This window comes from Saccopteryx leptura, chromosome X (genome assembly GCF_036850995.1).
Source record: "Saccopteryx leptura isolate mSacLep1 chromosome X, mSacLep1_pri_phased_curated, whole genome shotgun sequence".
NCBI lineage: Eukaryota > Metazoa > Chordata > Mammalia > Chiroptera > Emballonuridae > Saccopteryx > Saccopteryx leptura.
In genome coordinates, this window is record NC_089516.1 from 14690317 (window position 1) to 14978674 (window position 288358).

The window sequence follows — 288358 nt, forward strand, 5'->3', positions numbered from 1 at the left end:
CAGAGCAGGTGCCACCAAGACTCCTCAGGCACTATCTTGAAAGAAATTATTTTCCTCTTGTCCTTGATCATGCCTAGTAACTCCAGAGGAAGGGCCCACGATCAGTCCTCCATCTCTATTCCTTTTTCTTCATTCTGGCTGCAAAATCATATTCTGAACCTAGCCTATTCAGGCCCACTTCTGTCATATCACTGGACACCAGTGACATCAGTGACATCCATCTTACAGTGTTAAATACCTTTTCTGTCACATCCCAGGGCTATAGAGACGTCCAGATCGTGATTCTGACCCTCAAGTGGCTTAAAGACAGGAGGAAACAGACAGGTGTATGTTCATACCTGACTGTTCTTACTACTAAGAGGAACCCAACCAATTGGGATTGGAGGGTCTGCAGTGAAGAGCAAGAAGAACGGGCCACAGAGGAGGGAGTTGTGCTTTTATTTTGCATTTTCTTAATGAGTAATGAAGTTGAGCCCCTTTTCATAAGTTTATTGGCCACTTGGATAACATCTTTTTTATGTGTTTTGTTCAAGTCTTTGGTCCACTTTTTCTATCTGTCTTTTCCTATTACTCTGTATGTGTTCCGGATATATTCTAGATATAAAAGATGGGCATCATTTTGATATGCCTTCCAGGCACAGAGAAAACCACCAGCAATGCTTTTGGTGGGGTTAATTTGTGCATCTTGTGTTGGGGAAGAGTGGGAGTTGGTGTGACTTTAAGATGATGGATGGGGGAAGCATTGGGGGGGGGACCACTCTGTAAAGTACAAGATTTTCTAACCACTTTCCTGTACATCTGAAACTAATACAGAATGCTATTGAAAGTCAATTGTAGTTGAAAAATAAAATAAAAAAATCCATTTGGATACGAGAAGTTCTAAAACATAGACAAAAAGCTCATGGATGAGGAAGGGAGCTGGGCCGATTGATAGTCTACAGGTAAGCAAATGTATAGCTATGTTGATTCTTAAACTATGAAAATAATTCTGTGCCTCTTGGAAAGTATCTGCTGCCTTGAGCCCTTAATGCCCTCACCCCTTTCCTCTCTTCTAACCTCCACTACAATCCCTTTCCCTTCCCTTCTTTTCCATTCCATTCCTCCTTCCCCCTTTCCTCCTTCCCTCCTCCAACAAATCTGCACCCAATACTTCCCATAGGCACGGACAGCCCTGAATAACAACTAAACAAAACCAAAAATAATAGGAGGCATCTATGGGTGATGAAATATTAAGAAACACAGCAATAATCATGCCTAACATTTCTCCAGGCATCATTTTAAGCACTTTATCTTAAAATAACTCTATAAGGTAGACACTATTGTTACCTCTGTCAGATGTCAAAGATTGAGACCGTGAGAGATTAAGCAATTTTCTCAAAGTCACATAGAAAGAAGTAAGTAGCAGTGAGTGTTAGGAGTCTAGCCCAGGGAGTTCAGTGGTGGATCCCAAGAGCATAGCCACTGTCACTACAGTGCTGCAGTGCCTGGCAACATGGAAACGTGTGTCAACCTGAGTGTTGCCACTACAAGTTACAGAGGGGAGTTGGAGCTGTCCATCTGTGTTCAGGCAGGAAAGCAGAAATCGCTCCACGGATTTCAAAGAGTGTGTTTAATGCAGGCATTGGGTGCAATGGTACTAGAGGACGTAAGGAGCAAAGAGGGAGTGAAGCTACCCAGAGGTCAGTGACTGGGAAGCTGCTGCTGCTCTTTAGGCCAGAGCCACGAAAGGGGGAAAGGCGCCAGCCCCGAGTCCGAGCCCGCAGCACACTCACCCCTGCAGTGGCTGCTGCTCCGCAGTCCCCGGGAGCCACGGTCCCACAGCTGCCACTGCAGTCTGCGCTCACTGGCAGCCACAGGCCTCTGCTGCTTTCATCTCTGGCTCTATGCTCATAGGAGCCCACACTTGCCTGGCAGACAGATAGAACCAGGAACAGTAAAGGAAAGCCAAAGCGGGCCGATGCCTCCTGTGAACAGAATTGAAGAGGAGCTCTGATGCCAAGGGAGTAATTTGTTGCTGTGATGTGGAGTGTGCCAGAGGTCAGAGTGGGGCTGAGAGCAAAAGCGCATCCTCCATGCTCAGTATTGCACAAGAAGATGGGGATACAAGGAAGAAAAATATGTTTCATTGAATCTAAGCTACAGCTGATTGTAAGATGTACCACACTGCTATGTACCATTAAGTCAGAAACATGCTGACAAATTATGCCACACCCCTAGGTGTTAACTTCTAGAGATGTTAAAACTTGAAATAAAGTCTCTCTTAAAATAGATATGATATGGTAAATGCCTCTCCTCAATGTACCTGTAATTTAATGGAACAAATTTTTATAGAGATTATCAGAATAGAATCTAAGTGGCCAGCAAAACTAGTCCTAGTTCCTGCTCAGTATCATGTCATACTGGCTGTTCAATATTTAGAATGTCACCCCCAATTTCACTACATACTTTTTTTTCCCTTGTTTGGGGGGGGGGTAGGGAACGAGACAGACTCCTGCATGCACCTTGACTGGGATCCACCTGGCAGCCCCATCTGAGCCTGATGCTCAAGTATGAAGCTAGTTTTAGAGCCTGAGGCTGATGTGCTCTAATGGAGCTATCCTCAGAACCCAGGGCCATGCTTGAACCAATCAAGCCATTGCCTGTGGGAGGGGAAGAAGGAGAGAAAGGGGAGAAGGTGAGAGGAGAAGCAGATGGTCACTTCTCCTGTGTGCTCTGACTGGGAATCGAACCCAGGATATCTATATGGGCCAACATTCTATCCACTGAGCCACTGGCCAGGGCCTCACTACATAACTTTAATGTTTAGTTTTGTTAACTCTTCAGTTCACCTTGCTACATCATTTAAAGGACTCAATGGTTTTTTGAAGCCACTGGTTTTCACAATGTGGTCCTTAGACCGGCAGCATTGGCATTGTGTGGGAGCTTGTTAGAAGTGCAAACTTCAGACCATCCTAGACCTACCGAATCAGACCCTGGGGGAGAAGAGCCCAGCAATCTGTGTTTTAATCAGCACCCCAGGAGATCTTGGTGTCTGACCACTCAAATTTGAGAATCACTTTTCTATATGCCTCTTGCTTTCATAAACATCTGAGGAAGCCTTTTTTAAACAAATGGCTATCATTAATCAAAGGCATAAACTTCTGTAGGTTAGTAGTCTGAGAGGTCAGGATGGGTCTGATCAGTCTGAGGATGTAGCAGGTAAGCACTAGTGGGATGAATAGTTCTAACATTTTACAAAACGTTATGCAGTGGAATGCTTTGGAAAAGGTCTTAGAGGTATTGGAGTTGTATTAGCTATGTTTTTTATTTTCTATATTTTGTGATTTTTTTTTTTTGATACCTTGGAGCCTTGTGGACCCAGGGAGGGACAGCCTTTCCCAGGGTTAGCTAATTCCCAGAGATAGCGAATGACTTAAAATGCCTTTGAAATGCAGACCAAGCAATCCCAGATCCATAGTCCCACCTACCTCCTTTTCTCCGTCTCCTGCAGGCCAGGCCCTTATCCCCCATCCTAAATACCCTCACCCTAAATCCCCCCAGGGCTGGGAACTAGGCAGCTGGAGGCCCCGCCTACAGACCTGTAGAAATTATTCAAACTATCTAATTCTGAGCCTCAGCTGCTTACCCTGCCTCACCCATCTTCCCTTGGAAACCTCAATACAGGCTTTTGCCCATGCTGTCCCCTCACTCCTGCCATCTGACTGACTCTGGTGCCTCTTGTGGCCCTGCCTGGCATTTTTTTTTTTTTTTGGTTTGGTATTTTTCTGAAGCTGGAAACGGGGAGAGACAGTCAGACAGACTCCCGCATGCGCCCGACCGGGATCCACCCGGCACGCCCAGCAGGGGGCGATGCTCTGCCCCTCCGGGGCGTCGCTCTGTTGCGACCAGAGCCACTCTAGCGCCTGGGGCAGAGGCCAAGGAGCCATCCCCAGCACCTGGGCCATCTTTGCTCCAATGAAGCCTTGGCTGCAGGAGGGGAAGAGAGAGACAGAGAGGAAGGAGGGGGGGTGGAGAAGCAAATGGGCGCTTCTCCTATGTGCCCTGGCCGGGAATCAAACCTGGGTCCCCTGCACGCCGGGCTGACGCTCTACCGCTGAGCCAACCGGCCAGGGCCTGCATGCCTTTTCTTTTTTTTTTTTTTGTATTTTTCTGAAGCTGGAAATGGGGAGAGACAGCCAGACAGACTCCCGCATGCGCCCGACCGGGATCCACCGGGCACGGCCACCAGGGGTGACGCTCTGCCCACCAGGGGGCGACGCCCCGCCCCTCCGGGGCGCCGCTCCGCCGCGACCAGAGCCACTCCAGCACCTGGGGCAGAGGCCAAGGAGCCATCCCCAGCGCCTGGGCCATCTCTGCTCCAATGGAGCCTCGCTGCGGGAGGGGAAGAGAGAGACAGAGAGGAAGGAGGGGGTGGGGGTAGAGAAGCAAATGGGCACCTCTCCCATGTGCCCTGGCCGGGAATCGAACCCGGGTCCCCCGCACGCCAGGCCGACGCTCTACCACTGAGCCAACCGGCCAGGGCCTGAGCCAACCGGCCAGGGCCGCCTTTTCTTGAAAACTGTGAGTGATAAACTTCCTTCAAAGGCTGTCTTTGTGTTTGTCCTCTTCCCATACCCAACTAAGACACATCCTGAGTGTTTCAAAACAGGAGTCAGAGAGATTTGAGTTCCAATTGGGCTCTGTCACTTACCCATCATGTGATCTTGAGAATATTTCTTATCCTTCGCCAGCTTCAGTGTCCTTATCTGTAAAACATGGCAAAGGCTCCTAGATGATAAGACTAGTCGCTATAAGGCCTGATGACAATACACATAAAGTGAGTGCACGCTGAAGAAATAGTAGCCATATGGCCAATGAGATGAGAATAGCAAAGAGTAGAGTCCCCCTTTCGGCTCAGAAATGCACAAGTACAATTCACGGATCAATAAAAACCTCTCAAATGTGTGTTCTTCCTAATGTTCAAATCAGGAGATATTTTGTGTATTGCTATTGTTCCCCAGCTGAAACACTTTTCTCCACATATGAAATGATGTCTGCTGTTCCTGTTAAGGAAATGAAACCTGATAATTAATCTTTTCAACAAGGAAATTAGAGGAAGCATAGTTTATCGCTTTTCCTTGGCTCAACTGTCATTTTGACATGCTATACCTACCTTCACTAATTACCTGAGGTAGATAAGCAAATTTATCAGGTGACATGGCAGAGAGAAAAGAGGTTGGAATTAGAAACCACTCAGGCCTTAAGACAAATACCTGCTATGTGACCTTGGGTACATCACTTAATAGCTCCAAACTTCAGTTTCCTCATCTGTAAAGGGAGATAGAGCACTTAGCTAAGAAAGATGTTTGAAAAGATCAGATATAATGTGAATAATGAGTCTCATTAGAGCGAGGCCTGGGACTTCAAGCCTCCCTAGTCTGCAGGACCTGCCAACAAACAGTCCGCAGTAGCCCCTAGCTCCGAGTTTTCAGCATTTAGCTTCCTCCCCCCTCTCCTCTCTCCCCTCCCTCCCTCCTCCTTCCCAGGGAAGGATGAGTACATTTTTCGGGATTTGAATCATTTCCTTGTTTCTTAATGAAATTGTGGCCCATGTGGGATTTTATTGCCTGAAACAGAAGACCCTGCGCGTCCAAATAATGACCAGATGCGCTCTTGTTCAGCATAAAGACTCGGCTTCAGTTGTCATCTCAGCCACTGAAGTTGCACTGAGGTTGCGTGATTCACTTTTCTCTGAATAAATCATCTTACCTGTGCATCCTCTGGGGAAAGACAAAAAGGCCAGGCGGTTCCTGCCTCAGGGTGGGGCCTGACCTAGATGCAAGCTGCCCCTTCTTGCAGGTCCTCTTGGATGTCTTCCCAACAAATCCACCGCTCAGGGATTTCTATTGCCCTGGATACTTCCTGGCTTTTAGTATTTACAACTAAGTTGCTAAAGGCTTTGCATATTCTGGTGAACTGAGCCCAGTTTACCATCCAGAATCTCGGGCATGGCTTTTTCGTCTTCCCTCACAGGGCCTTGAACAGGGCTGGGAAACTGAGAAATATTAAGAAACTTCTATTGATTCATTGATTGATTCCAGTTAAGGCTCAAGATAGTTCTGGAGGTTCTTTAATTATTATTATTATTATTATTATTATTATTATTATTTTGAGAGAGAGAGAGAGACATGCATTTGTGGTTCTGCTTACTTATGCATTCATTGATTGCTTCCTATATGTGCTCCAACCTGGGATTGAACCTGCAACCTTAGAGTTTCCTGGCAACACTCTAACTGATTGCGCTAACTGGCCAGGACCAGTCTGGAGGTTCTTAATTGAAACAGTTGGGTGGGTGCAGGCCAGACTATTAACAGACTTACATGCATAGTGACTTCAGTTAACTAATTTTCATAGCTCTTAATAAATTATAAAAATTTTTTAGCCCTGGCTGGGTTGCTTAGTTGGTTAGAGTGTCATCCAATAATGCCCAAGTTGAGAGTTTGATGCCCAGTCAGGGCGCATGCAAGAATCAACCAATGAGTGTATAAATAAATTATCCCAGGATAATGACTTTTCACACCAAAACACACTAAAATAATATGCTATAGTTTCAATATTGTAGTTTCAGGCAAAGACACATTGACCAATTTCCCTGACACAACGGCTTATTTTTAGAGAACATTGAATGGAATGATTTCGAGAAGCAGGGCAAGTGTGAATGGCTATTTTGTTTGGGTTGTGTGTGCCATGTAGGTGGGGTGAAAAGGCAGCATCTTCTTCTACTCTTTAGTCCAGGTGTTGATAAACCATTTTGTAAAGGGCCAGCGAGTAAGTATTCTAAGCTTTGCAGGCCATTATGTATGTGTTGCAAAATGAATCAGTTCTGACCTTGTAGCATGGAAGCAATGATGAACAATATGTAAACAAATGGGCGTGGCTTTGTTCCAATAGAACTTTATTTACAAAAACAGGCAGTGGGCCAGGTTTGGACCATGTGCCCTAGTTATGTAGACCCTTGATTTGTTTTTTGAGAGCACTCATTATTTCTCTGTGTTTTGGACTTCTTTATTTTTCCCCAAGGGCATTTTTTTTCTGTGTTACAAGTGCAGGTTGAAAATTAACGTGGAAAATGGCACAGAGGAAGAATGTACTTTATAATGAATGAGTCACCTGTACCGGTTCCTCTACCAGTTCCCACTCATTCTCAAGTCTTCCTTTATTCCTTTAGTGAGTATAATAAACCTTCATTACATTACATTATACAAACAAACTAGTTTTAGTATCTTGAAAGCTGTTTATTACTTTTATGGAGTTGTTTTCATTGTTCAATTAATACATTTTTCTATCTGTATTTGCATCTTTTAGTATGGGATGGAATGTATCATAATTTTTCTATTGCAATTATTCAAAGTACTGTATTTTTTGCTCCATAAGACATACTTTTCCCAAAAAAAAGTGGAGGGGAAAATGTCCATGTGTCTTATGGAGCAAAAAATATGGTATTTTAGTAAATATTTTAACACACCATTTGGTTCAGAATATTTTTTTTTTCTTATTTTCCTCCTTAAAACCCTAGGTGTCTTATGGTCAGGTGCATCTTCTGGAGCGAAAAATATGGTATTTTGTAATGGTTTTTCGCTTAGTGGTTGAAAGTTTGGGAATGAAATCATGTTGCCACCAAGCAAGGGGGAGGTGTGCTCAGGGTGAGCCCCAGCTGCCCTCACCTGTGGGGAATGGCCAGGTGGGGACCGGCTGCTCCTGCTGGCGTCCCACAGCCGCCGTTGCATGTCAGTCTGGACCCAAAATGTTTGAGGAGATTTGGAGAATGTGTAGGGCAATGATCCCCCTTGCCATCTTTCCGTTTTTGGGTCTTCCTATGCCACCTGCAGTTCGTGGGCCTCAGGGTTCTGATTTGCAAAACGGAGAAAAATATACCTTTGTTGACCTTTGTTATCAAGGATATGGGTTCGCCCTGAGGTTAAAATGGTATATGGAAGTGCTATGCCCATGTAAAGTATCATTATCATCGGAGCATTTAGAAGGAATCAGGAGGCTGAAAAGCCCCCAGCCACTAGCATCTGAAGTTCCTGAAGCTTCTTTTTTAAAAGCAACTAGCTAGGGGTAACTTGGATGATTTTCATTGCTCTTATCTCTCCCTTCGCTCTTATGGGCAAGAAGCTGTAGATGCTGGAGCTGTGGTACTGAACTTGAAGGACGTGATTCTCCACTTTGTGGAGTTCACAGTCTAAGAAGTGTTATGGAGTCAAGTCCAAAATCTCTCAGGGGAATCCCAAGCTAGGGGCCAAAGGCCTGCTAAGATGTGCTATAGAATAACAACAACAACAACAACAACAAAATAACACCGACAGCCAACAAGCACAGAATATCTGCACGTGCCACGATGCCGTAACTTGGACAAGGCTTATGCTCTTCTACCTTTGAGGCAATGTGAACTGAGTAAGTTAGGATGTGTTGTGAAATAAGTCTAAAACCTCAGGAGAATCCCATGCTGAGGGTCTAAAGCCTGACCACGTTGAGCCAGATAAAACCAGGTACATGGGGCCATGTTGCACTGGGATCCTCAGTGTCTACTGAGCTCTGGTGAGACCTCCAGGCCACAGGCACAAGTTTTGTATGACAAAAGTGCTCTACTGGTTTCCAAATGTAGCTGAATCCCCATCCCTTCTCCCCTCCCACTGACCTATGACCTCCAGTAAAGCAAGAACAGTTAAATAATAATTGTGTTGTGAATTAATAATATCTATAAACAGGGGTGGGAAAAAGGTGAAGAATAACACTAAATAATAGAATAATTAATAAATATTAATACAAGAATTAATTCTGTTTTTTGTACTCACCACTGTAAGCCTACTTTTGCCCGGCACTGTAATAGGATCCAAAAATGTGTATCATTTCAATAGCATTGAGATATCAGTTGTCCTTTCCCATGATGAAAGCAGATTTTCATAAATGAAAACGTTAGCATGATCAGAGAAATCAAAGACCCAGTCATTAATCAGTCTTTCCAGTGAAATCAATTACCTTTGAATTCATCCTGGGGAATCTGCTGAAATGGGTAATTTATATAAACACAAAACATAGTAACCGATGGCTGCCTCCGTGGGACTAGAGGACAAAATACACGGGGGACACTTCTGATCAAACCATGCAAGGAAAAAAATCTTTGACGATATTTTTCATGGTTGCTACCACGCTTCATTTGAAAACTTACCTGTCTTTTGTACAATTCTTAACACTACAGATAGGATGTCTTTTCCCTTCCTCCTTAAAAAAAAGTTCCGTTCCAAACCATCAGCCTCCGTAGGTTGTCCTAATTGCTACTTTGCACTGCACTGGACTGTGACTCTGATTTTTGGCACATGCTGTCATACACAAAGTTCCTAAAATAAATGCTCCAGGATATCCCAGGAACTCTTAGAAGGCTTTAAAAGGGGACTTGCTCACTGAAAGACTATCTTTGATGAAGACAATTCAGGCGAACAGAATGATTATTGCAAAAAGAATTACATGATTCGTTGCAATCCTGCAGTGGGTCCGGAGAATCCTTGCCACCTAACTTATCATGGTCAGGGGGAGTTTGACGAGAATCCAGTTTTGATAAAGACAATTGTTTTTTTCCTCCCCAAGTGACTATACATTTAAATAGCTAAAACATCTGTTCAGCAACATAGTAAAACATGTACACCCGGAACGCCTGAGAGAAGAGCCTGCCAAACAGTCGGTTGAGAGGGACTTTGCTGGGGGGTGCACACCAAGATAAAGCAACCACTGTTTGTTTTGTCTGGTCAGGGGGAAAGCCAAGGCAACCAATATTTTGGGTTTCTTTTATTTCATTTGTGAAGAACTATTTGAGAAGTGGCGAGGGGATATTTCCTGATGGGACTTTTTAAAGCTGTCCATTAGTAGAAGAGCAAGAGAACTTTGGATGTCAACACCTAATAGACTCTTGAGACCAGCCAACAAACCACAAACGGCGACTCCCTTCTTGCGTGGCCTCCACATCCCTCCCGATGGAAGCAGAACCCGGGAGCAGCATGGAGGCTGGGAAACCGGCCAACAGAGGCACTCGGATTGCCCTGGTGGTATTCATCGGTAGCACCCTGGTGCTGGGCACCATCCTCTTTCTAGGTAAGTGGGGCACTGGAGGCCAGGGAACTGGGCTGGGGCCGTGAGTTTTCCTTGTGCTTTATTTCTTCAGCCTTTGTCAGGATGCAGGTAGAGGGCTGCTTGCTTATGTTGGTAGGTGGTGCATCCTTAGTTTCTATTAAGAATGCAAATAGAGAAAGGCTTTTCTTTAGGAGGCTAAATGAATAAATACATGCAAGTTCTCAGTGCAGAGTCCAGAATACGAAGTGGGTATAAAGTGGCTTTGAGTGGCCAGAGGATTTGGGTTGCACTGGGCAGACATTGTTTATATGCATTACACTTAGCAAATGAGTGTTTATGAATTCATAGTCAGATACTTTCATTTAGGTTGTGAGGAAAGACTTGCACTGTGATCAAAACCATGCTGGAATTTCTTTCCATTTGATTTTCGTCAATGTTTGCCTGAGTGAGTCATAAAATTTAACTTACAAAATACGAATTAGTTTTTAAAAATGCACCTTTAATGATATTCTTCATTTCCTTGCTAATCCAGTGACTCTGGTGGGATAACATTTTAATTCCACCTTTCTATTAGAGTTAAAAATTAATGCGAAGGACAAGAGAAGTTTTCTTCCAAGATTTGAAAAGTTCTGTGATTCAATTATTTTAATAACGCTCGGTGAGAATAAGGTACCCAGAGAGAATATATGATGATAAAAACATATTCCTGTGAAAAATAATGTAATTTAACCTTGGGAAGTTTGTAGGCATTTCAAACCTTTGACTTGTCAGCCTTTGTATTTTTCTCACACAGCCTATACTATTAGCTGGAAGGTTGTGTAGGATGAAGCCCTACCTACACTTAGGAGATCCTAGGTGCAGTCTGGAATGTAGCATGCCTGGAAACCCTCCTTTGCATCTACAGGATGCAGGGGGCCATGCTTATCTTGGCAGGGAAAACCCAGTAATTAAACTTTAAAAGCATTAGGGTTGTGTGGTTGAAAACTCAGCTAAAATGAGCAAACCATCTTTCCATGTTTTCTGTGGCTGAAAAATTTAGGGAATTAGATGGGTTTATTGCTTTCTGGTACAGTTAAACCTCCTACTCCTGCAACCAAATCTGTGGCTCTTGAAACTGTTATAAGATTTCTTGGCACTTCGGTTTTAGGCAAATGTCCTATCCTGAAATTCAAAACTGGAGGTAAAATAATATGGGTGTGCCAAGGGACTGCATACCGTATAAGAAGTGGCCATAAAGTTAGACTATTTGTGTTTTGAAAATGCTCCCAACTTAAAAGTCCAAACAATGATTGTTTACATAAAAACATGTACTCTTTTTAATGATGTTACCGCTGCTTGAAACAGTTTTGAAATTCCATTGTTATGATTACATCTGAGGCTGTAGCATATTAGTTGGAACATTATTGATGGCAGCAAATCTTTGTTCTTGGAGAGAACATGATTCTTTGGGATCAGCTCTAAAGTTTTTAGAGCACGGTAAAATTCACCAAGCCAGTCAATGCTATTATGGGTAAGGAGGTCTGCATATAATATAACTTTCCAGAGTGTCTAATAACCTGGCTCTCACCGTGCATCTCTGAAAGGGGCTCTAACGCTAACGATGGTAGAGTAAGAGTGTGGTCATTCTACACGTTCGCTGCCCAGAGTGTGGTCCATGGACCAGCAGCATAAGCATAGCTTGTAAGCCTAGGCCCCATCCATCCCAGACCTACTCATTCAGAATCTGCATTTTCACAAATGAAGTTTGAGAAGCATTGCTTCAAGTGACCACATCCATTTGAATGTATGCATTCAGATACATTTGCTTTAAAATGTCTTTTACCTTGTCTGGATAGCTTGCTTGGTTAGAACGTTGTTGTCCCTCTGCACAGAGGTTGCTGGTTCAATCCCCGGTTAGGGCACCTACAGGAAACAGACTGACGTTCCTGTCTCTCTCTCTCTTTCTCCCTTTTAATCTCTCTAAAACGAATAAGTGCATGAAAAAATACCATATTTTTCACTCCATAAGATGCACCTGACCATAAGACACACCTAGAGTTTTAAGGAGGAAAATAAGAAAAAAAATATTCTGAACCAAATGGTGTGTTAAAATATTTACTATAATACCATATTTTTTGCTCCATAAGACACATGGACATTTTCCCCTCTACTTTTTTTGGGGAAAAAGTGCGTTTTATGGAATGAAAAATATGGTATTTACACTGTCAAATTAAAAAAAAAACAACCCAGGGCAAAAAAGTTATATATATATTTTAATAAAATGTCTCTGCACTATTTCAGACTCCTGCAGTCTCCCTACCCTCTTCACTATCCAGTGAAGGCTCTGCCCCCCAAGTACTTCCACCTTGCACCCAGCAAAGTCCTGTCTGGAAGTCTCCTGGGCCCTGCCAGGCAATGAACGCTCTTTGGGACAGTATTCTGGCGAAGATCCTTTTCTCTTCAAGGTGCTTCCAGGGTGACTTTGTGGTACATTCTTCTGCCTGTTCAAGTTCAGTTACACGTCTGCGATTTCTAGCATTTCTCCTTACCTCTTTGTATTTTAGGTTCCGGGTTAATCACTTTACTAAAACTTAGTCCTACAGTAAGAGAGATTGCCACTGACCTTTGTGTGGTTTGAGACAACTTTGAGCACTAGGGTTTAAGAGGTCAGGAATAATGATATACCTATAACCAGTTTATTTTAAAGTGGCCTTTCTTCTCCTCCCCTGTCCCCCACTCTTTCTCCCCACAATCAGTTTCTCAAATGCAACGCCTGGCAAACTTCACTTTGTAAAGGGCCAGGTAGTAATATTTTCAGCTCTCTGAGCCGTACTGCCTCTGTTGCAGCTACTTGACTCTGTTGCAGCACAAACCAGCCATTGACAATATGTATACAAATGGCCTGGCTATGTGCTGCTGCAATTTGATTTCTGGATATCGGAATCTAAAGATCGGATCGTTTTTACATGTCATAAAATATTATTCTAGTTTTAAATGATTTTTCCCAATCATTAAAAATGTGAAAAGCACTGTTAGCTCATGGGCCATATAGAAAACAGGTAGTGGACTGGACTGGACTGGGCCCACAGGCCATAGTTTGCTGAGTGGCACTGTGGTCATTCTCATGCTCTCTGTCTGTGGGTGACTCCATTTTACTCTGAAGTTATTTCTGCTGGTTATAGGGAAATCTTAAAATAAATTTATTTATTTATTTATTTATTTATTTATTTATTTATTTAAGCAAGAGAGGAATGAAGAAAGAGAGAGGAGGGGAAAGGAACAGAAACACAGGCTTATTCCTGTATGTGCCCTGACCGGGGATTGAACCAGCAACCTCTGTGCTTCAGGACGATGCTCCAACCAACCAAGTTGTCTGACCAGGGCTAGAGAAATCTAAAATGAGAAGCTAAACTGTTCTTTGAGTTTTTTTAAAAGTTCCTAATCAGCAAAAACTAATATTTTTTTTTATATGAAAGACATTTTCTTTGTTGTGTCTATTTCATTCCTTTACACCTTCACAACATCTGGGCTTGTTGACTCTTACTTATCTGCAGGATCTTAATTAAGATAGCCCCCCACGAATATAACTATAATAGTCTTCCTTGAGGGCTTGGGTCTATTTGCATCCTGATTTAATTTAATTTAATTTAATGTAAATCTTTCTTTTACTCATCAGATAAAGATATTTGATTTTAGTTTTGCTTCCTTAGAGGTTTTGGGTCAAGAATTAGTTTTCGTGAAAGAAATAAATCTTTAAAATTTTTATTGAGCTATAATTGACATATCAGTTTCAGCTGTACAACATAACAATTTGTTATTTTTAATATTGCAAAATGATCACAATAAGTTTATTTTGATCAATCTTCATACATAATTGCATAGTTTTTTCTTGTGATGAGAACTTTTAAGACTTACTCTCTTATCAACGTTCACATAGGTCATACAGTATTATAAACTATAGTACCATGCTGTATGTTACATACCCATGACCTATTTATTTTATAACCAACAGTTTATACCTTGAAAGTACTAAGGCTTTAAATGAAGTATGTCATTATCTTTTTAAAAAATAAAACAAGGGGAGTATCAACAAGGTATTGTACAGAATCAGAAAAATATCGTTATTTATAATGAAGTTTATTTTCCATTATATAAAAAAATAACACATGCTCACTAAAGAACATTTGGTCATATGGAAATAGACTGAAGGAAAATTTCCTCCATGGTTCCATCACCCAGGAACATTGAAATATCTAGTATTAATTTTTACACTGCACCGATAGATTTATATTTTTACTTTTTTTTTTGCTTTTTAAAGAAATCAAAACACTCCTTTATGGTATGATCTTTCTTTTTAAAAAAACAGGCCTGGGATGTTCCATAGGGAGTTTCTTTTTTTTTTTTTCCTGTATTTTTCTGAAGCCGGAAACGGGAGAGACAGTTAGACAGACTCCCGCATGCGCCCGACCGGGATCCACCCGGCACGCCCACCAGGGGGCGATGCTCTGCCCCTCCGGGGCGTCACTCTGTTGCGACCAGAGCCACAATAGCGCCTGGGGCAGAGGCCAAGGAGCCATCCCCAGCGCCCGGGCCATCTTTGCTCCAATGGAGCCTCGGCTGCGTGAGGGGAAGAGAGAGACAGAGAGGAAGGAGAGGGGGAGGGGTGGAGAAGCAGATGGGCGCTTCTCCTGTGTGCCCTGGCCGGGAATCGAACCCAGGACTTCTGCACGCCAGGCCGACGCTCTACCACTGAGCCAACTGGCCAGGGCCTCCATAGGGAGTTTCTTGAGTCTGTAACTGAACATAGGTAAAGGCTTTTTGGAGGGTGGCAGCACAGATAGGAACACAGAAAAAGCTGGCTCCTCTGAGCATGCGCTTAACAAACAATACAAATTGCCAGGCTGGCAAGTGATGTACAGGTGTTCCAGCTGTAGCAGAAATAGAGGTACCGCCATGCTTTCTGATCCTGCTTCTCGGCTGAGGATGCCATGAAATGCCTGTCCCCCTTTCATTCCCCCGCTCTCCACCTCCAAATGAGTCCTCACTTCTGCCCATAGAGTACAGCTGTGATGAATTCCCTACAACTTCCTCGGCTACCAAAAATAGTTTTGAAATCTAAACTCACATCTGCTAATGCCCAGGTGCTACCTGGAGTTTACAAATGGGGCACCCTTCTGCACTCCTGCAGAAATCCATTTACATAATGTTGCACCAGATGGGAGAAATTAAGCTATCGGTGAAAAGATGTTCCCATCTTGCTGGGTTTTTGTTCTGTTTTGGTGGAAGTAGTTGGAAGCTTGGTCCATGAAGCTGCATCTGTCTGGTAGCTAGGATCGGTCTGGAGGGAGAAGGGTGTGTGGCGCATGGGCCAGGCACATCATGACTCTCTTGCTAGATGTTTGAGTTATATACACTATATATTACACCCCCCCACACACACACTTTAGGCCTTATCTATATTGATATGTTAGCTAAGATCCAGAAGTTTAAATGCCTCACAGGCTAGCTTTCTCCTTCTATTCAGGATTTGCTCCAAATGACATGTTTGAATTTTCCCGTCACTAAAACAAGAATGAAGTTGCAAACAAAAAGAGTGAAATTTTGAGACTTAAGTCACAGATAACAGAAGAGACTTTAGTGATCTTCTAGCCCAGTGTTTCTCAAACATGAGCCTGTATTGGAATCACCTGGAAGGCTTGTTAAAATGCAGATAAATGGGCCCCACCTCACAGTTTCTGATTCAGAAGGCTTTCTTGCTTGGTAATTTGCATTTCTAAAAGTTCCTGAGTGATGCAGTTGCCACTGCCCAGGGGACCACACTCTGAGAAGCACTGGTCTAATTATGCCCACTCATCTTGTGTTGGAGAGAACTGAGTTTCAGAGCAACCAAGATTCTCACCAAGGTTACTTAGCCAGTAATTTTTGAATTCCGTGTCAGTACCGAGAAAGATGAACTGATATCAAATGTCTTGCAAGTATGCCTGACGGGTGGGTTACCTGATGGTGGGTTACTTGATGGTGGTCTGCTCCAAGCCAGTCATTTCTTTATTTTGGTCTGTTTTTGCAGTGAGTCAAGGGTTCTTAAGTCTCCAAGCTAAACAGGAGTACTGCCTGAAACCAGAATGCATCGAAGCTGGTAAGTCAGTTTTCCATCCTGTGTCGAGTTATAATTATGGTACCTTGGGAGTGGAAGAGAAAACAGGTGGTATTTTTAGTATTCTGTTTGCTTGAGGTTTACCAAGTACGAAATGCAATTTTGATGAAATTGTAAGTTGACTTTCAAGTCTTGGTGTGAAGTCGTGGGGCACAGGCTTCCTGTTTTCTTTTGCTTGGCAAAAAACAGTTGTGCGGTATTCCAAGTTATTACAGGAGACCTCAGAGATACTGCAGGTTTGGTTCCAGACACCCGCAATAAAGTGTTGCAATAAAGCAAGTCGTAATCTTTTTGCTGGTGGAGGGTCTTTCTTTCAGTTTGTAAAAAAAACAACAACAAAAAAAACCCCAACACAACACCTGTGAAGAGTAATAAAGCAAAGTGCAATAAAATACTTGAAACCTATATAATCTTATTAACCAATGTCACCCCAATAAATTTAATAAAAGGAAAAACAAAGCCTGAAGGTATTCCTGTATAAGGAAATCAGGAAGGGGCTTGAAAGGCTGAATGGCCTCTCTGGAGGCCCAAAGACAGGCCATTGGCCTTTCTGTGGCCTCAACTAGATATACAGACTAAGAGAACTACTTATCTTAGTCCTTCTGAATCTTCTGGTCATGGGTCCAACCTATTTTCATCTTAAGCAGGGACCCTCAGTAAATCCATGCTTCCACTGTTACTTGGAATCCCTTGGGTCCTTCCATTCCATGTTACAAGTCAAACTTTTCTTCCCTGAAGTGAAGATGAGTGCCTCACCTTGCCTCAGTTTTGCCACAGCTATTAGGTTCCCTCCAGAAACCAGCATTAGGGCTGAGATTCGCAGGACCCACCCCCAGTCTTCAGGTGGGCAGGGCCACGAAGATGTTTTTCCAAAGAGAAAGCCATAGGATAACTTAAGCTCATGGCCCTTTAACTTTCTTCTTGGCTTTAAAAGAAGAGATTAATGAGTCAATATGCCAAATATTTATTGTACTCCAGGCATTGAGTTAGGTTTTGGGAATGCAGGCATGCCTTGCTTTATTGAGCTTCAATTTATTGTGCTTCACAGATGTTGCATTTTTTAGAAATTGAAGGCAAGACCCTCCACCAGCAAAAAAAAAAGAAAAAAAAATTACGATTTGCTTTATTGTAACACTCACTTTATTGTGGTGGTCTGGAATCAAACCCATGGGATCGCCGAGTTCTGCCTGAACAACAGTAAAGCAGAACAACCAGATAAGGGGAGGCAGACAATTAAACACACAAGGCAATGGGTACACAAGAAAAATATCAGCTGGTGATACATGTTATACAGAAAAGGAAAAGATTAGAATAGAATAATGTGATAGCAAGTGATGGGACGGCTAGTCCAAAGAAATGTTTAAGGGACCCTGAGTAATGACTCCATAATACTTCTTAGACTGCTGTGTGAAGATCTGGGAAAGGGTTTTCCAGGTGGGGGGAACAGCTGGGGAAAAATCCCCATAGGGAGAAGAGCTTGGTGGACTTAAGGAATGGGAAGAACTTGCTGAGTAAGGAGCAGAGTGCAGGCGATGAGGGCCCAGTGAGTTCTTCCCCTAAGTTTGCTTCGAAAGCCTCTGGAGGGTTTTAAAAGAGAGAGAGATAGTGTTATTAGCATTTGAAAAGATCTCTCTCTTGGCTGGCCTGTGATAGCACAGTGGATAGAGTGCCAACCTGGAATGCTGAGGTCACCAGTTCAAAACCCAGGACTTGCCCTGTCAAGGCACATATGACAAGCAACCAATGAACAGCTAGAGTGAAGCAACTATTTTTTGTTTTACACCCCTCCTCTTTCTGTAAAATCAGTAAATAAAATCTTTAAAAGTAGAAATAAAAATAAAAAGATCTCTCTTTGGAGAGCTATACTCAGGGGAGTCTTTCTGTGTGGAGAAGAGACCATAGGGAGTAAAAATGGAAGAAGGTTCTGGAGCAGGAGGTTATTTTGATAAACCAGGTGAGAGGTGATGTCTTGAATTCAAGAGATTGAAAGGGAGACTACAGGGTTCAGGAGAGAGGGCTTGCCGAAAGGTTGTATGTAGGCTGTGAGAAAGTGCAGAGTCACGGTGATGCTTAGGTCTTTGGAGGTGGGCGGATGGTGCCATTTATTGAGGTGGCTTTTAAACTGAGGCCTTATACAAAGGTAATTGGTTATATAATTATGCTATTAGAGTTCTTTTTTAATCTCATTCTTATCAATATACATATTTTTAACCAGGCAATATGTTAAGTGACTTACACGTGCTATCTTATAAAGTCTTCATGAGAACTCCATGAAATCACTGCTCTAACCAGGCTCAATTACAAATAAGAAAATGTAGACTTGTAGAAACTAAATAAGTTGCCCAGGGTTACGTCCTGAGTTACATTAGGGCTGGACTTCAAGCTCATGTCTGGCTCCTCCACATTGTGCTTTGGTGCCACAAGGCCATACTAGGTACTTCTCTCTGACCCTGGCCCTGTCTTGCTTCTTTTTCATACTAGACCTACTAAAATCTGGAGACTAGGCAACCATTTCAGCTTCTTTTTCATACTAGACCTACTAAAGTCTGGAGACTAGGCAACCATTTCAGCTTCTTTTTCATACTAGACCTACTAAAGTCTGGAGACTAGGCAACCATTTCAGCTTCTTGATCTTGTCCCTGGGAGGGTGAGAAAGATTTGGGAGTTCCCAGGCCCTTTCCTGATGGAGAGTCACCGATTTCATGAAATTTGTCTTTTTATAATGAATCATAATAATGCAAGAGTAAAACTTAATGATAATGTCACATATTGCCAACTCGAGTGTTTTGCCATGCTGTCTTGTTTTTCATCTTCACGTTGGAGAATGGCTTTCTAATATTTCTTCTGTTTCTGTAGTGAGAGGCTCACCAAAGATGCAGTCCTCTTTAGTGTAACAATGAGTTCACTACGTACAGAGGTCTGCAGAACAGCTGCAGAGTACACATCACAGAACTGTGGCCAAGGGAAGGTCCAGAATACTATGTGCGTGCACAGGCGCATTGTGTGTGTGTGTGTGCGGGGGGGGGGTGCTGTGTACGTGCGTAGGCACCATGGGTGTGTGTGCGTACTCTGTGCACGCATGCGTGGGCACTGTGTTTATGCACGCCTTGTGCATCCTGCGTGCACGGGCGCCTTGTGCGTAACTGCTATGTACGTTGTGCATGCTGCACGCATGCGTGGGCACCGTGTTCTGCGTGCACGGGTGCCTTGTGCGTCCTACGAGCATGGGCAACTTGTGCGTACCTGCTGTGTACGTGCGTGGACGCCGCATGCGTGCATCATACATATGCAAGTGCTACGTCTATACATCTTGTGTGTGCCTGCGTGCTTGGGAACCTTGTGCGTGTGTGCCGTGAGTATGGGTGGGTGCTGCGTCTATGCATGCCTTGTGCGTCCTGCATGTGTGGGTACTTGGTATGTATGTGCTGTGTACATGTGTGGGTACTGTGTGTGTGTGTGCCAGGTGCATGTGTGGATGCTGCATTTATGCATATCTTGTGCATGCCTGCATGCGTGGGCACCTTGCACGTGCGTGCTTTGTATGTGCATGGGTGTTGCATGCGGTGTACTTGCTACGTGCACGTGTGAGTGCTGTATCTATGCCTATCTTGTGCGTGCGGGGCTTCTGGGTCTTTTCTAAGATGTTTCCTCCAGATAGTTCCTAAATTTGCTTTCTATTTCCTTGAATTTTAACCTGTCTTTCAAAATAAGAACCATACAGGGAAAGAAGGAACAAAGGAGCAGGTATGCTAATGATAGTGGATAAGTCTGGTAGTAGTAACTCATGCCCACAATTCCAGGTTCTCAGCCCCAAACGTAGAGAGCTTGGTAACTCTCAGTTGGCAAGCCTGGACCTGACCTCAACACCTATGATGCAAAACTGGATCTTAACTTATGTGAGGCTGTTTTAGACTTTATTTTTTATGTATGAGACTGTATATATGTATGTATATATGTATATATTCCTAACAGAATTATTAATGTCATTGTTTCAAGAGTGCCACTCCAGATGTTGCGGGAGGCATTATATAATCTGTGATATATACACTATATGACTTTTCTCAAATCTGAAAATCTATGAGCTCTGAAACATCTGGCCTCAAGTTTCAGATAAGTATGGGATAGTAATACTAAAAATGTATAGTCATGGTTGCCAGATTTAGCTACGCACATGCATTCAGGATGCTCAGTTAAATTTGTATTGCAAATATATAATGACTACAGTTTTTTTTCATAAATATGTGCTATGCATATTTGGTACAAATTTATTATACTATAAAAGTAGTAACTTATTTGAAATTCAAATTTCACTAGGCTTCTTGTATTTTACCTAGCAACTGTATTATTTGGCAGTGTTCTTGGCACGGTTCTAAGCACTTATTTACTCATGTATTTACTCATTTAATTCTTATGAAAATCCTATGGGGTGTAATTATAATCCCCATTTTATAGATGAGAAAGCTAAGGCATAGAGAAGTTAAGTTACATAGCTACTGCACGGTATTGTTGCTATTCAAACCCAGGTGACTGACTCCAGAGTCTTACGCCATATTACTTGAAAAAGACTAGTATATAGTTCTTGGCACAGAGGGAATACTCAATATTTTTTTTTCTGTATTTTTCTGAAGCCGGAAACGGGGAGAGACAGTCAGACAGACTCCCGCATGCGCCCAACTGGGATCCACCCGGCACGCCCACCAGGGGGCGATGCTCTGCCCCTCTGGGGCATCGCTCTGCCGCGACCAGAGCCACTCTAGTGCCTGGGGCAGAGGCCGAGGAGCCATCCCCAGCGCCCGGGCCATCTTTGCTCCAGTGGAGCCTCGGCTGCGGGAGGGGAAGAGAGAGAGAGAGGAAGGAGAGGGGGAGAGGTGGAGAAGCAGATGGGCGCTTCTCCTGTGTGCCCTGGCCAGGAATTGAACCCGGGACTTATGCACACCAGGCCAATGCTCTACCACTGAGCCAACCAGCCAGGGCCGGGAATACTCAATATTTATTATTATTATTACCACTTCCTCCCTCTTTCTTGAGCCCTGATGAACCTTACAAACTCAGCCTGGTACTGGGGGCAGTATGTTCACCTCTCCTACATAGACACTAGCTGGAAGGTGCCTCACTGTTTGCTTTATATGCAAAGACTTGAGAGAATACATAGCACAGATTTCCTTCATCATCATATTTCTTTTATTAAAACAAGACTCTCTGGGTTTTCTCCATGAAGCTGAGTAGAGGAAAAGGAGTTTTGGTTTCTTGACAACTATGGTCCCTTGCAATCTGAAGTTGCAGTTTCCCTTCTGAAAGTACAGCTCTGTGCCCAGCTGTGAATTGTGAATGATGAATTGGGAGGCTGAAGCTACAGTTTTCCCATTCAGTGGGCTCAGTTCCAAATTTAGTGTGAGTGATGTATTCCTCCACTTGATATCAGGGCTGAGGTCAGAGCTGATCTTGCAGGTTTTCAAGGTTCCTGCAAGAATACTGAGGAGATGGGGAGGGATATGTTTGAGGGTTGGCATGCATCCAGAAAACAATGTGCTTATGTGAATAAAACTGTGTGTGAGGGTTCCTTTGTATGGTGTCAATATTGTGTGGGATCGAAACTTGGATGATCAGTGACCCTGAGGTGTCACATAGAATATTCATTCTGTGGTTGCACAGCCGGTATAACTACAAATAGAAACTGAAATGAAGATTTTTGTGTGTCCCAGCATATTTCTACATTAAATGATAATGATTAAATAGGAGCAGTAATTAAAAATGTGGTCAGAGACAACTGAATTCTGAAAGATGAAAATATTAAGCCACTTTTAAGTTTATCAAACTTCTAAACCATTTTTCCCTTCATTTTTTTTTGAGGGGTAGGTTGAAAATGGCAAGGATTTTGAAGTCCTATAGAAATTACGATGTTTGTATATTATTCACTTTGTGGAAGACAAGAAGCTGTTTGAAATTTTCATAGAAAGTATAGGCAAGAGAAATAGCTAGCCTTACTTTTAAACTTGGAGGAACCATATATGTAACCAGACTAATATGTGTATCTAAATTTATGCAGATCATACTTTTGGGGGGTAATTTATTCACACTTATCTGAAAACTTATTGGGTTTTCATTACTTTAAATGGAAATGTATTATGGAATTAATTAGAGTAGGAAAGTTACCTAGGATGTCATCTTATCAATGCCATTAAAATATTGGCTATTTAAAAAAAATATCAGTTGGTGCATATCTCTGTGTTAGCGGGGTAGCCAGTAATTGTGCGACAGTTGAGAGCTGGAATTCAATGCTGGGAATTTTGGAACCTTCTCATTTTGTAATGAAATAGGTTTTTTTTTGTTTGTTTTTTAAGCTCATGGAAACATTTAATTTTGCACAAACTTCCTACTTACTACCTTTTTGTATGTCATTGTGTGTGGGCTTATGAAAAAGAAAAAAAGGATACATCAGTCTATTGTGTTTTTCTGTTAACTTACACAACTACTCAGTTCTGCCTCTAGATCTGGGCCAGAAAGGTCCCTGCCTTGGTTCTCTCATTTAGAACACTTCACTTGGCCCTCCTCCCTAGTCAAGGAGTTTATGAGGCCAGGTCAGCAGCCTTCTGTATAACCCAGAGTTCCCTGTAGGTAGCCCCAATCCTCCTTTTAGGGACTGTGTGGATCTCACAGTCAAGGAGGGGAATGTCAAGGGCTCAAGAGTTCCTACCTGGCCTTCCAGGTCTTTATGAAGGTGTATTTTAAATGTATCTTTTAAATATTTAGATATGGCATGTGGACCTGTGTTTCAGTTGTCTTTTGTTGTGGAACAAACCAACTTTAGAGGCCCGGAAACAAGAGTGATTTTATATTTGTCATGATACTGTGGGTTCAGTGAGGATTCTTCGGCTGATACTACTGGCCTAGGCTCGTCCATGAAGCTGCACTCACTTGGAGGCTAGCCTGGCCTGGAAGGTCCGTGATGGCCCCAGGCCCATGTCTGGCACTTGGTTGCTGGCTTGGTTCTTCTCACTGTGGCCTCACCTCCTCCAGGAGGCTCCTTCAAAGGGCAACCTCAGGGTTCCATTCAAAGGGAGTTAACATGGAAGATGCTAGGCATTTTAAGATCTAGCTTTTCAATTCATGAAAAGTACTCTGCCACTTTCTGTTAGTCAAAGCAAAGCGCAAGGCCAGCCCAGATTCAAGGCAGGGGAAATAGATCTTACTGCTTGTGGGAAGATGAGCTAAGTCACCTTGCAGAAGGATGAGAGTGCTAGAAGGAAGTGCACGCATCTTTGCAAACAGTTGAGCATCTAGTCCATGTGTCTGCCCGCCCCATGCTCCACAGCTTATTAGGCATGGTCCTGCAAAACCCAATAACAATAATACCAAACTTTCTCCCTACTCACTCAGCACAGTAATTTAGTATGGTGCAGTTGATTCAAGGAGTCATTTAAGGGGAAATGTAAAAACCAAGGCTTGGGAACTGCTTGATAGGAAATTGTTGTTTAATTTGGAAAAGGCCAGTGCACAACATTCAGTGGTAGTCATTAATCCTATGATTTTCTTTTTAAATAGCTGCTGCCATCTTGAGTAAAGTAAATCCGTCTGTGGACCCTTGTGATAATTTCTTCCGGTTTGCTTGTGATGGCTGGATAAACAGTAATCCAATTCCTGAAGATATGCCGAGCTATGGGGTTTATCCTTGGCTGAGACATAATGTCGACCTCAAGTTGAAGGGTAAGTTTCTACTAGGGTGTGGTGATACACTTTACAGAGAACAATATTTGACAAGAAAAATATAAGTTTGGATTTGAAGCCTAACTATTCACTTTTCTCCCTTTATGTTGAGATGTATTACCTCCCTTCAATTAAGAACAGTTAATGAGAGCCCTGGCCAGGGCTGATGCACCAGGGTTGTGAGTTCAATCCCCGGTCAGGGCACATACAGGAATCAACCACTGAGTGCATGGATAGGTGGAATAGCAAGTCAATGTTTTTCTCTCTCGCTCCCTCTGTTCCTCTCTTTCCAATTCCGTGTAGATATCTGAAGCTGTGATGGTCTTTCAGAGTTATCCTGTGTCAGAGGGGTCCAGGCCTCTATATCCTTACATCAACCAGGTTTTAGCTCGATAGAAGGAAAGAGCCAGTAGGCTGCGTGCTAACTCCAGTCAATTAGTAACAATGCCCAGATTACCATATTAAAAATGATTAAGAAAGTGTGACTGGGCTAAATGAGAAAGAAAGCAATAATCAATTAGTAATTTGGCCACACACACAAAAAGGATGAGGTATGATGTCATATACAGGAGGTAGATGACTGTTCACTTTTTAGCAATCCTGAATTTATTTTCAAGATTTTTAAAAATGGAAGATTGAAAAGAAAGTTGTGGAATTCCAATCTCCTCAATCTCAACACAAGCTTGGTGGAGGATGTTATGTTCATGTTTGACGATAGTGATTTCTGCTGCTGAAGGATAATTAGCATCTGATTGAGATTGGGAGCAAAGGAGTAGATAACGACAACCATGTTCTATCAATGTGTACTTATTTGTCCATTGTGTTCGGAGCAAACTTGATCACTTGCTCATTACGTCTTAGATTTTTTATGGCTTACAAAGTACACTTAACACCTCATTGGTTTTTTTTTTTTTTTCACCTCATCGTTTATTGACATCACTTTTGAGAACTCTGGATGACCTCGTATTTGTCATATTGTTCCTGTTAACTTCTAACTTGGTTCTGCGGAGGCTGTCTTTTCTCCCATGGCTTCTGTAGCAATGACAAGCTCACACACACACTCACATGTCACACAAACATATGTGTGTGCACGTACAATTCAGAAGTTGACAATGCCTTACTAGAAGGTCTGTTTGCAATGGACCTAATTTTTATGCCGAGCTATTGGAGAAAGCCACTTCAGGAGAGGAACTGGTAGATAGCAAAGTCAGAGAAGGTAATTATTTTGAGAAGGCAAAAACATGATTTTTTTTCTCTTTTTGGTAAATGAATTATACTATGTAACCTGTATTCAGTAACACTTACAAAGAATTTCTGAGACATTTATAAATATCATCATTTTTTTCCTTTCCATCTCCTCTTCCCCAAGATTTTAAATACATGAAAATCAAATATGTATCAATTTATACATACAACAATCAAAACTCGACAAAAGAGATACCTGTTATCAATTGTAAGCAAAAATATGCTTAAATTTCACAACTAGACAATAGATCATGTGGACTTACATTTTCTACTAAAAGGCCCAAACTTAAGTCTTTATAATTATAAATGAGAATTTTCAAGAAAGGCAGAGTTTTACCTCAGCCCAACAGGTGAGATTCCTATAATAGTGTAACCAAAAATAAGACTTTTTTTTCAGAGACAGAGAGAGAGTCAGAGAGAGGGATAGATAGGGACAGACAGGAACGGAGAGAGATGAGAAGCATCAATCATTAGTTTTTCGTTGCGACACCTTAGTTGTTCATTGATTGCTTTCTCATATGTACCTTGAACGTGGGCCTTCAGCAGACCGAGTAACCCTTTCCTCAAGCCAGCATGAGCCTGCACTCAAGCTGACGACCTCGGGGTCTCGAACCTGGGTCCTCTGCATCCCAGTCCGACGCCTATCCACTGCGCCACTGACTGGTCAGGCCCAAAAATAAGACTTTGAGGGATGGGTTTACTAATACTTTTCCTGTAAGATATTAGCTCATGTTGGTCCTTCACTTATCATTCTTGCCTGTTCCGTTTTCCGTCTCTGCTCCCCCCGACAGAAAGATGTGTGCACACACAATCATGAATGCAGAAATATCACTGAAGGATATGAAAAAGACACGATTTCCAGATAGATGCTCCTTTTACAGTAGTTTTAATTAAAAGATTTTTATCTTCAGTGCATGAAGCAGTTACAGCATTTAAAGAACATTTTGGAGATGTCTTAATGTAAAAATTAAACTCAGTATTGATGTGCTTTGTTTAAGGAGGATATTGTATAATGGGCTTCTTTAAAATGCATAGTAGTAAGAGTAAATTGTTCAGAGCAGCACTGGGGGTTTTTGTTTGCTTGTTTAAAATAATTATTTTCAAGCTCCGTTGGGAAATATAATATACAAAACGCAAGAGGAAAGTTCCCCATAAATCCACCCCTACAAGTAATTGCTAATGAAGCAATTGGATATATGTCTTTCCAGGCTTTTTCCCATATGTGAGTACATATGCATAACTTCATTGTATAACTATATACAGTACTTAAAAATGAGCCGATATGCATACTCTCTGTCACCTGCTTTAAAAAATGATGCATTTCTTGCCTGTCCTGTGGTGGCGCAGTGGATAAAGCGTCATCATAGACATGGATTAATTATGTCAGTAGATATTTTTCTTATTACCAATGACACTATAATAAATACCCATGTTGCCTGACCTGTGGTGGCACAGTGGATAAAACATCGACCTGGAAATGCTGAGGTCGCCAGTTCGAAACCCTGGGCTTGCCTGGTCAAGGCACATATGGGAGTTGATGCTTCCAGCTCCTCCCCCCTTCTCTCTCTCCCTCTCTGCCTCTCTCTCTCCCTCTCTCTGTCCTCTCTAAAAATAAATAAATAAAATAAAAATAAAAAAAAATACCCATGTGTATACATCTTTGTATTCTTACTTAAATATATCCTTAGTATAAATTCTGAGAAATGAACTTATGTTGAAAGAGTATTCACAGTTTAATTTTTGATGCATATAGCTTAATCACCTTTTAGAGAGTTATATCTAGGTCTTTATATATTTTATGCTGTTTGACATGGTAACTCTTCTTCATAAATTGTTTTATTTTGTAGTAAAAAGTAGAGGTCAGCACACTATGGCCTGTGGGCCAGATCCAGCCCACTGTCTGTTTTTGTAAATAAAGTTTTATTGGAAGACAGATGTATCTATTTATTTGTATTATCAATGGCTGCTTTTGCATGGCAGAGTTAAGTAGTTGCTACAGAGACCATATGGCCTATAAACCCTAAAATATTTACTCTCTGACCTTAATAGAGGATGTTCTCCAACTCCTAATATCTGGCGTAAAGCTATGATGTATCTATGTTGGATCTGATTAAAACTGCCTTATTAGCCTGACCTGTGGTGACGCAGTGGAAAAAGGCGTGGACCTGGAACGCTGTGGTTGCTGGTTTGAAATGCTGGGCTTGCCCAGTTAAGGCACACAGGGGAAGCAACAATGAGTTGATGCTTCCCGATCCTCCCCCACTATCTTTTCCTCTCTCTCATCTCTCTAAAATCAATTTAAAAAAATCTTTAAAACTGTCTTTTTAATTGATGGTGTTTTGGTAGCTTCTTTGGGGGGTTTTTAGATAGGTTATCATAAAATTAAGTGATAACTGTGATTTTTTTAAACATTATTGGCTAAAGCTTCCAGAACAGTGTTCAATAGTAGCAGTGAAATGAGTATATTTTTCTTACTCCTAGCTTGGGTAGTAATGTCTCTAGTATCCCCCCACCCCAAATATGTTTTTTTTCTTTGTAATAGGTAGTTTATTTGATTGTGTTCTGTTATTTTCTAGTTTGTAAAATGGAGTTGCTAACTATAAACCCCTCTTCACCATTTATCAAGAGACTCAGATGGAGTATTTCTTTAACTTCTCTAGATTTTCTCATGCTGAACTTACCTTATAATCTTGAAATACACCCTACCAATGAATGATTCTTTTCTCTTAAGGCGTTACTAGCCTTGAATCAGCTGGTATTTATTTTATACATTTGTGTCTATATTTATGATTCATGTTGGTCCGTGGATGTTTGTATGCTAGATTTGTCAAATTCTGTTATCAAGATTGTGCTGGCCTTGTGAGACAAAATGGAAGACTTCCATACCGTCCTATGCTTTGGAAAAGACATGAACAAATAAATAACCTGCTTGTCAGGTTATTCTGTGACAAGCAATGTAAAGAGAGAATTCAGAAATTGACCACAGGCTCTTGCTTCAAGTGCCAATAAGGAGACCAAATGGTGGAGTACTGTCTCTTTTTAGATTGGTGTCATCTTGTACTAGACTATATGTTTGAAAGATAAAACATGTATTAATTCTTTAAACTCATAAATTTTGGGGTAATTTGCATTTACAGAAAAGTTGAAAGAATAGCACAAGGAACTCCAATATACCCTTTACCCAGATTCCCTGATCATTACCATTTTGCTATATTTGCTTTATTACAATATTTCATTCTTTTTATAAATATGTAGATATTGCCTCATTCTCTGTCTATATGTGTACATTTATGGATAGAAAAAAATGTAATATCTATAAATATATAGATACCAATATATAGATAGCCTTACAGGTATATTTCTCTGAACTCTGCAAATATGTTGCAGATGATTATTCTCAAAGTGTCTAAATAGAGCTTTTTAAATATCAGATGTACCAATAGTTTTATTTTTTAACAATAACTGTTTATAGTCTATGTATATCTCTTTATATATTCAGTATCTATCTACATATCTCTCACTCCATCTACCCATTCATCCATCCATCCAGGTAATACAAGCTCGTTTTACACCAACTATAAATGAGTAACAAGAAGAAACATCACCCAGTGATAAATTTTTAAATGCAAATATACGTACAGAATTATGTGTGTCTAAAAACAGATTATATAATATGTTGTTTTTATAATTGACTCTTTTTACTTGATATTTACATGTTAACATCTTTTTATGTCAATAAAGATAGATGTATATAGGATCATTTGCCATGCCTGTTTTGTATGGCTACACTACAATTTATTTAAGCAATTCCTATGTAAACAAGCTTACAAATATTTCCCCCTTATTGTATGCCACGCAGAACATGAGGGTTGAAGCCACAGAGCTGTATTTGAATCCTGGTTACCTTTCATTTCTCCTCTGTGTCACTTTTGGCCAATTATCTCAGCCAGCTCAAGTTTTCTTATCTTTCAAGTGAAGATAAGAATTCCCCATTCATAGGGTCTGTGAGGATAAAAGGAGAGGACCCATATAAATTACCCAGTCCAACTCCTTTCATATAGTGGGTCCTCAATAAATATTTGTCCTTCGTTCCTCCATTTTATCTCAGAGATCGTTCTAAGACTCACACAGTAATGCCTGTCAAGTCCTTAAGTTTTATTTGGGCCTTATCCTTTGTAAATATCACATGCTTTCAAAAATATTGAATGCTTTCTAGATATTTTTTCTCATCTTCACTAAAGAGAACATCCAAAAATAAAACTCAATACTATCAATCAAAAGGAAGCCATTTTCTTATGGCTGATAGAGAGCACAAAGATATGGCTAGCCAATTTGGGAAATAAAATGGATTTGACAGACCTGGCTGATGAAAAGTCGCCCTCTATTGAAGTCAGCAACCTGGCTTTGTGAATTTTTTTTCTTTAAATGTCATGTAAGACTCAGATTTCTACTTGGAAAATAAAATTATTTCCTGTCCTCTTCAGGAAGCAGGATTTTATTTGCAAAAGGCTGAATGTAGTCATGTGTTTGAGTGTCTTGAAATTTCCTTCCTGTAAAACCTCCCAATTTTGTCTTCATGTGACCATGGAGATGACACAGCATGCATTGCTTGTGAATGAGCAGATGAAAATTTTGCAAATGAGCACTTATGAAACACGAGGCAATGAGTGAGATAGAACACTTGTGTCAAACAGAAGACAGATGACTCAAGGTAGGGCCAGCTCATCTCTATTATGGAATAGCAATCTTTGCCAATATTTTGTAAAGAAATGCAGTATTTTAAGTTCAAGCACAGACAGCACCAGCAGAACAGTAAGATGAAAGAGGGCCTGTGCATTAATGAGCAGAGAAAGATGATTATGAGTCATAGATCAGTTATTTATTTGTAAATACATGTTGGTTGAGATTCAGATGGTTCTCATAATTAAATAACCCTCTATAATCTTGTTTTTTTTTTTCCTACAAATAATCCTAGCCAAGTCAACTTTTACAGATAAGAGAAAGCTGAAAACCTCAGTTCAACTCCTGGAAAATCATTTGACAATTAGGAAGATCAGATTATTGAAGATATATTTAACTGATTGATTTTCCTCATATCATGAACATGATGTCATGGTGCACCAGTCTGAACTTTGATATTGTTAAGTTTGATATTGTTAAGTTTTTTGAAACGAATGATAATGATGTCGGAGTGGAAAAAACCAAACGGGAATGCAGTGGTGGGGGATTGGTAGGGAGTACCAAGCCATTGTGGGGGGCTTTTTTATTAATTTTAATGGGGTGACATTGATAAATCAGGGTACATATGTTCAGAGAAAACATCTCCAGGTTATTTTGACACTTGATCATGCTGCATTCCCATCACCCAAAGTCCAATTGTCTCCTTCACCTTCTAACTGGTTTTCTTTGTGCCCCTCCCCTCCCCCAACCCCCTTCCTCTCCTCTCCCCTGCCCCATAACCCCCACACTCTTGTCCATGTCTCTGAGTCTCATGTTTATGTCTGTGGGGGGCTTTCTATTCCTGGTGCGGACACAGGCCCTGTGAGTCTTAGTGAATCTGCTGTGTAAGCAGGGTGTGGCCACCCAGGGAAGAGTCCTGTTTTTCTGCCCATGTTGGCTCCTTTCCACGTGGCCACACAGGAAGCGGCAGATTGCTAGCTTATACATATGTCACCATAGGCCCTGTATACACAGAGGGGTGCCGCATGAAGATTTGGGCCTGTATGGAGGACTTCCAGAGTGTCAAATGAAGTGATTTGATTTAAAAAGGGTTTGTTTTTTTTTGTTTACATTTTTCCTACTCTCAGTACACCATTTGAGCTTGGGAGGGGGGGTGCATGGAGTGTGATGAAGGGGAAAGAAGTTGTCAAATTTTAAAAAATTTAGAAATTTCCTGTTAGGAGGCATGCACTTCAAATATAGAAATAAATTTCTTCTGAAAGACTGAAAAAATGCTCCTGTAGCTTTAAGATAGATTCTCTTTCTAAATGGCAGAAGGAAGTAAAGAGACCGTGAGAGGAGCCACCATGTGGAAAAGCTTGCATTCCGGTAATTTTTGCAGTCAGCATATTAGGTTTTCTTCTTGTATGTTTTATTCCACCTGCAGTGCATCTCCTTGTCTTACTCTTTGACTCTTACGTGCTCCAAGCATTTGATTTGAAGATCTGATCTTGTCCCTTATATTTTATGTAGCTCTTCTGTCATAATGGTTAATATTACAAATAAGTTGGGTGTGCTTCATAAGACCCAGATATATTCAATGCATTCATTCTGAGTTGTATGCTCTTTAATTTGGGGGAAATGCATTCATTTTAAGTAGATTGAAATGTGTACTATCGTGACTGTATCAGTTAATCTGTGAACTGAAAATTATTTACTGAACATTTACTTTTTTCCTGACACCAATTGCTTTTAGCCATAAGTGACAAAATCTGCAGCTCACACTGGCTTAAACAATGAAGAAAATTTGCTGGCTCATGTAACCAAACTGTCTAGTAATAATGTGGACTTTAGGTTAGGGTTGATCCAGCAGCTGAACTATGTCATTAAGGATCACATTACTTTTTCTCTCTACTTTGACACTCACCGTCTCATACTTCTTTCTAAGTCTGTTTGGTTGTAAGATTGTTGCCAGGAGCAATCTGAATTTACACTTTCTCATTCACATCAGAGGACACAGAAGTACAGACATTAGTAAAGCTCCCAAGATTACCCTTCTGGAAATTAAAAATCTGCACATCACAAAATGTTTCAAAGGTATTGTGATCAAGACTCTAGAGCTGTACAGTGCCCTTAGGGTAGCTACTAACCACATGTGGCTTTGATCACTTGATATATGGCTAGCTAGAAGTGAGATGGGCTCTATGTGTGAAATACACAGAGAATTTCAAAGACTTTGTTTAAAAATACTGTATATAAAATACCTTATTCATTTATTTCATTCATTACATATTGAAATAATATTTTCAGATATATCAGGTTAAATAAAATATTATATATAATCACCTTTTTACTTACATTCTACTTATTTAAATGCAGCTACAAGAAAACTAAAAATTACATATATGGCTCAGATAATATTTCTTTCAAATAATATTTCTTTTTAAAAATTTTTTTCTGAAGTTAGAAGCGAGGAGGCAGAGAGACAGACTCCCACATGCGCCCAACTGGGATCCACCTGGCATCCCCACCAGAGGGTGATGCTCTCCCCATCTGGGCCGTTGCTTTGTTGCAACTGGAACCATTTTAGCACCTGAGGCAGAGGCCATGGAGCCGTCCTCAGCACCCAGGCCTACTTTGCTCCAATGGAGCCTTGGCTGTGGGAGGGGAAGAGAGAGATAGAGAAAAAGGAGAGGGAGAAGGGTGGAAAAGCAGATGGGCGCTTCTCCTGTGTGCCCTGGCCAGGAATTGAACCCGGGACTTCCACACACTGGGCCAACCCTCTACCACTGAGCCAACTGGCCAGGGCTTCAGATAATATTTCTGTGAGACACTGCTGCTCTAGAGCCCTAAAGAGGCCATTAGAAAGGTGTGTTATTTGGGAATGAATTCAAATTTATTTCAGTGATAGAGAAGGGTCAGAGAACCCCTTTGTTAAAAGTAATCCCCTGCTCCTGTCTCCAGTCCTTCTGATCCTATTACCCATGAATGTCCTTTGTGAAAGTTATAACCATCTGAAGTGGTCTTGTTTCTGTACTTGCTTACTCGTTCCTTGTTCTTCTCTCTGTGCGTGTTGTTCCCCACCACCCCCTAACATCCCTCCTCACACAGATGCTACATTTCCTGAGAGCCAGAGTCTTGTCTGTATTTGCCTTCACTGTGACCCAGCACATAGCCCAGTGCTTGGCCCATAGTTGATGCTCAGTAAATACTCGTGGAAGAGAAGAGAGAAAGATTGTGTACTCTGTGTGTGGCTGGGTGCAGGGTGGGGTGCTGATTGGCTGAATGGAGAGAAGTAACTTTCTCACCTCCTCTTCCTACCCTCCTCCTGTGCCTGGGTTTCTGCATGCTCTCTCAGGAAAGCCCTGAGATACAGCCAGAGCTTGCCCCTGATGGAAGGGGAAGGGTAGTTGTTAGTCATTCTACATTTGTGTTCCAGGCCTTGGGAAGTCAGGACAGTGATGCGGGCCAGAGCCCTTCCCAGGGCTCCAGGACTGCGGGGCTCCCTGGTGGTGTGCTCTTTGGTAAGTTACAACAAGGGAAATCGGAACTCACAGGATAGCGTTCAAGTTTAGGCTTTGAAAGAAATTGGAATTCTGCTGCTTATTGGCAACAGGCAAACCACTTCTCTCTGAGCCTCAGTTTCTTCTCTGGTGATATTGTTGGAAAAATTTAACGAAATGTGCTGAAAGTCTTCTGCACAGGGTTCAATACATAGTTACTGTTATTACTGATAACTTCGCAATGATTAAATTAATATTTTAAAAGCACTTGGCACATAGGAGATGCTTAAGAAACGTTAGTTTCCTAGCCAAATAAAAATTACAACTTTAATTGATAAGAAAACTTTTTAACAACATTACTAAAGTAAAATATTTCTGTTCTTTGCAAAAAGTCTCAATGTGCTTGTAAACAAGGCCCGAGAGGGAATACAACAGGTTAGGAATTTGTGTGTATTTCTAACTGTTATTCACAAACCATGATCGTGACCTTGAACCCTGCAAGGTCTTGATAATTTAATTTGTCAGAGAGCACACTCATGGGGGAATGCGAGTTTTAAATCGCTCCCACAGAAAAAGAGGAAAGGGGGGAATTGGGGAAAATAAGAAAGTGTTATCTGAGGCTGCTCCTGATCCTCTCTAGATTCCATTTATAAAATTACACCCATGTCCCTTCTTCTCTCTCTGCTTTCCCTCATCCCTAGGGGATCCTTAACCCAGGCCCACGGCCCTTCCAGAGTGTGTCAATAGAGTGCAGGAACTTGCATGGGGGAATAATGCACTGTTATGTTTACTAACCTCTTTTGGGACTTTAGCATGTTCTTGAATTATGAACCTAGGCAACAAACTGATATTATTAGCTGTGATTTTGTTATCAATGCAAGTCATTGTTATTTTCCTCTCTTAATACTGATATTACAGGGCCCTGGCTGGTTGGCTCAGCGGTAGAGCGTCGGCCTGGAGTGTGGGGGACCCGGGTTGGATTCCCGGCCAGGGCACATAGGAGAAGCACCCATTTGCTTCTCCATCCCCCTCCCCCTCCTTCCTCTCTGTCTCTCTCTTCCCCTCCCGCAGCCAAGGCTCCATTGGAGCAAAGATGGCCCAGGCGCTGGGGATGGCTCCTTGGCCTCTGCCCCAGGCACTAGAGTGGCTCTGGTCGCAGCAGAGCGAAGCCCCGGAGGGGCTGAGCATCACCCCCTGGTGGGCAGAGCATCGCCCCTGGTGGGCGTGCCAGGTGGATCCCAGTCGGGCGCATGCGGGAGTCTGTCTGACTGTCTCTCCCATTTCCAGCTTCAGAAAAATACAAAAAAAAAATACTGATATTACAGGTATCTTGAAATGTTATCTATATACATTACCACTACAAAATCATAGTAGTGGCTAGACCCAATGTTAGATCTTATTTAATGAGTTAATAAAGTCCCACAAATATTAGGATGTCAAACAGTAAAACAGCTGTTTCGTTAACTGTGTTTCTGAATAAGTGGATTCCTTTGTAAACCTGTGCTCCTTATCTTATGCAGTTATGAACGTTATTCTGAGAGTGGTCTGTTGGTTTTAAGAACCTCCCAGAGGGTGTATGGCACAAAAAAGATTAAGAACCCCTAGCTATGTAAGGATTTCTAGGGCAGGCTCAAGAAAGTACAGTTTTATTTAAGTCCAACCTTTTGATCCAACCTAATTCAGATGTTTTGAGTGGAGTGGGCTAGTGCATGGCCCTATGGGTCCACTCATACCCAAACCTTTGAAGACTCCACTGTCTAGACTCCCTGGATAAGGGACTCATTACTGGCAGTTAATTTGTGTTTATGAGGATATCAGATGGAACCAGAGATTTGTGTTTGGAGGTTTGTGTCAGTCCCAAGGCTTGAACTGATTAAGTTCAAGCTCTATGGGATTACCTATACTATGGAATAAATATATTTATAGATGATATTAGGGAGTGTTGCCACATGGCTGTTATGAAAACAAAGTTAAAAGACAGTGCCCAACTAGAGATGATACAGCTTTTGCTATAATTGTGGTGTCATTACAAATATTTGCAAACTGTAAATGATTGAAAATAGTAATATATTAAGTAGCCTTTATCCATCAGTACATGCATGGTGTATGAAAGAGCTCTCCCACTATCCGATCTTGAAGACGGGGACTCTGGCTTGGGCTTGAGGGTAGGGGTAAGGGAGGGATTATAGCACTGGAGGTTCTGTGCGTGAAGTGCCGAGGAGAAGGCCGAATCAATACAACGTGGCTTTGTGGAGGGAAGGAGCCAGCACGGCTGTTTGGGAGAGATGACAGGAGTGAGATGGGCAGATGAAGAGCATCGACATCTATTTGTGACATTTGACTTGCAACAGGGAATGCTGAGGTTTCTGAGAGGCGGAGTGGCAGCCTGGATATGCTGTGCTTGGGAATACTGACTGACAGAAGGAGTGGACCAGGAGACGAGGGGGCATTTTTGTAGTGTAAATATTGCAACATGTTATGGAAAGCTTCCTGCCAGTTAGTGTGAATGTTGTAGGAAGAGGATGCATTTTACTTGAGAAGATTGTCACCTAAATTTAGGTTCTTGTGACTAAATATAAGTTCTTTGGCATGACTAATGACACAGGATATGTGCACCCTGAGAAAGACATATATACTCCGACAATGACACTTCTCCGCCTGCCTACACCCAGGCCCTATTTTTCATGGTTGGTGAGTATAAGTATATTTTACTTTGAAGTTATCCAGAGGAGTTGCATATTTTTAAATTTTATTTTTCAATTATAGTTGATATACAACATTATATTAGTTTCAGGTATACAACATAACGATCAGTCATTTATACAGCTTACAGAGTCATCACCCTGATAAGTCTAGTAGAAGGGTTGTCTCTTTTTGAAAAGACGCCTCCTGAAAGAGGGGGACTTTCTGGAAAAGGAAGAAAAATCCTAGCTGGCTTTAGTAACGGTTCGGAGGCAAACCCATGGGAGCTTTGGTGGTAACGATTCCTGAAGCTCTGTCATGTCCCCATGTATTCGTGCTGTTGGTTGCCAGAAGGTAGAATAATAATGGAGCTGAGAATGTGGAATTTTTACCGAGACTTCCAGAGGTCATCCACATTTCATGCCAGAACCAGGTGACCCATTTCCTGGGCCTTGAAACTGGCATCTTAGAGAAATGGGTCAATTCTTTACCTTGACTATACTCCTGATTGGTCAGTGACAAAACTCAGGCACGAGAAAAATTAAAAAGTTGGTTGCACACAAAAATGCATGACCACACTGAGTGGAAAATTTGATCCTTGCACTTCCAAACTTTCTGATGAGATGATTTCAGCTGTGCTCTTACCCACAATTCTGACAACTTTCCAATTGCAACTTGAAGTTGTGGATGGGCTGAGCATCTTTACAATGTGGCAAAATCCCATTTCTCCCCCAATTTACTGCTAATGGGTGCATTTCTACTCGTTGCTATGAAGTGAGCCTTCTCAGGTTCCAAAGAAAATTCGTAAGCAAGCGTATTGCACAGAGTAGGACCTGCCAGGCTAGGTGCTTTATAGATCTTATTTAATACCCTTAATTACTGTTTGTGGAACTCTCTGAACTCTGCATGCCTGTAACATGTAAGATTTATACACATTTTGCAAATGAGGAAATAAAGGCACTGAACAGTACAGTAACCAGCTCAAGGTCACACAGCTAATAGGTAGGTAATGGGGCTAGGATTAGAATTCACACAGGTTGACCCTTAGTGCCTGGTAAAAATGCTGAAAACTAGGACGGTGGTTTATTCCATTTTATAGTTGTGGAAACAGGCTTAAAGAAGTGAACTAATTCACTTGTATTCACACAGCTAGTGACCTATAAAGGCACCTTCTAGAGCAGTGTTGTCCAATAGAAATGTAATGTGAGTTACAAATGCAAGTTATATGTAAATCTACATATTTTCTAATAGCCAAATTAAAAGAATAAAAAGGAAGTAGGTAAAATGATTTATCTAACCTAATATATCCAAAATATTGTCATTTCCCGTAATTGACAGAAAAAAACTCATTCACAAGACATTTTACATTCTTTGCAACTAAGTCTTTGAAATGCAGTGCTTTTATACTCGCAGCACGTCTCTACATGGACCAACCCCATTTCAGGCGCTTGATAGCCCCAAGTAACTACTGGCTTCTGTACAGGGCAGTTGTAGAGCAGTGCTTCTTAACCCCTGGCTGTATATTGTAATCACAGGGAGCTTAAAATCCACAGATTTAAGCTCATCCTTAAATCTGTGGGTCTCATCCTCAGAGGTTCTGAGGTCACTGGTCTGGAGTCTGACCTGGGCTTCTGGATTTTTAACAGCCACGTCCACCAGGCAATTCTAATAGACAACCAAGTTTGAGAACCTATTCAAGGGCGATGCCAAAACTAATCTACTAGAGAATGGCAGCCACCATCCGCTGGCGGTTTTTCTGAAGTAAGAATCATTCAAAGTAACCGCTCTGGCAGCATGCTTTTCTAGTTGACATTAAAGGGTGCCAAGCAATGCCCAAGCTAATTTATTACTTTCTGTCCATTTGCATTTCCTAACATTTTGGCCAAGTCCCAAGATAATGAAAGAAAAGATTTCTTTTATTCCCTTTGATCTACAAACTGGTCTGGATACACACCAGGACAAGTAAATGAAGACAAAGGTCTACTATTCCGTTGAGGTCAGAGGTGTTGGTGTCTGTGGAACCTCCGAGCTGTGGAGAGGAGGGAGTCGGGCTTGGGAAGCTGCAGGTCGTTGCCAGCAGGAAACATGTCTAGTGGGGAATGCGTGGGAAGTGCTGGGTGAGGAGAGGAGGCAATTGTGGCTCCAGCTGAGGTCTGCAGGCTGCACAGCCCACGGTGTGGCAGGGTGCCCACGAAGCTGCTCTCGCCAGAGGCCTCACAACACCTTCCTACTTGGCCAAATTTGTGTTTCTGCCCCTGAGACCTGGATGTGAAACTTGATATTCAGGAATTCAAACGTCTCATCTCACCCAGAGGTTCTGTTGTCCTTAAAATGCTTTCAGAGTCACATGGAATAATTTTTATAATGCTTTCTTCATACACAGTTTTACTATTCTGGATACATTATTTCCCAGAATGAAAAATACTTGTTCGTCTGTAATGGTAATGGTATATAGTTAAGTTCAGTTTTCTTGGTTAGCTTTGACTTAAAGTTAAGCAAGAGAACACACAAACACTATTGAGTTGTCCATAGCCATATCTAAGTTATTACCATATTTCATCAAATCAAAATTGCTGTCAGCTGTAAGATACGTACCATTATTTCCATGGATGCTAAGAAATATTTAAGCTATTGCATAATGCTTTCATATCACTTCAGGATTTTTTTTTGAGATTTTATTTTCATTGAAAGTGTTCTTTTCGACTTAGACATTAATTTTATCATATTTCAAAATATAGCTAAAATGGAAAATGCAAGCAAAAGCAGTTGGTTCATGTAGTCCTAAAACTTCTTCACAGCCTTTTTTGATTTCAAATAATCAATATTTCTTTCTCACAAAATGTCCTGGTTCCATCAACAACAGCAGTGATTCAGCATTTCTTTAAAAAGTGCTCCCAATTGGTACAGGGATTTTCCTCCAACATTGCCTTTTTGGAGATTCAGTAACTTTTCATTTCATTGCCAAATTGTAGTGGAATCTTCCTGCAGATATTTTCAGTGACAATTTACTAGCCATGCAACCAACTCATTTGAAGTCCTCACTGTAAGAACTGCTAGATCAAGTTCACGCATGGGCAGGCAGTGGGCACCTGGCTGCCAGTTTTAAAATGGATTCCAATTTCAGAGATGTTCAGATGTGGAAAAATGTGCTTCTTAGAATTGATAAAATATGATATATAAATTGTATTTCCGGGAATCCTGGCTCCCCAGCTGCTTGTCGCATCCACCTTGTTTATGTGCTTTAAACGGTTTCAATGAGATTTCTGTGATGTTCCCTCCTGAGCACAACTAGGCTTTACTCTCCAATCATATATACACCCCCACTTCTTGCTTTTGCTAAAATTTGCAGCTACAAAGCTGTACTTGAATACAATTCTTCCCGACCTTGAACGTATATACGAGTCACCTGGAAATCATGTTTAAATGCAGATTCTGATCCAGTAGGTCTGAGAAGAGACGTGAGAGTCTGCATTTCTACCAAGTTCTCAGGTGCTGCCTGCCCTGCTGTTTTGGGGACCACACACTTGAGTAGCCAGGCCTTACTACATCTAAGGACATGGCCGTATCACTGAAGAAATTCAGCACCTTCTCAGACTGCACATAGATTAGTTTTTCCTCCATTCATGATGGAGACCTGTGTATTGTAAATGTTATCTTATTGGGTAAACATAAAGACTTCTTGGGATAAGAAAAGAATTTTGTATGTTCTGTTTTATTGTACAGGGAGAGCTATTTTTCCCCTTAATTTGCTTTTTGAAAGATTTGTTCATTTTCCCTTGACTTGCTCCTCAAAAAACTTGGGCAACTGGAATTTATTAGGAAATCTACATGTAATTGCTGATTAATAGCCTACCCATTAATATCACATTAGTTCATTGTGATTAATAGCATCTGTGTAAATGCTTAATGAATTAGTAATGAAGGACTATTTGCTGTAAAGTGTCAAGAGACTGTTCCATGTAAAAAAAACCACTACCCATAACAGGAAAATTAATTATGTGCTGCTTAGATAATAGCTTGTCACAAACAAGGTATGTTTGTTTGGAACGTGTCATTGGTATTGATACTTGCACACTAAGAGATACTTTTTTAAAACATGCATGGACCTTTTAATTTATAAAACGAGAAGGAAATTGTATTTTCATCAACAATAAAGGTAAATGTGGGAGCTTATACTTATGAGAGGGAGACGCACGTTGTCATGCACACAGATATGTGCTAGTTGATGTTCTCACAAGTTTGCCTATGTCGCCAATCAGAGACTACCCATAGTGACCATTTAGGTTAAGTTCCAAATTGTACTGCTTCCACTACCTGCTTTCTATTCTGAATTCATAAATCCACTTCTCGAAGGCCTAAATGTTTTTTGTTACTAATTTTATTTCTTTAGCAAATCATTTGTTTTCTCTGTGGTTCCTCACTTTAATTCTGTGATGTCGGTCATCACTGTTTATTTCTGTCTTTGCCCTACATCCGAGGAAGCGAAGGTCAAGGGAATTATGTGACTTGCCCAAACCAGTCCAGCCGTATAATTTGTCCACCACAGATTATGGGTCTAACATTTCAGATGTCTCTCGTTTTAACCTAGGCGGAAAGAGCTACATGAGCAGAGGCTCTGTCCAGCTGGTGGCTCTGAGGAAACCCAAGAAGCCCAGTGTGATGGGAGCTCTGTGTTGGAAGGGAAAAGGGACAAAAGACAAAATTGAAGAGAAAGGAGGGGCCAGAGCATGCAGGCCTTGTAGGTCATGTAAAGACTTTAGCCTCTGTCCTTGGGCAATGGGAAGCCATTTGTAAGTGTCATGTCAGGGGTCTCGGTGAGTAATGTGTTTTTTCCAGAGCACACTGGCTGCATGTGGAGAATGGCTCGGAGGAGGCGGTTGATATATGGAGATAGTTCAGAAGGCTCCATTGCGCTGTTCTGTTTTCTAGCTTGGGACCCAGACAAAGGTAGAGTTTGGCTTTCTTGTTACAGAAACACCCAAACATTGCCCTGGTGGGATAGCTGGTTGGTTAGAGCATTATCCCAAAGCACAGAGGTTGCTCGTTAGATCCCTGGTCGGGGCACATACAGGAACAGATCAATATTCTGTTTTTCTCTCTTTCCCTTCCTCTCTTGCTAAAATCAGTAAATAAAAAATTAAAAGGAAAATACCCAAGCATTATTGGGTATCCTTTTCTCTCTTTCTTCCTCAGTTCAGCAATGAAAGGTCATTGTCTCTGTCTCTTCTCGTAGCTCCTGGTTTCTCTGAACTCAGAAAGGTGCTTTGCCAAGCACCCCTGGTCACCCAGCAGAAGCCATTAGGGAAGCCACAGGAGCAGCCAGTGCTTGTGGAAGTTAGTATTAGCTGAGCAGCCCTTTTGCCCCTTTGGGTCCTCCACTTGAGTCAGAGGTCTTGTTGCTTCGCCTGTTTTGGAGGGGATGGTTCTGGGTAGAGAAGGAAGGAGAGCCCCGCTCCTAATGCCTCCCTGGCAGAAACCCAGTTTTAGGCCGACAGCCTCCCTCCACCACACACTGTGTTTGCACAGCCAAGAATAGAACGGCTGCTGCTCTCAGCTCCTCCTGGAAGGTAGGAGTGAAAACAGGTTAGTTGGGAAGTGGCTTTTTAAACCTATGTTTACAGTATTTTGATGCCACTGTCGTAGAGGAGGGGAGGAATTGTGAAGTCTGGAGCTCAGATTTTTTAGGATTCATGGATGTAGTATTTATCCCACTCTTCCTCCTCATAGGGTGTGGTATAAGCTGGAGTTGAAAATAGATGCCCTGTGTGTGTGTGTTTTCAATTTGGGAGTCTTCCTGGCATAGTGTTGATATTTTTCCCCTTTTGAACCAGTGAATCAACCGTCTCACATCCCTATTGCATATTCTCTTTGAGGAAGGTAAAGAACTTTTTTATTTCCCACACGTGAATGAATTCGTGTGGTTCTTGTCCTTTTCTGACTTATTTCACTTAGCATGATACTCTAAAGATCCATCCATGTTGTCACAAATGGCAGTGTATCATCATTTTTGAAAGCAACAGTTGAACCAAACCAACCAACCAAACTCATGGACACAGACACCAGCATGGTAGTTACCAGAAGGGAGGCAGGATAGGCGGAGGATGAAGAGGGTAGAAGGGGTCAGAGAAATGGTGACGGAGACCAGACTTCGGGTGGTGAGCACACAGTGTGGTATGTAGAAGATGTATTGTAGAATTGTACACCTGAAACTTAAATTATTAACAATGTTACCCCAACAAGTTTAATAGAAAAAAAGGAAATTTTTTTAAAGCTGGGCTTTTCAGAACTGAGGAACTAACTTAGACATAAATGGGCCAATACAAGGAGAGTATTTCAGAATAAAACAAAGTAGTGATCTTGAAGAACGTTGACACAACTAAAATGGAGCTCTGGATTAAAGCAGAAGAGAAAGGGCAGAAGCTCCTTATCTGACCTCGGGCTGGATGGAGAATGGAGGAGGAGGGAATCTGGGCTGGTGATGTGTCTTAGGACCACAGTATTGAAGAATGACTGGTGCTAGTTGTCATCTAGACCTCAATCAAGTGGGGAGAATGGAAAAGACCCTACACCTTTTTTTTTTTTGAGAGATAGAGAGGACAGATAGGGACAGACAGGAAGGGAGAGAAATGAGAGGCCTCAATTCTTTGTTGTGGCACCTTAGTTTTTCACTGATTGCTTTCTCATATGTGTCTTGACTGGGGGGCTCCAGCCGGGGCAGTGACTCCCGCTCAAGCCAGTGACCTTGGGGTTTTGAACCTGGGTCCTCAGCATCCCAGGCCAATGGGACCCAGACAAAGGTAGAGTTTGGCTTTCTTGTTACAGAAACACCCAAACATTGCCCTAGTGGGATAGCTAGTTGGTCAGAGCATTGTCCCAAAGCACAGAGGTTGCTCGTTGTATCCCTGGTTGGGGCACATACAGGAACAGATCAATATTTTCTTTTTCTCTCTTCCCCTTCCTCTCTTGCTAAAATCAGTAAATAAAAAATTAAAAGGAAAACACCCAAGCATATTGGGTATCCTTTTCTCTCTTTCTTCCTCAGTTCAGCAATGAAAGGTCATTGTCTCTTCTCGTAGCTCCTGGTTTCTCTGAACTCAGAAAGGTGCTTTGCCAAGCACCCCTGGTCACCCATCCATTGGCACCACTGCCTGGGTAGGCCCAACACTGTGTTTTAATAAGCCCTTTTGATGATACTGATGATGTACACTCAAGTTTGGAAGCCACTGGTTTGGACTAGAGCATAATATCAAGTCCAACCTTAGGGACCAGCTAACTTTTTTCTGTGCTAAACTTACCCAGTCTCCCGGCTCTAGCTAGGTGCCCAGGAGTGTGTGTCTCTGGTTACAAGTAGGATGACAGATCCAGAGTGGCTCAGCACAGAGTCACTCCACCCTTGAAGAAAACAAGTCTCTGTGTAACCAGTTATGACTGAAAGATCTGTCAAGAAAGTCCATGAGGGTAGTGCTGCCTCTGGTTCAGCTACTTGGGAGCCTAGATCTCACACAGGGAAGCAACTTGTGGAGTTTAACTGGCTGCCTGCGGGAGAAATGAACAGGAGTTAGAGACCTGGGTCTAAGTCCGAGCTCTAACCTTTGCTAGCTGAGTTTCCTTGGATAAGTTCTTACAGGGTTATTACTTATAGAATGAAGTTAGTAATACATGCCTCTTAGGGTTGGTTGGGGATTGAGGTCATATACCTGGCTCAGAGCAGGTACTTCATAAATGGATGCTGTCACCGTTGGGTCCTTGGATGTCTGAGGACTACTCAGGGAGGACCACTGCAGGGGGTAGATAACCATACATGGCTTTTTCATTGTAATGTTAAGATAGTAGAAATAGGAGGCAGGAAAAATGTAATTAGGGTTTCTACTATAGGAAAATAGCTGAAGGTGTATTTTAATGATTTTAAGTTCAGCACAGTCCTTACATTGAATTATCTTCTACAATTATGTAAGTAGGAGAGCTAATTTTATTACTTAAAATATCACATTGGCAGAGTCATTGTAACACTGTGCTATCAAAGAGTAATGTTAATACTTAATTTAAATTATTTTGAAGTATATCCCTGATAAGCATAGTCCTTATAACTTCTAAGTGAACATAATAAAAGAGTTACCTTCTATTAGACTTCTCTAGTGTCTGGCAGTTTTAGAAAATTGATTCCATTATGGACACAGAGATCTTTTGTGTTAAAAGTGGGGCATTTTTGTGCTATTGGGTAGCCTGTGATTTAGATTGATGAGTGAGAGGTTTCTGATTCCCCTAAAGTAATCTCTGCCCCTCTTTCTTAAACTGATGCCAACCAACAGTTATCATTTATAAGATGATCATAAAAAATGAACAGAAAAAAAATTCTGACAGCTTTTCTCCTTGTACTTGGATGGGAGTTTCCCAGAAGAATGAGAAATATCAGCTTTTATTGTCTTTTCAGTATGTCAAACAGACTCAGTTAATCCCATGCTTGACTGACTATGAGGCCGAGGAACTGCAGGGTTGGGTGTGATACAATTCTTGTGAAAACATGAGAGTTATGGGATCCACAGACCATGACTTAGTTAACTTGAATTTTATTTTTTAATGAGAATAACAACGGGCTTTGCAAGCTGATTTAGAGTCTCCAGGTTTAACTGCATACAAGTTTAATACCCATGCACTGTGAGTTAGAAAAATGAAATTTTTCAGTACAGTAAATAAACTGAGGAGCCTGAAAAGCAAATTGAAGTCTGTAGGCTGGAAAATCAACAAGGACTAAAAATAGGAAGATTAGAGGTGACATTAAACCCTGGACCATCGAAGGTGGTTTTTAACTACCACCGAAGGAGAAACCAGGCCATGATATGATAGGTTTAAAAATATACAAATGCCTAGAGAGCATTCTGTTCATTATGTAGGTGTCCACACCTTTCCTTCAAATGTAGATTTGGTTTTCCAAAATAGTTATTTTTCATATTCTTTTTCTGACTAGAATAAAGAGGACCTTCCCCAGTTTTTAATGGAAAAAGGTTGGCATAATGTGTGTGAAATTGAGAATTCACCTGGATGACATTAGATTGCAATTTCTGTTTTTCTTAAGCAAATCAGGCAAGCAGCCCAGCATTATTGTCTGGGTTTTTCAGAGATGTGTGTGACGCAGCCCCTGCCCCAAAGAGTACTCGACCTAGTAGAAAATAGCCATTGTTATAAAAAAGAGAAAGAAAGAAAAAGTAGCCAGAAGATCCCCTTTAGGATAGGTACTTAGAAGGAGTACAGGATCGGAGAAAGGACACAGAGGAGCATGTATTGAAAGAATCCCTGTGTTCGGAAACCATCTCATCAAAATGGCATCACCTCAACATTGAGCTTCTTGGTAGGAATTTGCTCAAAGGCCTAAAACTTTGTACATGTGGAGTTTTGGAAAACAGTATTAGTTGGGAAGGTCCTAAATATTGCACAAACTTCAAATAACTGTCCTGTGTTCTTGACTTACCAGGGGAGTGCCAAGTCCTCAGGAGTCACATTCTTCTTTCTTGGGAATTCCTTCTTCCTATTCCAGAGCTCTAAGTAAAAGGCCCGTCAGAGCAGGGGAAGTGATCTGAGGGAGTAGAATTGATAGTCTTATCTGGCTTCTGCGCTTAAGGAAGTCCAACTGCTAAGAATCCCAGCCTAGCAGAGAAGTAGAAGTGGATGGCTAAGTTGAGACCACTGGTAAAACAAAATGGGGCTGGGTAAGAAAGGTGAAGGGATTAAGTGGGGAAAAAGAAAACACTCGCAGTCTCAGACAACAGTGATTACTAGAGGGAAGGGGTCTGGGGAGGTAGATGAGGGTAAAGGGCAGATAAGTGGTGACAGAAGGAGACTTGACTTGGGGTGGTGAACACACAATACAACATACAGATGATGTGTTATAGAATTGTACACCTGAAGCCTATACTTTTATTAACCAATGTCACACCAGTAAATTCAATAAAATAGTAAAAATAGCAAAACAAACACTGTTGTTCATGAAAACAGATGACGTCTTGGATTTCATTTATGGTATAGGGACTGGGATGTGAGAAAAGGAGATTATGGATGTTAGTGTAATCAGGATATTGCTGATTATAAAAAAGAAATAATTAAAAAAGTCAGTCCAATTTCTCACAGTTCCTTTTCAGTGTGATGAAAAACTTTCTCTGACTTTCCTCATCAGGATTTTAAGCATTAGGCCCTGGGTTTTTCAGAAGTGAGTGTGACCCTGCCTCTGCCCCAAGGAGGATTTGACCTAATAGAAAATAGCCATTGTTAAATCCAATTTTACACACTAAAAGTATTTTTTGGTGATAATATATGATACCCAGTGACCAAAAGTACCTTCCTTATTAAAATTCTCACAGGATTTTACCTGACTGGTGGTGGCACAGTGGATAGAGCATTGACCTGGGATGCTGAGTTCCCAGGTTCGAAACCCCAAGGTTGCTGGCTTGAGCGCAGGGTCACTGGCTTGAGCACAAGGTCACTGGCTCAGTTGGAGCCCCTCCCCTGTTAAGGCATGTAAGAGAAGCAATCAGTGAACAACTAAAGTGCTGCAACTACGAGTTGATGCTTCTCATCTCTCTCCCTTCAGGTTTGTCAATCTCTCTCTTACTAAAAAAAAGAATTCTGACATGATTCATCCCCTGTGAGGCTTGTGTTAAAAAGGCATGGCTGTCCACATTGTGGGTAAAACCAAAGTTTACATGGACTATGATATAGATGTGAAACAATAAGCATTCTAGGTGAAAACATGAGAATATCTTCATGACCTCAGGGCAAGCAAGGATTTTTAAAATAGGACACAAAATAATGCTAACCACAGATGGAAAAAAATGGGCAAATTGGGCTATATTAAAAGAAATAATTTCAATTCATCACATGGTACCATCAAGAAAATAAAATCAATATAATGGGAGAAGATTTTTTTTTTTCTGAAGCTGGAAACGGGGAGAGACAGTCAGATAGACTCCCGCATGTGCCCGACCGGGATCCACCCGGCACGCCCACCAGGGGCGATGCTCTGCCCACCAGGGGGCGATGCTCTGCCCCTCGGGTGTCGCTCTGCTGCGACCAGAGCCACTCTAGCGCCTGGGGCAGAGGCCAAGGAGCCATCCCCAGCGCCCGGGCCATCTTTGCTCCAATGGAGCCTTGGCTGCAGGATGGGAAGAAAGAGACAGAGAGGAAGGAGGGGGGGGTGGAGAAGCAAATGAGCACTTCTCCTATGTGCCCTGGTCGGGAATCGAACCTGGGTCCCCCGCACGCCAGGCCGACGCTCTACCGCTGAGCCAACCGGCCAGGGCCAATGGGAGAAGATTTTGTAATACAAATATTCAGTAAAGGACTTGTGTGTAGAATATATGAAGAAGTTCTACAAATCGATAAAAGGTCGATTGCCCAATAGAAAGATAGGAAATAAACTTGATTAAGCACTTCACAAAAGAGGATGTTGGTTGTCTTGACTGGCATTAGTGACAGGAAGGGAACACAGGGGTTCTGGGCTTCTGGTCATAATTGTGGTTTTGTGGGTGTGTTTACTTTGTGAAAGAAAGTCCTGCAAATTATGATTGGTGTACTTTTCTGTAATTTCATTGAAAAAGTTTACATAAAAAAGAAAATGCCTGTATCCCGGAGAAACAACATATTTTCAGGGGGTAACACTGACTGCAAATTATCCCTCCTCATGGAGTCTTGCATCTACTGTGAAAGCAGAGGAAGCGTTGAGAGAATGGGGCTTTGCAAGGTGGCTAGGGCGGGTCCAATTTGTGCAACCGTCCTACACACAGTGGCAATGTCTTGGGTTAGTATGAGGCCTTTGGCTACAATATCTAAGAAAGGAAAAGGAAAAACCATTTATGGAGGAAATACTAGAAACTAGCTTGATTACTTTACAATTTGGGGAATGGGTGACTCAGCCCATAATCCTGTGTAAGCTGCCATTGATGAGTCACTTATCATGTGTCCAGCATTGAAATAGGGACTTTCTGTGCCTTAAAATATTTGACCCTCACTACAACTCTGAGAGGTCAGTGCTATTATCCAGATTTACAGAGGAGGAAACTGAGGCTTAGATTAAATAACTTGTTCAAGTTCTGATGGGGAAGTATCAGCAAGCTGCAACTGGAACCCACATCTGTGTAATTTGAAAGCTCATCCTCTTGACATGTCTATTTTGAAAACTTTTTGTGTGTGTGTGACAGAGACAGAGGGACAGACAGGGACACACAGACAGGAAGGGAGAGAGATGAGAAACATCAAGTCTTCGTTGTAGCTCCTTAGTCTCCTTACATTGATTGTTTTCTCATGTGTGCCTTGACCAGGGGACTACAGCAGAGTGAGGGACCCCTTGCTCAAGCCAGCAATCTGGGCTCAAGCCAGCTACCATGGGGACATGTCTATGATACCACGTTCTAGCCAGTGACCCCATGCTCAAGCCAGTGAGCCCATGCTCAAGCTGTCGACCTCAGGGTTTTGAACCTGGGTCCTCTGCATCTCAATCCAACACTGTATCCACTGTACCACCTCCTGGTCAGGCTATTATGCTGACTTTTAAAATGTTGTATTTGATTGAGCAAAATGAGAAGAAAAAAATACTTATATCAATATATGTAATGTTTAATTTGATGATCAGAAGCACTTTGAAATAAGTGTTAAAGTCTGCAATTTGTTGCACTTCAGGTTTTTATAAACTGGAGTTTTCCTTTCTGTTGTAACATGGTTAGGAATACCTGGATGCAGGGTGGGGGTAGGATGGACACATCTTCCAAGAAGCAACACAGATTATGATGGAAATGCCCTTGTGTGGGTGACCCAAGAGTCCTGCTCTGTGCTTTAGGGACATTTCCATAACCTGAATAATTGCCTATGATAGGCATGCTTTGTTTTCTGCTCATGAATGACTCCCAAGGCTAGGTTTTTTTCCTCTTACCACTAATTCAGATACAGAGCTATGTAAAATGGATGCTGCTAACTGATTGCCACATCACTGTCTGCATCTCAGTGCTCTCCTGTCCTCCTGGCTATGAAGAGAGAGGAGAAGCGAAAGGTTAAGACACATAGCCTGTGGTAGCTGAATTTGTTTTAAAAGCCAAACCCTAGTAGAGAAGCCAGAAGAGTGACATATGTAAATTATTGGTATTTAGCATGGTTAGCATTTGGAGACTACCCGGCTTCACATATACAGCCTCTTGGTTCCTTCTTATGATACAGAAGGCCTCTGTGTGCACTCAGGCAGCTGTTTTATACATTGAGTTCATTTGCTGCCGTGGTTTGCTTTTGAGCCTCAGGGCCTTCAGGTTTGCGGTCTGTGGAGTGTTTATAGCATTTGAGTAATATTACATCTCTAAATGAAATTTGGATTTTTTATTTCCAAATGTGTCTCCCCAACAATCCAATCAATGACCATGGAAGCAATATGGTAGAAAGGCACATGATCTGATTTGAATAGAAATATTTGTAGGTATGGTTTTAGAACTTTGTGTTCATTAAAAAAAACCTCACCTGACCAGGTGGTGTCGCAGTGGATAGAGCATTGGACTGGGATGCCGAGGACCCAGGTTCGAGACCCCGAGGTTGCCAGCTTGAGCACGGGCTCATCTGGTATGAGCAAAGCTCACCAGCTTGGACCCAAGGTCACTGGCTTGAGCAAGGGGTCACTAGGTCTGCTGTAGCCCCCCGGTCAAGGCACATATGAGAAAGCAATGAATGAACAACTAAGGTGTCGCAACAAAAAACTGATGATTGATGCTTCTCATCTCTCTCCATTCCTGTCTGTCTGTCCCTATCTGTCCCTCTCTCTGACTCTCTCTCTGTCCCTGTAAAAAAAATGTTAAAAATAAAATCTTCCTTTATCCTTGGGGCTAGTTATCCTGCTTTTATTGCTGTGTAATACACAAGAAAGAAGAATTATATAAGTGGAAATAATTGAAAATGCCCATATCCAACTCTTTATTTTATTTGAATCTGCTAGTTCCATGGACTTGTTTGATGTACAGATGCTTTAAAAAGTTAAGAGCTCTGGAGTGCATTTTTTTTTTTTTTGAAATGTAGAACTTCTAGTTTAGAAGTAGATTCCTCCTCCGAGAATGTGTAATTATTTATTAATTTAGTTAGCACTGTACATTGTGTTTTGAAACTTTTCAGAGTACTGTTGGAGCATCTGTTGCACCTTCATTTGGAGGCTGCTAGGTTGTTTCCGAAACAAGCCCCAGATGTTTGACACAGCTCAATGGGGGCATGCCACGTGCCACACACGGGTTCTTCATCATGGCTCCATGTTGGTAAATTGATTCTCCTGAATATAACCAAGGGCATCTTTTGGGGGGAGGGTTGTTTTTATTGACTTCTGGCTTTCCTCTTTCCTTATTTAGGGGAATGGTGACAGCTGTCATTTTCTACCATCAAAACAATAGCATCAGTGGTTATATACATAGAAAACCATTCCCCAGGCAGGCTGATGTCTATGCGGCGACCGTTTTCTCCACACGGCCTCGTTGACATGGCCAGGGCTTTGAATGTGTAAATAGGCAAATTTTCAGGCGCTTTAGGTATGCTTTCCGATCTCGCCTCTCCATTTGCTGTCCAAACAACAACTTCCATGTCCCCAGCATGTTTATACACCATTGTATAAAACTTCTAATGGGAAATTTCTTCCAGGTGACCTCCCTGAGAGGCTAGGCTGTGAAGAAATCTTAAAAAACCCGACCCTGATGAAATTGCCACTGCTGAGAATATTACTCAATGCAGAAAGAAGGAATAGAATTCAGTTATTTTTGGTTCTTGAATAAATGAATTGTTTCTTTTTGTGTAGGTGGCAGAAAACATTAACCCCTGCAGAAGGTCCAGTCTCAGCTGGAAATTGAACTTTTGGTTTCTTTGAGTTAGGAGAACCTTTGAGAAAAGAATGTTAAATTGTTTTTACTTGAACTTCAAGCAACTTGGAACCGGTTCTGCTGTCTGCATGTCTTTTATAGACATGTCCTTTCTAGGGTTGTCTGTCTTTACGTTTAATTTTCCGGAGGCTGAGACTGTGATTATCAAATGACCTCCAGTACAGCACCACATGTGGGTGGATACTAATGAATCCTTTCTTAACCTTCCTAGCACTTTTGGAGAAATCACTCAGTAGAAGACGGGACACAGAAGCCATACAGAAAGCCAAAATCCTTTATTCATCTTGCATGAATGAGAGTGAGTAATAAAGAACAATAAATAAAATACCATTTAATGTTTAAATTGATTGTTTAAGGAAAATGAGAAGTAAGACTTCTGTGAATGTTTAAAGGTTTCGTTTCAGGAAAGGAACACCTTAATGTTCTCTTGCTTGCTTGATGGAGGAAATTCTGTTTTTGCGGCTTGCATTCTTTGGATATCGATTAATTCATTAGAAACTGGGATAGGGTCGGAAGGGCAGCCTCTCCTGTATGTGGTGCAGAAACCAGAATCCAGAGGCCAGGTCTGGTCTGAGAAGGAGCCAGGGACGGAGGGACTTGGAAGTGCTGCAGTGTCTCCTAAGGACCTTCTGGGGCCCTGGGTAATCCAGATTCCTGGACAGGACAGGCTCCTTTTCTCCATCAGCCTGACAGTCATGTTCATAGGGTGTCCTAGACATTTCTCAGTATCTTGGGTGTGACTGCAGTTAAAAGAGACACTTAATGTCACCCTGTTAAACTTAATTTTCTGCAAAAGAATAGAGATACTTGTCATTTTACCTGGTTTGCTTTCTCAAGGCCGTTGCAAGAAGAAGCCAGTGCCTCTGGGATGCGTTAACTTGTTTAGGATTTGGGTTATGATATTGTGAGCTAGAAGTGGGCAGTAAAACATGATGAAAGAATCTGAAGCATTAATTCACTTTTATTGGAGAGTTGCTGGTTTTATTGAGCCGTTTCCCCAGCTAGGATTGTTCCTGAGTCTTGCAGAGAGTATTAGCAGCCTAACATCACTCATTGCCTGGGGTCCGTGTAGTGAGCCCATTTGAATTGTAGGGAACGCCTATCAGGTTCCCTGGTCAGCTCCCTGGGCAGAAACACCAGTTCGAGACAGTTATGTTGCAGTGTGCGTCATCGGTAGCTCTGTGTCTGCTTATGCTCGGTCCACTGCACCTCCCTGTAACAGCTGAAATGTGAAGGTGGGCCTTGCAGGAATTTCTTCTCGAGAAGCTACCTTCACATTCTGGTTTGGTGATCCAGTTTGTAATTCTGACTCGCCTTTCATGTTTGTTCCCTTTCAGAGGCCATTGAAAAAGCAGATGCCAAGCCATTGCTACATGTCCTGCGACATTCACCTTTTCGCTGGCCTGTGCTCGAGTCTAATATCGGTCCTGAAGGGGTTTGGTCAGAGAGAAAGTTCAGCCTTCTGCACACACTTGCAACGTTTCGTGGTCAGTACAGCAATTCCGTATTCATCCGTTTGTATGTGTCCCCGGACGACAAGGCATCCAATGAACACATCTTGAAGGTATGGTGAGGATGTGGTCATCCCATTTGTTCAGTCCTGGGTTAGCTTTTTGGGGTGCTTCCTAGGGAAAGAGACTCATACCACCTTAGTGAAAGGAGAAGGTAAAAATTCTGTTAAAACTTTGGGATCTAGAGCGTTATACCCTTTGCAGATTTGCAGAATGTAAATCATGAACAAATTAGTTTTATCAGCCTTTCAGGAAGCCAGTGAGGGAGTTTCCAGTGATCTGTGATATGGCCCTCAAATAGCTGCTCTGAGCACGTGTGAGCCCCAAATTCCAGGGGGAGAGTGCTACAAACACTTTCTTCTTCTTTTTCATTTAGCCTGTTCTTTTTTACTTTTCAATTACAGTTGACATTCAGTATTATTTTGTATTAGCTTTACAGGAACAGCATAATTATTAGACATTTATATAATTTGCAAAATGATCCCTCAGTAAGTCTAGCAACCACCTGGCACCATACATAGTGATTATACTATTACTGTGCAGAGACTTTCTGAACTCCGTTCTTCCCCTCGCCTTCTCATTCCTCTGACAAAGACAACACATGCCACGATTCTTATTCACATGCCTCAAATCCATTGTCAAGTTCAGTCTGAATCTCTCCTCTTCCTTTCATAAGATAAAGCGAAACTTGTCCTAAGTGCTTGGCTTGCATTTCCCGTTGGGAGAGTAAGAATCACTACTGTAAATGAATGGGCCATGCAGACACACCTTGATGTAGATTATTACATTGGTAAAATCAGGAAACTGTCAGAAAACTATCAACGATGAAAGATTCATCGATGAAAGAGCTTGGAAAGACTTCAACTAACATTTCTCAAGATGTTCTGTGTTTGGATCCTGTTATTTTTTTGCTTCCTCAGTTGCATTCACTAATAATGAAAATTTTCTTGAACCACTGATTCGCCTTCAATTCTGTCCTTTGTTGAGCTAGGACAGGGGTTGGGAACCTTTTTAGCTGAGAGAACCATGAACGCCACATATTTTAAAATGTAATTCCATGAGAGCCATACAACGACCCGTGTACGTTACTCATTATCCAATAAAAATTTGGTGTTGTCCCGGAGGACAGCTGTGATTGGCTCCAGCCACCCGCAACCATGAACATGAGCGGTAGGAAATGGATTGTAATACATGTGAATGTTTTATATTTTTAACGTTATTATTATTATTAAAGATTTGTCTGGGAGCCAGATGCAGCCATCAAAAGAGCCACATCTGGCTCGCGAGCCATAGGTTCCTGACCCCTGACCTAGGAAATATTAAATGTAGTGGTCCTTCTCTATTGCGGGGTTAGGTTCCAGAACCCCCTGCAATAGGTGAAAAACTGCAAAGTAGCGACCTTATATTTTATTATTTATATATATTTTAAGGCTTTATAAACCCTCCCCACACTCTAATAAACCTTTCCCACACTGTCATTAACCTTTCCCACACTCTTTTTATCTTGTTTTTAATTTTTTAGGCTAGAAAATGCTTATTTTACCACAAAAATAATTAAAATAATATATATATATAAAATATCTATATACTGCAAAATCTCGCGATGTAGCAAAATGTCCACAATACAAAATTAGATATATACAATTTAAAAATCCATGATACAGTGAGACCATGAAAAGTGAACCGCATTCCGGCAAGGGACGACTCTGTATTGATATTCAAATCATAGAAGTAGAAAACTTTTCGAGTGTATTACCCTTTCCTGGTATATCAACTTTTTAACATTCACACTCTGGAGTTTGTTTATTTTATTTATACCAGGGGCCGGCAAAATTTTTCTGTAAAGCATGAGATGTAAATATTTTAGGCTGTGTGAGCCATACGGTGTCTCTCTCAACCGCTCAACTCTGCTATTGTACCTGGGAGAGCAGCTGCAGACCTGAGGGCTGTGGTTGTGTGGCTGCCTGGCCTGCAGGCTGTAGTTTGCCCATCTCTAGTTTAGACAGTGGAGATCTGAAAAAAAAAAAAAAAAAGCTTCAGTCACTGAAAGAGTTCCCATCTATTCAAGAGGAAATTCTTAGTTCCAGAGATGGCTGTTATTTCCATGTTGGGTGATAGAACATATGGCAGACATATTATAATACTCTCAGGACAAAGCTTGCTGTGCAAGACACAATGATGGTAATGGTCTAATTGACTTCTGTGTTATGTTAATAGATTACTCTCTTTAAAAAACAAACAGGGCCTGGCCAGTTGGTTCAGTGGGTATAGTATCAGCCCAGCATGCGGATGTTCTGGGTTCAATCTCTGTTCAGGGCACACATGAGAAGCAACCATCTGCTTCCCTATCCCCTTCCCTATCCCTCCTTCTCTCTGTCTTCCCCTCTTGCAGCCAGTGGCTCAATTGGTTTGAGTGTTGGACCTGGGCACTGAGGAGAGCTTGGTTGGTCCAAGTGTTGGCCTCAGGCTCTGAGGATAGCTTGGTTGATTCAAGCATCAGCCCCAGATGGGGCTGCCGTTTGGATTGCGGTTGGGGCACATGTGGGAGTCTGCTTTTCTATTTCCCCTCCTATCACTTAAAAAAGAATACACATACACACAGACTCCATGTTTTAAGACCATCATTCTTTATTTTAGAACTATTATGATATCTTTTCAAACACCTTATGTGACATTTTAAAGTAAACTGGAGACTGTCTTCCAAACTTAAGTTTAAGTTTATACGCTCGAGTGATAGAAGATCTTGGTTCACATACAGATAAGTAATTACAAATGGTAACCATTTCATTTTTCATTAATATCTGGACCTAAAGAACTGAATTTAATTTTTGAACAGTTTATTATGGAAAATAATACTCACAAAAGTAAAAAAATAGTACAACAAACTCCCATGTAGTCATCATACCAACTTCAACAACCAGCAACTTTTGGCTATTCTTTTTTTTTTTTTCAGAGACAGAGAGAGAGTCAGAGATAGGGACAGACAGACAGGAACGGAGAGAGATGAGAAACATCAATCATTAGTTTTTTGTTGCGACACCTTAGTTGTTCATTCATTGCTTTCTCATATGTCCCTTGACTGGGGGCTACAGCAGACTGAGTAACCCCTTGCTCGAGCCAGCGACCTTGGGTCCAAGCTGGTGAGCTTTGCTCAAACCTGATGAGTCCGCGCTCAAGCTGGAGACCTTGGGGTCTCAAACCAGGGTCCTCCTCATCCCAGTCTGATGCTCTATCCACTGCGCCACTGTCTGGTCAGGCTGGCTATTCTTGTTTTACCTAAAGCCCTCCTTTTTGGGAGGAGGCTAGAGCATTTTATAGTAAGTCCAAAATATAAGATCTACCAGAAAGTTCTGTCCGTTTTTGGAATAAAACAAAATACAAATTTTTCTTACCGTCAATAAACTTTATTAAATATATAATTGCCATTATTATTAATGATTTCTTGCCAGCGTTAGGGCAATTTGTATATCCCATTTTTGAAAAATGTTTTATCTTTTGATGCAAAAAATTGAACCAGTGCTTGTTTGATATCTTCTTCATTTTTGAATTTTTTGCCCTTCAAAAAATTTTGTAAGGACAAAAACAAGTGATAGTCGGAGGGTGCTAAGTCCGGGGAATATGGTGGATGCGACAGACATGCTTCTGTAGCATTTCTTCCTTTTTGAAATTCATAAAAATTACAGTGGTGTAAATGTACTTTATCAGTAGCCGTGGGTACACTATGGCTTCACACATAAGACTAACGTGAATCAACTTTGTTTTAGTTAATTTACTACGTCAGTATGTATACATTAAGTGATAAAAATAGAGAGGCACACATGCGCCAAATAAACATGTGCTTACATGTCGAAACTTGTTGTGATAGAAACGGACAGAACTTTCCGGTAGACCTTATATAATATCATCACATTGGTAAATACTTCAGTGTTCAATGGAAAGAACTATTATCACATCCAAAAAGTAATTCTAATTCCATTATTGACATCTAATACCCAGATATTTTAATTTTTCCTGATTGTCTCAAACATATCCTTTTAAAAAGTTAAATGCTTAGTCTTTGATTTGGGTTCCAGATAAGAATTGCATATGTATTTGGTTGATCAGTCTATTTTAATCTTCAACATTCTGAATTTGACTGATTTCAAGTTAACCAAATATCTCATAAGGGTGACTTCTTGTTTATAGGAGAATTACAGCTTTAAAAATGCAGGAGAGCCTGACCTGTGGTGGCGCAGTAGATAAAGCGTCGACCTGGAAATGCTGAGGTCGCCAGTTCGAAACCCTGGGCTTACCTGATCAAGGCACATATGGGAGTTGATGCTTCCAGCTCCTCCCCACCTTCTCTCTCTCTGTCTCTCTCTCCTCTCTCTCTCCCTCTCTGTCTCTCTCTCTCCCTTTCTCTCTCCTCTCTAAAATGAATAAATAAAATTAAAAAAAATTTTTTTGAAAAAAAAATGCAGGCGAAATAATACAATTGAAAAGTTATTTAAAAAATTCCTAATGAAATATAAAGGACCAAGAAATTATCATCAATAGCTATTAAAACGTTTAGGTGAATAGTGCATGGGCACACTCATTTTTTTAAGCAAGCAAGCAAGAGAGAGAGAGAGAAACAGAAAGATGAGAAGTATCAACTTATAGTTGCATCATTTTAATTGTTAATTGATTGCTTCTTGTGCATGCCTTGACTGGGGGGCTCCAGTCGAGCCAGTGACCCCTTGTTCAAGTCAGTGTCTTTGGACTCAAGTCAGGGATTTTGAGCTCAAGCCAGCAGCCTTTTTAGGCTTAAGTCAGCGGCCATGGGATCATGTCTATGATCCCATGCTCAAGCCAGATGAGCCCATGCTCAAGTAGGGACAACAGACAGGAACAGAGAGAGATGAGAAGCATCAATCATCAGTTTTTCATTGCAACACCTTAGTTGTTCATTGATTGCTTTCTCATATGTGCCTTGACCGCGGGCCTTCAGCAGACTGAGTAACCCCTTGCTCAAGCCAACGACATTAGGTCCAAGCTGGTGAGCTTTTTGTTCAAGCCAGATGAGCCCACGCTCAAGCTGGCAACCTTGGGGTCTCGAACCTGGGCCCTCTGCATCCCAGTCCAATGCTCTATCCACTGTGCAACCGCCTGGTCAGGTGTGAAATTCTTGATAGAGAAATCAGTCTGACATCAAATTAACCCAAATACGAGTGGTAGCATTGCTAATTCTGGGCAACCAGATTTTATGTGCTTCCTCACACCGTGCAGTGGGAAGCATACACCCTCACCAATAATGACTTGCCGAATGAAAAGTAAAAGTGAACCTGGATCTAGTCAAGCCGCTAGTTCTAATACCACCTTACAGGAAAAATGAGGAGTAGAGGAACATGGTAATCAATTTTTAAAAATTGATTTATTTTAGAGAGACAGAAGAAGGAGGGAAGAGAGAGAGAAGCATTCATTTGTTGCACTTATTTATCCATTCATTGGTCACTTCCCATACGTGCCCTGACCAGAGATTGAACCCTCAACCTTGTTGTTTTGGAACAGTGCTCTAACTGACTGAGCTACCTAGCCAGGCCTGGTAACCAAGTTTTAACAGCTTGCCTTGCACAGTTACTATTCAGTTAAACTGATTCTAAAAACATTGATTTTTTGTTTGTTTGTATTTTTCTGAAGCTAGAAACGGGGAGAGACAGTCAGACAGACTCCCACATGCGCCCGACCGGGATCCACCCGGCACGCCCACCAGGGGACAACGCTCTGCCCACCAGGGGGCGACACTCTGCCCACCAGGGGGAGATGCTCTGCCCCTCCGGAGCACTGCTCTGCCACGACCAGAGCCACTCTAGCGCCTGGGGCAGAGGCCAAGGAGCCATCCCCAGCGCCCGAGCCATCTTTGCTCCAATGGAGCCTTGGCTGCGGGAGGGGAAGAGAGAGACAGAGAGGAAGGAGAGGGGGAGGGGTGGAGAAGCAGATGGGCGCCTCTCCTGTGTGCCCTGGCCGGGAATCGAACCTGGGACTTCTGCACGCCAGGCCGATGCTCTACCACTGAGCCAACCGGCCAGGGCCAACACTGATTTTTTTTAAATTAAATGAGAACAGGGGAGGCAGAGAGACAGGTACCCCGACTGGGATCCACCTGGCAAACCCCTTATCAGTTGATGCTCTGCTTATCTGAAGCATTGCTCCATTGTCAGCAACTAAGCTGTTTTTAGTGCCTGAGGTGGAGGACATGGAACCATCCTCAGTGCCTGGGCCAACTTGCTTCAACTGAGCCATGGCTATGGGTATAGGATGGGGAGGGGTGGAGAAGCAGATGGCAGATGCTTGTTTCTCTTGTGTGCCCTGACTGGGAATTGAACCCAGGACATCCACACACTAGGCTGATACTTTACCACTGAGCTAACCAACCAGGGCCTGAACTTTTTAATAATAGACTATTCTACAGATATAAGTGGGCGCTCATATACTTACTTGTGCTCTCCTTTGCCAAGATGGTAGCTTGTCCCGAGCTGATGTTTCAGTATGGTTGGGCATGATGTTTGAGTGCAGCACACATTTGCTTTAGTTATAGTCCTGTTTGTACCATTTTATATCAGTGAATATTTATATATTTAAATTAACAAAATAGAGCTACAGTCTTCCTAATCATGACAGTGACAAGTTCAAGCCTGTGTCCAGATATGGTAGGAAAAGCTTTCTGCTGAGATCTACATAAAACCCACTAAGCCTGACAACAAAAATTAGTGTATTAGTGACTACCAATGTTGTATAATTTATAAGTGTTGCTTTTATTAAAAATAGTTAAAACTGTAAAATATCAAATCGACTATTTGGAGCCCCTGAAGCACCTTTTGGGTTTTGTGGCATAGTGGGACGAAGAATGGGCTTTGGTGTTCACGAGATTGAGATTTGTGGTTTGGCTTTGTGATTTATTTACTGAATATCCTTGTACAAATTGCTTCACCTTTTGGAGTCTCACTTTCCCCATATATAATGAAGGATGAATTAGAATTTGCTTTTCACTGTTGCTGTGAGGATTAAGTAGGAATAATTTGGTGACAGTTTACAGGACAGATACTAGTGCACAGCAGCACATGACAAAGGTGTCCTTCTCTTTTTTTGAGGGGGGTATTTTCCCGAAGTTAGAAGTAGGGAGGCAATCAGACAGACTCCTGTATGCGCTTGACCGGGATCCACGGCATGCCCACCAGGGGGCGATGCTCTGCTCATCCAGGACGTTGCTTCATTTCCATCAGAGCCCTTCTAGCACCTGAGGCGGAGGCCATGGAGCCATCCTCAGCACCCAGGCCAACTTTGCTCCAATGGAGCCTTGGCTGCAGGAGGGGATGAGAGAGATAGAGAGGAAGGAGAGGGGGAGTGGTGGAGAAGCAGACGGGCACTTCTCCTGTGTGCCCTGACCAGGAATCAAACCTGGGACTTCCACATGCCAGGCTGATGCTCTAATGCTGAGCCAACCGGCCAGGGCCACAAAGGTGCCCTTCTCTTAAAGCATGACCAGGCAACTGGTCAGAACCATTTGGAAAATGTTTCTCTTCAATTTTTGACCCAGCATACTACTCAGACCTCACATTTAGATGTGGGAGAAATAGGCATTTTCATTAATCAATCTCATCACTGACTCTGAGCCTTCACCCCACCTCTTAAGTGGGAAATGGAACCAGTCTCGGCGCTTCCCCACCTCCTGGTTGGCCCATTTCTCAGCCTTCTCTTGGGTACTGGTAGACTCTCCAATTATCAGTTACTTTTTTTGAAATGAAACCTGCTTTCCCAGCCCATGTTGCCCCTTCAAACATGCTTCTGTGTTGCTGGGCCCTTGGCCTTTTTTATTCCCTTTCAGATCCTGCCACTTCTTAGGGACATTGACTGGTCCCTCTGCCTAGGAGAAACTTCTTTGGCTGCTTGAAGATCCTCTTTTTGCTCTGGGAGAAGTTTCTCTTACCTGAAACTCTCTTCCCTCAATGTACTTAGACTTGCTTTTTTCCTGTGGCAGGGTGGGACAGGATTTGCCTCAGGCTTAAAAGGCAGAAACATTACAGGAAACAACTGCAGTTGATGCCTGGAACTACATCTTCTTACACGTGTTTGGGTTTATTTTATGTAAGGAGACAACAAGAATGAGGATTCAAGGGATAGTAAAAGACTTGAATAGATGTGATCCTGAGAGTTTGGAAGGCCAGGGTTGTCCCAGTATGTGTTACTGAAATAGTGACTTAAAGTCATTATCACCGAGTTGTCTGCATTTGTCTGACTCAGCACAATTCCTGAAGATGACAAGGAGAGACGCTTTTGGAAATGAAGTTTTTCTAATTTTCTTATCTTTTCTGATACCATAATGTGTCAGATGTTCTTTTTTGGATTACTTACTACTTTGTTTCCTAACCTGAGATTTATTCCAGTTGGAGGAGAAGAACCATATTTCAGCTCAATGTCTTGGGTTCCTAAACACATATGTGGTTTTTTCAGCTTGTAACATTCAGACACAGGGATCAAAAAACCTCAAATAACACAGTGTCCTAATGTTGGTATCTTGAGAAAGTCTTTTGCCTTAAGACTTTGTATGTTTCTAATGAGATGTAGTTGACAGACCTTATTCAATCTGTTTGGTGTATTTAAAATGTTCCCTAGAAACCATAACAATCTGAAGGTTTAAAAAAAGTTCCAGTAACTTCATTTGAATCATTGAGACTTTTACAATAAGTGGATTAAATTTCATTTCATCAGAGGGAAACTTTGGCTTTCTTAATATTGTCTACACAGTTTCCTTTCCTATGAGACTGAAGATCAAAGATTGTCCAAGTGGTCCAAATCTAATTGAAAGCCAAAACATCTTAATCATAATATTGTGTTTGTGGTCCTGGCTGGCTTAATTTTTGGAAGAAACAGTGGTAGATTGGGAATTGCATTTTGATGAAGCCAGGCTGGCTTGTGATTTGGTTGTTTTGGGCCAATTAGAGAAGATTGAACACAATAATTTGAGGATTTTAATAATATACACAGACAAAATAGATGTTATGAAAACATCTTTTCTTCCCCCTTCGAACAAAAGCAATATTTTTCCTTGAAGTTTTCATAACACTGCTAACTCTTAAGTTTGCCTTTGTAGAATTTGTTGCATATGAAAGGGGATCTTCATGGAAAACTATGACCTTATACAGATTTTATGTATTAAAGAAAATATTTGAGATTATAGTAAGATGAAGAGACTGGAAGTAGAGCCAAGCAATCTGACATTGTATAAAGTAATGATATGGTAATGTGGGATCCAGTTTTTATTAAGATACTACTATTGTGATGTTATTTATATTTTATATCCTGTTAATTTGACCCACATTTTTTATGTGTGAACAAGATTTAAATGAGAAAATCTGCTGTTGGGTTTCATTTTAGTCTTTAGTCAGTTGTTGATACTCAAGAAGAAAGGACTGTAGACCTAGAGAAAGTTTTGCTTAAAAATTTTTAAATTTAAGTGCACTCAAATTCAGCTTTTGTGATTCATGTGTCTGTAAGTTTTGGCAAATGCAGAATCATGTAATCTCCACCATAATCAAGAAACAGAATACTTCCTGCCTGACCTGTGGTGATGCAGTGGATCAAGTGTTGACCTGAGAGGTCGCTGCTTTGAAACCCCAGGCTTGATTGGTCAAGGCACATATGAGAAGCATCTGCTGCCAGTTGATGCTTTCTGCTCCTCCTCCTACTGTTTCTCTCTCCTCTGTCTAAAATCAATATGTAGCATCTTTTTAAAAAAAGAAACAACAGTTTCATCACCCCCCAGAATTACCTCATGTTGGCCCCTTTCTAGTCAACCTGTTTCCTCATGCCCAAACCCTGTTCTCTGTGCCTGTAGTTTTCTCTTTTTCAGAATGTGATTCAAGTTTGCCCATGTTAGGGCCTGAGTGAGTAGTCCATCCTTTTTATGGCCAAGTAGCACTGCATTGTGTATCACAGTTTGTTTAACCATTCACCAGTTGAACAATATTTGGGTTATATCTAGTTTTTGGTGGTTATTGATAAAGTTACATGCAAGTTTCTGTGTGGGCATAAGTTTTCATTTCTTTTGGGCAGATACTCAGGAATGGGATGGCTGGGTTATCTGTAAGTGTATATTTACACTTATAAGAAACTGTTAAATTGATAGCTTCTCAGTTTTTAGCTTAAGATTAAGTGTAGAAACTGTCAAATTGGTTTCTATATTGGCTCTGCCATTTTTGCATTTCCACCAACAATGTATATGATACAGTTTTTCCAAATCTTCACTAGCATTTGGTGTTATCTTTTCTTTCCATTCTAATAGATATGCAATTGTGTTTTCTTGTGCATTTAATTTACATTTTCTTAATGACCAGTGATGTTGAGCATCTTTTCATGTGCTTATTTGCTATCTACATATCTTCATGGGTGAAATATCTGTTCAGAGCTTTTGGCCACTTTTAAATTGGGTTGTTGTTTTCTTATTGTAGAGTTTTGAGGGCTTTGTATATTATGGATGTACATCCTTTGTTGTATATGGGCTGGAGCACAAGTAGGTATATAGTAATATGTGAAAGTTTATTCTTGTATTATTATTTTAATTCTTGTATTATTTTCCATACAAACAACTGTAAACCTACTTTTAACCCACCCTGTATGTGATTTTCAAATATTTCTTCCTGTCTGTAGCTTGTCTTTTCATTCTCTTTAATGGAACAAATAAATATTTTTTTAATGTCAATGAAGTCCAGTTTTTTTTCTTTTATGGTTGTGAATTTGGTGTCATGTGTAAGAACTCTTTGTCTAACTTCAAGTCCAAGATTTTCTGTTATGTTTTCTCCTAGGAGTTTTATAGTGTTTAGATTTTACATTGAAGTGTGTGATCCACTTTAATTTTTGTACAAGGTGTGAGCTATGGGTTGAGGTTCATTTTTTGCATATGTATGTATAATTGTTCTAGCACATTTTTTGAAAGAACTATCTTCTTCACTTTGTTTGCCTTAGAGAAAGAAAGAAGGACAGACAGGGACAGACAGACAGGAAGAGAGAGAGATGAGAAGCTTCAACTCATAGTTGTAGCACATTAGTTGTTCGTTGATTGCTTTCTCAGATGTGCCTTGACTGGGGGCTCCAGCTGAGCTAGTGATCCTTTGCTCAAGCAAGCGACCATGGAGTCATGTCTATGATCCCATACTCAAGCTGGCAACCCTGCAATCAAGCTGGTAAGCCTGTGCTCAGGCCTGATGAGCCCTCGCTCAAGCCGGTGACCTCAGGTTTCAAATCTGGGTCCTCAGCATCCTAGGCCAATGCTCTATCCACTGTGCCACTGCTTGGTCAGACTAAAGTGCTTAAAGTTTTAATTTAGGAAAGTGTGATATACTTTTCCATAATAATTCTAGTTATTTTGTTGTCTGTTGTTTGTATTTTTATCACCTATCCTAAACTTTCCAGGGAGGGTTCTTAAAGTTGCTAAGATTTCTCAGAATTATCATTTGATTCCTTTCAAATAAAATGAATCAATGCAATACAGTATTTTGGGGCTGGGGAGATGAACAATCTGATTAATAAGTTCCATCCAGATCAGCATTTTGCAGAATGCTACAGTGAGTGGAGCACTGGGTCTGGTGACAGGAGACAGTGATTCTCCTCTGAGCTCTGCCCAACCTTATTACCTTGGAACAGTCACATCACATCTCTAGCTTTTGTTTCTCCACTCATCAAATGAGGGGAAAGCCAGGTCATCTCTAAGACCTATTTCTACTCAAATAGCTTTGATGCTGTTTCATATTGATGGAACCTTGAAAAGGGTAGAAACCATGAGTTGGGGAAGCACAGGTAGGTGTCTGATACTTTTTAATATATATCATTGCTGAAGTACCTACTTATATGTAGCTCTGAGTGTAGTGAATTATATTTGTAATGGTAAAAGAAGTTCAAAATATGACTGGGCTGACCTGTGGTGGCACAGTGGATAAAGCATCGACCTAGAATGTTGAGGTCACTCGTTCGAAACCCTGACTTGCTTGGTCAAGACACATATTAGAAGGAACTACTACTAATTGATACTTCCCACTCCTCTCTCTAAAATAAATAAGTAAATAAAGTCTTTAAAATATTTTTAGTGGAATACAGATCTCATGACTCTTTTTAACATGTTATATAAGGATTTACAATGCAAGCAAAATCATTTTGTTTTTATTTCAACAGCTGGACCAAGCAACGCTGTCCCTAGCTGTGAGGGAAGACTATCTTGATAACAGCACAGAAGCGAAGTCTGTAAGTTCTACTCATATTCAACTCTGCACCTTGTCAGGCTGTTGTTGGGTTCTTAAGTTGTTCTAGAATTTCTGGCTCTTTACTGGAAAAGAACAGTTTGGTTATTTGATGACCATATTCCCAATTTAGGAAGCAAAGGCCTTTTATTCAGACAGATAAATGGGACTCCCTGTCTTCTAGAAGTCTGGGCATCAAGGCTATACCAGTCCTCATGCTCGGTGCTGTCATGATTTAGTCTCATGTGGGGACACAGCACACCCAAATGATGAAGTAACCAAGAAATGAGCTACAAGCATTCCTCAGAAGTGCAGAGAGCTCACTGTACATTACATAAGTAATGTGGGGAGGAGTGCCCAGTCAACCGAGATTCTCAAACTGTACTGATTATGAATTACCTGGGAAGCTTCTATTAAATATCTGATCCTTGGTCCATTTTAATAGATTTGAAGTGGGGCCCAGGAATCTGGTTTGTTTGTTTTTTTACAGAGAGAGAGAGTCAGAGAGAGGGATAGATAGGGACAGACAGACAGGAACGGAGAGAGATGAGAAGCATCATTCATCAGTTTTTTGTTGCGACACCTTAGTTGTTCATTGATTGCTTTCTCATATGTGCCTTGACCAGAGGGCTACAGCAGACTGAGTGACCTCTTGCTCAAGCCAGCGACCTTGGGTCCAAGCTGGTGAGCTTTGCTCAAACCAGATGAGCCCGCACTCAAGCTAATGACCTCGGAGTCTCGAACCTGGGTCCTCCACATCCCAGTTCAATGCTCTATCCACTGTGCCACTGCCTGGTCAGGCGAAATCTGTTTTCTTAACAGGTACCCCAGATTAATGAGGAACCAGATGGGATCGGGGTCAGTCAGGTTAGACTTCTTGGGTTGACTTGCAAAACTAGATTTTTTGATACTGGATTAGAGCTAGTTCATTCCTGACACTTTCAGTTCATTTTGGAAACTTTGTTGAACTTTCAGAGAAGCCTCAGACTCAGGGTCCCCTCAACCAGGAAGTTCTCTGGTTTTTGGCCCAGCCTGAGAATGCAGGAACTTAGACTGGGAAGTGCTGGCTCACAATTTAAGTCCCTGCTCCTTTGCTGATACTGAACCCATATCTAAAAGGCAGGAAGGGAGCCAAGATCCTAGGCAATCTTTTGGCTGAGGGCAGTCATCAAAGAAGATTGATGACTTCTTGCAAGTGGATGGAATGAACTTCTGTCAATTTTGTTTTTGCTGGGGTCATGACCCTGTCAGCAACCAGGTTTAAAATCTTCTCCCCCTATAACCAATCAGTCAAATGCTGTGGATTCTACCTTCAGAATTTCTCTCTCCCACCTTGTCCCTCCTTTCTATTCCTACTGCCCCAGGTCGGGTCCTTGGCACCTCTCGGCTGGACTACAACAGATAGCCTTGTCACTGTTCCCTCCTTCCCCTCATTGCCTCTGTAGTACCACTTGATACATTATCTTCTTGAAGTGCAGTTCCCATCATGCTTTTGCTCACAAGCTGGGATCTAATTTCCTTAAAGGGAGTTCAAGGCCTTTTCATGACCTGCTCCTAAACCATCTTCCCTGTTTGTTCTTCCCCCAACAAAGGCAGCTCATGCACCTCACAGGAGGTCTCCTCGCTGTTCCTGAACCTGCCTCCTCCAAACACTATGTCCCGATTTCTCCAGGCCGGAATTTCTCTTCAACTCTGATGTTTGCAAGCACTTGGCAGCTTTATTAAGGAACTTATTTTGGTTTCTCTGTTACAGTTAGTAATTGCATGTTTATCTCTCCTACACACTGAGAACCAGATCACACAGTGGGAAATCAGACGTAAGCATTATTTAATTTTTCTTCTGTACCCCCCCATATGCACAGAATGCCTAGTAAGACATCTTGCACATGTATTGATAGATTAAATATTTTTTGAATCAAACTGGGAATTGCACAACATTGTTTCTAATGAAGTCTATTTGCGAAGCTTGCTTACTGATTCAATATGTATTTATTAAGGGCTTGCTATACGCCAAGCACTGTCTAGATCCCAAGGTCATAAACACAGTAAGAATAGCTTACAGAATCAAGGTGTATGTCAGGAGGCCTTATTCCTATAGCATGACTATGAGATTGTTTAACACCAAGGATATTGAGTTCTTCCAAGTATATCTGAAATGAGGGGTGACCCCCCTATGAGATTCCTCAGTTCCACAAAATAAAGTTTTCCCCTCCAATGACATGAATGTGCAGAAGGCAGTTGTATATTTGCTGTTTGCTCAGCTCCGCTTCATCATTTCTCCCATCCATCTCCCTTCTTTTTTCCCTGGGGTGGTGAGACCTTTGTAAAAACGATACAAAACTATATACAAAGATATCAGGCTGCAGTTGCTGGTCTTTTATATTTTAGTGGGAAGATGGGTAAATCGAACTGCAAGAGAATAAATCACAGTTCCCACTAGTCTTCATGGATCATGTCTCCTGATTTTAGCAACAACTCTTTCCCATCGTTTTATTAAAACCTTTCTTGCCTGGAAAGAAGAGTTTGACCTTTAACTTTCTTTTCTGGACTCATTAGGAGATGTTTCGCATATCCATAATATTGTCGATTGCCACAGAACTAGTTCTCTTGATTCTTGGTTGCTGGACATCTCTGTCTGTCATGGAAACAGTATTAAGTACTTATCACTCTTTCTCTCAAAGTGGTAGGTGGTTGGTTGGTATTGCATAATGCCTGTACGATACTTTGAGTACAAGTGAAAATGAAGGGAATTTATTTCCACTTGCTGCTTCTGCTGCCCTATGCCCCTGAAACATACTTCCTAATAGAATGTTGTCATTGTAACTTGCTTCTTTATCTCTTATAGTATCGAGATGCCCTTTACAAGTTCATGGTGGATACTGCTGTACTTTTAGGAGCTAATAGCTCTCGAGCAGAGCATGACATGAAGTCAGTGCTCAGACTGGAAATTAAGATAGCTGAGGTAAGACTTAATCTAAAATCTATTTTATTTTCCTTTTTTTAAATGCAGTATGTCCTGAATGAAAAAATAATACAGCATTTTGTGACATTGTCCTTTGGGTACAAGGTAGAACTAATAGCATCCCCTCTGAGAAGTAACAGGAAGAAGAACCATGACAGAAAGAAGAGCTCTTTATTCCTTCTGCCTCCCTGGTTGAAGCCGATTCAGTGTCCATATGTCACTCACCTATGGCCAAAGACCCTCTGACAATGTTTTCCAAGAAACTCCTGTGTTGCTCCAGTAGAAGAATAGATATTTATTGAATCCTTATTGATTTGGTCTGAGTGAAAGATAATTTTAATGTAATCTACTCTTTATACCATTCACACTCACGGTCACTTTGACCTAACATAGGGACCAAGGGAAGTCTGTCCACTCATACTGATTACACCATTTGATGTAGAAAGTGTATATAGGGCATGCTGGTGAGCATTTTTAGCTGTCTTTTTTTTTTGTTTGTATTTTTCTGAAGTGAGAAGTGGGGAGGCAGAGAGACAGACTCCCGCATGTGCCCGACTGGGATCCAGCAAGCCCAATAGGGGGCAATGCTCTGCCTATCTGGGGCATTGCTCCATTGCAACCAGAGCCATTCTAGTGCCTGAGGAGGACGCCATGGAGCCATCCTCAGTGCCTGGGCCAACTTTGCTCCAATGGAGCCTTGGCTTCAGGAGGGGAAGAGAGAGTTAGAAAGGAGAGAGGGAAGGGTGTAGAAGCAGATGGGCGCTTCTCCTATGTGACCTGCCCCGGACTTCCACACACCAGGCCGACACTCTACCACTGAGCCAACCCACCAGAGCCATTTAGATGTCTTTCTGGTGCTACTTTGCACCCAACTATGTTTCTCCTTCTTTTCTTACCCCACTTTAATGAATATCATTATTTCATATACTATGTTCTGTGTAAGTCACCTTAAATTCTTTCAAGCTAGTAGACAAAAAGATATAAGAACAGAATGAGAATCTTAAATAGTTAGCTTTGTTTATAGAATAACTTTTTCTAGAAGAACCAAGGTGTGAAATCCCTATACATTCCCAGGGCCGGAGAAAACAAATATAGTGAGATCTACTTTTTAGGATACCTTATAGTGTGTGTGTATGTGTGTGTGTGTGGGGGGACTTTTGGCAAGAAACGCTTGTATATGGGTTGGTAATCTTTTAAAATAAGTTGGTAAAAATCCTAAAGTACATGTGAGTCCAGGTATTGCTTGGTTTTGTGTTTGGTGAAGCAGTGGTGGGTGTTGAAGTATGGAGAGTTGGGGCGATGGATAAGGGCCAGGAGGAATTAGTCTCTCTTGGCAGCAGTGATGTATGTGTGTACCTCTCTTCAGACTCCTGCTTGCAGCACGAAAGTTTCATTCCTGAGAGTCACCTTTAAACACTGTGAAGACCACTGCAGATGTTCCGGAGTCAAAGACTGGGCCTTTAGATTAGATGTCTAAAGGCTGTCTGGATTCCCTTTCCGGGCAAATAGGAGACCCAGAGCTCTAATTTGGACTGATCTCTAATACATCGGGGAAGGCCTTGCCCTGAGCCAGGAATTTGGACCAAAAAGGGAACTAAAAACAGCTGGGCTGAGGCAAGACTGGGAATTGTCAAGAGGCTAAATGAAGTGACGAGTCCATGGGGTGGGGGAGTAGCTGGCAGAGAGCTGAAAACAGCTTCGAGGCCAAAGGGCTCTAACCTGGGGCTGTGAGCCCAGTCTCTGAGGCAGGGGTTCAGGCAGAGCCGGGCAGATGTTTGCAGGGTACGCGAGGTCTCTCCTGCGAAGGGTGGGAGGGAGAAGCCACGGGCACTGAAGCACTTAGAAAAGATGGGGCAGATGTCTGCCACTCAGCCCTCTGGCACTTGACCTTGAAAAGCCCATGCATTTCTGGCATGCTAATAATGATCACCTCCATTTCTTACACCCCAGGTCACTGGGGACACTCAAAGTCCGAGGGGCACATAGTTCTAGGGAAACTTCTGAAGCTTACCTGGGAAGCCAGGACAGCCTAGTTGAACACAAATAAGTCACTGTAAATACAGCCATGGAAATGTGCATTTAATCGACCCCAACTAGAGAAATGTGTGCACCTGGGAGGTCTTATTGATGGGGTGGCTTTTGTGATCAGAGCCAATGGAGTTTCATGGAAAGGCTTCACAGAGGAAATGAATCTAGGCAAAGTCTTGAATCATAGTTTAAAGCAGGCGTCCCCAAACTATGGCCCACAGACCGCATGCGGCCCCCTGAGGCCATTTATCTGGGCCCCGCCCCCCGCCGTACTTCCGGAAGGGGCACCTCTTTCATTGGTGGTCAGTGAGAGGAGCACTGAATGTGGTGGCCCTCCAACGGTCTGAGGGACAGTGAACTGGCCCCCTGTGTAAAAAGTTTGTGGACCCCTGGTTTAAAGCATGGGCGTGATGATCATGGCTGGGGCTGCAAAGATAGGAGAGTCCTATGGGAGGTGGGAGGTGCCAAGTTTAATGCAAAGAGTCAGATGGTGTGGTTCAGGAGTGCATATGGGGAGCTGCTGCCTGTCCATGGAAGTGACTAGGATGTCCCATGAAGATGATCACTGCTGCTCTCCTTGGAGTAGATTAAACATGGCTGAGGCTAAATATTTCAGTTTCTTTTGATGTTGGCAAAATGGCCACGGGCATGCGTACTGGGAATGGAAAGAGTATGAAGAGTCAAGGCTGGAGGTGCAGAAGTGGAAAAGTGTGTGTGGTTGGTGACTGAACCCGTACTGCAGCAGTAGGGTCAGACGAACCAGAGCAAGGAGGGGAAGTGAGGGAATGAGCTCTTGAAAATGATCACAGGTCGCGGTGGTGGCCAGGGGATCCAGTGTTGTTCCGTGAAGCTGTGGCCCTAAGAATGAAGGCTGACCTGTGGTTCATGAAACACTGAGCTCATTATCTGGACACTACAGGTGAGGGTGGGATGTTTGTCTTAATTGACTAAACTTGGTTTGACTGTCAAAACTGGGCCAATAATAGATTTTATTCATCCATGTAATAGGCGAGGAAGGGATTCTGGGTAGTTATTTTTGTCCTGAGGGTAATGTTTCACACAGGGCAAGAAAATTTTGTTTTATTTTCTTAATCTTGCCTAAAGTGATGCCTTTTCTTTTCCTCCCTAGTTCGGCACGGCGCCAACATCTTGAAAAATTGTATGATACTATGCAGATGTTTGGGTGCATGTAGGAAATGTCATGCACAAAGAAATGGTTTCTTTGCAAAAATAACCAGAGTCTCCTTCCAACAGATAATGATTCCACATGAAAACCGAACCAGCGAGGCCATGTACAACAAAATGAACATATCCCAGCTGAGTGCTATGATTCCCCAGGTTGGTGAAAACAAGCCAGGGGATATTATCTTAACTGGTTATTTTACAAGTGATTATATTTTATCTGTGTCTAAGTTTTTGCCTTGTAAAACCTACTATCAGTCTTTTTAGTTACCTTCACCTTTGTCCATTATCACATAAATATCCTTCGTGCATCAGGATGCTTTCTGCTCTAGGAGACAGGAAACCTTTCCAGATGACTTAAAAACTTATAGCCCGTTTTGTTATAACACCAGTCCAGACATAGGTGGCTATTGGTGTTGATTTAACTGTTTAACGATGTTGTCAAAGCCGCAAGTTCTCCCTTTCCACTGCACTCTCTTTAGAGTATTGGCTTGTGGACTTCATGTTTGATGACTCAGGCTTGCAAGGTAGCTACCACAGGTCCATATACCACAGCCGCCATCAGGGCAGGAAGAAGGGGGAAGGGGCAGGGATGATCATGTCTAACTCTTATACCAGGAAAAACCCAAGCCTTTCTAGAATGTCCCCAAATGTCTTCTTCTTCTTTTTTTTTCCTTTTCATTTTGTTTATTGGGGTGACACTGGTTAACAAAATTATACAGGATCCAGGTGCACAATTTCACAACACATTATGTGCACACTGTATTGTGTGTTCACCACCCCGAGTTAAGTCTCCATACATCACCATTTATCCCCCCAACCCCCTCCCCCTGGCAGTCACCACACTAGTGTTCATGAGTTCCCTTTTATTTCTTATTGAGCAGAATTGGGGAACGTGGCCGTTCCTACCTATAGGGAAGGCTGGGCCAGTGACTGGCTGGTTTTCCATTTCAATAGTGGAAGCAGATAGGGGAGAAAAGGAAGAATGAGGTTGGAAATAACTATTGGATTAGCCAGTTAAAACACCAAGATAGTGATGCTCTGAAGAGGGGACGTGTTACTTTTTGTTGCTGCTTGTTTTCACCTCTGTAAGAAAGGCTGTGCCAGAGGGAAGACCAGGAATGTCCCAGGCATCTGTGTCTGTGTGGACATGACAGTGAATGCATCTGGGAGTGGGGGGGGGGAGGAAGGAGGGGAGGAAAGAAGAGTATAGCATGGAGGACAGCATACAGGAGGGGGGAGGGAGAGGATGATGAGAGGGTTGAGGAGGGCGGGGGAGAGAGTGCTGGAGGGGCCAGCAGAGCGAGAGGCTGTATTACCTGATGGGTTTATGTGCTGTCCCCATGCAGATGCTACAGAACACATGTTTCACTTATGATGCAAGTGGTAGGTCTTAGTGGTAGTGATCAGGCGCTTATTTAGATTTGAGCAGTTGCATCTCTGATTATTTGGTTGCAATCACCTGCAATGGATTATGTTGAACTGACTATATTTGCCTTGCTTGCTGGCTAGCAAGAGGTGCTTTCACTCTCTCTCTCTCTCTTTTTCCCCTCTTTCTCCTCAGTTTGACTGGCTGGGCTATATCAAGAAGGTCATCGATACCAGACTGTACCCCGAACTGAAAGACATCGGCCCCTCAGAGAATGTGGTGGTCCGCGTCCCGCAGTACTTTAAGGATCTATTTAGGATATTAGGCTCTGAGAGGAAGAAGTAAGAGCTTTCTTGTGTATTTTACCGTGACTTTTGTTTTTCCTTTTAAATTATAAGGACTTCCCTTTTATGTCCTTTGAAAACAGTTTTTAATGAAAGTTACCTCAAAAGAGTCTCGGGTAGGAAATCATGGCACCCTTTCTGACAAATTGGCCCAAGCCATCGTCTGATGTAATTTACTTGCTGCAGTAATAGCACATACACGATGTTTATTTCTGGCCTTTCTTTATGTTTCCTCTCTGAAAACCTAAATTGTTTGTTGGTTTTGAGAAGTACATAGTTATATAATGATGTTTTCTGAGACTTCTATATAAACATCACCACCCCCCCCCCCCCGCCTCCTATTTCATTCTTGGTCTTTTGCTATTTTTTTTCCTCGTTTCTTTTTAGCCAATAAGTCACTTTGTGGCAATAAACCAAAGCAGCTATATTGAAAAAACATAAGATCACTGTGAGAGTGGTAGAAAAAATTGCACAAATGAAACAACTTCAGGAACTGTCAGGTTTTTCTTATTTGAAAGAATGTTTTCAGATTTGTTGCTGTGCCACTTTAGCATTACAAAACAAGGAGATCCTTAAATGCCCAGGAAAGAGAAGTTTACGCCTTCGTGAAGCCACTGAAATTTGACTACAGAAAACGATGCACAAAAAGGTCAACTAGTTTACAAAGACAAAGGCTAATGGCCAGGCCGTGATTAAAAATTAAGTTTTCTTATTTGGACTTAGACAAGGCTATGTTGCCAGGAGTTATGTTTTTTAAAAAAAGGCACCTGTAAAAGTCTTAGCAATAAAATATAGCATCTCTTCCCGCCTACGGAAAAACACTTAGACACCTTTGAAGAGCTGCTGTTCTATTTAAGATGATGTCTTCTATGGAAAAGCAGTATGTGGTCACTGAGGAAAGCATATAGAACACTAAACATACAAAAAAGGGTGAGAAGAAACAACACATTTATTTAAAAATTCTACTAGAGATAAGCATCGATTCTTTGAAAGTTCCCTAAGTGAAAACTGAGTCTAGAGGTAGATAGTGTTTCTGTGGGGAAGAGCCTTCCTGTTCAAACTGTGCTCTATGGACCAGTAATGCCAGCAGACTGTGGTAAAAATACAGATTCCAATGCCCCCCCCTCCACTGAGGCCAATGAAGTAGATCTCATTGAGTCTCAGGAATCTGAATTTTAACAAGTGCCCCAAGAGAATCTTAGGCTTACTTTTTTGAGGTAGAGGAACTCCCTGTGCTAGAAGCCTTATTCATGTGTACTCCCTAGCTCTGAAATACTATAAATATACTATAAAGTATGATCCAAATGATTTTCTACTCCTACGCCATTGAGTTACTGGGCACATTTAAGTTTTGGTGGCAGTTTCTGTTGAAAGGTAGAGTTTGCCATGCTGTGTATGTATTCTTCAGACCTAGTGAGTTGGTTTCTTCTAGAGTTTGTGTAAACTGGAGTTGTAAATTAGTAGGTACTTTAAGAAATTATATTAATTTTATATCCAAACAAAGCTTAACTGAAAATAAGATGATGGATTGGGCCTTGGTTTACTGTATTAGAAAAGTCATCTCTGTGGTGATAATTTTCCCTTGGAAGTGCAGGACCTGACATAACAAAAGGTACCGAGAAAGGCCCTGAGTAGAGGGAGGTTTTATTTTGGTGCTTGTCAAAATGAGAACTTGGCCAGATGTAAGCGTAGTGAACAACACTGGAAGAATATAGATAGAAAAATGACCTGCAGATAGTATTTACATGACATAAAATGACCTGTAGATACGATGAAACTTTATTCTTAAAGAGAAAAAAACCCTCTCTTTCACATAGTTTACTCCTCAACAACCAATTCATCAAAAACCACATGTATTCTGTATAGTCGAATAAGATTTCAAGACACCTTACATCCTGAAAAGATTGATAGTACTTTATTTGCATATTACAGTAAGTTTTTTATACTGCTAATCATGTTTGATCCTCACTCCTATTGTATTCCAAGAGCAGTCAAGAAAATGTCCCCTTGGGTCCCCATAGTTATCATGTTAATCAGGACATGCTAATCATTACCATATTAATCAGGACAAGCCAATCGCTGTAATAAGCACCTCTAAACTCTAGCTGGCTTGCACAATAAAACTTGTACTCTCGGCTCATGGAACAGTCCCGTGTGGGTGTCCCTGAAGGGGGTGGCTTTCCTCCAAGATGTGACTCAGAAATCCAGGCTCCTTCTTCTTGTGACTCTGCTGTCCTCTGGGGTGTTTGGAATCCTCTATTCAGTTGGCAGAGGGGGAAAGAAGAGAGAGTAGAGAATTGCACAGGGGGTTTTTGTGGTAAGGACTAAAAGTGGTCTGTGTCACTTCTACCCATATTCCATTGCCTGGAACACGGTCACATAACTCACTTAACTGCAGAAGAGGCTGGGAAGTATAATGAAGCTGTGGGCCCAGGGGCAAAATATCAACTTATCTCATTTTCTTGAAATGACCTCCACTTGTTGCTTCACTCTCCCCAATGATCCAGTGAGCACCTGATGGTGGGCACTCTGTATAGTAAGTCCTCACTTAACGTCATCAATAGGTTCTGTGACATTACCTGAAATGGCATATCATGAAACCAGTTTTACCATAGGCTTGTTGATATAAATAAGAGTTAAGTTCCCATAGTGTCTCATCAAGGTTCTAACAGAACAATGTTATTTGAGGACCTGCTGTAATTGCTTTTGTAACTTCAAGGCCTGGCACAGTGCTTCTCATAGTAGATGCTTCGTAGAAATCTGTAGAAGTTACCCAGATGCCCCAGGCACCGCTATTCAGAAGGTGACATGTAAGCAGAATCCCAGAAGATAAGGAGGAGTCTTCCAGGTCGAGGAGAGTGCAAAAGGAGTATGCATGTTGGGTGGTGGGACTGGCGTGTTACCTTGAAAGCAGGAGTCCAGAGAGCTGGGGAGGCATTGCGGGGGTGGCTTGGGCTCAGGATGTGCAGAGGAAGGGTTTCCCCTTATTATTTCTAGCATCCTCCCACCTCTCCCCTGGAGGTACCTTTGAAGAAACAGGCAGCCAATCCTCAAGTTGGGTGTCTTTGCTGTGCCTCTATTCTGAGACTCTGCCTGTGAAAATCACACAGGGGTCATGATGATTTTAGCCACCATGATGACTACGAGTTTCCTTTGATCCTTAAAATAACTGTATGTTTCCGTTTTACAGAGGAAACTGGGGTCAGGTGACTTGCACAGGGACGCACCTCTAAGAGGAGGCAGGGCTGAGATTCTAAACTGGGGCTCCCTCAGTTCTGTGTCCTGACTGTTTTCCATACATATCCTTGTGTGGAAAAGAGACATTTTGTAGACACTTCCCTGTTAGTTTTGGAGATAGACAATTCTGTAATTTTCAGGGTTACCTAACCTTCATGGATTGGTGTGAACCGCTCATTTCTTGACTGCTGCTTTCCCCCTTATATCATGTCACCTGCCAGTGTGGTGGGAGTAGGCCTCTCTTTCTGACTTAGTGGCTTTGGGGATAGTGGCAATGACTCTGGGAGGTGGTGCGAGGCACAAAACTAGAGCAGTGAAATCCCCTAGATCAGGGGTCGGGAACCTATGGCTCGCAAGCCAGATGTGGCTCTTTTGATGGCAGACACATTTTAAATAAAAAAATGTTAAAAATATAAAACGTTCTCATGTATTACAATCCATTCATTTCCTACCACTCATGTTCATGGTTGTGGGTGGCTGGAGCCAATCACAGCTGTCCTCCGGGACAACACCAAATTTTTATTGGATAATGCGTAAGGTACATGGGTCGTTGTATGACTCTCATGGAATTACATTTTAAAGTATGTGGCGTTCATGGCTCTCTCAGCCATAAAGGTTCCCGATTTCTGCCCTAGATGGTATTGGAGACTGTGTTGGCCCTTCAAGGTCAAGGGTGTAGGTTGCCAGAGCAGGGCCATTTGACGGCTTGAGCTGGAGGCCGCTATGGGGAAACAGAGTTGGCTTTAAGTTGGAAAGGGGGTGAGGGTGCAGTGATGTGTTGGCTTCCTCAAGTTACCTCAAATCATGTGCTTGTCATTCTAACTCCCTTGTCGAATGATCTCATGTGGGTAGTTTGAAACCAACTCTGGTGGGAATGTTTACAACGTGGAAATCAACAAATGCTCCAAATCAGTTTTTTCCTTTTTCCCAGCAAGTCTGTTGTCTAGCACATTACTGTGTGAGGGGTGCTGCAGACCCCCATTCCTTCCTGCCCCCCTCAGCTCTTTTCCCCACTACTGACTTGAGACTGTCTTAGGTACCATCTAATCTGATCTGAGGGGCCAGAATGGGAGGGGGGAGGCAACGCAAGATGGGGTCAGAGAGATTTGACTTGGCTTCTTCTTCCTGGCAAGGCCTGACCCAGTGGCGGTTGTGTGTATCATTGGGGCAGGGGTATGCACGCACACACACACGCACACGCACACGCACACAGTGGATTGGCCTAAAGCAAACTCTTGGAGATTTTGCCAAGCCTCTGTGTTCCTTTCTGTCTTCAGTTTTATTTTCATATGGAGCAAGCAGTGTCATTAGAGTAAGATGAGTCTTGTTGGACAGGTGTCCTAGAGGCTTATGTGGAAAGTGTTGTTACATGGACCTCTTACAGGGTCCAGGGATGCTGAGGATGATCTCAGGCCTCGCTCTTCCAAGCGTGGCCCAGGGACAGCAGTATAGGCCTCGCCCGAGAGCATGCTGGGAATGCATAGCCTCAGGCTCTTGCCCAGACCTCCTGAGTCAGAGCCTGCACTTATAAGAATATCCCCAGGGCTTCATATACACGGTCAAGTGTAAGAGGCACTGATCTGAGATTTAGAAAGTCCTAGCTTAGCTGTGTGTGCAGAAAGACGAGGAGATGGAGTTCTCCTAGTCCAGTAGTTCTCAAACCTGACAAGCATCGGCACCCCCTGGAGGGCTTGTGCAAACAGACTGCCGGGCTCCATCCCACAGTTTCTGACTCAGTAGGACTGGGGCGAGGCCCAGGAATTCTCTAACAAGTTCTCAGATGATGCTGACGTTGCTGGTCTGGGGACACAATTTGGGAGCCTCAGCCTTAGGCGTATCTCTGGGCAGCCTCTAGGATTTAGGAAGATTTCTTTGGCTTTGCAAACTTTTGAGAAGAAACTGTGTGGCTCACATCAGGTAGTGTGACTGAGAGGAACAAATGCAGGCTCTGGAATCTGGAGCCCCAAATGTTAGTACTGGGTTTGACACGTCCTTGGAATTCCCTTGACCTGCTCTCTTTGTTTTCTTCATCTGATAATGGAGATAGTAATAATAGTAACCACCCATAGCATCGCCATGAGGGTGAAAAAAGGTACTTTGTGATTTTTGAAATGCAATACAAATGTGGTCTCTCCTGGTGGTGGCCTTTCTTCTGAGATGCCTTGGTTTCCTCTACTTTATTTATTGTCATTTGGGGAAATTACCATACTGCTGAAAATGCTTTTAGGAAAAAGAAAATATCATTTGTTATTTTCAAGGACTGTTGCTGAGTCTGATTTTTGTTTTATTTTGTTTTGGCGTGTCTGAGCGTTAGGTAGCAGCAATTCAGTCATTACGGACAGATCCACTCCCGGCGTGGTGATGTTAGTACTCGGAGGCTGTGCGCGCTCCCGTGCTCCATTGGAGTGTTCATCTCACACAGAGCCACTCATCAGAGCCATTGTCTCACTGTGTGAGCTTCCCCGCCTGCCCTCTCCTGGCTTTCTGAGGCTTTGTAATGCTCGCGATCTTAGCAATGCTGGCCCACGAAGCCTCACACACTGCTCTTTTTTCGTACCTACAGATTTCTGCTAAGTGCCTTTGTTGGAATTTTTTGGCATCGCCGTGAACCGGCAGGACATTTTTGCTGAATTACTAGCAATCATGCATCACTGTGTAGCATGGGGAGAAGCACACAGGCTTAGAGTTCAGACACAGCTGGGTCTGGTTGCGCCTCCATCACTTATTACACCAGTTCTCCAACTTGGAAGCACATGGGGCTTCGCTGGGCGAGCTCGGAAAACAATATTTATGCTAGGTTCTACCCCAGAGTTTCTGATGTAGTTGGTATGGAGGGGCCTGACCATCTGGACCTGTGAAACTGCCCAGGTGATTTTACTAAGTTGGAGACCTACTGACTATATAATCATGAGGAGTCATTTAATGGTTCTAGGCCTCACGTTTCCTTATGTGTAAAATGGGCGCAAAAACATCTCTGCTAGAGCAGTGCTGGAGGGGGGTTCTAGATAATGTAGACATAATAGGATTTCAAGAGAGCTGGAGAGGCCCACGCTTCTAAAACCCCACTATGCTTCTACCACCATGCCTCTGCTACCACCATCAGGCCCCAGCCTAACAGTCTCCCCAGTTAATCTGGCTCATCACTGCCCCCTTGAGGGAATAGCTTAGGATATCTACTGGCCATGGACCTTCCAAGCCACGCGTATGGATCCAGCATAGCTCTCACACCCAGGAAGCCGTATTTTCAGTTAGAAGAACATACAGAACTTGCGTTAGGGTCAGGCTCTGCTCCATTGACACTCTCCACACTGGACCCTGATGGCAGCCTCTGTCTCCCCACTGGAGCTGGCCTTTTGGCTTAGAGAGTGACACGCCTGCTCACCATCCCCTCCAACTCAAGCTATTTCTACATTATTTAGTGTATCTGCGCTTCATGTTCTTTTTCCACACCCCTAAGCCTCCCGTCCTCTGGGCGTAGCCCAGGCCCTGGCCCTCTCATGATGCTTACTCTCCTGCCTGAGTTTGAGCTGCTGTTCCTTCCGGCAAATGGTCTGGCATGTACTTCTAAGTCATTACTGACGCACTGCCTCATTTCCCCTGCTCAGCTAAGAGCTTCAGGAGACAGGGGCTCTATTTCGGTCACCTTCCCAGCTCCCCACTACCTAGAACTGTTAGTACAGATGGAGGTGCTTAGGAAGAAAAATATTTTTATTTTTTATTTTTTATTTTTCTGAAGCTGGAAACGGGGAGAGACAGTCAGACAGACTCCCGCATGCGCCCGACCGGGATCCACCCGGCACACCCACCAGGGGCTACGCTCTGCCCACCAGGGGGCGATGCTCTGCCCCTCCGGGGCGTCGCTCTGCCATGACCAGAGCCACTCTAGTGCCTGGGGTAGAAGCCAAGGAGCCATCCCAGCGCCCGGGCCATCTTTGCTCCAATGGAGCCTTGGCTGCGGGAGGGGAAGAGAGAGACAGAGAGGAAGGAGGGGAGGGGGTGGAGAAGCAAATGGGCGCTTCTCCTATGTGCCCTGGCCGGGAATCGGACCTGGGTCCCCCGCACGCCAGGCTGACGCTCTACCACTGAGCCAACCGGCCAGGGCCTAGGAAGAAAAATATTAAAACTTCTGTATTTTCTTTCTTTTTTTATTGAAAAAAGATTAGGTTTTACAGAGTTCTAAATAGATGGCCATCGACCCTGCATTTGGTCACTATGGGACACATGAGGGGGACAATGTCACCTTCAGTCATTTGTTTTCATTAGCTGTATTGAAAATAATCTCAGACTATTCATGTATACCTATAGATGTATGAATTTTATTTTCTAGTTTAATCCTCAAACAGGGACAAATGGCTTTAAAAGTCTTGCTTAGAAACAGGAATTGAAGATACTACTAGTAAAGTAAGCACAGGTGAGTGGCATGAAAATGGCGGAAGTGGCCCTTTTTCCCACTTGAGTGCACCGTCTTGGTTAGCCAGATGCCAAGGTAACAGCAGTGGGGGCCTAACCAGATCTGACTGGAGCGTGGTCCAAAATGTTTTGCAATAGCCAAGAAGACTATATAAAATATGGATTTAGGCCCTGGCTGGCTGGCTCAGTGGTAGAGCATTGCCCTGGCGTGCAGAAGTCCCGGGTTCGATTCCTGACCAGGGCACACAGGAGAAGCGCCCATCTGCTTCTCCACCCCTCCCCCTCTCCTTCCTCTCTGTCTCTCTCTTTCCTGCAGCCAAGGCTCCACTGGAGCAAAGATGGCCCGGGCGCTGGGGATGGCTCCTTGGCCTCTGCCCCAGGCGCTAGAGTGGCTCTGGTCGCAATAGAGCGACGCCCTGGAGGGGCAGAGCATCGTCCCCTGGTGGGCGTGCCGGGTGGATCCTGGTCGGGCGCATGCGGGAGTCTGTCTGACTGTCTCTCCCCGTTTCTAGCTTCAGAAAAATACAAAAAAAAAATGGATTTATAGCCACTGTCATTGTTGTATTACCCTAATCCTATGTGGATAACGTGTCTGGAAGGATTAACGAATGGTATTTGAAGAATTAAATGATTTTTGAAAATAACTTTATTTCATTTTATCTTTCAAAATTTCTATTTCTACATTTGTCAAAACATTTCTAATATGTTAGTCCATTAGTTTGTCTCTATGTAAATGAAAATAACTACACATATATTGTGTCTATGTTGAAAAAAACTTTATTGCCAGAGTACTCATGCACTGGGTTAGAGGGCCATGGAAATGAGAGCGTTCTTTTTAATATTTAAATTACCATTGACACACAATATTATATTAGTTTCAGAGTACAACCTAGTGATTAGACATTTATATAACTTATAAAGTCATCACCCCAATAAATCTAGTGCAAGTGTGGGTTGTTCTTGATGGGCCAGTCGCCATCATGTTACACTGCTCCCACTTGGCTGGCTAGCTGTCTCAAAAGCCATCTCAGAAATGTGTGTTATTTGTCACCGTGATCATAGCACAGCTGGGAGGAGATGGGTCATTAAAAATTCATCATCACTGTTGAGTTAGAAATTAACTCAGATCACACATCCTTCTCAGGTCAAAACATCTTTTGCTTATAGAAAAAGGGAACACTTAATAATGTGTGATGGATTTTAAAAATAGTTTTATGGGCATTATGTGAGTATATGGAGTTTATATGTTTGGAAGTGAACAAAAATAATCTGGAATTTACTTCCTAGCAAGCATTTTCTTATTTATATTAACCTCACAATAACCCTATAATGTAGGGATTGTCCCCACTGTATGACAAGGAAAGATAAAATCAGCAAGCCTAAGTGACTTGCCCAAGCTCACGTATTGAGGAGTAAGTACAGAACCAGGTTGCAAATCTAGATAATTGGTATTAGCCATTACATTGCTGTTTGCTTACAAAGATAATTCATCTGTATTTTATCAAGTCACCTACTAATTCGAAGGTGTGAGTGTGGAAAATTTCTAGACATGAAAGGCTAGGCAACACGAGACTTTATGTCCTGCGACAGAAATCAAAATATTCACAATGAGACCTGGAAATGGAATATTCATTTCATCTATCTGTAGTAGGTGGTGAAAAGCAGGCCAGTTTTGGTTTAGCTTATTAATATTGTATCATGTCATTTTTCAAGTGAAAGTTCTGCTGTTTTTTATAAGTAAGACGTCCCTCTATGGAGCTTTGCCAGTAGTTTTTCCCAAGGTGTTCTGCAGAGCATCAGATAGCAACCTAAACATAATAAATGTGCATCTCTCTGTGTCAACAGGACCATTGCCAACTATTTGGTGTGGAGGATGGTTTACTCCCGAATTCCAAACCTTAGCAGGCGCTTTCAGTATAGGTGGCTGGAATTCTCCAGGGTAAGTTTTAAAATGATTGCAACGTTACATCACTGGGTAACTTTACAAGCAGGAATAGTCCACATATTAACTAATCCAATAAAAATCATCTTTCGGGATTGGATAGAGGGAGTTTTGTGGGCTAAGCTGAATTTTTTTTTTTTTTGCTTTGTTTCATTGTATGGAGGTAAACCCTACAAACAGTGAGGTACATGGTACACTCATGCCCTGCTCTGATGGGCTATAGAAAGCTATTTAGGGCAATACTTTGGCCCATCACATTGTTTTCACTCTCCACCTTTTATCAGCTTAATCCTATTTGCCCCCTACCCCGTGATTTTAACTGTGTTGCTGTAATTACAGTTTTCTTGTTTCTTTTTTTTTTTTTTTTTCTTTCATTTTTCTGAAGCTGGAAACAGGGAGAGACAGTCAGACAGACTCCCGCATGCGCCCGACCGGGATCCACCCGGCACGCCCACCAGGGGCGACGCTCTGCCCATCCTGGGCGTCGCCATGTTGCGACCAGAGCCACTCTAGCGCCTGAGGCAGAGGCCACAGAGCCATCCCCAGCGCCCGGGCCATCTTTGCTCCAATGGAGCCTTGGCTGCGGGAGGGGAAGAGAGAGACAGAGAGGAAAGCGCAGCGGAGGGGTGGAGAAGCAAATGGGCGCTTCTCCTGTGTGCCCTGGCCGGGAATCGAACCCGGGTGTTTTCTTGTTTCTTAATGATGCATTTGTAACTATCATTTCAGTCTTCTGAATATTCAGAACATGCATACTATATGTATTAGGACGGTAAAGTTTCATCTTTTATTATTTAAAAATAATTTTTTTTAAGTGAGAGGCCGGAAGACAGACAGGCTCCCGCATCCACCCCAGCCAGGATTCACCTGGCAAGCCCTCTACCGGGTGATGCTCTGCCCATTTGGGGCTGCTGCTCTGTTGCAACTGAGCTATTTTAGTGCCTGAAGTGAATCCATGGAGCCATCCTCAGCAGTGGAGGCAACTTGCTTGAACCGCTTGAGCCATGGCTGCTGGAGAGGAAGAGAGAGAGAGAGAGAGAGAGAGAGAGAGAGAGAGAGAGAGAAGGGGGAGGGGTGAAGAAATAGATGGTTGCCTCTCCCATGTGCCCTGACTGGGAATCGAACCCGGGACTTCCACACGCTGGTCCCACGCTCTACTGCAGAGCCAACCTGCCAAGGCCGTAAAAGTTTCATCTTTAAGGGTTGATTTTTGTTTTTAACTTTACCTCGATCTTCAATTTTTGAATCTATTTTACCACTGCTAGGCCGAGAGGCCTAAATCTAGACTCTTTCAAGACCTCATTCAACTGAAACCCTTTCTCCCCTCTCCCTCCCCACGCTCTTCGAGTTTTGCTTCTGTCCCACTCTTATTCTCACTTTATGGAGCAGTTAACTCTTGCCTGTTTCAGAGGCTTTTGTCTGAATAATTCTCCCACCACTAAAGGACTTAAAGATTTTGTGGCCTTTTAAAAAATTAACACTAAGAATTTAGTGATTTTTCAAAGGATTTTACTTTTCTCTAAATTCGAAGTTAAATGAGTGATGAGTTTTATAAGCTATGATTTCATTTAACAGAGGCTTTAGTTACTACAGATACTGGGTAAGTATAGAAATTCTTAGTGAGTCGTTACTCTGAGGAGTGACACAATTATTTTGAATCCATTTTGGCCTTCTAAAGTCACTAGAATATTGAGCTTTTTATAGAACAGCGTAAAACAACTATACATATTGAGGTCATATCAAAGGGTGAAGCTACAAAATAAGTAGATTGTATACATATGTATATTTAGCTTCTATGGATCACATAGGAGATGCCAACAAGCTGCTTTCCACCCCGGTGTGAAGAGAACCAGAGATACAGAGGTGTAAGAAGTAGGTGTGAAAATTTTGAGGTTAGGTATGAGGGAATGTTTCTTTAGTTGGAAAGTGGTAAATATAATACTGAGTTGCCAAAGAAAGTTGTAGGATCTCTTTCTCTAGAGGTTTTAAAAATAGATGAGTTCCTTGCCTCTGAGAGGGGCTGTGTTAGCAAAGAGTAGAGTGTAATTGTTAATCGTCCTGCACCGAAGACCTGGGTCGAACATTGTTCCAGGGACACCGGCACTCACTGTTCTCAGGGCCTCCTCTTCTCACTGGCTACTTTCACTTTGCATTCTCAGTGCTCTGAGCTCCCAATGGCCAAGCGTAAGGAAATAATATTTATTTCTTTGCTTTCATCCCCAAGAGCAAACCTTTGAGCCTTGCAAATCCTGCTTTGGAACCTCCTTACTTGTTTGTAAATGTTTTCTTATAATGGTTTAATTGGGACAGATGGGAAAAACATTTCCATCTGGTTTTGACTTGGTTACCAATGTGTTCTTTGCTATGATGCAATGTATATATGCTTCCTGGGTCGTTCTTGGTGGGTCATGTTCTCCTGGTCTGCCTTGTGAGTGTACTACCCTGAGCAAGGAAACCCTCGCTGGGCAGGAACTTCTATCACCCATTGATTCTAGACCTTACTTTGTGGAACTTTAGTTCTCGGTAGGCATTAAATACTGTCTGGACATTTGGAGAGCATCCCCTCATGTCTCTGTAAACTACAGAGAAAACCATGCTACTGTCTAAACACCTTGTTTAATGGGGAAAATTGGAAGGAAAGGAAAACTACATTATTTTCTACTGTCAAAATATTTTCACTGGGTTTGAGACATAACTGGGGACGAGCAGACTGTTTTTCTTTTTCCGCTTTCACCTTTGGCTCCGCTTCAGACCCCTGTATATGAGTTGAGGTGTGCACTGTTTCATATTTCATAGATTGCTTTCTTCAGCTTGTTTTTTTTGTTTTGTTTTGTTTTTGTGACAGAGAAAGAGAGAGACAGAGAGAGGAACAGATAGGGACAGACGGACAGGAAGGGAGAGAGATGAGAAGCATCAAGTCTTCGTTGCAACACCTTAGTTATTCATTGATTGCTTTCTCATATGTGCCTTGACGGGGCCTACAGCAGACCGAGTGACCCCTTACTCAAGCCAGTGACCTTGGGCTCAAGCTGGTGAGCCTTGCTCAAACCAGATGAGCCCGCACTCAAGCTGGCGACCTCGGGGTTTTGAACCTGTGTCCTCCACATCCCAGTCCCACTCTCCCTCCACTGCGCCACCACCTGGTCAGACTGTTCAGCTTGTTAATTTTTTTTTTTCAGCCTTTGGTTTTACCCAAGTGAAACTAAATTTGGGTCCATTGTCTCCCACAGGTAATCCAGGGGACCACAACTTTGTTGCCTCAATGGGATAAATGTGTAAACTTTATTGAAAGTGCCCTCCCTTATGTTGTTGGGAAAATGTTTGTGGACGTGCACTTCCAGGAAGATAAGAAGGAGATGGTGAGTACTACTCCCCAACTTAAAACTAATGACAGCTAACCAGATCTGATGTGGCTGTGGTTAAACAGGCCACTGTCAGTGTCGTCTTTACTAACGACGCAAATGTAGAGGGAACATTTCAAAGTGAGAAAAGTATGAAATCATACCACATCAAATTAGATTTCTCCTATAGAAATGAAATGTGTGAAGTCCACGCTTCGGAAAAAGGGCTCAGGTAATTTTATGATTGGATATTTGAACTGTTGTGTTTACAAAAGGTGGAGGTTTTCCATTCGGGCCTCTCTGTTTTAGAGATGAGGAAGAAGGTGACCTAGAGATGGGGTGACTTGCAATATATTTCACATTTTGTAAGTGGCTTAAAAATAGAAATGAGATGCAATGTTGTTGTTTTTCTCCTCACGCTGTTTTCTAAAAACTAAAGGGGTGTGCCACTCATCTCACAGAAAACACGTTGTGTATTTTTTCGTAAACTTAAAGTGAAACCCTTTAATTTTGGAAATTCTAAACATATGAAAGTGGAAAGAACAGTGTAATGAACTTCCAGCTGTCTGTGCTCCCTGGCTCTTTGTACTTGCAGTAATGCCACTAATGGCCCAGCCGGATACATCTAATAAGAGCTGAGGTTTGGTTTCATTCATTTAGTCGTCAAATATTTGTAGAACAGGTATTACATGGCAGACACTGACCTAGGCCACGGGGTACATAAGAGAACAAAACAAATGGGGGAGACAATAGAAGACAGTGCATAAATGAACAAGTGTGTTAGAAGATGATAAGGCCTCTTGAAAAAGAAATCAGGCTGGCTAGAAGGTGTGGGTGCCTGGGGTGGGTTGTAGGATCCAATAGGATGGTCAAGGAAAGCCTTGCTGTGAAGATGCCACGTGGCAAAGATTTGAAGGAGGTAAGATATGGCAGTTATTGGAGGAAGCGTGTTCTAGACAGAAGGAAAAGCCGAAGCCATGCGGCAGGGATGTGCCTGGAGCCAGGTGAGTGAGGATGAGAGAAGTGGGCCCCGAGATCAGAGCAGTGATAGGATGGTGGCTCTTGTTAAGGCCTGCTGGCCAATGTAGCATGCTGGCTTTGGCCCTGAGAGAGGTGAAGATCTAATGCAGGCTTCTGAGCAGAGGCCTGATGTGACCTGACTTATGTTGGGAGGATCATCATGGCTGTTTTGTTGAGAAGACTAGAGGGTGTCAAGAACAGAAGCAAGGAGGGCAGTTAGACTGTTGGACGGACCAGGCCAGAGATGATGGCGGCTTGAATCAAGTGGTAGCAGTAGAAGTAGTGAGCAGGGAGTGGATTCTGAATACCGGCCAAAGCATAGAGTCCATTGCTGACATACTAGATGAGGGACCTGAGAGTCAGAGCTCTGAGTCTGATTAAATGGAAGTATGGAGCTATTAACTGTTAAGGGCAGTACTGTGGGAAGACCGGGTTTGGAAGAGAGGGTGGGGAGCTTAGCTTTGGCCATGTGAATTTAAGATGTCACTGGACTTCCAAGTAGAGATGTCAAGGAGACAGTAGTGTCTATGAATCTCAAGTTCAGGACAGAGGTCAGGGTTGAGGGCTGGAGGGGAGAGGAGAGGTGTGAAAGAGTTGCCCAGGGGAGTGGGGGAGTGAGGAAACTGAGGAAATGTGGTATAGCTGCTGGAGGCAGTAAAGGTCTAGGTGAGTTTGGGGGTCATGAATTTAAAGAGATTCCTCGCCTTGGCAATATATGCCTCATCCGTCTCAGCTGCATTGGAGGAGTGTGTGTATTTTGAATTAGAAATTTAGATTTAGCTAGGTTTTTGGTGTTTTTTGTTTGTTTGTTTTTTGTCTGCATTTTCTTTGAGAAGAATTATATTTTATAAATGGCATGAAACAGAATATCTAAGCATGATTAACTAATGTAGAGGAGGAAAAAATAATTTTTCTTCTCTCCTTCTACACTCTTGGCTAATGTTTCCCTGTAATCAAAGACAGGGACAGTTTTGGGAGTCGACCAGGAAAAGCATGGTAAACAAGGGCAAGGTTGATTCTGTGCCTTCTCTGTTAATACGAGTGTCTGAGATTTAGCCAGCCTTCTGTTCCTGGCACATAAAGGGAGATGAGATGCCCTTACAGTAGAGATTTCCCTTGCAGATGTTAATTTCTCTCACCAAAGGGTAACTTCTCTCTTTTCAAAGCTTCTCCTGTGTCTGCAGCCTCTCAAAACTAAATCAGACCGAAATAATCACTGTGTCAGAGAGGCATATCTTGAGGTGATATATTTTGTTCTCCTTCACTAATAGCAATCCATTAGAGTCAGTCAGATGCACATACAGGCAATCCCTGTGTTATGAACGAGATAGGTTCTGGAGGTTTGTTCTTAAGTTGAATTTCTATGTAAGTTGGGACAGGTCCATTTACCTATTAAATGCAACTTAGACAGATGTTTGTCTTAACTTAGTATTTATTTTTACCTTTATGTGCCTATAAATACTTAAACATTTTCAAATACACCCTCACACAATCTTGGATGATGCAGAAGATGATGGACTTTCTGGAAAGAATGGAACTGTTGTTAGAACAGTTGAATCAAACTGTTGTTTGATTCTGCTGCTGGAGTCAGTTTCTTGAAGCAGGCATCTAGGGAGGTTTGGACAGAGCTTTCCTTTTTCTTGTCATCAATGGCCTGTAGCATCTCAGGCCCTCAGTAAGTGCCCGGCAGACTTTGGTGAGCCTCTCTGTGTCAGGATCTTGCTCCTCTAACTTTGCCATTCCTGCGTCAGTGGGATGAAGAGCATCAACTAACTCTTTCGTAGAAAACTGTTTTGATTCTGGAGTTTCTAGGTCCCTGTTTTCTTCCCTAATGCTGTCTGTCATCTGCTGCTCTAGTTCCATAAGGACTTCTTTGGTTAGTTCTTTGCCATGGGAGTTGAGTAACTAACTCTATGATCTCATTCACTGATGTCCAACTGCAGTTGATTACCAAAAGCCCCTGTGGCCCTTCATTCCTAAGTATGAGTTGCATGTAACTCAGATGTTTGTAACTTAGCGACTTACTGTATATGAACAGCTTGGACGCAGGTGGTAAGTAAATGCCAAATTTAAAGGTAAAGAAATATGTTACGGTAATTCACATGATTGGTAGTATGTGCTACTATATAATAATGCCAACTGGTTGGTATTATGTGTTGATATGTAATACATAACTATGTATTATATGCTGAAGTTGGCTTTGGAATGCCATAAATCTAAATGCATTTACCTGATGTTTGCTGTCTCTTGATATTTTGGAGAATTAAATAAAGTTTGAAACTGTATTTGAACCTGAAAGTCCTCTTCTTGCAAATAATTCCACTGAAGGATTAATGTCTTATTTCAAAATACTCAATATTCCCATTGTGTGTTTTCTTTCACTCCTTGGTTGGAGTAAATAGATTGAGATTTAGCAGATAATCACAGTGGTAACATAACCTCTTGGAAGGATATAAAAACAATTAAGGGATAATGGGGGTGTTTTTTAATATAGCAGGACTTTTTTGGCAGTAGAAGAATTTTAAGTAATATGAAAGGTATGTGGATTTTGTTTTTCTCAGTTTTGGTGTGAATGTCCCTTTTTAATGTGTCAGGGTGTGACATTCTACAGCAAAGCTGATTTCGGCATTCTCCTTGCCCCGTTATTTTGATGTACATGGAACGTGGGGGTGGTGTGATAGTTACATAGATACTCATCTATTTTATGTAAAATTACTTGCCTCCCTTAAGCTGAAGCTATTTGCCTTAGGGAGTACTTAAGTTGGACACTTATAAGGGAAGTATCTGGCTTTTCATACCCTGCTATAGGGCTTCCATCCAGGAACCACCTGGAACCACTGATTTACATAAAAACATTTTGTATTATTAGCTACAGCCCAAAGAAAAACAGAAAGATCTCCAGTGGGCCAAATTCCAGAGACTCTAACTCAGAAGGAAGACTGCATTGTTTTATTTACAAAAATCTGTTGTTAAGTAAAAGAACACAGTCAGAAGGTTAAACTTCAGGTATTTCTCAAACTGTAATGTGTACAGAAATCACACGAGGATCTCATTGCATTTTAACAAGGGTCTTTTTAGCTTGGGTCTGGAGTAGGACCCAGGAATCTGCATAACAAGCTCCCCGGTGACGCTGATGTTGCTAGTCCTGGGATCATACCTGAGAGTAGCAAGGCCTTCACATCATTCATTTGTTTGCAGTTACCGCTAAGAATCCCTGCCCTGGTGAGTCACGTGAGCAGGGCAGGTTGCTGAGTCAGGCAACGGTACCACATTTACCAAAGCCCATTGCGTTAGTCCAAGTAGCCACTCTTCGGTTTTCAGATCATTTAAACATTCCCTGATTCAGACTGGTTTAAATGGTCTGTGCCGAACCCTGTATGAGGTCTTCTAGGCTTCTTGCTCTTTTTTCTCACCCCCCTGAACTATTTAGTTTTTCTTCGAAAACTGGTGCCTAGGTTCCTCCAAGGGACTTGCTGCTTCTCAGTATCTCTGTTTCTACAGCCTTGTAATGACATGACTGCCTCCGGTTGGCACGCTTGGTCATAGAGTTCGGCAGAGAGCGTTTTACTTTGAGGTTTCGTTCATAGAGGAAGTAATTTTTTATGACTTCCCACATGCATGTGTGCATGTGCACACAGCCTGTACACTCATTGATTGACTCACTCACACATGACTATGGAGATTTTGCAAATTTAATTCGAAATGGGAAGAATAACATGGAGAAAGTGGAGACTCCTTCAACAGAAAGCCACCTAAGGAGGCCATATGGAACAACCTCCTGCCTCTCTGATGGTAGGACAGGGCCTGGACCCACGTGGGACTGCCTGCGAGCCTTCCTCACCCGAGAGCCAGGCCAGTGGAGTGAGAGTAGGGAGTTGCAGAACTCTTGGGACACTGCTTCTCTTTGTTACACCAGTAGCACTACCTAACAGAACTTGAATATGAGCCCCATATGTAAATCTGCACTTTCTAGTGGCTTCATTAAAAAAGTAAAAGCAAACAGGTTGAAGTTAATTTTAATATGGTTTGCTTAACCAAATATATTCAAAATACCATTTCAACAAGTAATTAATATGTTAATGTTATCATTTATATGCTTTATTTCATACTAAGGTTTTGAAACCCCATGCGTGTTTATACTTAGAGCACATTTCAATTTGAATTAGCCACATTTCAGTTGCCATGTGTGGTTATTATATTGGACATGTGGTTACCATTATGAACAGGGACCCTTTAAGGAGGGGTCTCTTGAGTTCAGTGTAGTAGGTCTCAGTCCTAGGTGAGCAGGTGCTAGTAGCCAGGACTGGGAAGGTGGGGTGGTTGGTTCCCCACCAGCTGGGTTCCATGGAGGGAGGGCTCTAATATCGGCAGGGAAGGACTCAAGCAGCACTGGGATCCATGGCCCGGGGATAGGGGTGGGGGCGGAAGTCCAGCTGCTACTTGGCGAGGATGTTTCTGGTTCCCTGGCATCCCAGCTTAGAGGAGGAGAGAGATTCCAGACCGTACTCTGAAGACATAAGCATTGCAGAGGCTTGGTTCTCATTGGCTCAGGGACTAGGTGGGTTGCAGCCTGCAACTTAGAGATGTTCAGTGCCTGGGAGGTACAGAAGACTCAGTCAAGGTGAAAGGCATGGCTTCCCAGCTCAAATACCCGCACAGTCAGTGAGAAACATTAAAGAACATACATAAAGCTGACCCGGGATCCGCACCAGCCAGGGCAAGTGCAGTGTTGAGTGGTGACTGTCCCCCAGCCTTGCTGTCTGGGTGCTGTAGCAGTGCAGAGGGATGAATGTGCTATATCCACGATTCAACTCACACTGTCTTCATGCAGCAAGCCTGAGGGTTGCTAGGTTTGTGGAAATCTTATTTATTTATTTGAGAAAAGTCAGAAATACAGATTTTTATGTGAAATCTCCCACATTTTAAATCTTGGTCAGTACATTGGAAGCCAAACTAAATATGTGCTGGGTAATACAATTTTGTGCCTTTAAACACTTATGTACTCTCTTCAATCTTTAGAACCAAAAATCAGGACTTGTATGTTGTAGAACTTCCTGAACTTTTTATGTTATTTAGAAGAAGATCCTGCATAATTTCCAAATACAGCATATTAGCTAAGTATTTAGCAAGCAGTTTTTGTGGAAAGTTATACACAGGGTATGAAACTGGGACTCCCTCAGAGACTTCATGATGTATTGTCACTATAAATAGAGATGGTCCTCCAGTCCCACTATGACGTGCCCTAGTCTGGATGCTCATGACTCATGTGATGGGAGAGAGGATTAGGGGAGTGTGTGTGGGGAAGGCATGTCTAAAGGTATTTTCTCTTCCATTTCCTTTTTATTATTAACGACCATTTATATCTGTAATATATAAATCAGTGCCCCCAGGTGGATACCCACATCCATGGAGGCCAGGTGAAGATGCCAGTGATGGCTGGGAAGGGAAGGGATGGTTGCTGTGGGCCTACTATGACTGTGATGGTCAGGATCTAATACTGTAAAAATCTGGTCATGATAATAAAGGAGTTAACTTTTACTGAGGTTTAACTGAATGTCTGGCACTCTTCTAAGCGCTTTCAACTTCTTAATTCACTTAATCCTCACAGTGGACTTCCAGTTGCTGTTACTGCTCCCATTTAGATGAGGAAACAGGCTCATAGAGCAAGTTTCCCAAGATCATACACCTTGAAACGGTTTAGATAGGTTCCAAGCCCAGACAACGTTGCTTTAAGCCACTGCTCTATTCCCTTACTTCTCTCTGTAAAAAACACCATTGAATTTTCACCATTTCCAGGACTAGAATGAGGAGACCTGTCATAATGAAGAGACTTAGTGGCTGTTCTTATAATTAATTCACCCTTATCAGAAAATTATTCATATATTAAGATATTTAAAAAATAAAATATATATTTTTATTTTGTAGCATTTTAAAGATATGAAACAGTTGGAATAGATTTTGCTTCTAGTATTTCAATATTTTAAAGACAAATACAGTTGAAATCCTAATCAATTCAAATCCAACCTGTGGACATTGCATTTTTTTTTTGGGTATTTTTCTGAAGCTGGAAACGGGGAGAGACAGTCAGACAGACTCCCGCATGCGCCCCATTGGGATCCACCTGGCATGCCCACCAGGGGGCGATGCTCTGCCCACCAGGGGGCAATGCTCTGCCCCTCCGGGGCGTCGCTCTTTTGCGACCAGAGCCACTCTAGCGCCTGGGGCAGAGGCCAAGGAGCCATCCCCAGCGCCCAGGCCATCTTTGCTCCAATGGAGCCTCGCTGCGGAAGGGGAAGAGAGAGACAGAGAGGAAGGAGAGAGGGAGGGGTGGAGAAGCAGATGGGCGCTTCTCCTGTGTGCCCTGGCCGGGAATCGAGCCCGGGACTTCTGCACGCCAGGCTGACGCTCTACCACTGAGCCAACCGGCCAGGGCTGACATTGCATTTTTGTGTTCACCTGATTTTCAGAAGACAGAGAGAAACGATAAGAAAAAAGTCAGTCATCAGAAATTTATCTTCAAGCAACTTTCGAGGTCTATCTTTGGCTCAGTCCACCCTGAGCTCAAGTTCCACTATTTTCTACATATATCATTTGGAGGAGTGATTTTTGATGTTGGCCCAAGGATCAGTAACATTTTTCATCAAAAATTCTTTTAAAAATGTTTACCATTCTTCAGTTACTAAGGAAAAAATGTGAACATATACATCTAGGAACAATTTATTTATTGTTGAAGCAAAAAACAAACAAACAAAAAAAAAACAACACCTGCTTTTACTGTCATTTCTACAAAATTCAGTGAAATTGGAGTTCCCGTTTTGACATTTTGGCTGAGCCAAGTTATTAAACCCTATCATTTTATTTCATTATAGACACTGTCCCAAACCACTTAACTTTATTCATATATCTCAGTTTTGCCAATAGGTTTTTTTTGTTTTGTTTTGTTTTGTTTTTAGCTGTTCAATCAAAATTTCTGTGTTTTTCTAATAGGGTGAACCCTGTTAAAGAAAAAAAAATTCTGATACTTGTTAAAATGGTAAGGAAAACTTAATTCAGGACTATTGCAAAAATTGTGAAGGCTTCAGCATAGGGGAAAGCGATAGGGTTCAATAGCTGGGGATTTATGGCCGACAAGCACACTGAGGGGATCAGTGTATGGAAAATTACTGAGTGGAGACACCAAGGATCCAGGACTTAGGCTGAAGGTGGGCCAGAGTGCTCAGATATCGAGGGTGAGGAATTTGACCAGGTATGGAGGCTGCACAGGTACAAAAGGTGGGGGATTCTTTCTCATCTGGCTTAATCAGGATTCTTGCTAAGCAGGCTTGGTCAGGACAGGATGGGGCTAAGGTCGAGGCTTCATAAAGAAGAGAGGCTAGATGCAGGCGTCCCCAAACTATGCCCCGCGGGCCGCAATGCGGCCCCCTGAGGCCATTTATCCAGCCCCCACTGCACTTCTGGAAGGGGCACCTCTTTCATTGGTGGTCAGTGAGAGGACCACTGTATTTGGCAGCCCTCCAATGGTCTGAGGGACAGTGAACTGGCCCCCTGTGTAAAAAGTTTGGAGACCCCTGGAGGAACCTGACTCAAGTTCAGTCAAGGAGAGAGTCTTTGTCAATCCTCCCGTCAAACCTGCAGTCATTGGTCTCGCATACAGTGACACATTCTGTTTACAGATGGTTAATCTTGTTAATGAGCAACGCATCTTTTATTACACTTCAGATACAGACTTGATTGAGTGAAGAATTAAAACTTACTGTGTAAAACAATTCTCTGATTTCTCCTGTACTCTAGTAGCGTGTTCTTTTTTTCTCTTTATGGTAAGGACATTGTTCATGTCCCCAAGTAATGAAATAGATGACCTATCGTATCTTCCAATTTTCTGAGCTGCTCTGAGTGAGCAGTTCCTGTAGTAAGTCTTATCCCAAGAACAAGTTTCCCCTCCCACCCCATACTCCTGCAGCTGGTGCTGAAGACTTAAGCACCCACATGGGTCCAATTGCAGTGGTGGAGTTTGAACTTGCAACCTCCCTACACTAGGAGTTCACCTCATTAGTAAGCCAAGATAATTGAAGTGATGGATTGTCATTAATATTCAAGTTCTCCAATTCCCCTGCTCACTGTTTCTCTCAGTGGTTGAGTAAATGAGATGTTCTTCTAATGTTGGTGGCAGAAGTCACATGAAAGTCAGTGTCATGCATTATAGCGATGCCCTATGCTGAGGGGTTCTCCATTCCTCGCAGATGCTGCTGCTACTCATGGGGGTTGGTCTCAGTATGGCCATTCTGCACAGGTCATGCAAAGATAGGATATTCTCTCTGGCTACCAAGTGTCCCTGTTTCTGTTTGTCTAGTCAGTGGGATCAGCTACAATTTCAAGTTCAGTTTCTCTGAGTCTTTGCTTTCTTTACAGTTATAAGATATTGATCATATATAGAAAATGACATCCAATTTTTTGCATTAGCATCTTATATGCCAGCTGTATTCTTAGTAATTTGGGCAAGTTATTTAACCTCTTTGTGCTTCTGTCTTCGTGCTTATAAATGGGACACGAGTTTCTGCTGCTTAAGTAATGCTGCATAATAAGCAATCATAAAACCTCAGTGGGCTTTACCAAGAAGCAATTATTGCTGATACACCTGGAGTCAGTTGGTGCTTGCAAGGTCCACTCTGCTTGCTTTTGCTGGACTTCTCGAATATCTGGCGATTGGCTGAGCTAGACTGGCTTCAGCAGAGATGATTTAGGTGACTCACTCCTGCTCCAGGTGTTATACTTCCTTCAGCTTGGCTAGCCTGGGCATATTTTCATAGTGATGGCGGAGGTGCAGGTGAGCAAGCAGAAACCCATGAGGCCTCTAGAGTGCCAGGCTTAGTTAGAATTGGCATAATACCATGTCTGCATTCTGTTGACTAAAGCAAGCCGTGGTCCAGACCGATAGAGTAGGGAAATAGACTCTGCATGTTTAATGAAAGGAACTGCAAAACTACATGGCAAAGGGTAGGATAAAGGAAGAGGTATAGAGTTTAAGCCATCATTGCAGTGAACCACAGATGGGGATACAAAAGTACAGTGGTCTTTCCTTGTCTGTGGGGGATACGTTTCAAGGCCCCCAGTGGATGCCTGAAACCATGCATAGTACTAGTACCGAACCCTATATAGACCATGGTTTTTTCTATACAGGCACACCTGGGAGACATTGCGGATTTGGTACCAGACCACCGCAATAGAGCTAGTAGTGCAATAAATTGAGCCATAATATTTTTACTGGTGGAGGGTCTTTCCTTCAGTTTGTTAAAAAAAGAACCACATTTGCCCTGGCCAGTTGGCTCAGCGGTAGAGTGTTGGCCTGGCATGTGGAATTCCTGGGTTCAATTCCCGGCCAGGGCACATAGCAGAAGTGCCCATCTGCTTCTCTACCCCTTCTCCCTCTCCTTCCTCTCTGTCTCTCTCTTCCCCTCCCACAGGCATGACTCCATTGGAGCAAAGCTGGCCCGGGCGCTGAGGTTGGCTCCATGGCCTCTGCCTGAAGCACCAGAATGGCTCTGATTGTAGCAGAGCAACACCGCAGAGGGGCCGAGCATGAACCCCTGGTGGACATGTCAGGTGGATCCTGGTCAGGTGCATGCAAGAGTCTGTCTGTCTGCCTCCCCCTGCTTCTCACTGAAAAAAATAGAAAAAACAAAACAAAATAAAAAAACCCCCCCACATTTGTGAAACACAATAAAGCAAAGCACAATAAAACAAGTTATATCTGTACATATGTACCTTTGGTAAAGTTTAATATATAAATTAGTCACAGTAAGAGATTAACAACAATAATAAAAGAGTTTTAGCAATATGCTGTAAAAAAGTTATGTGAATGTTCTCTCTGTCAACTGATCTGATAACCAAGACGGCTACGGCTACTAAGTGAAAAATAGGTGGGAAGCATATACAGTGTGGATCCTCTGGACAAAGGGATGGTTCACATTCTGGGTGGGACAGTGCAATGTTGCATCTTGCTACTCAGAACAGCACATAAATAAACACTTATAAATTGTTTATATCTGGAATTTCCCATTTCATAGTTTGGACTGTGGTTGACCACAGGTAACTGAAACCACAGAAAGTGAAACTGCAGGTAAGGGGGGATTACTGTACCTAACTCATTGATTCCCGGTGAGGACTGAGGGAGATAACCTACAAAGCAGGGTTTGCATGATGCTTGGTGCATAGGAAGTACCAAGTGAACATTAGCTACTCTTACTGCTGTGTGTCATGCCTGAGATTAATCGTAAGGAGAAAATTCACATCGTCAACGTCCTGGCATGAGCTGTGTCAACTCTCCTGCATTAAGATCTCTTTTTAATTTCTCTTAGAAAAAATGAGAGTGAGGAAGGTGCCTTAGGCTGTTTGCTGTTCCTCCGTACAGGCCCCGTGTACTAGCTTTCAGTTGGGGTAAAGATCCTTTTAATGCTAGTGCCCTGGCCACATTCCAGAGCCGGCTGTATCTTTTAATGATAAATCAGGCTCATATGAGAGTTTCATGAAACTACTCAAGGGGCCAAATGTAATTTCTATAACAGATCCAGGTTTCACAACTCTCTGCGGACTAAATCTTGTTTCAGAAATGTCATCAGACCCCAATTCTGACAGCTCTTTTTAAGCAACCTTTGATGAAATGACATCCAGCACAACAAATAGTTTAGATATCTCATTGGGAATTCTGAAATAAGCATGGACACTGCTCTTGCCCTTGTCCTTGAGTGTGCTGCCACAATGACGACACACTTGGCCCACCTTTCTTGTTTGTTGTCTACCCTACATCTCTGGATAACATTGGACACTGTTGCCTCTGCCACATATTATCGGCTATAGTCTTGTCAAGCACATCTGATCAGATCTGTGGGCTGCGAACACACCCTGTGCTGGAAATTCATTCACTGGAAGAAAGCATTTATGCCCTCCAACTGGGCTGAAGTTTGCAAGTGGCCAGGCAGAATTATTTTGTTGGGGAAGTTTATCCACAGCCAAAGTCCAGATCATTTGGAGACAAGTTGACTTCTAAGTATTATTCTGGTCTCTGTTCCATTCTCTCTCAGAGATGGGAAGTGGGAAACAGAAAAAGATGAGTTATAAAATTAGAACACAGTCTATTTGTTGATATCCAGTAAATAAGATTTTCATCTGTATTACCTTCACCTCAGTCTTAGGCTTTTTGATAAAAGGACATACTAAACCTCTGCATCACCAAAGTTAACATGCTTTAGAGCAGTGGTAGTCAACCTGGTCCCTACCGCCCACTAGTGGGTGTTCTAGATTTCATGGTGGGCAGTAGCGGAGCAACCAAAGTATAAATAAAAAGATAAATTTAATTATAGTAAGTTGTTTTATAAAGATTTATTCTGCCAAACTTAGTGGCCAAACTTAGACATAAAGTACTTGGTAAGTAATTATTATTATATGCTTTAACTTGCTGTAACTCTGCTTTATAAATTTTATAAACTAAAGTTACTTCCCTACTTTATAAATCACCAATTACTGTGGAACTGGTGGGCGGTTAGAAAATCTTACTACTAACAGAGATACAAAATTGGGCGGTAGGTATAAAAAGGTTGACTACCCCTGCTTTAGAGCATGTCTGGGGCTCAGATAACTTGATATTCTTTTTATTTTCTTTTGCCAACATGATTAATACCTATTCAAGTTTTTTAATCTTGACAAACTGGTATGATTTGTTTTATTAGCTCACTTAGCTACCAGAAACCTCAGCATTTTCTGACTAGCCTTGGTTTTTCTGGCTTGAGTAGTTCTTCCACCTCAGTATGGGTCCCTTCTTTACCTCTGATTTGTACGCCATTATTGTATCTTTATCAGAAATCAGTTCAAACTATTTTAATAAATACAGTATAAATGAGTCATTGAATATTTAATATTTATTAGGACATTGATTTATTTAATGTCTGTATTTCTAGTAAATTGCCAGAAAGAAAACTTTTAGGGACTTCCTTCAAATTGTAGCTTATTTCTTTGGGCTAATTACATAAATGAATAATGATTTTCATTTTTCATATTCACTTATCAAGTGGTTATAACTTAAGGAACATTTCCCTGATCTATACCAATGGGGATCCCAGAGAATTTTTAATCTTATGTTTTATTAAGATATTACTTATAATTTATAAATTCTTAAAGAGGAAAATTATTTAATATTATGTCTTTTATTTAAGAATTTCATTAAAGTTGCATTTTTTTTCAGATTAATACACATAATCAACCTTGAAGATTTTTCTTTTTTGTCTTTTTAAACAATCTATCAGCCTATACTTATTTCTACCAGATATATTAATATATGCTTAAACCATTCTTAGCCATTTGTCGTAGACCATATCGAAATTATTGATCTCAGAATGGACTGGGTTGACTACTTACTGAGTCATTTGATTTCTCCTAAAATTTATTTTTGGGCTGTTACACGTGTAAACAATATTTGATTCATGTGTAAACAATATTTGATTCAGTTTCATTTTTTTGCTAGATACCCACTGGAGGATTTGAAAAGTATGAATCAGCTTGTATTTACTGAGCATGTGCTATATGAATTATGTGAAAGATATAATATCATGTGAAAAATATGTGAGACATGAAATTGTAAAACAACTTTAAGTTTATACAACATTGTAGTGTAGAAACAAATAATTTTCCTTCTACCTTTTTAGGTTCTTGGCTAAGACCCTTCTGTATTAAAAAGATAGATTAACAGAAGAAAAACAAACAAATGTAATGACATATATACCTCCTGTACTCATAGAAGAGACCCAGGGCTAAATAACTGCTGGAATGGCCTAAGCCACCACTTGCAATACCGTCTCTAGCTAAAGACAAAAGATATTGAAGGGAGAAAGGGCAGTGACTGGGGAAAAGCACAATAAATGAGGACATGGTTGTTGTGCAGATTTCAATCTTTACCTCCTCTACTGATAAGATCTTGTTTCTAGAGATTGAGTCATCCTCCTCTTCCTGGTACAGAGAGGGAGACACCCTGACAAATGGAGATTTCCCCTGTAAACGTGCATATCTTTTACAAAAGGGTAACTTCTCAGTTTTTAGAGTGTTTCTTAAGTTTGTTGTTTCTTAACAACAATCAGCTTAAGGTAATCCTTATGCCAAAGAGGTATATTTTGGGGTGGCAAATTCTGATCCCCTTCAACACTTTTTAGTTTGCTTATATATCCATGATCTCATTTGATCTGTTGTTTTTTCTTCTTTTCCAAGTGAGAGGATGGGAGATAGAGAGACAGACTCCCGTATGTGCCACAACCAGGATCCCTCCAGCAACCCTCATCGGGGGCCGATGCTCTGCCCATCTGGGGCCATGCTCACAACCGAGCCATTTTTAGTGCCTAAGGTGGAGGCTCCACAGAGCCATCCTTAGTACCCAGGGCTGATGTACTCGAACCAATCAAGCCTTGGCTGTAGGAGGAAAGAGAGAAAGAGAGAGAGAGAGAGAGAGAGAGAGAGAGAGAGAGAGAGAAGGGGAAGGGGAAGGGGAGGGGTGGAGAAAGCAGATAGTCGCTTCTCCTGTGTGCCCTGACCGGGAATTGAACCTGGGACATCCACATGCTGGGCCTACACTCTATCACTGAGCCAACCAGCCAGGGCCTCATTTATTCTAAATCAGGATTCCTGTTCTCAGAGCTTACAGATCTTGTTGGGCAAACCAAATAAATATAAATGGCGATTAAACACACACCTATATTCTAATTTTAAGCATAACAGGTATTGAAGAAGAGAATGAAAGTGTGGGCTTAAGTGTTAGGGATTCATTTCTGTATGAGGTAGGATCTGATTTGGTAGGATGTCTTTACTGCCAGACACAAAGTTTTACATTGTACTATAGTTTATGAAGTGTGCAGTAGTATTATGTCTTAAGAAGTGTTAACATATCTTAATTTAAAAATATTTTATTGCTAAAAAGCTAATCATTATTTCAGCCTTCAGTAAGTAGCAATCTTTTTGCTGGCAGTGGGTCTGCGCAATGTTGATGAAAGCACAATAACTGTGAAGTACAATAAAGCGAAGTGCAATAAAACGAGATGTGCCCATGTTGGCATATATCCCTGCAAGTACATTAACCATACCATCATGACCCTTTGTAAACATACAATGTTCCTACGTTCATGTGATGGGAGAAGGGTACGTAGAGGTCAAAAGTGGAACAGCAGATGAGACAATTTGTATTTTGCTAACATAGGAGAATCTTATAAAACAACAACACCAAAAACAACCTTTGATGGAAGCTAACAGGTGCATGTGTATGCATGTGTGAGTCACCAGTGCCTGGTGTCTGATACAGAACACCACAGGCAAAATCCTGAGGTGCAAAGCACAAGAAGGGGAACCTACTTTTAAATAATACTGGTTGAATAAAGAACTAGCAACTGCCCATACACCAGTCAGATGAACTCTATTTTCACAGTGTAGAGCCATAAAATCTGAAATACATAGAACATAGATGCCAACAAATTGCTGCTTTGCCTGAAGGTCCCTTATCCTGAATGTGGCCGATTTGATCACAATGACAGTTGAGTTAATTTTTATATGTTGTATTTTGACTTTTGATTCTAAATATTTTCTTGGATAACTTCACGCTATGACTTCCACTTTAAGTAATTTCTGTTAAAGTTATATATTGCCTGGTTGGAGCATTAGGTCAAGGTTTGATGAAGCAATACTATTTCTCTCTTTTTATTTATCTTAAAAATTTAGCAGGCTTTTGCTGCCTTGGGAACCATGACTGAAGGCGATGTTATTATGTGGTGCTGTAGAGTTGTCTAAAGATAAAAATCAGAAATGTTCAGCGATTTATCATCATAGTTCCAGCAAGCTAAAGTCCTCATTTCTCTTCTTTGCATTGACATGCCAATTAATGACATTAACCATCTTCAAAGATTTCCCTTGTCCTTGAAATCTGCTGGGGTCATTCAGCACCATTTCATAGAAATGTTATATAGTAATTCTCTAAAGTCTGCAAAAAAGAAACAATTGGGAGCCTGCTATGGGGCCTGGGGCGAGGATTGGTGGTGCCTGAGGGGGCTAGAGCGGATTCCAGTGGAGGTCACGGGAGAGCAGAGAGGGAGGTGATTGCAACCTGGGTTTGCCACTGGGAGAGGGTCCCAGTGATATTGAGCTACCAAAGAATGCATTAGGAAAGACACGGGGCGGGAGGGTGGGGGGAGGGGCGAGAAGGAAAGGAAGATGAAGAAGGAAAGGAAGATGAAGAAGGAAGATGCATGTGAGTCAACTAATTGCCATTCTCCATCCTGGCCGTAGGCTGAGATCTTTTTGGCTCTTTATATTTCCACTTGACATGCTGGTCAGCAATGTACAGAGAGCTTTGAAAACCTATGCAAAATGCTTAAAATGTTTAGTAATTTGATAGTCATGCATATTTTCATTATTTTCCTCCTCACTGAATCCTTTCCACCAGTATCTTTTTTCCCCCCATTAAAAAAAGACATTTTTTAAGAGCGTTTTATATTTACAACAAAATTGAGAGGGATGTACAGACATTTCTCGTATACCCTCTGACCCTACACATGTAGGGTCTCCACCATTATCAACATCACTTTACAGCGCAGTACATTTGTTTGCCAAGATGACTCTATATCGGTATATCATAATCACCCAAAGTCCATAGTAGTTTACCTTAGGGTTCACTCTTGGTGTTGTACATTATATGAGTTTAGACAAAAGTATAGTGATATATAGCTATTATTATAATATCACGTGGAATTTTTTTTTTTTTTACAGAGACAGAGAGTCAGAGAGAGGGATAGATATGGACAGACAGGAACGGAGAGAGATGAGAAGCATCAATCATTAGTTTTTCATTGCGACACCTTAGTTCATTGATTGCTTTCTCATATGTGCCTTGACCGTGGGGCTACAGCAGACCAAGTAACCCCTTGCTCGAGCCAGTGACCTTGGGCCCAAGCTGGTGAGCCTTGCTCAAACCAGATGAGCCTGCGCTCAAGCTGACCTCAGGGTCTCGAACCTGGGTCCTCTGCGTCCCAGTCTGATGCTCTATCCACTGCGCCACCGCCTGGTCAGGCCGTAATATTTTTTATTGCCTTAAAACTCCTCTGTGCTCTGCCTGTTCATTTTCTCACCACTCCCAACCATGGGAACCACTGATTTTTTAAACTGTCTCCATAGTTTTGCCTTTTCCAGAATGTCGTATAGTTGGAATAATACAGTATGTAGCCTCTTAGGATTGATTTCTTTCACTTGGTGATATGTGCTTTTGGGTCCTTTATGTTTTCTTATGATGCAATAGCTCATTTAGTTTCAGTGCTACATAATAATCCATTGTGTGGCTGAACTGCAGTTTATTTATTCATTCAGTACAGACTGAAGGACACCACAGTTGTTTTCAAGTTTTCACAGTTATGAATAAATAAAGTTGCTACTAACATCCATGTGCAGGATTTTTTTCCTTTGTGGATGTAAGTTTTCAACTGCTTTGGGTAAATATCAAGGGGATGTGATTGCTGGATATGGTATGAGTCTGTTTAATCTTGTAAGAAATTGTCAAACTGTCTTCCAATGTGAATGTGCCAATTGTACACTCATGGCTGAGAATTCCTGTTGCTTTACCTCCTCACCAGCATTTGATGTTGTCAATGTTGTGGATTTGAGCCATTCTAATAGTTGTGCAGTGATATCTCATTATTGTTTTAGTTTGCATTTTCCTGGTGACATATGATGTGGGACATCTTTTCATAGGTTTATTTCCCATCTCTATAGCTTCTTTGGTGAGGTGTTTGGCTCATTTTGAAATTAGGTTGTTTGTTTTCTTACTGTTGTGTTTCCATTGATATTTAAACAGCATACTCTCTCACGTGGTCAACAATCACAACAGCAGCAGCAGTAGCAGCAGCAATGAACATATGCATACAACCCAGACCCCTAACCCTCAGACCCCTCTCTGAACCCTAGATCCACTTCTACTCTGTCTTTTGCTTTCTCTCTAGACTTTGTATCTCCACTCCCCATGTTCATCCCACTGATGTCTGGTGTCCGCCCCAGCCCTTTCTCTTCCAACATTCCCAGTCTTAGAAAAATGGCAGCACGATCCACCTAGTTGCCCCCACCTGAAGCCTGAGTTAATTTGACTCTCCCCACTTTCCTCACTGCCCACATACAAAGTAATCACCATTGATTCGGTCACTGACTCCCTCTGAAATCCATCCATCCATCCACTGCTTTCCATTCTGATTGCCCCTCCCTAGTTTGGGAAGCTATTATGTCTCTCTTTGTATGAATGTGATGGGCTGGATAGCGTGTGTTACGACACGAAGAAGTCATAAAGACTTAGGGGTGCTGGCGACCACATGGGCAAGAGCTAGTCCCTGGGGATTTCCTTGTCGTTTTAACACTCTCCTTGCGCAGGTTTTCTGTATGAAATGTTTCCTTCTGCATCTCTCTGTTGGTTCCCTTCTACTATACTTCCCTGGCACTTTCCTCTGATGCATCAGGGACACCTCTGTTGCTCCAAGGAGTTCTGAGCTCATGACCGTCATTCAGCACTGTGGTGCAGTCCTGGCTCTGACCTTCCCTAGCTGTAAGAGCTGGAACGGATTATGGACTCTCTGACTTTTATTTCCTTATCTGTAAAATAAGTCGCTTCCCCTAGAACAGTGGATCTCTCTCTACCCAGTCTGCACAATTACCTCGGAACTTTGAAAACTCCTGACACCCAGGCTACACCCAGACCAATGCCATCAGCCTCCTTATGCTCAGGCCTCTGGATTGTTTAAAGCTACCCCTAAAGATCCAGTGTGCAGATAAGATTGAGAACCAGCGACTTAATAATTTTAAAGGGCCTTTGCTCTTCCGTCATTTCATGTTTTTATCGTGCCCTAATCCCAAGTTGAAATTTCTTTTAATATTTTTACTAAGTTCAGAAGAAATAGCTGCGAAGTTCCCCCCACCCCTTTCCATCTGCTATTTGTTCTTATTTACATACTATGGAACCCAGCCCGCAGATTTACGGCCCTGGTTCCCTTACAACTGTTATTGAACTGAAAACAGAGCTGAAAACTTGTTAAACAGAAAAAAAATTATTTCGAGCTTTGTGCTGAGAATTCATTATAGAACCAAGGGGACCATCTGAACTTTTTTTTCCCTTTAAAATTAAGTCTAAAAATGGATGCCAACCCCATAATATCAAATGAAAGATTTAATCCTGGTGCTAAATCCAGTGTTTATTCTTCCTTGAGTCTCCCATTAAGACAACTGGAGCCTCTCTGCAGGAGAATGGCCTTTTGGAGAGGTTTGCATCCTAAACAGGCAGGGCCTCACCAGACTGGTCCGTGGAGGGCTCTGAGGTGAAGTGTCAGCATCCCCCTTCCCCCAGTCCTCTCTGCTGATGCACAGACAAGCTCTGGGAGGGAAGCCAGAGCCAGCACATCAGGAACATGGGTGTGGTCTCACTGCTGAAACACTTTGGGACAGGTCTTTCAGAAGATAGTTTTCTGTAGCGGCCCCTTACACTCACTCACAGTGTGAGATTTGAAGTAACGTAGTCCTTTTCTGAGCTGCAGGGGAGTAGAGAAGAGAGTGGGAAAACCACAGAGGACAGCCATGTATTTGGTGTAACCACTGGCGCTGACTTTGGAAAGAACTGAGTAGTGATAGGAGTGGGATTTCTGTTGGAGGTGTCTGTCTACTTTGGGGTGCTAGTTCTCCCTGCCTGTTTCTTTGTTCACAGTATCTGTATCGACTATTCCCTCTCTGTATTCGGCAAAACCACATGCCTTTGCTTATCTCTCAAACCCTTATTAAAATATACTGCTCACAAAAATAAGGGGATATTTCAAAATGAATATGAACATGCAGATACTCCAGTCCTCTGAGCCTTTTGTATAGTGCATTTTCACCAATGAAATGAAAGTTGGTTTTGCTTCTCATTTGCATAACCGAACTTTTTTTGATGTCGTTTGCTTTTCTGATGTTCTTGTTTAATAGAAAAAAAAATCAAATGCTTTTATCACTTCATATTCATTTTGAAATATTCCCTAATTTTTGTGAGCAGTGTATTAAAATTAATTGTTACCTTGATAAGGATGGGCTAATAATTGTTGTCATAGAAAGAAATGGTTAATTATCTTCTAGCGGTGAGAGGAAAAAGGCTTTTTTCTAGGAAAAGGACTGTTGCCAGAGCAGGGAGTCAAGCTGAAAGGAGTCTCTTTCTCACCATGCTTGGCGTTGAACTATTTATCATGGCCTAGAAAACCTTGCCTGAAGATTCTTGATTTTTGACTTGCCTCTTTGGATATATATGTATTTTGTAGATGGAAGAATTGATCGAGGGTGTTCGCTGGGCCTTTATTGACATGCTGGAGAAAGAAAATGAGTGGATGGATGCAGGGACCAAAAGGAAAGCCAAAGAAAAGGTAAGGATTCCTTTTATGGAAACAGAACAGAACAAAACAAACTACAAAACCCCTGATTTTTGGTTTGATGGCTTTTCATGCTCAACACGGTGTAGTTGATTTTTATATTGACTGAGCTGTTGACTGAATGACTCCAAAGTTAGGTGTCTGTTTCAGGATAAATATATAAATTTCATCACCCGCAGGTAAGAGAAAATAAGATCTGACTTTTTATTTTTTGAGCTGCCTTTTTAAACACCTTGTAATTCTGCCTTTCCTCCTCCTAATTGCTGTCCGCAAGAAGTACATGGCTTGCTGCCCAGCGAATTTTTGCCATAAACCATCATTGGCTATGGCAGAATGCAGAGCAGTGGGTAGCCTTGGGGAGCAGCTGGCAGAAGAGCCCTCAAGGCACGAAGGAGAAAAACCCATATTGGCCATGTATCCTTCTGTTCTGGGCGTAATGTGTGCAAATGTCCTTAAGCAAATCCTTTCCTGTAACCTAGCAGATTTCCTTTCTACCACATCGCTTTGCACAAATGATCCAACTAGCATGCATGTAAACCGCAGGCCACTGGTAGACCATTGTGTAGAAATAGAAAATTTTTCCTAATCAAAGTGAACACTTGCTGGGCCTTGTAAAATTTCCTGGTACCGTGCAGCAAGATAATGGAATAAGTGAGAAAAGCATTAGTAGCCAGGCTGTGGAAAATAAAGAATGAGACCCATCTTGAATTCTAGGTGTTCTGATGGAGCTGGAGCTCAAGTGGGTGCGGAACATCTGCTCCAGTCTTAGCAGGTGCTGCTGTGCAGCTGGGAGCCCCTGAAATGAGGAGGACCTCTTCTTTAGAGCTATCTATTTGAAACTTTCCTGATGATAGCAATCACCTGGGGTATCCGGGCCCTCTAAGCTTTCTGGGCCCCTCCCCAGCAAGGTCTGATTTAGGGATCGAGGGTACAGTCTGAACGTTTGTGACAACCAGTCTCCCTGGTTATCTTATCACTCAGCCAGCCCAGGGAGGACTGCTTAGAGCCATATTAAGTCAGGCTGAGCACAGATTTTTTTTGCTTTATGGTCAAGAAACGGAGAACTTGTAGGGCCATGAAGCTCCTCTGGATGGCACAGTAATGGTGGATACATATCATGATACATTTGTCCAAACTCAAAATGTACAGCATTCTGTGACTCCTAATGTAACCTCTGGACTCTGGGTGGTGATGATGTGTCAGTGTGGGTTCACTGATTGTAACAAATGTACCACTCTGGTGCAGCTGTTGTTAATGGGGGAGGCTGTGCAGGTGTGGGGGCAGAGGGTATATGGGAAATCTCTGAACTATTCTATTTAATTTTTCTGTGAACCTAAGTGTGCTACATAAAAAAATAAAGTCCATTAAAAAATAAGGGCAACAGGCCCTGGCCGGTTGGCTCAGCGGTAGAGCGTCGGCCTGGCGTGCAGAAGTCCCGGGTTCGATTCCCGGCCAGGGCACATAGGAGAAGCGCCCATTTGCTTCTCCACCCCCCCCTCCTTCCTCTCTGTCTCTCTCTTCCCCTCCCGCAGCCAAGGCTCCATTGGAGCAAAGATGGCCCGGGCGCTGGGGATGGCTCCTTGGCCTCTGCCCCAGGCACTAGAGTGCCTCTGGTCACGGCAGAGCGACGCCCCCTGGTGGACAGAGCATCGCCCCCTGGTGGGCAGAGTGTCGCCCCCTGGTGGGCGTGCCGGGTGGATCCCGGTCGGGCGCATGCAGGAGTCTGTCTGACTGTCTCTCCCCGTTTCCAGCTTCAGAAAAATACAAAAAAAAAAAATAAATAAAATAAGGGCAACATTCTGGGAATGCTTAGCCTTGTTGAAATGAGAACACACAAAGGTTTAGCAAGGATGTTTTCTAGAGCTTTATAGTCTCGCGATGGATAAACATTACCATAGATATTTTTGCCATTAGACAGGAAAAGGCTGTTCAGTGTTTACAGTGAAGAAAGAATTGGATGGCGGGGGGTTGCGGGTATTCAAGGGAGACAAAGGGCAAGTTGGATTTGTCTTAAGTCATGTAAGGTGCAGGCTGACGAAGGCAGGAACAACACAGGCTGTGATGAGAAACTTTCCAGATGGCAGAAGAAACTTTCAGCACCAACATACTGTTTTTTATTTATTTATTTATTTATTTTTGAAGTCTTTATTTATTTGTCGGGCTAGCTTGTGATGTTGCAACAGGATGTGTCTTCCACGGAGTAGCTGACAGCTCAGTGCATTGGGGGCTCTTGATCCTAGCGTGACCTTTTGTGCACTGAGCGTCATCGGTGTGGAGGATGGGGTGGAGGGGTTGGGGGAGTGTGCGTGTTAGGAATGGATGGACTCCCATGGGGCTGTTCTGGGACTGCAGTCAGTTACTTGTGCAGCAGGGCTGGTGATTGCTTCGAGGAGTTCTGAGTTGCATAAGGGAGTTGGGGGCCTTACCGTTAGGCCTTCTAGGCAAATGACCAATGGGCTATTAAAGGAGGATTATTCTCAGTTTTAAACATTTAATTTTATTTTTTATTTTTTATAGTGACAGAGAGTCATAGAGAGGGATAGATAGGGACAGACAGACAGGAACGGAGAGATGAGAAGCATCAATCATTAGTTTTTCGTTGTGACACCTTAGTTGTTCATTGATTGCTTTCTCATATGTGCCTTGACCGCAGGCCTTCAGCAGACCGAGTAACCCCTTGCTTGAGCCAGCGACCTTGGGTCCAAGCTGGTGAGCTTTTCTGCTCAAGCCAGATGAGCCCGCACTCAAGCTGGAGACCTCGGAGTCTCGAACCTGGGTCCTCCGCATCCCAATCCGATGCTCTATCCACTGCGCCACCGCCTGGTCAGGCTATTCTCAGTTTTAATATTAGACATATTCCTGTTTGCCCCCCCTAGTTGCTCTCTATCTTCACATTGTATTTCACTGAGAGCCCTCAGTTTTTCTTCTGAAAATACAGCAAGTCCCCACTTAGTCATCTATAGGCTCTACAACTTTAAGCAAAATGATGTGTAATGAAACCAGTTTTACCACAGGCTAGTTGATATAAACGAGTTAATTTCCTACGGCATCTCATCAATGTTATAACGAAGTGACGTTTGTGAAGTGAAATAAAGTGAGAACCTGTTATCTTTTTTGAACACTCCAGGCTGTCTTTGAGGTGAGTTTAACCTGCCCAGAGTGGAGATATCAAAGGCAATTGTCCTACTGGATCTCATCCAGTTCCCTGAGTCTATTTTGTATTTCATGGTTCACAGCAGTTCCTTTAATGCAAAACAAGAAAGAGGGAATGTTGTCTAGGAATTTCCAGCAGTTCTCTAAGGCAGGTCAGGCATTGGACCCCAGGAGATGCAGATTTTTTCCCCCCAAATTAAATTAACATGGAGTTCTAGAAATGACCTCTGGGTGGAGCTCGTAGTACTTACAAAGACAGCATGTAGAAAGCTGAAGGCTTTATGCAGCTTTCTGCTCTAGGGTTGTTTTTGAAAAATTAATTTTTTCTTGCCCTTTTTTTTTTCTGCTGTCCTCGATTTGATTGCCTTTTAATAGTCAACAAGAAAGGAGAGGCTCTGCCTAATAATTCCTTGACTCTTAGAAGGAACTCTGAGGATCTTAGGGCTTTGTCATTTTTGATACTGAGTAGCCCCTGCATTAAGACAGGATTTGCCTACATTTAAAGTAGAGGTGAATAATTCTTCTCTTTCTGGTATGACTTGGCACTGTTCTTTGGGCATGTGTTGCATGCGGTATATCAACCAGGCGGAAGATTTCTCATCAATAATAGTGCCCACACCAGCTAATGCTGAGTCACTTGGCAACCCATTGGGAAAGCTCGAAAAAAAATGTTGCGATTTGCAAGGGGGAGAAGCTTTTCTTTCCCTTACCATTCAGCTCTGGACTGCAGCTAATTATAGTGCCTCCTAAGGGGTATTGACCTCATCATTCCCTAGTGACTGGTCTCCTGAACTGGGAGGATCCAGGTACCTTCAGTGGTGTGAAGCATAACCCCTTGGCTTTTGTGGTAGTGGCCTATGTCTTAAAATGGAAGCATGAGGATGTGGCTTTGTCCTGCTCTTTGCTAGGGGTGATCATTGTAAAAGATTAATGAGGATGCCTCTGTTCCCATGAAGGATAAATTTGTTATCTCTGTCTCCCTGCCCTTCCCTCTCATCTCTTAAGGGGTCACCAGTGGTTTTGTGCTGTGAAACCGACAATGTAGGTTTCAACTGGAAAATTAGTATGATGAAATAAGCATCAATTTTTATTTAGGATTCTGTGTTCCCTGTCAGCATGTGCTGTTATTGTAAACAAGCAGCAAAGGACAGGAAGCCTGTTATATTTTTGGTTATCATAATGTTGAATGAGTGTAGGGTGATAACAGATGATTTTAGGGGGTATCTTCTGAAAGATTTACATTTTCCAGAATAGAGCGTGAGGATCTCAAGGTCACTCTGTAATGATTCTGAGGCCTGGCAGGAAAGGATGCAGCACTGCCTTCCACTGTCCTGGCAGTTGGAACAGGGCTTTTGCTGGCAAACTCTGTGTCAGATCAAGAGGAGCAGCTTTCTGAACTCAGTTGGTCACCAGCTGGATTTGATTCTGTAGCCAAAAGCTGGATACTTTTAGAAAACTTGTTTGTACTCTTTTCCCCTGGGGCCTATGCTTGCCAGGCCATCCTCAGAGAAAAAGACCCAGATGGAACTCCTAGGGAGGCTATAGCTTCAGGATGCTGTCAGTGGCCTTAACTTTGACCACAATAGGTACAAGTGTTCCTGCTGCATGGTCATCTCCACAGGCATGTGGCCCCTGGGTGAGGTGGGAAGGATATAGGCTTTGGTGAGGTGGGAAGAATTTTCTTATAGAGAGTACAAATGAAAGTGTATCTTACCTCTTTCGCTTTGTCACTGTTGGAGAGGAAAAATAATCTTTCCTTCTAACCTTCTAAGTTTTTGACTGAGGCTCATGTAACAAAAGGTAGGTCAATAAGAGAAAAACAAGCAGAAATTTATTAATGTGTATATCTCCTACATCCTTTAGAGAAACTTAGAGAAATGAGTAACTCAAAGAGGTGGCTTAGAACTCGGGCTTATGTGGTATCTTACGCAAAGAACTATTAATTTGTAGAGAAATGACAAGCCAAAGAAAAGCAGTTTTCAACTTCCAAGTGTGGCAGTTGTGGGAAAGTAATGGTAGGTATAAGCTAGTTAGTAAAATTTGTCATTTCACTATCTGGTGCTATCTCCTGGCTGTTAGGGTCTAAAGTTGTCTCCAGTGGTTCACTTTTGTCTTTCCTGATAGAAAGGAGAGGAGGGACAATTTTGAAAATCTATATCCTGCCTTGAGTCAAATTGGAGGAGGGTAGGGAGCTTTACTTGTATTTGCTGCTTCTTAGTTGCCTTCAGATCAAAATAATTTTTATGACAAAAGGACATATTTTGGGGTGACATTCTGGTTTCCTTCATCTTTAAGCTCTTCCCAGTCCTAGGTTTTAGATTACCCACAAGTACCAGTCTATGCCAACCGTGTTGGCACCCTGCCCACATCCTCAGCCCAGTGGTTTTCAAGGTGTGCTTCTAGACTGGCAGCAGCTTCACCTGGGAACTTGTTAGAGATGCAGATTCTTGGGCCTCTCCACTGACCTGTTGATCTATGGGTGTCTCTGTATTAACAAGCTCTTTGGGAGATTCTGATGCCCACTCAGGTTTGAAGGCCCCTGCATTGCCATTGCCATCTCATTACGCACTTGTCTGACTTCCAGCTGCCAACACCTGCACTCTGCCCAAGAGATTTCTCTTCCTGCTGGGGTCTGTTATGCCACTCAAAGGGCCAAAGGTCTGGGGAATGCACACACCCAGTGGTGATTGATGGGGTTTGTCATGTATGTGCCCCAGCCCCTCCTCCTTTGAGTGTATGTTCTACCCAGAATTTCCCCAGTGGAGTAAGCTCTAACTGCCCACACTGGCAGCTGGCTCAGAAAGATACCTGGCCTTTCTCCACTCACTTTCCCAGTCCCCTACCAGTCTTTGGTGTTTCTTCCACCTCCCTAATGAACTGCTTGCACATGAATCTTTTTCTCAGGGTCTACCACTGGGCGCTCCCCAACTAGGACACAGTTCCTGGGATATGTGCTCTTCCTGCTCTTCCTCACCTTAAGGTGTGATAGATAACACATCAGACTGCATCTGGATGCCAGTATGAGTTTAGCAAATTCAATTCCACAGACAGTTCCAGAGCTGAGGATGGACCAGAAGCTGCAGATTCAGAGGTGATCAGCTGCAGTCCCTTCCCTGCAGGGGTTTTCACACTCCCAGGGGGCACAGCAGTGATGCAGATAGCAGGCAGAGGGGAGGATGTTAATGTGATGGAGACACAACGAGGTCCTGGGAGTCTAGGGAAGGGATCTTCTAAGGCAGTGGTTCTCAACCTTTCTAATGGCATGACCCCGCAATACAGTTCCTCATGTTGCGGTGACCCCCAAACCAAAAAAAATTTTGGTGGCTACTTCATAATTGTAATTTTGCTACAGTTATGATTTGGAATGTAAATGCCTGATATGCATTATGTATTCTCATTGCTACAAATCAAACATAATTTCAACATAGTGATTAATCACAAAAACAATAATTATATATTGAGAAATATTTATTACTAATGGACCTCCTTACCTAGTGTATTGGGGCTACCATTCTGTAAATAGCTGCTTAACTAATGGATCTGTTTTTTCCAGATTAGTGGCAAGTTTTCTATATAGAACAGTGTGAACTACGTCATAGGATACACTGCAGTTTCTGCATAGCATGGTATCTTTCAGGGCTCTTTCACACTATAAAGCAGTGGTTTCTGTGGTGGAATCCACATCTCATTTACTTCAATGGGAGACCCGTGGATTCCGCAGAAGAGAGATCCTCTGTACGGCAGAAATGCAGTTCCGACACATTTCTTCCTCTCCTATTCAAGTCAATGGGAGGCCGAAGCAGATTCCGCTCAAATATAGAGCATGTTGCTTAATTTTTTCCACGCTAGAACTTTCCCTAGAGCAGAAAAATCCCAAAGGTGGAATCGCCACCCCCAATAGACTTCTATAGGAGGCAGATCTTTTACACTGCAGAATCCACACAGCAGATTCCTCAGTGTGAGGCCTCTTTCAGTCTATTGGGGGTGGCGGATTCCACCTTTGGAGTTTTTCTGCTCTAGGAAAAGTTCTAGCGTGGAAAAAATTAAGCAACATGCTCTATATTTGAGCAGAATCTGCTGCGGCCTCCCATTGACTTGAATAGGAGAGGAAGAAATATGTTGGAAACTGTCATTTCTCCGCCTCTTATTGAAATCAAAAGGAGGCTGCAGCGGATTGTGTGATAACCCGAGATTCTCGGGAGCTCTCTTCCACAAAATCCGCCGCATTCCCAATGAAATCAATAGGAGGTGGATTCAATGCCGGAAACGCTGATTTCAGCAGTTTCCTCATTCAGAATATGGGAAAATAGTGGGAGATAATTATACATTGGGGAACAGTGTGAACTACATCTTATAGTGGTCTCTTATAGTATAAGACGGATGCAGTTCACACTGTGTAAATGTATGGTGCTTTGTGTAAGTGTAAGCTGCTTTGTGTACTGTGTAGTGATTACACACAAAGCACCTTACACTTACACAGTATTGTGTGTATGGTGTGTGTACTGTTTTTACATTATTAACCTTTTTTACACCAGCAGGCTGTCTCGCAGGCTCTCTTGGCTCTCTGCCTCTTGCCTTTCTGCCTCCTAGGCTTCTGTCCTCTGACGCTTGCTGCACCCGCCCACTGATGACGTCAGCAAGCGCCGGACACACGTAATGCGCTGCTATGGACTGTGGAGCGCCCCCCCCCTGCTTCCCCCGCCCTTTAGGTCCCAGACGGATGATGTAATCACGTCTGCGCATGACCGCAGGCATTCAGTTTGGAACGCACGTCCATAATGGCATGCGTTCAAGCTGAATAGCGCTGCTGCAGATGGTAGTGCGGCTTCTCAGCGGCTAAAGCCATTGGAATTTCCGATGGCTTTAGGCGATCCCTGTGTTTTGGTCATTCGACCCCCGCCGGGGTCGCGACCCACAGGTTGAGAACCGCTGTTCTAAGGAGCCCAAGCATGCTGTGTTGGAGTCCCTTTCTCGGGGCACGCCTGATTTGCTGCGCATCCCGCGCATCACCGCACATCCCACGCATCACTGCGCATCACCGCGCATCCCGTGCATCACCGTGCGTCACCGTGCATCACTGCGCGTCACCATCCATCCTGCGCAACACCACCCATCCCATGCATCACTGCCCATGACCCTGCAGCCAGCCTGTAGGCAAGGCTGCCTCTGCCTCTTCCTTCCTAAGTGTCCCAGAGATTGCATCCACCTGTTACTTTCCCTGGGTAACTTCACTCCCGCTTCATCTCACCTACTCCTCAATTGTTTGTAGAAGGAGAGCAAAGGAAAGGCTTTGTCAGACTGTCTCCTGCCCTTCCCTGGTACAGAGTGAAGCTTGTTTGCATTACTGCTCAAGAAAGCAGTCACCCGGTCCCTGACTTCACTCCAGTGATTACCCAGGGCCACCCGGGGACTGACAGAACAGCATGTAAACCACCTTTTGGGATTTTTCTTCATGTCCTCCACATCCCTGGCTCACATGCGTCACCATCCTGAACTTGCTGGCACCCTCTGACTCTATCTCCCTGGCTCTGTGTCTCTCTTGCGTGCACACACAGGCCATGTTAGTGGCCTGTATCTCCTCTCCCTCACTTTCCTCAATGGGAAGTACAGTATAGAGGTTAATTGTACAGACTCTGGAGCAAGACAGCCTAGGCCAAGAGCCTATATCTACCCCATATTAGCTGTATGACCCTTTGGAATTGACTTAACCTCTCTGACCCTCAGTTTTCACATCTGTAAAATGGGGAGATTAGTTCTTACCTCAGAGATTTATTATAAGGAGTTAATATGCCTACAGTACTCTGAAGAGCACCGGGAGCATGAGAAAGGCTCCCCAAGTGTGTTCAGCTGTTTCCTCCAAACTGCTGTCCTGTGGGAGAGAAGATGCTTTGGCTACACTGTTTGGTAAGAGGTGGGAGATGGGAAGTGAGGTTCCATGTGTGTTTTCCTCTGGGTAGGAAGCAGGTGACTCCATACCATGGTCTTTGAGGTCTCTTTCATCCTTCCAGTGCTCTGATGTTCCACGTCAGAACACTGCCCTTGCCTTCATGGTGTCCCCTCACCCAACCCCTGCAGGGTACTTAATAGTGAGCAGCCCTATCATGAGGGTGGTGGGGGACACGGTGCTTTTCTCTGGATTTTGGATTTTCTGTTTTTGAACAAATGCAGCATTATCTTTGTGATATATGCAGGGTGGGGGCAAAAGTGGGTTTACAGTTGTGAGTATGTGAAACAGTTTATTCTTGTATTATTTTTTGATCAATTATTGTATTATTTCTCTTATGAACAACTGTAAATGTGTTTTTGCCCCACCCTGTATCTTAAACACAAAAGAAACATTTAGTATAAGTAGGACTTAATGCATATACTTATTGAAGACACATTATACCTGATACCTTATTGGAGTGGGTTTAGTTGTGTTTCAGTGTTCTGGAGCCTCATGGGAATATTGCTTCGGGTGATGTTGTAGGTCATTTGTTCTCACATTTGAGGTGCATCAGCACCACCTGGAGGACTTGTTAAAACACAGATTACCAGGCCCCATCCCCAGAGTTTCTGAGTCAATTGCTCTGTGTTGGGCCCCAGGAATTTGCATTTCTGACAAATTTTCTGTGGTGCTGTTGGCCTATGGTAACACTTAAACTAGTTGATTACAGGTGAAAATTCCTGCACTCCAAGACTATGCACTCCAATAAATGTTAGAAGTAGCTAACATTTATTCAGTGACTACTTTGTCTTATCCCTTATAGGAATCCCTTTTCACCATTTTTGCAGGAGAGTGTCCCGAGTGAGGATTGGGACACTCGGAACCCAGCCAGCTACCTGCTCCATTACTGCTCCATCTATCAGAAAGCCCTTCTTTTTGTCACTATGCAAACTCAATTGTATTTTTATGTAATAAAAATCAACCAATTAGAAATTAAAATGCCATCAAAACGTGTAAAATAAAGATAACTTTGACTAAAGGGACAGAAGGCATTGAGCCTGTATATCAAAACTAGAAAATATTGCCTGACCTGTAGTGGTGCAGTGGATAAAGCATCGACCTGGAATGCTGAGGTCGCCGGTTTGAAATCCTGAACTTGCCCAGTCAATGTACATATGGGAGTTGATGCTTCCTGCTCCTCCTCCTTCTCTCTCCCTTCTCTCTCTCTTTCTCTCCCCCCTTCTCTAAAATGAATAAATAAAATCTTAAAAAAACTAGAAAATACTGCTTAGAGAAATTTTTTAAAATTTAAATAAATGGAATGAAACGTTTAATCCTCATAGATTCAAAGCCTCAATAATGCCAAAATATAGATTGTCCCCAAAATTGATCTATAACTTCAACGCAGTCAAAATAAAATTCCAGCAGGTGGTTTTGTGTTAAAAAAGATGCTTCTAAAATTTATATAGAAATTCAGAGAACCTAGAACAGCAACAATAACTCCAAAAAAGAAAAGAAACAAAAGACAAGAAACCTTGGGATTTCCCTGACCTCAAGGTATATACTACAGGGCTAGAACAATAGAGCAATGGAGAGAGGAGCGTTTGTGTAAAGAAACAGACTCACACACACCCAGCCCACTGATAAACAGGTGCCAAAGCAGCTCAGTGTGGAGTTTCCCGGCTTCTCTTTTTTTCTTTCAAAAGGCTTTATTGAGATATAACTTACATAATATAAAATTATGCATGCACGTTGCTTTCTTTTTTTATTGACTCATTCAATTTATATATTTCATATATGTCTATGAAATATTTAGAACAGCTTGAAGAGAGGCCCGGCCATTGTAACTGCAGTTTTTGTAGTTATTAGTGTAAAATGCAAAAGAAATAACCAGATAGATAGTGTGTTGCTTAGGCAAATCTTTATCATCGCAGCTTATTCAGCTTCAGTGTGTGTGAGTTTACGCAGTGAACATTGTTGAGTTGGGTTAACTCTGGATCACTAAGATCCTGGACAGTGATAGATACTTCACAAAGGTCACGTTCCTAAAAATGGGTTCCACAGGTCCCGAATTCCTGACATTATTAATATACTGCTCACAACATTAGGGGAGATTTCGAAATGAACATGAAGCTGGAAAATATCCCCTAAGGTTTATGAGCAGTATAGCTGTTACACCATTAAAAGATTCATGGGCAAAGAAGTTTGAAAAACATTGTTTAAAATAAAGGTAAATTGTTTTGTTTTTTTCTTCTTGGCTGTTCAGAGTCCTTAGTATTCTAATATGCAATAAGTTCAAGAAGAGTTTATGCTACCTTTTTCTCTTTTAGTTTTAGTAGCCCAGTGTAGTGGTTAGACAATTACACAAGGTGGGGCAAAAAGAAGTTTACAGTTGATCATATGGAAAATAATACAATCAGCCTGACCTGTGGTGGTGCACAGTGGATAAAGCATCGACCTGGAATGCTGAAGTTGCCAGTTCAGACCTCTGGGCTTGCCTAGTTAAGGCACATACAAGAAGCATACAAGAAGCAACTATTATGAGTTGATGCTTCTTGCTTCTCCTATTCTTTCTCTCTCTCCCTAAAATCTAATAAGTAAAAATTTAAAAACGTAATACAATCATTAATAAATAATAATACAAGAATAAACTCTGTTTCATATATTCACAATTGTAAACCTACATTTGCCTCATTCTGTATTTTTATTTTCTAAAACTATATGACCCTATGAACTGGATTTGTAATCTTTGATTTCTAAGAATATATTTAACGTAAGTAGCATGCACTGTAGAATTTAAGATCTGAAGAAATATACAACCTGTTTTGAATATATGTGATAATACACTAGTAAAAACCACTGAGGATCAAATAATTCTAAAATTTAATTTTTCTAATCACTAAACAGAATTTTCCTCAACTATTAAATTAAAAAAAACACAAAAAATAATAAATCAATAAAAAACATGGATGCAAAGTGAATTGTCATAAGTCCCATTCCATGATTTAATTTACTTTCTGTTAAGGGTACCAATAACAACTTAATTTCTAAAAGGCAATTCATGAATATATAAGTAGGACTTAAATAGTAAAAAATTAATTATTCTACACCTTCTCCAAGGTTAACCCGTGTTTAAGATAGGAATGCTTTTTCTCATTTCCTGAGGTATTTCCTCTCTTGGAGTAGGAGAGGCTACCATTACCAGATTCCTGCTGTTCTAGGACCTGGTCACAGGAACTAGCCTAAGGGAGAGTGCCAAAAAGTGAGGTTCTGTGCCTCCTTCTGGTTGTGCCTTTCTTAACCTTTATGACCTCAGATTCGTCCCCCTCCTCCTAACTCTCTGCCCCCTTCCCTCTGGGACTTGCTGTCCTGTTTCTGTATCTCTGTGTTATGTATATATAATCTCACTAATCCCTTCACCTTCCCTGATCCCATCTCCTCAGCCCCTTCCCTCTGACAGCTGTCCCTCTGCTCCCTGTGACCCCACCTCTGCCTCTGTTCCATTCCTCAGTTCACTGTGTTCATTAGATTCCACATGTAAGTGAGATCATATGGTATTTCTCTTTCTCTGCCTGGCTTATTTAATTTACCATAATCTCCAGGTCCATCAAAGTTTTTTCATCTATAAAAAAATGAATTGGTTTATGAAAGAGCTCAGGGCTAATGTTAAAAGCTTGTATCTGAAGGTGGAAATTTTTTTTTATTATTATTAATTTTAATGGAGTGACATTGATAAATCAGGGTACATATGTTCAGAGAAAACATCTCCAGATTATTTTGACATTTGATTATGTTGCATACCCATCACCCAAAGTCAAATTGTCTTCCATCATCTTCTATCTGGTTTTCTTTGTGCCCCTTCTCTCACCCCCCCCCCGTAACCACTACCCTCTTGTCCATGTCTCTGAGTCTCATTTTTATGTCCCACCTATGTATGGAATCATGTAGTTCTTAGTTTTTTCTAATTTACTTATTTCACTCAGTATAATGTTATCAAGGTCCATCTATGTTGTTGTATAATAAATGACCCAATGTCATCATTTCTTATGGCTGAGTAGTATTCCATAGTATATATGTACCAAAGCTTTTTAATCCAATCGTCCACTGACGGACACTTGGGCTGTTTCCAGATATTCACTACTGTGAACAATGCTGCCATAAACATGGGGGTGCATTTCTCCTTTTGACACAGTGCTATGGGGTTCTTGGGGTATATTCCTAAAAGTGGGATAGCTGGGTCAAAAGGCAGTTCGATTTTTAAGTTTTTTGAGGAATCTCCATACTGTTTTCCACAGTGGCTGCTCCAAGTCTGCATTCCCACCAGCAGTGCAGGAGGGTTCCCTTTTCTCCACATCCTCGCCAGCACTTATTCTGTGTTGTTTTGTTGATGAGCACCATTCTGACTGGTGTGAGGTGATATCTCATTGTGGTTTTTAATTTGCTTTTCTCTAATGATTAGTGATGTTGAGCATTTTTTTTTTTTTTTGCGTTTTTCTGAAGCTGGAAACAGGGAGAGACAGTCAGACAGACTCCTGCATGCGCCCGACCGGGATCCACCAGGCACGCCCACCATGGGGCGACGCTCTGCCCACCAGGGGGCGATGCTCTGCCCATCCTGGGCATCGCCATGTTGCAACCAGAGCCACTCTAGCGCCTGGGGCAGAGGCCACAGAGCCATCCCCAGCGCCCGGGCCATCTTTGCTCCAATGGAGCCTTGGCTGCAGGAGGGGAAGAGAGAGACAGAGAGGAAAGCGCGTAGGAGGGGTGGAGAAGCAAATGGGCGCTTCTCCTATGTGCCCTGGCCGGGAATCGAACCTGGGTCCTCCGCACGCTAGGCCGACGCTCTACCGCTGAGCCAACCGGCCAGGGCGATGTTGAGCATTTTTTCATATGCCTGTTGACCATCTGTATGTCCTCTTTGGAGAAGTGTCTATTCATTTCTTCTGCCCATTTTTTGATTGGATTGTTTGTCTTCCTGGTATTGAGTTTTACAAGTTCTTTATGAATTTTGGTTATTAACCCCTTATCAGATGTATTGTCAAATATGTTCTCCCATTGTGTAGTTTGTCTTTTTATTCTGTTCTTATTGTGTTTAGCTGTGAAAAATCTTTTTAGTTTGATATAGTCCCATTTATTTATCCTGTCATTTATTTCACTTGCTTGTGGACATAAATCGGCAAATATATTGCTGCAATAGATGTCGGAGAGCTTACTGCCTACATTTTCTTCTAAGATGCTTATGGTTTCACGGCTTACATTTAAGTCTTTTATCCATTTTGAGTTTATTTTTGTGAATGGTGTAAGTTGGTGGTCTAGTTTCATTTTTTTGCAGGTAGATGTCCAATTTTCCCAACACCATTTATTAAAGAGGCTGTCTTTACTCCATTTTATGCTCTTACCTCCTTTGTCATATCAGTTGTCCATAAAGATGCTGGTTTATTTCTGGGTTCTCTGTTCTGTTCCATTAATCTATGTGCCTGTTCTTATGCCAGCACCAGGCTGTTTTGAGTACAATGGCATTGTAGTATAACTTGATATCAGGAAGTGTGATACCTCCCACTTTATTCTTATTTTTCAAGATTGCTGAGGCTATTCATGTTCCTTTTTGGTTCAGTATAAATTTTTAGAATATTTTTTCTATATCTTTGAAGTATGTCATTGGTATTTTAATTGGTATTGCATTGAATTTATAAATTGCTTTGGGTAATATACACATTTTAATGATGTTTATTCTTCCTAACCATGAGCATGGTATATGCTTCCACTTGTTTGTATCTTCCTTGATTTCTTTTATCAATGTTTTATAATTTTCTGAGTACAAGTCTTTAATCTCCTTGGTTAAATTTACTCCTAGGTACTTTATTTTTTTGTTGCAATAGTGAAGGGGATTGTTTCCTTAATTTCTCTTTCTGATAGTTCATTGTTGTTGTATAAAAATGCCTCTGATTTCTGAGTATTAATTTTATATCCTGCCACCTTGCTGAATTCATTTATCAGATCCAGTAGCTTTTTGACTGAAACTTTAGGGTTTTCTATATACAACATCATATCATCTGCAAATAATGATAGTTTCTTCTTTTCCAATTTGGATGCCTTTTATTTCTTCTTCTTGTATGATTGCTGTAGCTAGGACTTCAAGAACTATGTTGAATAAGAGTGGTGAAATGGGGCACCCCTGCATTGTTCCTGATCTTAAGGGGATTGCTTTTAATTTTTGCCCATTGAGTATGATGTTGGCTGTGGGCCTGTCAGAGGTGGCCTTTATGGTGTTGAGGTATGTTCCCTGTATTCCCACTTTGCTGAGAGTTTTAATCATGAATGGGTGCTGGATTTTATCAAATGCCTTTTCTGCATCCATCAAAATTATCATGTGGTTTTTCTCCTTCCTTTTGTTTATGTGATGAATCACATTGATTGATTTGCGAATATTGTACCAGCCTTGCCTCCCCAGAATAAATCCCACTTGATCATGATGTATGATTTTCTTCATATATTGCTGGATCTGGTTTGCTAATATTTTGTTGAGGATTTTAGCATCTAAATTCATCAGGGATATTGGCTTATAATTTTCTTTGTCTTTGCCTGGTTTTGGAATCAGAATTATACTCGTCTCATAAAAGGAGCTTGGAAATCTTCCTTCCTCTTGAATTTTTTGAAATAGCTTGAAAAGGATAGGAGTTAGTTCTTCTTTGAATATTTGGTAGAATTCACTTGTGAAGCCATCAGGCCCAGGAATTTTCTTTGTTGGGAGTTTTTGATAACTGGTTCAATCTCATTTGCTGTAATTGGTCTGTTTAGGTTTTCTGATTCTTCCAGATTGATTTTGGGAAGATTATATGTTTCAAGGAATTTGTCATTTCATCTAGGTTGTCTAATTTTTTGGCATACAGTTCTTCATAGTATTTTCTTACAATATTTTGTATTTTTGTTGTGTCAGTTGTTATTTCTCCACTCTCTTTTCTAATTTTATTTGAGTCTTCTCTCTTTTTTTTCTTGCTGAGTCTGGTTAAAGGTTCATTAATCTTGTTTACCTTTTCAAAGAACCAGCTCCTAGTTTCATTGATCCTCTGTATTGTTTCTTTAGCCTCTATGTCATTTATTTCCTCTCTGATCTTTATTATTTCCTTCCTTCTACTACCTCTGGGCTTTATTTGCTGTTCTTTTTCTAGTTCTTTTAGATGCAAGGTCAAGTTGTTTATTTGAGCTTTTTCTAGCTTCTTAAGGTATGCCTGTAATGCTATGAACTTCCCTCTCAGAAAGCATTTGCCATGTCCCATAAATTTTGAGTTGATATATGCTCATTATTATTTGTTTCTAGAATTTTTATTTTATTTTATTTATTTATTTATTTATTTTTTAAACTCTAGTGTCTCCAACTCTGACACTAGAGATTTTTTTCTTTTATTAATTTTTAGAGAGGAGAGAGAATGAGAGAGAGAGAGAGAGAGAGAGAGAGAGAGAGAGAGAGAGAGAGAGAAGGGGGAGGGAGGAGCAGGAAGCATCAACTCCCATATGTGCCTTGACCAGGCAAGCCCAGGGTTTCGAACTGGTGACCTCAGCGTTCCAGGTCGACACTTTTTCCACTGCGCCACCACAGGTCAGGCTAGAAATTTTTAAATTTCTTCTTTGATCTCATTGTTAACTCATTTGTTATTTAATAACATGCTATTTAGTTTCCAAGTGTTTGAGTATTTTTCAGTTTTTCTGTTGTGGTTGATTTCTAGTTTCATGCCATTGTGATCAAGAGAAAATGCTTGATATGATTTCAGTCTTCTTAAATTTGTTGAGACTGCTTTTGTGCCCTAACATGTGGTCTACTCTTGAGAATGTACCATGAGCACTTGAAAAGAATGTATATTCTGTTGTGTTAGGGTGAAAGGTTCTGAAGATATCTATTAAATCGAGTTGATCTAACGTGTCCTTTAAGTCTGCTGTTTCTTTGTTAATTTTCTTTCTTGAGGATCTATCTAGTGATGTTAGTGGGGTATTGAAATCCCCTACAATTATAGTATTGCTGTTGATCTCGCCTTTTATATCCATCAAAGTCTGCTTTATATATTTAAGTGCTCCTATATTAGGTGCGTAGTTATTTATAATGGTTATATCTTCCTGTTGGATTGCTCCCTTTATCATTATGTAGTGACCTTCTTTATCTCTTACTATAGCCTTTGTTTTAAAGTCCATTTTGTCTGATATAAGTATTGCTACCCCAGCTGTTTTTTCATTACTGTTTGCATGAAATATTTTTTCCATCCTTTTACCTTCAGCCTATGTGTATCATTTGTTTTGAGATATATCTCTTGTAGACAGCATTTGTATGGGTCCTGTTTTCTTATCCATGCAGCTACTGTATGTCTTTTGATTGGATCATTTAATCCACTTATATTTAAGGTTATTATTGATATGTAGTTGTTTATTGCCATTTTATTCTTAAAACTGTATTCCTCTTTGGCTATATTCTTTTACCCCTTTGATCTGTTTACAGCAGGCCCCTTAGCATTTCTTGCAGCTCTGGTTTGGTTGTAGTGAATTCCTTGAATTTTGTTGTTTTTTTTTTTGGTCTGAAAAACTTTTTATTTCTCCTTCAATTTTAACTGATAGCCTTGCTGGATAAAGTAGTCTTGGTTGTAGGCTCTTGTTCTGCATTACTTTGAATAGTTTTTGCCATTCCCTTCTGGCCTCAAGTGTTTCTGTTGAGAAGTCAGAAGTCACCCTTATGGGGGCTCCTTTGTAGGTGATAGTCTTTTTTTCTCTAGCAGCTTTTAATATTTTGTCTTTATCACTTAGCTTTGGTATTTTCATTGTGATGTGTCTTGATGTAGATTTCTTTGGGTTTCTCTTTAATGGAGTTCTGCGTTCTTCTTGAATTTGTGTTAGTTTTTCCTGCACTAATTTAGGGAAGTTTTCAGCTATGATATGATTGAAAAAAGTCTCTATCCATTGTTCTTTCTCTTCTTCTACAGGAACCCCTATGATGCAGATGTTATTTCTCTTCATGTTGTCACAGAGCTCTCTTAGAGTTTCCTCAGACTTTTTTTTTTTTTTGTATTTTTCTGAAGTTGGATATGGGGAGGTAGTCAGACAGACTCCCGCATGCGCCTGACCGGGATTCACCCAGCATGCCCACCAGGGGGCGATGTTCTGCCCATCTGGGACATTGCTCTGTTGCAACCAGAGCCATTCTAGCACCTGAGGCAGAGGCCATGGAGCCATCCTCAGTGCCTGGGCCAATTTTTTGCTCCAATGGAGCCTCGGCTGTGGGAGAGGAAGAGAGAGAAAGGAAGGAGAGGGGGAGGGGTGGAGAAGCAGATGGGCACTTCTCCTGTGTGCCCTGGCCGGGAATCAAACCCGGGACTCCTGCATGCCAGGCCGACGCTCTACCACTGAGCCGACTGGCCAGGGCCTCCTCAGACTTTCTGAGTCTCTTTTCTTTTTTCTGCTCTGCTTCCATGCCTTCATTTATCTTGTCCTCTAACTCGCTGATTCGACCCTTGGCTTCATCCATCCTGCTTTTAATTCCTTGTATTGTGGTCCTCATTTCTGATATTGTATTTGTCATTTCTGACTGATTCTGTTGTATTATTTCATTTTCCTTTTTTATACTTGCTATGTCTTCATTTAGGTGTTTGTTATGTCCATCTATTGTTCTAAGATCTTTGAGCATCCTAACAATCATTATTTTAAACTCTGCATCTGGTAATTTGGTTATATCTGACTCATTCAAGTACTTTTCTGGGGATTTTTCTTGATTCATTTGTGTTGCATTTCTCTGCCTTCCCATTTTTGTCTGTGTATAAGAAGGTTTTGGCCACTGGAGCCCAATGGGTGTGGCCTCTGTGTTCCCTACGTATGGTCTGTCTGCAGGCCTGCCACCCCCTCTGCCCGCTGCTGCCTAGGGCATTCAGGTATGGGCATTGCCGGTGCCAGGCTGCTGGGGCTGTCACTGTGGTTTCTGGCTCTCCTCCACTGGAGGGGCTGTGATCATGTGCCCAGTCTAGAAGCCTCCGCCGCCTCGGCATTTGCCCCGCCCCCGCGGGTGAGGTTATGCACAGCGCCCAAGGCACAAGCCTTGGCACCGCAGGCAGGGGTAAGCACTTTTGCTCAGCTACGGGTCTCCACCTGTTTCTGGGCTTTTGCCCCGCCCCCACATGAGGAGCCCACTCGGATGAGCTGCAAGCCTTGGGTCCGCTGGCAGGGTGTGGCTGTGCATCTGCTGTCAGTCAAGGGACTCTGCCTGTTCTGGGCTTTCACCCCACCCCTGAGTGAGGAGCCAGCTCTAGTCAGCTGCAAGTCTTGGTTCCATGGGCTGGGCGAGGCTGCCTGCCTGCATGCCCTTGCTCAGGAATGATCTCCACCTCTTCCGTGGCTCCCGCCCTTCCCCCACAGGCAGGATTGCAGGTGGGCCCACAGCTGGGCCTGATCACTTTTGTGTGTTCCCTCTGCCCCCACAGGGCAGGACTGAGTTCATACCCTGGCCTCAGTTGTGGCCAGCTGGCTTCTGCCCTTGCCAATAGAACTGTACTTCTGTATCCCGCCACCGCTGCCCGCCCTCCGGGGAGCCCTCAGCCCTGTGGGTGGGGGCGCTGCAGCTCAGACCCTAACATTCCATACTGTAGTCCCGAGAGCTCTCTCCTTCTAAGCGACTCTGCTCTGAGTGCTGTGGGAGAGCTTGTTTGGCTGGTTTCCTACTTCCCTTTGCTGGTATTGCTGTTTCCAGCAATAAGATATTTTCTAATGTTATAAAAATTTTGATTAGTTTGAAACATTATCTGGAAATTGGTAAGACTCGTACCACAACAGATGTTAAAAATAAGGATAATTGAAAACAGGGATAAAATATTTTCTTCACAGCTATAATACCACAATCTCAGAATGTTAGCGTCACAGGCTTAACTATGTCATGCTTACACTGTAAGTTTACATTCAGAACAAAGTATTTTGTGCACAGTAGTGTTCCTTTAATATTAAAATGGCAGGTTTTTTTCCTGCCATTATACAGGGTTGGGGCAAAAGTAGGTTTATAGTTGTATGTGAAACAAAGTTTATTCTTGTATTATTATTTTCCATAGGAACACTATAAACCTACTTTTGCCCCACCCTGTATAATGTATGAAGTGATACCCCTGATAAGTCTAGTACCCACCTGGCACCGTAAATAGTTACAATTAATTGTATTTTCTATGCAAAAAGCCCTTGTTGATAAAGGCTCCTTCCTGGTCACTCCCACTGTGTGATTCCACATTTGCCCCAGGAACCATGTAGAATATGTCTCCCACATAAAAGCCTTTCAAATATTCAAAGACGTTTAAATGTCTTTCTGTTTCAGATGAAGCATTTCTAAGTGTTTCTTATTTAATTAACAATATGCCAAGCTGGATATTCTACATAAATTATAAATACTAACTACTTCAAAGCCATAATACTCCATATGAGGTGAGTCAAATCATTCTAGTTGACAGGTGAGGAAACTGAAGCATAGAGAGGGCAAGCAACCTTGCTCAAGGTCACACAGCTAGTAGGTGGAATAGCTGGGACTCCATCCCTGGCAATCTGGTGTTTGCTTTTCTCTACAATGCCTGTGGATCTTAAGGTGTGAGTGTGGCCTCCTGCATTGGCGTCACCTAGGAAGTACAGTAGCTAGAAATGCAAATTCTTGGCCCCACCCAGATCTATAGAGAATCAGAAATTCTGAGGGGGCTGTGTGTCCAGAATCTGCACTTTAATAAGCTGTTCGGGTGATTCTGATGCAGTCCAGGTGTGGGAACCAGCGCTCTGTGCTGTGGTTCCGACGCCTCGTCCTGCTGGCTGCTCTCTGGGTCTCAACATCTTTTTTAAAGGTCATGTCCAAAGCCTAACACAGTATTCTCAGTATAGTCCAACTCACACAGCACAATGGGAATATTATTGCTGCCTTTATTTTGCACATGAGTTATATTAAGAAAACTGAAGCTTATATTATGGCTATCTTTTCCCCTCAGTCATGTCACTGTTGGCTTATAACAAATTGATAGTCAATTAACTTCTACATTTTTTAATTGCTATTCCACAGGAACTGTTGTTGAGTCCTGTTGCTTCAAGTCCTAAACTTGCCTTTTTTAAAATTTTAAAACCTTCATCCCAGAACTTCATATTTATTTTCATTAAAGTCCATTTAATTTTGGTTTATGACTCTGGTTTTTTAAAATATTTATATTTCTGATTTTTTTCCATGTTTATTATTTTTGTTATAAAGACCTATGCTCATTAAAGAAAACCTGGAAAGTGAAGTACAACAGTCACCCAAATACAAGCACTGCTAACATTTTGATTCATGACTGTTTTTCCCTGTACATAGGTTTGAGTATTGCTGTATATATGAATTTTTTTCCCTTTATTCTATTTTCTCTTAATATTTACATTATAAGCATTTCTCCTGTTACTATGTGGTCTTTATAAAAGAATTTTCACTTTTATTGAATGTTCTTTCAGTGGTTGTACAGAAGATTACTTAAACAGTTCTCCACAGTTGGGTATTTAGGATGTGCTAATACTATGCTAAATATTTTGTGTTTAAAGCTTTTCCCCCAAATTCAGGAAAAATTCCTTAGAATGGCTTCTCAAAAGACCATTAAAAACCTTGTCTGTCATTCAGTATATCAATTACTGTCTCTACCTCTATTTCATTCATAATTTGATAAGTCAGCTTTTTGATATGATTGTGTTCCTGGGTTATAAATTCACAAGTTCACGAAATGGAACTGGATTCAGCTTGTTTGCTTATCCTTTGGAGACTCCTTCCAGATCCATCTATATATAGAGCAGTTTCATGGAGAACCTACTCTGTTGCAGGCCTTTCATTAGGTGCTAATGAATTCACTCACTAATGGGTTTTAAGTCCAGTTCTTTTACTTTCAACAACTCCATGGAACTCTCATTCGATTTCTCCATTTTGTCTGCAAGGAGATCATGAGATATTTAGCAATGCCTTGATATAACCCAGTGACACTGTACTTGATGGTATTACTTGATTTATCAATCTATTTTTCTGTTAAAAAAGTGGCAACCTGCTGAAATTGAACAAGCACACACTGGGCTCCCATTCTTTCTAAGGTCCTGTAGTATCCTCAGTGCAGGTCACATCATTCCATGGGATATAGCCAGCTAGTCAGACTCAAACCAGAAATCTCAGCCTTCCTTCCCAGACAACTGGAAGCACTTGAATCCTGTTGAGTCTTTCTTACAAACTACTTTCAAATCTTTACCATTTCTGTTTCTTAGTTCTTTCCTCCTTTAGCTTCTTATTCTTTTAATTTTTTTAATTGAGGTGAAGTTCTCACAGCACAGAATTAACCACTTTAAAGTATACAATTAGTACATTCACAATGTTGTGCAACCACCACCTCTATCTAATTCCAAAACATTTTCATCACCCCGAAAGTTTCCAGAGGGAAACTTCATACCCATTAAGCGGTCACTTCTCATTCTTTCCTTCCCCCAGCCTCAGGCAACCACCAATCTGCTTCTACCTCTATGAATTCACCTAGTCTTGACATTTCGTATGGGTGGAATTGCACAATATGTGACCTTCTGTGCCTGAATTCTTTCACCGAACGTCATCTTTTCTAGGTTCATCTAATGTTGTAATCTATCCCCTCATCCTTTTTAATCAATTTCCCCATTGATAGCAAACCCTTTTTAGCATTTTTGATGTTGCAATATTTCTTTTTTTCTGAGCTTTTGAAATACCATCATAATGATTATTCACAATAGAAAAATGACCCCCAAAATAGAGATTACTGCAGTGGTTTTTGACTGCTAGTCTGTAGACTGGTACAGATCTGCCACAAATTCCATGCTGTTCCACGAAAGGGTTAACCACCCTGATGTTGTATGAAGATTGAAGGTTGAAAACCACTGGATTACTGAATTGAATTGAGCCCTGAAAGGGAGGAACAATGGTTGGCTGATTTATTCTTATATGCTCACACTCTAAAATGGCTTGGCACTTTCTGGCCACTGGGCCAGAGACCTTGTTAGGAATCATAGCTCCACCAAATAAATAAACAAGGTGCATCTTTTAAGACCAAAAATTTTAAGAGCCCTTTCCCCTTTTATCCATAAAATTTATTTGTTGAAGAAATTGTGTCATTTGGTAGAATTTTCAGTCAATGATCTTGACTTGCCTGATTATATGCTAATGTCATCTTTTAACATGTTCTTCTGTCCCTTACATTTCCTATAAATTGGTAGTTAAATCTAGAGGTTAGAATTGATTCAGGTTCAATTTGCTTTGGCTAAGAAGGCTTCATGGGCAGTGCTGTGTGCTTCCTTCCCATTGTGGCTCACCAAGAGGCACGTGATGCCAGCTTGTCCCACTTCCCCTGAAAAGGTCGAGCAGTGGATTTCAGGTGTTGTCAGCCTGACCCTTCCATTTTAACTTCCCCATCAACCTGTCACCTCGGGTGGCAGTCCTCTTTCTTGACTGTGCCTTAGATAAGCTGGGGAGCTTAAAAAATCCTAATGCTCAGTCCAGACCTGAGACCGATGCCATGAGATTTTTCTGGGGGCAGGTCCAGGCATCGACCTTTTTTAGTTTCCCAGGAGATAGCAGTGTGCAGCCAGGGATGAAAGCCATTGTCTTAATTGTTTTTGGAAATCATTGATAGTATAGCATAGATGTATGTTCAGTAGGGGTTGCAACTGGCGATTTTCAAAATTGTCATGATTTCTGCATTTGTTGGCTGTAATTCTTTATAAAAAGGATTTTTTTCTCATCAACCACTGATTATGCTGACATATAGTTTATACTGATATAAACTGCTGAATAGGCAGCATATAAGTGTCCATCTGTATTTGTTAATTTTCACAATAAGTTGGTGCCCTAGTACCTCCAAAGATACCAAGGCAGTTAAAAAATATGTGTGTGCGTGTGTGTGTGTGTGTGTGTGTGTGTGTGTGTGTGTGTGTATGTAAAATGATAAACTCAGGGAACTTTATGTATTTGATTTGTTTAAATCCATTACAATCATTCTTTTATAGCTCAAATTGTCCCATATTGACCAACTGGAGGATCTTCCTTTGGGGAATTTTGACATGACTCCAGTTGTTTCTGACAGTGTCTTTGCTTCCTGGCATGATACGATATCCTCTTAGTGTTTGATTTCTATTTAAATCACAGACTGTTTTAAACAATTTATAATCAGGGCTTTAATTAGTTCTTCCACCAATGAGTAGTATATTGTGTTTTGTTTTGTTTTGTCGTGGGGGAGGAGAGAGGCTCCTTACCAACTTGGCAACAGAGTTTGAGTAAGAATTAGCAGATTTGCAGAAATATGGGTGAGAAGTTGATGTGAATTATTGTCTGCAAGGGGCATGTCAGTGGACATCCATGTAATCTATACTTTCTGGTTTTTGAAAATTTCTGCTGTGTTCATTGTCAGTGTTGATCATCAAGAATATAAATAAGTGTCTTAACTAGTGTATGACCATGCCATGCATTAAAAAAATAATAATGCTAGTGCTGAGAAGTAGAACTAATTTGAACAATGTGAAACAATGGAGCAGCTACGTGAAAAGATAGCACATGGCGTAGTAAATATTTAGACATTGTACAATATCAGCAAGCAGCAATAGTTTAAACATGGTACTGTACAAATGTTTAGTTTTTAAGTGTATACTAGGATTATTTTCGGTCAAGGGATTGGTTGGTTTTAGGAATTAGAAAGCAATTGAGAAATGTCACGATAGCCTCAGAATGAAATTCCAAAGGCCCAAAGCTGTAAGCTGCTTCTTAAAAATTCTGGATAATATTTATTACTTTTGGCCCTGGCTGGTTGGCTCAGCGGTAGAGCGTCGGCCTGGCGTGCGGGGGGGGGACCTGGGTTCGATTCCCGGCCAGGGCACATAGGAGAAGCGCCCATTTGCTTCTCCACCCCCCCCTTCCTCTCTGTCTCTCTCTTCCCCTTCCGCAGCCGAGGCTCCATTGGAGCAAAGATGGCCCGGGCTCTGGGGATGGCTCCTTGGCCTCTGCCCCAGGTGCTAGAGTGGCTCTGGTCGCGGCAGAGCGACCCCCCTGGAGGGGCAGAGCATCGCCCCTGGTGGGTGTGCCGGGTGGATCCCGGTCGGGCGCATGCGGGAGTCTGTCTGACTGTCTCTCCCCGTTTCTAGCTTCAGAAAAATACAAAAAAAAAAATTATTACTTTTATTCTTGAGATTGGTGGGGAATTCTTTATTATTTGTTTTTGATCCAAATCCAAATTGAGTATGTTAAGAATTCACTTAAAAATACATGTTTAGTTTGGCTTAATAAGAGTCAGTTTTGACATGCTGATTTTTAATTTCACGGGAAAGAGTCCATTAAGAATGTTCCAGTGTTCTGTGTATATTTTGTGACGCTCCTCCTCTTCAGCACAAGGTGAAACTAATAGCCACGACGCGTCTGCTTATCTGCTATCTCTGGGGTTGCGTCTGCTGCTGTCAGCGGCTCCCTTCTTATCTGGCTGCTGGTCCTGCTCAGTTAGTTGTAAGGGAATGTCAGTTCCATTAATAACCCAAGGGCTGGACAGGCAGGTAGTGGAAAATAGGTGAAGAGAGAGAAATTGTATTTAACCCGGTCTTCTGAGTTGTCATTTTCTAGACCCTAGCATAGCTGTGGGCAAAGGCAGGCTGAGAGTGTGACAGGAAATCCACTTCTGACAGAATCTCACTTATGAGCTGGAGAAACAGTCTGGTACCAACAGTGGAGAAAGTGAAAGAAATTGGGAAAAAAGGTAAAGATCTGGGGTTGGAAGCAGTGCTAGGAAGAAATAGCATAACCAAAGGATTCTGATAGAGGCGCTGCCAATTTAATGAAATCAATTTGTTTGATTTTAAATACTACTATTCCTGGTGTTTCAAATGAACAAATTTTCTTTTTTTTTTTTTTTAAAGAAATTTATGGAAAGATTGATTCCTTATAGAGGATTTTGGAGCTTTGTGCTGCTTGATTCTGGATGGATAGCCAGAGGAAGGAGAGTAGGTTAGCATTTTCTTCATGCACGTAGAATGACCCACCTACTGCAGTGGGTCTGTGTTTGAGTTGCCTATTGCTTTGTCATCACACACCACCACAAAACTTGCTAGCTAAAAGCAGCAGGTGTTTTAATATTTCTCAGGCTTCTGTGAGTTGGCTGGGAGTCAACTGGATGGCCCTCCTACTGGTCTCACCGAGAGTCTCTCGTTCAGCTGCATTCCAATGGTGGCTGCAGCTGGACGTCTTAGCTGCTTCTTCAGTCATGTGTCTGGTTCCTCAGTCTTCCGCATGTGGCTTCTTTCTCCAGCAGGGTACCATGGTACTCTTCCGGGGAGCTAAGGTTGCCAAGAGGAAAGAAGTAGTTGCCAGTCTTTGATGTGGACTCAGAAGTCCCAGAATGTTTTTTTTTTGTGTGTGTGTGCTATATTCTCTTGGTCAAACCCAGGGACAGAGTCAGTCTATATTCTAGGGCAGGAGAAAGACTCCATCTCTTGATGTGGGGAGCATCATGAACACACAGGGCACGGAGGTGTTCTCAGCAGCCGTCTTTGGAAATGACCTACCTACAGCGTGTTCTTTGCCTCTCTCATCTGTGTTCAACTTTTATTGTTTACATTAGAGAATTTTGAACTCTTTACCCCCTCTCTTGAACACCTAACCACTGAGTGTCTTTAATTTTATTTTCTCTTTTACTATTTCACTGATTAGGTTGTTTTCTTATTATTGATGGATTTTTTTTCTTAGCTCAAGATCAGTATATACATTGACTCACAATTATTTGAGTCAACCTAGTTATCTTTGAACTATGATGGGGAAAGCACTCAATCTCAGGCCGTAGGGCCTTCCTGTGTAGATGTAGGAAGTTCCCATTAAGCATCAGAGCCCAGAACTGGACTAAGCCACAGAAAACACAGTCCCATCCTAGCAGACAAATTAATTTTTTCCCCAGTTTTAGGTTTGAGCTCCTTAGTAAATAAACTTAAGTTTTCAGTATAGACACCCCCTATACTGACTTCCTGAGTATACTTCATCACCAAAGGCCCCTGGCATTGGAAAGGAACATGTGTCCCTATGTGTCCTTGCTGACCTAAGGGGGAGGGAAAAGATAAGCCACTTTTGGTAAATTCAGGTTTTCCCAGGACTGGTACTCACTGTGCAGGCTAACAAGAGCTTCCTGGTGGGGTTTGTAAGGATTAAACTAATGAGCCAGATGGGACTGTCCCAGATCAGGGTAGAGTTGAGGATTTGCTGAGGTTGTATTCTTTAGGGCCACAGAACAGAGCCCTTTGCTTAATTCTGATGTCAGGTTATGAAATGAATCTGCCAGTTGATGGAATAAATTTGGCTGGTTGTTCTGGGCTTTCGGAAATGAAAGTTAAGGTTTGGCAAAGTGGTTTGTATAAATCTGTAATAGGCTGTGTTCTAACAAGGTCCTATGAGTTTTTCTAAGTAATTTCTGATTTCCATTAAAAATTATTCACAAAAAAGGAGCTTGACAGAGAGCATTTCTGAAATGAGAAAATTTGACAGGGTAGAAGAGGAAAAAATCTCTTCCCCCTCTTCTCTTCTTTTTCTCCACTTCCCAACCCCTCCCTAACCATTGGTTACTTATTTGCGGGTCCCTTCTCAGCATAATGAAAACAAGAGTTATGTGGGCTGCCCCGTGTCCTTGTGAGGACGAGCTAGAAGCTCTGCAAACTTTCAGCCTGGAGACCCAAGAGCTAGGCTAGCAGTACTTAAAAGACAACTCCTCAGAGGTGATTCCGAAAAGCAGCCAAGTCCCCCCTCCCAAGATTTGTTGAGAAATAATTGACATATATATAGCATGGAATAAATTTCAGGTATACAGCATAATTGTTTGTGAAATGATTAATTGTCACAGTCAGTTTAGTTAGTATCCATCATCTTATAAACATAAAATTAAAAAAGCGAAAACAATGTTTTTCTTGAGGTGAGAAGTCTTAGGATTTACTCTCTTAACTTTCATATACATCATACAGCAGTGTTAGTTACAGCCATCATGCTGTACATCACATTCCTAGTTCTTACTTATCTTATAACTGGAAGCTTGTACCTTTTGACCACCTTCCTCTAATTCCCTCTCTCCCCACCCCTGCCCCTGTTAACTACTAGTATGACCTCTTTTTCTATCAATTTGAGTTTTTAAAGCAATTTAGATTCCACATATTAGTAAGATCATACAGTATTGGTCTTCGTTTGACTTATTTTACTTAGCATTATGTCCTCAGTGTCCATCCATGTGATGCAAATGTCAGGGTTTCCTCCTTTTTATGGCTCAGTAATATTCACTTGTATGTACCAATCACAACAACTTGATTCATTCATCCAGTGATAGGCACTTGGGTTGTACTCCCATCATGGCTATTGTAAATAATGAAGCAGCCCAGGTTGAGAAGCAGGGCCTTTATCAGAGAAGTGCTGCTCAACTTGATTGTGCATATCAGTCTCCCATGGACCTTGTTAAAATGTAGACTTTTAGTAAGTGTGGAGACTTTTAGGAGTGGAGTCTGGGATTCTGTATTTTTAACAAGCTCCCAGGTGAGGCTGATGCCCCTGGACCATACTTTGAGAAGTGATCGTGTATATAGCAGGAGTTGTCAAACTATTGATATAAAGGACCAGAAAGTAAATATTTTGGGTTTTGCAGGTCATATGATCTTTGCTGCAGCTATTCAGATCTGCTCTTGTAACATAAATGCAGCCATGGATGATATGTGAACAAACAGGTGAGACATATGTCAATAAAACTTTATTTATAAAAACAGCATCCAGGTTTGGCCTGCAGACCTAGTTTAAGAACTTTCTTAGTCTCAGGTTTTTAACTAATATCTTGCTGCTTTCTTCTCTCGTTGGGCTGAATCTTGAGTAAAAATTACGTGGTTTTGTAAGAGGCTATTCAGTGGCTTTGTTGAATGCTGAATAATTGATGATGACATTTAGGCTGCTGTTTACAAACAGCCCACGTTGTCTCTTGGCTGTGGCTCATTGCTTTCCTTGAGTATAGGTGGCCTTTCTGATTTCCTTCCTTAGACTGCCTTTTCAAAGGTAGATCAAAACAGAGCTAGGATTTATTCCAAAATGTGGCCCATGGGCCTCCCAAAATAAATAACCAGGTCTGAACTGTGGAGACGGTAGGTGTCTTTGGGTTGCATTTCCTTTATCTGTCTTCTGCTATTCACTTCTGGAGTTTAGTCGCAGGTCTGGAGGCTGCTACTGTGGCTGTATGAGAGGTGGAACAGGGAGGCATCTGGACCCATGCAGTTCACACTGACATATGTCATACCCATACCGATGGCTGTTACCATAGCAGAAAGTGACATGTTGCTGGTAATATATTCTTACAAGCAGATAATGAAGGACCAAATTGTCAGTTTAGGGAACCCAAATTTGGAACCAAGGACTTTTCACTTAGAAGATCTATGTTCCATTTCATGGGCTTCTGAGATAAGGTTCAAAGGTTCTTGGTCTGCTGCTTATGTTACCACATTTCTAACCCCAAAGTCAGTCATGGTTAAGCTTCAGGTAACTTTTGAGTTGTATTGGTTCAAAATTGAAAGTGGCTCTCACTTGTCTTTTTTTTTTTTTTTTTTTTGTATTTTTGTATTTTTCTGAAGCTGGAAACAGGGAGAGACAGTCAGACAGACTCCCACATGCGCCCGACCGGGATCCACCCGGCACGCCCACCAGGGGTGATGCTCTACCCACCAGGGGGCGATGCTCTGCCCATCCTGGGTGTCGCTATGTTGCGACCAGAGCCACTCCAGCGCCTGAGGCAGAGGCCACAGAGCCATCCCCAGCACCCGGGCCATCTTTGCTCCAATGGAGCCTTAGCTGTGGGAGGGGAAGAGAGAGACAGAGAGGAAGGAGAGGGGGAGGGGTGGAGAAGCAGATGGGCGCCTCTCCTGTGTGCCCTGGCCGGGAATCGAACCCGGGACCTCTGCACGCCAGGCCGCCACTCCACCACTGAGCCAACCGGCCAGGGCCTCTCACTTGTCTTTAAGGCAATGTTAAGATCCCTAAGGGAGAGATGTTATTCCTCTTTTGAAATTGGAGGGCCAAAAATCCTTGGGCCAGGGATGCTCATGCTGACTCCATTTCTCAGGGTATTTGTGCCAGTGAATCTTTTCCATGAGGTTGACAAGCTTCTCTCCCCAGGGCCCCGTTCCCTGGAACCCTTCTCTTATTGGTCAATCACATTTACCTCATTACCTTGAGTATTCTGAAAAATAGATGTTTTGATAGTTCTCGACTAGAAATATTTTCTTACCTTTCCTTTTCTGTTTGGACCTCCTCTCTTGGCCAAGCCTTGGTCTGCCAGGGGCTCTCAAAGTTTAGTCCCATTGGTATCCAGAAGCAAAAACCCAAAGCTAAGAGTTTTAGGGAAGGATGAAAATTTCTTAAAAGTCTACGTAAACTTGATCTGCAAGTGTCTTCTCGTTCTTACAGCTGAAAATGTTATGATGTGTTGAATATGGTAATTGGTGCAGAGGTGGTGTGTATGCTGCACATTTTTTAGTTGATTTGGATTTATAAAAATGCGTACTATTTCTAGAATGGAATATTCTTCATCCATCAAAATATGGGGGATTTGGGGAAAACATGGGCTTTTTTTTTTTTTAACATGGGCTTTTTGAAGTCAGATAAAGCGAAATGAATCTAGATTCAGGAGCTAGTTTCGGCCCTTATTGCTTGTAGGATTTGGGGGGAGTTATTTTTCCTTTTGGAGTCTGAGCTCCGTGAGCTGTGAGATGGAGATGATCCCTACCACGTGGCGGAGCTGAGGTGAGATTTAGGTGTGATGGGGGAGCAAAGCACTTGGCCCAGTTCCTGCTCCATAGTAGGGTTTCAGCGAGGAGCATTATTTTTGTTACTGAAAATGTTCTTTATATGGTTACTAATTCCACTTAGCTCTGAGATCTCCTCTTTGAACCTGACCTTCTCATAAGGTACCTCCCTTCCCTTCAGAACTTCCATCCCATCTAATTCCCTGCATTTTTCTAGTGGGTTTGTTTGCATCTTGTTCTTCATATGTAATCGACTGTGAACTTTTTGAGGACAGGAACGCAGTTTATTAAATTATATCTCAACTCCCGCTATACATAATATTCATCTGTGGATGAATTTCACGGATGTACTGTTGAGTGACAGGAGCCAGACACCAAAGAATATGCATTTTTTTTTGAAGTTCAAGAACATGCAAAACTATTCTATGGAGATAGGAGTCAGAAAAGTGGTTATCTTGTGGGTGGAGGGGTCATTGACTGGCAAGACACCCAAGGGGACCTTCTGGGTGCTATCAATATTTTAAATCTTGTCTCAGAGCTATGAATATAGAAGTGTGTGTGTTCATTTAAAAAATCTTTGAACAGTACTCTTAATATTTGTGTACTTTGTATATATTTCAATACAAATTTTAAAAGCTCTTTTCCAGTCTATAATGCTTGTTTGGCAATTAGTCATTCAGTAAAATGTCGACTGTTGAACTGATGTGATGAAGAAAGTGTGGTCAGTCTTAATCACTAGGTGATTAAGGAAGATTAAAGGCCACGTTTTAAGGAAGTCGTAAGTACAGTTTGAAAAACATGGTGGATGTAATTCATAATTAGAGTTCACACTGTTATTCACAGCACTTTGCATCTTCACCTGGTGCTTTCAGGCAACGCGGTATGTCGGGAGGGCAGGGCTGGTGATGTGGGCCCATTTGTGCAGGCGGTGTGGCGGAGAATGAAGGGGAAGGAAGGAGAACGAGGGAGGCAGGCCCCTCAGATTGGTGGAAGACACCTCATTTTTAAATTGAGTTTCTGCTGCCTTCACCACCGTCTTTTCCCTCCCTTCCCTTGTCCTTTTATCTATTCTACTTTGAAATGAAATCTGCAACTCTAATAGATGCTACTGACACTTGTGCAGCAATTCTACCAGATGGTATTTGAATCTCGGGTGTTCTGTGAAAAATGAAAAGACCAAACATATGCACAAATAAATGAAGGTTGAATTAATCTTTATAATTAAATGGAATATTACCCTGCTATGACTGATTTTAGCTTTCAAACTGGATTGCGTGCTAATTTTTCAGTGAACTGTAATTGTATTAACATGGCTTTTTAGATGACTCAAAGTACTTAAAAATGGATTTTGGTAAATTACTGAGAGAAAAGTTATTCAGAACTTTTAATCCAAACAACTCTGAGATTTTGGGGTATATTTGTTTCATGACTTAACAGTTGCAAAGCACTTTCCAATTATTGATTCTCTGTCCTTACCATCCTGGGATTTAGGTGCCATTGGCCAGAAATTAAGTTGAACTGCAAATGCTGGAGGCAAATTTCAAAATCAGTGGTGTTTTCTCTGTGAAGTGCTCCTAATGGCCTAATAGTTGTGACTAGTAGTGAAATCCCTAAGCACTATTGAGGGTGTGGATGAGCCCTTTTCTTATGAATGGATAATACAGTGTTGCAGCTTCCCAGAAGTGAGTTCAGAAACCTTGGCAAGTTTCTCAATAGAGCAAAGAGTGTCTCAAACATGAGCATGCATGAGAATTTCCTGCAGCAGTTGTTCTTAACCCAGAGTGATATTGTACCCCTGGGGGACAATTGGCCATGTCTGGAGAGGTTTCTGTTTACAACTGGGAAGTGAGGAGGACAGTTACTGGCATTTAGTGGATAGAGGTCAGGGATGCTACAAAACACCCCACAGTACACAGAATACCCCCCCACACACACACAAATAAGAGAAAGTTGGCCCAAATGTCCGTAGTGCCGAGTTGAGAAACCCTGCTTTATGGTAAGGTTGTTATAATGCTGAATCCTGGGTTGCAGCCCGGAGACATTCTGACTTAGTAAGTCTGAGGGAGGTCTATGAATTTGCATTTTAAACAAGCTCCCAAGTGATGCTGATGCTGCTCATCTAAAGACAAAGCTTCGAGAAACCCTAAACTAGAAGACTCCAGTGTCAGAGGAACAAGCAGGATGATGGGCATGGCCCTACAGCACCCCGCTCTGTTAGAAACACTGTATGACAATTCAGAAAAGTGATCTCATTTGATCTCTTCCCCCCAAGTTATGAGGAAGGTAGTTTAAAAGTATTTTAGGCTAATAAAGAATTGTTCATGACAAAAGTAAATCTTTATTTTTTAAAATGTTACTGAATTTATTGAGGTAACATTGGTTAATAAAATTATATAGACGTCAGATGTACAGTGCTATAACACATCATCTGTATACTGTGTTGTGTGTTCACCACCCCAAGTCACGTCTCCTTCCATCACCGTGTATCCCCTCTTTATTCTGCTCTACCTCCCCACCCCCTTCCTGCTAGTCATTGCCATTCTGTTGTCTGTGTCTATAAGGGTTTTTTTTTTTTTCAGAGACAGAGAGAGAGTGAGTCAGAGAGAGGGATAGGTAGGGACAGACAGACAGGAATGGAGAGAGATGAGAAGCATCAATCATCAGTTCTTCGTTGTGACACTTTAGTTGTTCATTGATTGCTTTCTCATATGTGCCTTGACCGTGGGCCTTCAGCAGACCGAGTAACCCCTTGCTTGAGCCAGTGATCTTGGGTCCAAGCTGGTGAGCTTTGCTCAAACCAGATGAGCCCACGCTCAAGGTGGTGACCTCAGGGTCTCGAATCTGGGTCCTCTGCATCCCAGTCCAACATTCTATCCACTGCGCCACCGCCTGGTCAGGCTAAGGTTTTCTTTTCTTTGCTAATCTCTTTACCTTTTTCACCCAGCCCCCTACCCTGACAGCTGTCAGTCTGTTCTCTGTATCTGTGAGTCTGTTTCTATTCTGTTTGTTAGTTTATTTTGTTCATTAGCTTCCATATATAAGTGAAATTATACTGTACTTAGCTTTCTCAGAGGTAAATCTTAATGGAAAGAATGCTGAGAATTCCCACTGAATTGAGCTGTTGATGAGAGAACGGGGTATGTTTATTTAAGTTAATCTCCAGCTTGCTTCTTGTTTAAATAAGTAATTTAACAATTGGAGGAGGATTAAGTAGCTGATTAAATTTATCTGAGAAATGTTACGTATTAGGGACCAGATGTTGCATGTGCATTTCTAAGCCATTTGAATCTTGACATTTGCAAATGACTTTAAAAATAATTTGTATACATTTTTCCTTTACCACAAGAAGTGCATTGATTTATTTCCATGGTATTGATTTCTATATCTGGTTAATATATTTATGCTGGCTCTGTTTTAAAATTCAGGTATTTACCTCAACAAAACTTGAAGCATTATTATAAGTTTAATCTCTTTTTTTATATCTTGATGAAGTTGTCCAGAAAGAATAACCTTTTAGGGCTTAATATCCAAAAAATACAATGAACTCATGTAACTCTATAGCAAAACAAAACAAATAAACAAAAAGCAAAACCAAAAAACAAAAAATCACAACCCAATTAAAAAATGGGCAGAGGTTCTGAATAATTTTTTTTTTCAAAGAGGACACACAGATGGCCAACAGTCCCATGAAAGGACGCTCAACATCATTAATCATTAGGGAAATGCAAATCTAAACTACAATGAGATTTCACCTCACACCTGTCAGAATGGCTATGATCAATAAATCAACAAACAACAAATGTTGGCGAGGGTGTGGAGAAAAGGGAGCCCTCCTGCACTGCTGGTGGGAATGCAGACTAGTGCAGCCACTGTGGAAAACAGTATGGAATTACCTCAAAAAATTAAAAATTAAAAAAAAATTAAAAATAGAATTGCCTATGACCCAGTGATTCCACTTCTAGGTATTTATCCAAAGAAAATGAAAACTGTAATTCAAAAAGATATATCTGCACCCCTGTGTTCAATACAGCATTTTTTTTTATAACAGCCAAGATATGGAAGCAACCTAAGTGTCCATTGATGGCTGAATGGATAAATAAGGTGTGGTCATATATACACACTGGAAAGCTACCGAGCCATAGGAAGTACATAGTCTTGTTATTTATGACAACATAGAAGAACTTGAGGGTAAATCAGAGAAAGACAGGTACTGTATGATTTCATTCAAATATGAAATCTGGCCCTGGCCGGTTGGCTCAGCGGTAGAGCGTCAGCCTGGCGTGCGGGGGACCCGGGTTCGATTCCCGGCCAGGGCACATAGGAGAAGCGCCCATTTGCTTCTCCACCCCCCCTCCTTCCTCTCTGTCTCTCTCTTCCTCTCCCGCAGCCGAGGCTCCATTGGAGCAAAGATGGCCCGGGCACTGGGGATGGCTCCTTGGCCTCTGCCCCAGGCGCTAGAGTGGCTCTGGTCGCGGCAGAGCGACGCCCCGGAGGGGCAGAGCATCGCCCCCTGGTGGGCAGAGCGTAGCCCCTGGTGGGCGTGCCAGGTGGATCCTGGTCGGGTGCATGCGGAAGTCTGTCTGACTGTCTCTCCCCGTTTCCAGCTTCAGAAAAATACAAAAATAAAAAAAATAAAAAAAACAAAAAAACAAAAAAAAACAAATATGAAATCTGAAAATCAAAACAAAACAAAGGTCATAGCTTGGTGGTTCCCATAGGGGAGCAGGGTTGGGAGGTGGACAAAATGTGTAAAGGGAGTCAAGACATATCATCTCCAGTTAGGAAATAAGTAAGCCATAGGGATGTAATTTAATATACAGCATGATGACTGCAGTCAATAGTATATTGCGTATTTGAAAATTTCTAAGAGAGAAAATCTTAAAAGTTTCCATCACAAGAAAAATAGTTTGTAATTTTGTATGGTGACGGATGGTAACTAGACTTACTGTAGTAATCATTTAGCAGGGGGTACATATATTGAATCATTACATTCTACATCTGGAATACAATGTTATGTGTCAGTTATAAAAATTAATCTTTACTTCTTAGTTTTTCCTTTCTTTCTTTACTATTGGTTTTGAAAATTTTTGGAACCTTTTATGTAGAAGAGGTATTGGCAAACTTTTTCTGCAAAGAGTAAAATAGTAAGTATTTGTGGCTTTGGAGGCCCTATGGTCTCTGTTGCAATGACTGAACTTTGTTCTGTAGCATGGAAGTGGCCACATAGCTGATACATAAACAAAGGAGCATGGCTGTTGTTGGACCGGAGACAATGTTCCTCTACCCTTGTAGGGTCAGTGTTGGGGGGCCCTGTGAATTAAACTGACAAAAGGCAGACTACCAAGAAAAAGACAAAGTTGATTCCCTTGTGTAGGGTGTGCTCACAGAAAATGTAGCTCAAAGCAGCAGAGAATTTGGGCCTTATACACCATCTTAACAAGTGGAGGGGTTTAGGAGTTCTAGAGACAATGGCTTTGGGAAATGACTGGAAACTATATGAAGGAAACTAATGGAAGGTAAGGTTTGTTTCACTAAGGTTTGTTTATGCAATTTTCTCATCCTGGTTCTGATTTCTCCTACGTGGTGATAGGAGTCATTCTTTCCCCCTAGAGCAGGAAACCTCCCCTTAGGGAGACTGTTGACAGTGGTATTCTTTTAAAAGGCTGGCTCTGCTTTTAGACAGATAAGGGTAGTACACAGAAGCCTCTTCCTGCATTTGTTGATTCTTAAATGTCTTCAGGTCAGCATAATTCTTATGCTACAGTGGCATATTCTGGATCCCTTCACTGTGTTCCAGTAAAAGTTTATTTACAAAAACAGGTGGTGGGCTGGTTATGGCTTGGGCGTTGTAGTTTACTGACCCCTGATGGTGGAGCTCTGTGTATTGGGCAGAGAGATATTATTCACTTTGCTCCATAGAAAAGCGGAACTGTAATGTAGGATTGTTACAGCTCTTGGGCTTATGTCTATCTTAGCTATGTCTGGACAAATGGTTTAGCTAATTGAGATTTAGGATACTCATTTGAGCAGGTCTAGCAGCTGTTCTCTTTGCAAAAACTTTTGTGAGTAAATACTGCGTATAATTGAAAGAAATACAAAGACATTGTTTTTTGTTTGTTTGTTGTTTGGATTTTGGCTTTTTAAAAATTATACGATCTGGCCACTCTCCTATTCAGTTTTAAGGGGATGCATATGATAGTTGCCTATATTTTTAAGCTAGTATTGCCCCTTCCCAGAGAGGGATGTCTTGTTTTATCCCTTGGAGTAGTGAGTTTTTTTCATGCTTGCTGACCCCTGGAAGTGAGTTTTTTTTTCTTCAAAAAATGAAATCAGTTCCAGTTCCAGTTTTATTAAAATCATGTTTGTTTGGTAACCAATTTATGGAAAACAAGAAGAACATACATTTGCCTTTTTTTTAAATGTTGCCTTACACATTTTTAAAATAAATTGGTCATACTGTGGATGGTCAGGAGGCTCAAGGACATACCTGAACGTTCGTGCTACTCTTAGGGTTATGGATTAATCATAGGATAGTTTGGGGTTCTTAACTCTATTGCTACTCCTTGCTCCATTTATTTACTAAGAAAACCCAAGTATTGATTTCTTTCTTTAAAGCTCTTGGATACAGTGCTCACCCAAGTTAGAGGACCATCACAAAGACACCAGGGAAGTGTTTAGTGCTGTTATGGCTCAATTATGGTTTACATGGGCCTGAGTATTTTCCTTTTTTGTGCTGGAAAGACTACCCACCTCCAAGATACATGGAGTTAGTGTTTTCAGAAGAGAGGAGGGAGGGATGGAGCTGGTTTAGTATTTGGCGCATACCTTCCTAGAATCTTGTGTGTATTGGAGAGAAATAGGGATTGTCTGCTGTACTGCAATGTTCCTCAGGCAAGTTTAGGATGGGAGACCTGAAATCTGAGCATCCCTGTCTTCTAGCTCTTGTAAAATCACAGCTGTGACTTGTACTTACAAAGCTCTCTGATTCATGGGGACGCTTAGCTATCCTCCACCGCAGTATGATGTGTGAGCCTCTGAACCACACCCAAAAGCAATTTGCAGAATTAAAATTTTTGAAGGCTTATAATACATCAGTGCTATTCTTATTGAGACAAAAAAATTAGATTTGTTAGATAACGGCACTGTTATTATTTGTGAGATCCAGATAGCCCCAAAGGATATTAAAGCCTGTTCCCCAGGCTAAATTTCATCAATACCATTAGCCCTGCTTAGGATAGTATCTTCAGCCAATCATTTGTTTGGTATTATGTAAATTGCCATTGTTTGAAAGATAGTATAATTTATGTACAGTCTCCTGAACTTCTGGGTACTTAAAGCCCAGAGTTTTGATTGATATTTACTAGTTAATACAGAACTCACCAGAGAGAACGAGGCCTTGGTGTGGTTAAGCCTGACTGGAGCTTTCAAAGCCATTGCAAACAGAAGAATGTTGTGCTATAAATTATTTATAAAAGGACAGTTGATTATCAGTTGTTCCATTTTTTCCTATGTTGGTTAATTTAATAAAAAAGAAAAAATATGCTGAGAACTATGTAGAGAAAACACAAAGCTGTTTAATTAAGTGATTAAAATGATCCCTTTGATGTAATACATGCAAGACATTTAAGAATTTACCTGACTCTCCTAAATAGCTGAGTCAGTGGGGATTAAAACAAATGAGCTTTCTGTCTTGCTTTCTGCAGATCAGCTTAATAGTAAGTGGCTTTGAAAATTCCGGAGTAAAGCGGTTACCTTAACTGATCTTTAAATCAGTTTGGTCATCTATGTAAAAACTATATGCTGTTTGAGAGCTCACAGCTAAATAAAGCAGAATGATGTTTGGCTGTGTTCTTTTTCCCGTCACTATCAAGTTGCAGTGTGCCTTGTGGAAAATCTACGAGGGAGGGATAACATGAGAGTTTAAATCATGTTGTGTTTCAGATTTCCAATGTTCCTTGTTTGTTTGTTTGTTTTCCTGAGTTCATTTCTCTCTCAAAGTAGTAATCTTCACTTTATGAACTCTCTGTTGTCTCCACAGAAATGAATTATGATTTTTAAAGCTCTAGCCCTAAGATTTTAGGGCAAGGTATAAACTCCTAAGCAATTATGATTCGTTGCATGTACATGTTAGTAATAGAAAAGAGCAAAACAACGGCAACAAAAAAGTAGCTAAGCCACACATGTGCAAGCCTGCACACACGCACACACATTTCACATTGTTCAGTTCGGCAAGCATTGTTGAGCACTTACTGTGTACCGGGCCGTCTGCCACTAATTGTGGTAACTCACAATCTACCCTCACTGAAATAGCTTTGGCAGCCCAGCAACGTGCAGCTCTCAGGTTCTATTCGGCACACTGCCTGTTTATGTAGGGCCCAAAAACTAATAATGGATTTTACATTTTTAAATGGTTTAAAGAAATCAAAAGAGGAATATAAAAGTATATGAGATTCAAAATTTAGTCTATAAATAGAGTTTTAAAAATTAATTTTTTTTCTTTTTTCTCTTTTTCATTGAATTTATTGGAGTGACATTGGTTAATAAAAGTATATGGATTTCAGGAGTACAAGTCTATAATAGATCATCTGTATATTGTGTTGTGTGTTCACCACCTAAAGTCAAGTCTCCTTCCATCACCATGTACCCCCCTGTACCCACTTCTACCCTTCCACCCCTTTCCCTTTGGGAATCACCATACTGCTATCTGCATCTATGAGTTATTTGTCTAAAATGGTATATTTACACAATGGAATACTACTCTGCCTTTAAGTTCAGGAGACTGTACATAAATTATACTATCCTTCAAACAATGGCAATTTACATAATACCAAACAAATGATTGGCTGAAGATACTATCCTAAGCAGGGCTAATGGTATTGATGAAATTTAGCCTGAAGAACAGGCTTTAATATCCTTTGGGACTATCTGGATCCCACAAATAATAACAGTGCAGTTATCTAACAAATCTAATTTTTTTGTCTCAATAAGAATAGCACTGATGTATTATAAGCCTTCAAAAATTTTAATTCTGCAAATTGCTTTTGGGTGTGGTTCAGAGGCTCACACATCATACTGCGGTGGAGGATAGATAAGCGTGCCCATGAATCAGAATAATCAACAGCGTGCTTCGGAAGGACCAGTGTTCAGAAAATTGTTGGGGATGACTCAGCCTATAAATGTCTTTATTTTGGGGGAAACTGTCTGGAGCTCTTTATTTGTTCTAGTTATGCATGTGTCTTGTGGTGAGATGATAAAATACAGTGAGGAAAATAAAACAATTTGGAATGAGGTAACCTATAGATATATGATGCATTGCTTGGTGTTGAGGGGAGCATTGTAACCTCGAGTTATCTAGTGTCTGGGTCACATCAGGCTTTCAGTGTCACTCACGGGGTTTTGAAGGCAGAATTTGATCTACACTGTGTTTGAGTCTCTGGGACAGAGACTGAGGTGGTAAAAAGAAGGAAATCTTATCCTCTGTGACAGCATGGATGGACCTGGAGAACATTATGCTAAGTGAAATAAGCCGCTCAGAGAAAGACAAGTACCATAGGATTTCACTCATATGTGGAATCTAATGAACAAAATATACTAACAAGCAAAATAGAAACAGACTCAGAGACATAGGAACAGACTGCTATCTGTCAGAGGGGAGGGGATTGTGAGGCTGGGTGAAAAATGGGAAGGGATTAAGCAAAAAAATTATTTTTCAAGCACAGCTGACATAAAATATTAGCTTCAGGAGTACAACTCAGTGATTAGACAGTTGTATAACTCATGAAGTGGTCACCCCAGTAAACCTAGTACCATCTGACACCATGCATAATTATTAGAATATTATTGACTATATTTCTTAGCTGTACTTTATTTATTATTATTTTTTAATAATTTCATTTTTTAATGGGGTGACATCAATAAATCAGGATATATATATTCAAAGATAACAAGTCCAGGTTATCTTGTCGTTAAATTATGTTGCATACCCATCACCCAAAGTCAGATTGTCCTCTGTCACCTTCTATCTAGTTTTCTTTGTGCCCCCCCCCTTTTCCTCTGCCTTTCCCCCCTCCCCCTGTAACCACCACACTCTTATCAATGTCTCTTAGTTTCTCTTTTATGTCCCACCTACGTATGGAATAATGCAGTTCCTGGTTTTTTCTGGTTTACTTATTTCGCTTCGTATCATGTTATCAAGATCCCACCATTTTGCTGTAAATGATCCGATGTCATCATTTCTTATGGCTGAGTAGTATTCCATAGTGTATATGTGCCACATCTTCTTTATCCAGTCATCTATTGATGGGCTTTTTGGTTGTTTCCATGTCCTGGCCACTGTGAACAATGCTGCAATGAACATGGGGCTGCATGTGTCTTTACGTATCAATGTTTCTGAGTTTTTGGGGTATATACCCAGTAGAGGGATAACTGGGTCACAAGGTAGTTCTATTTTCAGTTTTTGAGGAACCACCATACTTTCTTCCATAATGGTTGTACTACTTTACATTCCCACCAACAGTGTATGAGGGTTCCTTTTTCTCCACAGCCTCTCCAACATTTGCTATTACCTGTCTTGTTGATAATAGCTAATCTAACAGGTGTGAGGTGGTATCTCATTGCCATTTTGATTTGCATTTCTCTAATAACTAAAGAAGATGAGCATCTTTTCATATATCTGTTGGCCATTTGTATTTCTTCCTGGGAGAAGTGTCTGTTCATGTCCTCTTCCCATTTTTTTTATTGGATTGTTTGTTTGTTGTTGAGTTTTATGAGTTCTTTGTATATTTTGGATATTAGGCCCTTATCTGAGCTGTTGTTTGAAAATATCATTTCCCATTTAGTTGGCTTTCTGTTTATTTTGTTATCAGTTTTCTTGCTGAGCAAAAACTTCTTAGTCTGATGTAGTCCCATTCATTAATTTTTGCCTTCACTTCTCTTGCCTTTGGAGTCAAATTCATAAAATGCTCTTTAAAACCCGGGTCCATGAGTTTAGTACCTATGTCTTCTTCTATGTACTTAATTGTTTCAGGTCTTATGTTTAGATCTTTGATCCATTTTGAGTTAATTTTAGTACAGGGGGACAAACTGTAGTCCAGGTTCATTCTTTTGCATGTGGCTTTCCAGTTTTCCCAGCACCATTTATTGAAGAGGCTTTCTTTTCTCCATTGTGTGTTGTTGGCCCCTTTATCAAAAACTATTTGACTATATATATGTGGTTTTATTTCTGGACTTTCTATTTTGTTCCATTGGTCTGAGTGTCTATTTTTTCTGCCAATACCATGCTGTTTTGATTGTGGTGGCTGTATAATATAGTTTGAAGTCAGGTATTGTAATGCCCCAGCTTCATTCTTTTTCTTTAGGATTGCTTTGGCTATTCGGGGTTTTTTATAGTTCCATATAAATCTGATGATTTTTTTGCTCTATTTCTTTAAAAAATGTCATTGGAATTTTGATGGGAATTGCATTAAATTTGTATATTGCTTTGGGTAATATGGCCATCTTGATTTTATTTATTCTTCCTAACCAAGAACAAGGTATATTCTTCCATCTCATTATATCTTTTTCAATTTCTCTTAACAGTGGTTTATAGTTTTCATTATATAAGTCCTTTACATTCTTTGTTATGTTTATTCCTAAGTATTTTATTTTTTTTGTTGCAATCGTGAAGGGGATTATTCTTTTGAGTTCGTTCTCAATTGTTTCATTGTTGGCATATAGAAAGGCTATTGACTTCTGTATGTTAATTTTGTATCCTGCGACCTTACTGTATTGGCTTATTGTTTCTAGTAGTCTTTTTGTGGATTCTTTGGGGTTTTCGATGTATAGGATCATATTATCTGCAAAAAGTGATACCTTTACTTCTTCTTTTCCGATATGGATGCCTTTTATTTCTTTGTCTTGTCTGATTGCTCTGGCTAGAACCTCTAGTACCACATTAAATAAGAGTGGAGAGAGTGGACAACCCTGTCTTGTTCCTGATTTAAGGGGGAAAGCCTTCAGTTTAGTGCCATTTAATATGATGTTAGCTGATGGTTTATCATATATGGCCTTTATCATGTTGAGATATTTTCCTTCTATACCCATTTTGTTGAGAGTCTTAAACATAAATTTGTGCTGTATTTTATTGAAAGCCTTTTCTGCGTCTATTGATAAGATCATGTGGTTTTTGTTCTTTGTTTTGTTGATATGGTGTATTACGTTAACCGTTTTACGTATGTTGAACCATCCTTGAGATTCTGGGATGAATCCCACTTGATCATGATGTATTATTTTTTTAATATGTTGTTGTATTCGATTTGCTAGTATTTTGTTTAGTATTTTAGCATCTGTATTCATTAGAGATATTGGTCTGTAGTTTTCTTCTTTTGTGCCATCCTTGCCTGGTTTTGGTATGAGGGTTATGTTGGCCTCATAAAATGTGTTTGGAAGTATTGCTTCTTCTTCAATTTTTTGGAAGACTTTGAGTAGAATAGGAACCAAGTCTTCTTTGAATGTTTGATAAAATTCACTGGTATAGCCGTCAGGGCCTGGCCTTTTATTTTTGGGGAGGTTTTTAATGTTTTTTTCTATTTCTTCTCTACTAATAGGTCTGTTTAGGCTTTCTGCTTCTTCTTGACTCAGTCTAGGAAGGTTGTATTGTTCTAGGAATTTATCCATTTCTTCTAGGTTGTTGAATTTAGTGGCATAAAGTTTTTCATAGTATTCTACAATAATTCTTTGTATATCTACGGTGTCCTCTTCTTTCATTTGGATTTTGTTTATATGAGTTCTTTCTCTTTTTTCCTTGGTAAGTCTTGAAAGGGTTTGTCAATTTTGTTGATCTTTTCAAAGAACCAGCTCCTTGTTCTATTAATTTTTTCTATAGTTTTTCTGTTCTCTATTTCATTTATTTTTGCTCTGATTTTTATTATCTCCTTTCTTCGGCTGGTTTTGGGTTGTCTTTGTTCTTCTTTTTCTAGTTCCTTAAGGTGTGAAGTTAAGTGGTTCACTTGGGCTCTCTCTTGTTTGTTCATATATGCCTGAAGTGATATGAACTTCCCTCTTATCACTGCTTTTGCTGCATCCCATAGATTCTGATATGTCGTATTGTCATTTTCATTTGTCTGTATATATCTTTTGATCTCTGCACTTATTTCTTCTTTGACCTATTCATTTTTTAAAAATATATTGTTTAGTTTCCACATTTTTGTGGGATTTTTTTCCTCTTTTTTGCAGTGGAATTCTAGTTTCAAGGCTTTATGATCAGAAAATATGCTTGGTACAACTTCGATTTTTCTGAATTTGTTGATGTTGTTTTTGTGGCCCAACATATGGTCAATTCTTGAGAATGATCCATGTACACTGGAGAAAAATGTATACTCAGTCACTTTGGGATGAAATGTTCTGTAGATGTCTATCATATCCAGGTGCTCTAGTGTTTTGTTTAAGGCCACTATATCTTTGTTGATTCTCTGTTTGGATGACTGATCTAGAGCCGTCAGCGGTATACTGAGGTCTCCAAGTATGATTGTATTTTTGTCAGTTTTTGTTTTAAGGTCAATAAGTAGCTGTCTTATATATTTTGGTGCTCCTTGGTTTGGTGCATATATATTAAGAATTGTTATGTCTTCTTGATTCAGTGTCCCCTTAGCCATTATGAAATGGCCATTTTTGTCTCTGAGTACTTTTGCTGTCTTGTAGTCAGCATTATCAGATATGAGTATTGCTACACCTGCTTTTTTTGGATGTTATTTGTTTGTAGTATTGTTTTCCAGCCTTTCACTTTGAATTTGTTTTTATCCTTGTTACTTAGATGAGTTTCCTGTAGGCATCATACACTTGGATTTTCTTTTTTAATCCATTCTGCTACTCTGTGCCTTTTTATTGGTGAGTTTAATCCGTTTACATTTAGTGTAATTATTGATACTTGTGAGTTCCCTATTGCCATTTTATATCTTGCTTTCTGTTAGTTTTGTGTCTTGTTTGATCCTTCTCTTTCGTTTTTCTATCTTTTGTTTTTATTTGGTTGTTTTCCATACATCTTTCCTCTGTTGCTATCTTTTTTATCTCATGTGCTTCTGTGGTGGTTTTTTCAATGGTGGTTTCCTTTAAGTAATGAAAAGGGTTCCCACCCTGTTCATTGTAGCGCACTATTTTGTGAGTACTTTTGCACTTCATTGTCCTTTGCTACTGTTAATCTCCATCCTCTCCCCCCCCCTTTTTTTTTTGTTATTGTCACAGTTTAAATTTGGTTTTATTGTGTTCTTCTTGGAGCTTTTACTTGTGGGTTGTTTTTTTTTTTGTTCTTTGTATCTGATTGGAGAACCCCCTTTAGTAATTCCTGGAGTGGGGGTTTTCTGATGATAAATTCCCTCATCTTTTCTGTATCTGTGAATGTTTTTATTTCTCCTTCATATTTGAAGGATAGCTTTGATGGGTATAGTATTTGTGGCTGAAATTTCCTCTTTCAGGACTTTAAATATTGGGGTCCACTCTCTTCTAGCTTGTAGAGTTTCTTCTGAGAAATCTGATGATAATCTAATGGGCTTTCCTTTATATGTTGTATTCTTCTTTTCCCTGGCTGCCTTGAGAATTTTTTCTTTGCCGTTGGTTTGTGCCAATTTCATTATGATGTGCCTTGGAGTAGGTTTGTTGGGGTTAAGAAAACTCGGAGTTCTGTTTGCTTCTTGAATTTGAGGCTTTAGTTCTTTCCACAGGCTTGGGAAGTTCTCATCTATTATTTGTTTGAGTATGTTCTCCATTCCATTTTCTCTCTCTTCTCCCTCTGATATACCTATTATTCTTATGTTATTCTTTTTGATGGAATCAGATAATTCTTGTAGGGCTATCTCATTTTTTTAAATTTTTGAATCTCTTTCTTCTTCTCTCTGTTGTGCCTCAAGTTGCTTGTCTTCTATTTCACTAATCCTCTCTTCTATTTGGCCTGTTCTATTAGCTGAGCTTGTTACCTCATTTTTCAGCTCATGAATTGAGTTTTTCATGTCTGTTTGATTTGTTTTTATAGTTTCAATTTCCTTGGACATATATTCTTTGTGTTCACTGAGTTGTTTTCTGAGCTCCCTAAATTGCCTTTCTGTGTTTTCTTGTATATCTCAGAGGATTTTTAGGATTTCTATCTTGAATTCTCTGTCATTTAGCTCCAATGTTTCCAATATATTAATTTTTTTCTCCATAGATTTTTTTCCTCATCTAGCTGTGTTACCTCTCTTTCTTTTGTATCCATGATATTCGATTTTCTCTTCCTTAATGGCATCTGAGGGTGGTTTTGTTGATAGTATTAATGAGATTTAATAAAGAATAAAAAGTTAAAACAATAAAAAATCGAAAAAAGTTGTTTTTTTAAAAAAATTTAATTATGAAATAAAGAAAAATAAAATAAAATAAAAATTAAAAAAAGGAAATTATTCCCCCCCTCCTTTTTTCCTCTCCTGTCCTCTCCCCTCTTTCTTGAGAAAATCTGTGGTGAACTGTGAATTATATTGTATTAAATAGAACAAACAATGCCTGTAATGGAGGGCCTGAATTGGGGAAAAGTAATAAAGGGGCAAAAAAAAAAAAAAAAAAAAAAAAAAAAAAAAAAAAAAAAAAAAGGGGGTATGGACCCACAAAAAGCAAATAAGGAAAAAATTTGGGTCAAGAATAAAATGATTTGCTTTTAGGTGTTGGTTGAGTAAGACTTATGATGAGAGGAATAAGAGGGACACAGGAAAATGTGGGGACAAATTAAAAAATTACTATTGTATTTAGTGGAACTAGATCTAGATAAAATGGAGAGCCAGGGATGGGAGCACTGCTAGTGAGTTAAAAAGGTGAAGTAAAAACCCCCAAAATGCCACAAACATAAGTTTGAGTCCCAGATAAGATAATTTGTTTGTTATTGAGGTTTGAGTGAGAGAAGACATAAAGGAGAAAGGAAGAAACTAATATAGAGGGAGAAAAGAAAGAGAGAGACAGAGAAAAAAGAGGGAACCACTAAAAGAAGAAAAAAGAAAAAAGAGGAGAGAGAGAGACAGTTAAGGGTTTTGAGGTGCAACCCTCATAGAGAGAAAGGAAGAGGAGAGAAAAGATAATGGGAGATGTAACACTTATGGGTAGTGTAGTTCAAGGAGAGGAGAGAGTAAGACCAGCAGAGAGTTAAACAACCAAATTGGAGGAGGAAAAAAAAATATCAAGAATGAAGATAAGAGAAACAAACGAACAAATATAATAAAATGGGATAGGTTATAAAGTCTGTGGATTATTCTTGATTTTGAGAGGTTATCTTCTTGCTTTTTCTTTTCTCTCCCTCTTCCTGGTCGGTGACTCTGTACCCCGGGTTCTGCCCCTTTGCCATGCTCAGGTAGAGGTTTGCCGTTGATAAGTCTCTATGGCGATGTCATGTATTGTGCTTCAGTCTCATTGGCAGTCGAGGCTCATTAGCATTTATAGGCTCCGCCAGTGAGAGAGTTCGTGTTCCTGGAGCCTTTCTCCTAGTCTTTCCTTCCTCAATTAGTAGCCTGATAATCCAGCTATGGGGTTGCTGCTGTCTCTGCCTGGATAGTAAGAGGCTCAAAGAGCTGACAACTCCCTACTCTATTGCCACTCAGCACAGGGCTCTGGGTAAGGTTCAGTCAGTCAGAGCTGCTAGCATAATCAGGCGGGGCTTCCACCCACACAAAGACCTCTGGCTCTGCCACTCTGTCCGGTAATACGGGCAGGCGCCCACTCCCGGGGTGCTTGGAAGAAACTCTCGCTCACTATCTGCACGCGCAGACCAGGATATCAGGCCAGAAGTCTCACCCTCTGAGTGAAACCCCCGCATGCACAGAAGAGTTCCAGTGTTGGAATTGGCTCTCGCTCCATCCCCGTGCATGGCTTTTTCAAGGCACTGGGGCGGCCCGAGATTCTGCTTTTGGCCCAAACAGAGGCCCCTGGCTCTGCCCCTCTGTGGGATAACACGGGCGCACACTGCCGAGGCACTCGGAGGAATCTCTCGCTCACTATCTGCACGCAGACCAGGATATCAGGCCAGCCGCCTCACCCTCTGAGTGAAACCCCCACCTGCATGGAAAAGTTCCAGCGTTGGAATTAGTTCTCACTCCCTCCCCGTGCGTGGCTTTCCCAGGGTGCTGGGGCGGTCCGGAGATTCTGCTTTTGGCCCACACAAAGGCCCCTGACTCTGCCTCTCTGTGGGATAACACGGGCGCCCACTCCCGGGGCTTTGGAAGGAATCTCTAGCCCACTATCTGCGCGCGCCGACCAGGAGATCGGGGAAAATGGCTGCCCCACTTGTCTTTCTTTGTCTGGGTTTGGTGCGAGTGTTAGCTTGTATTGCCTGGGTTGCCACAGGAACAGTTTTTCCTCGGCTTGGATCTCCGTGTCACAGCCTGGTTCGGCCGTTTGTGCCGCGACCTGGATCTATTCACCCCCTTTGCCCGCCTTAGTTTCTATATTCTCAGTTCCCAGTGAAAGCCGCCCTGTTTAGGTTAGTGAGGAAGGCGGAGCATTTCTTACTCCCTATTTCCTTTGGGGTTTGGTTATATATTTAGCCAATTTTTCGCTCGACCATACCTTTGGGTGTATTGCAAAACATATGGAGGCTCCAAGGATAGGTTTTTCTGTTTCTGGTTGAAGGTCTTGTTGAGTTTTGGGGGAGATTTATTGGTATTGCTTCCTACCCCGCCATTACTCTGACATCATCTCCCTTAGCTGTACTTTATATCCCTGTAACTATCAGCTTGTACTTCTTAATTCCATCACCTTTTTCACCCATCCCCCAAACCCCCACCCATCTGGCAACCATCATCTGTATCTATGAGTCTGTTTCTGTTCTGTTTGTTCATTTATTTTGATTTTTAGATTCCACATATAAGTGAAACCATATGTCACTTGTCCTTCTCTGTCTGACTAATTTCACTCAGCGTGATATCCTCTAGGTCTATCCATGTTGTATATGGCAGAATTTCATTCTTTCCTATGGTTGAGTCACATTCCATTGTTTATATGCACATCTTTATCCATTAATAGACACTAAGGTTGTTTTTATATCTTAGCTATTGTAAATAATGCTGCAGTGAACATAAGGATGTCTGTGTATTTTATATAAATAACCAGAAATGGAATTAATTTTGTTTGGTATAAGCATTGTTACCCCAGCTTTTGTTGTTTGTTTGTTTCCATTGTCATGAAATGCCCTTTTCCATCCCTTTACGTTCAGTCTATGTGTGTATTGGATCTGAAGTCAGTTTTATAGACAGCATATGTAAGGGTCTTGCTTTGTTATCCATTTCCCCCACTGTATGTCTTGTGACCGGGACATTTAATTCATTTGCATTTAAAGTAATTGTTGATAGATATGTCTTTATTGCCATTTTATTACTCGTAGTTTTGATTTTTAAAAAAATCTTCTTCTTAAGACCCTTTAACCTTTTATAAAATATTTTCATTTATTCCCCTCCCCTCCCCCACCCCTCCCTCTCCTTCCTCGCCCCCTCCCCACCCCTCCACCCCACTTCTTGTTACCATCACATTCTTGTCCATGTCTCTGAGTCTCATTTTTATGTCCCATCTATACATGGGTTCATATAGTTCTTAGTTTTTTCTGATTTACCTATTTCACTCCGTATAATGTTATCAAGGTCCATCCATGTTATTGTAAATGATCCGATGTCATCATATCTTATGGCTGAGTAGTATTCCATAGTATATATGTACCAAAGCCATTTAATCCACTCGTCCTCTGACGGACACTTGGGCTGTTTCCAGATCTTTGCTATTGTGAACAATGCTGCTATAAACATGGGGGTACATTTCTCCTTCTGGAACCGTTCTATGGTGTCCTTGGGGTATATTCCTAAAAGTGAGATGGCTGGGTCAAAAGGCAGTTCAATTTTCAATTTTTTGAGGACTTTCCATACTGTTTTCCACAGAGGCTGCACCAGTCTGCATTCCCACCAGCAGTGCAGGAGGGTTCCCTTTTCTTCACATCCTCGCCAGCACTTATTCTGTGTTGTTTTGTTGATGAGTGCCATTCTGACAGGTGTGAGGTGATATCTCATTGTGGTTTTAATTTGCATTTCTCTAATGATTAGTGATGTTGAGCATTTTTTCATATGCCTATTGGCCATCTGTATATCCTCTTTGGAGAAGTGTCTATTCATTTCTTTTGCCCATTTTTTGATTGGATTGTTTGTCTTTCTGGTGTTGAGATGATGGAGGATGATTTGACTTTGAGTGAGGGGTATGCAGCATAATCAAAGGTCAAAATAATCTGGAGATGTTTTCTTGGAACATATGTACCCTGATTTATCAATGTCACTGCTTTAAAATTAATAAAAATAAGATAAAAAAAGAATTCATGTTTAGCTTAATATAAATAGAGAGGTTATATATTGAAATATTTTTAGATACATATAAACAAATACATGTCAGCTTAGGGGTCCCGGAAGCACCAACACCTCAGTAGCAATGAGCACACCTAGCACCCAGATCAGGCGTGGCGAACAGTTTTTGCCCCTGGGCCAGATTAGAAAGAAAACTTTTTTCACGGGCAGGACAAAATATTAAAATTAAAAAATGTTAAATACAAAAATGATTTGTTTAAGTAAACAAAATTTTATTATGTAATTTGTTTATGAATAAATGTGAGTGAAAACAATTTTTAATATATAATATTATTTTAATAAAACATATTTTAATAAAAATATAATTACCTACCAAAAAAATTTTTTTTTCATTTAGACGATTAAATTTAACAGGGTGACATTGGTCAACTAGAGTACATAGATTTGGGGCAAACCTCTCTACATCATTTGGACAATTGGTAATGTTGTATATCTATCACCCAAAATCAAATCATCCTCTGTCACCTTGTATTTGTCCCTCTTTATGTCCCTCCCCCGCCCCCTCCCTCTTACTCCTTTCCCCTCCTCCTAGTAACCACTGCACTCTTATCTATGTCCATGAGTCTCAACTTTGTGTCCCACCTATGTATGGAATCATACAGTTCTTAGCTTTTTCTGATTTACTTATTTCATTCAGAATAATGTTCTCAACATTTCTTGTCATACTGGTTTGGTGGTGTTGAACCCCTTTAGCTTTTTCTTGTCTGGGAAGCTCTTTCTCTGTCCTTCTATTCTAAATAATAGCCTTGCTGGGTAAAGTAATCTTGGTTGCAGGTTCTTTTCTTCATCACTTTGAATGTATCTTGCCACTTTCTTCTGATCAACAGAGTCTCTGTTGAGAAATCAGTTGGAAGTTTTATGGGAGCTGCCTTATAGGTAACTAACTGCTTTTCTTTTGCTGCTTTTAAGATTCTCTCCCTGCATTTAACCTTGGGCATTTTTATGAACCTCTTTGGGTTAATCTTTAAAGATTTTTATTTTATTGATTTAGAGAGAGGGAGAGAGATTGTAGTTGCTTCATTTTAGTTGTTCATTGATTGCTTCTCATATGTGCCCTGACCAGGCAAGCCCTGGGTTTTGATCTGGTAATCCCAGCGTTCCAGGTCAATGATTTATTCACTGCGCCACCACAGGCCAGGCTGAATAAAGGAATTTATTCAGCACATTTTGGGAAGAAGAGCACTGTATTCACATGTTGGCAATGTTGCTACTAGTATTATTACCTTACTCCATCTTTGTGTCCTTGGGAGATGAATAGGGATTCTTCGTATCTTTGTTCTGGCTCTCTTCAATCATGATGTTGCTAAATAAATAATAAAAAAAGAACTCAATGACCTGCATATCTGGTGCAGAAGAGAATGGATTTTGTGAAGCTCCATAATGCAGTGGGGGGGGGGTGTCCCAGAGCATGAGGTGGTAAAACAATGCATAATTCAACAGTGTGCTTTGGAAAAACCAGTGTTCAGAAAACTGTTGGGGATGACTCAGCCTATAAATGTCTTTATTTTGGGGAAACTGTCTGGAACTCTTTATTTGTTCTAGTTATGCATGTGACTTGTGGTGAGATGATAAAATACAGTGAGGTGTTAAATACAATGAGGAAAATAAAACAATTTGGAATGAGGTAACCTATAGACATATGATAAATTGCTTGGTGTTGAGGGGAGTGTTGTAACCTCTAGTTATCTAGTATCTGGGTCACATCAGGCTTTCACTGTCACAGGGTTTTGAAGCAGAATTTGATCTGCGCTGTGTTTGAGTCTCTGGAACAGCAAAACCCATTATGACTGTGTCCTGCGGCACTTGTGAAATCCTCTCTGAGTGTTGAGTTTCAGGTTTCCGCTGATACTTAATATTTGAATTATCTCAAGGAAGATAAGAAAAATGTACTATCTTATTCTATTTATTTTTTGATTGAAGGAAATTGAAAGGAAGTAAAGGAAAAAACTCGTTACCAAGAACAATGTGCAAAGGTCACTCGTTTTGCTTTGCTGGAATAAACCAATATGCTTGAAGTTGCCTGGAGTCCTATGTTGGGTCTTCTGGAGGTAAAGGTGGAGATGAGGATTTGTGTGCAAGTGATGTAGGATTTATCCAGCAGGCGCTCCCAAGAGGAACCAGTGTGGGAATGGAGAAAGTCAGGCAGGGAAGGGTGCAATGCGATTTCAGGGGAAGTCTCAGATGCTTCGTCCTGTGGAACTCTGGAGTGCCAATTTTCCCTCGCAGTCGGTCCTGCATTGCTGGGCTCTCATACTCCTGCACCGTCCGTTGTCTGCTGAGGGCTGCTGGTGTGGGGGTGGGTTTGGAGACAGGTGGCAAATGAACTCCCAGGGACCTGCAAAGCATCTCAGGTGCTGGCCATTAGAAAAGAAAAAGAACATAGATGCTGGGGAGGATGTACAGAAGTGATTGAAGGGAACCCAGCAGATTTGGGGAAATCCCCAACAATGTACTTACTCTTTGAGTAAGCTGCTTTTTGTTCTTTTAAACCTAGCATCTGGGGAGAGGAGTGGGAAAATTTTTCACTTGGAATTGTAAGGGTTGTAAAACCTTTACTATCAATGACCAGGTAGGAAGTATTTGAGGCTTTGTGGGCTACCTGGTTTCTGTTCAGACTAGCAAACAACATCATTGTAGTGCAAAAGCAGTCACAGATTACATGTGAGTGGACATGGACCTGTCACAATAAAACTTTATTTATAAGAACAGAGGTAGGGGGGAGGGAGGACTGGATTTGGCCCAGTGCCATAGTTTGCCAGTCCCTGCTGTGGACCCTCCTTGTATGTGCCTAAGGTGATTTTTAAAAATTCCATTCCCTATATGCTGCAAAACACAGGGAATAATTAGCGTGACTATCAAAAGGATGGATGTGATGCATCCTAAACTAGCCTGGACCCCTACTTCCAATCTTGCGTCATTCACAAGATAATCTTGTGCACAGATAATCTTGCTGAAGGGTGGCTTGTCTCATTTTACTGCTGCTAAAAATACTTAGTGCTCTGTCATCTATAAAATGAAATGTAGACTCTTCAGCATGGCATTTGGGAATCCCTGTGATCTGGCCCAAGCCAGTTTTTCTGTACTGTTTCTGCTTGCCCACCCCCGTGCTTTCTGGTCCAACTAAAGCAGCTACTCACCATCTCTCCCACATGCCCTTTGTTTCCATCTCCCTGACTCGGCCCCTGCTGCTTCCTCTCCCGGAGTGTCCTTCTGCTCTGCTCCGCATTTTGAAATCCCAACTGTTCTCTGAGACTCAATTTGGCCCGTCCTCCATTAAGTGTTCTCCCCATGAGGGAATAGTCTGTGTTCTGGATTTTGATAATAATATTGTCTATTTCTATTAAAACCTTTATTTTATCATACATATATATGTAGTTATTTGCTACATTCACTATATTTTTTAGTAGTTTAGGGAAATGACTTAAAATTTTTTTGCCCTTCACAGTGGGTTGAATATAGTAGATATTCAGTAAATGGAATTTTCAGATGAAGGTTGCTTCCTACATCCTGTGATTATTAATGATTTAAGTGCTGAAACTCTGACATCATTTTTCTTTCTCCTTTTCATAGGCAAGGGCCGTTTTGGCAAAAGTTGGCTATCCTGAGTTTATAATGAATGATACTCACGTTAATGAAGACCTCAAAGCAGTAAGTGCTAAATGTTGTTTTCTGGCAAGTTTTACTGGCCTCATGCCTTTCAACTAACCCAAGTCCAAGCAATTAAACCTGGTGGTGCCAGAAAGCACCAACTTTTGATTCATTCCTTGGCTAACTATGGGCCTCAAGTGCCAGGCGTATCATAAGAGATAGAGCAGATTGAAAACGAAGTTTCAGCAAGAACCTACAGCTGAGTAGGTGCCATAAAGCAAATGGACTTGGATTTGGCTTAATTCGATCATACAGGAAAGAATTAGGCAAATCGAATATTACAATTAGTGAACATGTTCTAATGGGGAACGTATAATGTTTGTTACTAAACAATCTTTATGTGCTGCATTCATATTAAATAACTAGTAATAAATCTACCAGCTGAGAGTTAACTTCATTAAACTTTATGAGTGTTTTTGCAAATTAAGTGCATATACATATGACTCTATAATTTAGGGTGATTTGGACTGTATATTTGCAGTACATTAGTGATGGAGGAATAGTAATAATTCTATTTTATTCCAGTATTTTGGAACATGTATTTTTCTAGTGGATAGACTTATTACAGGCCTTTCTAATTACAGCTGCTCTTATTTCCTTTCCTATAAATAGTTCTGATATAGAACTTTGATTCCTCATAAAACCTCTGTTCTTACTGGATATTCTTGAAAAAGTAGATTTTTAAAAATTCTTTAAATAATGATGGTTCTAAGGTGTAGTTCTTTCCTGAAATTGAGGTTTGACAAGTCACATAACTGAAAGCAATCCCAGCTTTGTAGATGAATATCAAAATTTTGCAAGATTATTCAAAAGTGAAAGAAGGCTTTAATTATAAAGTTTCTCCTTTGGGCTCCAAGATATGACCTTCCAAAGTATTGATCCAGTTGCTATGGAGGAAGATAATTATGCTTCACAGAATCCCAAAGCTCAGAACAGCCCATTTAATTATACATTGTTTTGATGCTGAAAAATCTCACTATTATTATGAGAATTAAGAATACTGATGCAGGTCCTAGCCGGTTGGCTCAGCGGTAGAGTGTTTGCCTGGAGTGTGGAGGTCCTGGGTTTGATGCCCGGTCAGGGCACACAGGAGAAGCACCCATCTGCTTTTCCACCCTTCCCGCTCTCCTTCCTCTCTCTCTCTTCCCCTCCTACAACCAAGGCTCCATTGGAGCAAAGTTGGCCTGGGCGCTGAGGATGGCTCCATGGCCTCCACCTCAGGCCCTAGAATGGCTCCGGCCACAGTGGTACAATAGCCCAGAGGGCAGAGCATCGACCCCTAGTGGGCATGCCAGATAGATCCTGGTCAGGCGCATGCGGGAGTCTGACTGCCTCCCTGCTTCTTACTTCAGAAAAAAAAATAATACTGATGCATTTGACACATCCATGTATGTTATCTTGTAAGCCCCACAGTGTTCATCTGAAGTAGATGGTGCTTAGCACCATTTTGCAGGAAAGGATGTAGAGACTAAAAGAAATTAGGTGATTTCCTGAGTCCACTCAGAGTGTCAAAGCCAAAAACTGAACTCAGGAAGCTCTGCTTGTAGTCTTAGAAGGGGTTCTGCAGGGTCCTTGTCAGGCAGCCTCACTGGAGGAACAGAGGAGTGAGTTTGAAGAGTTTGTGCAGACTGCTTGCCTAGAGATAGTTGGAAGGGAGAAGAGAAGAGGGCAGGTCATGTTAGCAAGTGGTGAATAGCACAGACTTTAGAGTGATTCTGCCTCTTTCACTTATTAGTTGTTTGGTTTTTGTGCAGGTTACATAACTTCACTTAACTTCCCTTTGGTTAGCTGGATGCTGGGGACAATAATAACCTAGTCTTAGTATTAGGATGATTAAGTGAGATTCTATAAATGTAAAAGCACGTAGCACAATGTTTGGAACATATATTAGCTCCCTATAAGTGATAGCTATTGCTCTGTGGATCAGTATGAGCACTGTCACTGATAAGAAGAGCATCACCAGGGCACGGAGTACCTTAGTAGGATTGGCAAATATTTCAAGTCAAAGATAAAGATAAGAAGGCTTGAGAGGAAGTTTGGTGTAGCAGATGACCACTTACTAACAGTGTGACCTAGGATCTCTGTGCCTCAGTTTCGTGTCTAAATGGAGATAGTAATAACCCCTCCCTTACCAGGCTGCTGTGGGGATCAGGTAAGTTAACATATTTCAAGTCTTTATCAATAGAACTGATCCTGGTACACAGTGAACACAATATAAGTGTTAGTTATGACATCTTCAGTTTGCATTTATGATAATAAATTATTTAGGTTGGGAAAAGTCATTATGAATTAACGCATGTAGTATCCAGGTGCCTCAAATTGATTTAAAAGGCTGTGCAAATGGAATAGTCTCAACCTTTAATCAAGTAAGACAGCATTCAGGGCTCACTTGCAGTATTTTAGTTGATCAAGTTTTTTTGGCAGTGTGCTGCTGTTTAAAATCAGTGCCCCGAATTTAAGGACTCACCAAATGCAGTACCTTTTGTGGAAAGAAACCAGATGCCAAACAGGATGCAGTGTTGGGTATGGTCCCTCATTTCTTCAGGGCCTGAACGGAAGCCATTAGACACCAAGATTTTTAAGCACTTTTGTAAAGAAATGGCTTTTGTGTGACTCATTGCCAAAGCAGACGCAATTACACCCAAGAGTTTCTAACACTTTCAAAAACAGACGGGAACAAAATCCAAATATACGAAATAAAAATACATTTGTGTTCAGAAATCAATGGAGAAAATGAATAAAATCCAACCTGAAAATATAGGTAAAGGACACTTGATGTGATAATGATACTGCCACTGAGGTTAATAGCAAAAGGACTCAAGTATTGTGGGTACACAATAGGACTGTGTTTTCAGTTTGGAGAAACATGTAGATAAGGACTACTCTAGGGCTGGTAAGAAATTTCTGGTTATACAAGCTCTGAGCATGAGAGGCTGTTACAGACAGTTTATTTGACACAGGTGGAGATATGACTCACCAGTACAAATGCAAAAGGAAGAGGCTAGGCAATTAGGTAATGGATCAGATAAAGGTCAAGGAGAAAGGTTGAAAACTGAAGTTGGGCCTGTGCAGAGATAAGAGCAAATGGTAAAGGACTTAGAGGCAAATGTAAAGAATTAAGGAAAATGTGTTCTTTCCCCCCCTTTGAGGAAAAGAAGGTAAATTGAGATACCCCAAAATTTATTTCAGAATAGTAATCTTTCTTTGAAAAGAACAAAAAGAAAGGAAATGTCCTTTATGTGATACCCAGTAGCATGCAGGAAAGCCCACTAGTTAGCCTGAAAAGGTAGGCTCCAGTTCCTCTTCAAATTAACCTCCTTAAGTGTTTCTTTGTGTATCCTTGGTGGAGACAGACTCACGAGTGGTATGGTACCAACCTTGGAAAGATTGCTGTATTGGCAGGGAAAGCCACAACCACAACAGGTGTTTCAAGGAGAGGAGATTTAATACAGGATGTGGATTGGAAGGCAAAAATTGGGAAGGTGAGGTAACCCAGGGATTCATGACTTCGGGAAGCTACTACCACCGTTGTCCAGGGGCACAAAAGGGAAGCAGTGACAGCCCCATCATTTAGAAAACACAGGAGGACTGCCACTGCAGCTGGGGCTGTGGAGGAGGGCATGAAGATTCTTCCAGAGTCATTGTCAGAAGATGAGAGAGGGGGGAGACAGAGTAATAAGAGACCAAGCATAACATCCTTTCCCCTCCTGCCACCTGCTGGCTTCCCACAGTCTGCCTTCTGGCAAGGAGCCAACTGGCAATGGAGCCTGGGAAGCAGAATTTTCCGAAGCTCGGCCCCAGCATTACAGGACAAAGTAAAGGGTGGGCCTGTGTCTCAGACACAGGAGGTAAATAACCGGCACTAGGCATGCCACTCATTCTTGTGAAAGCCAGTGGAGAACTGCAGTAGGGACGAGTCTGAATCAAAGCTGACCTGCATTTACTTAGGGGAATTGGATACGGGTAATTTTTCAGAAAAGATCAGTGTTTCTGGTGAATGATATAAACAAACATGAACATATTAATATGCATATAGAGGTATATGGATAGTATGTCAACCCACATAATATTCTCCGGGGTGGGTCTTGGTCTGTTCTGGGCAGTGGTGCACTGGTGTGTATGTGTGTGTGTGTGAATATAAATATATAAACATTTATATTTATATGTGTTGTGTGTGTTATATGTGTGTAAATGACAGAGAGTGCTACTGCCATTATGCAACAGTGAGGTAATATTTAGGTGGCATGTTATTAAAACATTGAAATACTTCTGTACTATTTAGGAAAAAATCAAAATAAAATATTGCCGTAGGCTCTCCCAAGTGATCTCTGGCAAGCATGGCCCTGGAGAGCCAAGAGTGGGCGCTGGAGGGGGATGCCCACCAGCCTTCCAGCCCACCCTCTGGAAGTCCACACTCTGGCCTTCACCTCGAGTACTCCACTGGCCGGAGCAGACCCAGACTTCCCTTTCCTCTTGGTGGTGATGATAGGGCATCTGGCTCCATCTAGTTCCTGGCTGGTGTACTAACTACTGCTACCTCACCTTCCACAGTGTACCGTGTGTGTAGGTTGTTAAACATGCTGAATGCAGGTGCATGCACACACACTCACACCCACACACTACTTATGGGTAAAGCCATCTATGCAAAAATAATCTTGCATATTACTTTGCTGTTTAAATAAGGGGAAATATAAATATGAACTTTGGATCCATTAAGTATTCAGAAATTTCATTGCGTAATATAAAATCTTTGTTATACATATTTGGATACATCTCTGAGTATCTAGAATCTATACTTCCTGTTGGCTTATGTAGTGTTTAATCAACATGTACATAGCAATTCTGCACAGAAGCTGAGCACACTTCCTTGTTCTGCCCTATTGCATGTTCTTCACCTGTGGCGGGGAGATAGCTTTATTCCTCTATTTAATCTGTGACATTTGGTGAGAAATTCAGATTCCCCTAAATTTTATGATCTGGACAGCTATTCCTAGAGAATGACAGAAGAGCCCCAATTAGTTTTCCAAAGGTCACTCACTTGAAAAGTCAGAAGATGGAATTGATTGAAAGTCTCATCTATCACAAGGTAATAACTGTAACTGGCCCCTTTTGACCCCTATCCTTAACTGGTCGCATGGGAAAAAGTAAAATTTGTCACTTATCACCTGTGACTTCCATTAAATAAATGGAATAGAGCAACTAAGCCATGCTTAGAAATAGCAAATATTCTCAGTTTAATAAAACAGTTTTTAAATTGTTCTTCTAAACATAGATGATAAGCTGTTAGCAAATTGTAATTACTTACCTCTGAGTTTTGCTCCTCATGGTTATTTTCATGGCTGTGGTAGACCTCATTTAGTTGAAGTGATTTTAGACATGGGACTCTTCTTTAGGAAAATTTTGGATGCTTTTTCATTTGCTATCTGTAAAACAAGCTGAATGTCAAGGTTTCCCTCTCAAATGAGTAGGATAATCCTACGAATAGCAAACTCATCTTCAAGTAACAACTGACCCCACTGATATTCCAATAAAAAAAGTTAATATTTGTGAAGGAAATTCCTTTGGGAGAGTTTCCTGGAAAGTGTTCTGAACCCAAGAACATATCTGAATTTTCTCTCACTTACAATCGGATTCTGAGAGTTCTGGCAGAGTTTTATTGGGAACAAATGGAAAAAGCTCAGGGTTGAACAGTGGGAACATTTTTAAAAACCATACAATCCAGGAATGCATTAGAATTGCTAGATGAGGTTGCTTCCTAAAACTAGGAGCTTACTCTCTTTCTTCTGAGGCTGAGTATAAACATCCGTCTTAAAATTCAATTGATAGTAAGGTTTCTTTTTATGACGAAGAATCTCAAATATTAGGAAAGTATGTAAAATAATATTTTGAATAGCTTTAACAGATATTACATGTATGCCATATTAGCTTTATAAATGCATATACACATTTTAAATGAATAAAACAGATACATTGGAAAGTCTCTGTGTAATCATCATTGGCCTAATGTCCTTCCTCCCTGCCTACCTCCTTTCCCAGTTATAAACACTTTTGACTTCAGTGTTTATCATTCCCGCACATTTTTTTTTAGTGCAAGAGAGAGAGAGACAAAGAGACAGACAGACAAGAAGGGAGAGAGATGAGAGATGAGAAGCATCAACTCGTAGTTATGGCACTTTAGTTGTTCACTGATTGCTTTCTCATACTTGCCTTGATGGGGGGGGGGAGTCAGTGCCCCCTTGCTCAAGCCAGCCACCTTTGGGCTTAAGCCAGAGACCATGGGGTCATGTATATGATTCCATGCTCAAGCCAGATGAGCCCATGCTCAAACCAGCGACCATGGGGTCATGTCTATGATCCCATGCTCAAGCCAGCGACCTTGGAGTTTCAAACCTGGGTCCTCAACATCTCAGGTTGATGCTCTGTCCACTGCGCCACCACCTGGTCAGGCCTCCATACATTTCTTTGTGCTTTTGCTACATAGCTATGTATCTGTAAATAACACACAACATTATTTTACATGTCATAAAACTTTAAATTCTCTCCTACATACAACTTGTCTTAGCATTGCTTTTTAGATTATTTCATGTTCATGCATAGACCATTTGTTTAAACTACTGTGTTGTTTTCCATTATGTGATTATACCACAATTTATCAGCTACTCCTACAAGAGGATAGAGGGAAGGACAATTTAAAGTCATATCTTTATAACTTGTTGGTTGAGTAGATACTTAAATATGCCAGGACTTGATACTTTCATTCCTGCCTTTCTCCTTGTGCTTTTAGCTATTTTACTCCTTTCTTTATATTTGATCTGGCCCTCTGGAAAGATTGTTAAGATAAATGACCAACAAAAGCTGCTCTACAGATACAATGAGTGCCCACTGTATGTTCTGGAAGACATAAACCTAAGCCAGACATTGGCCAACAAGTAGGCCGCTGTCAAATATATAATCGTCAAGTTGTGTATACACATTCCTATCTGTATTGTAATCCTTGTCGATTTCCTATATATCCACTTGCTGTATTTTAATTCCTACTTTTAAAGGAGTCTCATTGCTTAAATTTACAAAATATTAGTAATGATAATTTGATTATTCTGTTATTTGATTATTCAAGTGCCTATTTTTTTCTGATTTTATTTGCTATAGTATTACATTTTAAAACCAAAGTATAAGACATCATTATAAGCCATTGCTTTTAATTTTATACAGGTATTATTTACAACATTTTGGTTAAATACTGCTCATTTTGTAGATAGAATGCCTATAGAACTGAAACTGTCTGCCATTTCCTTCCAAAAAAGAAACTCAAGAATTAATTATGGCCTGACCAGGCAGTGGCGCAGTGGATAGAGTGTCGGACTGGAACAGGAGACCCAGGTTCAAAACCCCGAGGTCACCAGTTAGAGCACAGGCTCATCTGGTTTGAGCAAGGCTCACCAGCTTGATCCCAATGTTGCTGACTTGGGCAAGGGGTCACCCCCCCCCCCCCCCCCCCCGTCAAGGCGCACATTAGAAAGCAATCAATGAACAACTCGGGTGCCACAACAAAGAATTGATGCTTCTTATCTCCCTTCCTATCTGTCTGTCCCTATCTGTCCCTCTCTCTCTGTCTCTGTCACACACAAAAAGAATCAGTTAGTCTGTTTCTTTGTTGTTTTTTTTTTTTTTTTTAATATTTTTAATTTTCTGAAGCCGGAAACGGGGAGAGACAGTCAGACAGACTCCCGCATGCGCCCGACCGGGATCCACCCGGCACGCCCACCAGGGGCAACGGCTCTTCCCACCAGGGGGCGATGCTCTGCCCCTCCGGGGCGTCGCTCTGCCGCGACCAGAGCCACTCCAGCACCTGGGGCAGAGGCCAAGGAGCCATCCCCAGTGCCCGGGCCATCTTTGCTCCAATGGAGCCTCGTCTGTGAGAGGGGAAGAGAGAGACAGAGAGGAAGGAGGGGGGTTGGAGAAGCAAATGGGTGCTTCTCCTTTGTGCCCTGGCCAGGAATCGAACCCGGGTCCCCCGCATGCCAGGCCGATGCTCTACCGCTGAGCCAACCGGCCAGGGCCTGTTTCTTTGTTTTAATAGACAACATTGTTGTGAGCCAACAACTTCCGGTATTCCTGTGCAACTGTAATCTATGATTTGCCTCTGTAATTTCATTAATTTTTGGTGACCAGAGCATTTTTGAGTGTTAATAGATAAATTCTATTTATAATTAAGTTATTCTAGTGACTCAGTTTTGCTTGGGGTGGAAAATAAGTCTCTGAATGAATAGCTTTTTTTTTTCCTTCATGACCAAGTGTTGATGCAGTAAATTGGATTTAACGTTTGACTAAAACATCATCTAAGCTAAAAGAGGTTTGAGCTGATGAAACTAAATGTCATTAGAAGAACCTATGTGACAAATAAAGTACATATTTTAGAAAAGATCAAAGAATCACATGGGCCAAGAAATTCCCAACCTAAGATGATATGTTCTGTAAGGGTTAAAGGAGATTTTTCAGTTACTAAGCAAAAAACACATCATAAATTACTGCAGCTTCTCTCATTTTTGTTTCATTGTTTTTGTTTTTACTGTGATCCGGAAATGACCATATTGATTTTTGAGCTTTCATTTTAAAAAAAAATCACTGAGATGAAATGTCATGGCTTTGTGAAGACTGGGTTAACCGATGATAGCCCTGGGATGCTGGGAGGAGTGCAGTTTCTCTGCTGATCGTTCATTTGTGCACTTACGTCTTTTTTCAGAGCCGCCTCTTATCTGCAGTTAGAATAATGATCGTTGTGGTTTGTTTTATTCAGATCAAGTTTTCAGAATCTGACTACTTTGGCAACGTCCTGCAAACCCGCAAGTATTTAGCACAGTCTGATTTCTTCTGGCTGAGAAAAGCTGTTCCAAAAACAGAGTGAGTAAAAAAAAAAAAAAAGTGAAACAGATAAATATCTTGGTGGGTTCTCTTTAGATCAAACTTTGTAGTTACCCTCAAGTCAGTGTAACTGGCTTGCCAGTTAATCTCGGCTTGGCAGAATCTGTGTTATGTTTTGGCAACTCTTATTTCTGATATTATACAAATCAGTTCAGTTTAATTATGGCTCCCTCACTCCAAGAAGGCTTATTAGGGCATATTATGATGCCAACATTCGAATGATTTATAGATCTTGTTTTATATATGGGTGTATAGAAAATTTCTGTAGAATGTTACACTCAGGTACAAACTTTTGAAGACCTTAAAAAACAACAAATACTAAAAAAATAAAGTCTGATTACAAATGTAGAAGTAATTGCATAATTATTAAGTAACTAGAGGATATTTGTTAAGGTAACAGGTAAAAGAACTGATAGCTCTATTTTTTACTCCAATAGTAATCATTATTTATTCCCCTTCTTTCCACCTGCCTGTAGGAACTTTCCCTACAGATAAGAGAGTTTCCTTAGGAATTCCTGGGGTCCTAGCAAAATGTGTGATGATGATGATGATGATGATGATGACGACGACGACAGCAGCTAACAATTATTATGTGTTTGTAATGTGCTAGAAAGTGCTTTACATGTTTTGATTCATTTTATCCTCTTGTCAATTTTGTGAGATCTAGATACTATTTATTATCTCCATTTCACAAATGAGTAAGAGGCTAAAAATTGAGAAATTCTTCAGCTCAGGTTTAGATTAATTTTTGTTTTTACTTTTGATTCTCTTCTGCTATGGGCCACTTCTCCCATGTGTCCATCTCTCTGTTCTCCAGATTGGATCATTTCTATTGATCTGTCTTCAGATTCTCCAGTTCTTTCCTGTGCATTCTCAAATTTGCCATTGACCCATCTAACAAATTTTTCATTTTGATTATTGGACTCTCTAACTACAGAATTTCCATTGGAATATTTTTATATAGTTTATTTTTCGTAATTGTTGAATCATTGTCATATTTTTTATTAATTCTTTGAATATAGCTCTTTTTTTTTTTGAAGAGAGAGACAGGAAGGGAGAGCAATAAGAAGCATTAACTCATAGTTGTGGCACTTCAGTTATTTGATTGTTCCTCATACATGTCTTGACCAGGGAGCTCAAGCCAAGCTGAGGCAGTGACCCCTTGCTCAAGCCCTTGAACTTCAAGCCAAGGACATTGAGCTTCAAGCCGGGGACCTTGGAATCATGTTGATGATCCCACACTCAAGCTGGCGACCTTGAGATTTCGTACCTGGGACCTTAGCATCCTAAGTTGATACTCTATTCACTGCACCATCACCAGTTAGGCAAATATAGCTTATTTTAAATCTTTGAACTAATTAATAAGGGCTGCTTTCAAGTTTTTGTCAGCTAAATCCAACATCTGGGCTCATTCAGAGTTAGTTTTTATTGATTTTTTTTTTCTTTTGGTTTTAAACATTTTCTTTGCATAGCATTTTTTTGTATGTGTCGAATATGACACTTTAGATAATATATTGTAGCAACAGTGGATTCTGATTTATTTTAGACCTTTTAAAAACTAACGTTCCTGGACTTCCACTGCAGAACTTTTCTCCTACAGTATGCAGCTGCAGATGTCTCTGCTCATTTTTTAAGTTCTTGTATTTTTTAGCCTCACTTCCTAGAGTTTGTCCCTGTATTTGCATAGTTTAGTGCTCAGGAGTTCAGGGCAAGGCTTGCACTGAAACCCTTCTAGCCTGGAGGGTTTCTGCCCTAGGCCAGTTGGTTGTGTCCGGGTTGGGAGTGCATTCAAAGTCACCATCAGTTCTCAGTCAGCCTCGGATTTTACTTTTCATTGGGCTCTCTCTGGTGTCCCCTGTACCTGTGCCTGGTTTCCCAGTCAGCAGTGGTGTGTGGCAAGCTTATCTCACCCTTCTGTGTGTCTTTTAGTTTCATGATTTCCTTTTTACATTTCCGGCTGGTCCATTGCTCTCCCCAGTGTGAACTGTAATTTCCGGTTAGCAAAGCTGTGGGTTTTCCTCATTTGTTTTTTAACAAGTTCGCCACTTGTAGCTGACAGAGCTGCAGTTTCTCAGCCCTACTCCCAATTGAACCCAGCCCTGTGGCAGCAAAGCTGCTGATTTTCCAGCTGGCCCTGTCCTAATAAAAAACTGAGTTCTCACTGACCGAGGTAGGAGGGATGGGAGCAGTCCCAGGCTAGAAGGCTATACCCTATTCTGTTTACTTTCAGCTCTAGCAGTTTTTCAAAATTAAACTCTTTTTCAATGTGTTGTTTGCCTTTGATCAATTCCCAGAGCCCTAAAGTGGTTGTTGACAATTTTGTCCAAGTTTATACTTGATTTTTGTGGAAAGGATTTGTTGACCTTTTTATATCATCTTAGCTGGAAGCCTGGCTTCCATACCTGCATTTTTTTCTTGGCCCACTTTTGTAGAATTAAGTTTTATTGGGATGACACTGGTTAATATAATTATACAGGTTCATGGCCCACTTTTGAAATGCAGCTGATATTTAGGCCTTCAAATCTTTGGCTGGCTCTTTTTCTGCTCTCTGGGTCTTTGTTACTCTTCCTTCCAACTCCCTGCTCCATCCTGGCTTTGAGATACTCTGGGCCCCATAACTCGCCCTCAGCTGAAGCTGTCATTTCCTCCTCTCCGTCTCAGCCATGATTCCCATTAGCCATTCTTGCCTTCTGCCCTACAGATCTCCCTACGACACACACCCACACAGTTCGTTAAAAGTGTTCGACTTAAAGAGTAGGCCTGAAGCTGAATCACTCGCCTGTCCATCTCTGACTCCAATCAAAACCACAAAGGAGGAAGACAGGCTTTTGTGCTTCTTTGGCAACGACAGATAACTGGTTTAAAGCCATCTGCTCCACTGCCCTTTGTTCTCTCCTCTCATCACAGTATCTCTCAGTCTATCTCTCCTACTCTATTCCCAGTCTAAATTATTCAACAGCAATGTTACATTTAGGGTTCTAAAACTAGCTTTTCAAATCCAATGGCTTTAGGAAATGGTTTCCAATAACCCAGTGAGCATCTACATATAGTGTGGTGGGCACAGATCTATGCACATCATCCTGCCCTTTCAGTTCAAACTCTTTTATTTTTTTCAACTTGTGGAAAATTCAAGACTCTTACCAGTATTTCTGTGAAATTTCCTGGACTTCTCAGGGACTCCTCTATATTGGAGATGCTGCCAACTTAATTCTTCAGTTTAAAAATGACCTTAGTCATTTGGATGTGTTGCAGGCCCTGGGTTGCTAATTGAAAAACTCCTAAATGCGTCATCTTTAACATCCTAAAATACTGATGGGCTGTCAGATTTTAATAGCCTTGACTATTTCTAAGTTTTTTTATTCATGTTTTGGAAAAATGCTGGCTGACTGTGTGGGCTTAGGAAACCTGTGATTTGCATACTTTATTCTCTGTTGATGAAAACAAATACCTCTTTCAGAGGGGATGTTAAATTGGTTAATGTTTTTGGAAAGTTCTCCAGGAATGAAAATTAGTACAAAGCTAGTTATTCTTGTTTCCTCTGACTATATATCTATTTCAGGGAAAGTAATATTAAGAAATTTAAGGTCATTTTTACACAGTAAAGTGATTCAATAGTTAATTTTCTAAAAGAAATTTCGGGCTGGCTCTTTTCAGGCATGGTAGGTAATTTCAGCTTCATAGTACCCACCGGCTTTAATTAACATCTTTTAGGCCTGAACATTCATGAGTTAATCGAGTGGGGACGATTTTCAAGTGTCTCCACTACACTAGTTACTTAGTACACAGCACATCGTGTTTATATTTCTACAAAGCCCTGAAATAACATTTTGCTTCTTTGTGGGTGTAGAAGATAAATAACCTTTATCTTTCATTCTCATGGAATGTGGAATCCATTTTTGCCACACTAATGTGCATTAAGAAGTTTCTAACGTGATGATAAATGTCAGCAAGAATGAAATTAATTGGGTGGTCATCCCTGAAGGTACATATTTAGGGTTGGTTCTCTGAACTGTCACTTCATCAGCTTGCTTAAAAATAGAGGATTTACTTCATTTCTCAGCTTGAGTCAAAAGTAACTTCTTTCCCTCCAGATCACCTTTTTTTTTGACAGAAATGACTTTAAGCTAGCTTCCCTATTAACCTACTCTCACTCTACTGTGACCAAACATGCCTGACTGTCTTTCTCTGTCTTCTGAGAAATATGTAAAAATGCATAAAATGTCTGTACAAATTATGGTCCTGTGTAGAATTTTTATTTGCAAAAGCATTATCTATAACAGAATGGGAGGATATAATTTACAGGATATTAAAATTAAAGCAATAAATACTCTATGGTTTTTCCATACCATACACCTTAGACTGTCTTTAAGAGTTGATAGGTAAAATATAGAACTTTAGCTTGATGTATATCTATTTTATAGGGTCCAAAGACTTAAAGTTGCCAATATCTTTTCCTTTAGATTATTGTATTTTAGTCATTTTATGTATCCCATTGTCCAGTATAATTTCATTTTCATGTGTTTTTGGATTTGAAATTTATGTCATACCTCTTCCCCCCATTATCCACTAAATTCTTCCCCCAACACAGATGCAGGAACACCCTAAAGACTTAGTAAGAACAGTTTAAAGCACATGAATAACACTCCTTGTTTATTCAAATCGATGTACAGTATATACAGCAGTAAATTCATTTAAATAGATTTAGCGTTCTTCTGCTTAGCTCATACCACTTAGACCAGGGGTCCCCAAACTACGGCCTGCGGGCCGCATGCGGCCCCCTGAGGCCATTTATGCGGCCCCGCCGCACTTCCAGAAGGAGCACTTCTTTTATTGGTGGTCAGTGAGAGGAGCATAGTTCCCATTGAAATACTGGTCAGTTTGTTGATTTAAATTTACTTGTTCTTTATTTTAAATATTGTATTTGTTCCCGTTTTGTTTTTTTACTTTAAAATAAGATATGTGCAGTGTTCATAGGGATTTGTTCATAGTTTTTTTTCTAGTCCGGCCCTCCAACAGTCTGAGGGACAGTGAACTGGCCCCCTGTGTAAAAAGTTTGGGGACCCCTGACTTAGACAATAGTCTTAGCCCATAAGAAACTTAAAACCTTGGTAGGAGGTAAGTGGTGCAGATTCATATGCCTTCAGGATATGAATCAGTTAACAAAGGGTGACCTAGCCAGGTGTAAATGACGACAAATGGAAAGGGCTGTGGAGCATTAGTGGTTTCACATCTCATTTAAAGGGCTTCCAATTTAGTACCTTTTAAAACTAAGGTGCTGGGAAAATGAAACATTTTATGGGCATATCCAACCTATTGGGCAGCACTTAGACTGTGGCCAGCTAGCAGCTCAGTGTTTCAGTTATCTATTGCTGTGTAACAAGCCCCCTAACTTTAGACCAGGGGTAGTCAACCTTTTTATACCTACCGCCCACTTTTATATTTCTGTTAGTAGTAAAATTTTCTAACCACCCACAGGTTCCACAGGAATGGTGATTTATAAAGTAGGGAAGTAACTTTACTTTATAAAATGTATAAAGCAGAGTTACAGCAAGTTAAAGCATATAATAATAATTACTTACCAAGTACTTTATGTCGGATTTTTGCTAAATTTGGCAGAATAAATCTTTATAAAACAACTTACTATAGTTAAATCTATCTTTTTATTTATACTTTGGTTGCTCTGCTACTGCCCACCATGAAAGCTGGAACGCCCACTAGTGGGCGGTAGGGATCAGGTTGACTACCACTGCTTTAGACAGTTAAAACAACAGTAATTGTTCAGTCTCTCTCGTGGCTCAGGAGGTCACTAGGCCCAGCGGGGTGGTTCTTGCTCATGGTCTTTCATGGAGTCACAGTAAGATAGTGACTGAGACTGGAGGCATGTGGGAGGCTTCCTCTCTCAAGCCTAGTGGTTGATGCTGCTGTTGGCTGGAATGCCTGCTCTAGCTCTCTGGGAATACTGGGCTTTATAACATGCCAGTTGAGGAAGACACTTTAAAAAGCAAGTTTCCTAAGAAAGAGAGAGGGAGTGTGTGCATGGCCAGTGGGGTATGGAGGGCTGTATTGCCTTCGCTGCCTAGGACTGGAAGTCACGCGGTTTTACTGCGCATTTTTACTGCATTGTATGGTTTAGAAGTGAATCACTCAGGGTAGCCCATCATCAAGAGGAGAGGAATTTAGAGTTCACCTCTTAATGGGGGCAGTATAAAAAATTGCAAACACAGCTTACAACCCACACAGGTATTCTTATATTAGAGAATAATAAAACTGAGTATATAATAAAATTGAATGTAATCAGAGTGGTACAGAAAATATTTAACAGCTGCTTTGGCATGAGCACTGATCAACAAGAAGAAATAACAGCATCCATAACGGGTAGGATCTACTCTTGCAGCCACTTAATGAGCTCTTGGTACAATCAAGGCTCTGCAAATGCCCTAGATTCAGCATGAGCTATGGGAGGTCAGAAAAGGTGAGGTCATGCGTCTGAAATAAAATGTTTTCGGTAGTCTTGCTGAAGTTTCAAAGGCCCTGTGTCATTGCCTGAGTTGTTTTGTCCACCTTTACAGCAGTTAGAAATATTTTTTTTTTCGCGTGGCTCTTACCCTAATGTCCTGAAAGTTTATTCTTTGCAAAAAGGAGTGGCATTGGGAGGGATGGGAAGAGAAGGGATGAGCTCTAGGAATACACCTGGTCTTTTGTACAGTTACGATTCAGTCCAATGTCATTAGAGGACAAGTTGAAAACCACTAGGATTCTCTCTTGACCCAAACAGCAGATGTACAACTGCTTGGTTTTTTGGGTAGTGTATTAGTTTTCTGTTAATGCTGTAATAAATTACCAAAGCATAGCTACTCAAAATGACAAATGTGTTATTTCACTGTTCTGTAGGTTAGAAGTATGGGTTGGCTTGGCTGGTCTCTCAGCTCCAGGTTTCCCGAGGCTGAAATCAAGGTGTCAACTGACCGGACTCTTAGCAGGAGGCTCTGGGAAGAATCCTCTTTCAAACCCATCAAGTGTTGGCAGAATCTAGTTTCCTGTGGTTGTAAAACTGAGGTCCCTTCTTACTTGCTGGCTATTAGGTGGGAGCTATTCTTCACTTGAAAGGTCTCTCTCTGGTCCTTGCACATGGCCCCTACGCCTCAGAGCCAGAAAGAGTGTGTGCAATCCTTCTCACTGTTGGCATCCAGCTACAAAGAGTCTACACTCCATTTTAAATGCATAGTACGTTACTTAGATCGGGACTCAACACAAAATTGTTTTCTGTGAAGAGTTGGATAATAAACACATAAGCATTTTGAAGGCAAGAGGTAAAATCAAAGATGTTATGTAGGCACTTCTATAGTGAGAAATTTCCTGTTCTGTAGTATCTCTTCTGACTTGTTCCCCCTCCCCCTCTGTTGTCTATCTCAGATTCCAGTCAGAGAACGGTTTTCTGCTCTTATGAGCTCATGTAATTCAAGTGGGGCCACCTGGATAATCCAGATAACTTCCCTATTTTTAGGTCCTTAAACTTTTTTTTTTTACATCTGCAGTCACAGGTTCCAGGGATTATTAGGTACATATCTTTTTGGAGCCATAATTCTAACTACTCTACATAGCAATATTAGGTCATTAAAGGTGGTTTCCTGTCTACTTGTTTCCTCAGGAAAAGAGCCAAGTTAATAAGTAAGTTTGGTTACACCGTAAGACTTATCAAAATACTAATCCTGAAGTTAAAGGAAAAGAATATGTACTTATGGAAATGAGTATTGGTTTCAGTTTTGAAAACAGAAAGAACACTCTTTCTTGATGTCCAGTAATGTCTCCAGTATAATATAATACTTAAGAGAACTGGTTTGAAGTCAGATAGACTAGACTTTGTGCAAGTGTATGATGCTTGTAAGATCTCATTGTCCTTATCTATGCAATGGGCTAATAATTATTATAGTTGCTATGGGGGAAAACCTATGACTAGGAAGTTCTTAAGAGATAGTAAGTGCTCAGTGATTGTTAGCTAATAATAATAGTAATAAAATGATATATTCATGGAGCTCTTTATAGGTGGGGAGAAGGTGTGGGTGAACCAACTGGATTTGGGTTTGCTACTAGTTTCACATTACTGACATAAATTTTTCTGTTAAAAATAAATTAGTAAGGCCCTGGCTGGTTGGCTCAGTGGTAGAGTGTCAGCCCGGCACGTGGAAGTCCTGGGTTCAATTCCTGGTCAGGGCACACAGGAGAAGCAATTATCTACTTTTCCACCCCACCTATTTCCCCCTTCTCTCTTTTTCTTTATTCCTCTCACAGCCATGGCTGGAATGGTTCGAGCATGTTGGCCCCAGGCACTGAGGGTAGCTCCATGGCCTTGCCTCAGGTGCTAAAATAGCTTGGTTGTCTGAGCAATGGGACAGTGACCCCACGTGGGCAGAGCATCACCTTGTAGGGGGCTTTCCAGGTGGATCGCAGTCAGGGTGCATGTGGGAGTCTGTCTGCCTCCCTGCCTCTCAATAAATAAATAAATAAATAAATAAATAAATAAATAAATTTAGTAATATGATTGTTCTGAAAAGAAATTTATATGTTTATTTTAAGCAATTTAGTTTAAAACAAATTGCTTGGTTTTAATCATAAAGGGCAGTGGCTGCAACTAAGTAAAGGCTTGGCAAATTGACTTGTGGGCTAATTCTTGCCTGCTTCATATTTTTGTATGGCTCATGAGCTAAGAGTGCTTTTAGGAGTAAATGTTTATTGTTGATTTGATGATGAGAAGCACTAACTTTGAACCCTAATTAAGTAAAATGTTAATTCTGCCCTGAAAGGCTTTCATTCCTTTCATTAATAGGCCTGTGCTACAAAAAAATTGTACTTGATTATTATATTTAAAATTTCTTTAAAATTTTGTGGAAACATTTCTCACTATAGAAGTGCCTATATAACATCTTTGATTTTACCTCTTTGCCTTCATAATGCTTATGTGTTTATGATCCAACTCTTCACAGAAAACAATTTTTTGCTGAGTCCTGGTCTAAGTTAAGTACTATGCGTTTAAAATGGAGTGTAGACTCTTCATAGCTGGAAAGTACTCCCAAGATTTCCTTAATTTCATAGCTAAAGCCAGACCTCAAGTAGGTATGTGACTGTTCCAACACAACCCAGCTAGTTGGTGATAGAGACAGGACAAGTCATTAGATCTTTTAGTGCTTAACTCAGTAAACTTTCCACCAGCGTAGGTAGATCCTTTGGGTAGCATGGTTGTACTTTATTAATCTCTGTGTACATGGCCTCTGCGTTAACTAATCCAATTTTTTTTTTTTTAATATGGACAGGTCAAAGGCTATGCAGCATAGTAACTCATCTGTCCCACGGACCATTAAACAGAGCCTGGGAAACATCAACTTTTTGCTGTGTTTCCATTTGCGGGGAGAGCCCTCTGAGTCTAAGATTTCTCATTAAAGTTCACTGGTACTGGCTTTTTCTGTTAAATTAGCAACAATGAATAACCAGGCATGTTAATATGTTCTCATCAAACCAAGTTCAATTTAGTACATGATTGTTTATTGAGCAGAGCAAAAGGACTAAACTGAAGTGATCATTTCCCTGTGTGCCCCATTTCCCCATTGTTCCCTAATTATTTGCTCATAGATCCTGCCACATTGCATTTGTTCTGAGTGCTTTCCTGCCTGGATAATGATGATCACATGGTGATACTTGTTTCTCTTGCTACAGGTGGTTTACAAACCCAACGACGGTCAATGCTTTCTATAGTGCGTCCACCAATCAGATCCGTGAGTACTTGGCTTCTTGTCACTTTGTTATCTGATACAAAATGGAGGGAACTTTGCCATGACTAAGGGTAGGGCATACCCAAAGGTGACCAGGTATGTTGGCGAAGAAAGATTGTTTCCATACCCATATGCCCAATTTTCCTCACTCCCTTCACTTTATAAATTATTTAGAGCTTTGTATCATCGAATTGACAACAAAACAAAACAAAACCCTACAATAAAGCTACAATGAAACTGGCCATGAAAAGAAGCAAGCTTCCCCTTTTTTCTCAAATTGGCTTACTGATTTTGTCCCTACCATTTTGTTTATTTTTAGGATTGATGGGAAAAGCAAGCGGGTCACTGGGCAGATTGTAGAACCTGAGGGGACTATCTGTACATAAGAAAAGCTTAGAAATATTCTGATTAATTCTAAGATGTAAAGTCTTGAGTTTCCTTTATTTACATGTTTTAGGTATATATAAATGCTATGATGAGTTTAAAAATTATTAAACATCAGATTGGCACAAATTAAAAATCTGACAGCACCAAGTGTTGGCACCAGGGATAGACGCTCACTGCTGGTGAAAATGTAGATTGGCTCACGTACTTTGCAGAGCAATTTGGACACATCTAGAAAAGCAAAAGATGCGTGTACATGTCTTTGTCTCTGACCACCACTTACACTCTTGGCTTGTACCCTAGTGCAGTGATTTTTAACGTGTGGACTTGGGACCAACAGTAACAGCAGCACGTGGGAATTTGTTAGAAATACATCATAGACCTGTTGGTCACAAGCCCTGGTCAAGGGGCTCAGAAATCTGATTTTTAAGCCCTTCTGGTGACTCTAACATAGTTTGAGAACCACTGCCCTGGAGAAATCTTATACAGTGAGGCCCATGTGAGAATGCTTATAACAATATTGTGTATAATAGCAGGAAAGGGGGAATAAGCTGTGTGTCCTTCCACAGGAAAATTAATCAAATGTGGCATGTTCACACAAAAGAATGCCACATAGCAGTGACGACAAGTGACCTAGAGCAACATGCATTAACATGGATGAGCCTTACAAATATTAGATTGTGTGGGGAAAAGATACTGAGTATCTTACCACAAAAATAAGGTTTAAAAGCATGCAGGACAATTCTATGTATGTAGTACAAGGGGGAAGACATTCACAAGAATGACAGACAGTGAGTTCAGGTCGGCAGCGACCTGTTATGGAGAGGGTGGCCGCTCCTGCCTGAGCCCTTGGAGTTTCTCATCCTCTCCTCACCCCCTGCACCTCTTCTGGTCTCCATCTTCACTGCGTCACTGGGTAATAACATCTGATCTCATGGTTTTAAGCACATCTCTATGCTGTTTGTTGAGTGTGGAGGTTGGAATTTATAAAGACTTGCCACTCTTGACCATGCCCCCCCCCCCATACCAGTAATAGCCTCACTGGCTTCCCTCCTCTGTCCTTATTCCTCTCCAGTCTGTTCTAAATCTAATATTGCAGCCATTTTAAGATGTTTTGCAATCATCTAATTTCCCTCCTTTGTTCAGAACCTGTTAGCAGCTTCCTGTCTCATTCAGAAGAAGAGCTAGCTTACGTGCAGTGGGCAGAGGCCCCTTACCAGGCTGCTTTTACCTCCCCTCTGCAGCCACGTTGGTCTCCTTCCTATTCCTAGGGCACGAGCCACTGTTCCCTCCTGGCATTTATACCGTGGGCTCTCTTTGTGTAGGAAAAATTTCCCAAGTGATCCGCATGGTTCGCATGCCCACTTCTTTCAATCATGTGCTCGAATGCCAGCTTCTCAGTGAGGCATCCTACCTGCTCGGGGATGGGGTGGTCCCTTGTGCTGGTCCTCATCTCGACAGGACACCTAGTCAGAGGAAGTAGCCCTGAGGCTGATTGCCAACTCTCAGCAGGCATAGCTCCTTAGAGTCGTTCTCATGTGGCCACGTTTGGGGGTGGCGGTCTCTGCGGGACTGCTCTGAGAGGGTAGTGAACAGGAAGACACGTAGATGTTGATAATTTTTTATTTCTACATTAATTTAGGTAATTAAGTCAGTTGTTAAATATTTTGAGTATTTCCATCATCACTCCTTGCTATAGAAATATCATTATCATGAAAATATCATTGCTTTCTCCCGACCCCAGCTTTATTGAGATATAATTCACAAGTAAGAATTGTGTGTATTTAAAATGAACAACATAACATGAGGCCCTGGATGAGTGGCTCAGTGGATAAAGCGTCATCCCAGTGCACTGAGATCATGGATTTGATCCCTGCTCAGGGCACATGTGAGAAGCAATCAATGAGTGCACAGTGAAATGGAACAAAAGTGGAACGAGTTGATATTTCTCTCTCTCTCTCTTTCTTCCTCCTTCTCTCTCCCTTCCTCTTTTTATTTCTCTCAATCCATGGAAAAGTTAAGAGAAATATACAACATGATGTTTTGATATAGCTCAAAGTTGAGAACTGTGCTGCATATATTAATTATAAACACTATAAAATATGAATTATATAATATGAATTAAAAGACTACTTAAAATAACCTGTTGTGCAGTAGACAATTCTTTAGATTATCCATTTTAAAAGAAAATGTTTTCTAGACTAATTGGTACCTGTGAAAGAATATATGTAACATGCTGGAACATACAAAGTTATACAGTATACAAAAAAACATGGTAAATGTAAGCCTGTGAGTTCAACACCCAACCAAGAACTGGGAAATTCCCCATATCATTGCATCTGTCTGTGCTCCTTTTCTTCCCATTCCTCTCCCATGCCGTAGAGGTAACCGCTATTCTACAATAATTTCTGTGTTTATCACCTTCTTGTTTTCGAAAAATAAATTTTGAATCATGTGTCTCTAAAGAATGTATTGTTTATTTTACTTGTTCTATCACAAGAATGAAATGCATATTTCACGTAATCCTAAGCAACTGCGTTTTTTCCATCAACATGTTTTTAACATTTATCCACGTAGCACATGGCAGTAGTGTAGTTTCTTTCATCTTCCCTGTCATGTAACATTGTGTTGTGTGACTATATCCCGTAGTTCTTATTTGTTCCACAGACTTTTTCTGTTGATAGACCTATGTGTTTCCCTCCTGTTTTTGCTATTATGAACAGCACTGTGGTGTATATGGCGTATAGTCTCTTACATTTCTCCTGAAACAAACGTTTGGGGTATATACTAGGAGTGGAATTTACTGGCTTGAAGGATGTGCAGATGCTCAACTTTACCAGCTAGTACCACATGTTTTCCAAAGTGAATGTTTCGAAGTACAGAAGTGTTTTCATCAACCCTCATTTTCATCATCTCTTGGCGTTGGTAGACTTAATTTTTACCAATCTAGTGAGTATGATAGATCAGCTCTTATGCAAGAAAAGGCATTGAGAGAGACTCTTCACTAGTGTTTCCATACCCACTTTTCAATGTCAGTGAGTACTTACTGCTCCCTTGGAGGTTTAAGTATGTCTAATAATAATTCTGGCTCCAGGATTCACCCCTGCTCAACCTTTTTCTTATTTGGGGAGAGCTGATCCTATGAGAGGTTTACTGAAGAAGCAGCCATTTTGGGGTAGCCAAGTGGTTTCTCAAAAGCTCATGAGCAAAGGGGGTTTGGACTGAACAATTTGAAGCAGTATTTTAATTAAGAGATTCAATCTGTTTCTATTTTCCTAATGACCAGTGCTTGCTCTCATTGTAAATTACATTTTCAGGCAAGATGACAGGGAATCCTTTGGGTGATTTTTTTTTCTCTCTTCTTTCTGATTTTTCTGGACTGCAAATTAAGACAGGTGGAGTCCCTTCTTATACATTTTCCCACTGGGTTTCCTGGGACTTCCCCCAGCCCCCAACTGACTTCTTTTTGCTTCACTGAAGAAATGAAAAATTGAGGTGATTTTCTGAAATGAACATCTTTATTGATTAGGGGCTGATTCTGACAGCATGTGGCCATCTGTTTAATTGGGTTTCACATCTAAGATGTAACTATACTTAGTAACATGATTTATGAGAATTTCATTCAGTTCCCATTATCATTTTCTGATTTATGCCACTTAAGTCTGCTTCTGTATGCAGTAGAGACTTGGGTAGAAAAAAAAAGAAGACCTGGAGGTCTTTTTCTCCCCCTAAATCTGTACCTTTTTGTAAAACTGTGATTTGTGACCATCTTTCAGTGTTAGAGTTTTTGCAGGGTGGACATAGTTCTTTATTTTTCTACACTTGTCAAGCTGGCCAGCAGTGCCCTCATATACAAAGTGCACTGAGATAATGATGTGTGAGGAGTCAGACTCAGGAACTGTTGCAGAATTGAATTGTATTTGAACTGATAAGGTAGTTAAAGATGAACACAAGGAGCTGAGGTTATTGGTACTCAGGTTTGTGCTTCCCTAGCTGTGTGGTAACTGCAGAACTGGTCTACCGAGTTTTAGTAGGGAAATGGAGAGAACGTTGATGGGAGACCTTGAGCGCCACTTACTTAGTTGTTTGACTTTGGTTAAGGTATTTCTCCTTCCTGACCTCTGTTTTCCTCATGTGCTATATGTTGAGGTTACCTAGCCCACAGTTCTAGGTGGGGATTTACTCAGATGAGTTTGAAAAGTGCCAGCACATTGCTAGGGTTAGGATTTGTATATCTAAAACTAGCATGCAGGGTATACTGGTCTGTCACAGAATAAATAACAAGGTATGACAATTTTGGAGGGAAAAAGTTTGGACTTTTGTTCTCAAAATATTTTATAAATTAAAACAATATATTTTTTATTTAGACAATTAAATTTAACAGGGTGATATTGGTCAACCAGAGTACATAGATTTAGAGAAAACATTTCCACATCATTTGGACAGTTGATTGTGCTGTCCATCACCCAAAGTCAAATCATCTCCTGTCACCCTATATTTTGTTTCTCTTTAAGCCCCTCCCTTCCCCTCCCCTCCATCACTCTTCCTCTCTACCTTGCCCTCCCCCCTGGTAACCACTGTACTTTTATCTATGTCCATGAGTCTCAATTTTGTGTCCCACCTATGTATGGAATCATACAGTTCTTAGCTTTTTCTGATTTACTTATTTCACTCAGTATAATAACAATATTTTTATGTACTGAGAAAATACAACCAATTTGGAAAGGTATTTTAAAAGTTGTTGATATCTCCTGTAACCCAGAAATTCCATATCTTGATGATGGATCTTTATGTTCACCAAAAGTCATGTACACAGATTTTCATAGCAGTTTATTCATAATGGAAAAACCTTGGAAGAAGCTAATGTCCATCAGCAAAAAGAATAGGTGAATAAATTGGTATATTCATATAATGGAATATTATATAACAATGAAAAAGAGAAAATGGCTCCATACTATAATAGGTAAGAATGTCACTGAGTTAATGCTCTGAAAAACTGCATGGTTTCATTCATAAAGTTCAGGAACAAGCAAATGATTCTGTCATCTAAGTGGTAGAAGTTAAAATGATGGCTATCTTTGTTGGGGTATTGACTGGGAAGGTACACAGGAAACATTATCTTGATCTGGGAGGTGATTGCACAGGTGCTACTTGTGTAACAACTCATTGTGTTCTACCTTGAAACTTGTGCTTCCATTGTTTGTATGTAACACCTCAACAGAAACAGTGATACCCCCATTTCCCCCATAAAATTATTTGTAACAGCATGCATAGCATGCATAGACATTTTGAATTAATAACAAGTTACCTCAAGTCAAGCTTCCTGATGCACAGACTAGGGATGAGCAAACTTCTCTGTAAAGGGCCAGGGAGTATGTGTTTTTATCTGTGTGAGCCATGTGGTCTCAACTTTGCCATTGTAGTTGTGGACAATTCATAAATAACTGCACATGGCTGTGTGCCAGTGAAGCTATTTATATGGACTGTAGTTTGCCAACCCCTGCTATAGAGCTCTGTTAGAGGATGGGTCCAGGGAACCTTGGGGGAGTTCTGACTCAGATTTTAAACTGCTTTGGATCTAATCAGGTGTGGAGTACTGGAAGTGGGAGTGTAGTAGAGGGAACAGCTCACATTCGGTTTTCATTTCTACTAACATGGATTGGTCTTTAGAATAAAATTCATTTCACATGTTCAGTATCAATATGTATCTGCAAAATGCCTCATTTCAATTTATCTTCATATGCCTCAAATCATATTAAGTTATTATTTTAAGCAAATAAAACTTTGGCTTGTACACAGGCAAGGCCTAAGGGCTAAAATCAATGATATTATTATCTTTGCTGTTATACACAAGGGATTTGGTTGTCCCAGCTTAATTAATCACAGATATTCTGCTAAAGAAGATAAGTCTTTGTCCTGAGGCTGGGCTTATGCTAGCATCAAACTATAGAATTAATCCTGAAATCAAACATAGATTTATTTTGCTGTTAAAGGAAATAACTGTGTTTCAAGCTGGAAGAATTTCCCATATTTCGTTGACTCTGCCTAAAACCATTAAGTAGAAGCAAAGTTAACAAATACTCACCTGCAGCCTCTACTGGAATTTAAATTCATTAAATTCCTGAATTAGTCTGACCAGATGGTGGCGCAGTGGATAGAGCGTCAGACTGGGATGCAGAGGACACAGGTTCAAAACCCCAAGGTTACCTGCTTAAGTGTGAGCTCATTTGGCTTGAGCACAGGCTCATCAGCATGAGTGTGGGGTTCTGGCTTGAGTGTGGGATCATAGACATGACCCCATGGTTGCAGGCTTGAGCCCAGAGGTCACTGGCTTGAGCCCAGAGGTTGCTGGCTTGAGCCCAAGGTCACTGTCTTGAGCAAGGGATCACTGACTTGGCTATAGTCCTCCCGGTCAAGGAACATATGAGAAAGCAATCAGTGAGCAACTAAGGTGCTGCAACAAAGAATTGATGTTTCTCATCTCTCGCCTTCCTGTCTGTCTGTCTCTTTCTCTGTCTTTCTCACTAAAAAAAAAAACAAAACAAAAAAAATTCCTGAATCCACTTATTGCTGTATTTGGGGACTTTTTTGAGAATTGTCTTCCATAGTTTTGGAGCTAGAAGGAAGGAACCTTGAAATAGATACCTGATCCAAACTTCTCATTATCTAGAAGAGATCCTGACACTCAGAGCAACTCTTAATAATTTTTTCCGATTATTCACTTATTCACTTAATATTTATGGAGACCCCAATGATCCTTACCTCCTAATATCCACTCCCCTGTGAGGTCCCCTCCCACACTGGATAGGGCTGACCTCTGTACCTAGTAGGACACTGAGGAAATGATGCAGTGTGACTTCTAAGGCTAGGTCATATAAGACAGTGGTCCCCAACCCCCGGGCCGTGGACTGGTACCAGTCCATGGGCCATTTGGTACCAGTCTTCAGAGAAAGAATAAATAACTTACATTATTTCCGTTTTTTTTCTATTTAAGTCTGAATGATGTTTTATTTTTTAAAAATGACCAGATTCCCTCTGTTATGTCCGTCTAAGACTCACTCTCGACGCTTGTCTTGGTCACGTGATACATTATCTGTCCCACCCTAAAGGCTGGTCCGTGAAAATATTTTCTGACATTAAACTGGTCTGCGGCCCAAAAAAGCTTGGGGACCACTGATATAAGACATTGTGACTTCTGCCTTATTCTCTTGGATTGTTCACTCCGGGAGGAGCCAGCAACCATGTCATGAAGGCACTCACAAAGCTGGTGGAAAGGTCCACATGAGAAGGCCTTGAAGCTTCCTCCCATAATCAGCACCCTGTGAGTGTGCCCTCTGGGAAGCAGACCCACCAGTCCATTCAAGCCTTCACATGACATCTAGCACCCTCATGAGAGACTTGAAGACAGACCACCCACAGACGTTGTTGCTGAATTCCTGACACAGAGACACTGTGAGATAGCAAATGTTTATTGTTTTGTAACTGACTGTGAACAATCAATTGAGATAACTCACTACCTTCGGACCAGCCAAATGTTTATTGTTTTGAGTCACTATGTTTTAGAATACTGTTACACAGCAAGAGATAACTAATGCAGAAGTTACAATTTGCCAGGTACTGAATTTGGTGCTAGGGTGTATAATATGTTATGGTGTGGTGGTTAACAGTGTGGGCTTTGATTTTATTTCCTGGTTTGGCCGCTAATAACTTGCAACCTTGGGTAAGTTACTTAAACATCTTAAAGCCTCAGTTTAATTATCTCTAAAATGGAGATAATTAAGTAATAATAGTGATTATCCTTTAAAGTTGTCATGAAGATAAAAGGAGATAATGTATATATAGTGCTTAGGAGAGAGACTGGTTTACAGCAGGTACTCAATAAATCTTAGCTACTAAGAGTCCTTGCTTTTGAAGAGTTAGGAGGGACAGACTTGTTACCAGTCATTTATAAGACATCATGATGATTGTGCAAACAGAAGGGTGTGCGGTGCATTCTGGGAGTCACAGAGGAAGGGTAATTAATTTGGAACAGTCAAGATTGGCTTCTCCGTGAAAGTGATGTTTGAATGGGCTTTGAAAGGAAAAATAAATTCTCTTGACAAAGAAAGTAGGTTGGAACATGAGGACTTGCGGGAGAAGCACTGACTGTTGCAAAGGCAACAGACCCAGCAGAGAGTGGCCCAGAAACAGATGTTGAGATGGTCACAAATGCTGGTTTTCTTTTACCAAGTATGTATTGTAAAGATGTTGTTGGAAGGCCTGACTGGGTAGCTCAGTTGGTTGGAGCATTGTCCTGAAGCACAGAGGTTGCCAGTTCAGTTCCCTGTCAGGCACATATAGGAGCAGATCGATGTTCCTGACTCTCTTTCTTTCCTGCTCACTAAAATCAATCAATCAATCAATATATATATATGATGTTATTGGAAAAGATGAATAAAGAGAGTCGGGTGTTTTTTTTAATTTATTTTTTTGTCTAATTGATGTGGGGAAAATTTTAGTCATATTTTTATTCTTGAGACTAGTATCTCTTACCAAGATATGGATCATGAACCCACAGAAGTATTTGTTGAGAGTGTACTATTTTCCCAGGCCTGGGCTGAACATCACTGCCTCTAGTGTCAGTTTTGAATATCTAGGACAGCTTGAAACGAATTGTTGGAATATCAGTAGAATATGAGATACTGAGCTTCAAGTGGGAGGAAGTTTGTGTTTTCTCTGCCAGATGTTGAACTACAGCAGTGGTTCTCACAGTGTCATCCCTGGGGCGGCAGCATCACTTGTGATAAAAGTGCATGCCTGGTCCCACCCCTGACCTACCGAATCAGGAACTCTGGGGATAAGCCCACAATTCATGTTTTAAGCTTTTAACCATCAAGCCTCTGCTAGATGATGATGTTTGAGAAGCACTGAGCTATAAAAAGTGCAGCAAATTCAAACAAGATCCAGCTTGATTGGGTAACTAACTCGTTCTGGTTTGCCTGGGACTGTCCCAAATTTATCATTGATATTTTACATCCAGGAGCCCCTTCAGTCCTGGGCGAGCAGGATGGTTAGTCACCCTGGGAAAGAAGAGGAGATTGTCTTTGTTGAAGTCTGAAGGTGATTATGTCAGAAGAAGAATAGAAGGGCCGGAAGAGAAGGTTTCAAGATGGAGGGCAGATTTCAGAAGCTGCTTTGTGCTTGTCAGTTCTAGGCTGATAGATGTGGTGGCAGGAGGTTACCTGCAGGAAGCCAGCAGATGGCTAAGGCATCTTGCTGGATCCCTTGACATGAGTCACAGCTGTTAGAACTTGATACGTTCTGGAAAGAGGAAGGTTGGTATTCACCAAACTACTGCAAGGTGCCAAATGGAAAAAAAAAATAAAGCCACTATTAATCTTAACAGTGATGACAGTAAAATCCCTATACAGCAAAAAACATAACTAAAAATGCTTTGTAATTGCAGCAATTTCCATGTCCTGACTGATGGCCCCCTAGATTCTAGAAGAATGGCATCTAGTCTATCTAATTGCAAGAATTAATCGTGAATAAGATGCAACACTCATTCTTTCTTAGAGGGAACATTCAACCTGGGTTTTCTAAGGCAGGTGCAATTAAAACTATTTTTGTCTTTTTGTACAGTCATAATTTGTAAGTCATGTGAAGTTTCAGTTTTGAAAGAATAGTCTGCAAAATTTTAATAAAAGTATCTCATCGTATGTTACATGGATGGTGTTAAGTGGTGAAGAGGAGAATGCGACAGGAGGGCTAATTTGTATATACATCAGCTTAGTTAAATATAAGCAGGCTCTTATTTTTACTAAACCAAGAATTTTGATGTTTTTTGCACAGTAGATTCACCCGGAGAATTTCTGAAACATACTGATGCTCAGGGCTTCATCTCAGAAATGGTGACTTAATAGGTCTGGGCATGGTTTGGGCATGGGTTTATTTTCAAAAAGCTCTTAGGGATTCTAATGTGCAGTTGGGGTCGAAGAATCCTTATCCTGACCTAAACCCATGGGTCTCAACTGGCATGCACCAGGACAATCGGGAGGGCCTGTTGAAAACTCCGGACCCACCCCCATTCCCCGAAATCCTGGTCCAGGAGGTGTGGAGTGGGGCCCAATAACTTCCATCTCTAACCAGTGCTTTGGTGATGAAGCTGCTGATGCTCTGGGACCGCAGTCTGAGGACCAGTGTCCTAAACCATTCCTGCCTCAAACCTCAGCTGATCTTACAAACCATCTGCTCTCCTTAGTATAGACAGGTGTTTATAGCCCCTCTCCCAAAACACCTCACTCAACTACTCCCATGGGTCCTGTATTTTGTTTCTTTGCTGAATTTAAAACATATGTCTCTAGATCTTGCAAAATAGGATCTTTTTTTTCCTGGTTATATCCTTTCCCTTTCCCTAGGTTGTAAGCTCTTTGAGGACACTTACTTGTACATGCAAAGTCACCTGTGTTGCTGGGAACATCAAAGGCCTCTTGTAAGTGTTAGTGGTCAATGATCATTATAGAAATCAAATCATTATAACCAAACTCAACGATTCCCAGTTGTTTTTATAATGGGATTTAAGTACACTAACATCTCAGGCCCTGGCTGGGTAGCTCAATTGGTTAGTGTGTCATCTTAATATGCCAAGGTTGTGGTTTTGAACCTTGGTCAGGACACATACAAGTACCAACAAATTCATACATAAATAAGTAGAACAACATATCGATCTTTTTCTTACTCTTTTCTTCTCTCTTTAAAATCAATCAGTAAATAAAAAGTTTTAATTTACTAACATCTCTAAAATTAAGGTCATAAATTATATTCATTTAGTGAGCTCTAGAATTAGAAGTGATTTAACATGACAAGTAAAGTCAAATAGGTCAGCAGAAGTAACTACAGTGTGTATTTGTTGGTACAGTGACTCTCACTGAGAAGTACGTTAATGTTGCTAAAACGGCACGTTAGTAATAAGCCCTGAAATGTGGATTCGTATGTGGATTAGTTCAGTAATATAAGCATATGCTTAGGCTTTTGAAAATAACTGTCATGCCTGACCAGGCAGTGGCACAGTGGAGTGTCAGCCTGGGATGCTGAGGACCCAGGTTTGAATCCCTGAGATCACTGGCTTGAGCTTGGGCTCAGCCAGCTTGAGCATGGGATCATAGACATCACTCCATGATTGTTGCCTTCAGCCCAAAGGTCACTGTCTTGAAGCCCAAGGTCACTGGCTTGAGCAAGGGGTCACTGGCTCAGCTAGAGACCCTGGTCAAGGCACATATGAGAAAGTAATCAATGGACAACTAAGGTGCTGCAACTATGAGTTGATGCTTCTCATCTCTTTCCCTTTCTGTCTATTTGTCCCTGTCTGCCCTCCCCCCACTAAATAAATAAATGTACTAGAATAAAGGCACATTAATACATCTGTAAGTCCATGTAAAGGACCAAACATCTTATTATTTCACAAAACTAATAATACAATGGAATGTAGTGATATAGTCAATCCCTTAGCAAAAATATCACAAACACCCATAGTGAAAGAACTCAATGGGAAACCCAAGTACATCCCTCTGGTGGAAGTAGCTGCAGTAAATATAGAAATAGATTTAATTAAAGACACAGTTGAATGTGTACTTTGGTCCATGCAGTCTCAGGGCCTTTGATTCTCCTTTAGAATTTCCCCTCCATCACCTTTTCTTGGACTGAACGTTGTCATTTGCTCCTGGCTGATTGTGTCATTTCTGCTCTGGAGGCTACTGGAAGAATCTTAACTGAACAAATTCAATAATGCTAATTCTTCAGAGGAGTTGAAAGAGAGATTGAATTTAAGAAGGAGCTCTTCCCAAATTCAGATGAGTTCGAATTGCCTTGCATCATTTTGGTAAGTTTACGGAAGTTGACCATGGAGAAAGGGAAGAAGCAGGTGCTCTGGTGGTGAGAGTTGGATGCCTCCCATTTTGTTAAATCTGATCAGACATGGAAACAACAGGAAAAAGATGTGTGAGTCTGAGCACAATTGTCATAATCACCCCTTATAAGTGCCAATATCAGTCAAAACTCCAGAACTATCACACTTTGGAAGGTAATGCTTTCAAAATATTTGCTATATGAGAACTTTCCTGGACCATACACTTACGGGTATGGAACTGAAAATTAATGTAGCTGTATAATTTCATTAAAATTAATGAAAGCATACAAAGAATGTAGGGAAAAGAGATTCTATTCAATATTGTTAGGACCAAAGGAGTCTGATCTAAGTCAGTATTTTGTCTGATTTCTTTCTCAGACTATGCCACAGTCATAAAAGGGAGAATACGCTGCTGTTATTCCGTGGTGGTAGGGAGGGCAAAGATACACGGGGGTGACGAAACATGCACGGAGCTGGGCAGGGCTTTCCATTTTGTTAATAACTGCATTCTTTTTTTTAAAGATTTTATTCATTTTAGAGAGGGGGGAGAGGGAGAGGGAGAGAGACAGAGAGAGAATGGGAGGGGAGCAGGAAGTATCACCTCCCATATGTGCCTTGACCAGGCAAGCCTGAGGTTTTAACCCGCGACCTCAACGTTCCAGGTCGATGCTGTATCCACTGCACCCCCACAGGTCAGGCGATATAACTGCATTCTGATTGTGAGTTTATTGGGAAATGTGCTCACCTCCCAACTCTACTAGTTATGTCGTGAATGAAAGAATGGAACTAACAAAATCTCTAATATGGAAGGAGAATGGAAACCAGAATAAACTTGAATAAAGAACACATCTCCGTTCTGGTATGAAATATGGACACTGAAGGACATTGGCAGTGCTGATAGTCTCACATAGTGTTGTAGACTTTGGTACTCATAGTTATAGGTAATGCTTAAGCCACTCACCCCTTTGGGTTTCACAAGGTGCAGATTTCATTCACTCAACAAATACTTGAGTGCTTATCTTGTGCCAGGTGGTGTTCTAGCTCTGGACATATGGCAGTGGAAGAACAGTCAAAACAAATAAAATAAAAATCTCTTTTGTTATGGCACTTGCATTCCAGTTGAGACAATGGTAAGATAATAATATACAGAGTAAAATAAAATGTAGAGTGTCATTGATGGTGGTATTATGGTAAAATATAAAGCAAGAAAAGAGGATAACGCCTCTCTCCTTTAAAAAGCACCAGGGAGGGCCTTGGTGAGAAGTAATATTCGAGTAAAGATCTGAAGCCAGCTATGCAGGTAGCAGTGGAAAGAAAGTCCCCGTATGGGGAGGAGTGGAGGAAAAGGGAAATTACTATTTATTTCATGTAGCCCCGTACAGTGTGAATGTGCTATACCTGAGTAGATGTATATGTTTGTGTTCTTAGTTCTAAGCTGAGGGATAATGGGCTACTTTTGTTTTCATTTCTATCTTTGTCTATACTTAAAAACCCAATTAATGTGATTTTATAGTAATAAAATTGATACTGAAACCCAGACATATCGAGGCATTTAACTTTTCCTGGAATGCTGTAGCTATAGTTAGGATATAACTTTATGGCTCCAAAGGTCAAACAGTTGAACATGCTTGGCTTAGCTGCCCCTGAATGTGATCAGTTCTTTGGCCATTGTGTCCTTAATAAAAACATTTTATATTTTTTTATGGTCAGCATTTTGCTAAGACTCCAACTAGGTTAGTCAGTATTTACTGATATGAGAGTTATGAGAAACTCCTGTAAAAGTGAAAGGTTAAGCCAGCTAGGAAACCGGAAGCAGGCATCGGTGCTTTTCCCAGGGCCAGATTGGAAAAAGGGACTTTTTTTTTTTTTTACTGGCAAATGATGAGGTTATTACAACTTACACTAATATTTTCTTTTGTCAGAATTTTAGTCTTTGGGATTTTATAATTAGAATCTATATTTTTTGCTTGAAATAGAAACAAATCTTAAAGGTGTTGACAAATATAAGAACAAAATACTACTATGTGGGCCTGACCTGTGGTGGTGCAGTGGATAAAGCGTCGACCTGGACTGTTGAGGTTGCTGGTTTGTAACCCTGGGCTTGCCTGGTCAAGGCACATATGAGAATTGATGCTTCCTGCTCCTCCGCCCTCCTCTCTCTCTCTCTGTCTTTCCTCTTTAAAATGAATAAATAAATTTTTTAAAAAACTGCTATGTAAACTCAGTTAAGTGGAAACTGGTTTTTGGTAACTTTTAGAATTTTCTATTACACATTTATTTCTAAAAGAGTTAATTTTTATTACATAAATTGATTATCTTTGACTAATCAAAATTTAAAAATGTCACATTTATGTTCAAAGCTCCTTTAGCCACCCATCACCTCAAATCTCAATGATCTCCAAGTGGTGACCACTATGGTCACTGATATATATTTTACAGACCTTTCATGTGTATTTCCATACACACAGTGTGGGATAAAAGTAGGTTTACATCTGTTCATGTGGCAAACAACACAATAATAAGTACAAGAATAAACTTTGCCTGGTGTACTCACAACTGTAAGCCTACTTTTACCCCAGCCGTATACTCACACTGATATGATATTTGTTAAAAATATATAAATGATATTTATATAGTTGTATCCGTGCTTCGCTCTAGAACAAAAGCTAGGAGGCAGGAGGGTTATGGGGTGTCGGAAGGATCGTTTGAACATCAAATGTGACTTGTTGCAGCTTCTAACACATGCAGTGAACGAAGGCAGCTGCTCCACGTTGGGCTGTGTGCATTTCGTGTATTGCTATGTGGCTCAATTCATTTGGGTACAGTTTTCTGCCTTCATTTAGCATTGCTCATGAAGGAAATGGCGCATAAGCAAACGTGAAATTGACGTTATGCCCCAGTTTTCCTCCTAATATATCAGTCATGTTGGAACAAATTTGCCTTTTCAGTACGAGTGTTATAGCAGAACCGACTGTGTGGACCTGCTTACATTTACACACACTACACACAAAAGGATCCCTTACACAACTGGATACTGTTTTTTCACTTTTCTTCTTCACATAGTAACATCTCTCCACACTTTCTCTATAGCAGCACAGTTACTATTTTTTAAATGGTATTTAAAGCATTGAGAGATGACTAAATTGCTCTCCAAAATGCTTGCAAAAATTTATACTCCCACTGACATGCTTCCTACACCCTGGTCAATAGGACCTATTATCAAATTTCTGAATTTTTGTCCCCCAGTACTTAAGTTTCTCTTTCGTATCCCTCCCTGTTTTATCTCTCATATTCATGTACATGCATGTATGGATGTGTGTACACAGACGTTTGCACTGTGGAATGCCTCCCATATGTATACTGATAGAAAAGGAGCTTCTTAGAAAGAGTGAAGCAGGTGGCCAGGCTGTGTTGAAATGGGGAGAAAAGACAATAAAATGGATGTGCAAGAAAACATAAGAAAACCTGTTAAGAAGGGAGAGCAAAAGAAGCCCCTCCCCATTTATTTAATTATTTCTTCTATCTTCGCTAAATACAACTTCTCCACTTGATTAGAGAAGAGACTGAGTTGGCCCTGTTGGGATTCAGTCTTTTGCTCTGGCCAGTTGACAGCTCCAAAAATGCAGCTTAAACTGTTAATCCATCCACTTCAGCAGAGCAGTCCTAAGCGCACCAGATTCTCCTGTTGGCCGCGCTGGTTTCCATGGCCCTGGCGAGCTGGGACGACACAGCTGTTCAGGGGAGTGTGAGGGCTGCCACCTGCGAGTCTGTGGCCTCTGATGGCCGGAGCGGCACAAGTGAGGGCTCCTCTCAGATGTTTTCCTATAAAGAGATTGGCCGTGGACATCAATGCTTCCAGCTGGGCACATTGCCAGGCAGGAAAGCCAGAGTGATTTAATAATTAAATCATATTGGTTTATGATCCCTGTTCTTATTAGGAGCAATACCATTGCTTTTTGATGATACATTTTGTGAGACGGAATTTTTATATGAACACTGGTTTGCATATATATATATGTTATCCATATATATATATCTCAAAATCAGAATGAGTTACTAAAAGTAATCACCAACAAAGAAGATGGAATATTGATATTTTTAAAGATGAAAATATATTAAAGGAAATGCAGAGAATATGACGATTAATATGATGTTGCCCTTCAAAGTCAGATGCATTTTCCTTTATGTGAAAGCAGCAGGAAGAAAGAGAACTACTAGCTAGAACCATCTCTGTTTGGAAATAGGTTTTTGCACTTTGAGATATTATTAAGAAACTCTGATATTATTAAGAAAATATAAAGACTATATATACAAATTACATAGAATTAACATTCCATGTGTAAATCAAGAACATACTTTCTTCTCTTCATATCTTGTAGCGCCCTGCTGTAGAGGGGAGGTCGAAAGAATGTTCAGAGGGACAGAGGGTGGGAAGGCGTTTTAATTCCTGAAAGAGCTTTTAGCCTCAGAGCTTTGAACGGTGGCTCTGGAGCAAGCAGGGACTTCGGAGAAGGCATCTCTTTCTCTCTCTCCTCTTGTTTTGCTGTTCTTTGTATTCCCAGGTATGATGCTGTGTAAGTGCAGCTCCTAGGATCAACTTGGCGCTAAACTTAGTAGCAATCTGTGATGGCAAAGCATCTGTCACATCACGTGCACATGGCACCAGCTACATAATATGCAGAGCCTCTTGAAAAATGAAAATACAGGGCCCCCTGGTCGGAAAGCAGGAAAAAGTACTGTTAAAGGTGCTCTAATACAAAGCTTTGTCCTGCGTTCTGTGGCTCTCATTCTCTAGACTTGTCAGTTTTCCAATTTGCTATTTAATGCCATTCTGAGAAAAAAGTCAAGTTGTAAGTCTTCAGCATAATTTTACTGTTCATCTTTAAATTGGGCAGTGACAGTTTTAAATGCAAATATGAGAGCTTTTAACTTGTATGTGGGATCACCGAAACTATAGTTTGTGGTTTGTACATACATATGTGTTCTGTTCTTACCAGGACACTGGACACGCTGCACAAACTCACTCAGCTGTTTTTATTTCGCTTCTGAATACTCTCACATTCTACCAACACTCTCTACCTTCGGCCCACTGATGAGTAAGGAAGGGCTGAAAGGAAAAGGAACTGTGGGTCACCCTATCTTCCCCTTCCCTTCTATGTCATCCTTTTCGGTGTATGTTGCTGGCTAATATAGGGAAGTAATAGGAAGAAGAGTATGACAGGGTTCCTTAATCTTTCGTGTTTCTTCGAATGCCATTGCTGCCTTTTGGTGATGAAAGTGAATTCTGGTTCCAATGGAAGGAGCCCTCATGGTGCTGTCAGAGTCCCCACCTACTCGGTCTTGGATATAACATACTTACCTTGTACTCGCCTTGAGTCTTGCTGCACTACCACATATTGTGGGTTTGCAGGAGTTCTGTGCTCCTAGGCAAGGTCATGAATGCCTTATGCAAATGAGACCTCTAGGGCCAGTGGTCATGGATATTGTGCCTGGCTTCTTTGCTCACACCCATGTTTCCTTGTCCCCTTGGACACCCCTTACAAAATCACATTCAAAGATACAATTATGAAGAGTCTCAAGACAGTAACAGCAGAGCATTAAACTAATTCAGGGTCCTTCTGTGTGACTGCGCAGGTTGTGTGATTGTGAATGTGGCCCTTTCTGTATTAGGGGAAGCACTGAGGTAGCTGGAAGCCTCCTGAACACTCTGTGCATGAAGGGACCCAGTTCATAGCAAGCTGGACACTGCCAGGAGTGTAGCTGCAAAATGGTTTCTTTGAAATTGATGTAATGTGTTTATTTCACATTCAGTTGAATTACTATCATTGTAGCGATGGTTGGATCTCTTAGAGGGTTCCCAGCTGCACAAGTAGAGCCTTCATATTGGCTTTCGAAACTTCAAGGCCAAGGCTGGAACCAGGTACTTCCTATCAAATCAGTCTCTGCATCCATAACAGTTTTGTTTGTCCTTCTCCCAGGATTTCCAGCAGGAGAGCTCCAGAAGCCTTTCTTTTGGGGAACAGAATATCCTCGGTAAGTAAATGAGTGAAGAAACCAATTACTGACAAATAAGGAAGAATATGCTGTTTCGATAGCGCATAGAAGTTCAAAAAACAAGGCCAGTGGTTGTTCAGCAAAAGGAGGGTGTGGAACCTCGCATGCACGGGCTGGCCCCACTCTCACCATTTTAGGGATTTTTTTTCTGGTTCTTGTTACCAGGGTATGTGACTGGACAGAAAAGCCAACTAGTACACAGGTAGCTTTCATTTCTATGCAGTTATTCATGTATGCATTGACTCATACTACAAATATTTGGACCTTGAAGGGTTGTTGGGATTTGAGTTGATGATGATGGGTCTAACCATTCCAGATAGAAAAAACAATGTGAGAAAAGGAAAGAAATTTCCCTATAGAATAGCAAAGAGTCTAGTTTGGCTAGTCTAAGTGGTGTATTAGAGGAAAGCAGTGGAAACAAATTCTAGAAAAGAAGGTTGATGTTTGACATTAGAGGGCTCTGAGTGCTAGGCAAGGAGTCTGGATGTTACGAGGCAGTAGAACATATTGAAGTTTTTGAGCAAGAAAAGATAATCACATTTGTCTTTAGAAATACAACCTGGGAAGCTATACAATAGTTCACAGTTTGACAGAGTCTGGAGTTTGGGATATAAGTTTAAAGGGCATTAATACCAACAGATTGTAGACTTACATAATTCAGAAGTTCTATCTATAGTGAGTGGGAAGTCTCATAATATTCATTATTAATTATATCACCACTTTTATTATGTGCCTTTACTTGCCCTAGTGCTTTAATGTACAGAAAACTCAGTTGATTTTAGAAGTTTAGTCTCTTATATTTTGGTTTAGATAAATCACAATTTAAATATTTTTAAATATGGTGGCAATGTTTTGATTGGGGCTTCCCAGAAGCAGACCCTATGACAAGGATTCAAGTGCAAATAGTTTTTTTGGGGAGGTGACACCAGGAAACACCAACAGGGGAGTGGGGAAGTGAGACAAGGAGGGAAAGAAGCCAATAAATTGTGTGGCAGGGTTTTCTAGGACCGCTGTAATGGATTATCACAAACTCAGTGGCTTAAAACCATGTAGATTTGTTAGCTTATAGTTCTGTAGGTCAGAGTCTAACCTGGGCCTCACTGGGCTAAACACAAGATGTTGGCTGGGCTACCTTACTTTCTGGAAACTCTGGGGAAGAATCTACATATTTCCCAGACTTTTCCAGCTTCTAGAGATGGTCCACATTCCTTTATCATGGCCCTTTTCCTCCATGTTTCAGCTTGCAAAGTTGCATTTCTTTGACCATTCATCTGGCCACATCTTGTGGTTCTCCTCTTTTGCCTTCTCTATTTTTAAGGACTCTTATGATTACATTGGCTATACCCATATAATCCAGGGTAATCTCTATATTCAGGGGAGTCAAAAGGTTCAGCTCAAAACTACACTGGACCAATGGATAGAGGACATAGGAAAAAGGTTTCAGGTTAACATTAGGAAGATCTGTTTTATCTTTTTTAAAAAACATTTATTTATTTATTTATTTATTTTTGTGTCAGAGAGAGGGACAGATAGGGACAGACAGGCAGGAAGGGAGAGAGATGAGAAACATCAATTCTTCGTTGTGGTTCCTTAGTTGTACACTGATTGTTTTCTCATATGTGCCTTGACCGGGGGTCTACAGCAAACCGAGTGACCCCTTGCTTGAGCCAGTGACCTTGGGTCCAAGCTGGTGAGCCTTGCTCAAACCAGATGAGCCCGCGCTCAAGCTGGTGATCTCAGGGTCTCGAACCTGGGTCCTCCACACCCCAGTCCGACGCTCTATCCACTGCGCCACCACCTGTCAGGCAGGGAGATCTGTTTTATATAGAACAACTCAAAGAGTGAATGGGCCACCTCAGATGGGGGTGAGCTCCTGGTTATTGAAAATGCCCAAGGAAAAGTCTTAGGACCATTTGAACAGGTTTTTGTAGAGGGGGTCCATGCCTCGGCTAAAGAGTAGAACTAGATGGATGACTTTAAAGATGCTTCCAACTCGGAGATTTTTATGAATTCCCATTTCAGGCATAAAGTAACCCTTACTTAATGACTGCTTGAGATCATGATTGCTCCGGACAGCAGTATGATTGATTCCCTGTCGACAGCAAACCCTGTGTATGTGTTAAACCCATTGATTAGTAAGAACAAAAGATAAACTGAGTAGGTGGGGGAAATTGTCATCTTCCCCATTTTATTTTTGGAAGGCTGGATTTTCTCTGCAGGAGTCTTCCTGTTCTGGTCAGCCAGTCATATTTTAAAAGGCGTAAAGGTTCTTTATTTTACAACATGCTAATTTATATACTGCCCATTGATAAAATGGAATATGTGAATTTACTGTTATGAAACATTATCATTGTAAGGCTTAGTCATATAAAATTACTTCTTCTTTGTTTCTTGTCCAAAGGATTGCAATTATGTGACTGAGAATTGGAACTTAGCAATGATTCAATCATTTCCTGAATTCTCTATTACCTTTGCAAATAGGAAGCTCATTGGAGCAGTCCCTCTCAGGGGACCTTTATTGCAGAACAGTTCCTATAAACTTCCATTGTTCAGACCGTAAATTCATCCAGTCAACAGCATTAACCAAGGCCTGTAAAGGATTGAATATGATTCTCAGGGTTGAGAGGTCTGGAAAAACGAAATGTTACAGGCTGCGCAGTAATAGCTAATGCTGCAAAAATTAGCACTATGTAAAATTACAAGTTTGTCCCATATTGCTATGATAGCTTTATGATTGAAACGTGTAATTTTATTCTTACTTCTTTAATGAAGGTTTGCAATGATGGAAAAACAGTAGGAAACATTTTTTAAAATGCAAATTACCTTGCAGGAAAGAAATAACAAAGGAAAGAATTGCCATCAAGGGGAAAAATTAAATCTTACAGCACTTCCTTGGGTATAGTTGAGACAAACAATTAGCATGTTAAGGATCATTATGTCCTGTAATAATAACATGTTGCTTCAAAAATTCTCATTCCTTCTCCTTACGGGTCCTATCTATTTGCTGGGTTACTTTGATGCTGCATATCAGGAAGCAACTGAGAAATATTTTTGGCGTAATTACAAATCTCAGAAAGTACCCTAATAACAAGGCTTTTAAGTTGTTTATACTCCTCATCCATATATTAAATGACTACAATAAGTTACTTATCATTCTTTCACTTGCATGAAATGCTAAAGTTAATCAATTAGTTAAGTCATTGTTATGGTACTTTCTCACTGTGAACTGGTACAGAGAATTTTGCAGTGATCAGGTAGATAAAGGTTTGACTTTCAAGGAACTTAAGCTGAGAGAGAAGAACCCAGACGGACATGAATGAAAGCCCCCTTATTGATTTCTTCACATATCATTAGTATGCTTCTGTTTCATTTATCTGTTGCTACGTAGCAGTACCACTAAATAACCACTATTGGTACATGACTGTGAATTTATTCAGAACTCATATGCGACAGCTGTCTCTACTCCGTGTGGTATTTGTTGGCTGGGGCAACTTAACTGGGACCAGAGGATCTAAGATGACTTCACTTACACGTCTGGTGTTCCAGTTGGACTGGCTCCAATGACTGGGGCTTGGCTGGGCCTCTCTTCCTTTAGAAGTGTCTGAACTTTTTGTGTCTCTTGCTTGCTTCACTTGGCCTCTCTTTCTCCAGCTGATTGGTCCACCTTTTCTATGCAAGGTGGCAAGGGTGGGAATTGGAAGCTACAAGGCTTAGGTCCAGAAGTCACACCTGGCCCCTTCTGTTGCATTCTGCTGGTCATAGCAAGTCCTGAGGCCCCTCCAGATTCGAGGAAAAGGAAATAGATGGCCTCCTGATGGGAGGAGGGGGGCATACATCTAGGGTGTGTGGAGTTGTCAGTGATCACCCTCATAGGTAATCTACCATGTGCATCTTCAGAGGTGAGGAGAAGTGATAAAATGCCTTTTCCAAATCTGGTTAAGGCTTCACAATCTTTGCCATTCAGCTGTAAGCTTGTCTGTCACAGCAGCAGAGGAATGGGGCTGCATTTGACAGCAGAGTGATCCCTTTTAATCTCTGACATATTCCTTTTTTATGACTACATTTGGGAAACAATTGAACTTCTAAGTCTATAGTGATTTTTCAGCAGGTTCTCAGATAAAGAAGTAAATGGTATATTTACTGACAGGATCTTTTCAAACCCTGCTACTGCTTTGGGTGTTTATAAATATAAACTATAGCTAGAGCCAATGTAGAATCATAGAAACCTTAGGGCTGGAAGAGACTTCAGAAACCATCCTTTGCACACCCCTAATTTCACAGGGCAGGGAAAATAAGGTTCATACATGGTCATAATGTTGATGTTAGAATTTATATTTTCTTCATCCATTTCGGTGAGAAAGGTGTGTTTAAGTTTTTTTGCTGTTAGATTATTATTAACATGGTTACTAGAAAACAGGTTATGTTGACTTTTCATTAAAAAAAAAGATCATGTTCTGAGAATCATGTTTCTAATTTTCTCCAAATTATATATTTATGCTGTAGATCTCTGAGTTATGGTGCTATAGGAGTCATTGTTGGACATGAATTTACACATGGATTTGATAATAATGGTAAGTACTGGTCTGTTGTATACGCTGCTGCTTTTATGATAATGTGGACAATATGGATGTTAATTGTTGCTGTTGTTTTTGCATAGAGCCATTAACTTAGGTGGAAGATTATCCAATGCAGTGTCATTTCTGATTGAAAACTTTCCTCCATGACTTGCAGTGATAGCTTGCAAGAAATAAATAATTGTTCCCATTGGATAGGATAGAATGATGAAAAAAATGAACTGATAATTTCAATGAAGTTAAACTTTGCATTTAGATCTAAATTGCTGTAGCTGCCACATAATTATAGGAATTACTTTATAGCTTCTTTCCTTTGTCATATCTTTATTCACTATCTTGAGATGCTTTTGCTGGAGGTATGTGAGCTCTGCTCTGAGGATGATTATATACGATACATACTGCTAAATTAGGACTCACTAAGTTAGAAATCTGGAGCTTGGCTGACTGGTTCCTTTATACTATCTCAAGGATTATGCAATGCTTAACCCTGTGTTTCTCTATGCTGGCCTATATTCAGAATTTTAAAAAGGACTATGCTTTCCTAATATTGCAGAGGATAGAATGTGCTATGTAACCTGATGACATTTAAGAAACAGGAAGTAGCAGACTGTGGCATAAAGAATCAATCTTTCTTTCAGAGTTATTTTAAATCAACACTCCTTTTTCCTTAACTTTGGAGTATTACTGGAAAGCCTTGTGAAATCTCCAGAACTAATGAATTAGTGGCTAATTGTGATCACATCTACATCCACACAAAGATTTACAAGTAGATTCAAGAACCAGCTGGCCCAAGGCAACATTTAATAGAGGGACCTCTTTCTTCCATGTCTGCAGTGTCTCCTGCATCCTTTCCTGGATGCCTGCCCAGGGCCTGAGACCCTTGGATCCTTTTCCTGGACAATTCTTCCTGTATTCCTACTAACCCTTCCTAATGACATAAGTTTTGTACCCTCCTGGTCTCCCCTCCCTGCTAAAATATAGCTGCCTTGCAGTCATCTGAATCCCCAGAGCTACACTTTTCATTTTTGTGTGCTTGGTTTTTGTCTGAGAGTATATATAGTCTTAGCTAAGAAACAAAAGCCCATAGTGGTCTCTTGGTTCTGGGCCTTTCTTCCTAGGAAATTTAAGTCAAGTCCTCCCTCAGAATCTCCTAGAGGCCTTCAGGATTGTCTGTAAAAGGACAGAATTCAATGATGGCAATTTCACGCTGTAATCAGTACTTAGAACAGTACATTGCACGTATAAGGACATGCCCAGTCGCTATTAATGATTAGTTGGTTAGTGGGTGGAGGACAGTGACTCCACACTCTGCTAGTAGGCTGGTGATGGCATCCAGCCTTATTGAAGAGCTTTGGATTGTTCCAATTAACACCTTTGCTTAGGGAACTTTCTTGTATGCCCAATGAAGAGTTCTCTGCATAATTAAATTTAAACCAATAGTAACCTTCACTGAGGATAGAAGATAGATCAGATACGCCCAAACATTTTTGGAAGGGTGTAGAGAAAGTGAAGAGTGAGCCTGTAGAAAAATAGCATGTGTAACTAATCTGTTTTTCTCCATTATGTTTTGGAGATTTCCATTCTTGTTCCAAGTTCTCTTTTTAGAGCAGCCTTCCTTGTCAAAGCAGGACAGATGGCCCTTCCATCCGCACTGACGGCTGTGGAATGATTCATGACAGAGCGTGCTTATGTCTCTCAGTTCCTGGCAACTTGGAGGAAACACATTCCTCTAGGGCTGAGTCAGGGGCTGTGGTTCAGGGTGTGAATGACTTCTGGGCGCTGCTCCTTTGGATCATTTGGAGCAGGCGTCCCCAAACTGCGGCCCCCGCAGGCTGCATGCAGCCCCCTGAGGCCATTTATCTGGCCCCTGCTGCACTTCTGGAAGGGGCACCTCTTTCATTGGTGGTCAGTGAGAGGAGCACTGTATGTGGCAGCCCTCCAATGGTCTGAGGGACAGTGAACTGGCCCCTTGTGTAAAAAGTTTGGGGACCCCTGATTTGGAGTTTTGCTGGTAGTGGAGCTCTGACTCCCTCCATGGGCTTTCTGAGTGAAGCTATTTTATCCCAGTGAACATTTTGGGTCAAATCAGGTGAAAACAAAGAATCCAAGATTGGTTGAAAATGGTGTGTGCCATAAGCCGATGAATCTTCTTGTTAAAATATTCTTTGATGCTTAGCAGGAACATCCTGAAACCTGTTTCTGCTTTCCTTCTCTGCATAGTTAACTGAGATAGTGGGTAGAAGGCAGGAGCTGCTCCCAGGAGTAGTCCCTGTTACTGGGATGGGTTTTTCAAGGCTTGTCGGAGGGAGGGGTAGGGAAGATGTAAAAGGTAGTTTCTATAAATAACACAAATATCTTTTTTTTTTCCTGTATTTTTCTGAAGCCGGAAACGGGGAGAGACAGTCAGATAGACTCCTGCATGCGCCCGACCAGGATCCACCCGGCACGCCCACCAGGGGGCGACGCTCTGCCCACCAGGGGGCGATGCTCTGCCCCTCCGGGGCATCGCTCTGTTGCGACCAGAGCCACTCTAGCGCCTGGGGCAGAGGCCGAGGAGCCATCCCCAGCGCCCGGGCCATCTTTGCTCCAGTGGAGCCTCGGCTGCGGGAGGGGAAGAGAGAGACAGAGAGGAAGGAGAGGAGTAGGGGTGGAGAAGCAGATGGGCGCTTCTCCTGTGTGCCCTGGCCGGGAATTGAACCCGGGACTTCTGCACGCCAGGCCGACGCTCTACCACTGAGCCAACCGGCCAGGGCCCACAAATATCTTTTAACTTTCCTTTTTTCCTAGGTAGAAAATATGATAAAAATGGAAACCTGGATCCTTGGTGGTCTCTTGACTCAGAGGAAAAGTTTAAAGAAAAAACAAAGTGCATGGTTAGCCAGTACAGCAACTATTACTGGAAGAAAGCTGGCTTAAATGTAAGTATAACCGAGGTGAAGGGGCACCTTGTGGGTCACTTTTTCTCATGTGGACATTAGCTTGCTTTAGACCATTGGCTCTCAAAGTGTGGTTCCTGGCCATCAGCTTCAGTCTCCCCTGGGAACTTGTTAGGAAGTTAGGAATGCAAATATTTTCCCCCAGTTGACTTACATTTGGAGAGGAAGATTGTGTCAAGACGTGCTGTGCTTTGGGGAGTAGTTGAGGTCCAACTCTATAGTAGTCCAAGGGATTTTAGGTATTAATTAAAAGAGGTATACATTTACTTTATAATAATCCAGTACCCACAGGGTGGCAAGGGACAAATTTTATCTTTTGGTCCTAAACAAGACATCTAATCATCTATAGCTTCTTCTTCTTCTTTTTTTTTTTAAATACTGAAATGTAGAGCAGCAGCCTTATAGAAACCATATCCACCTCCTGTAATGACTGGATGAATAAATTTTACCCATTTATTGCTCAGATATTTCCATGAAAGCATCCAAGGTGTGCTCCCACTCTAGACAATAGTCACAGTCATCAAGAGCCCACACAAACTGTTCTTTCAACTGATAGAATAGCAGGAGCATCTAGGGAGCTTCCGCTAAGAGAATCAGTAACCCTGTTTATTTTCTCTTAAAACTTTTAATTCAGTTTAACTAATGCAATACAAAAACCAGTTCTTTCATTTCCACTAACCCCCACCCTCCGCCTCTGGCAACCACCAATCTGTTCCCTTTATCTGTGAATTGTTTCTTTTTTGTTTTGTTTTGTTTTTAGATTCATGTGGTATTTATCTTTCTTTGACTTATTGCAGTTAGCATAATATGCTCTAGGTCCATTCATGTTGTCATAAATGTCAAGATTTTATTCTTTTTATTGCTGATTAGTATTCCACTGTGCATGTGTGCATGTGTGTGTGTCACATCTTACTTATCCTTCATCCATCATAAAAGGACCCTTAGGTTGTTTCCATATGTTTGCTATTGTAAACAATACTGAAGTGAACATGGGGGTGCAGATATCTTTTTAAATTAGTGTTTTCATTTTCTTCGGATATGTTCCCAGAGGTAGAATTGTTGGATCCATGTTGTAGTTCTATTTTTAATTTTTTGGGGGAAACATCATGCAGTTTCCATAGTGGGTGCACCATTTTACCTTCCTACCAAAAGTGCAAAAGGGTTCCCTTTTCTGTACGCCCTTGTCAGCACTTGTTTAGTTCTTGTCTTTTTTTTTTAGATTCCAAAAATGCATTTTATGAAATGCTTGTCTTTTTAAATAATAGCCATTCTAACAGGTGTGAAATGAGATCTCATTGTGGTTCTGATTTGAATTTCCCTCCTGATTAATGATATTCAGCATCTTTTCATAAACCTATTGGCCATCTGTATGTCTTCTTTGGAAATATGTCTATTCAGATCCTCTGCCCATTTTTTATTGATTTTAATTTATTGTGTTTACATAGATTCTAGTGTCGCCCCGAATGCATCTCTCCTCCCCCGTATTCCCAACATCTCCCTTGCCCCCCCCCCACATTTTTTAATCAAATTGTTTTTTTGCTATTGAATGGTATAAGTTCTTGGCATAGTTTGGATATTACCCTGCATCTGCTGTATAATTTACAACTATTCTCTCCCATTTAGTGGGTTGTCTTTTCATTTTGTCGATGGTTTCCTTTACTGTGCGGAAGCATTTTAGTTTGATGTAGTCCTACTTGTTCATTTCGCTTTTCTTGCTTTTGGTGTCAGATTAAAAAAAAAATCATTGCCAAGACCTATGTCAAGGGGCTTTACTGCCTGTTTTCTTCTAGGAGTTTTTTGTTTTCAGGTCTTATGTTAAAGTCTTTAATCCATTTTGAGGTAATTGTTGTTTATAGTGTAATTTGGTGGTACAGTTTCATTCTTTTGCATGTGGTTGTCCAATTTTCCCCAACTATTTGAAGAGACTATACTTTCACCATTGTATATTCTTGGCTCCTTTGCCATAAATTATTTGACCATATATCCCCAGGTTTATTTCTGGGCTTTTTATTCTGTTACATTGAAATATTGCTTTAGTTACTATAGCTTTGTAATATAGTTTGAAATCAGGGAGCATGATGCCTCCAACTTTGTTTTTGTTCTCAAGATTGCTTTGGATGTTTGCGGTCCTTTGTGGATCCATACAAATTTTATGGTTGTATGTTCTATTTCTGTAAGTACCATTGGAATTTGATAAGGATTGCATTGAATCTGTATTTTGCTTTCAATAGTATGGACATTTTAACAGTGTTCTTCTAATTCATGACCCTAGAATAACCATTAATTTGTGTCTTCTTCAATTTATCTCATTAATATTTTGAAGTTTTCAATATATAGGTCTTTCACCTTCCTGTTTACATTTATCCTTAGATTTTTTATTGTGTTTGATGCAGTTATAAATGGGATCATTGTCATAATTCCTTTTTCTGATAGCTCATTATTAGTATAAACTTAAACACAACAGATTTTTGTGTATTTTTTATCCTGTGATGTGACTGAATTTGATGACTAGTTCTGCTTGTTTAATGGAGTCTTTAGGGGTTTCTATAATATTATGTTATCTGCAAATAGTGACTGTTTTAATTCTTCATTTGCAATTTAGACGTCTTGTATTTCTTTTTCTTGCCTAATTGCCCATCCTAGGATTTCCAGTACTATGTTGAATATAAGTGGTGAGCATGGACATTCTTGTCTTGTTCTTGATTTAGAGAAAAAGCTTTCATCTTTTCACCACTGAATAGTATGTTAGCTATGGACTTATTATATATGGCCTTTATTATGTTGCAGTACATTCCCTCTATACCAACTTTGTTGAGAGTTCTTTTTATATTATAAATTGATATTGAACTTTGTCAGATTTTTTTTTGCATCTATTTAGATGATGATATTTATATATCTATTTACTTATTCTGTTTTTCCAAGTGAGAAGAGGGGAGATAGACTCCCGCATGTGCCTGACTGGGACCCACCCGGCAACATCTGTCTGGGGCCAATGCTCTGCCCATCTGGGGCCGTGCTCGCAACTGAGCTATTTTTAGCACCTGAGGTGGAGGGTGCACAGAGCTATCCTCAGCGCCCAGGGCCAATGCGCTTGAATCAATCAAACCATGGCTGTGGGAGGAGAAGAGAGAAAGAGAGAGAAGGGGGAGAAGGAGGGATGGAGAAGCAGATATTCGTTTCTTCTATGTGCCCTGACCAGGAATTGAACTTGAGACTTCCACATGCTGGACCGATGCTCTACCGCTGAGCCAACTGTCCAGGACTGATGATATTACTTTATCCTTCATTTTGTTAATGTGATGTGTCACATTGGCTGATTTGTGGATGTTGAGCCATGCTGTATCCCTGGAATAAATTCTACTTAATCATGCTATCTGAGCCTTTTAATGTGTTGTGAATTTGGTTTGCTAACATCTTGTTAAGAATTTTGGTATCTACGTTCATCAGGGATATTGGCCTATAATTTCCTTTTTTTTTTTTTTTTTTTTTTTTTTTTTTTTTTTTTTTTTTTTTTTGTGGCATCCTTGTCTGGTTTTGGTAGCAGGGTAATACTGGCCTCATAAAATGTGTTTGCAAGAGTTCCTTTCTCTTCTTCTTTTTTTTTTTTTTTGAAGAGTTAGAGAAGGAGTGGTATTAATTCTTCTTGATTATTTGGTAGAATTCAATGAAGCTCTCTTGTTCTGGACTTCTCTTTGTTGTGAGGTTTTTGATCACTAATTCAATGTCCTTGCCAGTAATCAGTTTCTTTAAATTTCCTATTTCATAATGATTCAGCCTTTGTAGGTTGTATGTTACTAAGAATTTATTCTTTTCTTCTAGGTTGTCCAATTTGTTGACGTACAATTGTTCATAGTTGTCTCTTATGATCCTCTTTATCTCTGTGGTGTCAGTTGTAACATCTCTTTCATTTTTGATTTGATTTATTTGAGTTCTCTTTTTTCTTGCTGAGCTTAAATAAAAATTTGTCAATTTTTCTTTTCAAAGAATCAGCTCTTTTATCTTTTCTATTGTCTTTATAGTCTCTATTTCTACTCTGATAATTTATTTCTCTCCTTCTACTAACCTAGTGCTTAATTTTTTTTTCTTTTACTATTCCTTGATGTGTAAAGTTGGGTTATTAGAAATACAAATTCTTGAGTTTTTTGCTCCAGACTTACTGACCCAGAATCTCATGGGATGGGGCCTGGAAGTCTTTTTTTTCACAGGCCTTCCAGTGTTTCTGATACAAGCTAAAGTGTGAGATTCAGAGGCCTAAACATTAGTTTGTTTTCCTAGATACATATTAATGCAGAAAATGCTTTAGCAATTAACAATGAAATTTTTAGAAACTAGACTCTGTTTCATTTAAAAACATTTCCTTCCAAACTATTGCTTAGGTTTAATTCATTGAAATAAAACCTCATTAATTTGAACAAATTACTGAATTGGTCAAGAATTCTTAGTTATAGAATTTTAAACAAAAGAAATATACTTTTAAAATGTTTATTTTCTATTATACATACACATATAAATTTCCATAAAGACATTAATGAAATTTTATACATGCTGTTTGTGCTAGGAAATTTTATTCCTTTCTTTTTTTTGTCTTGACTGCTACTTCCTTTGCCTTTCCTTATCATCACTCTTACCTTCTCTACCTGTAATCCATCTTAATGGCCCTGATACACTTTTTCTCATGCTCATAAAGACACACATACATACCCCCTTAGTGAATTGTTTTCAGTGGCTGCCACAATGTGAATGTACTGTAACATATTCAACTAACTTCTTGTTGAGAGGTTGCACTTTGTCTCCAGTTACTTCTCCACAATAAATACTTTTACATATTAGGCACATATTCTTTTTCCATATAGAACAGATAGTTCCTGCTGTTACCAACATGTTATAATAGTCCATATTCCTACCAGTGATATATGAAAGAGCTTTACCTGTTGAGTTATTTTGTCAATTTATGAGAGTTTAAAAATTTATAAATGTTAAAATTTTGTCTATCATTTACATTATAGTATCCCCCCATATGTTACTCATCCATTGGACTTTTTGACATAAAAAAATTAAGCATTTATATGTAGTCAAAGATACCTATATCTCTTAAGAAATAGTTTCTGCATTTTCATTCTGTGTCGAATATATAGTCTCCTAGTTTTTCTGGGAAGGTTTTTGTTGTTTTGTTATTTTACATTTAAATCTTCATGCATGTGAAACTTATTTTTATGTGGAGTTTAATATGAGAGTTTACTTTTATTTTCTTCCAAAAAGGATAGCCAGTTGATCTAGCATCATTGATTAAAAGACTCTTTTTCCCTCACTGAGCTGAATGTTGGTCAGTTATTACAATCTCAGTCAAATAGGAGAATCTCATATATACTGAGATAGCTTTCTGGATTCTGTTTTCTGTTCTGATCTGTTCGTTGGTTTTTATACTGAAGCCTTAATGCTGTGGCTGTATGTGTTGTCATGGTATCTGTCAATACAAGCTCTCTGTCATTGCTCTTTTATGTTGTTGGTCATTCAAGGCAAATATACTTCTGTATATGCTCTGAAATCATTTTACCCATTGTCTCCCTCCCCCCAAGGAAAATTCCATTGGATTCTAAGTTAAATCACATTAAATGTATGGAATGGACATTTTTATGATATAAACTTGTTCAAGAACATGGGCGCGGGAGTTGGAGGGATAGAACGTATAAGGACAAAAAGAGGAAACCTCACAGGCACAGGCACAGTGTGGTGATCGCTGGAATGGGGAGGTAGCAGAGGATATGGGGGGATAAATGGTGATGGACCAGGACCTGACTTGGACGGGTAACACACAGTATGGTGCACAGAGTTGTGTGGTAGAATTAGGCACTGGAACCTGTATAATTATGTTAATCAGTGTCACTACAATAAATTCCATTTAAAAAGAAGAACATGGTATGCTTTTCTATCTGTTTGGCTCCTGTTTTAGGTTTTCAAATATGATTATTATAATTTTCTTTGTATGTTTTATTTCTTGTACATTGTTTTCATTTCATTTGCCTTTTATTTTGCTGGTCTGATTAGGTTAGTTTTCATGCCCTTTCCCCAGTATAAGTTTCTTCTTGTAGTTTTCCATTTTCCTTCCTGTTCCTGCTTTCATAATTATGAGACAGGGATTTCCCTCATTGTGTTTAACAGGAGGAGACCAATAATGAAGACTTGTTCTTAAGTTATGGCTCTGTAGGAAGACCTTCTTCAAACCACATGTGCACATAATGTATGCTCCTATTTCACCTATCCAGGGCCACAGCATATAAGAGAAAGGGGCCACACAGAATTGGAGTAGATCAGTATATCTTCACAAGGGTTTCCCAGGGCCTCTTGGTCCCTTAGCCAAGCATGTACACCATCCTGATATCCTACCGGGGCTGGGAAAGCACCCAAATCCTTGCTGTGCCTCAAATCTATTTTACTTTGAGTGTTATTGTTGTTTTTTTACCATTCCAGAATACTTTAGGTAAAAATCCATGCATTTTGAAAGGGAATGTTATTTATAGACACTGACTTGGTTCTCCTGATTTTAAAATCATATTCAGTACAAGGGAGACTGGTTCTTATCCAGGCAGTGACACTAGAACCATGTCCTTGGATAGTGTCTCTAGCTCCTTCATCAGTGTCCTGGAAAAGCCTTTTCTCTGCCCATTTTTAAAATATCCACAGCTGTCCTGAGAAGTCCTAAAATTGGTGCTTCTGTGTATCTGTACTCAGTTCAGGGGTGACCACATTGTAAAAATGTATTTGGAATATATACTGCTCACAGAAATTAGGGGAAATTTCAAAATGAATATGAAGTGACTAAATATCCCCTAATTTTTGTGAGCGGTGTATGTTGCTTCAAGAAAAGCAGTGGGGCAGGATTCTGGAGTCAGACATAGATCTGAATCTTGGCTCAACCAGTTATGTTTGTTGAACTTGGGAGAGTTACTTAACATTCCTGAGTCTCAGAGTGTATCCGTGAACTCAGTAACTATTTCTGAACATGCTCGTTTGCTGTAAGAATTAAATGACTGAAAGAATATAAAGCACTAGCCCCGTGCCTGTGTGGACAGTGAGTGCTGGATGAATTGTAGGTAATATTCCTGATACTTTGTACATCATCCCTGGGAAAACAGAGCCAAAGACTTTGTGGCTGAAAGAAAGGACAAGAAAAACAAACAAACAAACAAATGCAAATAATAAAAGTGCAGTTTTCTGGGATGAAGGAAATCCATATTCCCTGGCAATTATTATATACAAGCATGGGAGTTGGATTTTTAATTTAATTGAAGGTTCCTTACCTTAATGATATTTTAAGTCCCTTTGCCTCATCAGGTAACATTTTCATAGATTCCAGGGTTAGGACATAGACATCTTTTGGCAGGGGGTGTTATTCTGCCTCCGGTGCAGGGATCAGCAAACTTTTTTTTTGTAAAGGGTCAGATGGTAAATAATTTAGGCTTTGTGGGCTGTAAGGTTCCTGTTGCAGCTACTTAAACCTGCCGCAGCAGTGATAGAACTGCTACAGACAATATGTACACGAATAGGCGTGGCTGTGTGCCAACAGAACTGGAATTATGGACACTCAAATTTGAACTTCATAGAATTTTCACATGCCACAAAATATTTTGCTTTTTTTTTTAAATTGCCACCCGTGATTGGAAAATGTGTACTCCAGTCTTACCTTGTAACCTGTACAAACACAACTGCAGGTTGGATTTTGACTTGTAGGATGTATTGGTTTAGGGGTTAAGGAACCCTCTTCAGATGTTTGGAAGAATTTCTTCACCATGCTTGGCTGGCTATCATACATATTGTAAACCTCGACCTGTGGTCTGTGCTGTTTCCATTGGATTTTTGTTCCCCATGAGAACTACCTTCCTTTTAATTTTTCATGGAAATTGCTGGAGGTGAAATGTTGATGGTCTTAAATGCTTGTTCCTATGTGATGGTAAATTGTTGGAAACACAATCATATTGAAAAGAGTACTCACATTATGTGAGTAATCAGAGAAAGTAATCTGTATATTGATATTTCTATTTTTCCTCCATAAAGTAGAGTCACTGAGAATATTTTTAATCTTTTATTGGAGCTGGTTGAATGGGTGAGAATAAAGAGGTGGGTGAGAAAGAAATGTGTTGCATAAGAAAATAGAAATTATTATATTCAGGAACACCTTGCTGGTGTTAGTTTCCTATCTCACAATATATTATGACTATTTTTGATTTATTGAATGTAATTTTCTCTTTAAAATGTGGTACTTTTTTGTTGCCAGCATATTTCTGCCTCTTGCTGAATGATAGTTAACTGTAAACATTCTTTTTGTTTTGTATTGTTTTATTTTATTTTGTTTTGCTAGGTGAAGGGAAAGAGGACCCTGGGAGAAAATATTGCCGATAATGGAGGTCTGCGGGAAGCTTTTAGGGTACGGCCTGCAACATTGCTGTTATTTTACAAATTAAGCTCTAAAACACCATGTGGGTACATGTCAGTTTACACTATAAACATGTTCTTGAGTTAGATGTCTGTACATTCTGTGAATTTCTGGAAGCAAAATTACATTTCCCCATTGACTTTATTATACTCCATTATATGAAAAGAGCTACATTTCTTTCTTTTGTCTTTTTGTGGTATAAAGCCACGTCCTAAAAAATATTTGTTATTAAAAATCATGTATTTAAAGGATAGTTTTCAGAAGATACATTATAATATCAAAGCACGCTACAGAAATCTCCTCGGGGCTAGGTTCATATGAGTTTTCCTTCCTTATGATTTTCTTTTAAAATACCAAACTTCTATATTATGACCAGAGGCTAGTGATTCTCATATAGTGACCCAGGTAAGAGTCTATAATAATATTTTCATCATCTACTGGTTTGTGGGTAAACGAGAAACATAAAGATGACATGGAAAAATTTTCACAAAACTAAATGCATTCAATAGAACGACTAGACTGTTATTCCGAGATTATATCCATCTTTGATTCTAGTTAAAATATATTTTATTTTATAAGATGATAGTGATTGAAGGTGATTGTTTTCCCTCTTAGTTGGCAAAATAAAAATTTGGCAGTATATTGACCTCAAAATTTATTTCCATAGGCCTTGTCATTGTGTTAGATATGTTTGTTCCCTGGTAGGAAGAAAAATAATGTATTTCTTTGTGGGAAGGGGTAGTTATTTAACATGTGAGCACTTTGGCCCTACTGCTTTGGTATTTGTTGAATGTAAGGCCTTTTTGCAGGTGAACCTGCCTCATTGTTTGGCAGTATGGCATTGACTTGCATTTCCAGATTTGTTTTCTTAAAGGAAACCTTGATAGGCTGTATTTTGCTCATAGTGTAGGGTTTGGGTAATATTGCTGCACTGGATGGGGAAGGGAAAAGCCATCATGGCAGAGGCTCATTTCTTCCTCTTCTCTCACCAGGCTTACAGGAAGTGGATCAGTGACAAGAGGCAGGGAGTGGAGGAGCCTCTTCTACCTGGTATCACGTTCACCAACAACCAGCTCTTCTTTCTCAGCTATGCTCACGTGAGTAGACCAAGGACAGGGCATCAAAGATGAAATGTGGGACTTTGGCTTGCTTCCTTGATCAAAGGTTTGGAACAAAAGATGAATGGCATAACTTTAATATTAGCTAAAATTTTATTTTGCTGCTTATTTGCAGGATAAATTCCTTTTTCTTAATATTCTATTAGGGTATAAATTTTTAGCCTACTATATTTTAATTGGAAGCATTGTTTTTACATTTAGTATTATTTTGTATTGGTTTGAGGTGTACATACAGCACTGTGGTTAGACAATCATGTACTTCACACAGTGTTCCCTCTGGTATTTCAGTACCCAGTTGGCACTGTACAGAGTTATTACAATATCATTGACTGTATTGTGCTTATTATTGACTTGACTGTACTGGACATTGCTGTGCCTATTCTGTGACTCCTAGTTTGCACTTTGTAATCCCTTCACTTTTTTCATCCAGTGTCCCAGCTGTGAGACATAGTTAATTGGTTGACTCAAAGTCTGTTGGCATTTTTTATCGGGGGGGGGGGTACTAGCCTTCTGCTAACCACTTGATATTTCTGTAATATAGCCTGACTTCTTAATGTTACTATTTGATACTATTATATATATTTACCACCATTTCTAGTGCCTCATTCATTGACTTTCATAGCCCTGCCCTTTCCTGCATTTCTTCTCCTTTGTCTTATTTGCTGACTTTATTCCACCACTCTCAACCTGTGGGGGATTCTCAGGCTGTATTTCCAACTGTCAAATGAATATGTGACGACTATCAGAGCTGAAAAAACCCCAACAAATGCAAGGAGAATCACGTAACTCTTTTGTGAGTTTAACGGGCTCTCTGAGAAGAAATAAAAAGAAGACATGTGCTAAATAGGGCATAATTCGGGGTTCGAGTCTCTGCCTAATGAAGCAAGTGCCAGTTCTTTGTTATTAACTATAGCACTGGTTTATGTCACAAATGTGTAGGCCTCATTTTCAACGAAGTCTGGATGGGTTGTGGCCTCAAGTGGGCAAATGTGTATCTATATGCTCAAAACTAGACAAGTTTTTGTATTCTCTCCAAGTCTTTGTATTCTCTCTCAGTAAGTATGGGCACTCCCATGTCATCTTCGGTTAACTCTGGTTCAATGATTCTCACCTATCTGGGGTCTTTTATTTCTTAAAACTGATATGACAACCTTAAATAAAGGATCATTTCCAACCTAACATCAACAAAACTGGAGTCATGAACAAAATGACTTTTTGGTTTAGTTTCCCCATTTCTCTTAACACCCCCACCCTCCCACCCCCGTCTTTGGGGCTTTCTGCTTAGAAGACCTGGATTCTCAGATCTTACTTGATTGAACTATCCTTGTTTTTATGACATGTGTTCCAAAAGCTAGATGTTTCATTCTCGTAAGCGCTCTTCAGCCTCAGCCCCTGTTCTCCCCACTACCCTCTTTCACTCCCTGTAGGCTAGGCCTTGGTCTCTCCTATTCTGGGTTATTCCACCATGCATGGTACATTTTCCTGCTTTTGGCATCTTTCCACCACTGTCTGTCTCACACTGCTGAAATACCACTTTTATTTCACTACCGACCAGCCGAAGAATGGCATGGCTCCCGGTGCCTACCACATGGAGACCAAATGCCTAGTTAGCTTCATTAAAAAGCTCTCCGTCTTCCCCTGCCCTACCCAACCAGCTCTGAATTCCCACAGCTGTGCCAGACTTGCCTTTTGCTAGGCAGGTGGCCTCACATCCACCCCATGACGCCATGCCTATTACTGTCTCTGTGGCTTTGCTTTCGATTTTTCTTCTAGAATGTGAGCCCCTGTCTACTCTTCCCCTCAGATTATTCAGTCCCATCTTTCTCCTCCAGGATCCTTGTCAAGTTCCATTTCCTCCACATAAACTACAAACTTTCCAAAAGACTCCAGTTCTCATTTTTATAAACCTTCAGTTCCTCTGTACTAACCTTCCTTACCATGCCCTTGGGTACTTAACTGTTCTAAAAATGTTGAAGACTTAGTTTTATCTCCATAGCCAGCCTCCTAGATCCTTACATATTTTTCTGGATGTTCATAACACGTGGCAACGGTGTTTGGGTATATTGAGGACACTTGACATTTTTAGATCAATTGCTTGTAAATTACAAGACTAACACAGTTCAGGAGACTTTCTTTTGGGTCAGTACTGGGTCATATATCTAAAATAAGCACACACACATAGTCAGAACTTTTTAGAGCAGGGTTTGGCACACTAGGACCTGTAGACCAAATCAGGCCAGCTGTGTCTTTTTTAAGTGCTGATTTACTGGAAAACAGCCGTGCGCTTTCTGTTGCGTGTTGTCTGTGGCTGCTTGTGTACTACAACGGCTGAAGTGAGTAACGGAAACAGAGACCTTATGGTTTGCAAAGCCTAAACAATCCACTGTCTCACCTTCTACAGAGAGAGTGTGCTGCTGACCCTGCTCTAGAGGACAGAGTGCAAGGTCCATCGGTTCTTACTCAGGTCCTTACTTACTTATGGGGCAGCTTAGTTACGTCCTAGTTCATATAGCAACAACCATGATGTCTTCTCAGCAATCTTTTGAATGATATGTGAAGCAAAGACAATACTATACAATAATGTAATAATATAAGAAGGGGAAAAAAAGACATAAGAAAAAAGCCAAAGTAAAATCGAGTATTAGCAACAACTTCATAGTAGCTAGCTTTGGAGGAAATGATGAATCATATTACAAAAACATCTTTGAAGTTAAATTCCGAACGTCAGTGACTGATGGTTAGTTTCAAGGAAAATTGGTAGCATCAGCTCGCCTTTCCTGCTTCCCATGTGCCTGTAGTTTCTGTGACCTGCCTGATTTCCCCTTAGCTCTTAGCTTTCTCCTTGTCTCCATTCCCATCTACTTACTTAGTGGACATTCATCTGGGACCTTCCCGAGCCCCATCAATAATCTTCTGATACTCTCTCATTTCCTTTTACTGCTCTATGTCCCTGCCAGATAAATCTTTCTAAAATATGACTTTGTCATTTTCTAACTCATAACAGTGTTTAAATATAGTTTAAGCACTTGAGGCTGCTGCTCAGGACTTCCGGAATCTGGCCCCGACTCCCCTGGTCTCCTATTGCTGCTCATTATGCACCTCTGTACAGCCAAGCTGAATGTCTTGTTTACTTTTTCCTCTCAAATATGCCTTTACTTCCATTTTCTCCTCCACTTTGAATTGCCCCCACCATCCTATTCATGTGTCCTAGTCCTTTTCAGATATGAAGGCTATCTCATATTTCAAGACAGACGTCAAGTCAGGGTAAAGTAGGTTACGGTGCAGAGACAAAGAAAACAAGGGGCGTTGATTTCTTGTTCATGCTCTGTGTCCAGCGTGTGTCAGCACTGGGTCTCTGCTAGGAGTTATTACTCAGGGACCTGGGTTTTAGAGTCTTTATCTTGACAAGTGCATCCATGGCCGCTGCAGGAATAGGAAAAAAATATGAGGAAATGGGCACTGGCCCTTCATGTAGCATCTTAAGTTGTTCTGAAGGCCCTTAAAACTTCTGCCAGTTCTTTAAAGCTTTTCCAGAAAGGGACATGTATCATTTCTTCCAACACTTCACTGGTCAGAGAAAGTCACGTGGCTGTACCTTACCTTGAAGGAGCAGGGGAAGTGGCCTCCTAGCCAAAGCTGGACTAGGGTGAAGCAAGCAAGGTACCCAGAGTGCAACATCATAACTCCTCATGACCATATTCGACAATGGTGGTTGGTTCATTTTACAAATTCAAATGATATGGTTGCATTTGATAAGGGCTATTCCAACCATTATATTAATTGAATGAATACGTTGGTTGATTCCTGGGCATGTATACTATTCTCTTGATTTGTAGCATTTGTCTGGAAACCTTCCTAATTTTCTCAAATTGTGTAGTTATTTACAATGATAAAACCTTGTATGCTGCAGATTAGAATACTAGATGTTACTAGTGATGAAGGTTTTATCTGATCTACTAGGACTGTCATCCATAGACTCTAAAATTACTGTTCAGTATAATTTGCAGCAGTTAAAGCAAGAGAGGATGTATACAGTGGTACCTTGAGATATGAATTAAATTTGTTCTGTAACTGAGCTCGTAAGTCAGTCAACCTGTATATCAAACTGCCGATACTGGACCCGTGTGCCAACGTGCCAACTAGAGGCAGCTTCCCGAATCACGACTTGTATCTCGGAATTTCGCTTGGAGCTCGAACAAAAATATGGACCGAGTCGCAGCTTGTATCTTAAAAAATTTGTATGTTGGTTTGCTTGTATCTCAAGGTACCACTGTAATTGGAATGGAAACGTAATTATTAGGATGCTTTTCTCTTCCAGGTAAGGTGCAACTCCTACAGACCAGAAGCTGCCCGAGAACAAGTCCAGATTGGTGCTCACAGCCCTCCTGAATTCAGGTAAAAGGGTAGATAGGTTGCACTGGTTCTTCACTGGGCATCCCCCTCCTCCTCTGCTATGCAACCATCCTGGCGCTTTACCAAATGGGAGATCTGTATTGTGAATAGTGATGTCTCCATTTTGCAAACAAACAAACAAAAAAAACCACAACAAAAAACCCCACAAAACAACTGGTCCACCAGAAACTTAGCATCTCTTCCTTCATTAGTGGGAAGCTGGCTTATTCAGCATTTTCTCCTTCTGTAGTGGGCATTTGCATGTGCCTCTAGTATAGTGCTGTATCAAGAGACCCATGGTGTTGTACAAGACTCCAAAGGTAATCTAGAGTCCAAATTATAGTGTTAGTATTAATTCCTAACTTTTTTGAAAGACAGCAATGCATGGTGTTCCCATGAGCACCATGGGTGCTTAGTAAACTGGACTGTTCACTTTAGCCTACCACCTCCTTTTCTTGGATGGGCTAAAATGTCTGCTTTCTTAGACAAGAATGCAATCTTATGCCCTTAAGGATGCACCTTAAAACACTCAGAGCTCTGTACTCTTTGTGTTAAAGAACATCCTATTTAATCCTTCTTGTTCTTTCATGCAGCCAACAAACAGAAGGGAGTGCCCACTTTCTGAGTAGCTCTGAACACAAAGGAGGGTGTATGGTCAGATTTAGCTATTATAATTCATATCTAGAGTAAAAACTTTTACATTTTGGCTTTTAGTTTGAATCTTATTGTGAAACAATGGCTTATATATGAAGGAAAAAAAAGATTAGAATAACAATCTTATTTAATTGTCAGAATGTATAAAATATTAGGTAAAAATAAAATTAAGGTTAATATTAATTACCCTATAATATTAACTTTATTATTATATTACTTAATATTAGTGTTAAGTAAGGTTACTATTACTTACCCTGTGCTGGATTTCTAGCATTGGTTGAGGAAAAAATTTTATATTAGGGGACAGAGAATCATAATGGGCAACTCAGGAAACCACAGTAAGTTATATTTATTCCTTTTTTGCTTAGAACATATTCTATCTGGATGTTCTTATATTTAATGTTTAAATAAATCCATTAGCATATTACAGAAAAGTCATTTAAAATTTATCCTGTATTTTAAAATCTTATTCCTAAAACTGTGCCTTAGAAATGCTTCAGAAATTGACTATAAATTACCCAATAGCATAAAATCTAATCACTGTTTTAGAAATTCTCCTCCACTGGCCTTACTGTCAAGAATTCTGACAGTTTCTAATGGACTAAAATGTGCTCTCACTGACAAATGGTGCAGATGAAACCACGCAGTAGATCAATTACGTAACAGATAAATTCTTAGACTCTAATTTCCTTTTACTAACTAGTTGCCTATAATGTTGAATTTTAGGTGATGATTGATACAGCATACTTACTAGTTATCAGCTAAATTCTATCTTCAACATTTGCGCAGGGTGAATCACACGGTGAATCACACCATGAAATATGCATCCCTACCTAAACATCTCAGCTAAAACACAAGAGATTATGGGGATTTTGGAGGGGGGGCGGGGGTATTGGCCATTATATTCATTCAAATGCTCATAGGTGAAGAATTCAGTAGGGAAGAAAGTGACTAAGAATGCCAGATCTCTAGTTAGCCCTTTGAAACTGCAGTTGAGTTAGAAATAGATGAAGGGGGAGTTTTTTGATGACTTGTTAGTGATATTTGCAGTAACTATAGATTTTGAGTGCAGCAGAAATCACAATGGAAATACTTCAAAAGGCAGTTACAATCAGAGTGCTGACTAAGAATCTGCAGTCTTTACTGCAGTTGGGGGAACTTGGAAGAACCCCAGGTTTATTTTTTAAAATTTATTTATTAAATTTAATGCAGTGACATTGATAAATCAGGGTACATATGTTGAGAGAAAACATCTCTAGATTATTTTGACATTTGACTGTGCTGTATACCCCTCCCCCAAAGCTAAATTGTCTTCTGTCACCTTCTATCTGGTTTTCTTTGTGCCCCTCCCCTCACCCAACCCCTCTCTCCTTCTTCACCCCATCCCCTCTCCCCCCACCCCCCACCCCTGTTGCCATCACATTCTTGTTCATGTCTCTGAGTCTCATTTTTATGTCCCTTCTATGTATGGATTCATATAGTTCTTAGTTTTTTTTTCTGATTTACTTATTTCACTCCGTATAATGTTATCAAGGTCCATCCATGTTATTGTAAATGATCCGATGTCATCATTTCTTATGGCTGAGTAGTATTCCATAGTATATATGTACCAAAGCTTTTTAATCCACTCGTCCTCTGACGGACACTTGGGATGTTTCCAGATCTTCGCTATTGTGAACAATGCTGCCATAAACATGGGGGTGCATTTCTCCTTTTGGAACCGTTCTATGGTGTCCTTGGGGTATATTCCTAAAAGTGGGATAGCTGGGTCAAAAGGCAGTTCGATTTTCAGTTTTTTGAGGAATCTCCATACTGTTTTCCACAGTGGCTGCACCAGTCTGCATTCCTACCAGCAGTGCAGGAGGGTTCCCTTTTCTGATAAGGGGTTAATAACCAAAATTTATAAAGAACTTGTAAATCTCAACACCAGGAAGACAAACAATCCAATCAAAAAATGGGCAAAAGAGATGAATAGACACTTCTCCAAAGAGGACATACAGATGGCCAATAGGCATATGAAAAAATGCTCAACATCACTAATCATTAGAGAAATGCAAATTAAAACCACAATGAGATATCACCTCACACCAGTCAGAGTGGCGCTCATCAACAAAACAACACAGAATAAGTGCTGGTGAGGATGTGGAGAACCCCAGGTTTTAAAGGTAACTCCACTAAAGCATTACTCATCAGTAACAACTACACACCATTCATTGGTTTATTGTTGCATGAAACAAATTCTACATAAACATGAACCTTTGAATGTAACAACTACACACTTAGAGAAAGTGTGTAGAATGAATGAGTTTTTTTCCTCTTTTTGCACCTGCATGAGAGAGACAGAGACAGACAGGAAAGGAGAGAGAGAGGGGAAGCATCAGTTCTTCGTTGTGGCACTTTAGTTGTTCACTGATTGCTTTCTCATATGTGCCTTGACCCAGGAGCTATGGCTGAGCTAGTGATGCCTTGCTCAAGCCAGAGACCTTGGGCTCAAGGCAGTGAGCATGGGGTCCTGTCAATGATTCCATACTCAAGCTGGATGAACCTGCACTCAAGCCAATGCCAGATGGTGGCACAGTGGGTAGAGCATAAACCTGAGACACTGAGGTCCCAGGTTTGAAACCCCGAGGTCTCCAGCTTGAGCACAGGGTTGTTGGCTTGAGTGTGGGATCATATACATGACCCCATGGTCACTGGCTTGAGCCCAGAGATTGCTGGCTTGAAGCCCAAGGTCGCTGGCTTGAGCCCAAGGTTACTAGCTTGAGCAAGGGGTCACTGGGTCAGCTGTAGCCCCCCTGTCAAGGCACATATGAGAAAGCAATCAATGAACAACTAAGGTGCCACAATGAAGAATGGATGCATCTCATCTCTCTCCCTTCCTGTCTGTCCCTATCTGTCCCTCTCTCTGCCTCTGTCTCTGTCACACACATACACACACACACACAATAGAAAACTAAGTATTGGTAAATCCTACATTTTAGAGGAATTTGTAAATGTATGGAATATACAATCCTATACACAATATTTAAGAATTGTAAATCCTACAGTTTATAGGAATTTGAAGATATTTGGAAGATTAATAGGAGTGTTTGCCTGGCATTCAGGAGGTACTGATTCTAGTCTCAGCTCTGTTAATTTTGGGGGGGAGTTTACTTAACTATGTATTTTAGGCTTCAGTTGCCTTCCCTGTAAAAGATTGGCGAATGCAACATCCCTTCAAGCAATATGCTGCTACAGTTTTATCCAGAACCTGTTGATAAGAATGAAATGACATGGGCTCTGCCATATCTTTTTCAGGGTCAATGGTGCAATTAGCAACTTTGAAGAATTCCAGAAAGCTTTTAACTGTCCATCCAACTCCACGATGAACAGAGGCAAGGACTCCTGCCGACTCTGGTAGCTGCCCTGCGGGTTTCTGCCCTCCCAGAGGGAGAGCGGGCGCTGGTAGAGGCTGCCCTGAGCATCGTCGCCCACTGCTTCAGGCCTGCATTCCCTGAGCGCTTTTACTTTTAATACATCTTCATTATTTGAGTCTTGCTTCGATCTAACCAGTATTTCTTCAAAGTTGGAGGGCTTAAAAAATGGAATATGAGAAGTGAACCAAGTATATTACTTTAGGAAACCAAACCAGCAAAAATAAATCCCCAGGACATTTTACTTTTGTTAAAACGCTATCTGCCAAATTGTTGCAATTGTCCATTTTAGTGTGTAAGCCACAGCCAAGTGGCACATAGCTGTTTTAATCTACAGCTTTGCAGGGGCCTCAGTCGAATGCATCCAGAAAAATAATCAGTCTGTCAAACTTTTAACCCTCAGTGATGAGGACATGTACGTGTATACCTGGGCGCTCTTCCTGCTCTGTGGAATGCAGCACTAGATTTCACGTCATTGCACAGCACCTATTAAATCTAAGGTAGTTAAATTAGAAATATGGTGCATCTTCATTCTACACTCTTGGATGATGTTCTCGGCTTTAGCTTTGGAATCTATTGGGATGAAAATGGCCTCACAGCTTGTAGCTAATGCAGCTGATTGCCCTCTTCAAGTTAGCAGGAACAAAGCTGGCAAAAGGCTGCTTGGGAAAGGACTGGAGCTCATCAAATGGGAAGAAAAAAAAGGCTACACCCTTAAGTTCCCGAAGAAGTGAAAACTCCTAGTCATGTAACAGCACGAACACTATGAGATGGAATCTCCAGAATTCGATGTGGTCTGCCCACACCTCCGTGATTAGTCTGTCTGCCAGATGCTTTTCCTTAACTCGATTTCTGTCCATCTTCTTACCTGCTAGATGTGCGCTCTCCTGTTTCTAAAACAAGGAGGTATCGAGTGTTTGCTTTTCCAAGTTCTCATTGGGAAACATATAGCTTTCCATTTTAGTGCAGAGGGCCAAATGCCCCACCTGGGAGGGTACAAAGTCCCTTTCTGTTTTGGCTCAGTTAATGTTACCTCTCTTTTTAAAAACCTTTTGGAAAAAATTTTAAATTGAAGACATTTTCAAATCTATGGAGTAAAAGTACAATTCTCTGCATAGATCAAAGTAACATAATTTTTACCCTTCAAGGCTTCTAAAGAGTCTGTAAGAAGAGCAGTCTTGTTTCTGGTCCTTAGGGGTTTATCCTTCCAAGTGAACTCCTCCATGTCTTATTGGTGTGTGTGTGTGTATGTATGGACATGCACAGGGTAGTATCATAATGGCCTTAAAGTGGTTACCTTGCATTTCCGGGTTCTCAAAATAGCCACCTTCCCCTTTACATTATTCATTGTACATGTGCCTTTGGATTAAATGCACCAATAGGAAACCTCAAAAGCAAAGTGACAAATTCATAGTAACCATAGGAGGCCATTTTGCACCCTTGTGATTTTTTTAATATACATGTATGTCATGCCCTTTGTAACCATGGGAACTTCTGAAGGGAAAAAAATGCAGGGGCACCATCAAGAGGAAAACAATTATACTGCCTTAGTCAGAAGAGAGTGGTTTTCCCCTTGACTTCCTCCTCTCCAAATGGATAAACTTCTGAAGGTCAGTTGCCTTTTCCTCCTCTTAACCATGGCTTAACGTGACCTCAGTTTGTAATTCTAAAAACAAGCATTATTAGGTTAGGGGTGATTTTCTCTGAAGCAGCCATTTTCAACCTTTTTCAACCTATGGCGCACATAAACTAATTACTAAAATTCTATGACACACCAAAAAATACATTTTTTTCCGATCTGACAAAAAATATAGGTATAATTTTGAATCATTCACACTGGACAGCTTTTGTTGTATTGATTGTTGTCATACTTTTATTTGATAATCTAAGGGAAAAGAGGTCAGTGCCCCTGACTAAATACTATAGTCAGGTGTTGCATGTTTTAAAATTTCTTACAGCACAGTGGTTGAAAATCGCTGCTCTGGAGGAATCATTCTGATGTGTCTTAGACATATAAGTTACTCCTTGTTTTATTCCTGTACTTGGACATTTAAAATCAGCTGAAGTATCTTAGCCTTATATAAAAGCAGTTTCCTTCTAGATTTATCTTTTTAAACTACAAATAAACACATCCTTACAAATCAGAGAAAGTACTTAATAAAAGCATAGAATTATGACTTTGAAAATGGGAATTGTTCCATTTCTTGTTGGTTTAGGAAAACTGGTTGGTGATCACTTGGGGCCCTCACAGCATCTAAATGATGAAGTGACCTTGTCCTGATTAACTTTACTTGTTATACTGAAAGTTGTGGAAAGGGTGGCCATTATTAAAACAAAATGAAACCAAAGCATTAATACCGACTCATCAGTAGTAGCTAGAACAACTTACTAGTAGGTTTGCATTTCCAAATATGTGCTTGGGTTTATGTTTTCAGAATACATTCTCGTCCCTTCTCTTTAACACAGATCATTAAAAGAGGGAGGCACTGATTAAATGGGAGAGGGAAGAAGGTAAAATGCAATTGGAAGGAAAGGAAAAATGTAGGGAGAAGCTGGCCTAAGAATGTGATTGTGAAGAGAAGACAGGATTTTGGCAATCTTTGCTAAGCACATCCACTGGAGGAGAGCCATGAAGTTTTACAAAAATAATTATGGCAAATTAAAAGGAAATTAGGTACTGGATCTCAGACTAGGACTGCCATAACACACTTCTCTGATTCATACACCAGATGTTCTGCCAGTGAACTATTATCTGGGCATTTGAAAGAGTTAGGTTTTTTGTGAAATTGTCCTGGATTAGCCAAGGGTGTTATGTATGTAAAGTGGTATTGTTTGGGCTTATCACCATTGACCAAAGTTTGTTGAGCTTTTCACCAACCACATAGCATTGGCCTCCTATTTTCATTTTTTCCTTTTATGAGAAGGACTTAGACATGATGAATGCAAGCTCAGGATTCATAAATTATCCTGAAGTTTATTCAATGCCTTTCCCCAATGGAGCTTAACACGTAGCACATAAATTTTATCTTATTTAGCCCTGGAGCATTGCTAAGAAGCAAGTAGGAACTAGGAACTATGGCTTGCCACACAGATTGTGCTCGTGCCAGAAGAGTGGGGAAGTTTGAAATCACTTGTCAAGTATCCCAGAGTCAGGAAAGGCAGAATCTGTGTTTTGGGCTGCTGACCATGGTTGACATTAACCTTCATCCCTTAGTTTACCCACCTTTAAATACATTTATTCCATCAGTATTTCTATAATCTCAGCATTTTTTTAGGCTTCTTCCTTGATATTTTTAGCATGATGTCTCAGTTGCATATTAAATTATAGAAGGATATATGATTATTCCACGCGACAACATTCTCATCGCCAGTGGCAGTGCTCCACTGGTTTAAAGAAAGGTGTTCTTGGATTATGCATTTTATATCTAAATGGTCATTGTATTTTCTTCTGCTTGTGAAACAATGTGAACAAACATTTTAAGGACAATAAAAAGTTGAAAAATTTCTGTTTCCTCTTATTTTAAGAAATATTAAAATCTCTTTATCTGTTAACATATTCAGTTCTGTTTTAGACAGGAATATTTACCCAAAAAGTACACACAAAGCACTGTCCTAGGTTTCTTGACTTAAGAAAATGGGATTTGAATGCAGTAACTTTATCCATAGACAACGAGAGATTTGCTAGGTAGTCATTTTATTTTCTTCTAGGACATAAATCAACAGATGTTGATTATTGCTTATACAATAACATTTCTAGTGAGGAAAAAAGAAGATTCTGAACAAATTATCAACCACCATAGGGCTGGTCTTGTGACAATGACAATGAACATTACAGTTACTCTCAAACCAAAGGATCTCTATGTGTTATCATTTTTGAAAAACAATCTAGTCAATTTATGAGCATTCAGTACACAGTAACTGAGCACCCACTATATGTATTTAAATCATTGAACTAGCTGTATGTAGGCAGATCATATGCAATCTTTGAACCTCAGGGAACAGTCAGGTGTAACATGGGATGCATGTACAGTCTGCCCTGTTAAAATCACCCTATTTTGTGACAGGTGTGATACTTACACAAGGACAGCAGGTTGTGGTTTGGTGCACAGAGAAGCAATTATTCATCTCTTCTTCCATTGGACACCGTTGGTGCTCTCTCTGCCCAGGTCCCAGCATGTCCTTTTCCCTGGGCACCCTAACCTCACCTCTATGCTTTCCTGTCTAATTAGCTGGGGCTTTCCACAATGGATGCCTTCATGCTGCTGGAGCCTCTGCCTCATGTACTTTCAGAGAACTGTAAGTGCCGGAGAGTGTGGATCACTTGGTGACCTGTGGACAATAACTTCATGGTGCAGGACAACGAAAGCTTGGCCTCCTGGCCAGGCCCACACAAATCCACAGGCCTGTCATAGGATTTATGCTGACTTCTCTATGGCACATCATGGTGTTAGGCTGGCAGTGCGAGCAGAGCCCCCTGTTGATTATTTTATTTTAATTTTTTTTCTATATTTTTCTGAAGCTGGAAACGGGAAGAGAGAGTCAGACAGACTCCCGCATGCACCCGACCGGGATCCACCCGGCACACCCACCAGGGGGCGATGCTCTGCCCACCAGGGGGGCAATGCTCTGCCCCTCCGGGGCGTCGCTCTATTGCAACCAGAGCCACTCTAGCGCCTGGGGCAGAGGCCAAGGAGCCATCCCCAGCGCCCAGGCCATCTTTGCTCCAATGGAGCCTCGGCTGTGGGAGGGGAAGAGAGAGACAGAGAGGAAGGAGAGGGGGAGGGGTGGAGAAGCAGATGGGTGCTTCTCCTGTGTGCCCTGGCTGGGAATCGAACCCGGGACTTCTGCACGCCAGGCCGATGCTCTACCACTGAGCCAACCGGCCAGGGCCTCCTGTTGATTATTTTAAACATCTCTCTGGCATGAATATGTTCTAAGATCTGGGGAAGCATGCACTGGCTTGATGTAGGGGTGCCATAGCATCCACGTAAAGGCAGTAGACATCAGATGGGATACAGAGTTGGTGCGTAGTAAGTAGCTGAGTATGGCTTGTTAGTGTCCTTAGTTTAGTTTCTGTGCTGATCATTCAAATAAGAATTTTTGGGTGTAGGGTAGTGGCAGAAGGAGAGATGCATAGAAAGGACAGTTTATGAGTGATCGCTGAGGCATGGACAGGAAGAGGGGCTTTGTGGGAATGAAGGCAAGAAGTCTAGAATATCTATTTTTTCTTTTTGTGAAAGAGACAGAGAGAGGTACAGAAAGAGACAGACAGACAGGAAGGGAAAGAGATGAGAAGCATCAATTCTTTGTTGCGGCAGCTTAGTTCATTGATTGTTTTCTCCTATGTGCCTTGACTGGGGGGCTACAGCAGACCGAGTAACCCCTTGCTCAAGCCAGCGACCTTGGGCTCAAACTGGTGAGCCTTGCTCAAACCAGATGAGCCACGCTCAAGTGGTGACCTCAGGGTTTCGAACCTGGGTCCTCTGCATCCCAGTCTGATGCTCTATCCATTGTGCGACTGCCTGGTCAGGCTACGCTATCTTATGCTATAGTTTATATGATAGATTTTATATACAAAGAGGTTTTGAGTCTGCCTCGATTTATATGTATTATCAAAATTGGAAGGAAGCTAATATTTCCAATTAGGTTTAAGTTGCTTACATGTTGCTCAAGTTCAGCTTCTTTCTTTTTTGTTTAAATTCACTGATTTGAGTGAGAGAGAGAAGAAGAAGGGGGAGAGAAGGGGGAAGCAAGAGACAGGGGAAGGAGAGAGAGAGAAAGAGAAGTATCAACTCATCCCACTTAGTTGTTCCATTTAAATGTGCACTCACTCCCTGGTTGCTTCTCGTAAGTGCCCTGACCAGGAGTTGAACCTACAATCCCTGGTGCACCACACTGGAGCTTTATCCACTGGGCTGCCTGGCCAGGGCCTCAGCTGCTTTCTTTATTAAGATCACACAAGCTATTAAAACAGATAATCTTAATGGCTTAATTCAATTGATGTTTATTTCCTGTTTTCATTACATAAAAATAGATATTAATGATCAGTGTGCTTCTTTCCTCCAGTTGGTGATTTAAGGACCTGTGTTCCTTGCATGTTGTGATTTCACCATTCTCAACATGACTGAATGTGTGCTCATTCACAAGAAGCTGGTTGAGGACAAGAGGTCATGGCAAGTATTGTTGGAGGTGTGGTCAAGACCTGGAAGTTATCTATATCTCTTCTGCTCATATTCCATTCTCTAGAGCTCAGTCACGTGTCCGTACCTGTTACAGAGATGGCTGGGATATATAGTCTATCTGTGTGCCCAGAAAGAAGAGGAAATGGGTGTGGCTATCAGCTAGCAATCCCAACCACACCTTCTACAGTGAAATATGACACAGTAACTTTGAACTCTTAAGGATTTAGGAAATTGTTTTTGAGCACAGCACAATGAAAATGTAAAATGCAATTGGTAGCCTGCAGTTTATTCTGTAGGAGTCTTTTTAATTAACAGCTTAATTGGTTAGTTTAATCCCCTTTAGAATTGAAGATATGAAAATGAAAATAAGATACTCCCTGTGATCTGACAATACCGTGTTTTAATAAACACGCAAAGTGAGCCCGGAAATGAGCACCACAAAACATTACCATAATTTGCGATCAGTGAAAGAAAACCTGATCTATAATTCTAATTATTTCTAAGCGGTTTAGATACATGTTTTATTTGAATGTGTACTTTGTTTTGTTAATTGTCTCAATTATGAAGATAACTGAATATAAGATTTGGTGGCTATGCCATGGGTTTACAATATATTCTAAGCTTTTAAAATATATCCCTTTGAGACAGTAAATAAAATATGAAATAAAATACTGTTCTATATCTTCTAGTATTTTTAGAAAATTTATGTGAACATTGCTTTTACTTTTCCATGGATTGTGAGATGAGAAATTCTGTTCATCATTTTCTTGTTGTGTGCTTTCTCTGCTTGAAAGAGAAACTGAGGCTCAGAGTCCAAGAAATGAAGAGAAGTGGCCACTGACAAGCCACAGAAGTACTGCTTGAATTATTTCTGGGTTGAGGCTCTACTTTACAGAGAAACTGAGTAAGTTAAAATTCCCAATGTAAAGCTACCTAAACTACTGAGTATCATTTATGCTGCTAGTTGGGCTGAAATGTCTGCACATGTCTTAAGCAAAAAGAGAAGTATAGTTTTCCATTTAGAAGTATACCCTCTGTCAACTTCCAAACTGATTTAGAAGTCGGCAGAATCAGTACCCTGGTAACAGTCATACAATCCTCCCACTCCAGACACATGTAATGAAGGAGAAAAAAAAAAGTGAGCCAGAGCAAATTTTTCCAAAATTTACCAGATTTTTAGTTGGCATTTGTGAATCATTTTTTCCTAATGCCCATGATAAAAATGGCTTCCATTTCTTGATGTCCATCATTGACACTCTGCTAGGGTCTTGCATGCATTATAGCTAAGTCTCACAACAGTCTTGCAAATATTTGTTGTTTTTACTTCACAAGTGAGGAATACCTACATTGCTTGCCAAGACCACATTAGTACTTGGAGGAGCAAGGAGGAAAGTCAATTTTGTCAGACCTCAAAGACCATTTGTTAATGCTCTGTTGAGCATATGGAACAATATTAACAAACCCAATTTTGACCTGTAACTTATTGAAGATTTTAGGCTATGTACCCTAGTCAGGATTCAATTTACAGGTATTTGTATTTGATGGTAATTCCATCTTGAGTCCTTCAGAAAGCTCCCTAGGACCTGCTCTTCACTGATGAGGTGAGCATGTACTGTGTGCCTGCCCAACTTGTGTTAAATGCTTTTTAAAATATTTGATCTAACTTAATCATGGCAATAACTTCAATATTATCCTATCATCATTCCCATTTTATAGGCAAGGCAATCGAGGCTTGGAGAGGTCAGTGGCCTGCTCAAGATTATTAGCTAGCAGGCAGAAGGGCCAGATTTGAATCCAGTTTTATCCAAGCCCTTCCATAGGAAAAAGTTTAGTTGTGGTGACCCTAAGTTCTGGACTTCTGGGCTGGAATAGCTCCCAGTTAGTTCAGTTGAGTTCCCTGTGGTCAGCCTGTGATTGCCTGTGTGTGCTCTCTGTTTAGTATTCTGAAACCACAGTGTCTCTAGGTCACCTTCTCCAGAGAACAGAACCTTTGCTACCCTTCCTGTAGGTAGCTGAGGGCCTTTAACTTCAGTTAAAGACTTCTAGTAATCACCCTATTTTTAATCCTATCATGCATATTATTTATACATTCAGTTACCTAGAGCTTCCAAGGTTTCAGGCCTTCTGGTATTCTATAGGGTACTTCAGCTTGCTTCTAGTAGAGGTCTAATACTTTTGCCTGTGTGGACTTACATCTTTAAAAATATTTTTGTATCCTTTTTGTTAGAAGGAGAATGGATCAATATCTGAGTATCTGGAATCCTATGTTGTTTTAAAGTTGAATTTATTGGAGTGACACTGGTTAACATAATTGAAACCTCTTGGCAACGCTTAGTTCTGCCACACATCTCTGTATACCGTACTGTGGGTTCACCGTCCCAAGCTAAGTTCTCATTCATCATCAGTTATCCTCCCCGTACCCTCCTCCACCTTCCCACCCCAGGCAATCACCACACTGCTGTCTGTGTCCATTAGTTTTTTCTTTTAATTTTGTCCTTTATCCTCAAACCTTCCACCCCTTTCAACCAGCTCTCCCCCTTCCCACCCACCCTTACAGCAGTCAACCTGCTTTCTAGGTATGAATCTGTCTCTGTTTTGTTTGTTTGTTTTGTTCATTAGAGTCCACATATGAATGAAGTCATCTGGTACTTATCTTTCTTTGAATGGCTTCTTTTACTTAGCATAATGCTCTCCAGGTTCATCCATGGTGTCTCCAATGGTAAGATTTTTTTTTTCCGAGACAGAGAGAGAGTCAGAGAGAGGGATAGACAGGGACAGACAGACAGGAACGGAGAGATGAGAAGCATCAATCATTAGTTTTTCGTTGCGCATTGCAACACCTTAGTTGTTCATTGATTGCTTTCTCATATGTACCTTGACCGTGGGGCTACAGCAGATCGAGTAACCTCTTGCTCGGGCCAGCAACCTTGGGTCCAAGCTGATGAGCTTTGCTCAAACCAGATGAGCCCGCACTCAAGCTGGCAACCTCGGGGTCTTGAACCTGGGTCTTCCGCATCCCAGTCCGATGCTCTATCTACTGCGCCACTGACTGGTCAGGCAGATTTTTTTCTTTTATGGCCATGAAGTATTCCATTGTGTAGAATGTACCACAGCTTTTTTATTGACTCATCTACTGATAGACACTTGGGCTGTTACCAGATCTTGGCTATTGTAAATAATGGTGCAACGAACATAGGAAGTGTGTATATTCTTTCATATCAGTGTATTGGGATTCTTAGGACAGAGTTCCAGAAGTGGGATCACTGGGTTAAAAGGTAGTTCTATTTTTAATTTTTTGACATAACTCCATACTCCTTTCCACAGTGTCTCTACCAATCTGCATTCTTGCCAACGTACACAAAGATTCCCTTTTGTTTACACCCTCATCAACACTTGTTGTTTGTTGATTTATTGATGATAGCCATTCTGACAGATGTGAGGTAATATCTCATTGCGGTTTTAATTTTTCTCTGATGGTTAGTGAAATTGAGAATATTTTCAGATGTCTATTAGCCATCTGCATGTCCTCTTTGGAGAAATGTCTGTTCAGGTCCTTTGCCCATTTTTTAATTGAATTGTTAGTTGTTTTAGTTTTTTGGTATTGGGTTTTGTAAATTCTTTATAAAATTTGGATATTAACTCCTTATCAATGATATATTGGTGAATATGTTCTCCCATTCAGTGGGTTGTCTCTTCATTTTGTTGATAGTTTCTTTTGCTGTGCAAAAACTTTCTGGTTGATGTAGTCCCATTTGTTTGTCTTTTCTCTCATTTCCCTTGCCTGAGATGATATATCAGAAAAAATATTGCTATGGGAAATGTCCAAGATTTCTTTTTTTTTGACAGAAAGAGAGTCAGAGAGAGAGATAGACAGGGACAGACAGACAGGAACGGAGAGATGGGAAGCAACAATCATTAGTTTTTCGTTGCGCATTGTGATACCTTAGTTGTTCATTGATTGCTTTCTCACATGTGCCTTGACCTTGGGCCTTCAGCAGACCAAGTAACCCCTTGCTCGAGCCAGTGACCTTGGGCCCAAGCTGGTGAGCTTTTGCTCAAACCGTATGAGCCTGCACTCAAGCTGGTGACCTTGAGGTCTCGAACCAGGGTCCTCAGCATCCTAGTCCAATGCTCTATCTACTGCGCCACTGCCTGGTCAGGCCCAATGTCCAAGATTTTACTGCCTGAGTTTTCTTCTAGGATTTTAATGGTTTTGAGTCTCATATTTAAGTCTTTAGTCCACTTTGAGTTTATTCTTGTGTATGGGGTAAGAAGGTGGTCTAGTTTCATTTTTCTCTTTTTTTGCATTGTACTTGTTCAATTTTCCAAACATTATTTACTGAATAGACTGTCTTTATCTATCTCATTGTATATATGTTCTTGCCTTTTTTTGTTAAATATTAATTGACCTTAAAGTGGGTTTATTTCTGGGCTCTCTCTTCTGTTCTATTGATCTATATGTCTGTTTTTATGACAGTACCATGCTGTTTTGATTACTATGGCCTGTAGTGTTGTTTGATATCAGGTAGCATGATTCTTCCAAATTTGTTCTTCTTTCTCAAGATTACTGTGGATATTAGGGGTCTTTTGTCATTTCCTATAAACTTTTGGAATATTCTATTTTTGTGAAATACACCATTGGTATCTTGATATGAAATGTGTTGTATCTATAGATTACTTTGGGTAAAATAGACATGTTAATTATATTAATTCCTATCCATGAACACAGTATATGCTTCTACTTACTTATGTCTTCTTCAGTTTCTTTCTTCAGTATCTTATAATTTTCTGAGTACAAGTCTTTTACATACATGATTAAATTTATTCTTAGGTATTTTATTCTTTTTGAAGCAATTGTGAGTGGTACTGTTTCCATGGTTTCCCTTATATTTTGTTTCCTAATGGGAAAACATAACAAAAATTCTGTTTAGAAAGAAATGCTGGTGTAGATATAGTTCTATACTGAACTATTGCCTGTACCAGCAATATCTGTAACTAAAGTGTCTAAAGTTCTCTTTAGACTGCTGAGTATTGGGAGATTTTATTTTATACCAAAGCCAATCATATTTTTTCTTAGCTATTTTAATAAAACAGGCTTGTACAAATATTTAATATTATCCATTTCTCCTAAAGATGCATTACTTAGTCTTTGGAGAATACATTTCAAATGGGAGGAGTGGATCTGCGTCACCTTCCAGAATCACCTTGGAATACATCTAGTAGAATGCTAGAGTGGATTTGTCACAAATGCTCCAGAGGAAATTTTTACTTGTCAACAATGGCCAAGTTCCATCTTTGAAGATTCACATTTCAGTTCTCCTTTGCACACGTATACAGACTCCTGCACAGATTGAGCTTGAGTTAGTGCACATAGCTTGTTGGGAAGAAATTAATCAAAAGCCTTTTTAAGCTAAAGTGGTTGTTTAGGAGCTGAAAGCTCAGTGCCTCAGCTTTATTGTGAGCATCGAATATAAACCACTTTAAAGCATTCAGCATATTAAAACTATTCTATAAGTGCAAGTAATAATGATGGTATGTCCTACCCCAGGTCCTGGTGATATTTATGAAGTAATATTTATGCAGAATAAGAAAATCAACTGTCCTTTAATGTATATCTGGAACATGAAGCAGACTGTTAGCAGTCATACTGCATTTTAATTAATCCCGTAGTTTGATGACTTTAACCTCAAACTTCATAAACAGTTTTGCAATAACAGCACTATCATTCCTGTTTTAAAACACTTCCGTGATTTCTCTATTGTATTTACAATAAAATTCAAACAGCTTACCCTAACCTGAAGGATCTCCACTGTCATGTCTCCATTGCTTTTTTGCTGGTTACATTGGTTGTCTTTCTGTTTCTCAGATTTACTAAGTTTCTCCTAGCCTCTCAGTCTCAGGACTTTTCCTGCTTTGCCTGAAATGGTCTTTACATGTCTTTCATATAACCCTATTGAAATTTGGACCCTCTTCTTTCTGGTTTTATCACCTCCTCTAGCTTACATCTTCTTAGATCTAACCAGTGTCCAGTTCTATCTCCTCTCCTCTCTGTTTTTGTCCTTGTTCATAAGTAAAAATCCCCTCTGGAACATTTGTGATAAATCCACTCTAGCATTCTCCTAGATACATTCCTAGGTGACTCTGGAAGGTAGACAAAGATTCATTCCTTTCATCTCAAATGAATTCTCCAAAGACTGTTATGTGTCTTTAAAAGAAATAGAAAATACTAAGTGTTCATGCATGCTTGCTTTATTAAAATAGCTAAGAAAAAATAAGATTGGCTTTGGCATCAAATAAAACTTCCCAATATTCAAGTAGGAGCAACCCTAGGACTTGGAGGAATAGCAAGGAGGCTAGTATAGCTGGAATGGAATGAGCAAAGAATAGTGCAGAACAAGATGATACCGGAATGGAAACTGGTGTTCAGGTTGTTGGTCATGTAGACCAGTGTTTTCCAACCACTGGTCCACAGACCAGTCCACCAGAAATTTCATGCCGGTCTGCGAAAGAGTTAACCACTCTGATGCTGTATAAAGATTACAGACCCAATGATCTTAGTTGAATTCGCTTATGCTCAGGGTGGTCTCTGAAAATAATTCTCCTAATTTTACTGGTCCCCAAGCGTTGAAAGGTTGAAAACCACCACTGCAGACCATTGTAAGAACTCTTGTTTTCATTTGTGTGAGGTAGGAAGCTGGTGGAGACCTTTGAGCAGAAAAGTGATAAGATCTGACTCAGGATTTCCAGGATGCTGCTGGTTGTGCTGAGAAAAGACTGTGGATGAAGCAGGGAAGAAGCAGGAAGACTAGTTAGGAGGCTGTTGCAATCTTCCACGCCAGAGATAGCTGTCAGGAGTGTAGCAGGAGAGGTAAAAAATGAATAAGAAAGCTTAAGATACAGACTCCATAATCCCACCACTTTAAATTTCCAATTATTCTGTTGTATTTGCCTTTTGCCCTGTTGCTCTCTGGATCCAGGAATAATTATGTGCTATAATTTTAGAGCGTAATAGAATTCTGCATGAGTTTTTTCATTTAATATTGGCATGCATCCATGGTGCTTTATAATAGTTCATTTATAACGGTAGCTTAATCCTCTTTAGGGTTTCTGGGATATATTTTATTCAATCATTTTTATTGTTAGAAATTTATTGTTGAATTCATTTTTAGCTATTGTCAATAGTACAGAGATAAATATCTTAATGTGTAATTTTTTTCTTTTCCTCTTGATTGTTTCCTTAGAATAAATATTGAAGAGTGAATTCACTTGATGAAAGAGGCATGTATGTGATTTTGTGGCTTTTGAAATATGCTAACAAACTGCTTTCTAACAAGGTTGGATGTATGAGGACACATATATTGTTTTACAACACAACTAGATCAGAAAAGAGTCTTGTCTATATGAAAGTTACAGTATTTTGGGGGGAAATATATGTGTAAACAAACAACTATAATGAAGAACACTTTAAGAAGGTACCACATTTAGCAAAACCTGATCATCTCTTGGTGTTATTAATTTTCCTTTTACTAATATTTTGTACCTATTGAATATGTAACTGTGATTGGTTGTTAATTTTACTAATTAACCTCTTGGTTTTAACTTTACATCCTATAAGTCAGTGGTCCCCAATCTTTTTTGGGCCATGGACCGGTTTAATGTCAGAAAATATTTTCACGGACCGGCTTTTAGGGTGGGACAGATAAATGTATCACGTGACCGAGACAAGCGTCAAGAGTGAGTGTTAGAAGGATGTAACAGAGGGAATCTGGTCATTTTTAAAAAATAAAACATCGTTCAGACTTAAATATAAATAAAACGGAAATAATGTAAGGTATTTATTCTTTCTCTGTGGACCAGTACCAAATGGCCCACGGACCAGTACCGGTCTGCGGCCCAGGGGTTGGGGACCACTGCTACAAGTTACCCACATATCAATTCCCCTTACCTACTAAGCTATTAAGATACTGATTTTTTTATTTTCGATTATAGAAGACTTTTATTGCTTATTATTTGTAGTCATTTATTTAAGTGGAAATCATTACTGCTCTTTCTGCTCTGATCCTCATCTTTGTACTTCTGAAATTAGTGTTGTTCTTTTGTAAGGCATTGGAGACAGGCAGGATGCTCTACTTCATCCAATTTGTCTTGCTGGAGTAAGTATCGTACAAAAGAGTATAAAAAATTAACACAAATATAGGAAAAAAGTTCAATGTTAAATGCATATCAGGAAACAGAATAAGTATTTATTGAATCACTTGCTCACGATATAATCTAGGGCTGAGCAGACCATGCTGAGTAAAAGTTGTACCTCCCAATTATTTGACAATTTAAAAATTATTACTCAGCCTAATGTCCTCCAGGTTTATCCATTCTGTCACAAAGGTAAGATTTTTTCCTCCTTCTACTTTTTTTTAATGCTGAATGAAATAAGCCAGTCAGAGAAAGACAAGTACCATATGATTTCACTCATTTGTGAAATCTAATGAACAGAATGAACTTACAAGTAAAATAGAGACAGACTTATAGAGAGCAGGCTGACAGCTCTCAGGGGTGGGGGCTAGGTGAGGAGGGTGGAGGGATTGAGCAAAAAGGGACAAAAATAGAGAAAAAAACCTCATGGACATGGACAACAGTGTAGGCGGGGAGGTAGAGGAGGGTCTAGGGGGCTGAATGGTGATGGATAGAGAGACTTTACTTGGGGGAGTCAACACACAATATGGTGTACAGAGATGTGTGGTAGAGTTGGGCACCTGAAATCTGTCTTTTAACCAGTGTCACCCCAAAAAAATCAATTAAAAATAAAAAATATTTAATAATTCATAAGGAAAAGTAGCTATGTAAATAATTTCAGCAGTATAATATATCATAGAATAGAGGTGAATACATGGTTCTTTGGTAATGGGACTGGATAAAAATGTTTATAAAGGTAAGCATTGGGAAAGTTACAATTTCCTCAGCTGTGAAATCAAGGTAATAATAAAAAATGAATAAGGAAGACAACTCAATATGAAATTGGGCAGATGACTTGAACTTGTTTGCGACTAAGGATATCCAAATTTACAACAAATTTATGGAAAGATACTTAACGTCAGTAGTCATTAAGTAAATGCAAATTAAAACCACAATGTGATTTATTTATACATCCCTCCCTGTAGAATGGCTAAAATAAAAAGAGGATTTAGATAAAGCAGAACTCTCCTATCTACTGGTGTGATTATAAACTGCTACAAACACTTTGGAAAACTCTTAGGTGGTATTTTTTAAAGCTAAAATGTGTAGGTCCTGACTGGTTAACTCAGTTGGTAGAGTGTCGTTCTGAAACACCATGGTTGCAGGTTTGATCCCTGGTCATGGCACATATGGGAAGCAACCAATGAATGGACAACTAATTGAAATAACAAATGGATGCCCCCCCTCTCTCTCCCCCCTTCTCCCCTTCTCTCCTCTTTGTCTCCCTCTCTCCTCCCTTTGTCTCTCTCTCCCTCCTTCTCCCTCTCTCTCCCTCCCTGTCCTTTTCCATCTCCATCTGTCTCTCTCAAATCAATCAATGAAATAATGAAAATGAAATATACATATATCCTATGACACAGTAATTTCATTTCTAGGTATTAGGTTACTATATTAATAGGTCAAAATGGTTGAATATTGGCAATTTCATGTTCAATATAATATATTACCAACAGAAATGCAAACATATTCAACAAAATACATGTAGAAGGATGTTCAAAGGAGCACTATTTGTAATAGTGAAAAACTGGAAACTGCAGATGCCCATGAGCAGTAGAGTAAATAATTGAATAATAGTGTACAATAGCAAGAATGAACAAACTGCAGCTACATACATATGAGTGTTTCTCACAGACATAATACTGGGTGAAGGAAGCCAAACACAAAAAGAACATAGTTTATGATTCTATTTATAGGAAGCATAAAAATATGCAAAACTAATATATGCCATTAGAAGTCAGGGCAGTATTTTTGTTTTGAAGGTGACTGCAAGGTCCAACAGGCTGGCTTTTGAGATACTGGAAATATTAGATTTCTTAATCCAGATGTTATTTACATTAATGATTTGTATTTATGTGTGTGTGTATTACTATAAAGTTTTTTTAAAAAAAAAACAGTAAAATAAATACAAGAAAATCCACATAAGTTTTGCTTTTCCCCCACAAGTAACTACTTTGATGCTGAGAGAGATCATGAATATCAAATTCTTCCAAAATTCTTTTTTTCCACCCACTTTTTGTGCTCTTGCTTTGCTGGTACTCTGGGGTAATCCTGCACTGGTTGTAGGGCTGTACTGAGAGACTGAACTGAGTATGGGGTCTGTCTGGGAAGCCTTCCTGGAAGAGGTGAAGCTGGGCCTGAGTTTGTAACATCCGTTGGAGACAAGCAGGGGTGCAGGGATAGAGTGGAGGTGGGGCAGAAAGGCCAGGCGGCCGCAAAGTATGGAGGTGTGGGGTGTGGGTCAGAAAGCACCCCAGTGGACAGGCGAGGCGTCCTGGAACAGGGCACCGGGAACCTGTAATTGTATTAACCAAGGTCACCCCAATAAATTCAATTAAAAAACATATGTATCACTAAGCATGCTACCCAGCAGAAAGAAAATGGTCAATAAATGGGGAACTTTCTGGAGTGATGGATACAATTGAAATGATGGTTACCTAGGTATATACATTTATCAACATTCTTTGAACTGCACACTTAGTTGCACTTAATTATATGTAAATTACCTCATTAAATTTGATTTAAAAATAACCTCTTACCAAAAAAATTAAATAAAATAAGGAAAAGCCCCATTGGAAGGGCTGGGAATGGCCTGCTGGCGCTGGAGCTTGGAGTGTAGCCCTTAGCGCGAAGTTTGGCAGAGGTCAGCCCGAGTATGGCTGGGAAGGATCATGCCGCTGAGTCTGGACCTGATCCTGTAGGCATCTGTGAGCCACGGAACAATTAAAATTGAACCAGTGACATAAGTAGATTTCTATTTCATGAGCAGTAAGGTGGTGATGGTGTGGATAACACTTGAAGAGGGCTCAGACGGAAGCCTGGGGGACTCGTTAAGAAGCCGTTGCAGTGGTCCACTGAAAATACCACACGCTGGTGCCATAGGATAGAGAATGGGGCAGCTATAAGAGCTGCTGAAGAGGGAGAAGTGTTCTGATGGGACTTCGGTAGTTGATGGGTTTGGAATTGATATGTAAATACGGTCCTTTTTTTCTAGCAAGTGAAATGGTAAAATCTTTTATTTGATAAATGATGGAAGTCATCTAGCCTTCTTTCTGTCTCTCATTTCCCCTTTAACACCTTTCTACAGTTACAGAAGTCAGAGGGTGTTGGGGCGACAAAAGGAGAAAGCTTACCAACTACTCCCATTGCTTCTTCGAATGAAAACTCAACGACACACGTCATAATTTTTCAGTAGGGCATTATGTTGGTCATTGTAGGCACTAGCATGTGAACTTCTTAATTTTCTAAATGAGTCAGTTGAGAGGGAAAAGGGTAGTTCATCTGAGAAGCCCTGTGTTAATGCCACTCTGGAAATAGAAAAAAAAGTGGCACCTATAAACCCTTTCATATACTGTTAGAAACAAAAACCAATTTGTGCATGTGCATATATGATTACATAGAGGTATAAAATACATGTATACACATCTGAATAAACACACACATGTATTTTTACATATGCACACATATGTATACACACTAGAAACTTACACAACTATGTGATACCCTTGAGATTTTAGATACAGAGATTGTCTAGGTATATAAAGAATGACACTTTTATTGAATTTTCCATTTCCTTTTAGGGTTCTACTTGGGTGGGAGAGATCTAGAGGATATTTTCCTTACTTTAATTACCTCGTTGCATTTCCTTCCTTTCAATTTTGGTTTTTATAAATGGGAACACTGCATTAATCCATTCTAATTAAAAACCAGCCATGCAACCCTTCAGTTAAAGAAACAATTTTTAGTCTGCCTAGGATGTCATTTAGTCAGCAATTGCCTCTCTGGCTTTTGGAATTATCACCACTGCAGTGCACTGGTGACCACTGGGGCAACGACTTTACTAGCTGATTTTCTTCTAAAAATACCAGGAATTGGCCCGGAGCCTTTGCTCTGGAGCAGGATTCAGAGGTCTTCCGTGAGGCCTAGCGGAGTGCGGACATTTCTGTTCCTACTATGAAAGAAGAGGGGGAGTTACGGAAGGAGCAATGAGACCCAAGTTCACCTTCTGCTTTCAGAGGAGCACCTCTTCGCCTTCCGGCTGCCAGAGGAGCTGTGCTATTCTTAGCCATCTCCTGCAAAGTAATTGCTCAAAACCCCTCTGAAACCCATTTCCGCATTTGTCTAAGAAGTTCTTTTATCTCCTGTAAATCCCCGTGCTCTAACTAAGCCCTCCGCAGACCCTCAGCCTGATGGGAGGACGACCATGCTTCCTCTCTCCCACAGATCCTTCTCCGTCCCTAGAGACAACTGTATCATCATGTCCCCCTCCTCCCCCTCCTACAGATTGAGAATGGTAATCTTTGGCTTTTTCCTTGTCCTTCCCCTTCTTGTCATTTCTCCGATCCCCTTACTTTGAACTATTGCCAAATACTTTTCAGAACTGGATCCAGTACTACGCCAAAAGCCCAGCTGATCTTGCTCTCCATTTGATGGGAGGAGGTAGAATGAAATGGTCTGGGAAGACAACAGAGTCGAAACAGGCCTCTTATGCACAGCTGGGGAGTATAGTTGAGTACACTTGAGCCATGGGTCAGAAAGCCCAGATGTCAGTCCAAATACAATGTCCCCAGTCCAAGGTAGCATCCTCAGAAAAGAAAGCAAAGTCCCAAAGGCCTTGCTGGTTTAAAAGCCCAGGGAAAGTTCAGCAGACTTGCTCAGCGATGAGAACCGCCTGGAGATGGGCCAGGGTAGTGAGTGGGCAGCTGCAACCTTAAAGTTCGAGTCTCACTGTCACAGGGTGGGGAAGAGCAGGCATCTTCCGGATAGTGGGAGATTTGATCAGTAGTGAAATCAGGATACTATTTCCTTTTCAGATCAAGACGAAATTTCTCCATGTTACTAAACACAGGCCTCAGACCTTCAAGTAGACCGGGACCAGACTTATGTGGATGCTAAGTAAAGTAGATGTGCCCCAGGCCAAATGGTTTCTTTCTAACTGGACCAAATTGGATCACGTGCTAGTCATTTGGCCTTGAAAACTTGGGAGTCCTGTTTCTCTCCTCTCCACTGCCTGATACCACTGAGCAAGTCACTAGACTGTGACCTTTCAATGTTTCCCTCATCCTCATTCCTTTTGGTTTCCGTTTCCGCACTCAGACCTGAACAATCTCATCCATGAATTGCTTCCTCCTACGAGTTTTGGATCTCTGTCCCAGTTTCCAGTCTACATTACACTCTGTTCCATTGCTTTTGTGTCTTTACTCATTGTTTTTTTGAAATGCCTGTAAGGATAAATTATGTGCCTCATTAGTCCATCCAGACCCCCCCCCCCAACATTTGGCCCTAAACTACTCTTCCCAACTATACCTCCCAGCTGCTTCCTTGAATGAACCATCTGTTAAGCCAAGTATATATTGCCCCTGGAACACACCTGCTTTCCATGTCTGTTTTTGTCCATGTCATTCCCTTGGAAGGCCAGTCCCTCTCCTCTGCCCATTTAAGTTCTGTCTTTAAAGATGAACATCCAGCCTGACCAGGCAGTGGCACAGTGGATAGAGTGTTGGACTGGGACGTGGAGGACCCAGGTTCAAAACCCCAAGGTCGCCTGCTTGAGTGTGGGCCCACCAGCTTGAGTGGGGGTTGATGGCTTGAGTGTGGGATCATAGACTTGACTTTATGGTCACTGGCTTGAGCTCAAGGTCTCTGGTTTGAGCAAGGGGTCACTCGCTCTGCTGGAGCTCCCAGTCAAGGCACATATGAGAAAGTAATCAATGAGTAACTAAAGTGCTGCAACGAAGAATTGATGCTTCTCATCTCTCTCCCTTTCTGTCTGTTCCTATCTATCCCTCTCTCTGTCTCCGTAAAAAAAAAAAAAAAAAGATGAACATTTAGTCTTAATTCATCCAAGCTCTTGGCCAGAAGTTCTCTACATCCCAGAACTCTCATCCCACCCTGTACTGTCCCAGGCTGTTAGTTGACTTTCATGTGTGTTTATTGACTTCCCTGTTTAGAGTTTTAAGTGCTTTGATGGTGGGCACTGGTTTGAAACCCTAGGCTTGCCTGGTCAAGGCACATATGAGAAGTAGCTACTATAAGTTGATGCTCCCCCTCCACACTTTTCTCTCTCTATCCTCTCTCTAAAATCAATAACTAAAATCTTTTAAAATTTTTTTGTAAATGCTTTGATGGCAAAAGTGTGTTTCTAGCAGTGATGGTGTCACTCTCTAAACAGCCTAGCAGTGCCTCGAAGGAACTGAATTCACTGTGGATTCTGTGTGGTTCTAACACCACAGTACAGTGATTCTCAATATTTTTCAAGGATGAGGATCCTTTGTTCCCTTTTCACTGTCAAAAAAATGTTTATCTGCCACATGTGCTGTGATTTATTGATTGAATTTTTTTAAAAAAAAGCTGTAATGACCAGAAGCTTTTGCCAATTTGATAGTGCTTGACGATGAAGGTTTATTTCAGTATAGCAATACACATAGATGTTTGAAAATTAGTAGTGTGGTATTTGCAAGATGCTTTTATTTATTTGGTCTACAAATAATTCTTAGTAAGCATGTGGTTTTGCTGACCCTTACAGTAATGCTGGCTCCCTATGTGTCCTGATGCCCTACTATTTGAGCATACTATTAGTATTATTTCATAGGACTGTTGTGAGGATTAAATAAGATACCATATATTAGGTTCATGGAACAGTATTTGGTATTTAAGTGATCTTGATCTTTCTTTTCCTTTCCATGTCACCATCTGCTTATTTTGAAGACAAGGGCCTCTGGGAAATTTAATTTGGATGGAACAGAGTTTGGGGCAGTGAATGTGGGGAGTGACAGCGATATCTTTGGGAGGCAAGGCGAAAAGATATTAAATATCTCAAATGTTGTACTCTTAGGACTTGTACACCTTCTTAAATATTGATGATCACAAAGAATTTTTGTTTATGTGGGGTACATCTGTTGAGAAACTTTAAAAATATTTATTATTTCATTTAAAAATAACAACAATAGACCAACACGTTTTTATGCAAAAAATATATTTTCCCAAAGGAAAAAAATTACCAAGAAGAGTGGCGTTGTTTTAAATTTTTGAAATCTCTTTAATGTCTAGTTTAATAGGAGACAGTTGGATTTTTAGATCTGCTTCTTCATTCAGTCTTTTGTGATATTTGGCTTTGGTGAGATAAAGGAAGAAACTCTAGGGTCTTGCAGATTTGTTGGAGAAGGGAGGAGTATTTGTATAGTCTTTCAGATAATTGTGGATGGTCTTCGAAACTAAACCAAAACTCCACAAGTTGTAATTTCTTTTTTTAATTTCTTTTTTATATTTTTATAAATTTTTATTAATTTTAATGGGGTGACACCAATAAATCAGGGTACATATGTTCAAAGAAAACATCTCCAGGTTATCTTGTCATTCAATTATGTTGCATACCCATTACCCAAAGTCAGATTGTCCTCCGTCACCTTCTATCTAGTTTTCTTTGTGCGCCTCCCCCTCCCCATCTCTTCTCCCTCCCTCTTCTCCCCCCCCCTTAACCACCACACTCTTTTCCATGTCTCTCTTAGTCTCATTTTTATGTCCCACCTATGTATGGAATCATGCAGTTCTTAGTTTTTTCTGATTTACTTATTTCACTCCGTATAATGAATCAAGATCCATCCATTTTGTTGTATATGATCCGATGTCATCATTTCTTATGGCTGAGTAGTATTCCATAGTATAGATGTACCACTCTTCTTTATCCAGTCATCTATTAAAGAGCTTTTTGGTTGTTTCCATGTCTTGGCCACTGTGAACAATGTTGCAATGAACATGGGGCTACATGTGTCTTTACATACCAATGTTTTTGAGCTTTGGGGGTATATACCCAGTAGAGGGATTGCTGGGTCATATGGTAGTTCTATTTTCAGTTTTTTGAGGAAAAACCATACTTTCTTCCGTAATGGTTGTATTATTTAACATTCCCACCAACAGTGGATGAGGGTTCCTTTTTCTCCACAGCCTTTCCAACACTTGTTATTACCTGTATTTTTGATAATACCTAATCTAACAGGTGTGAAGTGGTATCTCACTATAGTTTTGATTTGCATTTCTCTAATAACTAATGAAGATAAGTATCTTTTCATATATCTATTGGCCATTTGTATTTCTTCCTGGGAGAAGTATCTGTTCATGTCTTCTTCCTATTTTTTTATTGGATTGTTTGTTTGTTGTTGAGTTTTATGAGTTCTTTGTATATTTTGGATATTAGGCCCTTATCTGAACTGTTGTTTGAAAATATTATTTTCCATTTAGTTGGATGTCTGTTTATTTTGTTGTCAATTTCTCTTGCTGAGCAAAAACTTCTTAGTCTGATGTAGTCCCATTCATTTATCTTTGCCTTCACTTCTCTTGCCTTTGGAGTCAAATTCATAAAATGCTCTTTAAAACCAAGGTCCATGAGTATAGTACCTGTGTTTTCTTCTATGTACTTTATTGTTTCAGGTCTTATATTTAGGTCTTTGATCCATTTTGAACTAATTTTAGTACCAGGGGACAAACTGTAGTAAAGTTTCATTCTTTTTCATGTGGCTTTCCAGTTTTCCCAGCACCATTTGTTGAAGAGGCTTTCTTTTCTCCATTGCGTGTTTTTGACCCCTTTATCGAAAATTATTTGACCATATATTTGTGATTTTATTTCTGAACTTTCTATTATGTTCCATTGGTCTGAGTGTCTATTTTTCTGCCAATACCATGCTGTTTTGATTGTTGTGGCTGTATAATATAATTTGAAGTCAGGTATTGTAATATCCCCAGCCTCATTCTTTTTCCTTAGGGTTGCTTTGACTATTCGGGTTTTTTATTATTATTATTATTTTTCTGAAGCTGGAAATGGAGAGGCAGTCAGACAGACTCCCACATGTGCCTGACCGGGATCCACCCGGCATGCCCACCAGGGGGCGATGCTCTGCCAATCTGGAGCATCGCTCTGTCGCGACCAGAGCCATTCTAGCGCCTTAGGCAGAGGCCAAGGAGCCATCCCCAGCGCCCGGGCCATCTTTTGCTCCAATGGAGCCTCAGCTGCGGGAGAGGAAGAGAGAGACAGAGAGGAAGGAGAGGGGGAGGGGTGAAGAAGCAGATGGGCGCCTCTCCTGTGTGCCCTGGCCAGAAATTGAACCCAGGACTTCCACACGCCAGGCCGACGCTCTACCACTGAGCCAACCGGCCAGGGCCCTATTTGGGGTTTTTTATAGTTCCATATAATTTGATGATTTTTTGTTCCATTTCTTTAAAAAAAGTCATTGGAATTTTGATGGGAATTGCATTAAATTTGTATATTGCTTTGGGTAATATGGTCATTTTGATTATATTTATTCTTCCTTTCAAAGAACAAGGAATATTTTTTCCATTTCATTGTATCTTTTTTGATTTCCCTTAACAATGTTTTGTAGTTTTCATTATATAAGTCCTTTACATTCTTTGTTATGTTTATTCCTAGGTATTTTTTTTTTTTTAGAGCAACTGTAAAGGGGATTATTTTTTTGAGTTCATTTTCTAATGTTTCATTGTTGGCATATAGAAAGGCTATGGACTTTTCTATGTTAATTTTGTATCCTGTGACCTTACTGTATTGGTTTATTGTTTCTAGTATTCTTTTTGTGGAGTCTTTGGGGTTTTTGATGTATAGGATCATATCATCTGCAAAAAGTGAGACCTTTACTTCCTCTTTTCCGATATGGATGCCTTTTATTTCTTTATCTTGTCTGATTGCTTTGGCTAGAACTTCTAGCACCACGTTAAATAAGAGTGGAGAGAGTGGATAACCCTGTCTTGTTCCTGATTTAAGGGGGAAAGTCCTCAGTTTTGTGCCATTTAATATGATGTTGGCTGATGGTTTATCATATATGGCCTTTATCATGTTGAGATATTTTCCTTCTATACCCATTTTGTTGAGTGTCTTAAACATAAAGTTGTGTTGTATTTTATCAAATGCCTTTTCTGCATCTATTGATAAGATCATGTGGTTTTTGTTCTTTGTTTTGTTGATATGGTGTAATTACGTTAACCGTTTTATGTATGATGAACCATCCTTGAGATTCTGGGATGAATCCCACTTGATCATAATGTATCATTTTTAAAAATATGTTGTTGTATTCGATTTACTAGTATTTTGTTTATTATTTTAGCATCTGTATTCATTAGAGACATCGGTCTGTAGTTTCTTTTTGTGCTGTCTTTGCCAGGTTTCGGTATGAGGGTTATGTTTGCCTCATAAAATGTGTTTGGAAGTATTGCTTCTTCAATTTTTTGGAAGACTTTGAGTAGAATTGGAACCAAGTCTTCTTTGAATGTTTGATAGAATTCACTAGTATAGCCATCTGGGCCTGGACTTTTATTTTGGGGGTGGTTTTCAATGTTTTTTCTATTTCCTCCCTGCTAATGGTCTGTTTAGGCTTTCTGCTTCTTCATGACTCAGTCTAGGAAGTTTGTATTGTTCTAGGAATTTATCCATTTCTTCTAGATTGTTGAATTTGGTGGCATATAGTTTTTCATAGTATTCTACAATAATTCTTTGTATATTTATGATGTCTGTGGTGATTTTTCCTCTTTCATTTTGGATTTTGTTTAATGAGTCCTTTCTCTTTTTTTCTTGGTGAGTCTTGCCAAGGGTTTGTCAATTTTGTTGATCTTTTTAAAGAATCAGCTTCTTGTTTTATTAATTTTTTCTATAGTTTTTCTGTTCTCTATTTCATTTATCTCTGCTCTGATTTTTATTATTTCCTTTCTTCAGCTGGTTTTGGGTTGTCTTTGTTCTTCTTTTTCTAGTTCCTTAAAGTGTGAAGTTAAGTGGTTTACTTGGGCTCTCTCTTGTTTGTCCATATAGGCCTGAAATGATATGAACTTCTCTCTTATTACTACTTTTTCTATATCCCAGAGATTCTGATATGTCATATTGTCATTTTCATTTATCTGTATATATCTTTTGATCTCTGCGCTTATTTCTTCTTTGATCCACTCATTTTTTAAAAGTATGTTTAGTTTCCACATTTTTGTGAGTTTTTTTTCCTTCTTTTTTGCAGTTGAATTCTAGTTCCAAGGCTTTATGATCAGAAAATATGCTCGGTACAATTTCAATTTTTTTGAATTTACTGATGTTATTTTTGTGACCCAACATATGGTCAATTTTTGAGAATGTTCCATGTACACTAGAGAAAAATGTATACTCTGTCGCTTTGCGATGAAATGTCCTGTAGATGTCTATCATATCCAGTTGCTCTAGTGTTTTGTTTAAGGCCAATATATCTTTATTGATTTTCTGCTTGGATGAATGATCTAGAGCCGTCAGCAGTATATTGAGATCTCCAAGTATGATTGTATTTTTGTCAGTTTTTGTTTTTAGGTTGATCGGTATCTGTTATATATTTTGGTGCTCCTTGGTTTGGTGCATATATATTAAGAATTGTTATGTGTTCTTGATTCAGTGTCCCCTTAATCATTATGAAATGACCATTTTTGTCTCTGATTACTTTTGCTGTCTTGTAGTCAGCATTATTAGATTGATTATTAGAATGAGTATTGCTACACCTGCTTTTTTTTTTGGATGTTATTTGCTTGGAGTATTGTTTACAGTGTTTCACTTTGAATTTGTTTTTATCCTTGTTGCTTAGATGTGTTTCTTGTAGGCAGCATACAGTTGAATTTTCTTTTTTAATCCATTCTGCTACTCTGTGTCTTTTTATTGGTTAGTTTAATCCATTTACATTTAGTGTAATTATTGACACTTGAGGGTTCCCTATTGCCATTTTATAAATTGATTTCTGTTAGTTTTGTATCTTGTTTGATTCTTCTCTTTTGTTTTTCTATCATTTGTTTTTGTTGGGTTGTAATCCATACTTCCTTCCTCTGTTACTACCTTTTTAAGTCATGTGTTTTCTGTGGTGGTTTTTTTCAGGGGTCGTTACCATTAAGTAATGAAAAGGGTACCTATCATATTCATTGTAGTACACTATCTTATGAGTGCTTCTACACTCTATTATCCTTTGCTACTGTTAATCTCCGTCCTCTCCCCCTTTTTTTTGTTTTTGTTGTCACAATTTAAATTTGGTTTTATTGTGTTCTTGGTGGAGCTTTTACTTGTGGTTTTATTTTGTTTTATTCTTTGTATCTGGTTGGAAAATCCCCTTTAGTATTTCCTGAAGTGGGGGTTTTCTGATGATAAATTCCCTCATCTTTTCTGTATCTGTGAATGTTTTTATTTTCCTTCATATTTGAAGGATAGCTTTGATGTGTATAGTATTCTTGGAAGTTCCTCTCTTTCAGATCTTTAAATATTGGGGTCCACTCTCTTCTAGCTTGTAGAGTTTCTGCTAAGAAATCCAATGATAATCTAATAGGCCTTCCTTTATATGTTGTATTCTTCTTTTCCCTGGCTGCCTTGAGAAGTTTTTCTTTGTCGTTGGTTTGTGCCAAATTCATTATGATGTGCCTTGGAGTAGGTTTGTTGGTGTTAAGAAAACTCAGTGTTCAGTTTGCTTCTTGAATTTGAGGCTTTAGTTCTTTCCACAGGCTTGGGAAGTTTTCATATATTATTTGTTTGAATATGTTCTCCATTCCATTTTCTCTCTCTTCTCCCTCTGATATACCTATTATTCTTATTTAGTCTTTTTGATGGAATCAGACAATTCCTGTAGGGCTTTCTCATTTTTTAAAATTTTTGAGTCTCTCTCTTCTTCTCTCTGTTGTGCCTCAAATTGCTTGTCTTCTATGTCACTAATCCTCTCTTCTATCTGGCCTGTTCTATTAGCTAAGCTTGTTACCTCTTTTTTCAGTTCATGAATTGAGTTTTTCATCTCTGTTTAATTTGTTTTGATAGTATCAATTTCCATGGTAATATATTCTTTGTGTTCATTGAGTTGTTTATTTAGCTCCCTAAATTGCCTTTCTGTGTTTTCTTGTATATCTCTGAGTATTTTTTGGATTTCTATTTTAAATTCTCTGTCATTTAACTCCAAGGTTTCCAATCTATTAAATTTTTTCTCCATAGATTTTTTCTCATCTATCTGTGCTACATCTATCTTTTGTATCCAGGATATTGGATTTCCTTTTCCTTAATGACATCTGAGGGTGGTTTTGTTAATAAGATTAAGGAGAATTAATAAAGAATAAAAAGTAAAAAAAAAAATTTATTTCTTTTTTTCCCTTCCTCCTTGAGAAAATACCGTGAAAAACTGAGAATTACATTGTGCTAAATGGAACACAAACTACCTATAATGGAGGGCCTGAGTTGGGGAGAAGTGATAAAGGGGCAAAAAGAGAGGAAGGGACCCACAAAATGCAAAAAAAGAAAAAAATTTGAATCAAGAATAAAATGATTTGCTTGTAAATGATGGTTGACTGAGAGATATAATGAAAGGGATAAGAGAGAAACAGGAAAAAGAAAAAAATACTGTTGTATTAAGTGGAACAAAAACTAGATATAATGGAGAGCTGGGATTGAGGGGAATGCTGAGTTAAAAAGTGAAGTTAAAAAGCACCCAAAATGCCACAAAAAATATTTTATTCCCAAATAAAATAATTTGTTTGTGAGTGAGGATCAAATGAGAGGAAAATAAAGGAGAAAAGAAGAAACTAAGAGAGGGGGAGAAAAAAGAAAAAGGGAAAAAAGAAAAGAAGAAAAAATAAAAAAGAAAAGAAAAAGAAGAGAGAGTTAAGGGTTTTGGAGTGTAACCCTCATAGAGAGAAAGGAAGAAGAAAAAAAATGAGAAATGTAACACTTATGAGTAATATAGTTTAAGATGGCAAGAAAAAAATAAGACGAGCAGAGAATAATAGGACCAAGGTGGAAGAAAAATAATAATAAAGACGAAGATGAAAGAAACAAAAAAAGTGGAAAAAGTTGTAGTCTGTGGATTTTTCTTGATTTTGAGAGGTTATCTTCTTCCTTTTTCTTTCCTCTCCCTCTTCCTGGTCGGTGGCTCTGTACCCCAGGCTCTGACCCTGTGGCAAGCTTAGGTAGAGACTTGCAGTTGATAAGTCTCTATGGCAATGTCATATATTAGACTTCAGTCTCGTTGGTAGTGGGGGCTTGTTAGCATTTGCAGGCTCCAACAATGGATAGTCCATTTTCCCGGAGCCTCTCTCCTAGTCTCTCTTTCCTGAATTAGCAGCCTGATGATCCAGCTATGAGGTTGCCACTGCCTCTGCCTTCGTGTTCAGTGTGTGGGACTTCCAGACACTCTGTCACTTCCAGATTTTTCTGTCACTGGTTGTAGAACTTGTTGAAATTTTGGGAGAGGTATCAGGAGCGCTCCTCACGGCGCCATTTCTCTGACATCACTCTAAGTTCTAATTTCTTAAAGGTTACTTGCAATATGGACTCTGAAACACATTGATAAAATTTTCATACACTGTTACATTAAAATTCATTGTTGTCTTGATCTTTAAATATGTCCTTTAATCATGCATGATTTTGTAACATCAATTATTAGAAAATACTGTTTCACTGAGTTATACTGAACTTCTAAATGTTGACACATTTCATCATACAATTTCAAAAATTACATTCGTTATTAATCACCAATTTCATCAGGTAAGTACTGGGGAGTTGTCAGGATCATGGTGGCAGATACAAGATTTTCAGAACTATAATTTCCATTCAAAAGCTTGAATTTTGGCCCTGGCCGGTTGGCTCAGTGGTAGAGCATCGGCCTGGCATGCGGGGGACCCGGGTTCGATTCCCGGCCAGGGCACATAGGAGAAGCGCCCATTTGCTTCTCTACCCCCACCCCCCTCTCTCCTCTCTGTCTCTCTCTTCCCCTCCCGCAGCCAAGGCTCCATTGGAGCAAAGATGGCCCGGGCGCTGGGGATGGCTCCTTGGCCTCTGCCCCAGGTGCTAGAGTGGCTCTGGTCGCGGCACAGTGACACCTCGGAGGGGCAGAGCATCGCCCCCTGGTGGGCAGAGCGGCGCCCCTGGTGGGCGTGCCGGGTGGATCCCGGTCAGGCGCATGCGGGAGCCTGTCTGTCTCTCCCCGTTTCCAGCTTCAGGAAAAAAAAAAAAAAAAAAAAAAAAAAAAAAAGCTTGAATTTTATAATTGGCAACAAACACTGTCAGTTGAATTCCTTGAAGAGACAGGCTAACTTTATTCATTTTTGGGAAAATATCTGCCAAATATACAAGATTAAATAGCCATCGCTGTCACTTGCTCTTTCAAGTGAAAATAGTGTCCCATAAAACAAGCAGATAGTTCACCTTCCAAATCAAATGATAACATAGATGCTTTCCTTGAGACAGCTGACGGACTTTGATATGCAACAGAAATGCTTTATGAGTACTTGCTATGTTGTTGCACAAAATATGAAAAAAATGCTTACTCAAGGGTTTAGATTTAACAAAATTAATAACTTTTAGAGTTTCATCAAGGACATTCTTAGGCAGAACTAACATTTTCTTTTTACTGTGTGTCAGCAAAAATACATGGTAACTAGTATAGCTTGGTACTATTGCCTTGCTTAGTTCTAAGATGTCAACACTATTACCAATTATTCTTGCAACATCATTGCAAATGTCAAATGTCAAATAACATCTTAGTATTATTATGGAAATCATTTTGACCTCAAGGACTCTCAGAAAGGACCTTGGGAATCCCTGGGGTTCTGTGGACCACATTTTGAGAAACACCGTTCTAAACTTTTACAAAGGGTCAGCCCTCCCTGGGCATAAAATATAGCTACTAGCATATTTGAGAGGATAGCCAAGGTCTTTTTCACACAGGGCAATTTGCCTTACTTTTTGGACCTGAGATAGACTTTTTATTTCTTTGCAAAACTGAAGGCATCTGGTTTGGGAGCACGTTTATTCTCCATTCACCTTTAAACTGCCTCAGCTATTACTAAGTCTCTGGCAGTGATATGTTGATTATGTGAATTTAAAGCCCACAGGAGCCAGAGGAATGACAGATCAGATCCCTTTAAATGAGAAATGAAATCCAGGAGCCTGGCAGAGGGACATACGGCTTTCGCTCCCAGTGACCTTTGGTGTCACTCTGGTAGAATGACTGCTTCTGGGCCAGATGGCAACGTGACTTAAGCGGAGATGTCTCAACCTGTTTCCCAGCATTAATTGTGCACGTTGGTCTTTGTCGCCAACCTCATTTAGATTTTTTTGAGGCAAGTGAATTCAGACAGGCTTCCATGAATCCAAGCAATTTCAAAAAGTCTAATTTCTTTTAAGTCTCCAAACCCAAATCTTTTTATATCCCATCACTGTTACAGACTGACAGACACTGAATCTTTTGTCAATCGAATATAAGTCTAGCAACTTCTAAGAGAATGATATTGAAGGACAGAGTCTTTTGCTCTAAAGGAGGTGGCCGAATGGAAACCATTTAACTTTTTGTTTAAAATCACTAAATAGGGATCAATTTATAAAGGCACTTTTTCAAGTGTAGCAAGCCAGCTTCTTAAATCTGATGGGCGTAAATGGAAGGTCAATACCCTTTATTTTATCAACAATTTCACCAAATAATATTTATTAAGGGCTTTCAGCTCAGGCTTCTCAGCTAGAAACAAGCAAATGCGTTAAGTGGAGCCAATGGACACGCTGAACTGCAGCAGCTCTCGGGAGTGGGGTGTCTAGACTAGAAGTGAACATCGCTTGTCCATAGCAAAACGTGCTTTCGTGACTCCAAAGCTGAACTTAGAATTTATTCTAAAATAATTTGAAGGTGACCCAAAGAGCAACAAAAACAAATTTAGCCAACTAGGAAAAAAAACTGGCCTTTTTTTCACTTAATGGTCATGTGTAAGGACACATGTTGTCATATGAGAAATGTCTCAGTTTTAGACTGAAAAACACTGGTTCCAGGGAAGAAAAGAAGTTATAGACATAGTTAACAGACCTTTTTTCCCTTTGTATTCATAGTCTTGGAATTATATTCACATCAATTTAAAATATACGGAACCCTCCTAAACAGCCTGGCAAATGAGTAACTGTAATTGTAAAACAGGAACATTTGTATATGTCTTAGTGCTATATTTTAGTTTTTGCACAGAATTCTAATTTGCTGGTTATAATAGAGGCAGAACATCCATACTTTTGTAAGAACTATTTTGGCTTAATAAAAAAAAAATACAGCTTTTTTTTTTTTTTTAAGTCAACAAAATTTCACAGTATCTCAAAGTTAAATCAACATGTAATGGGAGGCTGGTTGGACAGAAGAAAGCGTGCTGGCCTTCCAGTGTAGGCAGGTTGGCTGTGCATGGTGACTTCTTGAGATGGGCCCCTATGGAATTCATTTGCATGAGGGATGCAGTTACCTTCTGGGAGTGAATGGATCCTAAGAGAAGGTTGCATTGCTGGAATACTGAAAAGGTGCAAGACCTAGAGGAAGGTGTCAGAGATGAATAGTACTGAATATTCAGACTTAAATTACCTACCATCAGCTTGCCTGAGTTCTTGTCAGGGGCCAAGAGTTAAGAGCAAGTAAAAATTAAAAGAGTAATTTCAGGAAAATCTCTTTAACACACTTGGGAAGTGGTGAGTCTGAAGTGCTTTGTAGTCCATGTAATAAATTGAAAGAAAAGAGAGAAAGGAAGTCCATTGTTCTTCTTAGATTTAGCAGCACCTACAGTGCATATTGTTTTTCTGCTGGAGAAGCAGTGACTTTGGGCATTGGTAAGAATTGGTGCCTTCGGTGACTACCTGGGTATTATTGTGTTTTCACCATTTGTGTAGCTGAGAATCAATAGCCCAACAAGGCAGACTGGAGACAAGGGAGACAAGGAAGCCAACATAATTTCCTGTCACCATGTAAAAAAGTAATGGACTTGGGGATAGTTTTCTGTCGCTATGTGAAATAATTCTGAGAATAAGCAAATTTAGCTGTTTGTTCCAGGAAATACTTTTTCCAGAAAGATAAAATTGTGAACCAACTAAAAGAATTTACTTAACGAGAATAACATGTTCCTGCCTGACCAGGTGGTGGCGCAGTGGATAGAGCATTGGCCTGGGACACTGAGGACCCAGGTTTGAAACCCCAAGGTCACCAGCTTGAGCGTGGGCTCATCTGCCTTGAGCCCAGGCTCACCAGCTTGAGCTCAGGGTCTCTGACTTGAGTGTGGGATCATAGACATGACCCCATGGTCGCTGGCTACAGCCCAAAGGTTGCTGACTTGAGCAAGGGGTCACTAGCTCAGCTGCAGCTCCCTGGTCAAGGCATATATAAGAAAGCAATCAATGAAAAACTAAGGTGCCACAACTATGAGTTGATGCTTCTCATCTCTCTCCCTTCCTCTCTGTCCCTTTCTCTCTTTCTTGCTTAAAAAAAAAAAATAACATCTTTCCCATTAATACTCCCTTCAGTATCCTAACCTCCCTATGCCTCCCAGTGTATAGCTCTCATGTTATAAGATCTGCCCAATTAACCTTTCAACACCTGTCCTATGATCACCTAGTCCAGACCCTGGTATCCCACCCTTCTATCCTTCTTCTGAGACACTATTTTGACTCTCTTAATATGTTCTTTTCCTACACTGCAGTAAGTCTTAAAGACTTTCTTTGATTGCTTAGTGTTTTTTTTAATTTTTTTCTGTTGTCTTTGGGGAGACTTGACAGCTGACATAGCCAGAAAGGGTGAATGTCTGCACATACAGAAGAGACCCCCAAGGTATTGAGGAGCCACAGTTTTGGGTGAGGGTGGAGCCAAGTGATTATGGTTTGTTGCTATTTCTGTGGCCCAGTTTCTACTTGCAGGAAGGTGAAACCTGGGAAAATGTGGCCCAAATTCCCATAATCATCCTTTAAGCAAGGACACCAAAGGTCTAGCCCTGTGAAATCACCATGTTCACTACTTTTATATGACTCTTCCTTGATAAGATAAATACAATACTTCCTTCCTCCAGACAAAGATAATTTTAAATTCATTGTAAAATCACAAAATCTTAAAGGGGTGTGTGTGTGTATACATATACATATATGCCTATATACATATGTGTACATACACGCGTTCTCACATATACACACTAATGCAATATAGGGATTTAAGGCAATTTACAAGAATGCAATAGGATAAAAATCAGGAAATCCCAGAAGGCAACACTCTAGAGGGCCTGCTGGGAGCTTATTCTTTTGACTGTGTTCCACTTCCCTGCTCCCATCCTTCTCTCTTCCAGTTTAAGGCTACTTTCTCTTGTGGCGTATGCAGAGAAGCCTTCGCAGCCTCAATACTGAAACTCTTTGTCCTCTTGTCCAAACTATGCCCGACTCCCTCCCAGCATAGCAGGATAGGGCCAGGGGAGGAGAAGGAAGCCCGTGGAGGTCGAAGCCACATGGGGTGGGGGTAGGATCTGATCTGAGCTGTGCCTCCTGGGCTCCATAAGGTTACGCCGACATAGATCCTGCAGACGCTGAGAATGGGGTACCAGGCGCTGAGAGTTCTGGATCTTCCAGCGGCCCTGATGTTCGAAGATGAATTCCTTTCAAGCTCCTTTTCAAGCAGGTGAGCAAAGGCAGATCTGTGTCGCAAACTCCAAGGACTATCAGTAGGATACCTGCTGGTGAAGAATTTGAGTATAACAAAGAAGGTGACTGCACTGCAGGTGGAATGTTGAGAAAACAGAAAAACTTCCCTGAATGCCTTTGGGAAGACTTGAAGGTAAACATCACAAGTGAAAAGGATGATTTGCCAGTTCATTTCTGTGACAAATGTGATTTTCCTATTCAAATCTATGGGCGAATGCGTCAATGCAAGCATGCCTTTTGCTATGATTATGCTAATTTATACAAAGAAAACCCTTAAAACAGAGATGTTTCCAGGCTGTAGTATTCCTGTGCTAGGAATTGAGGAGCATACATAACATTCTAGCTTCATGTGTAGCGCTAAGGATACAAAGGAGCTCATTTGTCTCAAAGAGGCTTCCAACTCATATCAACCACTGCCATAAGGGAGCTGAAAAACTTGTTACCAGTGCTCCACTGGAAAAAGTTCATCCTTGCAATGTCTCACCAACAACCGATATCCCTGAGCTGCTGCTAGTGAAGGGCCCCGGGAGCCATCGTCTGCTAGGGTGGCACAGTGTGCTGTCTGTACGTCCCGTGCAGCACAGTCATGAGCTGAACAGTCATGAGCCACAGGACGGTCTTTGTGCTTTTCCAGCAGAATTGCGTCCACCCCCCACCTCCTTCCATCCATCAGGAAAGTGTTAATATTTCAACAAGAGAATAAAGCAACTTCTTATTGTACTTATGCAGTATGACTCAAATCATGGTGCTGAACCACTATCTCGTTCTGCTCCAGCACCTGCTCGCCATCATCTGGAATGTCAGAGGCAACTGGTGCCATCACACCCTTATCATGCTATGTCTCCAGAGCAGCATGCCCAAACCCACCTCCTCCACTGGCAGTGAGCCATCCAGTGTCGTATTCTCTCAGGATTCAGGTGCTCCCTACTTCGTTTGTAGTCAGATGCCTCCTCTACCCATGACTTCGGGTCCATTCACAGTAGCTTTGCACCTGGACATACTGTTGCCCAGGAGCCACCTCAGATTAACCCTCCTCCTCCCAGGTGGCCTCTATCTCAAGATAGTCATCCACCTGTAAGTGTCCCTTTTAATGATCATACTCCTAACTCTTTACCCTAACTTGCTGAAGAGCAAGGACTGCGGAGTCTTCCGTTTGCATAGCCAGATGGAACAAATCCTGGTGTATAACCTATGTCAAATGGCTTTTACCTTCTCTGCCTGTGAGGGGTCCACTTTCCCCAACCTCGTCTCCTGGATCACGTCACTCAGAACAGGTAAGATACAGACCACATTAACAAGGATGATATAGCACTTTGAACTGAAGAGCTGATGAGAAAAAAACCTTCAGTATACTCAACCTTTTAATTAAACTTTGACTGTTTTAGAAAGGTAAAGCACTTCTTCCAAAGATGGCTATAAAACACTAACACTTTAGGATTTATTTCAAATTCTATACTGTAGTGAGCATAAATGGCTCAGTTGAGTATAGCTGTATTTTAACAATTTTGTTCCCTCAGTGTCATAAATCGACCCAGAGGAGGACCTTTTATAATACGAGTTCCTGAAATAAAATTTGCATTGCTTCACTTTCAAAAGTATTGCTTATGTTTAATATTGTCTGTGAGTGTGTGTGTGTGTATGTGAGAGATATATTCTTACCTTGTGTAGGTTTAAATTTCAATATGGTTGTAAAAATGCTACTTTATATAAATTTAAGCAGTCACATACTATTTTCTTTTGAACCATGTTTTTGCCACTAATTTTCCAAAGTACAATAAAAAACCTAGAAGTAAAAATCTGGAATATACTGTAAAGCAGACAGCTAAATGGTAGAGAATTATTTCACATTTTAGGCACTGAAATTTTGAGGTATAATAAGTATAAAATGTATTTCGCTTGGATGCCTTTTCATTTTTAGGCAGCCCCAGAAGCACAAAAATACACCGGAATTCCAGCATCGTGATAGATTCATGGTTGTAACGTTAAAAGGCATTCCTAAATCATCTGGAAAGATATGGCCAAAGTAATTGACTCTGTAGGCTCCAAGCTGGTGGGGATGCTGTTATAGAACTTGTTAGTACCTTTCTTCACAATGGTTGGAGTCACAGAATGTACCATACTTATTAGTCTTAAGTAACATCTATTATAGCACTGTTTAAATGGTGTCATTTAGATGAAGTGTGTGCTATTCCACTCATTGTCTTAAACTAAATATTTAGGGCTGAATAGATTTTATTATAATTCCTTATTTCATGGTCGAGTTTGATCCTTTTCTTATGGTTTCTTGCTTATTGGGTTTTAAATTACAATTTAAGTGCCATGGAGGAATTTGAATAATGTGTTAATGATAGACGGTCCTATAGTCACAGCCCTACATTTGCTTGGGTTTCATTATGGTGCATTAAGCGTTTTTCTTCTTACTTTAAGTAAACTATTAATTCTTTCCTATTTCTTAAATTGGTAAAGGATCTAAACTTGGAACATATTAGCATGAAGTGAACAGTGAAGAATACCAGATAACTTTATATTAGAGAAAAGTAATGACTAAATTATATAAATTTCACTGCTTTATAAGGTGCCTTTACAATCAACTTTTGTATTATAGGGAATTGTTATATAATCCTGCTAAAATGACCACTTACACTTTATATAGAATTCATATGTATGAATTGACATTCTTTAGATATTATTATGTATCATTTGAATAAACCCTTAGGAAGGTTTTTCTTCCCTAAATGGTATATAATGCAAACATAGAACATGTAATATGTGGATAAATTTATTAGTCTGTGTTATATGAATTTAGGCCATATTTTTTTTTTGGTGGAGGATGAACTTATTGCTAAGGTATCATTTTATCCTGTTGGATACAGGCAACACAAATTCTTATTTTGGCTAACCAAATGCCAACACATCTCTGAGCATAGAGCTGAAGTTAGAAATAATATAAATGAACCATTTTAACCTTGATCAGTCTGAAATAACTAATACAGTTTTTTGAAGTAAATGATTTCTTCACACCTAGCAATTTGAGAGTCCAGTGTTAATACACTGTTTCTGGAAAGAAAGCCTTGTTGTTAGAAGCACAGAGTGCAATGATATGAAATGTTAGTGGTGAACATTTCTATTATAGTATTGTAGGTATGTGGACTGGTATAAACTTGATTTCTTTCTTTCTTTTTTTTTTGCCCGAGTTTAGAAGCTGTTAAAATATTACTGTTAAGATATAATATCATTCTGTGTTTCCTGGAATAAGAAAATAGTCAAAATCACGTTAAGTCATCTCAATTATCTATGAAGAGCTCTCCTGCTTTTGTTGAAGTTCACTAGGGTTGAATGTGGCATGAAACCACTTAGATATTATATTGGAAAAAATCAGAATCATAATAAGATTTCGTATATTGAAAAGGCAGACTTAAAAAATGACTTAGCCCTGGCTAGTTTGCTCAGTGGTAGAGCGTCAGCCCAATGTGTGGATGTCCCAGGTTCAATTTCTGGTCAGGGCACACAGGAGAAGCGCCCATCTGCTTTTCCACTCCTCCCCCTCTTGCTTCTCTCTCTCTTTATTCTCCTCCCCTCCTGCAACCATGGCTCGATTAGAGTGAGTTGGCCTTAGGCACTGAGGATGGCTCCATGGCCTTTGCCTCAGGCTCTAAAAAAATGGCTCTGGTTGCAACAGAACAAGGGCCCCAGATGGGCAGAGCATCTCTCCCCTAGTGAGCTTGCTGGGTGAATCCTGGTCAGGGCGCATGTGGAAGTCTGTCTCTGCCTTTCTTTCTCTCACTGAATTAAAATAAATAAATAAATAAAGACAGACAGACTTATTTTCAGTTAGGTCTAAGAAGTACATGTGATGCAGCAAAGCAGATCAGGTGACTATGTCATAGCAATCAAACATTTTTAAATAGTATTAGGAGTGAACTCATCCAGTTATTTTTTTAAATGGCTGTGATGGGTAGAAAAATGATGTGGGTGGAGCTCAGAATGCATTCCTAGCAGCTGTGGCTGATGCAATGCTGTGAGAATACTCCAGCTCCCAGAAGCCTCCTGGGCATACCCAGGAAGGAAGCTCGCCCACTATAAGGAAGTGACTTAGCATCAACCACGCAGCTCCCTGATATTTTCAGCCATTGGCTATGAAGGACACACTATAACACCCTATTGGCTGAACTCATGTATATAAGCTAGCTTACTTCCTGGATAAAGTGGATCTGCATCACTGAACCTGGTCCCAGGAGTCGGGTCTTTGCATCTCCGTCATCCTCACCCCTGGCAGGACTTGTCCATAAGATAATAAAATTACTGTTAATATTGTTTAAAGGAAAAACCTGTGATCCCTGCCTTATGTCAGAAAAGTCTTTGAAGCAATAATTAACATAAGTCGAAATCAAATGTATGAATAGTGCCTCATATTACTCTGAAGACTGCTAAAGTGGCGTTTTAATTTTTTTTTTGTATTTTTCTGAAGGTTGGAAACGGGGAGGCAGTCAGACAGACTCCCGCATGCGCCCGACTGGGATCCACCCGGCACGCCCACCAGGGGGCAATGCTCTGCCCATCTGGGGCGTCGCTCTGTTGCAACCAGAGCCATTCTAGTGCCTGAGGCAGAGGCCACAGAGCCATCCTCAGCACCTGGGCCAACTTTGCTCCAATGGAGCCTTGGCTGCGGGAGGGGAAGAGAGAGACAGAGAGGAAGGAGAGAGGAAGGGGTGGAGAAGCAGATGGGCGCTTCTCCTGTGTGCCCTGGCCGGGAATAGAACCTGGGACTCCTGCACGCCAGGCCTACACTCTACCACTGAGCCAACCAGACAGGGCGCATTTTAATTTTTAAAAGCAATAAGATGAATGCATAAATACTAATATATAGTATTTATAAGAAGGAAAAGAGCCAGGGGAAAGGAAAATGAAGGTAGGATAAGTAATAACATCAAGCCCCAGTTAAAGTCAGAACCAAGAATATTTAAACTAGAAGTTCCTGCCCCATTGTTAACATTGGACGAAATATAGTTACAACAAAGAAGCAAGTTAAAATATACACATTTCAAGAGAGCATAATTGTGAGATTGAGCTCAAGTTCCTTTGTGGGTGCTCATAAAATGATCACTGTGTAAATCTGACAGCCAGAGAGAATCTCCTGGAGAGTTAGCTAAAATTAGCAGCCTTTGCCTCATTCCTGCAAGACCCTGATTCAGTACATTTGGGGAATGGGTTGGGTTTAGTAATCTGCCCTTTTGGTAAGTATCTTAAGTGATTTGGAAGGAGCTGCCTGACAAAGTTAGTCACTAGTCACCCAGTCTCCATTCTCCTGGGTCTACCATCTTTTCTGGTTGCAGCAACCAAACTAATCATTTGAGAATGGAAATTGATCCTCGGATGGTTCTGCAGTTGCACGTCAAGTCCAGTTCATTTTTCATGATTGAATGCAATTAGCCTGCTGGTGAATTTTGCAAATTCATGACCCTCCATTCTTTCCTTACTCCCTCTATTCTAGCCATACAATCTTTTCTTTGATCCTCAGAGCACCAGGCTCATTCCTGCCTCTGCATTTTGCACTTGCTGATTTTTCTGCTGAGACCATCTTCCCACAGACCTTCCTATGGCTGGCTCTCTCACTTCATGTCTCTGTTCGGATGCCTTCCTTGATACTCTGTGGAAAATAGCACTACCCCCACCTTCTCTCTGTGTCTCCTAACACTGCTTAGTTTTTCTTCATGGCACTATCACTCCCTGTTATATAACTTACTGCTTTCTTAGTTTTGTTTCCTCCACAAGAATGCCATTTTCAAGAGAGTTGGGTCTTTGTATTGTTCCATCAAAGAAAGACAGTGATATGTAATTATAAAATATTTTTATTTCATTTCTTGCCATTTGCTTTTTATACTTTCCTTTGCCCAAGGTGAAAATTGGGAACATCTTATGACTTTTCTCTATACTGTTAGATGATACAAAGCCCTGTGGTTAGTAATAAAAAGGTCCAGTCCAGTGTGACAACCAAACTTTGGAATTGATATAAGGGTGAGTGTCCTTTCTCCACTTCCCCAGATGGGTCTGGTGGAAAACTAGCATTTGGTGGAGAATGTTGTAGTCAACTTCTTGCCTTAGCAATACTTGCTTTTATTTCTTCTCCCCTGTTTCACTAAGTGGAAGTCTTGATCCTCTGGAAATGGAGTGCAAGGGATTGGGGTTGAAGAGGTGTGGGAAGTAGGAAAGGTCTTACTTGATTGGTGCCCTATGACACTGGATTGATGCTTTCTGGGCCTGAGTACAAATTTTAAGAATTGATTCTTTCATAAACACTTTGGAAGTCGATAAGAATTGCTCTCATTGCTGCACATTTCTCCCTATAGTTCCCTCAAGGAAGATGAACGCCTCTCTCCCAGTTAATTCCTTATTTATCTTCAGCCCTGAGAATCTGGCAGTTTCCACAGCTTCTCTTAACTGAGTTGTGTTTGTCCCTCCAGGGGGTCATCTGGGATAGACCTAAGAAGAGCCCACACTGGCTCTAGTGAAGGACAATATCTGGCCCATGAGAAACATTTCCTTTTCCCTAATGAACTCTGGCTGTGCTGGTCAATCCCAATGTTAACCAGCTTCCTCCCTCCCTTAGCTGTCAGAGAAGTTAGTCTGCTAGTCTCCTTCAAATTGGATTTTCCAGACAATAATGTAAAATGTCACTAATGCCCCAGAGAGCACATATTTAGCCCTGTCAGTGGTCTCATTAAACTGCCCCTCTCCTGAGAGGTGAGGTGGGAGGCATCTTCCATCCCTTCTTCCTAGTGGAGGTGGTGGTGGGATTCACAGCATAGCAAAAGCCAGTACCAGGCTGTGTTCTGACTGGTTAGTGCCCATGCCATTTTTTTCATTAAATATATAGTTTTTTATTATTCTGGATCCAACTATTCTTGATTTTCAAATGGCTCAGAAGCCACAGATGGAAAAAGGCATTCTGTGGATTGTGTCTTACAAAAACGAAGGAAGGGGAATAAGTAATTATAGGGACAATTGAGAAAAAATGCCTCAGGTATTGGAATTTTCTTGGCAAAGTTTTATCTGAATCATTCTGAAAGGTGTCAGCATTTGGCACATCTCATAACAGTTGCAACAACATTATGCTGAATAATACATTTTTCTTTGACAAAATAGTCAACAGAGATATTTTATTTCTAATAGGAAGAACTCAGTTATAAATAAAGTATCTTCCAAGGTCAGACGGAGGTAAAACTGTGATGTAGATAGGATTCATGTAGGACTGGGATGAAGAGGGGGTACAGAACCCTTTTTCCTCTGGAGAAAGAAACTATTTTTAATCACATCCTCACACAATAGGAAGGGGATGGACTGCTTACTTCATTGACCATCGCTTGCTATATTTTAACTTTTTTCTGATATTTGACTTAGATTTTCTGTCTGGTTTATGCATGTGGGAGATTGACTGCAAAGTTGGTCTCTGTTCTTCACCCCTTCCTATATTTCAGTGTGTCTTCACAATTCCTCCTTTCAAAAGAAGTCTATCATATTTCCCCATGTATAAGATGTGCCTTAATTTGGGGGCCCGAAATTTGAAAAATTATGTATTACATAAAGTTATTGAACTCAAGTTTTATTCATCATAAAATTCATACAACTCCTCATCACTGTCTCCCATCCATTAGCTTGTCCTCTGTCTGATGATGAATCACTGTCTTCAAATATTGTCTCATCCTCGTTCCATCTATGGCATTTGAAATGCCACAACCACTGTATAAGACGCACCCAGTTTTTAGACCCCAAATTTTTTGAAAAAGGCTGTATCTTATACATGGGGAAGTACAGTAATTTTTTTGCTCCCTTGAATAAGGGTGGCCTTCTGATTTGCTTTGGCTCACGAAATGTGGTAGAAGTGTCAGTGTGCCAGTTCTGAGCCTAGAGGCCTTGTGTCCTTCCACTTCTCCTGGAGTTCTGCCACCAGCTTGGCCTACCATGCTGGAAGGTGGAGAACTCATGGAGAAACATTCATTTTTCCTATTCAAAGCCATATTGGACCAACTTAAAGTCAGCCAGCCTCAATATGTGAGAGTGCCCAGCCAAGATTAGCAGAGCTACCAACCTAAGCCACACATGACTGAAGACCCATGCAGGAGCTCATTTGAGACCAGAACCACCACCCAGGTCACCTGTAGCTTCGTGAGCAATTATATAAGTAAATGCATATTGTCTTAAGTCTCTGAATTTGGATACTTTGTTACACAGTGATAGCTAACTCATACAAGCTATTTTTTTGTCCTCACTTTTCCCTGTGGTCAGAGAATCACATACTCTTCAGTTTTAAAATTAAAATTTGCTCTAATGTGATATTTTTAAAACATGAACTACAAATACCTGATGTTCAGATATGGAGAGAGTATACCTTTAAAAGTGTTTAATACACTAAATATTTTCCTCAGGTTTTGTCATCTGCACGTATTCATTTCCCAGGTTCCTCATCAGTATCCAAGTAATAAGGGTGATTAACCTTCAATAAACTGCATAATAACCTTGAACAAATTGTAGAGAATTTAGCTTAAGTAGACATTGTATATGCAGCTGGTGTTTCGTAGAGTCTTGGTGATCAGATTACTGAAGACTATATGCAAAGTCTTATGCTTATCAGCAGAAAACATTATTCCAGATTTTCTCTTCTGAATTGCTATCTTTGGATCGCCTAAATTTTGGCTGCCATTTGTGCAATAGCTGGGCTCTGGTGGCTTGTTCTTGCCTTGAAGATTAAGCTCCATTCTTTATGCCTGACAGGTGTGCATTCAGGGAGCTTATCGAGCCCTAGTCACTATGATGGGTATTCTTTATCTTTGCTTTTAAGGAGGTTCAAGTTGGCATGGGCTCCTTTGGAGGACAATCATCCTTCTAACCCCATCCTTTCATGGCTCCCAACAATAGGAAATGACTTTCTAAGTCGATGTCCTAAAACTTTCTTTTCTCTATGGAGTCCAACTTTCTCGTCTCACTCTTTTTTGTATTCCAACCACATATGAGCAAGCTATTAGCCCCTCAGCTCTACATAAGCCCAGATGTCTTGTCACCAAGACTGACATCACTTTAGATACCACTTGGCTGCATTTTAGACAGTAAGGAGGCAGTTGGGCAGACATCTGTTTTAGGGACAGATGTGTGCATAATGTTAGGTTTTCAGTTTAGAATATGCTTAAGAATGTAATTCAAGCTACTTTTATTTTGTGTTTGGAAAAATAGCTTTAAAATAATTGTGTTTTAGTTTTAAAAAGCAATACATACTCATTATTACATATACAATATAGGAAGGATAAAAGTTAAAATTATTTGTAATTCTATAGGTGACTTTTTGTTGTATACTTTTATTTGCATTTTTATGGTACTTTGTAAAAGAAACTTTTCAAGTTTCCACTTTCCCCCCAATCTTTCTCTCTTATTAGTAATCATTTAAATTAAATTTGTTAGAGTGTCAAGTTTTCATTTTTATCTTTTAAAAACTACATGACTAATTTGCATTAGAATATATGATGGCATTTGATATGTTTTCATTGGGGCCTAATATAAATTAATTGTTTAGATTCTTATTGCAGTATCTATATGGTTGCTTAAAATTGAAAACATTAGATCTAATTTACTCCACACTTTGCATATGTTTCACTGCAGTCAGCATACCTTGTTCCTCCTTTAGGGCACAGATCGAACATATCCACAAGCCCTTGTATATTTATAGGGAGAAGGAGTAGTAGCCAACTCCAGAACAGGTGCTTTGACAAAGAGTACCTACCTCAGTATAATTACCATTAGGTTTATTTTGTCCCAGGTACGCGATGACGAAGCCTGTTCTCTTTTTCTTTCCCAATGTTGTTGACTGGGAAAGGGGCCTGCCACACATCAGGCGAGAGAGGAGTGGAAGGATGATGCAGACTCTTCTACAAAAAGTAGCTGATGAAAATAGAATCATCTTTATTATTTTTTAAAGTCTATAGATAGACATTGTGGTTTGATTTGAATATTACATATCAGTTTGCTCTTTGATATCCTAGTGACTCATAGCTGTTTGTAACTGTCATGTGGCCAACTGCTCTCGAATTAATCTGGGCCTCTCAGTCCCGGTCCCAAGGAGCTGTCACTGCGTCATCATCTCCCAGCCAGCAGCCTCCTCCTCTATGCTTCCTCTCTCAGAACCGCTTCCATCAGCAACCGAATGCACGAGTCAGAGCGCGGATGGTTATACTTCAGTCCGCCGCAGCACTTCTGCCTCATTTCCATATTTAGTTGGTAACCAATGTTTGTAGGTTGTGCCTTTATCACAGTGCAGGTACTCATGGCTTCTCTGGAGACTGCTGGAATGGCCACTTTGCCTGCTTCTGTCTGGTCTCACCCCAGCCCTGCTCATCTAACCTGGCTGCCCTGTAAGCCCTGTGACATGTGAGTCTGTAGACACTAGTGTACAGCTCTAAAACTGGGGATATTGTCAAATAATTCCTTTGCTTAGCACAGAAAGGCCCTCATATCTGGCCTCTCTCCTTCTCTGGCCTCATTTTCACATATTTTCAGTGTTCTTTTTGTTTTGTTTTATTTTTAAAAATTTATTGGGCTGACATATTTTGCCCAACCATACAGATTTCATGTATACAACTCATTGTAACATTTTCAGTGTTTTTTTTTAAACTATTTGTTTTTGTTTCCCCCTTTGTGTCTTTTTTTTTTTTTTTTTTTTTTTTTACAGAGACAGAGAGAGAGAGTCAGAGTGAGGGATAGACAGGGACAGACAGACAGGAACGGAGAGATGAGAAGCATCAATCATTAGTTTTTCGTTGTGCATTGCGACACCTTAGTTGTTCCTTAGTTGTTCATTGATTGCTTTCTCATATGTGCCTTGACCACGGGCCTTCAGCAGACTGAGCAACCCCTTGCTTGAGCCAGCGACCTTGGGTCCAAGCTGGTGAATTTTCGCTCAAACCAGATGAGCCCACACTCAAGCTGGCAACCTCGGGGTTCTCGAACCTGGGTCTTCCGCATCCCAGTCCAACGCTCTATCCACTGCACCACCACCTGGTCAGGCACTTTGTGTCTTCTTATTTGGCAGGTTCCCTTCTGCCAAATATTCCTTTCCTTGTCCCCTTCCCCACTTTTCCTTATCTTTTCTTTTTTTTTTTTTTTTTTTAGTTTTTTGGGGTTTTTTATTTTTTATTTTTCTGAAGTTGGAAACAGAGAGGCAGTCAGATAGACTCCCGCATGTGCCCAACTGGGATCCACCCAGCACGCCCACCAGGGGGCGATGCTCTGCCCATCTGGGGCGTTGTTCTGCTGCAACAAGAGCCACTCTAACGCCTGAGGCAGAGGCCATAGAGCCATCCTCAGCGCCTGGGCCAAGTTTGCTCCAATGGAGCCCTGGCTGCAGGAGGGGAGGAGAGAGACAGAGAGGAAGGAGAGGGGGAGGGGTGGAGAAGCAGATGGGTGCCTCTCCTGTGTGCCCTGGCCAGGAATCGAACCCATGACTCCTGCACACCAGGCCGACGCTCCACCACTGAGCCAACCGGCCAGGGCCTGTCTTTCCTGTTTTTTAATATACATTTTTTAGTCTTAGCAGAAACATCACTTCTTACTAGAGCTTTTCTCCAGCCAGTTGCACAATCTGGATGACTGCACTGGGATCACGGTGCCATTTGTGTGTTTCCATTGTACCAGTCATCATACTGCATTTTAATTATTTCTTTGCCTTCCTTTCTATTCCACTAGAACAGAGGTTCTCAGAGTGCGGTACCTGACCAGTAGCTTTTCAGCTTCATGAGGTGGTGGGATTTGTTAGAAATGCAAATGCTCAGGTCTCAGCCCAGATCAGAAACTGTGGGCGTAGAACTCAGCAGTTTGTGTTGGGGGCAAATCATTTACTAATTTAGGACTGAGGAATACTGGCTGGCCACAGTGGCATGCTAAGAAACATGGAAATTATTTGAAAGGTGATTCCTGAATACTACACAAATACTGTAGTCTTCCATGTCGGCTTTCCTAAAGAGACTGGCAACATCAAGGAAGTCCAAAATGCTTCACAGCATTTCAGCACTTATATTAATTTGCTACTGTAGCAAATTACTATAAATTTAGTGGATTAAAACAACAATGCATTTCTTATCCTACAATTTTGGAGGTTAGAAGTCTGAAATGGGTCTCACTTGGCTAAAACCAAGGTGTTGGCAGGGCTGACTTCCTTCTGTTGGCTCGAGGGGAGAATCTACTTTCTCAGTTTTTCTAGATTCTAGGGGCTGCCTGCATTCCTTGGCTGGGACCTCTCTCTACTATCTTCCAAGTCAGCAATGGCCAGTTGAATTCTTCTCAGGATGCAGCCTTCTGGTTCTGACTCTTTGGCCCCACTCTTTCCATGGAAGGAAATGTGTACCCACCTGGGAAATCCAAGTGAATTCCTCACTGTAAGGCCCCCCAACTGGCAGACTTAATTCCATATTGTGATATAACATAACATATTCAGAGATTCCAGGGGTTAGGATGTGGGCACTTTGGGGTAGAGGTATTATTTTGCATACCACAACTTTTATTCTTGACTTTTGGAGATTTAAATAAAGTTGATAATGCCTTTTGCCTTAACTCATGAGCTCTTTGGAGAGATCAAGGCTTCCCTTTTTCCATTGTAATTTCTTGTAAAGAAAGTGGTTTGAAAATTTGTGGTGATTTAGAACATTTTATTCAAAAGAGTACCCCAAGCCCAGGATTTTATAGTTCTGAATGTAAAATCTGAACTTCACTCAAGATCACCCAAGAAAACATGTCTTAGGTGGCAACTGGAGACCATTAGATCTACAAAAATAATTTTGTCTATATGTTAAAAATAGACCAGCTTAAATATTTTAAAAGATAAATAATGTGTTACCAAATAACACATCTTCAGAGAAGGGGCAGGTGAATACTTTAAAACATTATTTTCTGGAGCCTGGTTTTTTAATTTATTTTTTTTTCAGGTTTTCATGTGGATCTTGCCAACATTTTATTGAAGTCTATCAATCAAATACAGAAAAGTGTACAAGTCATAGATCACATAGTGAACACATTCATTTAACCTGTATACAGATCAAGAAACAGAACATGACCAGCAACTTCCAAAGGTCTCTTGTGCCCCTTTCTTAAGAGTAACCTCTATGCTTTTTTATTTTTTATTTTATTTTATTTTTTTTTAGAGAGAAAGAGACAGGAAGGGAATGATAAGAAGCATCAACTTGTACTTGCAGCACTTTAGTTGTTCATTGATTGCTTTTCATATGTGCCTTGACTGGGCGTTCCCACTGAGCCAGTGACCCCTTGTTCAAGCCAGCGACCTTTGGGCTCAAACCAGTGACAGTGGGATCGTGTCAATGATTCTATGCTCAAACTGGCGACCTGGTGCTCAAGCTGACAAGCTTGAAATTTCAAACCTGTGATCTCAGTTTCCCAGGTTGACACTCCATCCATTATGCCACCACCGGTCAGGCTAAACTGACTTAACAGCATAACTATGTATGGTGTCAAATGGGTACAGATTTATTGGGATGATCATTTCTTAAGTTATATAAATATCTAATCTCTGGGTTGGACATCTGAAACTAATATGTATACTAGTGTATGTCAACTGTAATTGAAAAAATAAAAAGTCATTTAAAGTAAGAAACAAACAAAAAAACCCACCAAGAGCTGTTTTTAGATCAAACTTGCCAAGTTTTTCATTACTGGTATCCTTTTTCATTCATAGTTAAGGCCAGAGGTGTCCTTCTAAAATTCCCTTATAGTGAAGGATCTCAGATTGCCTCATTTGTCCTCTGAACCCAGTCATCCAGAGCGTGGTGCTCTGTAGCTTCCTTGTTATTCTGTTGATTTTTCTTTCTCCATCTGGTTTGGGATTAGTGGCCCTGTTGAATTGTCTGTCTGTTTTTCAATCTATCTTCACTCAAGAATATGTCTGGGCAGCTCCAGTTCTGTGCTTCCCAGTTTAGAGTGATCCCTATTCCATTTTTTGTGTCCAGCCCTGGCTTCCCAAATCTTGTCCATATTAAAAGCTTTGGGACCCCAGTTTCCAAAGAGGGGTGTTCACCTCTTCAGTTACTTAAAGTAAGTGTAAGAGACAAAAACATTGAAATGGCTGTATCTTAACCACTCTAAACTTCAGTTGCTGCCTTCAGGGAAGTGAAAGCAGGGAACGGTAAGCAATCTACAGATAAGAGTGGTCTGAATAATGGGAGACTCTTGAAAGGGACTTTCAAACCATATTTTTTTTCTATTCTTGCCTGAAGATAGAGAAGGGAAGAACCCCTGCAGACATGTGGTGACTTTGCCTTGCAGCGGTTTGGCAGAAAGTATAAAACTCATTTGTACTACAGAATAGCTGCAACCATCTTGTCTTTCATTTGTACTAGCAAATAGCGATGGAGATGGAGCTGGAGAAATGTATTTGATGAGGGCCGTGAATGTTAAACGTTGAACTTTGATAAATTACCATGTGGTAACTGAAACTGCTTCTCAAATGCAATCTATCTCATCTCTGGTATGAGGGCGGAATGAGTCCAATATGAACCAGTGTGGACCTGCACTGGGCAGTAGAGAAATGTATTTGTGTACAATGCACCAGTAATGTGATGAGAAAGAAAGTGAATTACAATTACACAAGGCTTGTTATCTTTAATTATCCTTAATCACTGTCTTTATTCATTTTCTAGTGAAAAAAGTAGTGGCAGTTAAACTGGAATCTCTCTGAAACACTCTGTGACTATGCAGGACCACCATCTGTAGTTGCCTGTTCCCAGAATATTCTTTTTTTTTTCTGAGAATTAGTTTATTATTTCAGGCAGTTAATATTTAAATAAGAACAATAAAAGAGGCATACAAAACTAGATTATGTTATAAGAATTTTAAAATGTTAATGAAAAAATATTAAATAATACCTGACAAAAAAACCAATAAAAGTGTTATTTAAGATGCTTCCTTATTGCTTCTTTTTTATAAATAATTTTTTATTAATGTTAATGGGGTGACATAATTAATCAGGGTACATATAGTCAAAGAAAAGATGTCCAAGTTATCTTGTCATTCAATTATGTTGCATACCTATCACCCAAAGTCAGATTGTCCTCTGTCACCCTCTATCTAGTTTTCTTTGTGCCCCTCCCCCACCCCTTCCCCTCTCCCTCCTTCCCTCCTGCGCCCCCCCTGCCCCCCACCCCCGGTAACCACCACACTCTTTTCCATGTCTCTTAGTCTCGTTTTTATGTCCCACCAATGTATGGAATCATGTAGTTCTTGGTTTTTTCTGATTTACTTATTTCACTCCATATAATGTTATCAAGATCCCACCATTTTGCTGTAAATGATCCGATGTCATCATTTCTTATGGCTGAGTAGTATTCCATAGTGTATATGTGCCACATCTTCTTTATCCAGTCTTCTATTGAAGGGCTTTTTGGTTGTTTCCATGTCTTGGCCACTGTGAACAGTGCTGCAATGAACATGGGGCTGCATGTGTCTTTACGTATCAATGTTTCTGAGTTTTTGGGGTATATACCCAGTAGAGGGATTGCTGGGTCATAAGGTAGTTCTATTTTCAGTTTTTTGAGGAAAAACCATACTTTCTTCCATATGGTTGTACTACTTTACATTCCCACCAACAGCGAATGAGGGTTCATTTTCTCCGCAGCCTCTCCAACATTTGCTATTACCTGTCTTGTTGATAATAGCTAATCTAACAGGTGTGAGGTGGTATCTCATTGCAGTTTTGATTTGCATTTCTCTAATAACTAATGAAGATGAGCATCTTTTCATATATCTGTTGGCAATTTGTATTTCTTCCTGGAAGAAGTGTCTGTTCGTCCTCTTCCCATTTTTTTACTGGATTGTTTGTTTGTTGTTGAGTTTTATGAGTTCTTTGTATATTTTGGATATTAGGCCCTTATCTGAACTGTTGTTTGAAAATATCATTTTCCATTTAGTTGGATGTCTGTTTATTTTGTTGTCAGTTTCTCTAGCTGAGCAAAAACTTTTTAATCTGTTGTAGTCCCATTGATTTATCTTTGCCTTCACTTCTCTTGCTTTTGGAGTCAAATTCATAAAATGCTCTTTAAAACCCAGGTCCATGAGTTTAGTACCTATGTCTTCTTCTATGTACTTTAGTGTTTCAGGTCTTATATTTAGGTCTTTGATCCATTTTGAACTAATTTTAGAACAAGGGGACAAGCTGTAGTCAGGTTTCATTCTTTTGCATGTGGCTTTCCAGTTTTCCCAGCACCATTTGTTGAAGAGGCATTCTTTTCTCCATTGTGTGTTGTTGGCCACTTTATCGAAAATTATTTGACCATATATTTGTAGTTTTATTTCTGAACTTTCTATTATGTTCCATTGGTCTGAGTGTCTATTTTTCTGCCAATACCATGCTGTTTTGATTGTCGTGGCCCTATAATACAGTTTGAAGTCAGGTATTGTAATGCCCCCAGCTTCATTCTTTTTCCTTAGGATTGCTTTGGCTATTCGGGTTTTTTTATAGTTCCATATAAATCTGATGATTTTTTGTTCAATTTCTTTAAAAAATGTCATAGGAATTTTAATGGGAATTGCATTAAACTTGTATATTGCTTTGGGTAATATGGCCATTTTGATAATATTTATTCTTCCTATCCAAGAACAAGGAATATTTTTCCATCTCATTGTATCTTTTTCAATTTCCTTTAACAATGCATTGTAGTTTTCATTATATAAGTCCTTTACATTCTTTGTTATGTTTATTGCTAGGTATTTTATTTTATTTTTGTTGCAATCATGAAGGGGATTATTTTTTTGAGTTTGTTTTTTAATATTTTATTGTTGGCATATAGAAAGACTATGGACTTTTCTATGTTAATTTTCTATCCTGCAACCTTATTGTATTGGTTATTGTTTCTAGTAATCTTTTTGTGGAGTCTTTGGGGTTTTCGATGTATAGGATCATATCATCCGCAAAAAGTGAAACCTTTACTTCTTCTTTTCCGATATGGATGCCTTTTATTTCTTTCTCTCGTCTGATTGCTCTGGCCAGAACTTCTAGCACCATGTTAAATAAGAGTGCAAAGAGTGTACAACCCTGTCTTGTTCCTGATTTAAGGGGGAAAGTCCTCAGTTTTATACCATTTAATATGATGTTGGCTGATGGTTTATCATATATGGCCTTTATCATGTTGAGATATTTTCCTTCTATACTCATTTTGTTGAGTGTCTTAAAGTTTGTTGTATTTTATTGAATGCCTTTTCTGCATCTATTGATAAGATCATGTGGTTTTTGTTCTTTGTTTTGTTGATATGGTGTATTACGTTAACCGTTTTATGTATGTTGAACCATCCTTGAGATTCTGGGATGAATCCCACTTGATCATGATGTATCATTTTTTTAATATGTTGTTGTATTCGATTTGCTAGTATTTTGTTTAGTATTTTAGCATCTGTATTCATTAGAGATAATGATTTGTAGTTTTCTTTTTTTGTGCCGTCCTTGCCAGGTTTTGGTATGAGGGTTATGTTGGTCTCATAAAATGTGTTTGGAAGTATTGCTTCTTCTTCAATTTTTTGGAAGACTTTGAGTAGAATTGGAACCAAGTCTTCTTTGAATGTTTGATAGAATTCATTAGTATAACCATCTGGGCCTGGACTTTTATTTTGGGGGAGGTTTTTAATAGTTTTTTTTCTATTTCCTCCCTGCTAATTGGTCTGTTTAGGCTTTCTGCTTCTTCATGACTCAGTCTAGGAAGGTTGTATTGTTCTAGGAATTTATCCATTTCTTCTAGATTGTTGAATTTGGTGGCATATAGTTTTTCATAGTATTCTACAATGATTCTTTGTATATTTATGATGTCTGTGGTGATTTTTCCTCTTTCATTTTGGATTTGTTTATATGAGTCCTTTCTTTTTTTTCCTTGGTGAGTCTTGCCAAGGGTTTGTCAATTTTGTTGATCTTTTCAAAGAATCAGCTTCTTGTTTTATTAATTTTTTCTATAGTTTTTCTGTTCTCTATTTCATTTATTTCTGCTCTGATTTTTATTATTTTCTTTCTTCAACTGGTTTTGGGTTATCTTTGTTCTTCTTTTTCTAGTTCCTTAAGGTGTGAAGTTAAGTGGTTCACTTGGGCTCTCTCTTGTTTGTCCATATAGACCTGAAGTGATATGAACTTCCCTCTTATTACTGCTTTTGCTGCATCCCAGAGATTCTGATATGTCGTATTGTCATTTTCATTTGTCTGTATATATCTTTTGATCTCTGCACTTATTTCTTCTTTGACCCATTCATTTTTTAAACGTATGTTGTTTAGGTTCCACATTTTTGTGGGGTTTTTTCCCTCTTTTTTGCAGATAAATTCTAGTTTCAAGGCTTTATGATCAGAAAATATGCTCAGTACAATTTCAATTTTTCTGAATTTGCTGATGTTATTTTTGTGGCCCAACATATGATCAATTCTTGAGAATGTTCCATGTACACTAGAGAAAAATGTATACTCTGTCACTTTGGGATGAAGTGTCCTGTAGATGTCTATCATATCTAGGTGCTCTAGTGTTTCGTTTAAGGCCAATATATTTTTATTGATTCTCTGTTTGAATGACCAATCTAGGGCTGTCAGCAGTGTATTGAGGTCTCCAAGTATGATTGTATTTTTGTCAGTTTTTGTTTTTAGGTCAATAAGTAGCTGTCTTATATATTTTGGTCTCCTTGGTTTGGTGCATATATATTAAGGATTGTTATGTGTTCTTGATTCAGTGTCCCCTTAATCATTATGAAATGACCATTTTTGTCTCTGATTACTTTTACTGTCTTGTAATCAGTATTATTAGATATGAGTATTGCTACATCTGCTTTTTTTTATGTTATTTGCTTGGAGTATTGTTTTCAGCCTTTCACTTTGAATTTGTTTTTATCCTTGTTGCTTAGATATGTTTCTGGTAGGCAGCATACAGTTGGATTTTCTTTTTTAATCCATTCTGCTACTCTGTGTCTTTTCATTGTTGAGTTTAATCCATTTATGTTTAGTGTAATTACTGACACTTGTGGGTTCCCTATTGCCATTTTATAAATTGCTTTTTGTTAGTTTTTTTATCTTGTTTGATTCTTCTCTTTTGTTTTTCTATCATTTGTTTTTGTTTGTATTGCATACTTCTTTCCTCTGTTGCTACCTTTTTTAAGTCATGTACTTCTGTGGTGGTTTTTTCAAGGTGGTTACCATTAAGTAATGAAAAGGGTACTTACCATATTCATTGTAGTAACCTATCTTATGAGTGTTTCTGCACTTCATCGTCCTTTGCTATTAATCTCCGTCCTCTTCCCTTTTTTTTGGCCTTTGTTGTCACAGTTTAAATTTGGTTTTATTGTGTTCTTGGTGGATCTTTTACTTGTGGTTTTGTTTTGTTTTGTTCTTGGAATCTGGTTGGAAACCCCCCTTTACTATTTTCTGGAGTGGGGGTTTTCTGATGATAAATTCCCTCATCTTTTCTGTATTTGTGAGTTTTTATTTCTCCTTCATATTTGAAGGATAGCTTTGATGTGTATAGTATTCTTGGCTGAAAGTTCCTCTCTTTCAGGGCTTTAAATATTGGAGTCCACTCTCTTCTAGCTTGTAGAGTTTCTGCTGAGAAATCCAATGATAATCTAATAGGCCTTCCTTTATATGTTGTATTATTCTTTTCCCTGGCTGCCTTGAGAAGTTTTTCTTTGCTGTTTGTTTGTGCCAATTTTATTATGATGTGCCTTGGAGTAGGTTTGTTGGGGTTAAGAAAACTCGGTGTTCTGTTTGCTTCTTGAATTTGAGGCTTTAGTTCTTTCCACAGGCTTGGGAAGTTCTCATCTATTATTTGTTTGAATATATTCTCATTCCATTTTCTCTCTCTTCTCCCTCTGATATACCTATTATTCTTATGTTATTCTTTTTGATGGAGTCAGACAATTCCTGTAGGGCTTTCTCATTTTTTAAAATTTTTGAATCTCTTTCTTTTTCTCTCTGTTGTGCCTGAAATTGCTTGTCTTCTATGTCACTAATCCTACCTTCTATCTGGCCTGTTCTATTAGCTAAGCTTGTTGCCTCTTTTTTCAGTTCATGAATTGAGTTTTTCATCTCTGTTTGATTTGTTTTCATAGTTTTAATTTCCTTGGTAATATATTCTTTGTGTTCATTGAGTTGTTTTCTGAGCTCCCCAAATTGCGTTTCTGTGCTTTCTTGTCTATCTCTGAGTATTTTTAGGATTTCTAATTTAAATTCTCTGTCATTTAGCTCCAAGGTTTCCAATCTATTAAATTTTTTCTCCATAGATTTTTTCATATCTATCTGTGCTACTTCTCTATCTTTTGTATCCATGATATTTGATTTCCTTTTTCTTAATGGCATCTGAAGGTGGTCTTGTTGATAGCACTAATGGGAATTAATAAAGAATAAAAAGTAAAAAAAAATTAAAAAAAATTTGGGAAAAACCCCCAATAATAATTTATTATTTACCCCCCTTTTCTTTCTTCTCTTCCCCTCCTCTCCCCTCCTCCTTAGGAAAATATAGTGATGAACTGTGAATTATATTATGCTAAATGGAACAAAAACTGCCTATAACAGAGGGCCTGAGTTGGCAGGAAGTGTTCAAGGGGCAAAAAAGGAAGTAGGGACTCAGAAAATGCAAAAAAGGAAAAAATTTGGGTTAAGTATAAAATGATTTGCTTGTAAGTGATGGTCAACTAAGAGATATAATGAGAGGGATAAGAGGGAAACAAGAAAAAGAAAAAAAAACTATTGTATTAAGTGGAGCAAAAACTAAATAGAATGGAGATCCTAGGTTGGGAGGAATGCTACTGAGTTAAAAAGCGAAGTGAAAAGCACCCAAAATGCCACAAAAAAACCCCTTGAGTCCCAAATTAAATAATTTGTTCTTGATGAGGATTGAATGAGAGGAATAGTAAAAAGAGAAAAGAAGAAACTAATAGAGAGGGAGAAATAAGAAAAAGGAGAAAAGGAAAACAAGAAAAAAGAAAAAGCAAAAAGAGAGAGAGAGTTAAGGGTTTTGGAGTGTATCCCTCATGGAGAGTAAGGAAGAAAAGAAATAAAATGTAACACTTATGGGTAGTGTAGTTCAAGAAGAGGAAAGAATAAGATGGGCAGAGAATAAAAGGACCAAGGTGGAAGAGACAGAAATAATAATAATAAAGGCAAGAAGATGAAAGAAACAAAAAAATAGTGGAACAAGTTATAAAGTCTGTGGATTTTTCTTGATTTTGAAAGGTTAACTTATTCTTCCTTTTTCTTTCCTCTCCCTCTTCCTGGTTGGTGACTCTGTAACCCAGGTTCTGCTCCTGTGGCATGCTTAGGTAGAGATTTGCAGTTGATGAGACTCTACGGTGATGTCATATATTAGGCTTCAGTTTCATTGGTAGTCAAAGCTTGTTAGCATTTGCAGGCTCCGGCAATGAGAGAGTCTGTTTTCCCGGAGCCTCTTTCCTAGTCTCTCCTTCCTGAATTAGCAGCCTGATGATCCAGCTATGAGGCTGCCACTGCCTCTGCCTGGGTAGTAAGAGGCTGAAAGAGCTGGCAAATCCCCACTCTATCCCTACTCAATGCAGGGCTCTGGGTAAGGTTCTGGCAGTCAGAGAAGCCAGCATAATCAGGCGGGGCTGGGAGCCAATTGCTCTCAAGGTGACTTTCTATGAGCCTCCAGGCCTGTTCAGCACGCCTAGCACTCTGTGGGACCACTCTCTGCAGGCTTTACGTACTTTGTAACCTGTTTTGGCTGGGAAGAAGATGTCCTAGTCGCTGCCTGCAGTACAGGAGGTCTTAACATCTGCCAAGTCCCTCTTTTTAGCACATATCCCTGAGTATGAAAGCTCTGCCAATCAGAAGTTGCCCCCACCCCTTTAGCAAGAGGCACTAAAAAATATCACTCCTCTTGTCTTGGATCCCTGAACTGAGAGAGATCTTGTCAATTAGAGTCACGTAGTTCAGTTGGGAGGTGAGTAGCCTGTGGGTTAAGCTAATTTCAGTCATTGGATCTGCCAAATTGCTCCAGAAAGGACTGTAAGCTGCCCAAGCGCCCCGTCCCCAATGCTTGATTGTTAGTTTGAATGGCTGGGTGAGGTGCTCCGCCCATCCAGAGAAGCTGGGGTGTAGGGAAGTTCACTTTGGTGCACTCCCCGCGCACCCCTGGCAGCTGCTGCTCGTGGTGCGGGTGTTTGCTTGCACCGCTTGGGTGTTTTCTCGCATGAGCTGATTCACCACAGGCACACTCTTTCCTCAGCTTGAATGAACATCCGTGCCGCAGCCTAGCTTCCTCCACACCGTTAGCCCCCCTGACTCTCAGTTCCAAGTGAAAGCAGCCTTAGCTCAGGTTAGTGCAAAAGGCAGAGTGTTCATTTGTCTGACTTATTTCCTTCAGGGTTGATTATATATTTATTCAATTTTTCGCTCGATCTGAACTTCGCCTTCAGTGTGTAGAAGTCCCGGATGCTGCAAGGATAGATTTTTCTGTCTCTGGTTGATGAACTTGTTGAAATTTTGGGGAGATTTGTCGGTCGTGCTCCTCAAGGCACCATTTCTCTGATGTCACTCCCCCAGAATATTATTAAGTTAGCCATTACCAAGCATAGTAATAACCTATGCAACATTTACCGAACCATATAAGAAATGCTATGTTGAATTTGACCACTGGACCACCCATTTTACAGGAACATAGATTAGTAGAGTGAGATAAGAGGACACTGTTTTTTCACACCCCTGTAGTCCTTTAATAAAGGGGATTTGTAGGACATGTTTTCTTTTTTATTGAATTTATTAGGGTGACACTGGTTAACATAATTATACAGGTTTCAGGTGCCTAATTTGGCAACACATCTTCTGAACACTGTATTGTTTGTTCAACCCCCAAGCTGAGTCTTTATCCATCGCCATTTAGCCCCCCCATAACCTCCTCCCTCCACAATCATGACACTGTTGTTCACGTCCATGAGTTTTTCTCTCTTTTTCATAGGATATGTTTTATTTTAACTGACTAGCTTTTATCGCCTTCTTTCATGCATCTATCTACCTTAAGGAAGTCATGCTTCTAAGAAATAACTCTGTTCCCTTGCTGGCTCCAAGTGGAAACTTTTCAAGGCCATATTTGCTATAAAGGATATTTGTCATGGAAGTTAACTAACTTACACTTTAATTCAAGTGTCCTCTCAGCGTTGAGAATAGGTTATTTTTTTTCCAGAAGGCCCCAGCAGTTCCTGTTTAAAGAAATTGAAAAGAAATATATTGCTTTCACCAGCCCTGAAATCAATACAATTTCGAATATAGATGGGACCGAGTTTCTTGTGCTTTCTATGTGGGCTGAAGAATGCTGTTGACCTGAAGTCCAGCAGGGTCATAATACTTAGGTGGAAGCCATTGTGCTGTGGGGCCTGAATGCTTGTGGCTCTTCTCTTGCCATTCTAGATTAAGGTGACTGAGCCTTGTACACACCACACAGTAATGATGGCCTCCCATCCATCCATATTTAGCAACTTCCCTACAATACAGATTTAATACCAGATAATTTAAATATCAAAACATATTCCTCTTCCTTCACCTTAAAAAATAGAGAAAGCCTTGGGGCATTGCCAGTCAGTGCTGTTTTGAGTAGAATAACATGCTAATATGGCTGTAAACTAAAGTCCTTGATAGCAGGGTACCAATGTTTTATTTCTCTTCCTGTCTCCTTTACTATCTAACTGTGGCTTATACAGAAAACTAGTTTGATATATGCCTTTAAATAAATGAAGCAATAATTTCATATGCTGATCCTACAAAGAAGATCCACTTGGTTTTGGACTCTACATGGAGAATTTGTATGCTGGGAGAAGGACCTTGATTTCCTTATATAGCTTCCATTTCTCTGCTGCAATGTTCAAAATTGCTCTTAAAATCTTTTAATTGAGTGAGCATATTTATATTAAGTTATTTGTCTGGTAACTCCAACATCCTCCATTGTTATTCCATTTCTGTTTTTTGCCCTTGCTGGTCTCTTAAAATTTTATTCAAAAATTAAATCTAATGGGGTGACATTGGTCAATAAGAATACATAGGTTTCAAGTGAACATCTCTATAGCATTTGAACTGTTGATTGCATTGTGTGCCCATCACATAAAGTCAAATCATTTTATTTGCTGGTCTTAATTCATGTTGTCTTGTCTCCAGCTTCTCTGCTTTTATGTGCATGTTAGACATTGTATTTGAAAATAAAAATGTTTGTACAGATAATTTGAGGCCCAAGATAATGGTATTTTCCTCCAGAGAGGATTCCTGTTTGCTTCTGCCAGGTGCCCAGAGGCACTAGGAATGTTGCTGACCTCCGTCCAATTTCAGGGATTGAGAGAATTAGAAGGTGACCAGCAGTTCTGACAGTATTGACTTCAGAGATCTACCCCAAAGTGAGGAAGGTTGACCAATACCCCCAGTACCCTCACTTTCTTGGTGTCTCCCAGATAACAGTGTTTGTTCCTTTAACTCTACTAGGTTGACTGAATTATTGCTTAGCCTCATTTTCTCAACTGTCCCCTCCAGGACATCAAACACTGCCATGGGCAGGGGCTCTAATACAGGGTTCATTTCTCAGGGCATTCATTCTCCCCTGGATCTTGTCCAGGTTAATACTTCTCCATCTTGTTAACATTGTGAGGCTTTTAGGCACCTTAAATTTTTTTGTCATACTTTTCTAGTGGTTCTTAATGGGAGTGTGTGTCCAAATTACCTAATTTGTCATTAGTGGAAGACAAAGTCAAATCATCCTATTTTTGGTTATAGTTACTTGCTTTTATATCTTTAAAACATCCTTTATTGTTTGGTCAGTTTTATTTCTTGCCTTTGTGAGTTTATTCTGATCATGAGAAATATTCATGTATTTGTTTTGGTGGCTAGCTTTATCATTATAACTTCATAGAATGCTTTCAATCCTCTATTTTTCAGAAAATTTTTAATTTTTTTATTTTTAGAAGTTATAAAATTAGCCAACTTTTTTTCTTTCCCCACTCTATCACTTGATTAGAGTTGATTGCATTATATTTCTTAGTATTTATCATGACACTGTTAAATTTATTTCAATGTTGCTATTTTTTTTTCTGTTTTGTTATCCACTTTCTTCTTTCTTATCTTCCTTTGGATAATCAGTATTTTTTATTAATCAGTTTCCCCTTTCGATTGACTTGTTAGTTATACATCCTTTTCCTATTCACTTAATGGTATCTGAGAGACTATGGTATTCTTCCTTACTTTATTAGTTTAATAAAAGTTTTTATTTTTTCCACATCCTAGACAATACTGCATTTTAGAAGAATTGAACTTTATCTCCTCCTCTCCTTCCTTTTATACTGTTGTTGTCATGCAATTTAATTATACATATATTTTAAACTTCACAAGCATCCATTTTTATCAGTTTATATATTCAGTACTCAATTAGATTTACTTTCATATTTATCTTTTTTTGTTTGTTCTCCATTCCTTCCTGTATTTCCATGTTTCTCTCTGAGACAATTATCCTCCTTCCAGAAAAATTCCTTCAAGTATTTCTTGTATGGAAGACCTGCTGGTGATAAATTCTCTGTTTTGCTAGGAGACATCTTGATTTCATCCAGAATTTTTTTTAACTTTATTTATTTATTCATTTTAGAGAGGAGAGAGAGAGAGAGAGAGAGAGAGAGAGAGAGAGAGAGAGAGAGAAAGAGAAGAGAGTAGCAGAGAGTAGCAGAAAGCATCAACTCCCATATGTGCCTTAGCAAAAACCAGGCAAGCCCAGGGTTTTGAACCAGCGGCCTCAGCGTTCCAGGTCAAAGCTTTATCCACTGTGTCACCACAGGTCAGGTGATTTCATCAAAATTTTTGAGTACTATTTTGCTGCATATAGAATTCTAGGTTGGCAGTTACTTTCTTTTAGCACTTGAAAGGTCTCACTTCCATTGCCTTCTGGGTTTTGTACTTTAGAGAAGTTTGCTATAGCTCTTAATGTTTTATCTTCATGTATCTTTTTACCTCTGATTTTACAGTTTTTCTCTTAGTCTTTTATTTTTACAAGTTTTACTTTTATATACCCTCTTTTTGTTTTCCTTGTGTTGGTATTGCCTGGAATCTACTAAGCATTTTGAACCTGTGGTTTGATGCTATTTATCTACTGAGAAAATTCTAAGACTTAATATTTTAAAACACTGTTTCTGCTCTCATTCTATCTTTCCTTTTCCCTGTGACTGTGTCAGATATTTTACTTGTTTTCCATATGTGTTTTATATTCCTTTGAGTATTTTCCAGTATTTTCTTCTCTCTCTACTTGTTTTCCATGTGTGTCTTATATTCCTTTGGGCATTTTCCATTATTTTGTTCTTTCTGGGCTTCAGTCTGTATATTTTCTATCAAGCTGGGCTCCAATTTGTGAATTCTGTGTTTTGCTGTCATCTCTCTTACTGAGTACATCTGTTTAGTTCTTAATTTTAAACAATGTAGTTTTCAGTTCTACAGTTTCCATTTGATTCCTTCTTAGCAGATGCTGTTTCTCTGATATTTTCCATCTTTTCATCTCTTCTCTCTCTTTTCTGCTTTTCTTTATGAAACTTAGGTATTTCAAACTTCTTGCTTGCTAACTCTAATACCTGGATCATCTGTGGGCATGTGAGTCATATTCATTTTTCTATTGGTTTGAGGCTTCTTTGCTCCTGGTAATATTCGATTAAATGTCAGATATTGTGTAGGAAAAATTTGAGAGGGGTTGAATGATGTCATTTTTATCTAGAGGTTTCATCCTTTCTTTTTTCAGGCAGGCAAGAGAGGAGGGATTTGATTACCTTAGTTTAATCAGGGAAACAAACTCAAGATTAGGTTGCATTTTCCTAAGTGTCTCTCTACCAGTGGTTTCCTTCTGCTCTTAAGGATCTTGTTCCCCAAGGACTCCAGGTGAGAACTTCAGGGATATTCTGAAGGCACCTCTACCATGGTTGACCCCAAACTATTTGTCTCCTCAGCCTAGAGAAATGGCTAAGCACAACCCTTTGCTCTTTACATGCTTTCTACCTCCTATCTTGTTCAGACTCAGCATTCAGCAAACATTTTAAAGGGGAAATTGGCCAAGTGTATGACTCAGTTCTCTGTCTCCCCTTCTCTTTTGGATCTCACACCTTCAGAGCTCTGAAAGTCTGCCGCTTAGTAGCATCCTCTCCCTGAGAACAGCCTGTATTCTCAGCTGATTGCCCTATGGTGAGGATTGCCAGTTACCCACAGGAAAAAACAGATGTGTAATGCTAACTCACTTCTCCACAGCATCTCCTCTTCAGCATTCTCTTTACCTTAGTGGTTCTCCAATTCCTTCAGACAGACTTTGCTTCCCCTCTCCCTTCCTCCATTCCTTTCTCCCTCCTTTCTTTTATTTCTTTCTCTCTTTAAAAATAAAGTATCTATATTTTTTCTAGTGTTTCTTGACAAAAAAGTTGATTTGCTGCCAGTTATTCCTTTCTACTTGAAGCCTATTCAAATTAGGGGAATAATAAGATCATAGAAGATAAATGTTAAGGATATAAACATTCCTTCCATTTCCTTATTTATTTATTCAACAAATATTTGATGAAGCAACTGTAAGACACAACAGATACAAATATGAAAAAGATAAAGATAAAATCCCTGCTGTTCAGTAGCTCATGTGTGGTTATAATTATTAAAATATGAATGTCCTATAATTTATCTCCTGCATTATTTTTAATTTTGTTTGCTTTAATCTTTAAAAGATGAACTAAGTCTTTTCCCCCAGCTTTACTGAGATATAATTGACATGAAATGTTGTATAAGGGTAAGGTATGCAGTGCGATGATTTAATACATGTAAACATTTTGAAGTGATTACTATAAACAAGTTACTTAATAACTCCACTAACTTCCATAATGACTTTTTTTTTGTGGTTAGAACATTAAAGATCTATTCTTAGCAACTTTTCAAGTATATATTATCTATAATCACCATCTTTTACATTAGAGCAGTGGTCCCCAACCTTTTTGGGTAACAGACTGGTTTAATGTCAGAAAATATTTTCACGGACCGGCATTTAGGGTGGGATGGATAAATGCGCAAAATAAAATTATGCGACCAGCGTAAAAACTGTGGTATTTTTAAATATAATTGTTGAACTTACAAGACAAGCGTCAGGAGTGAGTCTTAAACGGATGTAACAGAGGGAATCTGGTCATTTTTAAAAAATAAAACATCATTCAGACTTAAATATAAATAAAACGGAAATAATGTAAGTTATTTATTCTTTCTCTGCGGATAGGTACCGGTCTGTGGCCCAGGGGTTGAGAACCACTGCATTAGAGTCCCAGAACCTACTCATCTTAATACTGGAAGTTCGTACCCTTTGAGCAACATCTCCCCATTTCCCTCACCTCTGTTCCCTAGCAACAACCATTTTACTCTGTTTCTATGAGTTTGACTTTTTCTAGATTCCACAAATAAGTGAGATCATACAGTATTTGTCTTTCTCTGTGTGTTTTATTTCACTGAGCATAATGTCCTCAGGGTCCATCTATGTTGCTACAAAAAGCAGATTTCCTTCTTTGCATCTATATACAGTAGTTCCACCTTCTCTTTGGTTTTGCTTTTGCTTTGTACGGTTACAGTTTTATGAGCCTAACTAGATGAGGTCTGAAAAATTAAATGAAAAATTTCAGAAATAAACAATTCATAAGTTTTAAATTGCACATCATTCTGAGTAGAGTGATGAAATCTCGCACAGTCCCTCCCTATCTTGCTCGGGACATGACTCAACCCTTTGTCCAAGGTCTTCAGACTTTAGACACTCCATATCCATTAATCACTTAGCCTTGACTTAGTAGCCTTAGCCTCAGTTATCAGACTGACTATTGATGTGTCTGAGTGCTTGTGTTCAAGTACCCCTTATTTTACTTTATAATGGCCCTGTGGTGCAAGAGTACAGATGCCGGCAATTCAAGCATGCCAAAGGAAAGCCATAAAGTGCTTCCTTTAACTGAAAAAGGTGAATATAGCACAGTAAGATATTTTGAGAGAAAGACCACATTCACATAACTTTTATTACAGTATATTGTTATAACTGGTCTATTTTATTATTAGTTATTGTTAATCTCTCACTATGCCTTATTTATAAATTAAAATTTATCATAGGTGTATAAGTATAGGAAAAAATGTATATATAGGTCTCAGTACTATCCACAGTTTCAAGCACCACTGGGAGTCTTGGAGCATATCCCTTGCAGATACCGGGGGACTGCTGTATATACCACATTTTCTTTATCCACCTATGGACACATAAGGTCTTTCCATGTTTTGGCTATTGTGAGTAATGCTGCAATGAACATAAGAATGCAAGATATGTCTTCAAGATAGTGATTTCTTTCCTTTTGGATATACATCCAGAAGTGGGATTACTGGGTTATATAGCAAATATATTTTTAATTTTTTGAGTAACTTCCATACTGTTTTCCAAAGTGGCTGCACCTATTTGCAATCCCACCAACAGTACACGAGGGTTACCTTTGGGCCACATCCTCTCCAACACTTGTTATCCAAAGAACTAAGTCTTGAATCAATCAGTTCTGTTAGGATGTTTTCAAGTTTGTTTCTGTATGTTTGTTTTGTTTCTACCTTTTGTTTTCTTTAGTTTTCATTGGAGTTTTGTTTGCCTTTTTCTCATATTTGATTTATTTGTCTCACTTTGGATCTCCTGTATATAATCTCTTTTATTTCAACTAAATGGCAACAACCCACACCCGCAGGTATAATATGTAGCTAATACTTACAAACTACTGACTACGAACTATTCTAACTACTTTACATACATTAACTCAGTTAATCACCACAACAAAATTTATAAGGCAAGTATGATTATTATCCCTATTTTACATATGAGGGAACTGAGGTACAGAAATATTAAATAACTTGCCCAAAATTACACAGCTAAAAAGTGACTGGGTTGGGGTCTGAACTACAACAATTTGGCTTCAAAGGCTAAGCTATTAGTCTCTCTAATATTACTACCTCTTCCAGTGACTCATACTGTAAAGTTCTCCTCTCTGGCTACAACATCCTAAATAAACATCTCCCCTACACCAAGATTTGTTTTTCAGCCCCTTCCTAAGGAACAAGTCTAGTAACTCCCCCTAAGATCCTCTCATATTCTAACCCAGCCTAAATCTTAGGTTGTCATGTGTTATGAATCAACTTTCTGGACTCCTTGTTCATTTGGCCCTCAAGTCTCAGCCCTTTGCCCAAACTGCTCCATGTGTATTTTCTCCTAATCCTCATTCTCTGAGTCCCCTTGGAGATAATCATGAGCCTACCTAGATGAGCTTCATTACAAATGGTGCTCATCAACCTCATGGAGCCCTCCGTATCCTAATGATTCTTTATGCTTTCCACTCTTTCCTCACTTTCCCATTTCTCCACTGTGACTTTCTATACATTTTTCTCTCTCATTGAATATTCTGCCCAACTGTGCCTCTCACAGTTTTAGCAAATATCCTCAACTCCTATGTCCAGAGGAAAAAGTCAGACATGAGCCTTCGAAACTCCTTTTCCTCCTCCAGAAAACTTATCCGTAGTATCATCCATTCTTGTCCTCTACATGTATTCATTGTCTCCCTCCCTTCCTTTCTCCCTTTCTCTCTCTACTTCCATCTTTCCCGCTCTCTCATAGCATACCCTGGTGAGGGAACAAGTGAGAAACAAATCAGTGATTATCATGTAGGATAATCATCAGAGCTTTGAAAATAAATGAAATGGGATAAAAAAAGCTAGAGGATTCTTGGGGGACACTGCTTCCTTTTTATATTTGATAGTCTGAGAAAGTTTTCTCTGAGTAAGACCTGAAGATAGAGGTGCCAGATTTAGCAAAGAAAAATACTGGGCCCCCAGTTAATTTCACTATCAGATAAACAATGACTATTTCTTTTTCTAGTATATGTGTGCCTCATGCAGTACAGAAAATTATTCATTGTTTATCAGCAATTCAAATTTAACTGGATGTCCTAAATTTTTTCTGGCATCCCTGTGAAGGAGCTACGGTGACAAACCATGCACATGTCTGGAGGATGAGGTTTCAGGCCCAGGGAATGGCTTTGGGATATTAATTTTACAGCTGCAATTGTCTTAGGTGCTGGGCACACATAAAATCAATAAGATAACGTTTGCCTCCTAACTGCTGTAGCTGTGTCACTCCTCTCTCCCCTCTTGCTTATTCTACTTATAAGAAACAGAGCAAACCTTTTATGATAGAAATCATGTCCCTTCTCTGCTGAAAACCTTGCAATGGCTTTCCTTCTCAGAGTGAAAGCCAGGGCTCTAAAAAGAGCCTTCAAAAACTTAGTTCAGTGGTTCTTATATTTTGCTACACCTCAATGTCCTGCCTGAGTCCCACGCCTGGATTCTGATTGGACCTGTTTGGGCTATAGCCTGAAATCCTGGATTTTTCAAAGCATGCCACGTGATTGTACAGTGCGTGGGAGTTAGAGAAACCCTCACCTCCTGCTACTTCTGGAACCTTCCCTCAGATAGCTCCCCCTGGTCTCTGCAATCCAGTCCCCCTGGCCACCCCACTGCCTCACTGCTCTTCGCACCCTCTTCAGTGATGGTCCTGCTGCCTCAGGCTTTTCTGTTTGCTATCCTTTCTGCCTTGGACGCTCTTTTCGGCATATCCACATGACCTTCTTTCACTGTCCTCGGTCTCTGCTCAGATATCAGTTTATCTGTGAAACCTTCCCTGATGAGCTTCACTCTTCAGCCTGGTACTCTCATTCTCTTTGTTCTACCCTCCTGACTGCTCTTGCTGTTATTCATTTGTTTGTATCTTTGCGCATGCTTGTCCTTCCCCACACCACCGTGAACCTTCTGAGGGCAGCACTTTGCTTGTATCATTGCTTTAGTGCCCCAAACAGTGCCTGACACATAGGCTGATCTCAGCTATATTAGTATAGGCTTATGGAGGAGCTGAGTCTAGTGGGGAATTTAGACCCGTAAACAATGAATTATTATACAACAAGATGAGTCATTATTAAGAGTTTTCAACAAGATTCCCTAGGGAATCTAATGTTTTTGATTCTTGATTTCATCTCCCTCCAGGATGTTGTTTTCCAGCTTCATCATTAAACATTTCACATTCTACCCCCATACCCT

At 40.5% G+C, this 288358-nt stretch overlaps 1 protein-coding gene across 1 annotated transcript; it reads left to right on the top strand.

Annotated features, from left to right (window-relative positions):
• The first annotated feature begins 9534 nt into the window (after positions 1-9534).
• Positions 9535-223679, top strand: PHEX (phosphate regulating endopeptidase X-linked). Its single transcript, XM_066357073.1, has 22 exons — positions 9535-10128; positions 16154-16222; positions 23783-23944; positions 51124-51210; positions 52250-52476; positions 64607-64675; positions 67517-67633; positions 70916-70999; positions 72408-72553; positions 82049-82142; positions 85373-85501; positions 105838-105939; positions 159769-159846; positions 168644-168747; positions 178477-178535; positions 196779-196833; positions 201358-201425; positions 204216-204346; positions 212721-212786; positions 213788-213892; positions 218232-218308; positions 222257-223679. The coding sequence occupies exons 1-22, from the start codon at positions 10011-10013 to the stop codon at positions 222357-222359; spliced, it is 2250 nt and encodes a 749-aa protein (XP_066213170.1). The 5' UTR covers positions 9535-10010; the 3' UTR covers positions 222360-223679.
• Positions 223680-288358: the final 64679 nt, after the last annotated feature.

What these genes read in the sequence shown, in the direction of transcription:
- PHEX (XM_066357073.1), top strand. Translation starts at nt 10,011, where the DNA reads ATGGAAGCAGAACCCGGGAGCAGCATGGAGGCTGGGAAACCGGCCAAC. An exon ending in CCAATGAACACATCTTGAAG is followed by an intron (nt 52,477 to 64,606) that starts GTATGGTGAGGA and finishes TTATTTCAACAG; the next exon opens with CTGGACCAAGCAACGCTGTC. An exon ending in TTAATGAAGACCTCAAAGCA is followed by an intron (nt 159,847 to 168,643) that starts GTAAGTGCTAAA and finishes TGTTTTATTCAG; the next exon opens with ATCAAGTTTTCAGAATCTGA.